At 35.5% G+C, this 224,376-nt stretch overlaps 24 protein-coding genes, 1 long non-coding RNA gene, 6 other non-coding genes and 2 pseudogenes across 54 annotated transcripts; 11 read left to right on the forward strand and 22 right to left on the reverse strand.

Annotated features, from left to right (window-relative positions):
* Positions 1 to 752: 752 nt before the first annotated feature.
* Positions 753 to 4,825, forward strand: LOC111794041 (cysteine synthase). Its single transcript, XM_023676152.2, has 11 exons — positions 753 to 960; positions 1,279 to 1,338; positions 1,442 to 1,551; positions 1,709 to 1,766; positions 2,431 to 2,694; positions 2,769 to 2,906; positions 3,088 to 3,139; positions 3,355 to 3,434; positions 4,223 to 4,282; positions 4,366 to 4,446; positions 4,541 to 4,825. Exons 2-11 carry the CDS (start codon positions 1,300 to 1,302, stop codon positions 4,628 to 4,630), a joined length of 972 nt encoding a protein of 323 aa, XP_023531920.1. The 5' UTR covers positions 753 to 960; positions 1,279 to 1,299; the 3' UTR covers positions 4,631 to 4,825.
* A 3,042-nt stretch (positions 4,826 to 7,867) lies between these two features.
* On the forward strand, positions 7,868 to 11,849 carry LOC111792360 (cysteine synthase-like). The gene is made up of 11 exons (XM_023673766.2): positions 7,868 to 7,945; positions 8,182 to 8,253; positions 8,337 to 8,446; positions 9,222 to 9,279; positions 9,387 to 9,650; positions 9,867 to 10,004; positions 10,080 to 10,131; positions 10,983 to 11,062; positions 11,304 to 11,363; positions 11,451 to 11,531; positions 11,619 to 11,849. The coding sequence occupies exons 2-11, from the start codon at positions 8,215 to 8,217 to the stop codon at positions 11,706 to 11,708; spliced, it is 972 nt and encodes a 323-aa protein (XP_023529534.1). The 5' UTR covers positions 7,868 to 7,945; positions 8,182 to 8,214; the 3' UTR covers positions 11,709 to 11,849.
* Positions 11,850 to 12,892: 1,043 nt separating this feature from the next.
* Positions 12,893 to 16,643, reverse strand: LOC111793521 (putative transcription factor At3g04930). 2 transcript variants are annotated; one of them, XM_087122954.1, is made up of 2 exons: positions 15,300 to 16,643; positions 12,893 to 12,910 (listed from the first exon to the last, which is right to left on the reverse strand). In XM_087122954.1, exon 1 carries the CDS (start codon positions 16,555 to 16,557, stop codon positions 15,334 to 15,336), a length of 1,224 nt encoding a protein of 407 aa, XP_086979080.1. In that variant the 5' UTR covers positions 16,558 to 16,643; the 3' UTR covers positions 12,893 to 12,910; positions 15,300 to 15,333. The 2 variants fall into 2 exon arrangements, with proteins under 2 accessions (XP_086979080.1, XP_023531209.2); XM_023675441.2 differs by lacking the exon at positions 12,893 to 12,910 and adding an exon at positions 13,251 to 13,457.
* A 1,098-nt stretch (positions 16,644 to 17,741) lies between these two features.
* On the reverse strand, positions 17,742 to 20,378 carry LOC111794098 (Cytidine/deoxycytidylate deaminase family protein). The gene is made up of 5 exons (XM_023676233.2): positions 20,179 to 20,378; positions 19,528 to 19,587; positions 18,793 to 18,983; positions 18,195 to 18,299; positions 17,742 to 18,119 (listed from the first exon to the last, which is right to left on the reverse strand). The coding sequence occupies exons 1-5, from the start codon at positions 20,195 to 20,197 to the stop codon at positions 17,931 to 17,933; spliced, it is 564 nt and encodes a 187-aa protein (XP_023532001.1). The 5' UTR covers positions 20,198 to 20,378; the 3' UTR covers positions 17,742 to 17,930.
* A 6,946-nt stretch (positions 20,379 to 27,324) lies between these two features.
* On the reverse strand, positions 27,325 to 29,947 carry LOC111792197 (small ribosomal subunit protein eS24z). The gene is made up of 5 exons (XM_023673539.2): positions 29,791 to 29,947; positions 29,007 to 29,048; positions 28,510 to 28,680; positions 27,707 to 27,793; positions 27,325 to 27,623 (listed from the first exon to the last, which is right to left on the reverse strand). Exons 1-5 carry the CDS (start codon positions 29,860 to 29,862, stop codon positions 27,582 to 27,584), a joined length of 414 nt encoding a protein of 137 aa, XP_023529307.1. The 5' UTR covers positions 29,863 to 29,947; the 3' UTR covers positions 27,325 to 27,581.
* A 1,188-nt stretch (positions 29,948 to 31,135) lies between these two features.
* LOC111793665 (Transport protein particle (TRAPP) component) lies at positions 31,136 to 37,775 on the reverse strand. 6 transcript variants are annotated; one of them, XM_023675656.2, is made up of 9 exons: positions 37,556 to 37,775; positions 36,882 to 36,985; positions 36,400 to 36,488; positions 35,743 to 35,806; positions 33,938 to 34,015; positions 32,414 to 32,490; positions 32,240 to 32,306; positions 32,053 to 32,160; positions 31,136 to 31,491 (listed from the first exon to the last, which is right to left on the reverse strand). In XM_023675656.2, the coding sequence occupies exons 2-9, from the start codon at positions 36,951 to 36,953 to the stop codon at positions 31,462 to 31,464; spliced, it is 585 nt and encodes a 194-aa protein (XP_023531424.1). In that variant the 5' UTR covers positions 36,954 to 36,985; positions 37,556 to 37,775; the 3' UTR covers positions 31,136 to 31,461. The 6 variants fall into 6 exon arrangements, with proteins under 6 accessions (XP_023531424.1, XP_023531423.1, XP_023531422.1 ...); XM_023675655.2 differs by having other exon boundaries at positions 36,882 to 36,988; XM_023675654.2 differs by having other exon boundaries at positions 37,472 to 37,775.
* Positions 37,776 to 38,874: 1,099 nt separating this feature from the next.
* LOC111793389 (myelin-associated oligodendrocyte basic protein) lies at positions 38,875 to 44,257 on the forward strand. Its single transcript, XM_023675236.2, has 6 exons — positions 38,875 to 39,772; positions 40,752 to 40,854; positions 41,205 to 41,260; positions 42,981 to 43,145; positions 43,524 to 43,637; positions 43,985 to 44,257. The coding sequence occupies exons 1-6, from the start codon at positions 39,089 to 39,091 to the stop codon at positions 44,075 to 44,077; spliced, it is 1,215 nt and encodes a 404-aa protein (XP_023531004.1). The 5' UTR covers positions 38,875 to 39,088; the 3' UTR covers positions 44,078 to 44,257.
* Positions 44,258 to 45,334: 1,077 nt separating this feature from the next.
* On the reverse strand, positions 45,335 to 55,981 carry LOC111793388 (serine/threonine-protein kinase EDR1). 2 transcript variants are annotated; one of them, XM_023675234.2, is made up of 14 exons: positions 55,253 to 55,978; positions 54,045 to 54,458; positions 53,549 to 53,652; positions 53,041 to 53,309; positions 52,162 to 52,959; positions 51,910 to 51,950; positions 49,628 to 49,696; positions 48,580 to 48,680; positions 48,334 to 48,412; positions 48,156 to 48,254; positions 46,723 to 46,791; positions 46,560 to 46,609; positions 45,817 to 45,993; positions 45,335 to 45,705 (listed from the first exon to the last, which is right to left on the reverse strand). In XM_023675234.2, the coding sequence occupies exons 1-14, from the start codon at positions 55,685 to 55,687 to the stop codon at positions 45,570 to 45,572; spliced, it is 2,841 nt and encodes a 946-aa protein (XP_023531002.2). In that variant the 5' UTR covers positions 55,688 to 55,978; the 3' UTR covers positions 45,335 to 45,569. The 2 variants fall into 2 exon arrangements, with proteins under 2 accessions (XP_023531002.2, XP_086979339.1); XM_087123213.1 differs by lacking the exons at positions 45,335 to 45,705; positions 45,817 to 45,993; positions 46,560 to 46,609; positions 46,723 to 46,791 and adding an exon at positions 47,892 to 48,025 and having other exon boundaries at positions 55,253 to 55,981.
* Positions 55,982 to 57,495: 1,514 nt separating this feature from the next.
* Positions 57,496 to 103,309, forward strand: LOC111793387 (ARM repeat superfamily protein). Of its 2 annotated transcripts, none has more exons than XM_023675233.2 (44): positions 57,496 to 57,761; positions 58,261 to 58,446; positions 66,251 to 66,340; positions 71,079 to 71,152; positions 71,268 to 71,420; positions 71,963 to 72,083; positions 72,300 to 72,355; positions 75,280 to 75,334; positions 75,437 to 75,493; positions 75,606 to 75,707; positions 78,150 to 78,230; positions 78,353 to 78,405; positions 80,686 to 80,755; positions 83,127 to 83,190; positions 85,403 to 85,551; positions 85,660 to 85,787; positions 85,860 to 85,917; positions 88,318 to 88,415; positions 89,917 to 90,001; positions 90,152 to 90,217; positions 90,281 to 90,340; positions 91,180 to 91,266; positions 91,454 to 91,640; positions 92,939 to 92,982; positions 93,061 to 93,189; positions 93,287 to 93,418; positions 93,507 to 93,559; positions 93,643 to 93,691; positions 94,996 to 95,054; positions 95,596 to 95,747; positions 95,854 to 95,999; positions 96,114 to 96,242; positions 96,326 to 96,411; positions 96,534 to 96,649; positions 96,798 to 96,910; positions 97,054 to 97,177; positions 97,444 to 97,565; positions 98,438 to 98,621; positions 98,708 to 98,924; positions 100,784 to 101,105; positions 101,734 to 101,873; positions 102,260 to 102,384; positions 102,504 to 102,705; positions 103,019 to 103,309. In XM_023675233.2, the coding sequence occupies exons 1-44, from the start codon at positions 57,657 to 57,659 to the stop codon at positions 103,104 to 103,106; spliced, it is 4,917 nt and encodes a 1,638-aa protein (XP_023531001.2). In that variant the 5' UTR covers positions 57,496 to 57,656; the 3' UTR covers positions 103,107 to 103,309. The 2 variants fall into 2 exon arrangements, with proteins under 2 accessions (XP_023531001.2, XP_086979121.1); XM_087122995.1 differs by having other exon boundaries at positions 95,596 to 95,746; positions 95,829 to 95,999.
* Positions 103,310 to 105,105: 1,796 nt separating this feature from the next.
* Positions 105,106 to 105,266, forward strand: LOC111794142 (U1 spliceosomal RNA). The gene has a single exon (XR_002815035.2). It is a non-coding gene; the product is annotated as a U1 spliceosomal RNA (small nuclear RNA).
* A 707-nt stretch (positions 105,267 to 105,973) lies between these two features.
* LOC111794179 (U1 spliceosomal RNA) lies at positions 105,974 to 106,137 on the forward strand. Its single transcript, XR_002815069.2, has one exon. It is a non-coding gene; the product is annotated as a U1 spliceosomal RNA (small nuclear RNA).
* A 3,124-nt stretch (positions 106,138 to 109,261) lies between these two features.
* LOC111794134 (U1 spliceosomal RNA) lies at positions 109,262 to 109,424 on the reverse strand. The gene has a single exon (XR_002815027.1). It is a non-coding gene; the product is annotated as a U1 spliceosomal RNA (small nuclear RNA).
* A 2,325-nt stretch (positions 109,425 to 111,749) lies between these two features.
* On the reverse strand, positions 111,750 to 114,606 carry LOC111793697 (asparagine--tRNA ligase, cytoplasmic 1). Its single transcript, XM_023675702.2, has 6 exons — positions 114,042 to 114,606; positions 113,229 to 113,819; positions 112,572 to 112,828; positions 112,364 to 112,493; positions 112,205 to 112,263; positions 111,750 to 112,124 (listed from the first exon to the last, which is right to left on the reverse strand). Exons 1-6 carry the CDS (start codon positions 114,537 to 114,539, stop codon positions 111,941 to 111,943), a joined length of 1,719 nt encoding a protein of 572 aa, XP_023531470.2. The 5' UTR covers positions 114,540 to 114,606; the 3' UTR covers positions 111,750 to 111,940.
* A 514-nt stretch (positions 114,607 to 115,120) lies between these two features.
* Positions 115,121 to 115,284, reverse strand: LOC111794167 (U1 spliceosomal RNA). The gene has a single exon (XR_002815058.2). It is a non-coding gene; the product is annotated as a U1 spliceosomal RNA (small nuclear RNA).
* Positions 115,285 to 115,598: 314 nt separating this feature from the next.
* On the reverse strand, positions 115,599 to 116,057 carry LOC111793189 (putative defensin-like protein 184). The gene has a single exon (XM_087123601.1). The coding sequence runs from the start codon at positions 115,962 to 115,964 to the stop codon at positions 115,770 to 115,772; it is 195 nt and encodes a 64-aa protein (XP_086979727.1). The 5' UTR covers positions 115,965 to 116,057; the 3' UTR covers positions 115,599 to 115,769.
* A 2,350-nt stretch (positions 116,058 to 118,407) lies between these two features.
* LOC111793188 (SEC-C motif protein) lies at positions 118,408 to 122,068 on the reverse strand. Its single transcript, XM_023674963.2, has 5 exons — positions 121,689 to 122,068; positions 121,436 to 121,584; positions 119,898 to 120,059; positions 119,493 to 119,608; positions 118,408 to 119,002 (listed from the first exon to the last, which is right to left on the reverse strand). The coding sequence occupies exons 1-5, from the start codon at positions 121,951 to 121,953 to the stop codon at positions 118,975 to 118,977; spliced, it is 720 nt and encodes a 239-aa protein (XP_023530731.1). The 5' UTR covers positions 121,954 to 122,068; the 3' UTR covers positions 118,408 to 118,974.
* Positions 122,069 to 123,693: 1,625 nt separating this feature from the next.
* Positions 123,694 to 129,170, reverse strand: LOC111793187 (transcription factor UNE12). The gene is made up of 7 exons (XM_023674962.2): positions 128,599 to 129,170; positions 128,055 to 128,162; positions 126,711 to 126,830; positions 124,859 to 124,924; positions 124,695 to 124,760; positions 124,460 to 124,537; positions 123,694 to 124,130 (listed from the first exon to the last, which is right to left on the reverse strand). The coding sequence occupies exons 1-7, from the start codon at positions 128,941 to 128,943 to the stop codon at positions 123,903 to 123,905; spliced, it is 1,011 nt and encodes a 336-aa protein (XP_023530730.2). The 5' UTR covers positions 128,944 to 129,170; the 3' UTR covers positions 123,694 to 123,902.
* A 5,848-nt stretch (positions 129,171 to 135,018) lies between these two features.
* On the reverse strand, positions 135,019 to 143,202 carry LOC111792119 (Bacterial sec-independent translocation protein mttA/Hcf106). 3 transcript variants are annotated; one of them, XM_087123553.1, is made up of 3 exons: positions 142,796 to 143,202; positions 136,692 to 136,830; positions 135,019 to 135,515 (listed from the first exon to the last, which is right to left on the reverse strand). In XM_087123553.1, the coding sequence occupies exons 1-2, from the start codon at positions 143,132 to 143,134 to the stop codon at positions 136,696 to 136,698; spliced, it is 474 nt and encodes a 157-aa protein (XP_086979679.1). In that variant the 5' UTR covers positions 143,135 to 143,202; the 3' UTR covers positions 135,019 to 135,515; positions 136,692 to 136,695. The 3 variants fall into 3 exon arrangements, with proteins under 3 accessions (XP_086979679.1, XP_086979678.1, XP_023529222.1); XM_087123552.1 differs by having other exon boundaries at positions 135,019 to 135,594; XM_023673454.2 differs by lacking the exon at positions 135,019 to 135,515 and having other exon boundaries at positions 136,582 to 136,830.
* A 2,284-nt stretch (positions 143,203 to 145,486) lies between these two features.
* LOC111792581 (light-inducible protein CPRF2) lies at positions 145,487 to 149,357 on the reverse strand. Of its 2 annotated transcripts, XM_023674090.2 has the most exons (6): positions 148,835 to 149,357; positions 148,506 to 148,572; positions 148,117 to 148,282; positions 146,179 to 146,254; positions 145,977 to 146,102; positions 145,487 to 145,900 (listed from the first exon to the last, which is right to left on the reverse strand). In XM_023674090.2, the coding sequence occupies exons 1-6, from the start codon at positions 149,273 to 149,275 to the stop codon at positions 145,574 to 145,576; spliced, it is 1,203 nt and encodes a 400-aa protein (XP_023529858.2). In that variant the 5' UTR covers positions 149,276 to 149,357; the 3' UTR covers positions 145,487 to 145,573. The 2 variants fall into 2 exon arrangements, with proteins under 2 accessions (XP_023529858.2, XP_023529859.2); XM_023674091.2 differs by lacking the exon at positions 148,506 to 148,572 and having other exon boundaries at positions 148,117 to 148,250; positions 148,835 to 149,356.
* Positions 149,358 to 152,127: 2,770 nt separating this feature from the next.
* Positions 152,128 to 152,198, forward strand: TRNAG-GCC (transfer RNA glycine (anticodon GCC)). The gene has a single exon. It is a non-coding gene; the product is annotated as a tRNA-Gly (tRNA).
* A 1,969-nt stretch (positions 152,199 to 154,167) lies between these two features.
* On the reverse strand, positions 154,168 to 156,180 carry LOC111793731 (trihelix transcription factor GTL2). Of its 3 annotated transcripts, none has more exons than XM_023675753.2 (3): positions 155,592 to 156,180; positions 155,408 to 155,478; positions 154,168 to 155,335 (listed from the first exon to the last, which is right to left on the reverse strand). In XM_023675753.2, exons 1-3 carry the CDS (start codon positions 155,960 to 155,962, stop codon positions 154,284 to 154,286), a joined length of 1,494 nt encoding a protein of 497 aa, XP_023531521.2. In that variant the 5' UTR covers positions 155,963 to 156,180; the 3' UTR covers positions 154,168 to 154,283. The 3 variants fall into 3 exon arrangements, with proteins under 3 accessions (XP_023531521.2, XP_023531522.2, XP_023531519.2); XM_023675754.2 differs by having other exon boundaries at positions 155,408 to 155,472; positions 155,592 to 156,178; XM_023675751.2 differs by having other exon boundaries at positions 154,168 to 155,478; positions 155,592 to 156,174.
* Positions 156,181 to 161,138: 4,958 nt separating this feature from the next.
* On the forward strand, positions 161,139 to 162,218 carry LOC111793532 (mitochondrial import inner membrane translocase subunit TIM23-2 pseudogene; annotated as a pseudogene).
* Positions 162,219 to 162,861: 643 nt separating this feature from the next.
* LOC111793538 (Pseudouridine synthase family protein) lies at positions 162,862 to 175,421 on the reverse strand. Of its 3 annotated transcripts, none has more exons than XM_087123406.1 (21): positions 175,198 to 175,421; positions 174,651 to 174,729; positions 174,354 to 174,551; positions 173,870 to 174,081; positions 173,174 to 173,246; positions 171,979 to 172,035; positions 171,263 to 171,342; positions 171,120 to 171,182; positions 170,863 to 170,950; positions 168,815 to 168,918; positions 168,586 to 168,688; positions 168,263 to 168,336; positions 167,306 to 167,370; positions 166,990 to 167,174; positions 165,839 to 165,906; positions 165,681 to 165,741; positions 165,100 to 165,137; positions 164,918 to 164,986; positions 164,526 to 164,832; positions 164,262 to 164,350; positions 162,862 to 163,176 (listed from the first exon to the last, which is right to left on the reverse strand). In XM_087123406.1, exons 1-20 carry the CDS (start codon positions 175,395 to 175,397, stop codon positions 164,321 to 164,323), a joined length of 2,154 nt encoding a protein of 717 aa, XP_086979532.1. In that variant the 5' UTR covers positions 175,398 to 175,421; the 3' UTR covers positions 162,862 to 163,176; positions 164,262 to 164,320. The 3 variants fall into 3 exon arrangements, with proteins under 3 accessions (XP_086979532.1, XP_086979531.1, XP_086979533.1); XM_087123405.1 differs by having other exon boundaries at positions 162,862 to 163,186; XM_087123407.1 differs by having other exon boundaries at positions 162,862 to 163,186; positions 175,096 to 175,215.
* A 1,497-nt stretch (positions 175,422 to 176,918) lies between these two features.
* On the reverse strand, positions 176,919 to 186,145 carry LOC111793594 (serine/threonine-protein phosphatase PP1). Its single transcript, XM_023675546.2, has 4 exons — positions 185,713 to 186,145; positions 177,981 to 178,540; positions 177,657 to 177,878; positions 176,919 to 177,229 (listed from the first exon to the last, which is right to left on the reverse strand). The coding sequence occupies exons 1-4, from the start codon at positions 185,885 to 185,887 to the stop codon at positions 177,209 to 177,211; spliced, it is 978 nt and encodes a 325-aa protein (XP_023531314.1). The 5' UTR covers positions 185,888 to 186,145; the 3' UTR covers positions 176,919 to 177,208.
* A 1,771-nt stretch (positions 186,146 to 187,916) lies between these two features.
* Positions 187,917 to 189,466, forward strand: LOC111793496 (rubisco accumulation factor 1.1, chloroplastic-like). Its single transcript, XM_023675402.2, has one exon. It carries the CDS (start codon positions 188,019 to 188,021, stop codon positions 189,369 to 189,371), a length of 1,353 nt encoding a protein of 450 aa, XP_023531170.2. The 5' UTR covers positions 187,917 to 188,018; the 3' UTR covers positions 189,372 to 189,466.
* Positions 189,189 to 191,569, reverse strand: LOC111793497 (peptidyl-prolyl cis-trans isomerase CYP19-3-like; annotated as a pseudogene). The gene is made up of 2 exons (XR_015420617.1): positions 191,375 to 191,569; positions 189,189 to 190,510 (listed from the first exon to the last, which is right to left on the reverse strand). The product of XR_015420617.1 is annotated as a peptidyl-prolyl cis-trans isomerase CYP19-3-like (transcript).
* Positions 191,570 to 191,950: 381 nt separating this feature from the next.
* Positions 191,951 to 194,954, reverse strand: LOC111793704 (auxin-responsive protein IAA16). The gene is made up of 5 exons (XM_023675710.2): positions 194,694 to 194,954; positions 193,154 to 193,392; positions 192,567 to 192,702; positions 192,407 to 192,468; positions 191,951 to 192,220 (listed from the first exon to the last, which is right to left on the reverse strand). The coding sequence occupies exons 1-5, from the start codon at positions 194,894 to 194,896 to the stop codon at positions 192,183 to 192,185; spliced, it is 678 nt and encodes a 225-aa protein (XP_023531478.2). The 5' UTR covers positions 194,897 to 194,954; the 3' UTR covers positions 191,951 to 192,182.
* A 299-nt stretch (positions 194,955 to 195,253) lies between these two features.
* On the forward strand, positions 195,254 to 198,604 carry LOC111793705 (uncharacterized). 3 transcript variants are annotated; one of them, XR_002814967.2, is made up of 4 exons: positions 195,254 to 195,467; positions 195,812 to 195,871; positions 197,011 to 197,814; positions 198,119 to 198,604. It is a non-coding gene; the product is annotated as an uncharacterized LOC111793705 (long non-coding RNA). The 3 variants fall into 3 exon arrangements; XR_002814968.2 differs by having other exon boundaries at positions 197,015 to 197,814; XR_002814969.2 differs by lacking the exon at positions 197,011 to 197,814 and having other exon boundaries at positions 195,267 to 195,467.
* A 2,220-nt stretch (positions 198,605 to 200,824) lies between these two features.
* Positions 200,825 to 201,730, reverse strand: LOC111794029 (uncharacterized). Its single transcript, XM_023676135.2, has 2 exons — positions 201,066 to 201,730; positions 200,825 to 200,980 (listed from the first exon to the last, which is right to left on the reverse strand). Exons 1-2 carry the CDS (start codon positions 201,571 to 201,573, stop codon positions 200,892 to 200,894), a joined length of 597 nt encoding a protein of 198 aa, XP_023531903.2. The 5' UTR covers positions 201,574 to 201,730; the 3' UTR covers positions 200,825 to 200,891.
* A 1,361-nt stretch (positions 201,731 to 203,091) lies between these two features.
* TRNAR-CCG (transfer RNA arginine (anticodon CCG)) lies at positions 203,092 to 203,164 on the forward strand. The gene has a single exon. It is a non-coding gene; the product is annotated as a tRNA-Arg (tRNA).
* Positions 203,165 to 203,674: 510 nt separating this feature from the next.
* Positions 203,675 to 208,660, reverse strand: LOC111793837 (protein WVD2-like 2). Of its 5 annotated transcripts, none has more exons than XM_087123526.1 (7): positions 208,490 to 208,660; positions 207,046 to 207,478; positions 206,194 to 206,267; positions 206,018 to 206,102; positions 205,863 to 205,934; positions 204,233 to 204,343; positions 203,675 to 204,115 (listed from the first exon to the last, which is right to left on the reverse strand). In XM_087123526.1, exons 2-7 carry the CDS (start codon positions 207,472 to 207,474, stop codon positions 203,822 to 203,824), a joined length of 1,065 nt encoding a protein of 354 aa, XP_086979652.1. In that variant the 5' UTR covers positions 207,475 to 207,478; positions 208,490 to 208,660; the 3' UTR covers positions 203,675 to 203,821. The 5 variants fall into 5 exon arrangements, with proteins under 5 accessions (XP_086979652.1, XP_086979651.1, XP_086979650.1 ...); XM_087123525.1 differs by having other exon boundaries at positions 207,046 to 207,481; positions 208,490 to 208,659; XM_087123524.1 differs by having other exon boundaries at positions 207,046 to 207,484; positions 208,490 to 208,658.
* A 5,855-nt stretch (positions 208,661 to 214,515) lies between these two features.
* On the reverse strand, positions 214,516 to 218,312 carry MUG3 (MuDR family transposase). 2 transcript variants are annotated; one of them, XM_023675553.2, is made up of 2 exons: positions 217,894 to 218,312; positions 214,516 to 217,134 (listed from the first exon to the last, which is right to left on the reverse strand). In XM_023675553.2, the coding sequence occupies exon 2, from the start codon at positions 217,026 to 217,028 to the stop codon at positions 214,713 to 214,715; it is 2,316 nt and encodes a 771-aa protein (XP_023531321.2). In that variant the 5' UTR covers positions 217,029 to 217,134; positions 217,894 to 218,312; the 3' UTR covers positions 214,516 to 214,712. The 2 variants fall into 2 exon arrangements, with proteins under 2 accessions (XP_023531321.2, XP_023531322.2); XM_023675554.2 differs by having other exon boundaries at positions 214,516 to 217,137.
* Positions 218,313 to 221,387: 3,075 nt separating this feature from the next.
* Positions 221,388 to 223,049, reverse strand: LOC111793617 (phosphoenolpyruvate carboxylase kinase 1). The gene is made up of 2 exons (XM_023675575.2): positions 222,113 to 223,049; positions 221,388 to 221,913 (listed from the first exon to the last, which is right to left on the reverse strand). The coding sequence occupies exons 1-2, from the start codon at positions 223,047 to 223,049 to the stop codon at positions 221,867 to 221,869; spliced, it is 984 nt and encodes a 327-aa protein (XP_023531343.2). The 3' UTR covers positions 221,388 to 221,866.
* Between the last annotated feature and the right edge of the window lie 1,327 nt (positions 223,050 to 224,376).

Raw genomic sequence — 224,376 nt, forward strand, 5'->3', positions numbered from 1 at the left:
AGATTCCATGCATCACTTCCAATAACTATAGTTATTGCCAACCAGCTTTTCCAGAGCTATACCCATAGAAGCACTTCCACCATTTATCTCGTTGAGTAATAATTTCAACCGTATCAACTTGGCTCTGATACCAACTGTCACCATATCTCACGCTCAAAGGTGTGAGTAAATATGAAATTATTATTACTCAAAGAGGGTGATACATGAACAACTGAAATATAATAAACAGTTTACTGTGCCTTGTGTTTAACTCAGCGAAGGCTTCTATTTAAAGAAAAATAAATCCTATAAATAGCTAATTCTACTCTACAAAAGCTACTATGAAATAAACTATTCCTAGTAATGAGGATGACTGGCTTTGACAGGCTTATCAAAATCCTTTCATTTTCACACAAAGGAAGAATCTATAGAGACATATTTATGAATCTCTTACCAAATCTATGTTTGAAATATTATAAACGTTTTTTTTATCATTTTCTTTTAATTTAAAAATGGGAGAATATTAATAAAAATCTGAAACTTCAAATGTATATTTTATTAGACGAACACAAATCTCTACGATGGTATGATATTGTTCTCTTTGAGTATAAGTTGGCTTTGGGTGAAGGCCTAATACCAATGGAGAGTGTATTCTTTGATTATGAACTCATGATCTTGAATCAACTAACCCTTCCATCCAACCTATTTAATAATAAATTTAGTAGTATTTTTATTAATTTAGAGATAAAAAGAAGGATAGAACAGCCAGCCGCTGGATTTATGGAGACTTTATAAGATAGAGAATCAGTAGCAAAGGATTCTATCGTTGCCCTTTCGACTGTGTCCGCTCCTTCTCCATGGAGCCCAGGAATTTGGAATCATGAGCCTCCATTAATAAGCTTTTTGAAGGTTTCGAGAGCTGAGTTCTTGTGGCCTTTTGTTGTTTTTTCCGATACTCTTGAAGCCATTTCTGAATCAGAGGTTTGTTTCTTTTAGCTGTTCTTGAAACACTTTTCTTCCGCTTTTATTTATCTGCCTCAGATTCGCTTTTCTTTTTGTTGAATCAGCCAATTTTCGGTACTGAGCTGTTTCCTTTTGCTTTCCAGTACTGTACCATTGAATAATTTTGTTCACTCTCTAATTCTAGTGATTATTTTGTTGTATTACTAATTTGCAATGTTTTCTTGATCCGATCATGAATTTGTTCCTTAAATCTTTAGGGTTTTATCTAAAAGTAAATAGCCATGGTTTCTGCCCTGTCTACACTTTTTAATTCTTCGTTTGTAATTGTTGTGAAAGATTTGAAGCACAAACTAAAGCATGGAAGAGAAGAGTGGAATCAAGAAAGATATCACTGAAGTAATTCTCTCTTACTATGAATCTTTGAATATTTTTTAACTTGTTTGCATGTTCTTGATGTTCTTGAACTTTGCTCACTTTGATAGCATTCTTTCATTTGCAGTTAATTGGTAATACTCCAATGGTATATCTAAATAAAATGGCTGATGGTTGTTTTGCTCGTATTGCTGCTAAGTTAGAGACGATGGAGCCGTGTTCTAGCGTTAAAGACAGGTTGAGAATCATTCTTTGTTGTATAAGTCGATGGCCTGTATGATAACGTTTGTGGAGCCGTGTTCTAACATTTCTAGGACCTAGTACTAATGTAATTTCCCGATGTTTGTAATGAGGGATTTTTGCAATGTTTAAATGTACAAGTGTTTCCATGTAGGATTGCGCATAGTATGATTCAAGATGCTGAGGATAAAGGCCTGATTACACCAGGGAAGGTACTATAAAATGCTTCATTTCTTTCTGTACCATTAAAATTTAGGCCACCACTTTGTATCGTTACGTATCACGGTTAAACTCAAGGTTTTAAAACACGTCTACTAGGGAGAGCTTTCCATACCTTTATAAAGAATGTTTCATTCCCCTCTCTCCAACCGATGTGGGATCTCACAATCCACTCTCGTTGTAGGCCCAACGTCCTTGATGACACACTGCTCGATGTCTGGCTCTAATATCATTTGTAACACTAGCAGATATTGTCTGCTTTGGCCCGTTATGTATCGCCATCAGCCTCACCATTTGTAATAGCCCAAGCCCAAAACCGTGAGTTTGACGACGATACGTAACGGGTCAAAGTGGACAATATCGGCTAGTGGTAGGCTTGGGCTATTACAAATAGTATCAGACCCAGTCATCGAACAGTGCGAGGCACTAGTCAGAGTAGGGCTAGACCCTCTCCATAATAGACGCTTTTTAAGACCGTGAAGCTGACAGCGATATGTAACGGACCAAAGTAGACAATATCTACTAGCGGTGGGCTTGAGCAGTTACATTGTTTGTGCTCGGTGATTATAATGCCTTGTAAAACAATTGCTAAACTTAAAGTCATGCATTTGATTAGTTACCTAATCTGTCTTATCTATACTTTTCGGTGGAAAAAAGACTGTCCTCGTCGAGATAACGAGCGGTAACACAGGCATTGCATTGGCAAGCATCGCAGCTGTGAAGGGCTATAGGCTTATTATAGTTATGCCAGCGTCGTATAGTCTTGAAAGACGAATTCTGCTTCTAGCTTTTGGAGCTGAGTTGCACATCACAGACCCTGCACTGGGGCTTGAAGGCCTTCTAAAGAAGGTTGGGGAGATAATGGAAGCCACTCCCAACAGCTGTTTTCTGAAGCAATTTGATAATCCAGCAAACCCAAAGGTATGATTTGTTTTGATTTGTGATCTCAAAAAGATATATAACTGAGTCAATTTGCATCCATTTCTGTTATTTAGATTCATTATGAAACCACTGGGCCAGAGATATGGAAAGATTCAGGAGGAAAAGTTGATGTGTTGGTCGTGGGGATTGGAACCGGGGGAACGATAACTGGCACAGGGAATTTTCTTAAGGAACAGAATCCAGACATTAAGGTTCGTTTCTTAGTTTGCTGCTCTAAAACCCAATACTGTCGAGTTGTTTGGTAGCGTTTTCGTTTCTTATTTCTTGCTTCTTAGTAAAAACTAAGCATAAAATAAGAAATAAGAACGTCACCAAACGACCAAACGGGCTGTTATTATTCGGGAGATTGATCAACCTTTATGTACGATGTAGGTTTATGCAGTGGAACCAGCAGAGAGTGCAGTGCTAAGTGGAGAACAACCTGGTGAGCTCCCATTCTGAAGCAAATTTTATTATTTTGGAATGATTTACAAAATTGAACATAAATATCACAGCGCTCGTATGGAAATCGAGCAGCTTAAAAAGATATACCATTTAAATCAAGTAGCGCCTAAAGATCAGACGAAAACACTTTCTCATGATGATTAAATGATTTTTAGCCAAAGTTTGTATGCTAACATTTTCTCATGGTGATTACAGGCAAGCATCTAATTCAAGGCATTGGGGCTGGCTTCATCCCAGCTGTTCTTGATCTCAAAGTCTTTGATGAAGTCTTTAAGGTGCACCTTGAACTTATTTGTCCAAAGAAATTCTTTTGATCGGTTCTCTGTTTTGCAATATTGTTTTGGATATGATCTAAACAAAAATTATATGATCATGTTAGCATACAATATGACTCAAAAGTTAGCTTAAGAGACGAGGTCTTTGCCCCTTTTAAGATTTCTTGCAACGTTTCTATGTACAATATGACTCAAAAGTTAGCTTAAGAGATAAGAGACAAGGCCTTTGCCCCTTTTTGAGTTCAACAATATGGGGTGAAAATTCGAACCTTTTACCAACAATGCCTTAACTAGTTGAGCTAAGTGATTGAAACTTTCCCATTAATTTTTAAATAAACAATGAAGTCCTTATACCTTTTGAGCCAGACATTGGGAGGTGTGCAAGTGAGGACACTAAGCCCTGAAAAGCGATGTACCAGTGAGGATGCTGGGTCCCAAAGGTGGTGGATTGTGAGATCCCACATCGGTTGGAGAGGGAAATGAAGTATTACTTATAAGGGTGTCGAAACATCTTCCTAATAGACGCGTTTTAAAAACCTTGAGGGGAAGCCTGAAAGGGAAAGCCCAAAGAAGACAATATCTGTTAACGGTAGGCTTGGGTTGTTACACCTTCAATGTAGAATAAACCAACACTCTTCTCGTCTTCCCCATTATACATTTATGCTTGCAATTAGTCATGTAGATGAGTTCCGACCTCTCAAATGCCCTAAATGGCTTTGTCCTTATTTACAAGTTGGCAGGAATGTCCTTATTTTTTGAGGTAGTAATGCAAATTTGGGTGTGTTCAGGTGACAAGTGAGGAAGCCATTGAAACTGCAAGGCTTCTTGCAGTAAAAGAAGGCCTCCTAGTATGTTACTTTATCTATGAGAACAACAATTTTGATGTATTTTTGTGAAAATATAGATATTTCTTTTCTCTTTTCTGTTGTAGGTGGGGATTTCATCAGGTGCAGCAGCAGCTGCTGCAATAAAGGTTGCAAAGAGACCAGAAAATGAAGGAAAACTCATTGTTGTAAGCCATATTTTACTTTCATTTCCAAATCAAACATCAAACATCAAATCTTTGCAACAAAATTTACATCTTTTATTCTGTGATCCATTTGTAGGTCATCTTCCCGAGCTTCGGTGAGCGATATCTCTCGACGACGCTTTTTGATTCCATCAGGCATCAAGCGGAAAACATGACTTATCTATGAATTGAACGGTTTGGAATTTTCTCACGTACTTTTATGTAATCAAATACTACCAACATTGGTTGCAGTAAGTTCAATGATCCTTACCATTGTATTTCCTCAAGCTTTCGTTTGTGTCCATTATAACTAGTTAAAACACAAGCTTTCCCTGAATGATTGTTGCCTGCAACTAATAAAGAATTTGAAGTCGTCGGTGTATTGTGCGTAACAAATCCTTATTAAAGTTGTCATTGTATACTCCTGTCTCAGAAGGGCATGTTACAAGAGTGAAGGTGCCTAAAAAGCATCATGATCATCTTTCATGAGGATTTTTTAACTAATGTTAATCTAGACAGGATCATCATGATCCTTTGTTATATCTCATTCCTTTGTGTCAACTTAAACATTAAAACCAATGCATACCAATGCAAAAAGCACCACACTATTGTGCAACTTCTATGTGAAGTTCAAATATATTATCCGGTCTAGATTTTAGCTAGTATCGTCAAAATGGAGACGATTCAGATGAAGTCATACCTTATAGAGCTCGAGAAAAGAATGAGAAGAATATATTGGCACATTAACTTAAATTCTATATAACAATTAGCCCTTCATATGAAGACTCAAGAAGAGTAACTTCATCGAGACGCGAAAGGAAGAGTAACAATGGTGGAGGATATGAAAGAAGCAAAAACTCATACTAAAAAAACCAAAAAGACCAAAGCACAACCAAAAGAATATTCAAGGTCAAGTACGTGGTGCAAACAATACCGATAAGTCCAAGTCGATGCTAATCCTATGACACAGTTTGGTAATGAAGCTTCAAAAAGACGATATGATAGGTTTATACCCACAAAGTCTGATCGAGATCAAGCAAAATCGATAGGTTGAGGACAGAGTCAAAATAAAAGCCCTCCATTTAATGGCTGAATTTAGAAGCTTTGATGGACAAATTGATCCTCCCTTTGCATTTGAAATAATGAGTGGAAGTCTCTTCAATGTTAAAAGTATTCGTCCCAAAAATTTATGAGGCAAAGAATGATAAGTGGAATAGTTACTACTCACTCACAAATAGAGATGTTCATTTAACCTCTGGAAATTTTTAATTTAAATTGAAATGAAGACTATATTGTGATATTAAAATTTGAATTATTAGAAACTTGGTTCTTAAAATAATATTGTAATATTCAAATGAATTTTTTTTCTTTTTTTCAAAAGATAATAAACTATTAAAAATTTCTCTCGAGAATCCGATTCCTGCAAATTTCATATGGAAAATCTCTACTTTGATTTCTGCAAAAATAAATAAGAATTTTAGCAATGATATAAATCGAAACCATTGATGAGGACGAATGGAAAAAAAGATTTCTAATTCCTACTCTGCCTCACCACTTGAACCTCTCTACTCACAATGGCTCAAACTACATGAAATAAGTCACATTGTTGAGCTAAGAAACTTCATTGACTCATATCTCTCTCGATCATCGTTTTGGTTTTAACTCAACATGAGATCTTATTTTAGTTGCGGCAGTGTGACACATTCCCCTTTTCGATCTACAATAAAAGTTTTTATCATATCTTATTTCTAACATTTATCTATATAAAGTGGTATGATGTTCTCTCATTTTTTATCTACTAAACTTTAACAAATACATTTTTTATATTATCACCTCTTCGTCATCGACCATAGTCAATACCAATTTTACAAGCAAAGTATTTTTCTCTTTTCTTTTTTTTAATAATTTTTTTTTTTTTTTAATTTTTGATAAAGACTTTTGTATGTCTTAACTTTTAGAAGTTCTAAATAATTAATTTTGGGATTAATAGTATAAAAAAAACATGATTCCATCATTAGAATCTAATTTAAAAATAAATATTATTTAATAAATGGAGTAAATAAGTAAAGAATGAGAACAGTCGTTAAATACTCAATTTTTTTTTTTTTTTAAATTAAACTTCCAAATAGAGGCTTCCCCTCAAGGCTTTAAAACTCGTCTGCTACGAGAATGTTTCCACACCCTTATAAATAGTGATTTGTTCTCTGCCCCAATCAATAGGAGAATGTTTCCACACCCTTATAAATAGGCTTCCAAACCCTAGCAAACGTGTTTTAAAGCCTTGAGGGGAATCCCGAAAGGGAAAGCCCAAAGAGGACAATATCTGCTAGCGGTGGATTTGGGTCGTTTCACGTATTAATTTTTTTTCCAATATTTCACCGTACCTAATTACATTTTTCGCCTTCAACAGTGAGATCACTTACTGATTATTTTTATAAATTCAACCTACTTTCAACATTTTTTTTAGGTAAAAGTAAGGATGTACAGATGACGACGTCAGTTGAGGAGGTCATAAATTCCATACTCGATATTTAGTTTTTCCACATTTAAACGGTAGATTTGATGGTAGCGATTTTATTTTAATCATGACATGTATGACGGTAGCGATTTTATTTTAAAATTAAAATATTAAATTATAAATTTAGTGTTTTAATATAATATATTAAATTTAGTTTCACGTTGAAACGCATAAATCCATTAAACATAAAATATTGCCAAATAAGTCAAAAAAGCATAAAATAAAATTCTTATTCCTTACCAAATAAGTCTTAAAAGAATAAATTGGCTCAAAGTGGATAAGCATTCCCAAAGTGATTATAAAATTCCCTTTTTAATTCATTATTCATTTTCTCTATTTTTCATATATATATATATATATATATATATATTCTCTTCAAGTTGGTATACCAAAAAATAAATATTCTTATCCAATGAAAAACATTTTCCTAAATTTTTGTGGGTTTTTAGATACATAAAAATGATTATAAAATACCCTAAAAAGTAATTTGAAAGCATAAAATAATGGTGGTTGAACATATGTTTTATACATCATATGCAAAATATATTTTAGAATACGATTTAATTTTAAAAAAATATCTAATAGATTCTTCAGTAAAGAATTTTACGGAAGAAATAGAGATATCTATTTAACTCATGGCGACGGGTCCTAAACGAATTGAGAAATCTCGATTTGTTTAAACCAGAAATGAAAGAGGGAGTAGAAAAAGATCTCTTTATTAACTAAAAATCGATAAAGACGGGGATTTATTGCCATTAACTAAATGGTTCAATGAATTTTTTAGGTTAATGAAACTATCGGTTTGAATTATTTTAAAAAATATATATTAAAAATGAGAAAATTTTCGAACGAGAACCTGATGTGCCGGTAAAAATACATAAAAAAAATATAAATTTGGAATCAATAAACCTCTATAAATTAGCATTTTTGAGGTTTTGAAGAGCTCATGTCTTGTCGGGTTTTGTTGCTTTCTCTGAATTAGAGGTTTGGGAGTTCTTTTATTAGTTGTAATTTGAATGTGTTTTCTTCCCCTTTTCTGTGTGTTTGTCAATCACTGCATGGGGGGGTTTGGTTTAATATCAAGAAGTTGACAATGTGATAGCCATCTTAGCAAGCTCTTGACATCATGAGTATCAATTGCTTACGATATTGTCATATTAATGGCCCATGCATGTCTTTCTTCTTTCTTCTTCTTACACTTTTTAATTCTTGGTTTGTAGTTGTTGTGAAGGATTTGAAGAACAAACTTAAGCATGGAAGAGAAGGGTGGAATCAAGAAAGATATCACTCAAGTAATTCTCTCTTACGATCAGTTTGACGATGAATATGTTGTTGAGTTATGCTCACTTTGATTGCCTTCTTTTGTCGTTTGCAGTTAATTGGTAATACTCCAATGGTATATCTAAATAAAGTGGTTGATGGTTGTTTTGCTCGTATCGCTGCTAAGTTGGAGACGATGGAGCCTTGTGCTAGCATTAAAGACAGGTTTAGACTCCTTTTTAATAAAGTCGATCACTCGTATGATAACGTTTTTTTTTTTTTTCCATTTTATGATGATTAAATTCCAATGTTAAAGTTGTTCGTATCGTTATATACTTTAAAATACTAGGATTTTTTAGTTACGAAGGGCACGTTTATTAATTAATTAAGAATTAAGGGCAAAAAAAAAAACAAAATTTTAGTTTTGAAAAACTAGAAACAAAAGCGTTATCAAATGGAATGTGATTTTGAAGCAATGGATTGTTCAGATATAAAGACCGAATTGAAATATACCGATATGAGATCTCACAATCCACCTCCTTTCTTTCGGGACCCAGCATCCTCGCTAACACACCGCCTAGTGTCCATCACCCTTCGGGTTTAGCATCCTCACTAGCTTCGTTCCCCTCTCCAACCGATGTGAGATCTTACAATCCACCGCACTTTGAGGCCCAACGTCTTCGCTGGCACACAGCCCAGTGTCCACCCTTCTTTGGGGCTCAACGTCCTCGTTGACAAACTGTCCCGTGTCTGACTCTGATACCATTTGTAATAGCCTAAGCCTGCTAGGAGATATTGTCCTCTTTGAGCTTTCCCTCAAATTTTTTAAACGTGTTTGATAGTGAAAGATTTCCACACCCTTATCAAGAATGTTTCGTTCTCCTCTCCAACCAACGTGAGATCTCACAGTTAATAACTTCTTTTGTTAACTCAAGCTTATTATCTCAATAACTTCTTTTGTTAACTCAAGCTTATTATCTCATACATATTTTCGATACAGGATCGCACACAGTATGATTCAAGACGCAGAAGACAAAGGCCTGATTACACCAGGGAAGGTACTATGAAACGCTTCATTTCTTTCTCAATCATTTGAATAAGCAAAAATCTTTGTGTAAACCAATTAATCCGCTACCTAATCCGTATATTCTTTTTCGTGCAAAAGACCGTCCTCGTCGAGGTGACAAGCGGCAACCTCGGCATTGCGTTAGCGAGCATCGCAGCTGTAAAAGGCTATAGACTTATTATAGTCATGCCAGCTTCATATAGTCTCGAAAGAAGAATTCTACTTCTAGCCTTCGGAGTTGAGCTGCATATCACCGACCCCGCAGTTGGAGTCGAAGGCGCTCTAAAAAAGGTTGAGGAGATAATGAAAGTCACTCCCAATAGCTATTTTATGAGGCAATTTGAGAATCTAGCCAATCCAAAGGTATGCTTTATTTTGGTTTGAGACATATATCATATTTTATTTTTTATTATAGGCAAATATTTAGATATTTGTCTTTCCACACCACTTACATAAGTATCTTTCTATTTATTGCTATTTTCATATTATTGTAATTTATTTGATTATAAATAGAGAACTTTTACATGCCGTGGTTTTAGCAAATATTCTGAATGAGCTGAATCCGTTTATGGTATTTAGATTCATTATGAAACCACTGGGCCCGAGATATGGAAAGATTCCGGAGGAAAAGTGGATGCCATAGTCATGGGGATTGGAACTGGGGGAACCATAACTGGTGCCGGGAAGTTTCTTAAGGAACAGAATCCGGACATTAAGGTTGGTTTCGTTGTTCGGTGCTTTAAAACCCGACGTCGTTTTCGTTTCTTATTTCTTGCTTTTCATATGATGTAGATTTATGGAGTGGAACCAGCTGAGAGTGCTGTGCTAAGTGGAGGACAACCAGGTGAGTTCCCACTGTTTGGGATACCTTCTCATTTGAGCATTTTTTTTGTTTTGTTATTGCTCGTCTTAAAAATGATTATCTTATTTGATTAGTTGAGTTGCATCCAAGCTGGCTCGAACACTTACAAATATTTATAAAAAAAAACGCTATTTTTTGTTCATAAATGTGTGATCTCTCCTTGGTTGGAGAGGGGAACGAACATTATTTATAAAGGTGTAGAAACTTTTTTCTAGTAGACGCGTTTTAAAAATCGTGAAATTAACGGTGATATGTAACCTACTAAAGTGGATAATATTTACTAGTGGTAGGCTTTAAGATTGTTACAAATGGTATAAATAAGAGGCAAGCACCAAGTCGTGTGCCAGCAAGGACGCTAGCCCCCAAGGGAGTGCACTGTAAGGTTCCATATTGGTTGGAGAGAGGGGAATAAAGCATCTTTTTTTATAAAGATGTGGAAACCTCTCCAAAGTAGACACGTTTTAAAACTATAAACCTGACGACAATACGTAGTTGGCTAAAACGGATAATTATCTATTAACGGTGGGCTTGGGCTATTACAAATGTTATAAGAGCCCAGCACCAAGCAATGTACCAGCGAGGAAGTTAGGGCTCTAAGGGAGTGGATTGTAAAATCGGGTTGGAGATGGGAATGAAGCATTCTTTATAAGATTGTGAAAACCTCTCCTCAATAGACCCATTTTAAAACCGTGAAAGTGGCGACAATACATAACGGATTAAAACGGACACAATATCTATTAGCGTTGGACTTCAGCTCTTACAATACTTTCAAGTTAGACCCATTGTTTCTTAAAGTTAATGGTTGATTCTAAATTCCCCCACGATGAATACAGGCAAGCATTTAATTCAAGGAATGGGGGCTGGCTTCATCCCGGCCGTTCTTGATCTCAAACTCGTTGATGAAGTCATTCAGGTGCATCAATATTCATTTGGTCAACATTACAGTATAGTGTCTTAATAAGTTGAGTTATGCTTAAATTGGCAATTGACGAGACTTTCTCTCGAACTTATAGATCAATATCGAAAACCTAATACGTTCAATGTAGAATAAACCAACACGCTCCCCGTCTTCCCTATTATACACGTACGCTTGTAAGTAGATAGGTGAGTTCCGACCTCTAAAACGTCCTAAATGCAAATTTGGGTGTATTCAGGTAAAAAGTGAGGAAGCCATTGAAACTGCAAAGCTTGTTACACTAAAAGAAGGCCTCCTAGTATGTTACTATACCTATGAGAACAACAATTTTGACGTATTTGAGTGAAAAAATAGAGGTTTGTTTTATGATTAGTGTTGTACGTAGGTGGGGATTTCATCAGGTGCAATAGCTGCTGCTGCAATAAAGGTTGCGAAGAGACCAGAAAATAAAGGAAAACTCATTGTTGTAAGCCATATTTTACTTTCATTTCCAAATCAAACATCAAATGTTTGCAACAAATTTACATCTTTTTTACTCCGTGATCCATTTTAGGTCATCTTCCCGAGCTTGGGCGAGCGATATCTCTCGACGATGCTTTTTGATTCCGTTAGGCGCCAAGCGGAAAACATGTCGTATGCATGAGTTGACGTTGTTTTATGTAATCAAATGTTGGGTTTGGATGGACGGTTTGAATCAACTTTCGTTGATCAAAACTCATGGTTTGAATAATTATACAAAACTTGGTTTGGTTTGAAATAAAATGAAGCAAGACCCTTAACACGATTCCTACTTGATTACTAATATTATGGATGAAATTTAGTTGGAGTACACATATTCGTTACGAGCGATATTTGGGTGTTTCTGTTTGAGTCATACGAGACGAAATTCTCATATACGGTTCTCAAATAGGGGTCCCCTTGATTTCCCCATCTCGATGAAGTATATGATTGGTTCGAAGAACGTCTTGAGATTCAGGTGATTGTAGATGATATAACTAGCAAATACGTTCCTCCTCACGTCAACATATTTTATTGTTTAGGAGGAATTACACTTACTTGTTTTTTAGTACAAGTAGCTACGAGGTTTGCTATGATTTTTTACTATCGTCCGACCGTTGCTGAAGCTTTTGCTTCTGTTCAATATATAATGACGGAAGCTAACTTTGGTTGGTTAATCCGATCAGTTCATGGATGGACAGCAAGTATGATGGTCTTAATGATGATCCTACACGTATTTTGCGTGTATCATACAAGTCTGAAAATTAGAGGTGAAACTAATAGGAAAAAGTCCAATGTGAAAAATTTAGGCCAACATAAAAGGACCCGATCATACTCAAGAGAGAAAGAGAATAATTTAGGTAGAAGTCCAAATTCAAGAGAATAATTTAGGTAGAAGTCCAAATTCAATGCTACACCTCGACCTACGAGGTTGAGGCAAACCTAATAGTTGGCCTTTCAAAGGGCATGTGTCGTGTATGTTCTCAACTTTTTGCTTTCTCGTTCAATTTGCTTCATTTCATATTTAACATAATTCAATTAAATCCAAAGAATTCTCATATAAATACTCTTTTTCAATTTTGAGAAAGTTTAGTTCTAAACCTTTCCCTCGGATTCTTATGTGCTAATTTTATGCATTGAAACCTATGTAGTAGTAATGGCTACATTAGTGTGCAACTTTACCTTGAGGTCACATTCTTCCTCTTTAAATAAATTTCATCATTGATATCACCTGAAAGTCAAATATGATATTCTGTCTACAGAATTTTCATTGCCTGTGTACTTTTGAAAACTTACATACCATGATCAGAAGTCATGCATCATCGCCCTCATCTTCAAGAAGGATGACTAGAAGAGGAAAATATAGAGCATAAGAAAAGAATTAGTGGAGTATATTGAAACTTATCTCGAATTCTTGAGAGGTCAAACCTCTCATGTGACAAGAACAACTTGATCGAATACTCAAAAAGGAAAAAGTATCAATGGTGGAAGATGTGAGAGAAAAAAATCTCCTACTATATGTCTTATCAATGTTTAAAATTAATTTGTTTCGAGTTAATTATTAATATAGATCGAGTAATTTATCAATAAAATATCAAAAGACCCTATTAATTATTAACAAAAGTTCATAGTAGAATTAAATTGTTACACATATAAAACTACATCCACTAAATTATTATAAACAAAATTACAATAACTAAAATATTATATACTAATTTAGACTAAATCATAACTATGACAAAAGTATAGAGATCAAAAGCATTTTTTCAACTAAGATACAAATTTCTCCAAAAATAAAAAATAAAATAAAATAAAATTTTAGCGATCAAATAACACAACTATTCTTTATGATTAAATTACGTCGACAAACGATTCCGAGAAGACCTCTCCATCCCTGCACAGAAACGGGACAGTTCAAGAGTGAAGAAAGGTACTTTTTTCGCCCTAAAAAGTCGCATATTATACATGAAAACATAACAATAACATCAATGAATTGAACTAATAACGGAAATCAGAAGAAAAATAACTACAAAATTTGGGGTCTTAGTCCCAAATCAATGATTCTTTCAATCTCAGATAAAAAAATTAGCCAAAAGTAAGTGATATAAGCTTGAAACACATATAAATATTATAGTCCAAGTCAATGGAGACAATGAATAGCACTTAAAAAGGCACTGCAGAAAGCACTTCTATCCAAAACATCATCATAAAGATACACAAACTTTGTTTTTTATTCATCATAAAGAAACCACCACTTTCCTCTGCCTTCCCCATGATCACTTTAATCATAGCTAGGACCATCTCAAACATGGACATGCCATTTACATATTTCCTGCCAATCCAAAAATAACTCCACCCAGAAAAGCTCCTATCTTATTTCTGGTTTAAAACTCGATGATTCAATCCATCATATGCAAAATTCGTTATCCACCGAAAAAAACACCTATTTTATTTCAAGTCCAAAAGTCGATGGTTCAATCCATCATATGCAACACTCATTAATCACCGACAAAAGTATCTATTTTACTTCTAGTTCAAAAGTCGATGATTCAATCTATACACATATGCAAGACCCATTATCTATATCTTCTCCACTAATATGCAACCAAAATCAGGGCCATTGAGGGTCTGGCATTGAAGGCATAAGAGCATAAGAGTATTAACTGAATTAACTTCACACTGATTAACTTACTAGAAGTATCTCAATCCAATGGACAAGAAAATCCTGCTGACGTCTAAATTGAAATTGAAGTATTCATCTCAGGCTTTCCTACCTACTCATTTGGCTTCCAAAAATTGCTACCTACTCATTTAGCTTCCAAAAATTGTAAGAGAACGGATTCCAACTGGAGTGGGAGGATAATAGAAGGCAAAATCAGGGCCATTGAGGATCTGGCATTATGAATCAGGAGTCCTTCAAATATGGAAGGTCATTGGAGTTCAAATCAGCAATACCCAATTCTAGAAATCAAAATTCTATCAACAAGTTTCATCTAGAAATGAAAATATGCTGAAACTTGTACTCATTCAGATATAGTTTGAGCATCTAACAAAGATAGAATATTTCCCTTTTAAGTTCTGATTGTCTGGCCGTCTATTTTGCATAAAAAACTTCTCTAGACGCTTTCCAGAATTGTGATCGAGTGACTTTAAAAGTTAAAGCCACCCACTGTAAATAACAAAGCAAAGCATAACTGGAAAAGCCATAGGAAAGTGAATCAGAGAAACTGCTTTAAGAGTAACAGTTGAGAATTTTTGTTCTTGAGAAACATAGAACAGTTCTAAAAACGAGCACCGTGAAATCTTCAAGCTGCTAGTTTGCCACTAAGGATAGAAGAAAATGGTGGAAATCATAAAACCCCTAACAGGAGATGAAATTTAAACATCACCCAAAAGGGAAATGGGTATGAAAATTCATTTTGATTTCAGAATCTTATGCTACTATCAGAGATCCACTCAGTTCAGATCAACACAGAATGGAATATATATGATCTCAGAAATTTCAGCTACATTCATCAATGGAAACGAACTGATCAACAAAGAATGATGATAATAATGCAAATGAAACAGTCAAAACTATGTTATCAATACATTGTAAATGAGTGGTTTTATTATAAATTATTTTTTACAATTATTGACCAAAGGGAGCCACTAAGTATACTATCAACCGCAGATCAAACATTTTCAAGAACAAAAAGGAGAAATAAAGAGAAAAGAGAAAGCTAAAAGCACTTACGAATGCCCCTTCTTCAAGCTCAGAGCTCCATAAATCAGCCTCCCATGGACCTCAAGTCTTCTAATGCCGTCTTAATTTGTTCCTGAACCAACTCCAACCTCTTCGAATAAACCTCCAGTTCCAAAATCTGCTGCTTCCTCCACCTCTCATCCGCCATATCTCCTCCACCTCCAAAATTGATTGAAGCTCCACCGAAGCTCAATGGAATAGGATGCAAAGCCAATCCACTGAACCCTCTACCTCCACAGAGCCCTCCTCCCATGGAAGTGCTCGATAATTCCTTAAACAAAGGCGACAGGCAGCTCCTCACCGTCTCCTCGATCAATCCTGCTACCGCTACGTTACTGACATTTTCGCTGTTGATGTTGTTGTTGTTGTTGTTGTTGTTGTTGTGGAAGTAGGTACTGTTTTTCTCTTTATTCAAATTTTCGTTGGACGAACGCGGCCCGTCCATTCTCAATCCCGATCCGGGCCGTGAACGCTTCCGGGATTTCGGAGTAGGCGTGGGTTTCTTCTCGGAGCAATTCAACGTCATCTCTTCGTTTTTAATGTCCATGTAGTTCGCATACGGAGGCGGAGCAGGCTCGTCATCGTCCAAAGCATTGTCTTCGACTCCAATTCGGCCTGTATTACTCCAGATCTTGCGAGAGATCTCAAACGTAGCCTGATCGTGAGGGCTTTTGAAATTGAACTCCTTACCAGAGCTAATCTTACCAATAACATTACGGTACTTCTTCTTCAACCTCCGAAGCTTCTCAACGAGCTGATTCTTGTTAAAATCCAACTGTAATTTCGACTTGATCTGGTCATAGAACAACGCCGTATCATTCTGATGATGATGAGTGGTACCTCGCTGCATCGTGTAATCCAAAAACCCCTGCAACAGCTCGATCTCATCCTCATCAGTCCAGAGGCGTTGAAACAACTTCCTGCACTCATCCAAGGGCTTCTTCTCACCCGGCAAGACCAAAGGCTCGGCCGCAGCGGTCCCGATGCGCTGGCGGATCAGAACGGCAGAGGAGATGGAAACAATCGAAGGGGGAGGAACAATGGAGACCGGACGGACGGCAGTGCCGGGAGTGGCGATGGTAACGACGGGTGAAACAGAAGGAACAGCAACGGCGCCAGCAGAGGAAGTGGAAGGAGAAGGACCGTCGTTCAATTCCTCCTCCTCTTCGTCGTCGTCATCGTCGTCGAGAGATTCTTCGTCGTCCTCGAGGTCTTCGTCGGGGAAAACGGCGTCGTTGCGAGGATCCATGGAGAGAGAGAGAGAGAGAGAGAGAGAGAGAGAGAGAAGAGAGAGAGCGTCACAGTTATGGTGGCGGAAAGGGAAAAGGAAAAGGAGGGTGGTTGGGTTTTAGAGCGATGGTTTGGTTTGGTTTGGTCGCGTGGGTTCGATGGAGTTGAAGCCCCGCCTAACCCTCTAACCCTCTAACCCTCTAACCCTCTAACCCTCTAACCCCATCACGCGCTTCTCTTGTGACTGCCTTTAAATTTACCTAACCCTTTTCAACTATCCAACGCATCAAACTTCTCCCTTTTTGTGGTTGACTCTACCATAAACAATAACTTAGCCCCCCCCCACCTCCCCCCACTATATTTGCAAAAAAGACCCTCACTTTATTTCATTTCATCTCTTAACCCAACAAAATTTGCAAAAATGACCCTTATTTTTTCGGGTTGGGTTAATTTATAAATTTCTACTACCACTAAATTTGCAAAAATGACCCTTGCCTTTTCAAGTTGGGTTAATTTATAAATTTCTACTACCACTAGATTTGCAAAAATGACCCTTGCTTTTTCGGGTTGGGTTAATTTATAAATTTTTAGTACCACTAAATTTGCAAAAATGCCCCTTGCTTTTTCGGGTTGGTTAATTTAGAAGACTTCGCCTCTACTAAATTTTTGGATTGGATTAATTTACAAATTTTTAACGGAAAATAATGACAATACATCGCTAAACTTTTTTTTGTTATAATATTGTTATTCTATTTGATTGAAAATATAGTTCGATCTACATTTTTATTTTTTCAAAAAAATAAAATTGTAACATTTTTTTTTTTTTTCTAAGAAAATTGAGTATATATTAAGGAAAAAAAAATAACTTGGACATGGGAATCTTGGAAACTCATAAGTCGAGAGGGTATTAAGCTCATAAGATGCTTTTGAGCGTGATAAGATGTTCGGATACGAAATTATTGAAGGGAATGAATTATTCGTTCTCACGTTGAAAACATTGAAATGTACATTAAGGAAGAATCTTATTCTGGTAGAAATCGTTACCAACAAGTCTTGATCCAACCAAATGAAGAAGTGTCCTCCACACGATCAATAATATTGAAATTTGAACTCGTAAAACATTATATTAAATTTTTGTTTACGAAATATTATTAACTTTATTAGAATATTTTACGAAATTCGAAAGAAAATATTGGATACATGTAATAAAATACAGAATTTATATAATAAAGTGAACCATTTCTTGAAGACGAAGATACAGAAGCTGTGTTAATTGAAAGTTAAAAAGGAAAGCTACAACTGCATGATAGTTCCATGAATTTAGGATAAAGGATATATGAACAGTTGATAATTTATTTATTTTAACACAAAGGATGGATGGATGATGCAAATTCAGTACAATTGAAATTTTGCCTTTGTTTTCTCAAACACTTGCTCAGCAATAACAGCACCATTCCCATCTGCTTTCTTGATTTCCAGGTGAGCCTTCTGATAAAACCCAGTCCCCCTTATGGCATCAGCTATGAAATCATCGAACCCGATCGCTATTGCAGCTTCTGCTTTCGCTCCGTACACCAATCTCTGTTGTTTTCCAGGTAAACGATAAGAAACCAAGAACACGAGCACGATGATTAATGACTAATTCCAACCACAAACCTTAATTCTTGAAAGATGGATGGCACCGAAGCACATTGGACATGGCTCGCACGATGCATAGATCTCACAGTCTGAAAGTTCGATTTGGCCGAGTTTTTTGCAGGCCTATAGAAGAGGAAAGTCATCATGAATTGCATTTAAGTCAACAGCTCACAAGGAGATGTATTTGCAGATTGCAGTTCGAATATATAACGAATAACATATGTCAATAAGAAAAGTAGATCAAAGCTTTTGGAAAGGAAAATGGACACGAAAACTTAAGGATATTGTGGCCGATAAGTTCTATGAGATCCCACATCGGTGGGAGAGGAGAATGAAGCTCGTTGGGCCCCATGGGGAGGTGGAATGTGAGATCTCACATCGGTTGGAGAAGAGAACAAAGCATTCTTTACAAGGGTGTGGAAACCTCTCCCTAGCAGAGGCGTTTTAAAAACTTTGAGGGTATCAGTTCTATCGATCTTGGTACTCATATTATTCCATAATCAGGACTAACCAAACACATAATTTCATGATCAAATGACTTTTTCACTTCCAATGTCAAGATTAACTTGTTTTTATGCAAAGTACTTCAAGAAAACTAAGAATGATTTATACGGACCTCCCGAACTGCAGTGACTTCAGCATGTGCTGTAGGATCAGTGTTTCTCAAGACCATGTTGTGACAGCTCACAACTACTTCATCGTTATGAACAACAACTGCTCCAAAAGGGCCTCCATCTCCACACTCAACTCCTTTGTAAGCCTCTTCAACTGCTTGAGTCAAGAACTTGTAGTCTCTATCTTGTACAGCTAATTTAAACATGAAAACATCAATGGAATATTGTTAAAGCTCGGACAATTTGTTCATTTCGGCTTCGAATTAAATGATGAACAAAACAAATGCTCATAGCAAAGCAATGAATAGATTCCTATAGACAAAATCTCTCCCTAAACAGAACTTTACTTTCAGACAGGATGATTTTGAACTGAAGATCTCTCAAGTGAAACATATTACAATGGCAACAAAATAGATTATACCAAATCCATAAGAAATCATAAACCCATGAAGAAAAGGGATCAAAATTCTAGAACTTCACTGATCTAAAGGCCAGGGGAAGTTATATCAATTTGGACCAATCATCCAAGACAGACAAGAACAAGAACAATATTGATAATTACATGTAGATATTAAGGGCCCTAAATGTAACAGAAAATTTAAATATGAGAAAAGGATCTATTCTCCCTTGAGTTTTGATGGGAAAAAGGCAAAAGGAAATATTAAATAAGAAATGTACAAATCAAAAACATGAAAACAAATTAATAAAAAATGGAAAGCGAGTTGTTATGTTAGTACCTTCTTGATGACAAGAAAATGCAGATGCTACGGAGATAGTTCCATCTATGGCTTCCACCACTGAAAATAAGGAAGAAATACAAAATCAATAATACAACAGAATGAATCTTATTCATTGATCTTCCAGGCTAGAGAAAAAGAAAAATAAAACGAAAACATACAGATTCAGAATCAGATGAACAACAAAAATAGAACGTAGAAATACGCAAAATTAGAAAATAGTTCATAGTTGACCCGGGTCTGGAAATTCCAAAAGCAGAATAACGAACAATTAGGAAGCATCATCAACCACGTCTCTAATAACGAGCTAAAATTTCCAAATCCCGAGACGAAATTCATCCTAATTTCACAAATCAACACCAAAAAACTGTTCGATTTCAAACCTCTAAGATCAAACAACTCTCCCCGAAAAAGAAAAAAAAAACCCAAATCATGCAAACATAGAAATACCCTCCCGATGCGGAATCAATGACATCATGCAAAATCAGGACAAAGAATCCAGAGAGATCGGAGAAGAAAAAAAAACACAAAACAACATGGATTTCAGAACAGGTAATTAAAATAAAGAATCATCCGATCCGAATTCACATTGGGCGAAAAGGGAATGCGGGGAATGATCGGAAAGAAGGAGGAGGAGAATGAAGCGATTACCAGTAGAAGAATCAGCCATGATGAGGATAGGGATTTAGGGATGGGGATCGAGAGAGGAAGAAGTGCAGAAGAGAAGCAAGAAATGGAGGTGTATAAATAATGTTGGGAGACAATGAATGAAGAACTGGAAGAAGAGAGCAGCAGAAGAGAGAGAAAAAGAAAAGAAAATAAAGAATATGAAACTGAAGGATAAAAGTCGTCCAACGCGCCTCTCTTGTAAAATTCTATCTTTCACCTCTTTCAAAAATATCCTTAACTTTTAAATTTAGACGGTTTAAAATGCCTTTTAATTTTCAAAATTTTTATTAATAGTCTCAACTTTTTTAAAAAATTTAAAAATTATTTTAAACTTTTTGAAAAAATTAAAAATATGTTTATCGTTAGTATATATATATATATATATATATATATATATATATATATATATATATATATATATATATGAAACTATTAGTACTACGTTTTAAAAACGTACAATAAAAAATTTAGAGATGATCTATGAGATATAAACAGACTGTTTATGTTTATACGGTAATTTTTAAACATGGTATTATGTAATTTTTTATTTTTAAAAAAATAAGTTGAATCATATTAATTAGAGATATTTTTTAAATTTTAAAGATATTTTTTTTAGATAAGTACAAAATTTAACCGTATTTTTATGAATTTATTTAATTTTTTTTTTTTACTAAAATACCATTTTAGTGGCTTTAATAAATATTAAAATTAATTTCAATAATTAGTTTATTGTTAAAGTTTTTACAACGCATATGTAGACCATGTTTTATTCGTGATGGGTATTAAATTTTATGTTAAGAAAAATAAAAATAAGAAAAAACAAAATATAAGAAATGATTTTGGTACACTTATTTTAAAAAAGTAACTCACAAAATAGCCCATTTTCAAAAACAACAAATTGTTTGTTTCTTTTTTTTAAATAAATTTATGAAAATAAATTATACACTCTTCACAAAACATGTTTTTCGCTAAACAACAAATTTAATCATTTATGGCTTTTTCTTTTTTATTTTTTTTTTTTATTTTTTTTTTAATTTTTGTTATTGTGGATAAGATTTCTTTTACAATAAGATCATGTATAGAGATGTTTATTTAGCCTGTATGATCTTGATGAGAAATCCCGATTTCAACGACTAATAGAGAGAGAGTGAGAAGAGATTATTGTTTTAAACTTCATCCAATTTAAAAAAGTTCATAACCCAACCAAAATCGTATGAGTTGAATTATGATGATTGGATATTTTGAGTCATTGAAAATCAACACTGTACCACTTGAACTATGATGTCCCATATTGGTTGGGAAGAAGAACAAAACTCAATTTATAAAGGTAAAGAAACCTTCCCTTAGTAAACTTGCGTTTTAAAGCTTCAAGGGGGAGCACTAAAGGAAAAGCCTAAAAAGGACAATATTTGCCAGCGATGGATCTGGGTTATTACAAATCGTATCAAAGCCAGACACCGGACGCTGGCCCCAGAGAGGGTGGATTTGGAATGGGTCCCACATCGATTGTAGAAAGGAACAAGTGCCAACGAGGACGCCGGGGTGGATTATGATGTCTCACATTGGTTGGGGAGGAGAACAAAACACCCTTTATAAGGGTGTGAACAGGATTATGATGTCTCACATTGGTTGGAGAGGAGAACAAAACACCCTTTACAAGGGTATGAAAACCTTCCCCTGACAGACGACGGATTATGATGTCTCACATTGGTTGGAGAGGAGAACAAAACACCCTTTACAAGGGTATGAAAACCTTCCCCTGACAGACGACAAGGATTATGATGTCTCATATTGGTTGGGGAGGAGAAGAAAACACCCTTTATAAGGGTGTGAACAGGATTATGATGATGTCTCATATTGGTTGGGGAGGAGAACAAAACACCATTTATAAGGGTGTGAAAACCTTCCCCTAGCAGACGACTTTTCTTGAAAGAAAGCCTAAAGAAGACAAAGACAATATTTGCTGGCGGTGGCGGTGGATCTGGGTCGTTACAAATGAGCTTAAAGAGGACAATATCTGCTAGCGGTGGATCTATTTGATTACAAATGGTATCAGAGCTAGACACCGGACGCTGGGCCCCAGGGGGGTGGATTATGATGTCCCACATTGGTTGGGGAGGAGAACAAAACACCCTACAAAACACCCTAAGGGTGTGGAAACCTTCCCCTAGCAGCGTCTTAAAGCCACCTTGAGGGAGAAGCCTGAAAGGGAAAGCCCAAAGAAGACAATATCTGCTAGCAATGGATCTCGGTCATTATATGAAATGGGTTGATTGGATATTTTGAGTCATTAAATATTTTTAAACACGGTAATTTTGTGACTCATTAAAATTGACCCTAAATATAATATTAACGCTGATTTCTTTAAACTATATTTTTTTAAAATATTTTTTATTTTTATTAATTTTATTTAACATTACATCACCAATAATACAAAATTTATGTGTTAAATTCGAGAAATTAACTTGGAAGTAATGACTAGATTTGAAAGGGAACTACATTTATATTTATTTATCAACTATAATGTAATTATTGACCTTAATATAATATTAATGTTTTATTTTTTAAGCAATAGTTTTTTATCAACATGTTTTAAAATATATATATATACATATATATATTATTTAACACTACATAACAAATAAGACAAAATTAATGGGTTAAATCTGAGAAATTATTTAAAGAAATGAGTATATTTGAAAGGAACTTCTTTATTTATTTTTATTATTATTATTTTACATCTATTTATGCAAATATTTAAAAAAGAGTTTTCTTTTAGGTGATCTAAGCTTTCTACGCGATAGATATTTGAATTATTGTGTTTGTTTTGTCGTATTATAGGATGTAACGACCCTCTTCTGGTACCGCCGCCAGATCCACCTCCCTTTTAGGCCCAACGTCCTTACTGGCACATTGCCTCGTGTCTACCTCCTTCATGGGACAGCGAGAAGGCTGGCACATCGTTTGATGTCTAGCTCTAATACCATTTGTAACGGTCCAGATCCACCGCAAATATTGTCTTCTTTGGACTTTCCCTCAAGGCTTTAAGGAAAAGGTTTTCACACCGGTGTTTTGTTCTTTCCCCCAACCAATGTGGGACATCACATAGGTTATATAGATACCTCGAGATGCTCGAGCATCGTAAAATGCCCATATAGTAGAATGACGGGCGTTCAAACCTTTCTAAATGATTAGTGCTAAATATCCATTAATAATATTTTTCTGCACAAAAATACTCGTTATAATATGGTGCGTCCAATCTAGGTGTGACAACCCAACCTAATTATTTTTATTCTTCTTTGTAACAACCATACAAAAATATAATAAAAGAATAATAATAATAAACCAACACAGAATTTTCTCGTATACATTGTTCTCACTCGAATGCTTCTTAGAAGAATTTTTAGGACATCACTCAACATATGATTACTTCAAACCAAACACGCTTAAATTTGGAGTTCCTATAATTGAGTTATCGAAAAAATAACGTGTACTTTGTTGGTATAGATAGCTAAATATCAATTCTTTTAAGTATTTCTAAACTATCATATCGTCAAAATTACCGACCTTTTTTTTTTTTTTTTTTTTTTTTACTTGAGCGGATCCATAGTTCAAATGGTTGGACTTTCAATCTCACTTATGTTTTTCATTCTTAACATGGTGTTAGAGTCCGGCCCTAAACTTAGTCATTTCAATAGAATCTTCAAATATCGAACAAAAGTATTGTGAGCCTCGAAGGCATAGTAAAAAATAACTAAGATTCCAAAAGAAAAAGAAGTCGAGCCTCGATTAAGGGGAGCTGTTGGATGAAAGTCCCACATCGGCTCATTTAGGAATGATCATGGGTTTATAATCTAGGAATACTATCCGATTGGTGTGAAACCTTTTGGGGAAGCCCAAAGCAAAGCTACCAGAGCTTATGCTCAAAGTGGACAATATCATACCATTGTAGAGAGTCATGTTCATCTAACACAAATATGGTAGCGATTTTTATAGGAATGTCGCCTAATTCTCCAAAATTTATTTTAAAACACAATTCCAAAAAATATTAAATGAATTGACAAGTACCAAAATGAGATTGATAAAGGATAGAATAGTAATTATGAAATAAATAAATAGAAGTTGGTTAATAAGAACTTTTTTTTCTTTCTTTCTTAGATGGTTTGTTATTCTTTCCCAAAGTATATTTCGTAAGTTTTGGATAAAAGCTCTTATTATTAATTTTTACATTCAAGGGTAATTTAGTCATTTTCTACTCATAGGATTTACTTATAATCGAGGATTGATAAATTGAAAAAACAGCTAGAGTTATAGATATCATATCAAACGAGAAGTAAATGAACTCACGGGTCATATTTGAGTGAGACATTGTATTGTGTGTTTAGGTAGCGTTTGGACAGAAATGTTCAACGGTGGCAAAAGGGTGCACACAGGTTGGATTGCGCTGTCCGGATGTTCTTCTTTAAAAAATTCTTATTTATCCACGATACATGTTACATTAATAACTAAAATCTCAAATACCCGACATTTACAAGTCACAGTACATCACTAACATACGTCAAATATTCTTAATTTTCGTAATAATCTTAAAAGCCCGCTTGGGTTGTAACCCTATTTCCGAGTTGGTTGGGTTAATGTCAACCCGCTAACCGATCCAAATTTTTCGATCTTAAAAAAAAAATTAACTCAACCCAATCTTGAGTTTGGTTGGATACTCGGGTCATGCTTTGGAAGATTCAATTCCTATAGCAATCATTGTTTCAAAATTCTAATACTCTTCAATGTCTGAATTCAGGCACGAGATCAAGTTAAGTACTCAATAATTGCTCGATACTTTAGAGATCGGAATAGAATTCAAAAAAATTCATAGATGGACACGAAAAAACTTTATCATCCCACGTACGTACTATCGTGTTCACGAATAGATAGATTTGATATGTCTCTTTCACATCCATTATATGGTTTTGGGGGGAAATGGATGAAACATTATGGATAAGTTGTGGTATGAGGTTTTGGATTCTTAGGATATTCGATATGATTCAAAGTGGATGAGTTGTTGATGAGTCATCAATCGTGTCAACTTTGTCGTTCTTCCACATTACCCTAACGTTTCGCTGCATAATATTAAATAGAAAAGGACCTTTTGATGTCGATGTGTTCTTCACGTAAGCTTCCTTCCACCAACACATTAAACAAACCAAAAAAAAACCAACCCTATTTCAATTATCAGTGCCTTTTAGCTTCCAACAAGATATGGATCCTCGTCATCTTCGATCATAACTTATCTATTCGCATAAACTTTTCGTACCCATGTGAATGATTCGGATGTACACTGATTGGATTGAATAGGGTTCATAGCTTAACTTAATCTAGTTCTTTATCTTTGAGTTGGGTCGACGCTGGATTGTTTGTTTTTGTTTTAGTTATATAATATTGTGAGATCTGACATCGGTTGAAGAGGGCGACGAGTGTTAGCAAAGATGCTTGGTTTTGAAGGAGGTGGTTGTGAGATTTCATATCGATTGGAGAGGAAAACGAGTGTCGACGTTGGATCCTAAAGGAAGGTGGATTGTGTGATCCTTCGTCGGTTGGAGAGAGGAACGAAACATTATTTATAAGGGTGTGGAAACCTCTCCCTTACCGTTTTAAAAACCTTGAGGACAAGCCTGAAACAGAAAGCCTAAAGAGGATAATATTGGTAACAGTGAACTTGGGTGATTACAAAAATCTTAGTTATTCACGATGTTATTACTAAAGTCGCATAAACTCAAATATCAAATATTCATAAGTCACACTGATCATTATTACGTGTTACAAATGTCAATTATTCTAAATTTTCAAAAATTCAATTAATCTAAAAGAGAAAAAAAAAAAAATCTAACTCAAAAAAGAATCTAATTCAATTCTTATAATAATTTAGATTTAAATAGTCTAGGTTGCTCGAGTCATCCGTGGAAATTAAAAATGAATTTATTTTATAAACAATAATATTATTGGATTATGTCACTAACGTGGGTGTGTCTTACTTCATCCATTATCATAATATTTTATATATATATATTAGAATATGGATTTTTATATAATTTCTTGCTAGACTGCGCCTTTGTTGGAGTCCATATAATATTAATGCATCTTTGTTCACCTTACTTATCAGTAAAAACAATATTCATAACCTAAAATATTGAAATAATATTTTAATATTTAAGTTAAGAAATCATTTATCAAAATTAAGTTAATTAATATGTATTAACTCCAACTATTATAATTTTTACTTTAAAACTTTAAAAAATATTATAATTTTTAGTTTATAGACATTTATAGTTTGAAGAATTAAGATACAAAATATTATTTGGCATGAATGTATATTTGTATGACGTTATTATTTATTTATTTTGTTGAAATTTTTTAGTTTTAACGGAGTTATTTAATGGTCAAATTTGTGCATGGTGAAAGATTTGGTTTTTATTAAATTAATACGTTCTTTTTTTAGACTAGATTATAAAAAGTTTAATCTCTTCTGAGATAATCAATATTTCACATAATGTTTAATTGAAAATAACTCATTTCTATCCGATATTTTATTTATTTGCATGATGAGAATGTTTTTTGTATAGGAATTTAATAAGGCTTATAATAATTATATCAATGGATAAGGCAACTCTAAATTTATAATAAAGTGATCTAATGAATTTAATTAATTAATTTTATCTCTGCCGATTTTTTTAATTTAGTTGATTTTTTTAAGTAATCAAATTAATGTTTAATATATTAAACATAAATAGAAAAATACCTTCAATTTAAATCGTTATATTAGATATATCTGAAAATCCACCTATATTTTTGGATTCTATTTAATAAACTTCAGAATAGTATACCCAAATTTTTATTTTAAATTTAGAAAATAAAATTTATATTTAAAAAACAAAAGTTTAGCAGATATAATATCTCATTTTTAAAACTCATTTTATTTTATTGATTAACTAAATATGAACAATAAAATATATTATAAATCATTCAACATTGTTAAATAATAATTATACAAAATATAGAACATGAAACATAGTTGATAAATTAATAAATAATACAATAAAAAAATGCAACTATCAAGTTGGGTTCACACCATTAAAATTGTTTTGCAATCAAAATACCTTTCAGTTTTAACCCTGAACAACAAAATACATTGGTGTCAATAATAATTCTTCAGACATTGACCGACTTCATTTCAAAAAAGGCTAAAACATTGGGTGTCAACAATTCTCCAGAGGTCGATTTGATTTCAAAAATGGCAACACACCACTTTAGAACTAGAACTAAGTGAGAGATGGAATGAAGAAATGATAAGAGAGATAAAAGGGGAGAGGCACAAAATCCCAGCAGTAGACTCTTCATTTCTTCTTTCCAGCCTTGGCAGCGTCTGAGGCCTTTGTCTGGTCCAAGAAATTGCAGCCATTATTAGTAGATGTTGTGATATTTTCTTTCATATTTAGAACAAAGCGAAGGATTTACTCACTTTCTTTACTCCACGAATCTTCTTGGCTCTGTTCTTCCTCTCCTTCATTTGCTTCCTTGATTTCTCTACTTTAGTGTCAAGTCCATTCTGTAACAATATAACAGCACTTGATTTGCATCAACACAGGAAAAAGCTATATTGAAAGATACTGATCTAAAATTGCAAAAATATTCGCCAAAATGGCTCACTTATAAAACATGTACGCATCTGGCAACAGCAAATTAAAGTAGAGTACGCCTCAAACCAAATCTTTCAAACAAAGAAACCAGCATCTCAGACATTATTCCCTCAACTGCCTACACTTCTTTCAGATCTATCTAATCAAATCCAATTTGTCCCTTCCCAGACCAAATTTCTACCTAACATGCCCCACACTTCTTTTGATTGATCCAAGTGAAATCGAACTGCCCCCCATCTTCTGTAATCAATTGATGCATTATTCGTCTCCTCGTAAAAGAATTATCATTTTTTCACCATCTTTCAACTTCATTTGGCTATGCACCTTCATGTGACCCAATTGCATCCTAATGTGCCCCCCTACCCCTACCCCTCTACATTTGTCCCGTGTCTCCAAATCGGAACTCAACATGTATACCACTACTCTTCGACACACACAATGCTCAAAGCAGTGTCCGTATTTTTAAACTAGTATTGAATCCTTTAACAAAAGCACTAGTTAGAATCTCAAACAGTAACTTTGCATCAAACACAATATATGTGCGGGCAGAGCCTCCAAGGAAACAAAAGGGAAAAGATAGTAACCAAATCACAGGATGGAAATGTTGATAAGGAAGAGAAAATACCCTGATGAGCCTGTACTTGGGTTCGTATTTTTTAGCGTTTTCAACAGAATCATAGATCAAACCAAACCCAGTAGATTTTCCACCTCCAAAGTGAGTCCGGAACTTGAAAACAAAAATTGCATTTGCATCCTTCACATCATATATTCTTGCTAACTTTTCCTTCAGCTCTGCCTTCATGTCAAAAAGACAAGTCAAATCAAATGAGGGAATAATTTAATACTTGAACAGTCAAAACAAATCCTCCAATAATTAGACTTGAAACACAAAAACGATTAAGCTTGACAATGTATTATTGGCATAACATCTCTAAACAAAGAAAAAAAACCAAAATATAAACTGTGACAAATTGGGTGAAGCATGTAAGCAGCTTTCTCAAGCATACAAAAAGAAAAAGGAAAAGAAATGCAACGGCCAAACTTATTCATTGTGAAAGCAATCCACAAGTTGCAACTAAACTAAAGAAGAAAAATAATTACAGCCGCAACAAAGAGATTTACCTTAGAGACGTTTGGTCTTCCTGGGTGAAGAACATCAATGACCTGCATCAAACAGAAAAAGGAACAGTCAGAACTAAAGCATAAAATAGAACTAATGAGCTCCATTGCTATAGTGTTTGTGGCCTTAAGAGTAAAACTCAAATTCTCAGGATGTTCTCAACCACTAGAGTACAAGAGGTTAAGAACACCCATAGAACTCATGTAATACCAAGAAGGAAAAAAAAATGTGGCATGCTCACGAAACATATTATTTTTTCAATATCAGTGTGTTCGTGTCTAACCCTATTCTATTTGACGCCTAACACCACTCTGTTTAATTATCAAGGAACTGTAGAGTATTAAATCCAAAGTAGAGGCGGCCTCACAAAACATGTATATTGTGAAAAAGCTTCAAAGAAAGTAAGAACCATATAGCTTCTAAAATTTTGTCAACTAATAATAATTTATAACAGAATGTAGTAAGCAGATATAGATGGCGTAAAGGTCAACAAAAAGAACGAACATCAAACTAAATAATTAACTTGCGCTACATAAGAAAAAAAAAAAAAAAAAACTGAGGAAAAATGGGAATCGACTAAACGGAAACAATACGCAATTGCAAAAATTTGAGTACGGATCATTGAATCTACTATAAAACAAAGGAAACAGTAACAGAGATCGGAAGTTCGAATACTAAATTATTCCTTGCGAAACTAATCCGAGAAATACTTGAAAGATTCAATGCATCAATATGTTGCTATTGAGATAACTAAAAGAAAAGAGAAGAAAGAAGAGGCAAACTCACAAATTGCTTCCTGGAGAGAAGCCGGTTGGTCATGAACTTTCTGGTTCGTATGGTGACTGCCTTGTCCGCCATTGTTGGTGAGGAGTAGGATGAAGTGAAGTGAAGCGAAGCGCAACAACACTAGGGTTCTGCAAAGAGGAGAGACTTTGACGGAATGAAACCCTGGGGGCATAGATAGGGTTATTGTTATGGGCTCTTCATTGAAGCCCATCACTAAAGGCCCAACTAAGTTTTTTTTCTCAATTTAAATAATAAATAAATAAATAAAAAGCTAAATTAGCTAACATATTTATTAAGTTCAAAAATATTTCAAAATTACCATATTTATTAAATTTTAGAAAGAAAACTTTAAGGTTGAACTTTTAAAAAAATTCAAAACAAATGTTTCTTATAAACAATATGGTTCGAGAAAATTTTTAATTTCATTTTTATATAAAAAAAATTGTCAAAACGACAACCATTATAATTTTTTTTAATCGAACTATTGTCATTTTGTTAAATTACATGTTCATAACTTTGAATAATTTTTCAGTAGTTGATCAAGTGTTTTAATGTTTTGTATTAAGTTCAAAATTCTTATTAGAACGAGTGGGAATTGCTTAGATTGGACTAGGGACCCTTGTAGGTGAAATTAGTAACGTTGAAATTTTGTTTTGAGGTAAGTTAGTTCTCCTAATAAACAATTCTAAGGCTACCTTATGTATGAATTGTATCGTGTAATGTGCATTGTTTGCTATATTTTGTGATGAATGTGATATTCATGCATGTATTTGTAATGTACGTTAGAAAATTAGTTATGAAACCTCATGCATATTTGTAATGTATTTGTAAAATTACCCATTTAATATTAAAATTGTAATGTGGTAAGTTGGGTGGACTCGATCTTCTACTTTCTCCTCCAAACTTTATTATAATTATACTAATTCAACGGTTTTTTCAAGCATAATCCATTATACTACATGATATACAATAGATCTTACTTACTATTTATTCTTAGAATGATCTATACGTACTCAACGACGCTAGTTGAGGTAGTTTGTCTACGTTTCTTAGACAACATTCCTCATAGACGAACTTCTTCACAACCCACCATTGTTGAATACTAAAACACGAAGGTACCATTTATCCACAAATGGGGCCGTTTAAATTGAACAACCTTCCTAAAATAGACTTTATTTCCAAGAATACAATCCAAATATTGGTTGCGTTAAGCCATAATTCATTTCCTTTTCCTTTTAGGTATCAAACAATTTCCCTTAATGGTTCTTAAGAAAATTCACATGTACAGCTACACAAACGAACATAAAGCGTTATAGCTTTAATATAAACACAACGGCAGACAAAATTAGCAACAAAAGCTTGAATTGGTTGATTAAAATGTGGTTCTGATCAAACATTCAGAGTTCACAAATATCACCAAGAGGCTGAATAAACCATTTGAAGTTCATATAAACACCTTTACAATAATACTACTAAATCTTATAGTTTCACAATCGTGCCATCATTTTGCCATCAAGTAAAGAAATTAATTGACGAGCCAAAGTTCCTTACAGCTTCATTACAGGGATATAGCAGGTGGAAATCTTTATTTGTTCGAAGGGCTAAAAAGAAATTCACCATTCCCCATTCTCCATTATCACAAAGCTGTCAAAAGCTTACCTTCAGATGATATTAACCTAATCTAGCTTCTCTTGCTAATACCTGAAAAGGGGGTCGAGAAGAAAAAAGATAAGGGAAAAGACAAGAGAGCACACAATTATTTGAGAGAAAATGGAAAGGGAACTTGATATTAAACCTTCAAAATAATATAGCACGGATGCATATATAACTCCTAAGATGCATGGATACAGGCATAAGACATAGATATGATAACACACACAAACACAGAGACACATCACAATTTTGAAATCTTTGATATGGACACAACAAAGACACGTTCATTAAAATATACATTTGTTATAAGTAAATTCAAAATCAATGAGTTTATACATTTATAGGCTAAAAAACGAGTTTCATGTACTATGTTATAAGAAATTATTATACATCTATTTATTATGTTTTAACAAGGCTTTAGTAAGTCCCTAACGAGTATTCGGTATCCCATATTAGCCTTGTACAATTAATATCTAACATATATCTATTGAGCTATCTGACATGGGCAAATTTGCAAATGAGTGTTTAAAAAAGGAACTCCAATAAGCATTAATCAGAAAAGAAGAGTAAAGTTTGGTTTTTTGGTGGGGGAGGGGGGAGGATACTCACCTCTTCTGCAAATTTAATCAAAATAGTCGTCCGTGGTCTTTGTTGGCCCTCCACTGGAACAAAATGTGCCGTTACAACAGCAGGAAACCCAGCATTGTCCAGAACACCCTTATACCAAATAGGAACAAATTCAGAACTTTCATAAACTAGATTACCGCCCATATCATGGAGAGCTTGCAGAACTTACTTTTACTATGCCAGCTACAAAAGCCCCACAGTTAAACGCTCCCATGTCTTTTGGAATTGAAATAAATCTACGGTAAATGATTGGGTTATTGAGTGAAAGCCAAAAAAAAAAAAAAAAAAAACAACCCTGAGGATAACACAACAAAAGAATAAGAAGACTGGGACAATAGTTTACCTATTCACGAGCAGCTCTTTCTCACTGATCATGTACTCATCTTCATGCTCAGTGCCTTTCTCAAGTGAGTCAGCAACCTGACAACATGCAAGCAGAAATTAGTAGATCTTTTCTACTTATTCTGCCAAACAGTTTAGAGGAATTATTTAGGAGTTCTTTTTAACGTTCGTTATTCTAGTTTACGTTCTTAAAAATTATGCTTATTTATCGACATTGTCATTTATTTTCTAATCTACTTTCAAAAACATTTTTTTAAAATCATGACCCAATTTTGGAACCTAAATATGTAGCATCTGATTTTTTTTTTTAAGAAAAAGAAACCAAGCTTTTATTTGAGAAATGTGAAAGAATATTCCATACAAGAGAAGCCCACCCACAACAAATGCCTGTTCTATAAAAATACTATTATTTCTCTCATGCTAAGTACACACACCATAACACCACAAAAAAAAAAAAAAAAAAAAAAAAAAAAATGTCTTCCATCATGGATCTACAATTTCTGTTACGCACAAGAGACCCCAAAGAAGTCCAAAAAACAACCTCAAGTCAACTGCACTAACTAGCAAGACCAAAACAAATGATCAATATGCTCTGAAGCTTCTGTGAACAAGATGCACCATGGATGCCCCAAACACGAAGAAAAACACCTTTGAACGAGATTCAGAGTGTTGACTTTTCCATACAAAACCTACCAGAAAAAAATTTCGACCATGCAAAATCTACGGGAAAAAAAAAAAATTAACCTCCTTTTGAATTTTAAGGAAAACACAGGAGTCTTTTTTTTTTTGGGGGGGGGGGGGGTCACAAAGATTGAAAAACACTACACAAAAAAACCCCAGAAAAGATTCAAAAGCCAAAACGAAGAATCTTTCTACCATGGTTGATTTGAATATCCCTAATCAACCCCAAAAGGGCTATAGCCTCGAACACCTCCCTATCCATATAGGGAGAGGAGAACCCTAAAGAATGGGAAAGCAAGTTGGACACAGGAGACCAAACCAAAACCAACTGAAAATGTAGCATCGGTTTAGGAGTTAAATTTAAAAACTGTTTTATAATAGTTTTCAATCTACATCAATTAAAACAAACTAATGAAGAAATGTGGTTTTAGATTCAGATGTGCAAAGTAAAGTCGGACACTTCGGAGGCTCATTGAACTGTATCGATGCAGTGAGATCCTGAATACCACTCATGTTGTCATATCGTTACCCTCTAAGATCTACATTCAAAGGAGTCAAAAAAGGAATAACCTTAATTTGAGGAGTATAGGTGCAATCCTATTAAATAAGGGAATTAGCCTATTTCCTATTTTCTATTGTTTCATTTTCTGCATTGTTCCCTTTTTCTGTATAGTTCCCTTTTCACAAGATTATTAGTTTTCTGGTCTTGTCTAATGAATAATAAGAAAACAGAGTAATATATATTACTCTTGCAACATAAGGTTTAATTTTCAAAATTTGAAGTTAGAGGGTGTAATCTACCATACTTCAAGGGCAATTTGTGCAAGAAAATACAAGCATTCACCTTTCCAAACAAAATCTTCCAAATTGTGCTGTGTACAAATGACAGAATTCCTAACAATCGTGTCTCCCGTCTATTTCCCTGAGAGAACAAACAAGCATAAAGCAGATATGCATGTTACCTTAAAGGTAGAGTAAATAAAAAGAACGAAAAAATTATGTAAATGAAAATCTGCAATTCAAATCTAAAAATATTGCGCTTTATGCTCAAGAGTTATCTCCCATGTACAAGCCCAATAACTGATGCTCTAACAAAAATTAATCAATAACTAAACTTTCATGGTTAAACAGATCTACCATCTTCATTGCAAGTAGAAGGGAATTAATGATAACTGCCGCTAAAATTAGCTAAGTGGTTTGGGAGTATTTTTATAGTTGTTTTAGAACATAGTTTCACACGCTAATTCTTTTTCAATAGATTTCTCTTGTTGTAAGTTCAAAAAATACACTTTTGAATAGCAGATTATACCTAAATAAGTACTTATTATAATTAATGAACCATTGATTGGAAAACACTGCAGAACATATCCAAAATAAAAAAGCGGGGCAAAAATACACTTTTGATCCCTAAGGTATGGAGTTAGTGCTATTTGATCGCGATGACTGAAAAGGGTCACTTTTAGTACCTAAGGTTTGAAAAATAGTTCTAAATGGTGTCATGTGGAGGCGGTGGAGAGCATAGATAGGGTAAACAATGAAGAAATCATTGACAGAAGTGTGTTAGGGAACTTAGAGGGTGGGAATCATTTTAATGGAGTGTCCATTGTGGGACTTTGGAAAAGAGATAGCCCTCTTGAAAGGCTATTGTTATACTGTAGTTTCTTAATATTTCATCCAATCAAGACCACACTTGTTTATACAGACTTCGAATCCCATTCCAAAACTTGAAGTAGAAAATGTTACACAAGACTGACTTTATTTCTAACAACACTGTTATTTTTCTCCTTTCCTAAACCCACATCACTGTAATCCTTCCAAAGACCATGAAACTAATTAATTTAAAATAGATGTCTGGAACACTTCATTTCTATCTCATTCCAGACTACTTTTCAGAATAAATCTCCAGAGAGACTTTAGATCTGGAATGAAGAGCTTCCTCCCATATCTGAAGTTTCGTTCTAATGAGCCTTCTGATCTGGAAGGAAGGTCTTCATTACAGATCTGAAGAGGTGGCAGGGGAAGAACAAAAGTGAAGTGACGGTGATCGATGGCTGGAGAGAGGCAGATGGTGGTGGTAAGGTTCAGGGAGAATAGGACAGACAAAGAAGAAGAGGGAAAGAAAGAGAGAAAGGCCACTTCACCAGCAAAATAATATTAATTTTATTTAATTTTGCCAAGTCAATATAATACAAGTCATCAATTACAACATCATAATCCGTTAGTCAACCAATGGTCAAATGGGCTTAGGGACCACTTAGAGCTATTTTAGAAACCCTAGGCCTAAAAATGTCTATTTTCAAACCTTAAGAACCAAATAGACACAAGACGAAAAGTGTATTCTGACCAGAAAATAAATATATCTCTATCGTCTGGTAGTTCTTGTTCTGAATGTTGTTTTTAAAAATTACCGTCAATTAAGTTATCTACACCAAACAAATATTTATTTTAAAGATTAGACAACCATTTTTAACCAGATTTCAAAACCCTAATCTTCGGAAGAATTTCAAAGCTTTTTTAAAAATAAATTTGCGATTTAAACTTAAAATAAAATCTGAGAACATAAAACAAACTTCAGCTGAAAAAGAAAAACAATGTGGTTCAGTTAAAGAAAGCAAAATGTTCAATTAGCTTTAACATAAGATTCTATACCTTCTCTCGATGACAAAACAGTTCCAATACTCGAGCACCAACTGCATAGCCAGCATCCTCCAACCTGATTCATTTTAGTTCAAGCCATCAAACTGTGAGATAAACAATTCTAATGTGCAAGGGAAAAAAGTAACAAGGACATACGACATTGCTGCTATTATTCCTAGACAGAATGGTTTCCATTATTATTATAAGTGATATATACATCTGAAAATAAGAATTTAAAAAAAAAAAAAAAAAAAAAAAAAAAAAAAACTAAAAAGTTCCGGAATTCAACATCATCAACATATCACATTTACAATCCTTTCACCCACACTGAATTGCCTCATGGACGCAAAAAGGGCATAGCCCCAAGAAGACCAAATCCTTCTCTGGACAGCAGCATTTAACTGCCTAAATACAACGAAGTCTAAAACAAACCTGAAACTTTACCCCTCTCCTTAAATCGGGCCTTTGGAGATATATATATATATCAAAAGGAAAAGAATAAAAAAAGAATGTGCAATCAAATGAACATAAGAATTTTCAAATCTACAATATTAGCCATTATTGACGTACATCTCCTGTTAATTTTTGTACCCCCTTTCCAACAGAAACAAAGACCATGATGATGAATCATTGTTGGTTAAGATATAATAGCTCCAAATGAAAAATCACCTTCGTTCTAACTCAGCAATGTTGTCAACTTGAGTCTGATTGTATTGCACGAGTTCGGAGAACAAGAATGCAAATGCACTCAAACTCACCTACACAAACAAATTAAAATGAAGTCACATGCATATTGTAGCTCAAATTCACTTGAAATTATCAAATGACCGTTGATAAGGGGTCTCTAGAAATAATATGCCCTGCTGTAAGGATTCTGTTCCATATACAAAAAGATATATAATTTAGAAGGAAAAAAAACTCAAGTTCAAGTCAATGCAAACTTACAAGCTCAGCAAAGAAATAATATGCCAAGCTCTTGCGTTTTCACTTAGTTAAACATACATATCAAGATTGCAACTGCAAAATCCAGCAAGGAACTAAAGAGTTCTATTTAAACAAATTGGTCCACACAGAGGTAAAACATGCATAGAGCTGAAATTTTTCACAAGAAAAAAAGAAGCAAACGTATCTGTAGAGATAAGGGGAACAACCTCCTGTTTGCCCTTGCTGAGAGGTCTGTCGAGGACATTAGAATACTGCTTGACCTTCCCAACTCCGATCATGATTCCCTAATTCTCGGAAGCGTTGGTGGAAACTACTGGTGACAAATCGTCAACAAAAAAAAAAGTTAAAACCCTTAAGTTCTATCCACTTTCCGTCCTCCAGATCATCTCGAACATGTTTTATTAGGATGTGATTGTAGGTCCATGTTTTGAAAGAAATTGCATCACAAGAAATAAATATTTAGTACAACAAGATGACAAAGGAAGCACAAGAAGAGATCATTCCAACAACTCTCAGAAAACAATCTAATTCGATCAAGAAAAAAATGCACTTAGAGAGACGAGCAAAAAACGATGTAAAAAAATATCACTACAACTCCACATTTATATAAGTGATTAAATAACAAGTCAATCGTAAGAAACCGAACAAACAATACACAATCCTCACTCACAAGTGAGAACACAATTAATCTGAATTTTTAAGGCACCAAAATTCTAACTGAACCGAAAATCTTGAAATGGACAGACTGTTTCAGAAGCTAATCAAACCAAATTGTAAACTGAATTGACCTAAATACCTCAAGAAACCTGATCAAAGGACAATTTACCGCGTAAAACACTATGTTTAAGTTGGAAAAGGTTTGCCACTGCAGATCTAATACCGAGGGTGTGAGTGTCGCAGATATGAGTGTCACCGTCGCAAATCTGGCGTGGATTCGCAAACGAGGAGATATTCGAGCTGCGGCCGCGGATCTGTCGCGCCGCCGCGTCTGTCGCCGAAGAGGGGAAGGAAGATCAAAGAGAAATGAAGAAGAGAGGTTGAATGGTTAGGGAGCTGGGAGAAAGAGGAAACCGACGGTAGAAGGTTTTTATTTTTATTTTTATTTTTATTTTTATTTTTACTCTCATATTCCTTATCCATGGCTTAGGAGTGATTTATAGCTTATTAATGAAAATTATTTAATAAATAGTTTAACCGTTCAAATTAATATTTAATTATATATATATATATATATAATTAAATAAAATATGATCAAGTGCATTACTATTTCTAATTAATATATTTCATGGTCCGGTCTTATACAACATTCGCTCATATATGATTAATTTTTTGATTAGATATTTGAATCTTTTTATTTGGGATAAAATTATGTTTCCATGACTTTAAATTTAATTTTTATACGACCTCAATTATTTGGTTTTGCCATAATTTTACATTTTAGATAAATATTTCGTAAGATCACAGAAAGAAAAAATGTCCCGACATTTTTTTAGTAGTCGAGTCATTATAGAAGAGAGAAATCATCCGGAAAAAAAATCACGACATATATGTAGTAACGACTTAGTATTGTTTTTAGTAGTGGAGTCGTTATAGAAAGAGAAAGAAATCCTGTCAGAGAAAAAAAAGCTATGAATATATGCTACTGATTTATGAACACAGCAATATTCGTGTCGAGTGGTGCATAAAACGCTTTAGAGAGAGAAACAACGATGAAGAGAGAGAGAGAGAGAGAAGTTAATTGGCACGAGGTAGGATGAAGCAATCAAAGGCGTGGGTAGGGGAAATAGAGGTGACGGTGTGTGCATCGAGTGAAATAAAATATATCGTCGTTGTCTCGTGTGCTTAAATAACCGTTTAACTCAACGCTCACCAATTTTCGAGGACAATTGCGAATCTCATTGGAGCTTCTGTTTACAACCATGATGAGCAATGACCAACACGAGAATACGACACAAGAGGGAGAAGAGAGCGATCGCAAGAAAGCTCGGGCAATATGACACCGCGAGAGTTTTTGAACGGAGTTATCTTTTCCGAACATAATCCTAATCAACCCTTAATCAACGATTTAAACTCAAAATTAATTAAGGAAAATATAAATTATTATTTTTAGATTAAAAATAAAAAATAAAAAATTTATTTGAATTGGTCGGCGAGAAGGCAATCCAAGCATTAGGCAAGGATCCACAAATAGGTGCCAGGTCGCCATTTCTGTCAAACACGCCGTACTCTTCACTACCACCACAATATTTCCTCCCGGGAGAGAGAATTCATCCTCAGCCTCATCTTCATCCTCATCATTCCCACCAAAAACCAATCAACAACAAGAAAAAAAAAAGGAAGAAAATATCTCAATTTTCCGTTTCATCTTCGCTTCAAAATCCCTCCAAATTCCAGTTCCAAATCTCTAAAATCCATGGTTTCACCTTCATTGCTTGAACCCCATCCATTGAAATGGAACCGATTCCCAGTTCATTTCGTCCATTCTCCTTCTCCATCAACGAGTGGTCGCTGTCATCTCTACAGACCCTTTGTTCTACCCAAGAATTTGAGAATGGGTGGTTCTAGCTCTGTCAAATTCGGTGTTAGATGCTTCTTTTCCAAGGAGGGGGGGAAGAGTTTGACAACTTCGAATTCCAGGTTGGAGCGATTGGTCGATGGAGATAAACCCAAAAGGCCAATGGAGGTAATTGCCAATTCGATTATGAATGCTCTCAAGGCGTTGCGGAAGCCTGCGATTGCTGCGGTGTTGTTGGGATTGCTGTTGATGTACGATCCTAATTCTGCCTTAGCCGCTTCTGGTGGACGTGTTGGAGGAAGTTCGTTTTCGTCGCGCTCGTCTTCGTCTTCGAGGAGTTACTCAACTCCTTCGATGATTTCTGGTTATTCATATTCTGCGCCTTATAGTTCGCCGTCGTTGTTTGGCGGCGGCGGGATTTACGTTGGGCCGGCGGTTGGGGTCGGAGTCGGTGCCGGATCAAGTTTTTTCTTCATATTGGCTGGTTTCGCGGCGTTTCTTCTGGTTTCTGGATTTCTCTCCGATCGGTCCGATAGTAGTGTTCTCACTGCTTCTGAGAAAACTAGCGTGCTTAAACTTCAAGTATGACAAACCCTTCCCTCTCTGTATCTTGTTTTCTGATATATGGATTTTGTGTTACTGTTTACTCTCATTCGTCTTTTGAATCAACGGTTGAAATTCAAAACATGGCTGGGTGTTGTGCATATTCATTATGGATAAACAAGTCGTTTGTCAAGCAAGGATGTAGCCAGTGTTCTTGAAGGATAAAATGTAATGGCCTAAGCCCATGGTCCTCCTTGGGCTTTCCTTTCCGGCTTCCCATCAAGGTTTTCAAAACGCTTCGGCTAGGGAGAGGTTTTCACACCCTTATAAATAATGTTTCGTTCTCTTTCCCAAATGTGGGATCTCACATAAACAGTTGTAGGTTTCTATGTTTAAAATTTAGACCCTTTTGATGCAGACTGAATCTTTTTCGAAAACAACAATATGAACGGAGAATATGAAAAATAGAAGTATGGTTTCTTGCAGTTAACCCGAATGCCCTCATCACCTATGCTCATGGAGGTCATTCTTTTGAAAAGAAGATGATGATCTTGATGTCTGATGTTATAGCATTGCTAGTATTTGTTTTTAGGGTGGGGATGTTTCTTGTTGAAAAGAAATAGAACCTTCAAAGACGTTGAGAGCCCTATTTCTCTTTTTAACTATAGCTTGTCCTATCTTTATCTTAATTGGAAGAGATTTTGTAAATTCCATTTCCCTTGATTGATGCTCCCCTCTCCCTTTATAGGTTTTTAAAATGATTTTAATGGAAAGTTCCTTCGGTTTCTTACGACACAAAAAAGGTTGTAAAGTTCATTTCACGATTTGAAAAAAAAAATGTAATGATGTACTGGCACAGTGTAGAAAACTTGGTTTCTGTAGTCATGAATTATTGATTTTCTTGTAGGATAGATGAATGCAGATTCTAGAGTTACAATTTACTTTATGAAAAATTTCTACAAGTATGTCATCATTCTTAACTCATGGCATAACTCTCTCTCTCTCTCTCTCTCTCTAGGTTGGGTTGTTGGGCATGGGCCGGGGACTCCAAAGAGATCTAAATAGAATTGCTGAAAGTGCTGATACATCAACCCCTGAGGGTTTGAGCTATGTACTAACTGGTAAACTATTGATTTTTTCCTCTCGAGATTAATTACCTCGCTCACTGATTCCTTTAATAAAACAAGCAGTAAACTGGTACTGTTAGTCCCTGCATGTTAGAAGGTACTATAGAAAAATAAAAGACCCTAATAACAATGATGCCATCTTCCGTTTTCTGAAACTGTTTCCAGCAGGTGTCGTAAAACAAATTTTCTAAGTCAATATTGTTATTTGTTTCGGAACTGTTTAAAGTTCTTCCAAAATGGTTTATAGAGATTTCTTTAAGCAGCAATCACATGCATACCCTTCTGTTGTGCAGTTAAAGTAACTTATTCTCTATGTAATTTTTGTTTTCCCCTTTGGGTTGCAGAAACGATTCTTGCGCTACTTCGACATCCTGATTATTGCATTTCAGGTTATTCATCTGTAAGTCCCACTATGTCCTTGGAGACTGCCTGATCTAGTTGCACAGAGTGAACACATGCATATTAATTATGTATTGAGGGTTGCTGGGTACTAGTGGTGATTGTTCATGCCTGTTTATGAATAGAACACATTGATAAGGCAGGGGAATGTAAAATGAGATACTTCAATAAACGAACATAGTACACAACAAAATCAATAGACTACAAACACCTTTACAATCAAGAACAGCCTGATGAGTTGAATCTTTGAATAGTTATACTAAACTTGCTCAAATGGCAAGAATATGTTATCAAGAAAGTTGTTTCTCAGATTTGTAGTCAACAAATTTTTAACTATATTAGATTCGGATCATGTTTTCACTGAAGAAATTTCATTTTTCGAAGGATCCCACTACCTTTCATTCTCTCTCACATCATGTTGATGATTGTGATGTTGCATTTGAAATTAGTTTGAGTAGTATGGAATCTTTTAAGCTTATAAAAACTACTATTGATGATACTGGTGCAAAAGGTTTTTTTTTTTGTTATGATTTAGTATTATTATTTCAAGAAAGTGACGAAGAGATTCCTCATTTTCTTCCTTCATCAGTGCCTTACAAATTTACTTTCTTATTGAAGCTTATGATCTTAAAATGCGGGAAATTCCTCTATTCAATTCCCAAAGCATTTGTTGTTGAAGTTCAATTAATTTATTGCATTTGCGGTTTGGGTTCAATAGTTCTTGCTTGATGTTTTGGAGTTCAGTTCTTTTTGGTTGGACTCAAATCTTTGAAGCTTTCCTGTTTTTTTTTGTTCAAGGCTTTGGGTCCTTAGACATTGTCTTTGGTTTGGTTTTCGAAGTGTGATCATTTGTGTTAAATTTAGTCCTTCAAGCTCTCTTTTTATTAGTTTCTTTTTGTTCAGTTCACTTGGTGTTTCTCGTTGTGGACGTTTTCTTCTATATCTTGTTCTTTTTGTGCTATGTCTTGTTCTTTTTTTACTCCCTTGTGGAGTTTGTACTTTCAAGCATTAATCTCTTTTCATGTATGAATTAAAAGTTTTATCAGTCTCTTTCATTAATGAAAAGAACATCTCTGGTTCAAAAAAAAAAAAAAAAAAAAAAAATCTGTTTCCATTCACATGAGGGAATAAGTTGAGAGCTATGCATTGGGTTCACTTTTCACTTGCTAATAGGAGAATCCAATATCTTCCTTTAAGCAAGAGGCCTAATCTCGGGTTGTTGTCTGCCATTATCATATCTCTATATATTTTTCTGAACAGAACACCTACTCATCAATATGGTGATTAGTACGAGAAATAGAATTCACAAATTGATTATATTTGAGTTTATGGGCTTTAATTACAAAAGAATTTTGTTAGAAAATATTAACTATAGGGGCGGGGGCATGAGGCTTTGGATGGGAAATGTAACTCTTCAGGTTCAGAATTCTGATTGAAAAGCTTGCTAAAAGAAAACTTTTGATATCTCCTAGAAATGGAATTTTAGTGCATGAACTTGCTAGGTCTTCAATGGATTAGTGGGGTGGACTTTGTATAATTAATGGCATATATAGCCTCCCCATTTTGCCTACACGATATTGTGGTGGTGAAGTTTCTTCTCCTATTCTTGTTTCCAATGAGAATGCTTATTATCACATTCTTCTTTGAATTATTTCTCATAAGGCTTGCTAGCCTTAGTTGGTATTGGAAGCTTAATCTCACTCTTTTTGGAAAAAACTTAGATGGATCTGAAACGTAGTATAGAAGATGGAGAGAAGCGTTTCAATAAACTATCAATTGAAGAGCGAGGGAAATTTGATGAGGAAACTCTTGTCAACGTGAATAGCATCAAAAGACAGAGTACAAGCAGCCAGAGAACAAGTGGATTTAGCAATGAATACATTGTGGTTAGTTTCACTTGGCCTTGAGTTTTATGCAATGTATACTATTCTACATTATTTTTTGTCTTGATTTTTCTTGCTGTGCTGATTTAGACTATGTTTTTTGGTGTATTCTTTCTCTTGATTTTTGTGAGGTGTGTGTGGTAATATTGGAAAACCACTCATTTTAGAGAAAACAACGTGATGTTCCGTTTCTCTTATTCATAATTGAAGTTTTTTTCTCGATTAAAGCAGAACACTTCTGGAATGTAATTCAGATTTTATTTTGATGATTGGTTACTAAGAGGTGCATTCGTTTTGCTGGAATGATAATCTGATATTCATGAGAGAAAAGACCACGGTTTCCTTTCTTCTACCCTTTGATCACAATATTTTGAATATTAGATAACAATATTGGTGGCTGCTGAGGGAGTGCACAAGCTACCTGCTATCAATGGTAGTGGGGACTTGAAGGAAGCTTTGCAAAAACTAGCATCTATTCCTTCCAGCAAAATATTGGTAAGTTGGTATTTTAGGCCCAATAATCATTTCTATTTTAGCTTTTTTGTTTTTGAAAATTAAATTTGTTTTTTCCCAGTTTCTTCATAGTTGTTCCTACCTATCTTTTCTTTTTTTTTTTTTTAGGAAACCAAAATTCAAAAACAAAAATAAGACTTTAAAAACTACTTTTTTTTAGTGTTCAAACGTTGTTTGAGTTTTGAAAACATTGGTCAAAAGTAGATAACAAATTGAAGAATCTCATCTCATGGGAGTGATCTTTGTAAGTTTGATTTTAAATGACTAAAAACCAAAAGCAAAAGTTCTGTTTATTCTTAGATCTCAAAGTCTATTCTGTTTGCATGCAGGCAGTTGAGGTTTTATGGACGCCACAGAACGAGAACGACACGTTGTCCGAGCGTGAACTCCTGGAAGATTATCCACTTCTAAGGCCTCTATAAGTATGTGCGAAAATATATTCTTATTCTTAACTTCGCTGTACTTATCACAAGGATACATAATGACACTAGAATATAGAGAGCTGTCTTGACATGGGAAAAGTGTATATAATACCATATCAGAAAATTGGTCCACAAGTTACAAATTTAGTTTAAATTTGGATGTTTTTCATTCAGGTTCTATCTATCATTTGGTGAGTGAGCACTGGCTTTCTGCATTCTACTATTTAGTGATGATAGAATGGTTATAGCATATTGAAATTGAAATTGAATGTGTACCTCAACCCAACAATCAGGAGATTGTGAAGTCTTTATGCTCTTTAGATGAACATTGAGGTTCATGACCAAAAATGCTTACACTTACAGAAGAGTCGTGATATTGGAGAATGATCTTCCTTTGATAGTCAAGTTCAAGATTCTCCAATCTTGTAATTTGCAGCTTTTCTTTTTCTGGTTTCTTCATCCCTGGGAATTTTAGTTGCAATGATTATGAGATTTAGTGACCTACTTTTTAGGTCTAGATCTACCAAGGCCATTATTGAAAAGTTTTTCAGTTATTATCAAAAGTTAATAAAAATATTTAAAAGTAAATACAAATTTAGAAATATATATTTTCAAACAAAGTTTATTCGGGGTATCCTTGTAAAACTATTGGAAGTACAAAATAAATGAAATGTCTCGAACCTTCTATTAAGAACAACAAAATCACATTTGAGTTTCATAACTAATCATTAAGACAAGGCAGAATTAGTTCACAATTTTCTAAATTTTTTAGGTTATAAATGTGTTAAAAAGAAAAAATAACATCATCGAATTTATGGCAAATGCTTTAGTATAAAATACGTAAAAAGTAATCTCATGTTGAGGTTCGATATACAAACAAAAACGTATAGTACAATCAAGAAACCTAAAACCATTTTGAAAATCAGACCAATTTCTATGCACATAAATAAGTAATTACTACAAGTTACATGAGTACACGACTTCAATGTGAATACACAGCTTCAATGCAATTCGAGTAATTTCCATGTACAAGAAAGTCCCATAATGTAGTGACATTATATAAATATAATAAACTTAACAGAGATCATATAATTTTATACACTACTTAACAAATTAAAACTCAAAATCTTATTAAAGTATACCAAAATTGTTTTTTTTTAACTCAGTATGAAAATTTCCATTAAATTCAAATTCTTCTGGATTTTTTTATGGGAGGGTGAACGGAGAAAGGAGCAGAACAAAGTTTGAGATCCTGTGTGCAAACCAAATAGCAGGCGACTGTACAAGTAAAACATGGAAAAACAGCATTACATTTTGATCCCGTATTTTATATATACCTCTACAACATTTTCTTTTCTATCTTTCCTTTTCTTTTCTTTTCTTTAAATACTTGTTTTTACATTTCAAAAATATACAATACAACAGCACTACTCGAGGGAAACAACCAAGAAGAGTTTCCTTATTCATTATTGAGAACAATGAGCCGTATCAATCAAGGTGTAGAATTTACAGAGATCTCTTGCAGCATCGACGAACTCGGCTGGTCTGAATGCGGTGGCAGGACGAGTTGCTGCAGAGGCTTAAGAAAATTGGCTAATTGTGCAAATGAGGGCCGTAAGTTCGGATCGCTGGCAATAATAATAGCATGGAAAAGAGTTCAACAGCATGACAAAAGGAATATCAATATTAACTTGTGTAGAAGAGTTTTGCAAGTGAAAGAAAATACACATGCAACTTACGTTTGCCAGCATTCCCAGATTATCCTTGCAACAGCGGGATCTACTTCCTTGGGTATTTCGAGTCGTCGATTCTGGAAACCGACTGCACCAACAACTTGCATAGGATTCATACCACTCCAAGGTAGTCTCAATGTAGCAAGTTCCCATAGAATGATTCCAAAGCTATAAACATCGCACCTGTGCATTTGAAGAACAAGCTATCATATCCTGTTATAATTTCAAGTTATCTCAGCCACATAGCAAAAAAAACAAAATATCCACTTAATCATGCTTAAATTCTCATATGTTTCCCAGCCCAGAATCTACTAGGAGTTCTTTGGCTAAAGAAACTTTGATATTGTTCTTCTTTCATCAATGCACCTTAGTCATCTTTCATGGGATTTTACTTTGGGAACATGTTTTTCCTCTCCCATTGAATTTTCAACATGGTTCTTAATTAGACAAATTGTTTTTTAAGAACTATTGGTCAAATTCACATTGCAGAAGACTAATAATTAACAATTGCAATCTTCTTAGAAAGCCCAACAATTACCAAATTACTTGCACACAAAGGTTGTCACGTTCTTTCCACTATTGTCGGCATTTTTAAGAGAAATAGATCCCATACCATTTACAACTAACCATCGACCTAGAATGCAATTTGATGCCATATGAGGGGATTTGATATACAGGATAGCATAGATTCCAAGCTCAAACGTGAATTGAAAATGAACTTGAGAACTACCACCATTACTCCAACTTACTTTTCATTTGAAGGCTCATTCCGGAGAACCTCTGGTGCCATCCACTCAGGCTAACAGATGGAAATCAAATGAGAGAGAATGATTTAACTCAGTTATATCTTGCATTTTAAAGAAAATCTGAAGAAAACATTTGAAGTAAAAGTCAACTTTCTCTTCTTCTCACCGTTCCTCCAGTTGATTTGGATGACAAAAATGTGTGGTGCTTCAGGCGCGACAACCCAAAATCTGATACCTACACAATGAAGAAATCATACCGCAGACAAGGCCGTTACAAATTCTAATATTCCTTACTATGTTTAAGTATCTAACAAACATATCATCCATAGGTATCACATATTGAACGACCCACATTCTTGCTAAAGTGGGACCTGGCTTGTTTAAAGCTTTTTCTTCGACCTCAAGTAGCCAAACTCAAACTTGCTGGGCAAATAAAAGCTGTCAAAGGAAGACAGAGACAAGTACCTCACATATTCTCATTCCTTATGGCAAAACTCAAGTTTGATACTCACGGTACCTTCATCTTCATGATGGTTTTTTCCTTCTTTTATTTATTTATTTATTTTGAGTGTGGATGAAGTAAACAAGATTTCTATTTTCTTTCTTTTTTAGGAGCAAAACTAAGAAACAAAACTTGTATTAAGAACGAAAGAACGAGGGAGCAGAACAGTCATAAACAAACAAGAATCCAAGCCAAAGAAAACATAAGAAGAAACATACAAACCACCAGGATTGCAGCTTTAGAAAAAGACACTATTAAATCCCCTCCAAAAAGAGCCATAAATAATTATCCAATTAAAATATCGAAATAAAAGCTGAGACGCTGGATTCCAAGCAAAAGAGATCGATAGAAAAATGAAGAGATATGACAACTAAGAACAATCTTTTCTGCCCATTAGATCTAAAATCAAATTCTGAAAGGGAGAGGAGATTTAACGTCTGAGAACCAACTCAAACACGTCCAGCCACACAAAACTTCAAACCACCAAAATAAAACATCCATATAATCTTTATAAAAAATAGAAGGATTCATAGAAACAACCAGCAACCTTCGAACTTCAAAATAAATAAACAATCGAAACTAAAAACGATCTGAAGGCAACCCAAAAAAGAAGAGCCCCAAAGCTTCTGCATTACCAAGATATTGATAGACAATCAAATAGTTAAACACAATTAGATCTTAATTAGTGGTGACTAATGAGTGGTTTCTTTGGGTGGTTGGTTTTTTAGTTATTTTGTGGAATATTTGATCAGAAAGGAATAAGCAAAAAAAATTGTCACTAATGGGTGATGGGAGGAAGCTTTGGCTGGAGCAGTGTATCATCTCTCTTTTGATTTACTTTTCCAAAAAAAAATTGTTCGCACACCTTTTCTTATTACCCCACAGTTTGTGCCCCTTTAGGTAAAAATTATTGTACTTTTCATTTCTTTGTTAGTCTCCCCGTTGTCTTCTGCACGTTCTCATTCACCTTAATGACATTTGTTTGGTCATTTAAAAGAAAAAAAATGGGTGACTTCAGATGTCAGTGAATAAGTCACAGAAGTAGTAATTAATAGAACCACAGACGTAAAGCACCAGCAGTAGCAAAGGTGTTATACCTTCACATTCCAGTTCTTATCAACTAAAAGATTCGGTGACTTCAGATCTCGGTGAACAATTGTTGGATGACTTGTATGCAAGCAATTCATGCCCTTAGCCTGCCGTTGTATAAAGAATTCAAAAGATGGTATTTGGCTCAAACATTAGTTGATAATATATTCGAAGTTAATCACATACCACATCAAGGGCCATTTTTATTCTGCGTTTTTCATCAATTTGACAATGTGGGCGATGAATGATCCGGTACAAGCTTCCTCTGGAGTTTAATTGCATCAAGAAAACTTGACAGTCAAAAAGAAGATAGATGCACATTTGGATTATCTAAAACATTCTTCTTTCTTTTTTTTTTTCTTTTCCTTTTCATGGGCGAGCAAGGGATGGGGATTAATCTATCGAGAAACTCAATTAAAATTGAACTCATACCTTGGAAGAAACTCGGTGACAATGGAAAGGTTAGGAGGACGAGTGACTGCACCCATAAAAAGAACAATATTTGGATGACGTAGCTGTCGCATTATCAGTACCTTGCATCACAAGAAATAATATAAGTCCACAGTCGAATATAACTTATTGAAGATACATACTCAAATCGCAAGTAACCCATTCATTGTAACTATTTTTTATGAAGTTGCATGTATCAAGTTCAAAGAAAAAAAAATTGACAACCATATGGAGCAACACCAAACTTCACAAAAAATATTGCATATATTTTCCCATTGGTCTTTATGCCGCAGTGCCGTGCCTCTAATACAGAATTAGAATCAGATAAAAAGTTGTCTAAACGGTGGGGATGTTGGATTCATTGGAGAGTGTTGTTAGTCTTACTGAAGAATTAAGGGAGGAGAAGGGATCAAGCTTGAAGGGGGCATCTGAATTGAGGAGTGAAGAAATGAGTTGGAGGCAAAACTCTAGTGTCACAGGGATTAAGAAGAGGGTGATACTTATGAATTTGTGATACAATGTTCGATATCATAATATCTATATAGATCCAAACCAAATTATCAATTTTCTAAATGATTTAATGTCTTAACAAAAAGACAATTTAATAATGCCTATGCATTTTACATACTTCACTCTCAAGATGTTCATGAGTGTTCAATACATGTTAATTGTGCTTAACAAGTATTCATTACATGCCCAACAAGTGTCGGACTTATATTCAATTTACTCTTTTATCATTGCTCGTCTTTGATATAGACTAATTGGGAATCTAACGTATAACTCCATTAGTATTTGGTTATTTGTTGTAAATTTCATGTATACCAATTTTTATATAAGTATCATGCATTAACAAAAATCAAAATATTTGTATGCAAATCATTACTGAGGCAAGAACTCAAGATGTCAATACAACTCAAAACAGTTTCATTATTTTTTGTAGATTTTTTACAAGAGAAATTAATAATACTTTTTTTTATAAAGTTATCCATTAAGGAGTCTACTTTTCTATGGAAGTAACTGCTCCACTTACTTCTCTTTTGAACTCAGCTAAAGCAGCGCCAGAAAAATCCTGGTCTAAGAATTTCTTCACCGCAACCTCCTGCAAATCCATCAATCAACATCAAGCTGTTAGCGTTAGAAAAGTCGATCACTGTATAACTTACATAGACGTGTATAAATTTAAAAAAGACCACAAGAGTAAGAGAGGAATTCGATAATTAATTTTTTTTATAATTTACCAAGGTAGGGCAGAGGAAGAAGGGAGAATATGATAAACAATTGAGCTAATAGAGAGATGGGGAAAGAATAAACATATATTTGCTTATAGACTTTTTTCCTCACAAGTAAGAAAGACACGGAGAGAACAGAGAGGTAAAACATAAAAGACAAGTGCTCATATAGTTGAAAGTTCAAAATTAAATATTCTATAAGAACCCAGAAATCTATTTCATTTATATTTGGGGATACGAGACAAGGATTAAACCTTTTTCATTTCCAGGTCATGCAATAAGTTAGCCTAACCAAACGGATTAACAAAAACCAGGTGGTAGTAGAGCACATCGTTCATTTTTGTGTAGGTGAAAGGCAGAGGGGCTCCACCATGACAAACCGACCTGGCCAGCAGAAGGGGAAACAATAAAGCTCTCCAAGACCTAAAGGCCTTTACAGAAGCAACTCTGAAAGGTTTTGTTCGACAAGTCATATATTGTGTAGGAAAGTTAGTTCCCACTCATGTAGGAAAGTTAGTCCCCACCCAAGCCATTCAAATTTCTTCTAGAAAGGGGAAGGATAAGGTGGCACCCTCGGAGTTCCGAACACAAGTTGGCATTGACGTTTTACAATTAGCTTTTTTTTTTTAGGAAACGAAAACCGTGTTAGAAAAGGCCAAACCAAGAGCCACAAAAGAACAGCCTAAGGGCTAGGGCTAGAGATAACCCCCACCAGAACACTAACAAATGAGCGTCTTCCACTCACTTATAATGAGGAGAAGGTTGCAATTATAAAAGAATTTAGGGTGGTTTGAGACCCACCGAGACACTGTTTCAACCCATTACCAAAAGAGGACAACTTATCTTTGAAGAGTCTTCGGTTTCTCTCCCCAAATACTCCCAAGAGACCTCTAGTTGCACAATTCCTAAGAATTTTAACCTTTCTTTAGAGATTCCAGCCGCCTAAGGCTTCAATCAACCGAACTTCAATTCTATCGGGGATACACCCTCAAACTCCAATTTCATTCATCACAAAATGTCACCCTTGTAGGCCATCAAACAATGTTTATATACTGACTGTTCATAATACATTGCAGCACGTGTGGGGGTGGTGGGTGTTAGAACCTACAACGTCTCATAAGAAGCAAGAAATGGCTTGTTAACCAATGTTAGCAAGATTTTTCAACTAATTTCAAATTGCTTTCCCTATAATTGATCCTTTTCTAGGGCAATCCCAGCTGATTGATCGACACCAAACCGTACTACCATTTTCTCTAACTCCTGTCATGCCATTTTCTCTAATTGATGTCTACTTGTTGAGTCTTCTACAAATTTTCAAGCCCAAAAGTGTGAAGTGTTGAAGGATTGATATAATTAAATTTATCGCAACCCATTATGTTAACCTTTTTGGGTTCGTTGGTAATTTAACAAATACATTATTCATACATGAGGTCATGCAATGTCACTTCTCTCCAATTTTCTTTTAAATGGAAACCAAATTTTTGGTTGATGATGAAAAAGTTATTAATGGCAAGGCCCAATGGTACTTTGTTTGAGGACACAGCTGTTATGGATGCAAATACAGTCACGCATCGACTAGAAATGGGAAAGATATTTAGTATAAAAATAAGGGCAACAACTTCAATGGTATGGCCTTTTGGGTAGAATGTAAAAGCAAAACCACACAACTTATGCCCAAATTAGATAATATCATCCATCTTTTGGAAAGACCCATTGTCCTAACAAGTGATCAAAGCTAAGTCCTATGTTCCAACTTTGACAATATCATTTCCTATCTTTTGGGTTCTATCAACCAAATTAATATTTGAGCCCATAATTAGTGCAATATACCCAATTAGTCCAAGCTTTTGGCTTTAATGATAGTTAAATAATTCGGCCACAATAATTCAAGGTTTAGTGCTAGTCAAATAATGTTAACATAATATGCGAGAATTTTATTATAACCAAAGAGTCACAAGTATCAACTTGGATCTGACAAGTTAATGCAGCTAAAAACAAAGTGAAAAATTGAATGTGCCGAGCTTAATAGTGGAGGACTGGCCACAGAATGCAATAACATAGAAGTAGAGTTAATATAACTCACTGTGCCATTCCAATCAGCATTGTAGACTTCTCCATATGAACCTATATATAGAAAACATGAAATTAAAAGAAGGAAAAATGAAGATCTCCAGGAAACTGAAGGTAAAGTATTTCAAACGTTTAAGTAATTACAAAAAGAGAGCAATTTATTAACAAGTTTTTGACTGTGGAATGAGGCAATAACTATTATATTTTCAACCTCTGCCTGTATAACGTGAGTGAGAGAGAAAGATTCTGATCAGCTATCGCGTACCTAGTCCAATCCTTTCACCGATAATGAGGTCCTCCCATTGTATTTCACATTGGCCTACATCCACATCGTCATAAACTTTCTCAAACCTATTCGAACTTGGATCAATTGATGGGCTGGGACTTCTCATATCCTTCGATATCAAATTGGTTCCAACAGATCTGTCATATGTGAACTTTCTACGATTATCAAATTTGATTAAACTATCGCATCCATCAACAGTATCAACATTTTTATCCTGCAAGTCTGTGCTTCCAGAATGTTCTCCATTCTGCTTTCTGTTCTGTTCATCAATCGAAGGCAAAATATTAGGCTCAATCATGGCAGATGTTGACCGAGAGTGCATATAAGGCCAAGAACTTCCAACTTCAGCACTTCTAATTGATACATTTGATTCAATGGATGTTCCTGAACCACAAAGGCCGACACTTTCTGAGACTGTAGAGTTGGCAGAAGAAGATGATGCCATATTATGATCATTATATCCACAATTAATTCTTGGAAGACGACCCTCCATATAATCGTACTCTTTTTTCTTGGGAACAGCATTGAATGCAACTCGATTTTTCCACAACGGTACAGGAGGATGCCCGATAGTAGGTTTCTGGAGCTCCTCAATTTTATTATCAGAGGATTTATTAAGAATGAAACTTTTTCCAGTTCCTTTTATCTGGAAAGGATTAAGATCTGCAAAAAGATTTTTGGGATCCTCGGAGCTTTGACCAAATGGAACTACATTGACATTCAGTCTAACATTACTATCACCTGAATGGACCCCTTTGTATCTAGAAGTCCCAGTACCTAACAAGAAAAGATTCTCCATTTAATCAGGACTTTTTCTAGCAGGTACTGCAGAAATAACATAAATGTCATCATATGCACCTGAGCTTGAGGGCACAGACTCTGTCCTTCCATAGCCCAGTTTCCCATCCACCAGTGAGCTGGCCTCTGCTTCATAGTTTTGACTGCTGCTTTCCTCAAGTGATGGTGTTGGTTTCGTGGAAGAAATTTCAACATCATTAGAGTAGTGGAGAGAAGAAATTTTGCTTACTTTAGGGTTGTAAGGCTTCAACATAGTAGTGTCCTTTGCATTTAATACGTCTGCTGGTATAAGCGTTCCAGGAGCTGCCATTAGATCAACCAAAAACTCCCTGAAAGCACAAACTACATGTTCATAACAATTCGTTTTGATATAAGTGTACATCCACTAAGTGAGCCTTTTAGGACCAGTTTGGTCTAGGGACAGATGGAGTGGCGTACAAATTAGAGAAAAATAATACGAACTACATTACCATAATAGTATATCATGCGAATGACTCTTTTTACCCAGTTACTAAAATTCAAACTCACCATTAATGATAAAAATGAAAGGAACAGAACAAGGATATACCTTTCATCCTCCAACTTTATGATGTTGACAGCATCTTCTTCAACACCAGTATAGTGACTACCTTTAACAAGCCTACAAGGCATCTTGATACCGTCAGCTAACACCTATATCCAGGGAAGAAAGGAGGTTCAAATAAAGTCAATAAAGCTTTGGCTCAAAAATAATTATAACAATAAAGCTTAAAATTATATATAAACGTATATATTACTAAAAACAGGTATGCTAAAAAATTATCACCCCAAGACAATTTTAGTTTCCCATGACCTTATTGAGGATTCTATAACCTTCTACTTCAGGGGTTAAAGAGAAAAGAAACTGAACTTTTTCTGGTTCTTTATATTGACAGTAAAACCACGTGCTTTATTACACTTGACAAGCCATCTCTCATAATATAGCTCTAACATAAACCACCATGATTCCTCTGATGCTAAAAATCTTCAATAAAGAATGATTGCATGATATTACAGATGTTTTAAGAGAGTTTTTTACAACCAACCTTGAAAAGCAATGCACGGTGTCTTGAGAGGCCAATATTAATGGAACCAATAGGCAACACACTTGTGTGAAGAGAAGTTCTTAACTCTGTGCTTCTTTCCATCCACCTAGCTAGCATAAAATTGGCGTCCTTTACAGGTCCGCCCATGTGTCCCATAACGAGCTCAGCAAGCCTCTGAACCAAAACTCTCACCTCAGTGCCAGGGCAATCTGCAATACATTGAGCAATTTGCACTAGCTCTTCTAGTGCAGAATCAACAGTCATATTGACCATTACAACTTCAAAGCCAGAACTACCAAAGCTTGCTTCAATATCAGATAGAGATGGAATTTTTCCTTGGACTGTTGAATCCGTAGAGAGGACATCATAAAACCCATTGACAACTTTTTCTTCATAGTCAAGGAGATTATATTCCTTAAAATGCAATAATATTAATATTAGATAAGGACTGAATAGTCCTACAGAGTAGAGTAACAAGAAAAATAATATCAAAGCAACGTGAAAAGGCAAACATCTAATAAGGCTGTGGAAATTCCAGCTCTACCAGTGTATATTTTACAATATATTGAAGCAGTAGCTACCTCCTGGATTGACTAGATAGTGTCGCTAAAATAAGGAGCAACTAGTATTCTTAAATATAAGTTTATTAAAACAATTCATTGCTCACATTTTGCTTGAAATCTGCTTCTTTAACACTTATCTAATATATTTGTTTCCAAAGGTGATATTTTCCCATGAACCAGACAACTCTGCAATTATGCAGGTGCCTGATGGTTTTTGTGCAAGATAATTTTTAAATTTCAGTTCTTGACATAGTTAGTCTAAACTAATAGAAACGACAGTCGTAATAAATCTATTCCTGATATGAATCATCTCAGACACGATGCAAATGCAGGGGAAAAAAGGATATACTGAATTCTTGGCTACAAAACTGATGCACCAGATGATGACAAAACGGAATCCCTCTCTTTCAACTCAATATGCTTATAGTGTAAAATTGATAAAAATGCAGCGGTAAAATACGACTACAAATGACCAGGTTTCGAGCACTTAGCCACAAAGCAGTAGGTTGCCTAGTACAATGGGATCAGATACATAACTATTGGCTATTAGAGCACAAAGCTTTAGTTTTCATCTCATTAGTTTTGTTCAATTTATCGAAAAAGAAAACTTGGTCGAATGAACTCCCAAAAAAGCAAGAAGCTCACCCAATACTGCCGCGAAAGCGCCTCGGCAGCATCTACTTGGTCCCTGGAAGTGGAATCAATCCGATGATTTCCCAAGCTCAAAAGCGTTGCAGCTCGAATTTGATCCTTCTCCGGATCATCCCGGAAGTCGGAATTCGAGGCGCTAATAGCTAGGGCCAGCTGAACCTGAAACTCTTCCTCTGAAGAAAAGTAGTCAGACCGATTAGGAGCTACCGAAACCGAAGCCGTGCTTCCGCCCCCTGGGGGAGTGGTTACCAGCGACGGCGACGGCGACGGCGACGACGAAGGACTCGACGGAGAGTTGCCGGAAATCTGCCCTGGAGCAGTTGCAGGACGATTATCTGACGACGACGCTGCTCCAGGCAACGGATTCTCATTGGGCCGATTCGGCTCGTGATTGCTTCCAATATGAAACTTCTTGAAAATATGTTTCATCCCTTCCTTCTCCTATCTCTCTTTCCCCCACTCTCCCTCCGTTTCCTTCACTTTCCTCACTTCCCCTCGCTTTCTTGGACACTCTCACTCACTCCCCAGTTCAATCGACTTCAAATTCTCTCTCTAAAACCACCGATCCTCCTTCTCTCTTCCTTCATAATCGCTTCTAAATTCTCTCTCTGTTTGCTGCTGCTTTTCTTGGTTAGGACGGTCAAGAGGAAAATGGTTGGGAGGGAAGATGAACTTACGCGTGAAGGAAAAATACACACCAACAGTCGTCTTTCTGGACAACCTCCTCCTTATATATGGAGGTGTAAGAAACCGAAGACCGACCCGGCTCTAATTGATTCGGTAAAAGTTAATTCAGGCCGAACCGAACCGAACCGAACCGAACCGAAGTGCTCAAAGAGCCACACATATATGTACAAAAGCTTTGAATTGGATTCACGTTTACACTAACGAACATAAGAACCTACTTAATACTATGGAACTCACAGACTACCAATATGTTGCATGCATGGACAACACTTTAGTCACGAACGGTCTATCTTGACAAGGTAACTCAAGAAAAACATTTATACTAACTAACCAGCTCTAGTGCCTACATCTAGTGCCTACGTGAGTCATTCCTGCAATATCAAGTAACATAAGAGGTTAGGCGTCTCTCTAATGAAGTTAGACATTCCCAACACAATGCCTCGCGACTAGCTCTAGTGCCTACATGAGTCATTCCTGCAATATCAAGTAACATAAGAGGTTAGGCGTCTCTCTAATGAAGTTAGGCATTCCCAACACAATACCTCACGACCAGCTCTAGTGCCTACGTGAGTCATTCCTGCAATATCAAGTAACATAAGAGGTTAGGCGTCTCTCTAGTGAAGTTAGGCATTCCCAACACAATACCTCATGAAAAATATTTTGAGAAAATATATACGAGAGTGACCCCAAGGCTAAACCTGTTAGTTGAACACAGCTCTCCACAAATAGTATGATATTGTTCACTTTGAGCATAAGCTCTCGTGGCTTTGCTTTGAGCTTCCCTAAAATGCCTCAGACCAATGGAGATAGTAGTACGCACGACTCTCCACAATAGTACCAATGGAGATAATAATACGCATGACTAAGTTTAGGGCATGACTCTAACACCATGTTAACTCTCGTGGCTTTGCTTCGGGCTTCCCAAAAGGCCTCACACCAATGGAGATAGTATTCCTTGATTATAAATCCATGATCATTCACTAAATTAGCCGACATGGGACTTTCATCATTTAACAAAACCAACTATGTTACTAATCTGGGTCGGTAGGCAAAACACCATTAGAAATTAGTTGGTGACCCTTGAGCAAAAGTATATCTATTACACGTAGCATATCGTTGAAATATACACAATATGAAGGAAAATGTAATCGTCACAAGCAATCTAAACGAACTAAGGAATAAATATACATATGACTAAATTCTCAACAACGACTTTGCTAAGGACTAAATTCATACTCACATTTGCATTCCAAGATTTCACATATATTTTATGCAAATTTGACGAACTTAATAATAATATTTAAATTTAAACTAATTTAGTTGTTTAAAATTTATGCTTTTAATTACATATAAATCGATAATTGAAATTTAGTTGTTATTATTATTATTATTTTTAATTTGTTTATTATTTTAGGAGTTGGGTTATACGAGTTGGGCTTAAAACAGAAAAGCCCACACGTATGGGCTTCAGGTCCAAAGGCATTTCAGTTCGCACGTGTCAATCTCACGTGCAAAAGTCTCTCTCCCCTACAGTGCTTCTCCGTCTTTCACCGTTTTCACCTGCTTGCCATTTCTCGGTAGAGATCTATTGTTCTCCCTTTCGTGAATTACTTCATCCGATCTCATAGCACGTTTGATCTCTAGCAGTTCGCTTTGAAATGATACAACCTGCATTTGGTCACTGATAGATTCACACTCCGTAGCTTTTGTCATGGCTTTCATGGCTGTTCTGGAATCTGATCTTCGCGCACTGTCCGTTGAAGCTCGCCGCCGTCACCCGGCCGTCAAAGATGGAGCTGAGCACGCTATTTTAAAGGTCCAACTTCATTATTGCTCTTATACGAAGTGTGAACTGTGGGTTTAATTGGCATCATGGTAGAGGTGTTATTGTATACGTTGATGTTCAATCTTAATAGCTAATTGGAACCCGTTTGAGTTGAAATTCTTGTTTGTAACGCTATAATTTGCTGCTGCTTGGTTGCTGTGTAATGAAGGACATAAAGAAATGAAGAGTGTTAAATTCTTGTTCCGATAATATTTTGTTCTCTGTGTTTGTGGGTGTGGGTTCGGGGCTAGTTTCTAGAGAAATGGGCCTTTTCTTCAGTTTCTCATGCTGCAAGACAAACTTCAACTTCTTTTTGGTTGAATGAAATTCCTTGCCAGTGGGTTGCATGAAGTATGGATGCTGCAACAAAATTGTTTATCTATGCTTCGAGATATTAGACTGTAGCGAATTTGGTTGCAGAGTGTTGGATATGTCCTGCATTTGACATTCATGTTCTTCATATATATATATTTTTTTTGTTGATGTGCAGCTTCGATCGATGATGAGTCCCAGTGATATTGCAGAAAATGAAGACATTTTACGAATTTTTTTGCTGGCATGCGAAGCCAAAACTATAAAATTGAGTGTCATTGGACTTTCGTCTCTACAAAAGCTCATATCTCATGATGCAGTCAGTCCTTCTGCCTTGAAAGAAATACTCTCCACCCTGAAAGATGTAAGTTTTTAATAGTAGGCACGGTGTACTGCTTTTAAGTGTTAAGAGAAATTACAAATTTCATTGGCTTAATTTGATCGACTACTTTTGTTACAGTAAGGTCTAAATACTGCTAATTGTGTTTTAAAAAACGTTTGTTTGGGTTGATCAGCTACCTTTCTTATGTTAAGCTAGTTCCAGTTAGCTTTATGATTTTTGATAACAAAATCTAAGTCTGCAGTTAACTAATACCAATTGAAACATAAGTTGCTTTTACTCTTCTGGCACCCAAAGAGTTGTTCTCTTCTCTTTGCGCTAGTGGTTCCTGGTTCTCATCCAATTGATACGTAAGTAGCCAATGATAAATAACCCAGACTTTGAGGTTATATTCCATTTTTTCTTTTGATAAGCCATCCCTACCCCCGTCCCATCTTGATAACACACCTAATTCATATTTGCGTTAGTTTTATTATTTTTTATTCTTTTATTTCTCTAATATCTCTCTCAATTGAAGATTGGAGCATTGAACCACTTCCATTCGTTTTTATCAATCAATGGAAAAATCACCTATAGATAGTTTGTTTGAATGCTCAAACAAAAGTTTACGCCTAAGAAAGGGATGGAGATGTGTGTGAAAGTTGATGATAACTATTGTGGATTTATTCCAACGTGGTAGATACAAAAAGGAATGAGAAAGTGATTCAAGTAGATAATGTTACGTTAATGCAATAACACTAGTGGGCCATATGGGTTGCTCATGTTCTGTTATTTCTTTTGTTCACTCCCTTGTTGGAGTTTGTTTCCTTGTTTCTTTGAGTATTAGCCACTTTTCATTATTTCAATAAATTTTTTTTGTATCTTGTTAGAAAACTTAAGTTTAATGAGCAACTTAATCCATTTTTGTGGGGAAGATTACGGAGCCGCAATTAGATTCCAATCTTGCAAAGAACCTTTGTCCGGTAGACAATAGGACTTTTCATTAGAGGCAGATTTTAATTGTCAAGAGATGGACGACTGCTGCCTGATACTGCAAATGGATTGGATAAATGATAGTTTGTTTCCTAAATCCCAATAATTTTGAATCTTCAAATCTAGATAGACAACTTAATGAAGGATAGGCTGTGGGAGGAGAAATAGGCTTGCTTTCCTTGGCACATTTTTTATGGGTCAATGTATCTTTGATGGTTCATAGTTGGCCAATTTCAGGTTCTTGTAATTTTGTTAGTCAAACCTTTCTTTGAATTGTAATTGATGACATGTGATGGATAATTTATTTTTAAATCATCAGTTTAATATATTTTTGATGAAATTTTTGTTTATAAAAAAATTCCTCATTTTCCATCGGAAGACTGAGTGTGAAGATCCATGCCTCACGAGGTCTTTGGCAGGGGGATTCACTATCCCCTTTCCTTTTCATATTGGTAATGGATTGTCTTAGTCACTTACTCACCAAAGCTGAATACAAAGGATAGATAAAGGGATTTCAGGTCAGCTTGCGGATGATACAATCGTCTTCTCTGATTTGTCAGATGTCTCATCCATAAAAAAAACATCATTAAGGCGGTAAAAACCTTTGAAAGATTCTCAGGACAAAACATCAATCTATAAAAAATAGAGATTTGGGCATCAATGTTAGCACATAGATTATTGAAGACGTTGCCAGCAGATATGGTTGGAAAAGGGCGAATGGCCGAATATGTACCTAGGATTACCCTTAATTGGGAACCACAAATCCTTCTCCTTCTGGAAGACTATTATTGAAAAAATAGAAAGAAGGTTATCAGCATGGTCATCCTTTTATACTTCTAAGAGCGAAAGGCTCACCCTAATACAAGTCACACTATCCAACCTTCCCACGTTACATGTCTCTATTCAAAATGCCACAAAAGGTGGCTATGAATATAAAAAGACTATTAAGAAACTATTTGTGAAAAGATGACCTACATCTTGTTTGATGGAATATCATAATCCTACTAGTAAACAAGGGAGGACTTGGCCTATTTTCGATGAAGGAGAAGAACAAAGCTCTCATCACCAAATGGATATGGATACATTATCATGGAGACAACGCCTTGTGGAGAAAACTTATAAAGGCTAAGTATACTCCTACATCATGTACAAATCAACCCCCTCCATCTTCTGCAAAGGAGCCATGGAAGTACATAAAAAAGCACCAAACCCTCATCACCAACGCATTTGCCACAGAGTGAGTGATGGTGGAAGCACATCTTTATGGATTGACTATTTAATTGAAAACACCATGCTAGCCTTACAATATCCACTTATGTATAGATCCTATCATAGCAGAACGGCCACAATCAAAGAAAGATGGAATGATGTCAACAAATTTGCAGACCTGAAGCTTGGTAGGAACCTAAAGGATAACAAAGCTACGAAAATGGGTCGAATTAAGCGTCGACTTTGCCCCAATTGTATTGTCAAAAGAAGCTGGCTTATTGAAATGGCTTCCCAGTGTTGATAGGGTCTTCTCTACAAAATCTTTGATGATGGACATAGGGAAAAAGTACAAGTAATAAACCCCATGCTAGCAAAGGCAATATGGAAAGCAAATCACCCTAAAAAGGTGAAGTTTTTCCTATGGAAAATAACGCACAAAGGCATTAAAGTGAAACTTACAAAAAAAGAATGCCCTACATTTCTCTATTTCTAAGTTGGTGCTCATTATGCAAGAAAGACTACAAATTACAAAACCACTTATTTATGTAATGTACAAATGCTCAAAATTTCTGGACAAGGATTCTCAATATCTTCTGTTGACGTCTCACTTTTCCTAGAAAGGTAAAAGATTTATTGGATAGGGCTTTAATGTTCCACCCATTCAAGAATGTAAAAGCCTTCCATGGAAAAATATCATTACTGCTTTCATTCGGAATCTATAGAAAGTAGGAAATCAAAGAGTATTCACAGAAAAGTCATATATGAAGCTCTTTGACAATGTTGCTTACCATGCTATTTCGTGGTGTAAATTGTTCAACACTTTTGCTTCCTAAGTCATACGTCCATCATAGTAAATTGATTTTTTTTTTTTTTTTTTTTTTTTTTTTTTTTTTTTTTTTTTTTTTTTTTTTTTGTAAACATCATGGATAACACATCCCTTTTGTAAAATTCAAACCTTAATGAAATTGTCTCTTACCAAAAAAAGAAAAAAAAAAGAATCCTATTTTATAGTGGGGGACTGTTTAGGTCCCTAGGTTTGGAGGATCTGGATAGATGGAATAGGTTTGTGGGAAGGGTGGACGGAATAGATTAGTGGGAAGAGTTTTAGAGTGTTACACGCTTCAATTCTATTCTTTATCACCTACTTTATATTTCTCATTTCATTTTTTTAATACATGAAACAAAATTTTTGATTAACGTAATGAAATGATACAAGCTCCAGGAAGGGTGAAAAATGAAGTAGTAAATAAAAGTGAAACATAATGAAAATTACGACAAGGAGACAAAAGCATTCTAGCTAAGACATATCTTGTAAAGAGAAATCAATGTAAGACTTAGATAGAGAACACCATGAAGAAGTCTTGAGGCGAGCAGATTTGAAACGATCTAACCAAGGAAGACACTTGTTATGAAAAATCCTTTGATTCCTTTCAAACCACAATTAAAAAAGGAGAGCTTTAATGAAGATAAAAAAAAAAAAAAAACGAGAACAACTTAAGCCAACAATGCCTAAAATAAGGACAGGTGCATCTGGGAGTTTCTGATAAGAAATGGTCAAGAATATATATGTATATAGTTTCAATTTCACAAAATGATTAAAGAGTTTCCAATTGAAGAGTACAAATTTGAGATAAAAAACCAATGAAGGAAACTTGTATTTTTCGATCCCCGCTTTTAAGCATTGAAACTTGCACTCCTTTCCAAACAAATTTCTCTTCTCTGCCGAATATAATTGCATCAACTCACCCTTTAAAACAGATCTAATTTCAAGCTCATGAGAATATAGCTCATTTTTTCTCCGAGTTAGCATCAAAATGGGCAATTTTGATATAAGGCTTTTTTTGTGTATTCTCTTTTCTTCATGTACTGCAAACCAAACTTCTATAACAACTTTCAAATTTCTCAGCTTGGAAGCTATCGCAAAACCAACTCAACCATAAGAACGATTGTTAAGAAGAAACAACCATGACTTCAATGGAAAAATGGAAGCCTATTGGTTAGCATCATGGAGAATTTAATTTTCTTGTGCTCAATTGGTGTACAAATTCATCTTTTGCGCTTTCACTTAGAGAAATCAAAAAATATACAAGAGTTCAGAAAAAAAGTCCCAACAAAAAAGGGGACTGACCTTAACTACAGAAAAGGACTCTAATTCTGAAGAATCAGACCAAACTCATTATACAAAAAGGTGTAGTGATCAATATCTATAAAGAGACGTTAAACTTAGCCACCTCCTAAACTTCCTTACCCATTCTCTCAATCTCTTTAAAAGTTTTATTATTTTTCTCAATCTAAGTGTCCCACAAAAAAGAAAAGAAATTAACTTGCCACAAAGCTTTGTCCTTCTCTCTAAAGGGAGGATTCATAAGTACCTCCTCCAATTGCCTTCTCTATTTTGAGCCCAATGAACAAAGAACGATACCAACCAACGACTCCAAAGGTAGTGAGCAGATTGACAATCCAAAAACAAATGATTAAGGTCCTTCTCATGCCTCCTACAAAGTATGCACCATTGTGATATGAAATGTAGGAACAATGCCTTTGAATACAATCCATGGTGTTAACTTCTCCACATAAAACCTGCCATGCAAGCACCTTAACTTCGGAATTTTAACCTTCAGAGCAAGGAAAAAGCACAGGGGGAGAAGGGGTAGACAAGATCTAAAAGAATGAATGGCAAGATAATCCCCTAGAAGGATTAGGGGGCCAAATCTTAACAGCGCTGCTGTTATCCTCCCTATAGTGTAAAAATTCATCTTACTTCCACAAGTATCGTTTTTCTTGGAAAGATATCTCTTCAGTTTCCCTCCTTATTCTAGGTTGTTAAGTGCTCTATTGGGTTGATTCTCATACCTATTTTTGGGAGGTTTGATGGATGTGGAGATTTTTTTGAACAAGAAACAAATTTGAATTGATAGATGAAGAAAATACAAGATGCTTGTCGAAACAACCTCCTAACAGGAGAAAAAGAAAAAAAACCAAAAGTTGCCCCTTTTTGCCCATTTGTACCACCTCTCGACTATGAAATCACTCTATGTGGTCTCTATTTTGCTGTCTTCTGGCGAGTTTTCTTCTTCTGGTTTTGAGTTTTATTGCTTCCTCTCGATAGGGTGTTGTTGGAGGTTTCTACTGTTTACTTTTGAGGGACATTCATATTCACTGAGGGAGAGGGATGTTTGTACCTGTATCCTTTGCTTATCACAAGCCCTTCTTCTGGTTCATTCTTCTATCCTTTGACTGTGCCTTTGCTTCCCCTTGTTGCCCCACCATTTTCCTCAATCTGTCAAGTTAAGATTCCTAAGAAGGCAAAGTTCTTTGCTTGACAAGCCTTACATGGAAAAGCCAATACTTTATACAACGAGCTTAAACACTTTTTGGTGCTCTCTTTGTAGAGGTGCTTTGAAGGACCTTGACCTTATCCTATGAAATTGCCACTTTGTTTAGTCAATTTGGTCCAAGTTCTTGGATGTTTATAGTGTCTCATTGGCGTGGAGTAAGAACTATGGGACTATGATTGAGGAGGTTCTGTTGAATCCTCCTTCATGAGAGAAGGCCGAAATCCTTTGACCAACTTTTTTTTAACTATGTATTTAAGAAATTTGGCTTGTTCTTTTGGATTGGAGCCCTTGTAGCTTGTTGGATTTTCAGAGGGGATGACAGAGTTTGAGGGGGAGTTGTTGGAGTGTCTTGACTAGGGGTTCAATGTCTAAGGATTTTTGTAGTGTTATCAATTAAGTTTATTCTTTTGGATTGGAGCCCTTGTAGCTTGTTGGGTTTTTTTTTTGTATGTCATTGTCTTTCTTTTTTTTTTTTTTTTTTTTTTTTTTTTTTTTTTTTATATTTATAAATAAGTGTTATAGTACATAAGGGGATTGGAGCCCCTGCTTGTAGTTTGTTGGTTTTTTTTGTATGTCATTGTCTTTTTTTGTTTTTTGTAAATAAAATAAGTGTTATAGTATATAATAAGTGGATTTAGAAGCTTATTAGTCTTTTGTCCTTTATTATAATTTTACTGTTATTAGTCTAGAGCTTCCACATATGCCTATATATATATATTTAGCCCTATTGTATAGAATGTGATGTGATTCTCTCATATTTTGGCCTCATAGTAACATGATATCAGAGCACTACGTCTTTTCTAGGTAACTAGGGTTTTGTGAGTCATTAGGAGGGATTTGTGAACATTAGGGTTTGAGGTATGGGACACCTTGTTGGAGAGTTTTGTCTTTTATCTTGGGTTTTGTGTATCATCACTGCGTAGCCCAATCGATGATCAACAAGGATCCAAAATTTGACAGGAAAAGTACCAGCGCGTGCGCCACACGTGTTGCTAGAAGAATCTTTCATCCGTATGCATGGTCAAAATTTTCTCTGGTTTTGTGGCTAACCATTTCACACTACTCCCGACTTGTTTGTGTGGTTATCTTGGTCCTAATCGCATCGAGTTAGAAGTTGGTTCGGAAAAGAACTAAAGTTTTTTTTTTATTGGGAACTTCATTCATATAAGATTTTTTAGAAGTTGTGCCTTGGTTGGAAGGTTCTACATTTATCATTAACCTATGGCCAAACAATAGCTCACAGTGATGTCTAATGTGGTATAATCGCAGACTCAATCATTCCATGATTCGTCTAAGAAGCCATTTGTTAATTGCATAATCGAGTTTGCTCAAATTCAACATTATCAGAAATCATTGAAAGCATCTTCTTCATCATTCTCGATTACTCCTATTACAACTATAGTCAAGTAACACGAATCATTGTCTTCTTTCATCCTCTACTAAGTAGGTCATAAACTCTAATACTACCAGTCATATGACAGGTAATCCCAATTTGTTTTTCACTCTTTCACCATCTACATCCCTTGCCAATGGTACTTGGCAGATGGAACAAAATTGTTTGTTCTTGGATCTGACATGGTAAATTTAACCCCATCTCTTTCTTTTGTCCTTTTTTGAAGGTCACAAGATTAATCGAGGTAAGAGTACTGTCTTGGGTATTTATTGTGATTCGTCTAAGTTGAATAGATGGGCAGCTATGGTGGGTGTGAGGTCATGCTCTTGTATACTCTTTCATTTTTCTCAATAACAACTTGGTTTCTTCTTAAAAGAACTATACTTTATCCTCTTTGTTGGCCAATTGGTGGTATTTTCTTGTAGTTTTTTTTTTTTTTTTTTTTTTTTTTTTTTTTTTTTTTTTTTTTTTTTGTATAGGAAATAAGAACCATTGATATGTGAAATAGATTACAAAAGGAACTCCTATCTTTGAATAATTGCAAAAAAATACTGCCCATGGGTCATGAGGTGTGATGAGCTATAATTATAAAAGGGAGGAGAAAGTTTACTCCAAGGCAAAGCAAGAAAAAAGGTAGACTCAATAAAATAATGAATTCTTTTTTACTTATTTGTGAAGACATGAGCGTTTTTTCTGACCATAAGTTCCAGTTAAAAGCATAGATGAAGTTGCACCAGAGGATTTTGTAGCCTCATTCATCTAGAATTTTTTTCCCTCTCATTTTGTATTATTTCATTATTTTATCTTGATGGAGAATATTTTGAATAATATGAGTTTGATTCTGCCCTTGACATGTCAAGTTAAACGCAACAATGGATTTTCATATCATTCTAATTTAAATTTCCTTTTTTTGCAGCACGCTGAAATATCAGATGAGACTGTTCAGTTAAAGACACTTCAAACTATACTAATAATTTTTCAATCCCGATTACATCCTGAAAGTGAGGTAATGATCATTTAGAAAACTTTATCGCCATAAGATGATCATTGTGCAAGAAATAGTACATCTTTAAAAAAATGGACAGCTGAATAGATTTTACTTCTTTTGTTTATTTTTTGTTGATGAGATCTTATTTTAGAGTGCGTGGTTCTTAGAAATTCAAATTATGTATGTGATCACTGTTCACATAATGTGGGGCTCTTCTAACTTTGTCAGGGGATTCTTCTATAAACCTGAGAAGAAGGGATCCACCTTTGGGCCCCAATCCTTCCGAGAGGTTTTCTTGTAGATTTTTTCTTCTTTAAATGATTTGATTTTTTTTTTCTCAAACGGCATGGAGATAAACCTTGGCATCAGAATTCTTTCAAATTCTCATACTTAAGATTTTCTTGAGGTTTTTGGTGGCTTAAAATCGGGTGTAGTTCCTATGAAGGAGGACATTCTTATGCATCCACCATTTCAGGATAAGGGTTGGTTCTTGTGGTGCACGAGCTTTTTTGCTGTTTTGTGAGGTCTGTTGGTTGTGAGAAGTAATAGGATATGATCTTTTAAAGAGATCGAGATATTATGAGAGGAGGTTTAGCCTCTAGCCAATTTTCATGCATATCTTTCGGTGTTAGCTTCTAAGAATTTTGTATTTAGGTCTTATCATTTTAAATTAGAGGTCATTTTTTGTATACTTATTTTTGATCTAGTGGTTCATTTTGTTGGGTTGTCTTTAAGGACAACCCTTTACATCCTTTAATTTTTGTCAATGAAAGCTTGATTGTGGAAAATTGCAAAAACCACCCCTTAAGTATAGAGGTTGTTGCACCATTCGAACTTTTAATTTAAATAGTTAAGCCCTAGAACTTGCACAATTGTTAAAATTGGGCTCTAAAACTTACACAATTACAAAAATTGGACTCTCAAACTTTTAATTGTAAAAATTAAATCTAACTAACCTAATTGTTAAAATTAGGTGTTTTTTTTTTTTTTTTTTTGTAAAAAATGTTATTATTATTTTTTCCCATTGGTTCTGTTACCATCCATTATCTTCTCCAATGCAATCCACTATTTTTGATTGAGGAAGGGGTTTTAGTTGAGGGAGATGAGGATATAGGAGGCAGTGGTGAATCACTACAAGTACTAGGGGTGGTCGGAGGTTCAAGAGAAAGTTCTGACAGTGCATGTAGGTGTATTGAATTGATTCGACCAATCCAACGTCAAAGAACAGTACGCCGTGATGGTGTTGAAGTGGACAAGGAGGTTTTGTGAGATTAGAGATGATTGGTAGAGAGAGGAAACTCCAAGGCTTTGTTTGGGAAGAAGATGAACATAGGAAAAAGATGGATATGTGGGCAAAGGCAAAATGATTGTTGGGGAGAGATGAAAACACCATTGGAGTAGCTGAGAGTGAAAGGCTTCAATCTGTGTGATCCACGAGAGGGCAGTGAAAAAAATGAAGATTTTGCTTCAGTTGTCTATATGTCTTTCCCTTGCCTTCCTTTTAAACTTTTGGACCAGGATTCAAAGAATCTTTTCACAAGCGCTCCACTTTCACCAGATGATCGCACCTTGTGGAGTGCAAATGTTGATCCTCAAAGAGATAGAAAGGAGAGGATGAATGGAAAAAAAAGAACAATGTTTACAAAAGGAGAGAAGATGAACAATTGTGTCAGTTAAAGGGTTTAATAGATGAACAATTGTGTCAGTTAAAGGGTTTAATTTTTGAAATTAAAAGTTTGAGGGTCCCTTTTTACCACTGTTTATGGTAAGTCAATGGGTTTAATTTTTACAATTAAAAGTTTCATAGTCCAATTTTTGCAATTAAAAGCTTGATAGTCCAATTTTTACAATTGTTTAAGTTTGAGGGCCTAATTTTAGCATTTGTGTTAGTTTGAAGGTTTCATTTTTACCATTAAAAGTTTGAGGGGTGCAATTGCAACAACCACCATACTTTAAGGGTGGTTTTTACCATTTGCTCATAATTTTTTAGAATACTGAAACGAGGCAAGCAGATTTTAGAGAGTTTAAAAGCAATTAAAAAACTGAAACGAGGCAAGCAGATTTTAGAGAGTTTAAAAGCAATTACTAATGATGGACGATGTTGGAATTTATGACCCTGTGTTTCTTATGCATCAGATTTCTTTGAACTTCTTGCGGCGAGGTTTATAAATTAAAGAACATATTTCTTTGAATACAGTGTTTCAATTATACTCTTTATGTAACGATCCTATTTTTCGATACCTCAAATCACAGGTCGCCACATACACTCAAGGGTAAAAGAGCAGTAAATTTTCTTTTGTAAAACGAGAGACTCAAGGAATTTAAAATTTAAATATGCATTCAAAATCGACATCTAAGTAGTTTTAAGGTAATATCTGCAGAGTCGAATCAAAACACTTTTACATAAGTTTCGAGAAGAAGCTTTAATATACTAGTAAAAAAGACAAGAAGGAAGAAACTCAATCTAAAATGCCCCCTTTGTAGCTTCACGACTCTGCACGCTCCCGCCATCAGCATTGGTCTACACTCTATCTGGAAAAAAAAAAAAAAAAGAAGATAATATGGAATGAGTAAAAATACTCATTAAGCAACCTACTTGTAGGCTATTGTCGGACTTAATCCTATACACAGAAGCTATGTGCTCATAGCTATTTTTAACGATTGCCCAAACTGTGGCTAAACGGTTATACCAAACTTGGTCGATCACTGTAGAACTACCCTCAGCATATCTCCTTTAAGGAGTACTCAATCCCTCTTAGGATCACAACTTAGGGGTTTTCTGTTTTCTTGGCTCTAGGTTTCACGTATGTCTAGGTCCTTCATCGGCCTTGCGCGAGGAGCGCCTCGAGTCACTATGGCCCATGAAAAAGGCCCTAAGGTAATACTTGTCGGTATGGAGGAGCCCTTTTCGCTCTAAATGGTGACCGTACTCCATACCTATCTACCTACTGAGCTCTAATAGTGGATTCTCCCTTATGGTGTCAGACAACATCTACCTGTTTCTAAGATGAGTAAACTGCCTGTCACTACGCCCATTCTAGGCTAGAATAGTAACTACCTGCTCATGTACCCTTAGCGGGTTAGACCAGTAAAACTACATGTCACCATGCCCTTTCTAGGCTGGGACAGCAAACTACCGGCTCATGTACCCTTATCAGGTTAGAACAGTAAAACTACCTGTCTTAGGAACAGTAATTGTCTGTTACTTTGCATTTTCAGGCTATAACAGTAAACTACTTGTCACTATGCCCTCTTAGGCTGGAACAGTAAAACTACCTATCACTATGCCACTCGAGCTGGATCAGTACAAAGGCCCTCCCTCCCCACTAGGCACCACCGATATGAATGGTAGTAGTATACTCTCTATGGCTACCGATATCCTCTATGGGTGACAACTAAGCCATGTGTAACAAGTAGACCTTAAACTCTGTTGGTTAGTTCACAAAGAGGGGTTGCACCCTATCTGTCCCTACAAGGTACCTAGTCAACCCAAGGAGGCTATGGAACTCATGACGAGGTGCTAGGACCAAAATACGCGAAACAGTAACTCATAGTCTATGGAAATCATAACTAGCACTTATGGCACATAACGATAGTCCAACTCATGACTAGACAGTAATGGGCTATCCAAACTCTAAATCATGCATAATAACGTATAAAGGCATACAACATGCTCGCCATGCTCATTACGTGATAAAAATCCAACCTCAACATTCTAGAAAGCATAAAAGCCTAATGATTTATCAGAGTTCATAAATCATGCGTGCGGTAACTATAAATAGAACTAAGTGGTAACTGTTCACATTATCTAAGCACAATTTTCATGAAACTAGGTTAAACTAGGCTCCTAAACATAATACTCAATCATTGCCCTCAATCCTAATCGACTCCTACTAGTATTTCTTAAAAACTTGCTCCATATGGTTACTTACTTGATTGTAGACTTGGGATATTCTAAATTTCTCCAAAATTCCTCAATATGCCCTAAATTAAGTCAAAAGAATAAAACTGGTTAAAAAGGTTAGCTTCAAATTTGTTGAAGAGAAGGTTGAGAAACTAATCGTTGACTGTGTGGTCATTTTCTCCAACCTGCGTGCGTGCCATTCTGCTTTCCTTCCTTTTTTATTATTTTGAAAAAAAATCTTTTATTTATTTTCTTAAATTCTAGGCGTTACACTTTAGGCCTCCATTTTCCTTGTTTTGTAAGCTAAAATATGTTTTTGCCTATACTTCTAAATTCATCATCACTTAATACATTTTTTAAATGAAGACCAGACTTTCGTTAAGAAAAATGAAAAAGAATACAAAAGTTGCTAACAAATGAATGAACTTGTATTTGCATCATTTGTTCTTGTGCATTTTTACCGATTGTCAACTTCTAGCATTAAAAATAAGCTTGAATCTCACCGAAGTTGATGAATTTAAGCTAGAAATAGTCGTTTGAAAGTGCCTGGAAGCATGGGCTTGTGACTTGAGTGGGGGCACAAAGAGAGTTTGGAAGATTTCGGAGTAGGATGGACTAACAGGTTTGGGAGCTTTGTTCGGTTGGCTGTGATTTCCTTATAGTGGGTGACCAAGCAGAGGGAAATTTTTTCTTGCCATTCATGCATAAAAAAATAGAATACTCACGAATGAACTACACCACAACTTGCTTTTACTGGAAGATTCTTTAGTTGCTGAAAATAAAAAATCGTCATCTTATTGCTATTGTAACCTTTATCACGGTAGCCAAAATTTTTCACTTGTATAACTGCAGGAAAATATGGCTCAAGCTCTTGGCATCTGTATTCGGCTTTTAGAAAACAACAGATCTTCTGACAGTGTTCGAAAGTATGTCATTGAATTTACACGCATGATGTCCTTGTCTAATATGATTATTATTCATCAGCTACTTGCTATTTTCCCTCTTTATCTAACAAAACACTTTTCATTCGAGTGTGTACAGTACTGCAGCTGCTACCTTTAGGCAAGCAGTAGCTCTAATTTTTGATCATGTAATTTTTGCTGAGTCGCTTCCGGCGGGAAAGTTTGGTACTGGAAGTCTAACCTCTCGAACCATGGTTACTGCTGATGTTGATCATAACATCAATAGCTCAGAGTATGCTTGTCTTTTGATTGACATCACTTTACTCCCATAGTTCACAGCTTTCTATGAATGATTAGTAGCTTTCTACGAATGACTAATGTTGAGTTATGCTATTTGAATTTTATTTAATGTGCAACTATTGAAGTCTTTTTTTTCTGCAGCACCTGTTTATGTAACTTCGAAATAAGGAAAACAGTTATCACCCTCTGATCTCATACTTCATTGGGAGAATATCCGGCTGTCTCATTTTTTTATTTATATTCTTTATTTTGGATTAAAGCGGAGAAAAATGAATTAATACAAAAGGGGCTTACAAAACCACAACCAGATAAGGAAGCCAAAACAGAATCTTTTTTATGTTATGTTCTATGTCTCAACTTTTCTACATTTGCTATCAGTTAGTAGATTTGTTTTTTTGGAACAAGATATAACCTTTCATTAAAAGAAAAGAAAAGAAAAGAAAAGAAAAGAAAAGAAAAAAACCACAGAAAACTGTTATTACGCACCATAAGCATGGTGTTACTACTTTAATTCATTAATCCTGGCATGAACAGGACAATGAACAATGGGTCTCTTTCTGGAGGGCCATTGTTGAAGCGAGAGAACTTGACTAAAGCTGGGAGGCTTGGGCTTCAATTGCTTGAAGATCTGACAGCTCTTGCTGCAGATGGATCTGTATGTACTTACATTAAGCCATTAGTTTGTAAATTAAGATAACTCTTGTACACCTTTTAAATTTTCTCAGTCGCGAAAATTAGTTTGGAAATTAATCTACATCTTCAAATTCTTCCTTTTAGCATTTTATATCTCTTCTGTTGTCTGCAATGGGGACATTGTGATTAAATAAATTTGTCCAATTTCCCAAGAAATGACATTGCTTTTCATTGACAGGCAACTTGGTTACGCCCAATTTCTTTCCAGCGCTCCTTTGCCCTTGATATATTAGAGTAAGAATATCTCTTCTCTGAAGGCTGTGTGTTTCTACCGTCTTTTCAATTTAAATTTTTTATTAAGATACTTCTCCGCATTATCATATTATTCTTCTCCTATATTTCCATTCCATCTAGAAAGTACAAAAAACAATAACTTTGCTTATTGACTCAATTTTGTTTCTAAAAATTGGAAAAAAAAAAAAAAATTGATTCAATTTGGTTTTACATTTTGAACACAACAAAGACACTTACAAAAACATTTTGTGCTTCCAGTTTTGTTTAAATGGTCATTCTATAAGAAATAGTTTATTCTTCCTAACTAAGGATGTAGTAACTATTAACTCAAAAGGATGACTAGGCAAGTCACATAGCTTGGTATGATATTGACTTCCATTTCAAGCAGTTCTTCTTGAAAATGACATAAGTGGAGACAATATCGTGAAGACCTTAGCGAGCCTAGGAGGGTTTGAAACAAAAGGCCTCCAATCTAGGTTGATATGAAAAATAGAATATTACAAAAAGAATTGTGTAGGGCACTCCAAGTAGTGGCCGTACACTTCACATTGTCACAGAAAGTTTCAACCAGCAACTATTTATTGAGTGGGATTTAGAATTTGCGATAGACTTACTGGAGGGAGTCTTCTTTTAGAGGTTTTGGTGGAGTACCCCAACTGACTTCCCAGAATCCGTTTTTCCTTCCATATCCCCACTTGTATTTTATTTTCTTCTCAAAGAAAGCTCTGGATTTACAAATATCCTTCCAGGGCTGCAGATGAGTTTCTTCTTAATCTGACCTGGAATCCAATTGCTCTCTGCAAATGATCTTTTTTTACTGCCTTTTATTGGTTTAGATGTTCACCAAGCCTAATCATCATACTTTTACTGCATTAGTCTCTTGTTAAAAAAAAAAAAAAAAAAAGAGAACAAAGTATCATAAGCATATTGGATGTGGGTTATATGCACCTTCTCTTTGCCTATCTTGAATCCTTCTATAATGTCTCTTGATCCTTACTGGAGTGAAAGGGAAAGGGGACAAGGGGTTCCTTTGCCCCAAGCCCCTGGAAACAATGGATTTCCCCTGGTCTTCCATTAGTTATGATAGAGAAACGGGAGGTCCTTTTTGTAGTTTGTTGGGCTCCTTTAGTTGGATAATTTTTTTTTTTTTTTTATGTCCTTGTACGTCCTTTAATTTCTCTCAATGAAAGCCGTTTTTTTTTTTTTTTATTACAAGATGATGATAGAGATCCAAGAATCCATTTTATCCATTTGCTTCCAAACCTCCAAGATTATTATACGAATGTCAGTTGAAATGTTGTTAGAGTATTAAGGGTATATTAGTAGTTAGGGCGCATTTTAGGATGTTTGGTTATAACTAGAGGGAGTGAGAAAGGAAGAGGGTAGACATTTATTCAACGGGATTGGGTTAGGGCTCGAGTGAGAGTGGTCAAGAAAGTGGAGGTTCCAAGTACCTTGAGTACTTTGTTATCTTGAAGCTATGTTACTTTTACATTGAAATATTTTTTTGGGTTCTATCAAATTGGTTTCAAAGTTGTCCGTTCCGGCCATGGAGTTAGATGCAAATGTACATGAGAATATGTTGAACATTTTATGTGAAGTGGTGGAGTGTTTGAATTAGATTTTCGATTCATTTCAAGATACAATGAAACAGAGTTTCAAATAAATTAGAGAGAGCATGGCAGTGAGAAGAGAGAAGATAATATTGGCAAAGATGAAAAGAAAAGAAAAAAAAATCATGATAGAGTTGTGTAGCTCAACTAGCAAATGGATGGCCATTAGAGTGAAGTCACAAGGACAAAAGCATCATTAAAATACTCAAAAAAGAGGAAGGAGGATATAAAGAATGAGGAATTGATGGAGAAAAAAGTAAGAATAGGTTGAAGAAACGAACTAGGGCGCACAAACAAGATGAAGGAGTCCAAAAACATGACTTTCAAAATGAACCAATGAAGACGATATGGGGAGGTTGATTCATTGTCCGTGGGTATTCAAAAGCCTCATGAAGGGGCTGGGAGGGAGTTTAAACCCACAGAGGCGAGATGTCCAAGGGAGATCTATTGGCAAGTAGAGATTGGTGATAACAAATGTTCAGAGAGGTCTCTAGCAGTTGCTCCTTCTATGGCTGGAGATGGAAAACGTTTTTAGAGACGCCTACGCAAGCATTGTGAAGAGGCAACAAATGAATCAAAGGTTGATGGACATGAGGAAAAAGGGAATAGAAAAGGACAAGTGCTTAATGGAGACTGACGCCAACAATGAACATATGCGGAGATAAAGATGAAGTTCTGATGAAGGTGGAAACGCAACCTTCGTGAAAATGGAATTTGATAGGAAAATGATCTGAAGTAGTTCTTGCAAGTCTAGTCACTCTTACTGTGGAGAAGAGGTCCAGCCATCCTCCCATAATTAAGAATCTGTTCTGATTAGATAAAGAAAGTGGGCTTCTCATGCGTGCCCAAGTAAATGATAAAGTAGGATGAAAATGACATTATATTTGGCAAATCTATCTTGAAGAGGTTTCCTTCTCCCTTTCCAGCTAGGTGTCCTTCTAGTGCCTCATTTGTAATCAAAACTGGATCCAAAATCTGTGATTTGGGCAAATACAATTAAAGCAAGTATTTCAAATTTTGAAGGAAAGAAAGGGTGTTTGATGATAAATTTACTGCGATGGAAGAAAATTGATGTTCATAAATATGAAGCATCTTCATAGTGCTCCGTATGTTCTTTATTTTTGTAATTTTTCTTTGAGGGATTTCTTGTGCATTTGGGATTCATTTTTATAACCCCCTGAGTTTGGGATCTTTGATTGTGTAAGGTTTACTTATATACTCGTACAGGGACTCTCTCTGTAACTTTTCACTGATTTAATGAATGTCGTTTCCTCATGTTTTTTCTCTTAATATTTTATTTGTTATTTGTAGGTTCATTTTGTCAAATTATGTAGCTGTCTTCAGGATATTAGTTCCATATGAGCAGGTGGTTACTGTAGTTTACCTAAGAAACTTCTACTTTGACATTTATATGTTTTTTCTTTGATAAAATTTTTAATATTGGAATGATTACTTAAAAATTTAACAGGTTTTGCGCCATCAGATTTGTTCTCTTCTTATGACATCACTTCGTACAAATGCTGAGGTGATTGATTTGGAAAATTTGTGAACTTAAAATCTTTAGCTTCGATAACCATGCTTGTTGAGATCTTGGTAACAAATTGGCTTCCTTTTGCCCCATTTCCATGTCATGTTAGATTGAAGGTGAAGCAGGGGAGCCTTATTTCCGACGCATAGTCTTGCGGTCAGTTGCTCATATTATCAGACTATATAGTACATCCCTCATCACTGAATGTGAGGTCTGTTCTATGAGAATAAACTTTTTGATTGTGACATGATAATTTGGATAATGAACTTTATTAATAGTTCTTTGTTATTGTTTGACATCCATTACTCTTGGTATGCACTTATTCAACCTTAATTAGTTCACAAATTTCAGCACCAATACTTGAATGCTTCATATGCATCAGACCTTCTGATAACTGTTTTAGTTCTTATTTATACTAGTTATAATTACTAATTGTGTATACCTTAACAATATCAGGATAAGTATTCCCATTTTCAATAACAATGCCTATATTTTTGCTTGTTTGGTGGCTTGAGGAAAGTTCTTTATTTAGTTTGTCTCATCCAAAATATTCTTGGTGTCAAACTAGTCGGACTTCATTAAATCTGGTTTGAGAGGGATCAAAGGATATTTTAAGATAAGCCTAGAGTTCGGATTGAGAATTTTGATTTAGTTATTGCTATTATCGTTATTTTCTCTAAGAAGCAAACTTCTGATTGATGGGTGTTAATTACAAAAGAGGAGGGAATAACCCACTGAGAAGTCCTGAGGAGAAAACAAAAGATACTTCAATTGGTATTCATAAAAAGATAGTCGTAATTATCTTTCTATGAGTAACAATTGAAGAAGAGGTTTTTGTGGTAAGTTGGAGTCTGTACGGTTGAGGTCGGAGGAGAGACAACAAAACTCTCTAGGAGTGTTGAGAGGGGCCCTTGTGATGTTTGGTCCCTCACTGGGTTTTTTGTTTCTCATTGGATGTCAATGACAGAGTTTTTTTTTTTTTTTTTTTTTTAATTTAATATTTTTTTTATTTATAATTATTTACTAGGTCTCATTTTATTGAGCTGGATTCCCTTCCTTAAACAGTATTTTTTTTAATCCCCTGTATTCTCTTTTTTTCTCAACTAAATGAAAGTTGAGTTCTTATTTAAAAAAAGAAAGAAAGAAGATAATTGTAATTATAGAAATTTGATAAAGTGTGCTTGAGAAGGAATACCATATATATTTTTCTTGGTAAGAAACAAAGGAATACATCTTTGTGTCTTGAATGTATATTCTTTTCTGATAAGAAACAAAAGAAACAAAGGAATCCCATAATTTAACAATGCCCGGAAGCTCAAGCCACCTTCTAGATCTTTTTAATTTGTCTAGAAAAGATGGATCGTTTTCATTTTTTCCATAAAAAGAAACAAGAATTTTCATTGATGAAATGAAAAATTACATAAGGCTAGGAAGAAAACATTTTGTTTTTTACCAAGTGGCCATGTTAAACATGTGTCAGACATGGATATGTCTGGACACGCTCTAGATTTGTGTTCACACGCAAAATTCCGTGTCATCTTGTTTTTTAAAAAAAAAACTTTGGACACATGATGGTCACACCATAGACACATCCTAGACACGCCATTCAAAAATCCAAACCTTTCAAGTGTCTGCGGTAGAATGATGATGTTGGTAGAGGTAGATGTTAGCAAAGCAACGACATTAGTAGAGATGGTCAATGGGAGAGATGGAGAGAGAAGAATATGGAGAGGGGGGAGGGAAGCATAATGAAAAATACTTTGGGGAGGGAAGAAGATTTTAGGGTTAATTTTTATTTTTTATTTTTATAATTATTATTCTTAAATTACAAACTTTTTCATAAATTTGTTATATGGGCTTTTAATGGATACTTTTGGCATGTTTTCTTTTGTCCTTACTGAATTTAGGTGGGCTCTTGTGATTTATTAGATTTCATGTTCAATTAAATTCTAAACTTAACTCAATGGACAATTAAGAGCGTTTGTGTAGACAATCTAGATTCTCTTTTAGGTTTTCAAATTTCTGTGTTCAATGAATATGCCTTCGGTAGATGTGTTTTTGAAAATTATTTTCCAATTATGTGATCCAAATGGTGGAAATTCTGAAACAAAATTTTTATGTTTTCATTGTATTCAAATTTTGAATATGAAAGTTTTAAATGTAGAATTATATTAAAAAACTATGTTCACGTTGTGTCTGGGTCCATGCTTCTTGGGGTAGCGCATAAAAAGAACTGAAAAAAACTTATAGGCATGCTTGATTACATGGTTCTGAACCCAAACATGCTTGAAAAACTGGCCTACAAAGCTAAAAAGCTATGCGACCTTTACAACAAATGCCCATATTTCAAACTGCGCATTAGCTTGCATCATCTATTGCACTGCCCCAAGAAAAACTATCTGCTTACATATTTAGACAACACTTTTAAAAGGTTTACACTTGAAGCAATAACCAAAGCATCTTGATAGGAAGAAAACAGCACCAACTATATTTTTATATCTTATAGAACCTTTGACTAGAATGGAGTTCTTTGATACCTGTATTTTAGTCTCATTTCTGTTGAAGCTAAGTAATGGAGTTTTTTTTGCTTCTCATTGAGAATCTAAATCTATTGTATAACTACATCTTTTTTATTTTTTTATACCAAATGCAGGTTTTCCTCAGTATGTTATTGAAGGTTACTTTTCTTGATCTACCACTGTGGCATAGGATTCTTGTTCTTGAAAATTTGAGGGTAACTCTAATTAAGTTGATTATATGTGAATTGGTGGTTTGAATTCTGGCTTTGTTTTTGTTTTGTGTGTGCTCATGTGTGTAGAAGTTTCTAATAATTTGAATTTGTCACGATCTTGATAGGGTTTTTGCATGGAGGCTAGGACATTGCAGGTTCTTTTCCAGAACTTTGATATGTGAGCTTACCAACTCCAGTTGATTTTATTTAATTGTGTTTTAAATACAAAATAGAAAATGCATGTCCATAGCAGTTAAAATCTTTGAAGATACTATATTTATATAATTAAAAACCTTTTGGGTTTCATAGAAATTATTGTAAAACATTATATTAAAATAAATTGATAAATAAATAAACGACTTTTCATAAACAATTGAATTATAATAAAACATGAAAACGAGTGGGGGGATTTGACCCACATCTACCGTTCACCTCTCTCAATCCAAATGATAAATGGAGTTACGAGCTTGAAGCAAATGGTATTTTCTCCTCGAAATCTTTGCTAGAAGACATCAGCTACAAAGAGACAGGCCATAGTATATGGACTGATCACTACCCAAAGAAAATCTGAAAATTAATATTTTCTTATAGGAGTATCACACTGTGCAGTCCTCACCCATGACAGATTGCAGCATCACTACCTATAATGGCTCTAGGGATGGCGAAAAAATACCCGTGGGGTAGGATCCCCAACTCTGGGCGGGGAATCGCTGATTTGACAGAATAAAAGATAAGAAATTTTCCTCGTGGGGCCCAATCCTTGAACAGAGATTTCTTGACTCCCACGTGACTCCTCAAAACGGGGAATTGGATGGGAATGAGGATGAAAAATTCCCATGAGGACAGAGATGGGGAGTGCATCCTTGATCTCGCCTTGTTCCGTTGCCATCCCTAGCGTTTTATCTCCACATTGGTGTACTCTCGACAACAAGGAGAGAGAGTCCTGAAGTCAACTTTTCTATCTTTGTGGGTTTGCCTGCAAACTTTGGAGTACATTCTTTTTTTTTTTTTTTTAAAAAATTTGCTAGTGCCCTCCCTATGGACCTTCATGAACTCCTCTCTTATTCTGGGGTCATCCTGTCGGAGATAAGAAAAAGCTTCTTTGGATGCATATTGTCGGAGCCTTTTTTGTTGTTAGTTTAGATTATGAGAAAATATTATATCTAAAACAACATAGCTCAATCTGGTTAATTGGGTGGTAGGTGGTTTGGTGTGTGGAGTTGGCTAAGTGGTTGTGGTTGTTTTTCATGGAGCCTAATGCTGTGTGGTACAAGGTCATTGTTAGTTAGTATGGCTTGTACCCTTCTGAGTGGGTTGCTATGGGTGTTAGCAAAAGGCCTAAGAAGTTAGTATGCTGTGTGGCACAAGGAGAGTGAACTTCATTTTGGCTTGTGTTGGGTGTGGAATGGTGATTGTTACATGTTAAGACTGAGAAGGTGCATTTGAGTTTGCCTTTTCGTGAAAATGGCAAAGTTTTGTGGTACGCTAGTTTCTTCACTATCTTGTGGGGAGTTCAGCTCGAGAGAAACAATAGGATGCTTAAAATTGAGGAGTGGTCTTGTGATGAGTTTTGGGGGTAGCGAGGTTTAATGCCTCCTTGTGGACATCGGTCACTAGGCCCTTTTATACTTGTGATCATGGTTTGATTTTGTCGGATTGGAGTCCCTTTTTGTTGGGCTTGCTTTTTGGTATGCACTTGTTTTCTCTTTTATCTTTCTCAATGAAAGTTGGTCCCGTACTAAAGAAAAAAAAAAAAAAAAAAAAGAAGTAAAAAAGACAATAAAGCTCAATCTTTTGATAGATTTTGATCATGCCATCTTCCTAGTTACATCTTGGTGTAAATTATCCCCTCCTTTTTATTTCTATGGCGTTGATTTTCTTTTGGTCCTAATGGAATAGTCCTATGTCACTCCCTTGGCTTGGGAAACTACGCCTCTTTTTTTTTTTTTTTTTTTTTTTTTTTTTTTTTTTTTTTTTGCAAGTTCCTTACATAATGAAACTGTTTTTTAATTTTATTTTTATTTAAAAAAGAATACTATTGTAGAAGTGTAACTCGTGGCACACTCGGTAGACATTTTTGCAACTCCTGTCATCGTTACCTAAGAAAATGTAAGAGGAGGGTGAACGTTAAATTGCTCTAAGTTGGCAACAGGGTTAGAGATGTATACACTCATGATATCATAAAACATATAACATGAGTTATGAAATCCTTTTAACAGTCAAGATAATAAAACATGATTTATGTTCTCTTTCTAAGCCTTTAATTGGCTTCTATTTACCGGATATATGCCTTAACTGGATTTTATATCTTTTTATTGTTTTTCTTTTACTGCTTTTGTTTTCACTATCTTGTGGGGTTGGTATTCTGTAAGCATTAGACTTTTAGGTTTTATTTTTTCTCACAGGACATCTGTGTATCCCAATGTATATTGATTACTTATTTTCATTGATCTTGCAGGCATCCGAAAAACACAAATGTTGTTGAAGGCATTGTTAAATCCCTTGCTAGAGTTGTCTCCAATGTTCAGGTATTTATTTCAATTGCTCGACAACTGTCACTTTTCCAGGTAGCTTTATGACTTGGGATAATTAGCAGTAAAAGGGTAAAATGGAGGAAATGAGAAATCAAGATTGGTTATGAGGAAAAAAGGATTGAACAAAAGAACACTGGCTCCACTAGTTGGAATATCCAAGGACATCAATACAATACAAACTTAATTAGTGGAAAATTCAACAACTCTATTCGCATGTGGAATTAGTTTGTTTCACTGTGGTGTAGCCTATTATGATTCAAGGATTTTATTATGATTCAAAAGTGTTCAATACAAGAGATCGACCCTCAATTGATAGAGAATTGAATAACAAACTAAGTACTTAATAAATTACAAAAGATTTTAACCAAAGTGAGTAAACTAACTCACTCTGTCAATTCCGTTTTTAGGTATTATGTACCTTCAATATTATGTTTGGGTAGCTTTCTTTCTTTCTTTTTTTAATTCTTTTTTTTAATCTTGAATTTCTTGCCATGTGTAACTTGTTTCAATTTCTTTTGGAATGCTGCCCATTGACTTTTGGTATTTACCTTCAGTTTGAGGTAGATTATTTGGCTCTAAATCCGAATTGAAATTTTTATCTGTCCAATGATGTTTGTGGTCAAGGAATCCCCTTTGAAACTTTGGTGTTGTCCTTTTCAATTTTTGGTCATAAATGACCTTAGGTTTGGATGAAATTGATGTGTTAAAATTAGAACCTTTGTACAACGTCCAAGATTATTTCTCACTCTTTCTTGATACCAACATTTTGTAGGACTCTCATAATCAATCCAAAATTCATCTTCATATTCGTTCGAGTCCTCAACATTTGATAGGTGTTCTCATGGATCATAATAACAATAAGAATTGAATTGAGATCACAATTCTTGTGCAACTCTTGACCCAAAATCTCTTGCTTTTATCCAAGAGCTCATGTTCTTCAAAGTCTATTCCATGAACGGTAAGATATTTCTTTCTTGCACCCACTGGTTCCTGTACCAAGTCATGAAATCGTGAATCATAATCAAAATATTAAGATCAATTCTTGGTGGAAGAAATAATCTCTAGTTCTTGGAGTCATTGGAATCGGAACCCAATCTTGATTTCCATTGTATTCGAATCCAACCTTGCTCGAATCAGAATCCCACTCTTGATTTCTATTGTATGGTTGAAATCTTTGTCTTTCTAGTGCATCGTATCTCCAACAGATCATCTTTCTTAGGTTGTAGTTCTTCGTTCTTACAAATCTTGTATTGGATTTTGGTTTTCCATCATGGCGTCTATTTCTATGATCTTTTCTTGCAAAGAGAGTATTCCAACAGGTATCCCCTTGTAATTTGGCATGCACAGTCGAATATTGAGCATAGGTTCACGGAAGGTCCTTGCAAACTGTGTCAACGAGAGTTTCTTGGTATCTATTTGGTGGGAGCCATGGCTTAGACAATTGCTCTAGTAATAATTTGGTGTAGCCTATCTGACAAATGAGATAACTCTTCAACAAATCTAACCCGAAGGATTATCTGATCAGTCAAAAGTATTGTTTCCTTTTGGCAAAAGAAAAGGAGCTTTGAGCCTAAATTGATGTTGTATAAAAACCTGATAATTTCTCTCTCTTTTGTCTGGTAGTGGCTAATTTGTGGTACATATATTTGATATTACCGGAATCCTAATGCCTTTTCTGTGGGGCATAAAAGATTTTGTGCGGCCATTGTTTGAAGAAGAGAAAACAAACAGATTTTGCTTAGTAGTAACTACTTCATGATTCTTTTGGGTGTTTGGCTCAAAAGAAATGAATGAATTTTCATTGGTGAAGAAAGGAATTTGGATCAACTTCTGGATGCAATTGTTTTTCATGCCTCTTGTTGGTGTGTTTAATCTAAAAACTTTTTCTGTAATCACGCTCAACCTCTTATGCAAACTAATTGAAGATCTTCCTGAAACTCCGTTATTCCTTTTTGAAATTTCATCATATCCTAATCCTGTATCTAAGAGATGGGGCTCCAAAGATACTCAAATAAAGTCTGGATTATTATTTTAAAGCTCAAAATGAAATTTGCAACGCCTTAAAGAAATTGGTCAAACGAACTAAGTCTTAGAATCTCTCATGACTCTAAATGATTGCTTCATCTACAAACTTGAGGTATTAGATATTATAATCTCTCCCAACTCCAAAAAGCAACCATGCTTTTCTAATTAATAATCAAACTTTTATTGGGAAAAAAAGTAAAAGTACAAGGGGAAACAAAAGGAGAGCCCACAAAAAAAGCAGAGACAAACTACGAATTGGGCCTCCAATCAAGATATGAGTGATTTATAGAAAGAGATAAATGTCAAACTATTTACTAATAAAAGGATATGAATATTGTAGGTCCATGAGATGAGTGAAGAAAGCCTGGTAGCTGTCGCTGGAATGTTTAGTAGCAAGGCCAAAGGTAACTATTTTCTTTATTTAGCTTGCCTTATTAAATTAAATTACTCTCTTTCTATGTGATCTCTTAAAGTTGTAGTTTGCTTCTTTTCCCACATTATATCTGTTGCTACAATCAATCTGAAGTTCTTTTGGTCTTGTTTATTTTTGACTGGGCAGAAGTTGCTTCTCCTCCATGTTATCACAAGTATAAACTTTTGGACTAAGGATATTTCAGACATGCTAATCCTAATGATTTATTGACTGTCTGTAAATCTTTTTTTTTTTTTTTTTTTTTTTGAATTGAAACCCTATAATTATCAGATAAACGAGTCCCACACTTTAGATTCAAAGAATCAAGCCAACAAAAACAACCCCAAAACTGAAGGTTATCCAATTGGGAATTTTTCTGGACTCGAAAATTTAAAAATCACCTCCAATACATCACTTAATGTCACAGAAGGTAGATAAAAAATCCTCAAACCATATACGGCTTCTCTTTCAATAAACATTAGGCCCAAAATTGATAGAAAATCAACAAATTTGACAAGATGGAAGGAAATTTGAATGTTTGTAAAACCTCGTTTGAAAAATTTTAGAATCTTCAATTTGGTTTCCAGAACAACAATTAGATTCTACATTTGATGAACCTCCAGATTCTACATGTTTGCAAAAGAACCAAACTCCATATCTCTAAAAGTTAAGGGGAAAAATCACCTTGAAGTGGTAAAAATGAACACTGTAAGGCAGCTTAACACTTCCCCATTGTACTAGACGAAGAAATTTCATACATTTGAAGGAAATAAATCTCACTTAGTTTGTAAACTTGCAATGGTTTAAAGGGTGAAGGAAGACCTGAAGTTTCTGGAGAAATATTCGGCAATGGTTCTGAACCTTCCTTGGACTTAGAAACTTGCTGGTCTGTTGATTGGAAAAGAAAATCAATGACATCATCCTATGTATTGTAATGAGGTTGAGTATCCTATCTTCACTACTCAAACTGACATTTAACTCATCATCTGAATCATTTTAAGGAGCTGAAAGAGAAGACAAAGGATCATTCTATGACATTAAAATACCGTGAGAGGATTTAGAACCACCTAGACCATTTCTGAATTCTTATGATACTGTTTGGGTATTTTCCTTGAACAATATTCTTCAATTAAATTTTTCGTTATAAGAGTAAAATACAGGGTCAATAGAAGGTAAAAGTATTGAGGATTTTTCCTTGTATAGAGTTTTGAATAGGCGGCAATGAAGCAGATGTTGTTGACAATACTTAACATCTAAAGTAATTTATATGTTTTCTCAATCAAAGTTAAAAGTTACTAGATAATATTCATTCTCAAATTTGATATGAAGATTGGAATACTTTCTTACTCTAGCTAATATTTTATAGAGGATTTAATTTACGTGCTTTATTTATTATATGGATTTGCTCGGTCATAATAGATCAGAGTTGTTCAAATTGTAGTCTGTTGTTAACCTCTATTTGCCGTCAGTTCTTTCTATTAGACCAAAGAGAGAGTGGCCAAAAGCAATCTGAGAAAGCCTTTATCCTCGAATATCTTTTTAAGAAAACTAGGAAATTACAGATTTGCAGCAGTTGTTAGGATGTTTTATCTTTGGTACATATTAGTTTTCTTGATGACTCTAGGAGCTACTCTTTTTTTGCATCGGGAGTTTTCTCAGTCAAATCTTTATCTCATCATTTGGCCTCCTCATCTCCTTTGAATAAGGAGGTTTATTCAGCACTTTGGATGTCCAAAAATCCTAAACGAATTAACATTCTTAGATAGATTATGATCAATAAAAGCTTCAATTGTTCAGAAGTTCATCAACCGAAGCTTGTTCACATTATATAGCTAATGTGCTATAGCTTGGGGATGCTTTATCCCCCATAAAATGAAATTCTTATCGAAAGACATTCGTGTCATGTAAGAAGGTTAGGAGAACGAGTGTTCCTTGTCTTTAAATCCCTAGAAAATTAAAGATTAGTTTGTTAAAACTCTATTGGCCTGAAATTATAGAAGAGATTCAGCATTTCCTTCTATGAGATTAAATGGCTCAGTTAACAAGAATGCAGTTTATGTTAAAAATTGGGATTTTAACTTAAAAAAAAAAAAAAAAAAAATTTAAAATGCTTTACTAATTTTATTTTATTTAATTTTTCTTAACGAATTAGCAAGTTCCTTTCATATTTATGCTCAGAAGATTAAAACTCACATTTTCTACAGGGATAGAGTGGAGTCTCGATGGTGATGCATCAAATGCCACCGTTTTAGTTGCTAGTGAAGCGCATGCAATAACCCTGGCCGTTGAGGGCCTGCTAGGTGTTGTCTTTACTGTGGCTACTTTAACTGATGAGGCAGTTGACCTCGGGGAGGTATCTTGGCTTTCATTTTTCCTTTCTAATATACTTTATGATCATGTCTCTTATTAAGATGCAATGTGAAGTGGACTCATACTTTATTGTATTCTTTTGATATTATAGATTGAATCTCCCAGGTCTGATAATGATCCACCAGGAAAGTGCAACGGAAGATTAGCAAGTGTCTGCATTTCAATGGTTAATTCTTTGTGGCTGACAATACTTGATGCATTGTCCCTTGTTCTTACAAGGTATGTTAATTTTTCTTCGGTAAAGTATGTTCATAATTGGCGCAGAACATTGAAATGAGCTTCTGTTGAAAGATCCCAGGGGGAGGCTATTGTCTTGGAGATCTTGAAAGGATATCAAGCTTTCACACAGGTGACTGAATATGATTACTGCTATCTTATTGTGGTGCTTTTCATGAGAGTTGTTGTGAGAAAAGTGTAGTTGGTGACATTTGTTTTAATGAAGAAACTTAACTGATCAAATGAAGTTTTAAAATAGACTGGAGAGTCTTGCAATAAATGATTAAAAGATCTTTGTTTGGTTATCTTTCCTTTGTCGGAGGGAATCTAGTTACATGATGAAGTTAAAAAACGTTAAATTTGTGAAGACATATGGATTAAAAAAATACATGAAGAATTGAAGTTCCTTAAAGTAAGCCTATAAAATTTTTTTTGTGACAATAAAGTTGCCATATTGATAGCTCATAATTCAGTTTTATATGTTAGAACAAAACATATTGAAGTTGAAAAACATTTTATTAAAGAAAAGATGGATCCATGTGCAGTATGTATTCCTTATCTTCTGATGACAAAGCAAATTGCTGATGTACTAATTAAAGGACTTCTCGAGAAGCAATTTGACAAACTAATTGATAAGCTGGCTATGAAAGAAATCTTAAACCAACTTGAGGGGAGCATTAGTTGTCAATATTTAGAATTGTTTTTTGAACTAGAGACGATTTTTTTATTGATATAGTGAAAAAGAGGCCAATGCCCAAAAATACAAACTCCAAAAAGGAGTGAAAGTAAGTACAAAAACAATAAATACAACAAAGACCATGATGAGGAAAAAAATACAACAAAAAGCCAAACTAAAGAACAAAATACCAAACCAGAAAGCAATTAAAGAATCTATGAAGGATATAGAACGCATACTCGTGAAGATTGTTGTTGTGAGACCAAATATGTGAGAATTAGAATACTTCTATTCCATTCACTAAAGAGATATATGTCTAGAAGTGTGGAAAGGTTAGTAAAAAGACAATAAAGCACACTATGTCAAGATATTTACAATAATAGAACTTACTAGTTTAAGCATTATAACACCCCCTCAAGTTGGAGCATCTATGCTAATCATGTTCAACTTGTTAGAGAGAATCTAAATGCTCCCTTTAATGCTTTCATTAAAAATCTTCTAATTGCTCTCTAATCTTTACCTATCCTATGGATACAAACTTTAATGTATTTTCTCATGCCAAAATTACAGTTGACCTCAATATGTTGTGTCCGCTCATGAAATGTTGGGTTGGATGTGATATGATGAGTTGCTTGATTATTACACCAGAATTTTGTTGGTGTTGTGATATCAAATCCCAATTTAGTAAGAAGTTGATATATTCATACTAATTTACACACATAGTGTGTCAGTGTTCTATATTCTAATTAGCATGACACCACATTTTGTTTCTTACTCGTCCAAGAAACCAAATTACTTCAGACAAATGAACAATATCCTGAAATTGATCTTGTATCTTCCTTAGATCCTGCCCAATTAGTGTCGTAGAAACATTCTATATTGGTTGGACCATAATCCTTATTTAATAAACTATGCTCGAGAGCAGCCTTCAAATAACACATAATTTGTTCCAATGCAGCCCAATGATCAATTATAGGAGAGCACATATACTGGCTCACAATATTCATTGAATATGCTATGTCTGGTCCAATTATCGTAAGATAATTAAGTTTTCCCACTAATCTCCTAGAGCTTTCAGGTTCTTTCAGCAATTCCCCCTCTTTTGTGAGTCGTAAATTGGCCACTATTGGGGTAGTACCTGATTTAGCACCTAACTTCTCTGTTTCAGCCAACAAGTCAAATACACATTCTACCTACGATAACATGATTCCTTTCTTGCTTCTTATTACATCAATTCTTAGGAAGTATTTAACCTTCCCAAGTTTTTTGTATGGATTTGACGACAGAGAAAGACCTTGAGTGATTGGATACCCAAAGTGTCATCAAATGGAGAAAGACCTTTTGGTGTTTGGAGTCTTTACTCCTTTTTCTTTCATTCATCAATGAAGTTGTTTCTCCTTTTAAAAAAAAAAATATAACAGGATAGGATTTTAAGTTTATGCACCATAAACATGTGCTAGCTCTCTAACTAAATAATTTGAAGTAGGCAAAAACGAATCTTACAACCAACCTACTTGATGAAAATGATAAAAAGTTCTCAAATTACAAAATAATGGCCTAGAAACATACCTGGATCATGTAGAATTCTTTTGATGAAAACTTCTGAGCTTTAGCTTTTTTTTTACCAAACAAGAAACAAACTTTCTGATGAAAAGGAAGAAAAATGAGAAGAGACACAATCTTCATAAGGGGAAAAAAAATTACTGGGAAGTTCAAAAGTGAAATTATGGAAGAACTAACTCTCCAAATTATAGAGCAGATATATTGCACATTTTCCTGAAAAGTAGAATTTTCTGTTTAGAGATAAATATTCTATATGCACTCTGCTGTATCATGATTAAGTGTGATGATTCACAGGCATGCGGACTTCTCCATGTCGTTGAACCATTGAACTCATTTCTTGCCTCCCTTTGCAAATTTACGATTAATTTTCCGAGTGGAGCAGAAAAGAAGAGGTATTTAGTTCTATGTAAACCAATTTAACAATTTCAATTTTTTTTTTTTCAATTCTCTCTATCTCCTCAACACGAGAACTAGCATGTATGTATAATTTTAATTTGGAAGCACCTTTGTTCCTAATATGAACAGTAACTTGGTTGAGATCAAGGTTGAAGTTAATAGGAAGACGTGTCCCTATTAATTTTTTCTAATATTTTCTTTATATCTAGCATATATTTGATAACAATAAATAATAGTAATTTTAATAAAAAAATCAAGGTCAAAGTTAAGATTGGGGTTCAAATAGAATGTGGGATGCACAACTATAATTTTAAGGAATTGAGATGGGTTAGGGGAGAGGGCAATGTGGAGTCCATAGTAAAATTAAGGAAGAATGAAAATATTACCATAGGGGTTAGTTGCTGCACATGACCTTGATTTTTCAATTTGAGCTGACCTTAAATTTATTTTCTTAACAATTAAACCTTGTTGATACGACTTGTGGAGCATGTGCATATTGTAACATCTTGGATTTCCTATAAAATTATTGTTATGATAACAAAAATGCTTTGTTATCAAATGATATTAAAACCCTATTGAATTGAAATTAGGAACTTTTTGGATATGTGAACTCCTAATTCAAAAACAGTAAAACTCCCAAATCTATTCGATTTCAACCTTAAAGTTTTAGGTTAGAAATGAATTGCCTAAGAGTCGAACGCTCTACAAGATAGGATGATCAATTGTACTTGAATGTTCTTTGTATGCGATTGTAAACACTATTGGTTTGAGAGAACTAGAATTCCTCTATTTGATTCACTAAGGAGATATATATACAAGTGTACAAGGTTAATCTAAGTAGGAGAAGGTAGAAAGACAATAAAAGACAACACAAAATATATTTACAAAACTATAATTATACTAATATAAGAGCTCTAACACTCTCCTCAAGTTGGAGCATTTATATTTATCATGCCCAACTTGATAGAGGTAATCTATCCATGTTTCATTTATTGCCTTTTAGAAAATATTCCTAATTTTTCTCCAGCCTTATTAAAGAACCTTATTGTTTCCTTTCATGTACAAAATGAAAGTCGGTTTAGTTCGCTCATGAAATACCATAGTCACCACAATTTGGTCGATGTGATATCAAATCTCAATTCAATAAGAAGTTGACATATCCAGACTAATTCACATGCACAATATCCAGACTAATTCACATATATAATTTCCACATTTTGTTTTCTACTCTTCCAAGAAACCATATTACCTAATAACTACTATTAAATGCTGATAGTTTTTCTGCATAGTTTGATATTTGAAGGTTTCTCATTGACTTGTGGAGCTTATTTTGTACTCAATTTGTACTGAGAAGCTAAGGTTATTTATTATGTGTGTTTCTGTATATGGATACCAATTCACTGATGGACACCCTCGAGAATCCATGCTCTTTGATTTTAACGACCAAACTGTTCTCACTTGAAAGTGTTATCATGCTTAAACCCAATGTTTTTGCAGCATCCCCCAGTCTCCTAATTTAAAACGATTGGAGCCTTTCACTGATCAAAGGGATACTGTTGTCCTTACCCCCAAGAATGTGCAGGTTAAATCCAGTTTCTACATTCATTTTCTCTCATAGAATATTTTTTGAATTTTCATTCTTTATCTTAATTAAATTATGCCTTCCATACTGAATCTCAAAGTGTAATATGATAGTTATAATTTAGTTGATTCTCATAGTTTTTCAATTCAGGCCTTGAGGACTCTTTTCAATATTGCCCACCGATTGCACAATGTGCTGGGTCCATCTTGGGTGTTGGTACGTTAACTTATTTCTCACTTGTAATTAGAGAAAGATTATGATAAGAAGTGTTGATTTTAGGTCTTGGATACTCTTGCGGCTCTAGACCGTGCAATTCATTCACCACATGCCATGACACAGGTATTTTTAATCTATGGTTGAGCTTCCTTTTCTTTTTCTTCTTATGGAATGAGTCAGAGACTAGAATGATCATATAGTTTGATATGATCTATTCTATAGGAAAAGGAAAAATATTAAATTTATCCCAACCTTTTAGACCAAATGTGGGTGGAAATTTGGACCTTCGATCTCAAGGAAAGGAGTAGATACCTTAACCTATCTAATGGGATACCCAAACCTGTTATTAGCTTTTTTTTTTTTGTATCTAGTAGTATCTTAACATAGGAATAAGGAATTTTGAGTTTGTACCACTGTAATACATTTTCCTTATTTTTAATGTAGTGTAATGTTTAGTAGTTTTTGGTTTTTATTTGACCAAATAGGTTACCTATATTTACTGTTTTTAATCATTTAAGATTTTAATTTAGGGTTAACTTGGCTTGTTCTTAAACTATTAGTTTGTCAGTTTTAACAACTGAGTCATTAGTTATTAGACAATTGTATCAATGAACCATGGTCAGCCTTGGGATGTTATAAGAACTCACTTGATCCACTAATCATTTGTACCAACATATATGCAAAACAACGTACTTCATCAATAATTCTCAAGTGGAAAGCCAGTACAAATTTTTTAAATGTCTGTATGATTTAAAAAAAAACAAAAAAGAAGGTCGGAGTATACTTCTCTTTTAAACCTTTCAGTGAATACTCTTTTGAACAAAACTAGGTGGCTTTGTCTCCATATAGTAATTCTGTGCTTATCTTAACCTGCTGTTCATTCATCCAATGATGTACCACTTTTCGCAGTTTCTATTGATCTATTTGTTACTTTTGCATATTTGTTGCCTTTGTGCGAACAGGAGGTATCCACCACTGTCCCAAAGCTTACAAGGGAATCATCTGGCCAGTACAGTGACTTTCACATTCTTTCTTCTTTAAATTCTCAGGTAAGTTTTTAATAAACTATTTTAAAGACAGTGCTGCTAGTTTCGTGAATCAGGAAGAAACAATGAAGCCATACCAGTTCTTGAAAAAGAAAGTAACTTCACAGAGAATTGGTTTGAAAGTAACCCGCCAAATACAGATTTTATTGTGCGCTTCCCCTAATTACCTTTTTTTTTCTTCTTTTTGAAGCTATTTGAGAGCTCAGCACTGATGCACATATCTGCAGTGAATTCCCTTCTTTCAGCATTATGTCAGCTTTCTCATCAATATCTGACTAGTGGTTCCAGTGGTTTTGGCCTAGCTACAAGTCAGAAAATTGGGAGCATCAATTTTTCTGTGGAAAGGATTATATGTATCCTTGTCAATAATCTTCACAGTATGTCAAATCAATGGATTTTCTGTTTGTTAATTATGCTTTTGTGAACATATCTGTCCATTATCAGTTTTATGTATAATGCAAGTTTGTACTGTCTCAGATATGTTAGTTTGTGCACCAAACTCATGGTAAAGCATGCTTAAAATAGGAGCTATGCCATTATAATCCCATGTTATTATGTGAATTTTCATAGTATCTGTATATGATGCATCCATCTTATGGATCATTGTTCAAGTATTGAAGTTTCTTTTATATTTATTACTCATTTTGGTTACTTGAACCATGCACAAACCGGCAGTAAAGAAAAATCTGACTGTTTCATTTGTGGTTGTACTATATCTGATCTCTCTGAGTCATTCTCTTGTTAATATCCGAAGTTAAATGATATGCTGCTCTTAGAATCTTTTATCTCTGGAAGTTATATTCTTGATGGAAGTTTGGGAGGACCTTTAGGCCAGTTTTTCAAAGGTCAAAAGTAAGTATAGAAGAAATTTAATGGTCTAGAGTGTTCGGTTGAATTGATTATTTATTAATTTATATAAAATCACTTACCAATTTAATCTTAGGTGTAAAATCACGTAGACAGTTGCTTTTGCAATCAGCTTTCTAGAAATCTATCACCTCCTCTAACAAAATTTGAAAAATTCCATTTGTGTCCTTACGTATATCTTTCTTATATTCTTTGTATTTAAACTAGAAAAAATTGTGTTTGATTCAATTGTTTTTATAATATTATTGTTTTTCCCTGTTCTTCCAATTATTAGAATGAACAGAATAATTTGTAACTTACATCTTATAAAGATTTCAAATAATTTTCTTATAAAAGATTTGGCATATTCAGTACCAATATAAAAATAGCTGAAATGATATCTCTACTTTAGTAATTGTTACTAATCACATTAATTTACTGTTAATTTATTGCATACTATAGCCTACTACTTCAAGTTTAAAAATGAAATTTACCAAACATTAAATATATTTCAGATTATTGCTAGTTTTGCTAAAAGCACAATTGCAATAGTTATTTTAACAGCCACGATAATCCCAAACTACATCAGAAGAATGAAAAGTGCATAGTTTCTTAAATTTTTGAGTATTTGGATACCTAGTCAAAAGTGATTAAAAAAACACTTAAAACATACGTTAAAGTGCTTTTAGAGGGAGTTCTTAAATAATGCATTTTCCTATATTATTGTGTGAAATATGATTCACTTAAAAATACTTCTCCCGAAATTCATCACAAACTCTTATAATGTTCTAATGTTCACACAGTGAATCAATTGTATGTTTTATGATAGGAGTTGAACCACTATGGGATCAAGTTGTTGGCCATTTTGTTGAGGTAACGACATTTCAATTTCTTTGATTTCCATTTTGCATTAATTAAAAAGTTTTACACCTTCCATGAATGGATTTGCAGCTTGCCAATAACTCCAATCAGCATGTACGCAATATAGCACTTGATGCATTGGACCAATCAATCTGCTCAGTTTTAGGTTCAGAGCCCTTTCTAGATTTCACCTCACCTAATCATCATACCTCTTTGAAGGTTGTTAGGATTCTCATCGTGGTTCTTTTCTGTGTTTTATATAAAGTGTGAGAGAAAAACTAACTATGATTTGGGTGCACGTGGGCATCTGTTTTAGATTGAAAACAGGCTTGAAAAGCTGAGGTCACTGGAATGTTCTGTTATATCTCCTCTACAGTCTCTGTATTCGTCTTCTCAAAGCATTGATGTTTGCTCAGGATCATTAAAGATTCTTCTGCATGTTTTAGAGGTAACTTATGCTACTAACAATAGATAAATTCCGTCTTTTATGTATCCATCTCTGCCCAAGTTCATAATATTTTCTTTGAAAAACTCAGAGACATGGAGAGAAATTACACTACAGTTGGCCAAATATTCTTGAGCTGTTAAGGTTTGGGTATCACCTATTATTATAATTTCAATTACCTAAACATCGTGCTGTTAAGTTTTTCTCTAACTACTTGTATTTTAAAGGTCTGTTGCAGATGCTTCTGAGAAAGACCTTGTTGCTCTTGGCTTCCAGGTTAGGAAATGATTCAATATTTTCTAACTATTGAGAACACGTCCTCTATACTTTCCAGGAAATTGAATCCTTGCTTCATGTTTCTTAACAAAAAATTGAATTCTTAGTTTTCTCATCAATTCTTGCTTCATATTTCTTAACCAAAAAAAAAAAAAAAAAATTGAATTCTTAATCAAATTCCAAAAACAAGTTTTTGAAAACTATGTTTTTTTTTTTGTTTAGTTTTCAAAATTTTGTCTTGATTTTAAAAAACATACGAAAAAAAGTAGATTACAAAAACCAGAAACTAAATACCAAATGGTTATTAAACGGGGTCTTAGCTTCCAAAAAGTCATTTTTCTCCTTTAGAAGTCTCTCATGCCATAACTTGCCTGGAATTTACGGCTTGAAAGAAATGTCTAGAAGTTTGGAGGGTTTTTTTTTTTCTGATTTTGTTCATTTTTTAGCCTCTGACCATCTATTGATATTTGTATACATCTTCAAAAATTTCTCCCTCATCAATCTGGATTGAAAGGGTTTTTGTTAATCTTAACTTTCGTTTGGAAGGGTCTTGTCATCCTCCTTTCTGTTATCCATGTTCATACAATCCCCTGTTTAAGAATAATGTTTGTCCACTCGAAAGTCTTATCTGTACTCATTCTTAAGTTGTTAAATAGATGTGTGTCTCAGCATTTTTGTTATATATCCCTGATCTTTTAGATAAATTTATAACTGGGACAAAGTAATCAATCAAGTAAATATAATCAATACTTCGTAACTTGCAAATGATAGTGAGCTACTGAATTGGTTTTGTTCACTGTCCTCTATTTGATTATCACCTTTTTTACTAAATAATGTATTTAATGTGTCAATCTGGTCTTATAGTTCGTATACATGGTTGACTTTTTACACCTTTACTCCTTTGTAGAAGAATTATAACTTATTTTTTAAACATGTTACTCCCTGCACTAGGTTGCTCTTTGTTGCTCCACATATGTAGATTGCTGTAGTTTCTTTAATTTTACTTTAGGCAACTATAATTTTCTCGGTTGATGCATTACTATCACATAGTCCGTCTGCTGTTATTGTTTTTATAGCAAATCCATATCCATGTCCATCTGTTGCATTGAAAGGTCTAATGAACTTTCGATTTCATGACTCGACCTGTGGATGGTGATACATGCCTATATGCTGTTATATCTGCAGTTTTCTTCCAATTACTTAATTTTGTTTCCACATAGTTGTTTGCTTAATTTTCTTTATAACAGCTAAATACTAGTAATTCTGTCTACATAAAAATAATCTAATTTTTGTTTTCCTTTTAGAGTCTACGTGTGATATTGAACGATGGACTTTCCAGCTTACCACAAGAATGCCTTCGTGTGTAAGAGCTTCTATTTGGAATTTTTATTCGCTTAGAATTTTTTCTTATTTCACTCTGCTCCCTCTACAATGAACTATACTTTGTATGCTTCCCTCTTCACATGTCTTCACCCAATTATTGCTTTCGTAATTATTATGTTCTATCAAAGAATGGAGCGTTATGTTTAAAATTTTGGTATGTATTTATACTCTTGCTTATGATGATCCACTGCCTACAGGAATTATTTTCTTGTATCAAGATATTTTATTGGCCTTATATTTTTTCCCTGAGTGTAGAACAATTAGCATTCTTATTCCATCAGAAGTAAAATGAATCTGAAATTTACTTGGCTAAATTGGAATAACTTGCTGTGTTTGGCCACAAGGACCAATTTATTGAACGCAGGAGGCTATCATAACACTAATTAATCGATTCATCCACCTTTAGGTTCTAGCTGATCTGAATAAACATAAAAACAAGAACCGAAACTTGAGCTAGTAGCGTCACTATTATACCTTTTGATGTAGAAATTCTTACTTTGATATCAATTTGCATGTTGCAGATGTGTAGACGTGACAGGAGCATACAGTGCTCAAAAAACGGAGTTAAATATAAGCTTAACAGCAATAGGGCTTTTGTGGACTATAACTGATTTTATTGCTAAGCGGCTTTCACATGATCTTGTGGGTGAGAAGGAAGCAAGTAACCTCCCTGGTAAGTGTGTATACTGTTATACCTCTGTCATTAGCTGTTTTTTTGTTCACCCTTTGCTGTTACTAAAATGGCTTTATTGTGGACGTGCCTGCTGTCTCTAAACAAGTTAACGTTGAGCGGACTGAGGAGGAAATGATTGAGGCTTCCATTCACACTGATGCTTCTCCATTCACAAACATGGTTGATTGCAACAAGTTGTTGTTTTCAGTTTTCTCATTGCTTCATAAGCTTGGAGCTGATGATAGGCCAGAGGTAGAATAATAGCCTTACCTTCATTTTGTCCACCTTGATGCGTTTATATGTAGAATTAACTGTGATTCCTATGAACTATAAGCTAGTAATATCCGCACATTCGTATGCCTTCAGGTCCGAAATTCAGCTATCAGGACACTCTTTCAGAGTCTTGGAAGTCATGGTCAAAAGCTTTCAGAAAGCATTTGGGAGACTTGTCTTTGGGATTACGTTTTCCCCATTTTAGACCATGCTTCCCACATGGTAACTGTGATATGATAACATAACTATACTTTGACCTTCGGCTGATCTTTCTGCTGACGGCCTTTGAACTCTTTGTTTTGAAGGCTGCAACCTCATCCAAAGATGAATGGCAAGGGAAAGAACTGGGAACTCATGGTGGAAAGGCGGTCCATATGCTTATACATCACTCGTCTGTATTAATCTTGATCCTTGCCTAAATATAATCACTTTTGTTCTTTTATATTACTTTCCTGACTCCTAAAATAGATAAAATTATTGTATATTATTTTCTCATACTACATGCATTTGCAGTCGTAATACTGCTCAGAAACAGTGGGATGAAACGCTGGTTCTGGTGCTTTCTGGAATAGCACGTATATTACGTTCTTTTTTCCCATTCCTCCGAAGCTTAAGAAATTTTTGGGCTGGTAGGTCAATCGTCAATCTTTTAGCATCATAGCATAAACTTTCTTATTTACTTCTGTGTATATCTGTCATATTCTATATTGTTTAATTCATCTTTAACAGCTTTACATTGGTTGTTCATAATAATGTCGCATGCTTCTCTTACTACAGAATGGGAATCTTTGCTTCTTTTTGTGAAGAATAGCATTCTAAATGGTAGTAAAGAAGTAGCTCTTGCAGCAATAAATTGTCTACAGACTACAGTTATTTCCCATTCTCCCAAGGTAAACATCGAGTAAACCAAAGAAATTTTTGTTTCATATGCATGTTTCCATTGGCATATACTGAAAACATAATTCATATCGACTTGCTATATAAATGATAATAAATGACCTGAATCATCTTTGCTCTTTAACTTGTGGAACAGGGAAACTTGCCAATGACTTACCTTGTTTCAGTACTTAATGTGTATGAGCTTGTACTTCAAAAGTCACCACACTACAGTGGTAATGCTGCTAGCAAAGTGAAGCAGGAAATTTTGCATGGTCTTGGTAATGATTTACTTTTAATGAATATATATAAATATATTTTACATATATGTCTCTTCATTGACTTATATGTCTGAAACAATCCCTAAACATTTGTGAATCTAATCAAATATGAAGGCTGAAACCATCCAGTTATTTGTGAGATTCACAATAGGATCAGAGAGATAATATAAAAGATTTTTAATATTAACTTGATGCTACTGTGATCTTATAATATGTAGCTTTTCATGCTCATTATTAACGCTCTCCGTCTGTTAAATTGTTTACAGGAGAGCTGTATGTGCAAGCACAAATGATGTTTGACAACCAGATGTACACACAATTGCTATCAGTTGTTGATTTGGCCATTAAACAAGCAATAATAACTAACGAGAACTTTGAAACTGAATTTGTAAGTTCATTTTTACCCTCTTTTTTCCTTGCTCGATTTAAAGGAAAAAAACTTTTGGATAATTTTATTTTTGGTTTTACAATTCGTTCATATGTTCCGTCATTTTCAATTGAAGAATTTTATGATATTGCTTGGAAAGATCATGTTTGTCAGTTTTAGACGGGAGAATTAAGATTATGTATTGATGAGATATAATGTTTTGGAGCTAGAGGTTAGCATGGATGAATAACAATATCAAAGTTAATTGTTGTAGAAATCAAATTAAGGAAATTACCTAATCATTGTCCAACCAAAGTAGACTCCGGGCACTGAACTTTAGCTCCAAAATGATGTCGCCAGATTTTATTAGCTCAAACATCTTAATGTGATTGACTTTTTCCGAACTCTAAACGAGCACTCTTACATTTTTTTGTTGACATTTGACTTAATATATGGTGTGGATTCTGATTGAGCATAAAATGACGTATTGTATGAATCAAGTTTTCACCATGGTGAAAAAAATGGTCGAGGCATTTAGGTATAGACTGAATTAATAAGTGAAGCAAAATTAAAGAACTATGATGACTACTTAGCATTTCAAAAATGCTACATTAATTATTGAATATATAGATTTCCAAGCCTTAAAAGGGGCGGGATCAGAGAATATAAAGATGAGTGAAGGTCTAAATTAAAGAGTTTCAGACTAGTACATAAATTTCTTGTTGATTTAGATGAAAAATCTGCACTCCATCCATTCACATAGAAGAGACACATGTAGCCATCTGGATTCTTTTTCTGTAGTACTTGTGAAAAGATTCTATAGGAAGTAAAGAACTCAATGGCGGTTTGTTGATTTCCTTATTAACTTGCTGAGACATTCTCTCTTTCTCCAGGGACATGTCCCCCCCGAGCTACGAACTATCCTGGAAATATTACCACTTTTACGTCCTACTGATGCCATCTCTTCAATGTGGCTGATTTTGCTGCGTGAATTTTTGCAATATCTTCCAAGATCAGGTTCTCCCTCAATACATGAAAATGATGGAGATCAAACAAGCACTAGTTATCTTGTTCCAGGTAGTGAAATTTGTTAGGTGAAATTCCTAGTTTTTTCCTTGATCTCTTATAATTGGTACTTGTACATTGTATTTCTGCATATCAAGGGAGGTCAAAGAACGAAAGGCATTCCAGAGCTGCTTCTGCATCCTCAAACGATGAAGCTTCTCAGTCTGTGTCTCCAGTGTCAGCAGTTACACCAGTTGGCATTCAGAATGTCCTGTTTGCAGAAAAGCTTGTTCCTGCGTTGGTTGAGCTTTTCCTTCATGCACCAATGGTTGAAAAATGTATTATTTGTCCTGAAATTGTCCAGGGTCTTGGAAGGTACAGATTTTGACACTCTTTTACTCAATTTCTTGAAAAGGTGGACTGGTAGTGTGTCGGTAAGAGCATGTTCATTGAGCATTTTTGCTTCTTACATTCATCCATAAAAAGTTCATATCTTGATTTTAAAGAAAGGCTACGTTATAAAAAAAAAAATACCCTCAAACTTTTCCCTTTGATTAAAAATTACCTCATTCTTTCAATAGTTCCTATATTATCGTTAACTTTCATAAATATTTCAAAACTACCATAGAGTAAAAATCTATTAGAATGTTAGGACAAAAAGTTGACATGACAGAATATTGTTTTTTAGACTTAATCTAGACAAGCATGCCAATCACCACCCCACCATTTTAGATTTTCAAGTCACCACCACATTGAATTTCTGTATAACATGCAAACTAGTATCTAATCTAAGGTAGTTTTGAAATTTTTATGGAAGGTCAAAGGAAATATTGCAACTTTAGTCTTTTTTAAACAAAAGAAAAGGTTCAAGGATATTTTTTATAGTTTAGCCAAAAGAAAAACATGTTTGGACATGTCTACAAAATACTTAGCCTGTTTCTAGTTTCTTCCAAAAGTACTTGATATGTCTTTTGTGTTTAGTTATGTTGAAAACATGCCCAAAAAGTGTTGATGTATGATATGTATCAAACATGGACATATCAGACAAACTAAAGTTTTCTTTATTGGTTAGAATTTTATTTACTTTCTGTTGTGTAGCTAATAATGACTTTGTTACTTGTTTCTTCCATATTGTTGAGAGAACTTGACACTGTAGGAAAAGATATGGTAATTGCACTAGAGAACTCACTATTATAGGAAATATTGTTCGTAAGAAAGAAGACTTATATATGGTGATTTAACTAGGGTTCTATTCCCTTCTATGGATGCCTATTACGCAAAAAAAAGGAATGTGGAAATACTCGTGGAGTATAATAAGAAAAATATTCAACGGTGTAGAAGAAAGAAAAAGAACAATTATTGGTACGGGACAAAATTTGTGATTCTGAGCTCCATTCTTGTCAAGGGTTTTTATTTCTTCCAGCCTTACAACTTTCTTAAGAGGTTCATGGATGTTATTGGGAATTAGTATGTTAGTTAAGCTAGAAGTGAAAGCCGTAAACCCTCATATGAGATATAATTAGAGATTGATAATTAGTTGCTGCAGGAGGAAGTAACTTTGGTGTTATTATTCTCTTTGGTGTAAATTTTATGCTTCTTTTAACTCTTATTGTTTATACTTTCTTCGTGCTGGTTGGAAGACCTTTTTTAATTTTCTTCGCTTGGATTTTTTGTATTCCCTTCTCCCTCTTGTAATTTCAACCCATCACTAAAATCATTATTTATCATTTAAAAAGAAAAAAAAGAAAAAAAAAAGAACTGTATCTGATTGCTATGCTTGCTGTTTTGAGTTTGTGATCTGCTCTACTTAAGTTTGTATCATTGTTAGACTCTTGACCCTTCATATAGAGGAGGCAGATTAAATCATTAGTCCTAGCAACCTATTATTTACAAGGTCCACTCACTAAATACTTGTGGCGGTTAAGGTTCCCTCTAGAACCTTTTTCAATTTCTCTTGTTATTTCAATCAACTGTGGGGTGAATGGAGTTAGATCTTGCCCGGACCCTGACAAGAAAAGGGAATTGATAGCATACTTGACATATTGCTGATCTGTTAGTTTCTAGATTAATGTGTTAGCAAAATATTATGGTGCTCTGGCTTTACATTACTCATGTGAGTTCTGTGAGAGTTTAGATGTTAGGTCGTTCCAAAATGGCTATTGGTTATTTTTCTTTTTATTTTAGTTCGTAAGAAATTTCTGTACAAGGATAAGTAACTGAATACTGTCTTTTAGGTGTATGACAACAAGAAGAGAAAACCCCGATGGCGCACTTTGGGGATTGGCTGTCGAAGGTTTTAATCAGATACTTCTTGATGACGTACAAAACTTAACTAGGAATGTTCTACCAGATCCAGGTACTAGCAAACCAGCAAGAACTCGTATATGGAAGGAAGTTGCGGATGTTTATGAATTTTTCCTTGTGGGATATTGTGGGCGAGCTCTATCCAGTTCAGTGACATCTGGGTCACTGGAAACTAATGAGGATCTTGAGATGACTCTCTTAAACGTTCTGGGTGACAAGATTCTTAAATCACCACTTGATGCACCTCATGATGTAATTTTCTCAAGCTGCCTCTTCGTCCTGCAATCTCATCAGTTTGCTTTTCAAGAAAATTGATATTATTCTGGCTATAGTTGATTGATAAATCGCTTGATTCCAACAAAAAAAGGACATTCAAATGATTTGGAGTTATTTCCTTGCTTTTCTGTTTACCATAATTTTACTGCTAATGTCTACACACACGTTATTGTGGTCCACTTTGCATGCTTGCCAGTTTCGATGTGTGATCTTCGTCGATATATGCCTAAGCGGTCTCCGTGCCCACATATATCCTTTCTAGTTTTAGGCTTTTTCCATCTGCATATTGGTTTCTGCACACTTTTCGTAATATCTCATTTTAGATCACTAATTGATTGCTCCTCAATTTCTTCCAGATTTTTTAAAATATATGGTTTTGTTTGTTTATTTAATTCTTGTGCATGGTGTTTTGATAATGTAGAATAGGGTGCTTCATTTTTCATAGTTTGTTAATAAAGAGTTTCTCATCAGATATGAGAACTTTCACGTCATTTGTTCTTTCAGTCACTGAATTTACAATATCATTTTGTAAAGCAACCTTGGAGATGCTCATTTTTATATAATTCACTAATTTTCTATTTCCTTTCAACATCATAATTCATAGGTTCTCCAAAGACTTGTTTCCACATTGGATCGATGTGCAGCACGAACCTGCTCATTGCCCGTTGAGACCGTAGAGCTAATGCCCATCCACTGTAGCAGATTTTCCTTGATCTGTTTGCAGAAGTTGTTTTCTTTGAGCAGGTATTATTTGAAAATGACCTCAAGAGTGTAATTTTAGTTCTTTAACTTTAATGTGAAGATGGAATATCAACTACCTGGTCTTTTTGCAATTATAAGATGAAAAGTCGCATGATCTAACTATCTTGTCTGTGAAACTGCTCCAAGCAAAATAACATGGTCGGATCCGCAAGGCTGATGTCTGCTTGTAAAAGCACGTGCTTCCCAAAGCAAGTTTAGATAACCTGTCTTAGATTTTATCTTTCCAGATCATCTGCAACCATTGAGCGAACAATTTATGTATTTTTTTAAATGATAAATCATTCCACAAGCATAGTGACCCACTCATAAGTTTTAGGAGGAGAATTAAGCATTCTAATCCCTCAAACCATATATTTTCATGTTATCAGCTATGACAAAGAAGATGATAAATGGAGCTCGACAAGATGTGAAGTCAGCAAAATTTCGATCTTGTTACTCGTGACGAGATGCCAATGCATCTTGAGCAGGTTCCTGATCGACGAGAATGACTTAGGTAGGTGTGCAGTTTTGTTTGCTTTTGTTAGGAGTAACTAAAAATGATTAGCTATTTTGTTCTTGATTGGTGTTGAGCTATTCCTCACTATTCCCTTTGAATTTTACAATTACAAGCAGGTGTGCGTCCGTTGCCTACAGCAAGGCTTGACGAAATCATATATGTTCTTCAAGAACTAGCCCGGCTCAAGATCCATTACGACACTGCCTCTGTTCTTCCCTTGCCTTCACATTTGAAGATTGACTTGAACGAGGAGAGTCATGAAAGACGTCCTCACCTACTCGTTTTATTTCCTTCCTTCTGTGAACTTGTCATCTCGAGGTAAAAATAGCCGTGTCTTAAAAAGAAAAATTCATGCATCACAAGGCAGTTTATATATAGCTTAAGATAAAGAGTTCGCTGGCGTATGAAACCCTTCGACACGATACACTATAGTCGGGATAAATATAGAATGTAATGGTGGGTGGTGTTGAAGTCGAGTTACTGTGTTCTGATTGTTCTTTTTATCTCCTTGCATAGACAGTTTAACTTGTTTTTATCAACTATTGAAGAACATGTGCAGTGGATAGTCCAGCTGATGTTAATGGTATAATTCTTGTGTTTTATCTTATTTTCTCGTTCTTTTTGTGAACAGAGAACCAAGGGTGAGGATATTGGTCCAACGACTGCTTAGACTCATCACGACGGAGTTGACTCTCGATAAGGTTAGCTTAGCCAACTGAGTCGTCAAAGACTAATTTTGTTCATGTTCTTCATACCGTTCTTATCGAGCAGCACGAGTTTTCGTGCAGAGAGACATTGTTAATGTTCTCCATGTAATTCTTGTTTTGTGCCTAAGTTATTGTAAAGACTTAATTGTTCATGTTCTTCGCACCATTCTTGTAATTCTGTTTCTGATAATCTTAGTTTTTATTTATTGGTGCTACCCTTTGTGCTTTTTCTAAGATTATTCGAGAATTGAATGTTTTTTTTTTTTTTTATACGTTTAAAACTCTTTATTGGTTCTCAACTTCAGATAATAACTTGTTTTAGCTTTTGTTGCTAAATATTTGTATTTTCTTAATTGCAAATTTAACATATAATAAAAACTAAAAATTAACATATAATAAAAGTATTTATTTCTTCCTGTTATTAAAAACTAAACTTGGGATCCCATTAAAACAAGCAAATTAATTCAATAATATATTTTTAAAATTAATAAATGATGCAATTTTCTGAAAAATTAAATTAACTAAATTAAAAGTAAAAAACATGTAAAACCCTAAGATCTTGGTTTATTACCTGTCACATGCTTCGTTAGCATGAATGAGTATAAGAGCACGTTAGCATGAATGAGTATAAAAATATATGTAATAAGTGGTTTTTGTAGGTTTGATACTGTATTCAAATTTTAAGCAAATAATACTAATTATATGTGTAGTCCTAGCATCGTGTGTGTATATATTGTTAGACAAACACGACTTTTCACAATGGTATGATATTGTCCATTTTGAGCATGAGCTCTCATCGGCTTCTCCAAAAGGCCTCACACCAATGTAGATAGTATTCTTTGATTATAAACTCGTGAACATTTCTTAAATTAGCCGATGTGGGTCTTTCATCTAACACTTTCCCTTGAACAAAGTACGTCTCCCCTTAGTTGAGGATCGACTCTTTCTTTTGGAGTCTTTGTTTGACATTTGAGGATTTAATTGACATGACTAAGTTTAAGGTATGATTCTGATATATACCTTTACGTGTTTTGTTACATAAGAAGAGTATTTTGTTTAGTAATTTTAAAAATTACATGTAGTTGATAATGGTTTGTTTTATTTTATTTTTGTTGAAAATTTGTGCTTGAACTAAATTCTAAAATAAAAAAACAAGTTTAATACATTTTTTTAATTTTCTAAACTTGAGTTATTTTTATATAATAAAAAATATGTTTGAAAATAGATAACAAAACGAACTATCTCTATAATAATGGGATGAACTGAGGTGTAGATGTGAAAGCCTAAAAACTCAACAGGATCCCTTCGAATCAGGAAAAAAAGGGTAGGTCCCGTTGAATTCTTACTAATTAGAATAACTTATTCATATAAATGATAAAATTGATCTTTTCATGTTTCACAAAACTTATTTTTAAATACAATTCTCTCTCGATATGTTTCTCAAAAAATTCGATTTGTGCAAAAAAAAAAAAAACCAAATGGTTATCAAGTGGGACATGAAATTTCACAAATTAATTCTTTTCACAAGGATTCTATTTCATAGTCGATAACATAATTTTTAGACTTTTCTAAATGGAGAAATTAATGTTATATTAGAGAAAAATACCAAAGGGATAATTGTATCTTTTAGTTAATATGAGCTCTCTCTTTTCATTTTCTCTTCTTTCTGTTTTTCTCTACTAATGTATGATAATTTTAAACGATAATTTAATATTTTAACTATATAAGTATTAGGTTTCTTTCTTTTTTTCCCTTAAATTTTGAATTTTTTTTAAATTACAATTATCTTTGAAATTGTTTGGAAGAAACCAAAAATTTTTATTTGGAATGTTCAAAATATTTCAAATTAAATCAATGAATTAGTTGTTCGAAAATTCAAGCCAAAACTATATGAAATGATGCGATGGAGAATGGTGATTGAGATTTGAGAAAGAAGATCCACATTGGATAAGTGAGCGGCAAGGGAGCCTCCAATATGCTATAAATGGTATGTGATGGCGTGTTGGTGAACATACTTACTTGAACGGGGTCAATGGGCAATCATGGAGGTTCATGGTCTAGATTGGTGACCTCCATTGCACATTAAGGAGGGGTGCCCGTTTAAGGTCTGCCCAAAGCGGTAGAACCTATGTTGTAATTTGTGGTAGCGGGGCTAGTGTACGCGTGCCCCTTCAAAACTCCTAGTTTCAATCCTTGTTAATTTTATGCTTCTTTTGAGTTCGGTGAATCTTTACTAGGTGGTATGTTTCTTGAGTAATTAATTTTTTATGGCTATAATCGTATTCCAGGTCGATGGTTAGTTTAGAGACGGGATCTATTATCTTAAAAATTATATAGCAAAAGATGTGGAAAGCATTAAAACATGAAAGATATTTGATGTCAATAGCTTTGCAAGCTTACACACGAACATCTTCTGAGATTATTTTTTTCGAAAGAATTTAGTTGAAAGTTAAAAAGATGTTCTTCTAGATTGCAAATTTGAGTTGTAATAGTGTGATGTTCGATGGAGAACATATGAAGGCTAAAGGACTTCTTTGGAATTACCCATTTTTCTTAGTTGAACTACTGTGCTTGCACATCGTATCTTTAATATGACACAAACAAAAATATAACTAATGGTATTCAACGGGTGCTTAGGAAAGCATTTCCGAGCACAGCTCCTTCCGTTGCTATTTTTTTACTAGAGATTCGATATTTAGTAAGAGTTCGATTTTAATTCTATCTAAACTATTTCAACAAATTAAAATTATGATAAAAATATCAATGGAAGTGGAAAGGAGGTGAGAGATAAAGAAAATATAATTTAGTCCCACATCGGGCAAGCACGCGGCAGGGACCTTACAATGTCATATAAATACAAACGATGGCATACGTTGAACTCACTTACCTGGACGGGGTCAATGGGTGATCAAAAAGACTCATGGCCTAGGTTGGTGACCGCCATTGCACATTAAGGTGGGGTGCCCGCCTAAGGTCTGCCCAAAGTGGCAGAGCCTACGTCATAATTTGTGGTAGCGGGGGCCTGCGTTCGCGCGGCCCCCTCCCAAGTCTCCAGTTTTCAAACTTTTGGCTTCTCCAGGTATTCTTTCTAATCACATTAACTCATTTCTTAATGTCTTTTATGTCCCCCAGATCCTTGTTGATCTTATTGTATTAATTATGAACTCGTGATGCTGTAATGACAAAACACCGAAGAACAACCATGTTAGCAAAATTGGCATTTAAGTTTTATTCTCTTTTTGTTCGTCTTAACTTGTGGTTTAATAGAAGAAAGTAGAGATTTAATCGAGGGGGGTCTCAATGTCGTTTCATATTCTCTTTCAAGTATCCAGAAAGGGAGGGAGGGAGAATTGATGGGACTGTTTCTATAATGTTTCATGTTCATAATCTTTTGGAGATGAGAGATTTTTCTAATTGATAGTGACGAATGTGGGGCTTCAACTAAAGAGAATGAAAATCGTCTTGGAATATGAGGGCCCAATATGTCGCTTTGGGGGAAAAAAAGAGAACTGGGCAGTAGATGGATGAGAACATTCGTTAAGTATAAGTTGGAAGTTAATTAACTTTGGGCTGTTTGATTTATTGTATCTATTGATAATCCTTTCTGGTTAAAGATGGAAAAAAGAACGTTTTTGTTAATTATTGCTTCTTCAATTTTCAGGTATCTGGTTCTTGGTTGAGACTCCTGAAAATATTCTTCTCATTGAAATCGACTGAAGCTGAATTACTGGCATGATTTCAATGTTTTCGTTTGGTGTATTTGCGTTCTACAAGGAAATTAATTTCATTATATCTTTTGAATATATTCTCCTTATCTAAATTGAGTGTATTGTAGATTTAACTCATGAATAGGCTGTACATTTGTTCATCTTAATCTGAATGAAAACTTATTCAAGCATGATGTTTTTCATATTTACTATGAAACTTGAAGATAGTCCCTTTTTTGAGCTACATTTTGAGTTTTTGAGGCTTAGGGACTAATTTATCAAATTTCAAACGAACTAGATTTGCTTCTTTCTCATGAATTTTGGATCCATTTAGTGTGAACATTCAGATCACTTACCTGTGCTAGATTTGCTCGATGACTGTTCTCTGTTTGACAAAAAGAAGTTTCCCTTTCTTTTCAGTCAGTTCAACTATGGTATGGTAGAAATTAGACCTTTAGCTGCAAGAGTCGAAACTTTGATTGTGTTGTTAGAGAGGATTAGCCAAGCGTTAGCTTTCTTAATCTTTTTCCCCTTTGAACTTTTGAAATTCTTCCCTTTAACTTGATTGACGTTTTGTTAGGACGCAAAATGGGAGAAAGAGTAAGAAGTGGATGATAGAGAGAAGAAGAGATCCCACATCCGTTGGAGAGAGGAACGAAACACGTAGAAATCTCTCCATAGAGATGCTGACGACGATACACAAGGAGCCAACACGTGGAAACCTCTCCCTAGAGACACGACGATACATAACGAGTCAAAATGGATTGTATCTGCTACCGATAGGCTTGGATTGTTTCATTTTTATTTTCATTTGCTCCATATCCTCATTAGCCAAGAGACAGCTCCCTCAAGGCCTAACTTGCTGCATTTGACACCGTAGTGGGTCTGGTCTATAAGCTTAATCAAATTGAGTGACATTACTGTCAGATGCCTTCTCTGTGGGCATCAAATTTCATTCCTATTCGATCGGAACCTATTTTCTTTAAATCTATATATCAATATTCATGGATCATACCTTTCATCTCACTTCCAATTCCTATTTTAATAGATAGGAGTGAGACTTCTACTTTTTCCGACCGCAACCAAAAACCTTAGCAAATGAAGTGGAAAGCGTGAAGATTTGATATTTAGTAGTAGGCACATCGCAACCTTTTATGTTTTTGTGTTAGGTATTAAGATCCGAAGAACATCAAAATTAGATCAGAATCAAAATTAGAACAGATCGGAGAATTGAAAGAACTAAACCAGAGAACAAAGAAGAACTAAACCAGAGAACAAAGGTCCATATCTGATGAGACAAACACATAACATATTCTTCATCGTTTTTCAAGTTGAAATTCTGCTAAATAGTACTGAACATATTGAGGAAGCCAGAAGGATTACAGCCTTGAATAAGACAATCACATGGACATTAGCATCCTTGATAGACCACCAAAATGTCGTCATTATCATTTCAATTGGAACTCTTCAATCATTGGTTAACAGATAACAGGAAGCGATGTCAACCACTCCCATAAACTTATTGAAAAGGGATCTTAAATCAACCCTCTTGCCCTCCCTTGCTCATACACATCTTCTTTTTGTTTCTCGAGCCTATAACGAGCTATCGGTCATTTGAAAATGTCAAATCGTTTATAATTTGAGTTCGTGAAAACTTTTCTAATGGCCTTACCCAATATCCACATCTCGGCCTTGCACAATATTCATATCTCGTTCGTCCACATCTCTTTGTTTCTTATCTTCTCACTTCTCAGTAGCTATCTACAAGCCATTGAAAATGTCAAATCTTTTGTTGTATTTTAAGAAAACCCATAAGCATCTTTTGTTGTATCTTAAGAAAACCCATAAGCAAGAATCGGTTCACGTAGAAATAGACATATTAGCTCACGTAGAAATGGATATATTAGCTTACGTAAAAGTACACGTAAAAGTACGCGTAAAATACCAAAGGACGTTATTCATATTCAAGCAAGTTTCAACAATACAATTGTGATTGTTATAGATGTACGGGGTCGGGTAATTTCTTGGTCCTCCGCTGGTACTTGTGGATACAAAGGTCCAAGAATAGGGATATCATTTGCTGCTCAAACCGCAGCAGGAAATGCTATTCGGACAGTAGCAGATCAAGGTGTGCAACGGTTAGCGAGAATGTGAGAATGTCAAATCTTTTTCCGTATCTTGAATTGTGAACTTTTCTACACCAAACCAGATCTTTCATAGCGAAAAACAAACTGGGTCCCTGATAGGAACGAGGAATGTTCAAGCAAAAGCCAGTTTTCCTTTGAAGTGAGTCATTTAAGCATGAAATCATAAATCATCGGGTAAATTCGTGTTCTTTTATAATCACCGATGATCCACAGCTCGTAAGTGTATCGGATGATTACAATGACTGTTTTGGCGTAAGAATGCAACGTAACGCCACACCGTTGGATAAAATAATTTAGGGATTTTAGCATTGGGGAGGGGGCTGCGCGTTGACGCAAGCCCCCAAAACCACAAATTATGACGTAGGCTCTGCCGCAAGGGCAGACCTTAGACGAGTACCCTTCCGAAGTGCAATGGAAGTCACAAATCTAGGCCATGGCCCTTCCTGATCGGCCATCGACCCCGTCCAGGTATGTACCTTTCCCCGTTGGACCTCACTTCCATTTTATACGCCCCTTCGCCTGCCCGATTTTGCGATTCTCCGATGTGGGATTTTAAATAACTCGCCCAACCACTTCTCACCCAACTTCATTCCTTTTTTTTTCATTTTAATTATTCGTGGCTTTTCTTTTTTTGGATAAATGTTAATTTATCTCTTCTTATTTATTTATCAATTTTTTTATTTCTTTTTTATCTCATTTATTTCACCAATTTGATTTAATCTTTTTTCCTATAATTTTCAAATTCCTCCCTATATATTTTTTAAAACATTTTGAGTAAATCTTCTACAAATTTCTTTTTTAAAATTATAAATCTAATTTCTTAACTTTAAAAAATTGTTTAATATATCTCTAAGATTTTAATTTTTAAAATAAAAATTTTAAATTTAAATTTAATACGTTGATCGTGACTTCAAGAAAAACGTCAGCTATTAAGAACTCTATGATCTATGTCAAAAGTGTATTAAAACTTCGAGATATACAACTTAACAAAATTAGAAATAAAATTAATTATTAATGTAAAATATTATAATAATAATAATTATTATTATATGTTACTAAAGAGGATCTCAGGTCATATCTAAACATGATGTCACATTTGTAGATGAAATGATCATGAGATTCAGTCATTGTCTAAAGAGAACATGCATGTTATATAGATAGAGTGATGTCATATCTGTGGTCAATCACTATTGTCAACCAAACAATAAATGAATGCCGACCATACTAGTCTATACCAATAGTTGATGTGACGAAATACTTTTCATGGGTACTAGAGTTCGATATCTTTCCTTTAAAGGCAAAAATTTTGAGATATGACATGAGTATAATTGGTAACATCATAAATAGCCCTTCTTCTCTACGAAGAGATGATGAGGCAATTGAAAAGCCAAAAATTCACTCATATGAGGTTTCTACGCCAATCTCGAACAAGTGGGCAGAAGCAAATTTATAGGATAAATCTACCTTGAAATCGTCTTTCAATACTGATTGAAATTAGTCGATGAGGTTTCTTTCATCTCGACGAGTGTGTTGTGGGGGGAGGAAGTGTACCTATCCCAATATGTGGTTCCGCAAAGTTCCACCACTTCTCCGGGCCCATGACCACTAAAAGAACAAACAGTAGTCCAAATAGAACCTCACACAAAATATAAGCCTCCATTTAGGCTACTCACAGGATCGTATTTCTCCGTCCTCGTCCTCGTCTAATTCCTCCCGTCCTGCCCTACATAATATAAATATATTTATATATATAATAATTTTGAGATAAACTTAGAAGCTATGTTGTATAATTTTTTAATAGATAAAAGACGGTATTTTATATTAAAATTTGAATTTTTTGAAATGAGGTTGGTAATCCTATATTGATTTATTAGAATTTTTTTTTTTATCCATGTTTAATAAAAATTATATTGAAAAATGACAATTTTAAAATAACTATTTTTTAAAAATAATTATATACCGTAAAAAAAATTATCCCTAAGAATCTGATCCCACAAATTTTCCATAGGTAATTTCTCCGCTTTTGTTCCTCGAAATTTTTTTTTTTTGCATACATGAGTAATAAAATAAGTGACAGGTACGGGAATGGGGAAGGTTTCCCTGTCTCCACGCCCGACATCTTTAATAATACCACAAAAATATTAAATCAAGATTCTAGAGGTAACATTTAGTAATTAATAAAAACTATATTAAATTAAATAATTGATTAGCTAAAAACAAATTTATAATTCTATATAATCAAATCACACCAATGAACACTAATTAATAGTAATTAAATAAATTAAATGATATTTGAACAAATTATAAAATAAAAGATATTATTATTTTTAAATTTAACATGTAAGTATTGAGTCATGGTTGTGACGTGCATAATAAAACGCGTTTTGTCATTAATAGTATTTAATGGCCACGTTTTTTTTTTTTTTGTAATTTTATTTTGGTCAACGATTTTTTTTAGAGAATTTAGTGAAATCGGATTTTTGTCTCCCTTAAAAATGCAGTTAATTGGCAATAAAATACAATTATTTTATTAATATTTTATATCACACTTAGTATTTGTTAATTTTCTTAATATTAATATTAAAATTATATTTATTTCAGGTGTAAAGTTCAAAAATATTTTTATTAATTTAGACTTGCTTTTTTTTCTTCTCAAAATATATATATATATATATATATATATATATATATATATATATATATATTTAGAACATTAAAGACAACTTAAGGAGCATAATTGGAAGCATCTTATAGTATGCATTAGATGATTAAACAAATTAAAAAATGTTAGTTCCAAAACATGAAGAAACCTATGAATGTCATTTCAAATCAACCCACAAATCCAAGAATTATGAGAATAAATTAAACCCAACAACTAAAAAGATCAAAAAATATAATACAAACAATCAAATCTCCTTTGGTTCAAAGCAGTTTAGTTTCATCAGCTAGTAAAGAAATCTAAGACCTTCTTTGTGTTACGAAATATATCATATCATAGGTCCGCTCGTCCTGGATATCTGGGGAAGGGGATAACATCTCGGATGTTGTCAATGCCTGTGGCAAAAAGAAGCATTCGCTCGAAGCCGAGACCGAAACCGCTGTGCTTGACTGTTCCGTATCGTCTCAGATCAAGATACCATTCATATGGTTCAAGTGGAAGACCCACCTCCTTAATCCTGCAGGAGATGATAATTCAGACTTCATAGTTCACAAAAGAAACAAGAATCAACAAGAGAAGTATGAATTGTTCTTCGACCTGTCGCGAATAACCTCGAATCGCTCCTCCCTTTGACTTCCACCAATCAACTCCCCAACCTTCAATCCAAGGAAAAAGTTTGATTTTTAACAAACAAAAGGATTAAAAGGGTGAAACTAATCACAGTTATAGAAGTAAAAACGAAACGAAGTGAACTACCTTAGGTACAAGAACATCCATTGCAGCTACAGTTTTCGAGTCGTCATTGAGCCTCATATAAAATGCTTTGATTCCTTTTGGATAGTTACAGACAATGACAGGCTTCTTAAATACTACCTCAGTCAAGTATCTGAGCAAGAGAAAAACAATGAGAACTATCGCCATTGTTCGAGTGGAACGTAAATGAAAAGCATGGGAGTTTACAGACCTTTCATGTTCAGAAGCTAAATCAATTCCCCATTCCACTTTGTTCTCAAACTCCTTACCCTTCTTTATGGCTTCCTCAAGTATTTCAATAGCTTCTGTATACGAAGTTCGTACAAAAGGGGTCGAAGAGACCAATTTGAGACGATCGATACAAGTTCGGTCGTACTTATCAGCCATAAATTTCATGTCGTCTAGGCAGTTATCAAGTAACCATTGACACAGAAATCTCACATATGCTTCTGCGCAATTCATATCATCCTTCAACCAATTAAAGAAAATATGTCAAATCTGGTAAATTCAATCATATCTCTAGAAGAAGAGCACTGAACTACTACTGTAGAGTTCCATTGATTGCTTATTCCTAATAGATATCCATTGTTGTTTTCCATATTGCTTAGTAGCACAGAGAGACAGCCAACTAAAACTTAGTCCTCGACCAGTTTCTTCTCAATTACAGTTCTCATGGAAGGTATATCAAGTAGGATCCTAAATTTCTTATAAAAGAACTTAGTTTTTTCACATCAATGAGTATGATAAACTCATCCTAGAACACATAAACTCAACTATAATCTAAGTGCCAGAATTGTCTTAAGATGGTTATATGCAAGTATGCAGAAAAACATACAATTAAGAATACAATTTTGGCATGGTAACAAACCTGCAAATCTGCAAATGCAATTTCAGGCTCAACCATCCAGAACTCTGCAAGATGTCTCGAGGTGTGAGAATTTTCGGCACGGAAGGTTGGGCCAAAGGTGTATACACTACTGAGTGCACACGCATAGGTTTCGACTTGCAACTGGCCCGAAACAGTCAAAAACGCTTGCCGAGCGAAGAAATCTCTTCCATAATCAACTTTCCCATCCTTCGCTGGAATGCCTGGTTTAAGTTTTGCTCTCTCTTCCAACCTAGCGACATTCTCCTTTGCCTTCTTCAGTTCCAAAACAGAAGCACCGATTTCCTGCTTGCTTGCTTTAGAAGCCTTCAGGTTTGAAACAGCTTCTCCTTTCTCCTTGACAATTTTCCTTGCTTCATCTACTTCAGCTTCTGATGGAGGTGGGTTCTTAATCAACTCCTTTTCTAACCTTTCAGCCTCACTCAATAAAGTGGTAACTTGAAACATTTCACCCGCTCCCTCACAATCGCTTGTGGTGACAATTGGCGTGTGAATATACAGAAATCCATGCTTGTTAAAAAATGTGTGAGTGGCATATGCAAGTGCATTTCGAATTCTAGCAACCGCAGATATCTGTAATCGTCAAATGAAGAAAACACATACTCATCAATAAAAGTGATCATGTTCTATAAATTGCAACTTTCTATTGACGTTAGAGAGGATCAGACCATGTAAATGCCAAGTTATATAATTACATAAGAAATGAAATGCAGAATGTGAAAAGATCAATCGAAAAGATTCGATCCAATAACTAACTTCAAATTTAATTTGACAAACGATTTAAATTTCTTTTACCGTGTTTGTTCTAGGGCGGAGATGAACGACATCCCTAAGAAACTCAAGAGTGAGCTTCGTCTTCGGCAAAGGATACCGCGCAGGATCAACCGGACCAACATGGACGACAGCCTCAGCACGAAGCTCGATTTTCTGGTGCTTATCCGGTGGAGGAAGCTTAAAAACGCCATCGACAACAACGCAGGTTCCGGTGGGGACAATCTGGCCAAGATCCGCCACAGCCGCTTCGATGATCACTTGGAGATTCTGAGGGCAAGAGCCGTCGTTCAACTCAAGAAAGGCAAAAGCGTCCTTGTCCGCCTTCCTTCCGGTTTTAACCCAACCACCGACCCGAACCTTATGGCCAGCGAGTCCAGAGCCGCCGTCTGGCCGGCAAACGATTGTACGGATCGGAACGCGATCGGAGAATTCGGCTTTGAGAGACTTGTAAGTGGAAGCATCGTCGTTCAAGGCGACGGCGGATAGTTGGTCAATGGGTGGCGCGGAATGCTCTGCCATTGGTCCGTTCCCGGTGTATCTTCACTGCAGTTGAATTCAAAACCCTAAACCACATTTGATATCTCAAGTTCCGTCTCTACATATTAACACTGACCGGTCTTTTCAGTTTGGTCCGGTTCGATTCGGTTCTTCAATATATATATATATATTATTTGATAATTTACCAATAAAAAACTCAATTAAACAAAATTACAATAACAAAAAAAAGTGTTGATAATAATTTAATTAGGGCAAAAATATTATTACATTTTATTTATTGTTATGAATATATAGGTATAATGAATTTTATTTAAATAATTTGATATTAATATATTAATATATGTTTTTTTTATTGAGAAAAACTTATAAACTAGCTTTTGAGCAATATATATATATATAATAATTAACCATAGCTAATTCATTTATATAAATACAATTAAAAGAATGAATAGTTCCATTTTGGTTCATAACATTTTATTTTGATTGAGGTTAATGATATAATATCTAATTTTAAATATATGATAAAACACACTTAGAATTCTAAATTTATAATTAATATACAACAACACCATTAATGAAACAAAATTATTCATGTAGAATTGTAAGGGGCCGCGCGAACGCAGGCCCCCACTACCACAAATTATGACGTAGGCTCTGCCACTGTGGGCAGACCTTAGGCGGGCACCCCTCCTTTAGGTGCAATGGAGGTCACCAATCTAGGCCATGAGCTTTCGTGATCGCCCATTGACCCCGTCCAGGTAAGTATGTTATAGTGAACACCATTGTCTTATATTTATAGCAGTTCGTTCGGTCCACTACTTCAAATTTAGCGATGTGGGACTTCTCAATTTCCTCTCCTTTACCATATTTGCACTTCGTTTTTTTTTTTTTTCTTTTTACATTTTCATAGATTAAGATATTAGAAAATATATTTAATGGTTTTTTTTCATAAGAATAAAATAGATTTTGGTACGGTGGTTGAAACTCGTGATTTATAAAATTCATTAAAATTGCAATGTACTTTAAAACTCCGATAAAGTAACTAGTTTATCATTGCATAAAAGTTCTGACGTTCAAAAGTTCACTAAGCGAGCATATACAATCATAGACAGTATCTAGTAGTTAAAGACGATATTACAGTGACCCATTTATGCAAAATTTGAGAAAGTGAAGTAGAACTAATAAAACACATGAACGGTGCTCGTGAGAGCTCATTATTACTCGATACTAACTCGATTTAGACCAAAGCATTTAACATTTATAAGCACAAAAGCATTGCTTAGGGACAGAAGGTGCAGTGTAGAGATCACAAAGTCCCTTTCCATTGTGCTCATTTTTGCAGTCTTCCCAACACCTAATGTCTCCTTTGCAGTTCCACACTCTATGGCAATTCCTTGCTTCTGCTGTGCTACCATTATTCAAACCAACCAAATCAATTCCTTCCATTTATTTCAATTAAATCTTTCATTATATAAGTTTAGAGGTGTTTATAAGAGTTGTTAGATGAACACGACTCTCCGCAGTGGTATGATATTGTCCACTTTGAGCATAAGCTTCCGTGACTTTGCTTTGGACTTCCCCAAAATGTCTCATACCACTGAAGAGATTATTTTTTTATTATAAACCCACGATCATTCCCTAAATTAGTCGATGTGGGACTTTCATCATCCAACGACCAAAAGAAAATAACATAATATTTATAGACTCGATTTTAATAAATTAAATGATTACGAAACGGAACGAAATGGAAAGAAGAAATTACCATAGGTGAATAAGAAGCAAAGGAAAAGGAGAAGTGTTGCCATTTTTGATAGGCATGGCTTTGTTTGGAGGTGAAGTCTAGTATGCACTTTGGAGGCCATTTTAGAATCTCTCCACTCTCTCTATGTCTCTCTTTTGCATTACCAATGCAACAAATTAGGATACTTATATAGTGTGATCCATCAAATTACTTTTCTAAATATTCTTTTTTTTTTTTCTTCAATGTATTTATTATAATTTATTGAATGGTTTTAAAAAATAAAAAGAATTTTTTTCAAAATATATACGAACATTTTTTTTTTTTTTAGGGATAAATGAATGAACTGAGATCACTTCCTAATCATAAAAATAGGTGGATTAAGAAAAATTTAAAAGAATTGAAACACCACTTTCTTTAATACCTTTAAAAAAATTTATAAGTAAATAACATGAGATGTATTAGTGGATAGTTTTTACTCTTAAAAGCGAGGAGTAAATAACATGATCTTATCTCCGAAAATGTCAGAGCTCGAATTCAAATTTTATATTTTGACCCGAATCATAGGTATGAATGGTTACAGTTCAACTTTCACGTAGTCTAAACCTAATCCCACATTGTCACTTTAACGATCAATTATCAATGGGAAAAATCAATGTCGAAACCCTCGCAATTTTCTAATTGGATTAGGTAGAGCTCTTTTATTACTTTTGAAAAAAAAAATCATTTCTCTCTTTTTCAAACTATGTGACGTTCCTTTTTTCCATTTTTTTTATGTTTAAAAAAATATATTTTCGTACTAATATCAGCATCATCAAAACCCGTCAAAATTTTCAAAATCTCAAAAAAAAAATTATAGAGATTAATTTTTTTGGTATGAGATATTAAGATTTAAACTTCGGAATTCAATACAAAAATATGTGAAGTACTATAACACTATACGCCAAAAATTTAGATCAAAATATGGAACCTAAATGCATATCTCCACATTAATTTTTACGAAAAGACTGAACATAAAATTACTCTAAAACTAAACTCACTTAACATTAGAATTCTTATGATGGAGCCACCGATTCTTGTTGGTATAGATAGCAACCGTTAGTTCTTTTAAGCTTTTCTTAACTATCATATCTTAAGGATTACTCGTTCATATGTGATCTTGATTCATTCATGTATTTCTCATTTATTCGAGTATCATAATTATAGATAAGTATATACTAACGTGGGTAAGATTTAAAAAGTTAATCAAATAAATATTTGTTAGAATGGCATTAAGAATGAATGTGTATAGTGAAGATGATGTAGATATGCACCATTTAATGGGTTGAAGTCGAGAATTTATTAAAGTTAAGTGGAGATTAAACTATGTAGAAGTTGTTTGCTCTTATCCAAATCTCATAGTTCATTCATATTCCTTTCAAGAAGTTTGTAGTTGAAGCTTTTATCCAATTGCTTTAGCTATTGGGCATCCACTTCTATTTTTTTATCCCTTTAAATCTCTATCAGATATTTGCATCTAATGGACACATACAATATTTGGTGATTCCATGTCACCATCAATGTGGTATCTAAACTTTTAGATCATAAGAAGGCTATACATGGGTCGAATTAGATTGGGTTGAGAGAATTTTTCGTCAAAAAATTCAAATTGATTGGGTTGAACCCAACCCACCTCTATTTTCTAGTAAGTTGGCCTAACCGAAATTTTTTCACAACCCAATTCAACCCTCTATTTTCTAGTCAGTTGCTGAGTTGCTGAATTGTCTGATTGTAAAAAAATAAAAAAAAAACTTTTATTTATCCACTATTTTTAATTATTCAATATAATAATTTTAAAATAAAACTAAGAAGCTGACAAATGATAGGAAACGAACCAAAACAAACAATATATATGAGTTGTACACACAAAGTTATATTTAAAAAAAAAAAAAAAAATCCCAAGCGAAAGTAAATATATCACATGGAAATGTATTTTTCTTTCAAGACTATATTTATTGGTATTCAAACATAATATATGATTAATTATTAATAGCCACTTTAATTGTTCCAGTGACATTTTCACTAACCGATTAAGAACTAAATTAGTTGGTAATTTTTTTTTTTCTTCTCCCCTTTAAATTATGAGAAACAAAACATTTTAGGGGAAAAAAATGTTCAAAAACAAACTACAACACATTTATAAAACCATCTCCAGCAATAGCTAAATCCAAGTCATTCAGGTGAAATTTGAAGATCTACTGAGGATCAAGGAATACATACCCACATTTTTTTCCACAATAATTAGGGCCAGCTTCAGCGCACCTCGACTATTGTCACGAGACAATAGCCTGGCCTTGCTATATTTGCAAGATCGGTGCACCTCAACTATTGTCACGAGACAATAGCCTGTCCTTACTATGTTTATGTTTAGAAGATCGACGCACCTCAACTATTGTCACAAGACAATAGCTTGGCCTTACTGTATTTGGAAGATTGGCACACCTCGATGATTGTCACGAGACAATAGCCTGGCCTTACTACATTTTGAAGATCCTGTGAAGGATCATGAGGATTTGATGCAAAAAAACCATGCCAACTGAGAGAAGGATCTCAACATCTCATTCCCTAAATGGCTTAACCAACTAGGTAAAATAAAATAGAAAGTCCAATCTAACATAATCCTTGTGAACTGCCACTTATTCAGTCAAGAAACAGGGAACAGACAAGCAAGTTCTCTTCCTATGCCGTTTGATCCTTCCCGCAGCACCTTCAAAAAAAAAAACAAAAACAATTGCAGTAATAAGAAATCCATGCTAAACAGAAGTATATACACATTTTTAAAATCAGACTTGCACAAGGAAAGAGGAGCCAGATGTTCATGGCGAGTTGGAAGGATAAAACTGAATGACTATGGGGCTACATTTCAAGCAAGCACTGTCGTGGTGATGGGTTCTTTGCGGCCAGGCAGAAGATCAACGGGCTTATAAAAGTGATTTGGAACCATCAATAAGGTGGGCAATACAAAAAATGATCAACATTCCAGTGATCAGTTTCTGGACAGTTACATCATCCAAGAACCAAAGTTCTACCCTAACTTACTCAGCTAAACTTTAAATGTCTATTACTCAAAGGATGATCATCTTTCTGGTTTTTCTTTGTTTTAAGCTATGAATTGAGGATTGATGGTAAGCTCAATGAAAAGACATTTTAAGTTCTACTGTAATTCAATAATTAAGCAACGGTTCTAAGTTAAATACCGTTTATATCGCTTCTTGGAACCGCAAGGACAGAGAGCATTACGGCTGATCTGGCCACTCTTAGCCAAATTAGACCTAGCAAGATCCAAAGGATTTGAACCCACCAGTTTCTGGACCTAGTAAACATAATTTGTGAACAAACATGATCAGTTGAACATTGTCACAATTTTTAAAAAATAAAAAATATAAAAGTATGCCGGAAAGCAGGACCAGAAAACAGGAAACTCCAAGCCCTTATCAGTTTTCAGAGTGGTACAAAAGCAGAAGGAACCGAGTCGTATTACCAGAAAAGGATAAGAGTTTTGCAATGTATCCATACAATAACTACTTTATTTGGCTAGATAAAGCAATGTTGACAGTAAACTTTAGTTTTAAGAACATGGAACTATATGTATAAAGATCTACCTCAGCTATGCTCTTAGGCATAGGTTTTCCTTCTTCCTTCAACTTCTCAATCTTTTTTTGTGCTTCTTTAGCCCAGATAAACTTTGCCAGTGTATTCTCAACATCAGCGATCGTGCAATTACACTTTTTTGCTGCTTCTTGCTTTTGGCTGGTTTGGATGTTCTAAAGATGAGGAAGCCTAAGATCACAATCAGAAAACTTATCCAGAAGCGCAAATTAATATGGAAACTGTTGGAAACAAATAAAGGTTAGCGTAACTCTATTCGTTATTATTTTCACTAACTCAGATGATAAAAAACGAGCTAATGAATTATCATAGACAGACAATGGAGCCAATTCACCAAATAAAAGAAGAATGTTATAGGCCCATGGAAACAACTCTAAATCATGCCGGACTGTCAGTTGACAGAAAATAAGATTAAGAATTCAATTTAAGAAATCAAATAGCAGTGAAAGTGCTGAAAGACTTATCATAATGGAAAGCCCTTCCGGTTCAACCAAGTGGTCATGAATCCCAAAGCTGGTTAGGAAGTAAAGTTATGTAACGTATTTCTTAATCATCAAATGTTGTAGTACCAAAACGTGAAATAACTAAGTCAATTTCAAACCCAGTGTTTTTAAAGTGAAGCATTGAAGCATTGTACCCTCACTGAAGCACATCGAGGCACACAGCATGCATCAATACCTCAAGTCCTTTTTGTAATCTTTTTCACTTCAGGCTTAAGCCCCTTCAAAAAACACATTTCAAACCATTAAACATAGTAATGGTTGCAGAAAGACCCCAACAACTTCCTTTGCTCCCATTTGGTCAATTGGATTAAACAAAACAGGGGGCTTTATTCACTTAAGCTCCCTATTTTGCAACCCTATTTTGCAATGGTTATATAAATGTCCAAATCATTCACTTGGAGACATGTGAGTGGGGTATCCTATAAATAAGTTCGTTTAAGACTAAGACAACAAAATATTTAGTCTTTTCTTTATAAATTCGTTAATTGAGAATTAATGTTTCATAAGATGATCATATGTGACTCAATCTAAATTATGAGTAAGTTAGGAACTCCTACGATGGTTTGTCTTTTGATTGGGCGAGAATGAGTTACAGCTTTATTCACTTAATTCAACAGATATTAGTGCTAGTTTGAGGTTTTTTTTGGTAATCACATTGGGTTCAGTGAAAGGTTTCATTGCCTTTCCTATATTCACTGAATTAACGAAATTTTGTCCTACAAAAACAATGAGTGCTAGAAAATCTGGAAAAGGAGACCCATGTTTTCAATCTGCTGGAAAAATGGTGGCAGCTCAAATTATTCAGCAGTAAAATATACATATCTAAATTTGGCCAAAACTAAACTAATCTCATTGTCCTATTTTCCCCTCTTGTTTTCTACTTCACCAGTGGCTCATAGTGAAGATTAACAAATACTCCGTTTATGGGCAGTGTAAGAACCATTACATCAAGGTCAGACATTATAACTTTTCCATTGCAACTCAAACAAAAAAGTAATTATTAGAAAGCAAATTGCTAGAAAACCAACCTCCCCAGTGGGATCAAATCCTCCCAAATAGCGAATAATTGCCTCCTGCTTCTCAAAAGCATCCGCAAAGGTAGCTTCACTACTTCTTCCTACTATATATTGCTTGAATGCCCCCACTCTTCGGGCATTTTTCAATTCATCAGCAAACCCTGAGATAAATAAACAGACATATAATTAAATTTGGTCATAAACTTAGATATATTATCGTGCAATTGAAGAAATACAACTTTAAGTGATGGGAAATGAGGCGTACGGAGGAGAGTAAAGGACTCAGAGCTGATTTCGGTTCCTTCGGAAGAGCTCTTCTTTCCAGTGAAGGCTCCCTTGATCTTGTCCATCCATGAATCGTGAAGCTGCGTCGTGGAGAAGATAGACCGGGACTGTAACAGAGTCGAAACACAATTTCGGGGACTGCGATCGGAAGAAGAGAAGGGGAAGAACAAATTGAGATTAGATGTGTTTGTCTCGGAAAGATTGATTAGGAATCGAGAGGAGGAACGCATTTTGGGAAAATGCATGAGTTCGTAATCGGCTTCTTCAGGTTGGAATTAGGGTTTTAGTCAATTCGGAGGGTTAACGAATATTCAGGCGGGATGGAAGCCGAGAAACACCTTACCTCCTAAACTCACTTCTCTTTTTTTTTAAAAAAAAAAAACATCAGTATTTATTTATTTTTATTTTTTATAAATATTTTGAAACTATTTTTTGCCTTTATTGATTTCTAATATTGTAGAATTTATTTTTTTTTTAATTAAAGGGTTTTAAACTGTATGATTTATTTAAGTTAATCTCAAGGAAATACCTCTGTTACTAGAAATTGAATTAGACAAGTTTTGATCCCGAGACACTACCCTCTTGGGACCAATCTTTTTAAGTACTTCACTCAAGATTGAATCGCATATGATCATCTTGTGGAATATTAGGCATCTTCGTATTTAAGGAATTGATAAAAAGAGATTAAAAAATTTTGTGGTCTAATCTTATACAAATTCATTGTATACGATATACTCACGTGTCTTTATTTGAACAATAAGACACCTCATCTTATCCATATATTATAGACTTTTTAGATTATTACTATGTCAACTACAGTGGTTTAAGATTACACTAATAACCTTAAATTTTTCATACAATGAATATAAACAAGTAAAACAACTATATTACTAGCTCCATTAGAGTTAATCAAAGGCCAAACACAAAAAATATCCACGAGAGAATCTCGTATTTAGAGATAATACCTCCAAATTGAACTCCGTACATCCAACTTGTAACAAGTAAAAGTTGATCCACAAACTCCAACTTAACATCGTTATTGTGATGTCCCACATTGATTGGGAGGAGAACAAAACACCGTTTATAAAGGTGTAGAAACCTTCCCCTAGTAGACGCGTTTTAAAGCCTGAAGGGGAAGCCCGAAAGGGAAAGCCTAGAGAGAATAATATCTACTAGTGGTGGATCTTGGTCGTTACAAATGATATCAGAGCCAGACACCGGACGATGTGCCAGCTTTCTCGCTCTTCCCCGAAGGGGGGTAGACACGAGGTGGTGTGCCAGTAAGGACGTTGGCCCCAAAGGGGGGGTGGATTGTGATGTGCCACATTGGTTGGGGATGAGAACAAAACACCATTTATAAGGGTGTAGAAACCTTCCCCTAGCAAACGTGTTTTAAAGCCTTGAGCGGAATCTCGAAAGGGAAAACCCAAAAAGAACAATATCTACTAGTAGTGGATCTGGATCGTTACAGAGAGCTACTGTTATGGTAAAATTAGACCCGAAAACAACCCAAAAGAATAGAAGAAATCAATCAATTAAAATATCGAATTCAAAAACTTAAGCAATGAAAGGATAGGATTGTGGCCACACAAAAAGTAACCCACCTTTCTTTGATTTTCAAATCACTATTGATGAAAAGCAAGACCATCTTTTTGGTATTATCATCTTCCACTACTTCCACCTTTCCATGTATATTAATAATTGAGCCAATTTTTGACCTAATTCGCTCATCCAATCACTTTCATACCGAGATGAACACGACTCTCCACAATATCCCGAGATGATATTATCTACTTTGAGCGTAAGCTCTCATAGCTTTCCTTTGGGCTTCCCCAAGAGGCTTCAAACCAATGGAAAGAGTACTATTTGATTATAAACCCATGAACATTCCCTAAATTAGCAGATGTGGGACTTTCATCATCCAACACATACCATGATCTACTTTTTATTCATTCTCAACTAAACAAAACAAATAATAAAAAAAATAAAAACAAGAAACAAAAGTTGTAGATTTTCCATCACAAAATATTTTGGTCGTTTTCCACCACTTCACTTCACTTCAATAAGGAGTTACAAAAAAACACTAGATTATATATTATGCTGATGATATCCATAATCACGAAACAATAAACGAGATGGATTTAACCAACTTAGCACGGTTGGAGTCCGAGATGGGCACGTAAGGTCGGTCGGTCTAAGGAGTGTTCATTTCTGGCTTAACCATGATCGGCGGATCCGCTTGGTGTGTCCTGAAAATGGCTGAGGCTAATGAGATGGGCATGATGCATAGAGCTTTAGATTGTAGGAATTGCATGGCAGCTCCCACATCTTCTTCCATTAGTTTTGCTACTTGTTGCTCTGTGCCATCACTTGACCATTTCTCCCATGCTTGTTGATTCGCACCGCTCTCAATGCCTTCTCCCTATAAATACGTAAAATCCCGGTTGAGAATCATAAACAAAACGACGAGAAATGTCGAAAATATGCTGACATGATGACAAAATACGAGGTTTCGTGTTTGAACTCCTGTAATCTCATTTTAGTAGCAACGTTTTTCGGTTTGGGACTAATCCCTAAAAGATTAGAGAGCGATATAACCTATCAGTTTAAGCTTTTGAGTTAATGGTCGTTTAACACAATAAGAAAATAAAGGGTCATTTCTATAGTTCCTTAATCAATCTCGGGCTAATCTTTAAGCCCGGGAGAAGAGGGTCATTTCTATAAAGAACGTCGAAGCTCAAATTTTCGTACCTCGACTGATGATAGGGGCACATCGGCCACAAGTTGAGCCACCGCACCTGCCCCACCTAGTCTGCTCATGCTTAAAACCTATGAAAAGTATATCGAATAAAATCAGATACGAGGCATCTAGGAAACAAATCAACCAATATAAAAATCGGGGTCATGCTTGGTAGACTCGAGTGACTCGTAAACGACGAGGACATGAACTTTCATTTGTTCTGAAAAATAGTTTGAAAATGAGTACCTTAACTTGAAGCCTAAGAAACTTTACATAATCCACAATTTCATCGAGCATTGCCGCTCTATCAGTCTGCAAAACGAAACGAATTGGTTAATGTCGAGACTATGGATTTGTGTTCGAGAAATCGGAGTCGTTAATAAAATTCAGGTTTTTGAGTGGAACCAAACCTTATTGCAGCTAGGAACCAACTCCTGCAAGGCCTTCATTCTTTCTGCGATTCTTTCTCGACGCAACTGTAGTCATGACAGTCGAACCGAGCTAAGATTCATTGAGATATAGATAACACAAAAAGTGAAAAAAAAGAAAGCCCTTTAGAGTTCGTTTAGGAAACTTTCTTCGAAAATTCTTTACGAAGGCGTCTCCGCTACCCCCCTCTCGTCCCCTTGTCTTCTCTAGGAGGGCGAAGCACGAAATATTTATTGGGACATGTAAAAATTTTACGTTGATAATCTATCCCGCTCCTTCCTTCACTGATGCTAGTTATTCCCTAATGACTGGTTCGATGTCCTTAAACCTCTTGATTTAAGGACACCGACCTCAGCTCGATCGATTGGTTTCGATCGAATAAAGCTCTGTGACCGAGTAAGATTGCCATGTTATCGAATTGGAGGGCACATTGGGGCACCCTTTTGGTTGACCCCCTCCCTTGTGATCTCTAAAGTGGTCAAGAATGTCACTTCTTTTGGCTATCTAGCATCTATAACCTTTATAAGGGCTTCCCAAAGCTCTTAAAATGATGGGGTTTCCTCATATGAACTCCTAAATACCTAAATAAGCACAAGTGCTAAAAGCTCAATATGGACTTTCTCTCTCACCGCTAGATATTGTCTGCTTTTGTCCATTACGTATCGTCGTTAGTCTCACAGTTTTAAAACGCGTCTACTAGGGAGAGGTTTCCACACCCTTATAAGAAATGCTTTGTTCCCCTCTGCAATCGATGTGGGATCTCACAATCCACCCCTCTTGGGACCTAGTGTCCTCGCTAGTACACCGGACACAATCCACCCCCCTTGGACCTAGTGTCCTCGCTGGCACACCGTCCGGTGTCTAGCTTTGATAAAATTTGTAACAGCCTAAGCCCACCGCTAACAAATATTGTCCGCTTTTGCCCATTACGTATCACCGTCAGCCTCACGGTTATAAAACGCGTCTATTAGGGAGAGGTTTCCAAACCCTTATAAGGAATGCTTCGTTCCCCTCTCCAATCGATGTGGGATTTCACAATCCACCCCCTTGAGGGCTCTGATACCATTTGTAAGAACCCAATCCCACTGCTAACAGATATCTACTTTGGCCTGTTATGTATCACCGTCAGCCTCACGGTTTTAAAATGCGTCTGCTAGAGAGAGATTTCCACACCCTTATAAGGAATGCTTGATTCCCCTAATCTCACAATCCACCCCCTTGAGGGCCCAGCATCCTCGTTGACACACCGCCCAGTATCTGGCTCTGATACCATTTGTAGCAGCACAAACCCACCGCTAACATATATTGTCTACTTTGGCCCATTACATATCGTCTTCAACCTCACGGTTTTAAAACTCGTCTACTAGGGAGCGGTATCCACACCCTTATAAGGAATGTTTCGTTCCTCTCTCCAACCGATATGGGACTTCACAATCCACCCCCATGGGGGCCAGCGTCCACGCTGACACACTGCCCAGTGTCTGGCTCTAATACCGTTTCTAACAGCCTAACAGATACTGTTTACTTTGGCCCGTTACGTATCATCATCAGCCTCACAGTTTTAAAACGCGTCTACTAGGGAGAGGTTTCCACACCCTTATAAAGAATATTTCATTCTCCTCTCCAACCAACATGAGATCTCACAACAAACAAGTGACACACTAAGATAAAAAAACACCGCTCTGTCAACATGTATTGTTTCTCGTTTCTCGTTTCCCATTTCTCATTTCTATTGCGGAACACAACAAAGACATTTCCTAGTCAACTAGTAGTAAACAAGAGGACTTCCATACATATCTATCGACATTCTTAAAAATCGAAAGAAGAGATTACCCTTTCGGCAATACTATGAGGATCAGTCGCTTGCCCACGTCGTGCTCGAACTCTCGGACGGATTTGAGAAGGTTGCGGTACAGCAGCAACCATCCCGGGATTTGTCTGATTGTGAAAGGGCTGCACATGAATCCAAAGAAGATACATCATCATATGTCAAACTATTTGTATGCTTTCCTTTAGTCATATTTCCATGGAAGAATTGGAAAAAAGAATATAATGAATAAATTAGCCATTAAAATGGGAATTTCTCAATTGTCATTTTCTCTTTGTAAGCAATAAAAAAATAAAATTATTCATTTATTTATATATAAATAGGCATCTGGCTAAAGATGGCTACAAGGTTCCAAAAACCAACACATAATAATGGAGCACAAATTAAAATATTATGAATAAATAAATAAATAAATAAATAAAAATGAAGGAAATTACATTATTGTCCTACTGACCACATTCATATTTTTAGAACAAAGAATAAATTTTTTGTGGGTAACAGACATTTTATTTATATTATTTTAATTAAAAAATTAACATAAGTTAAAAAGAATTAAAAAAAAAAATTAAAAGAAAAAAGCACTAGCATATAAAAAATTAATTTAAAAGAATAAAACATGGGTTCTTGGTTTCCGCCAATAAAACACAACCACGTGGATGGACTCTGACATCTTTGGAAAAAAATAAAAGGAGCGTGTTTCAGACGCTCCTTGAGTAATGACGTAAGCGAATGATCATGCTTAGGCTTCCAGAATCCAACGGCAAAGATTACTTACACGTACGAAGAATTTACACACGTGGGAGAGATGGTTTGTTTGTCTTTTACCGTCAATCAATAATTGATACAAGACAAACACCAATGAGAATCAGACACGTGTAATACACACTCCCCAAAGTAAAAAATTGAAGATTAAGGTCTGTTTGGAAACGAAGATAACACAAGAACTGTTTGGGTTCAAGAATAATAATAATAATAATAATAATAAAGGAATTTTTTTTTTAAAAAAAAAAAATTAATTCAGAAAACGCGTTTTTTTGTACTTGGTTTGAAATTTAGTATCGAGCATCACATGTGATATTTTTTAAAAAATTAAAAAAATTAAAAAAATAAATAAATAACCCTTTTATTAACAAAATTGTCTTGTGTGCTTTATTTATTTATTTTGATTTAATGTCACTATGATTAAATGTGCTAAAAAAGCATAGGTTATAACGAGGATTAATTTATGAACGCTTTTAATTAATAATTATGATAAACCCAAATGCATATTAGAATAAATAACATTATTATTTTTAGAAAAAGAGAAAAAAAAAAAAAGGAGGGATATAGGGAGAAAAATGTAAATTCACCTGGTGAAGATGTAACGGTGGCGGAGGTGGCCGGAGTTGTTGAGTCTGCTGCAAATGTCCAAAGGAAGGAAACAAGGCGTTCATGTGCTGAACCGAAGAATCTCTCTCCTGAAAAACAAGAGTGAAATGACGAAAACACCCTTAAGAATCATAATAATTAAAAAAAAAAAAAAAAATTATGAGAATGGGAATAAAATTTCTGTAGCTGAAGTAGACTGCTCCTAACTCTGGAGAAGAAGAACAAACAATTTTCAATTTAATCAATTTTTTTTTTTTTTAAACTAAAACAAAAGTTAATTCTAAAATCAGAGATTTGACAAGAAAACTAAAAAAAAATAAAAAATAAACACAAAAAACAAACAAAAAATGAGTAAAAAGAAGATCAAAGTTACCCAAAATGGGAAAATTGAACGTGTTCTAATCTGGGTTGAAATCATTGAGATGATCCAAAGAGAGCATAGAAAAACCCCCAAAATCCCCTCCCTCCCCACTGAAGAACATGAAGAACAAATGAAGAAATTAAGAGAGGGAAAGAGAGATTTACAGTGATTCCAGAAGAAGCAGTGGAAGAAGATGAAGCATTATTAGTGGTATTATTGTTATTATTATTGTTATTAAGTTCATCTCTAAACCTCTCTTGTCTCAAAAACCCTTGTTCTAAATTCAGCCCCAACGGCATACCCATCCCTCCTCCTCCACCGCCTCCTTGCAGCCCAGCTATCCCTCTCAACCCATCGCCGCCGCCGCCGCCGCCGCCGCCAGACCCAAGTTGCAAGCCCATCGGAATAGAGACAACATCGCCGGTTGCTCCGGCGGCGTAACCCGGCTGCACTGCGAGAATCTGCTCGAAGAAGTCATCTCCCAACCCCTCAGAGGGGATTCCGGCCATAAATGAGTATCCCCAAAATGGGAACAGAGAACAGAGGAGTGAATGGAGGGGAGGCGGTGGTGGCGGTGGTGGTGGCGGTGGAAGCCCAGAAGAAGGGGGAGGGTGTCGGAGAAATGGGTGGCAGATCCGGAAGGCGATAAGGCGGAAGGGAAGCGATTTTGAGGGTAATGAAATGAAATTAAGGCCTCTTTTTGGTTCTCTCTCTTTGTTTCTCTCAGCTTTTTTGTTTACCCACTTTATTATACAAAAGCACAGTATAAAGGCACTTACATTTTTTTTTTTATTTTTTTTTTATTTATTATTTTTTTATTTTTTTATTTTTTTTTATTTTTTTATTTTTTTATTTTTTTTATTTTTTAAATCTCTTCCTAAAAATCTTCATTACTTTGTGATTTTTATTATTAATTATTATTATTATTATTATTCCTAATCCTACTGCCTGTTCCAATTTTCCTATTATTTTAATTATATTTGTTTCTTCTCTCTTTGGATTATTATTATAGTTATTCGTAAATCAAAATAATGGTTTAATTTTTACTAATTTGAATTAGGTTAGATTTATTTTTACGGGTTGGATTGATTTGGTTTGATGGGTTTTGGTGCATTTCATGTAACCGATTGTATGGTCCGGGAATATGGGTATCCGATCCTTATGGATTAATCGGAAGGGTACAAGCTGTAAATCCTGCGTGGGGTGTTGAAGGGTTTGATCCTTTTGTTCCGGGCGGAATAGCCTCTCATCATATTGCAGCAAGTACATTGGGCATATTAGCAGGCCTATTCCATCTTAGTGTTTGTCCGCCCCAAGATCAACTAAAAAATAGGGTTACAATCCAACCCAACTCTATTGGTAAAAAGGTTATATGAGACCAGGGGAACTAAGCATTCTTTGTAATGATGTGGAAACTTCTTTCTAACATACGCATTTTAAAAACCTTGAGGGAAAGCTTAGAAGAGAAAGTATAAAGAAATAATATCTGCTAGTGGTGGACTTGAGCTATTACAAATGGTATTAGTGTCAGACATTGAGCGATGTACCAGCGAGGACGCTGAGTCTCAAACGAGAAAGGAACGAGTGCCAGTAAATGTTTGTAACTGAGGTTAGTAAAGCACTGTGACTTGTAAATATTTGATATTTAAATTTTATGAAATTTTTGTTATTGATGTAACATGTATTGTGAATAAGTAGATTTTTTTTAGATAATTAAAAAAGAAAATAACGGTCCGACAATTCAACCCGACCTAAAAGAATTGGGCTCGACTAGGTTGCAAACTCAGATCACTTTAGATATTATATTTGAGCTACTAAACTTCTCAATATTTAGTCTCTTACTATGCAACAAAAGTTATTTATTCGTAATTTATTTTTAATTAAGATATAAAAGACAAAACTAGGGTTTGAAAAAATTAATGACCCAATTTAACAATCTAACTCGCATTAAATTATTAATTTATTTACTACTGATTTGCTGGTTTGTTACTGTAGATCAGAGAATCTATGATTTCCTCGTTTGTTATCATGGATCAAGGCTTACCATATAATTTTCATTATACACATCTATAAATACAAGGTGCTAACTCATATATGTCACAGTGACATTCAACCTAATATGGTATCAGAGTCATGCCCTAAACTTAGACATGTCAGACAAATCCTCAAATGTCGAATAAAGTATTGTGAGCCTCGAATGCATAGTCAAAAAGTGACTAAAGCATTGAACAAAGGGTGTACTTTGTTCGAAGACTCCAAAAAGAAAAAAAAAATGGAGTCGAGCCTCGATTAAGGGGAGGCATACTTTGTTCGAAGAGAGGTGTTCGAAGAAAGTCCCACATCAGCTAATTTAGGGAATGATCAAAGTTTGTAATCAAGGAATATTATCTCCATTGGTACGAGGCCTTTTGGGTAAGCCCAAAGCAAAGCCAAGAGCGCTTATGCTAAAAGTGGATAATATCATATCATTGTGGAGATCCGTGTATGCAATTAAATCATATGTGACGGCGGTGTTTGTATACTTGCACTCGTTGCCTATCAGATGTAAGTAACTCAGCTGCATGTAATTTCATTATCATATATCAACACAGGTTCGTAAGAAGAAAATAATATTTAGATTAAGAAAATTACATGAAGTTGCAAGCCTTACATTCTTATAGTTGAGCTTGGAACATCCAATTAGCGAGTCATTATGGTTTTTCCTTGACCCACCGCTAGGAGATATTGTCCAATTTGACTCTTTAAATATCGTCATCAGCATCATGGTTCTTAAATTTCCACACCTTTATATGGAATAAGATCGATATGGGATCTCACAAACACCTCCCTTGGGGCCCAACGTTCTCGCTGGCACACCGTCTAGTGTCTAGTTCTAATATCATTTGTAACAACCTAAGTCCACCGCTAGCAAATATTGTCAGTTTTGGCACATTACATATCACCATCAACCTCACGGTTTTAAAACGTGTCTGTTAGGGAGAGGTTTACACACCCTTATAAGAAATGTTTCATTCCCCTCTCCAACCGACGTAGAATCTCACACATTAAAACTAATATGATGATATGTTACATGTGTATACATAGCGTCTTCAATCTTAGTCTCTATAAAACCGAACAAGTCTTATTCAACCCTCAACTCGTTTTTTCTCGTTCCGAGTCAAAGTCCTAATCATGAAACTTTCCACAATGAAGAGGATAATATGCCATTAAAGGCACTTGAAGTTGAGGGTAGACCTTAGGACACTTGCAAATTGAATCTCTAATAATTTCTAAAAGTCTTTGGAGGTGACAACAAGAATCTAGACCAAATAATAGGAGAGCTATGCCCTCAAAAAGCATAGGGAATCAAACAAATTTTTTTAAATTGGCTCGTTAATTATTCCGATCTAAAGATTTGACGTGTTCGTAGGCTGAGTTAGATTGGACTGTGACATTTTCTTCGATTGATCCAATTGTTCGCGTGGTAAATTTTTTAAACTTAAATAACGAACTCAACTCAACGATAAAAATTTTGGGTTAGGTAGTTTGAGTTGTTCCGATCATTTATTCAAATTTTTATCGTTAATAAAAATAAAATATTAGTCTATAAAATATCTATTTATTTATTTTTAAATATTTAATTAAGATCTGTAACTCAATTTAAACATAGTACTGTGCTTTGAAGATTTGATTGGCATAGAAATCGAGTAGCTTGTTGTTACAGTGGTTTCGAGAAAGAGATCTATATGAAACAACCACAAAGTAAGAAATTGGATGGAGGGTAAGAGTGGGTTGGCCCTTTGGTCAAGAGGCAGGATAGCGGTGACCGAAGCGGGATAGCAGCCCACCTGCCCCTTGTCTTCGCTTCTTTACATGAGAGTCAATGAAATTCGGAACCTATCCGAGTTTACTGTTTCGTCAGTTGGGTTAGATCGGGTCAGACATTTTTCAGATTCAATCTAACTATTCGGGTTTAAATTTTTTCAACTCAAACAACTTTTATTAAGTAATGAACTCAACCCAACCCAGTTGAAGATTTTTTAAGACAGTAGTTCCACATTGGCCCGAGAAAATCAGGTGTTTACAAATAAGAACACTATGTTCATTTGTACGAGGCTTTTGTGGAACTCTCGATTTTAATATATATTTTAAAAATTACTGTCTAAAAGGTGAAAATTAAAATAATTTTTCATTAAATATTTTAAAAGTTGATAAATGAAAAGGAAAAAATCTAAAATTTAATATAAATTTTAATTATATATATATAAAAAAGAAGAAATAATTCTGATAGTGGAAGCAATAAAAGTAATAAATAAATAATTCAAAATAATATATGTTTTGTCTTTACATGGAAAGCTTCATCTCCACTTTGGTGAATAATGGTCCAAAATAATAATATTAAATCACCAACTTTTTATTTGATTAGGATTTTCAATAATAATAATAATAATAATAATAATAATAATAATAATAATACTTTTTACAAAAAATTAAATAAAATTAAATTGTAGAAAGGTAGAAGGAATACTTTTAATTCATCATCAATATCCTTTCATTCTTGTTGGATATTGGAAATATAAGAAATTAAATAAATTTCAATAAAGCTGTCACAGTCCCACTTTCATAGCCATTCATTTTCCACCAATAAGTGAGTTAAGCCTGTTCATTCTTGTGTCGCCTACGGCCAAGCGACGTATACTCGAGCCTCTGGTCCCGGTTCAAGAAGAAAGTTTTAGAAAACGGGAGCAGATTTAAGAAATTGAAATTGGTGTTATATTGGAACGTAAGCAAAAGGTAGCAATAACGGCATATTACATATAATAATTATCGGCAGGGAGAAAGCTCATTAATTTTGTTTTCTTCTTATTTTAAATATCAAATCTTTTAATCCAATTCTAATCAAGTTGAAAAGCTCTTTATTATTATTATTATTATTTTAACAAAGGGCCAATTTCAAAATAAAATATTTAAGAATGTTAACGGTGGATAAAACTCAATTGGATTGAGTTGGTTTAAGGAAACCAATCTAAAAATTCGAGTCGGTTGGATTGATAACGTGAATGGCTCGATACCAATCCAATCGAATCACGTACTTTTAGATTGTTGAATTGTTTTAAGAATTTTTTTTTTTTGTACCGATCCAAAATTTTGAGTTTGTTGAATTAATAACCTTTTTTTTTTAATGGTTGAGTTGTTTCATTTTTTTAATTATTTAAAAAAATCTACTTATTCAGTAATATGTTACGTCAGTAACTAAAATTTCATAAAATTTAAATATTTAACATTCACAAATTTCAATGTATTATTAACATTTGTTACCCGTGTCAAATATTTTTTATTTTCATAACAATCTTACAAGTACGACATGGTTAGTTTAGGTTGTGAACTCTATTTTGTTGGTTTGTCGGGTCTTTCTAACTTACGAACCAAATAGAATTTTTTAGTTTTAAAAAAAATCAATCTAACTGTAGTCCAAATTGTTCAGATTAATAGGTTATATGAACATCGGGAGCACATTTACGTTTTTTTTTTGTTTTTTTTTTTATATTATTGTTGAGAAATGTCATTATGAAATTTAACCGTACCATCTTCAATTTCAATAAATTTTTAAAATTCTAATAATACCCTTGTTCTCCTTCGATTAAAAATTGAGATTTTAAATCATATTATTTTATAAACATTTTATAATTTTGGTGAAAGTGTCAATTTCGATTAAGATAAATAAAATAAGTTATATCCTATTTTTCAAATTTAAATAAAAACTTTTTTCATCCATTTTAAAATCTTGATTTAAAATTTATTTTCCAAGCTAAAAGCTATTTAGAACACTTTCATATAATTTATATTTTAAAATTAAAATTATAGGATAAAAGTTATCAACAAAATTATTAAAATTATAGAATAAAAATAAAAATATTTTTGTTGATAATTATCTATATTTTACTTAATAATTAGTAATAATAATGAAAATTTTAAGATAAAAGAAACAAAGAAATGAAAATTTTAAGATAAAAGAAACAAAGAAAGTCTCGTAAATTAAGAAATTAAAAAAATATCTCGAGAAAAGAGAGGTAGGGGTAAGACGAGGGGAAGAAGAGAGGGAAGAGAAAAATTGTGAGCTCATAACGAGAAGTTTGAGTTTGAGTTATAAGTTGTGAGACATACTTTTCGAATCGAGCGACGTTATGATTTAGACTCATTCATGGCCTATTTTAAAGAGAACTCAAGCCTCATTTTACTTTTTCGTCTGCCTTTGATGCTTCATGATGTCATCATGAGCCCGGTAAATGCAACAACCTTTGTTGCTCGCTCGAACATGCTTACCAAGAACCAACTCATAAACCGTCTCTTATGATCAGGACATCTCGAACATCCATCCATCCATCCAAGTAATATCGAGGCATAAACCTTCTCATGTCCCGAGTCATTTTTGCATACCATGCTCAGTTAAAAAATCCACTCCACCCAACTTCACACTCAAAACACCTCTTAAAAGAAGTTTGCATACGTCTTTACCTTATTTCAACGCTATTTCTCGACTTTGCATAATTTAACGAACATGACGAGTGATTTGACAATTTGATCCACCTATTAAAAACGAGTACTAATCAATAAAACATTGACTATTTGGTATTCCATATCTTCCCTCCAAGAAAAAACTTCCCTGAGGGGTCCATATGAGGAATAATCTTGACAAATTTTACAAAAGATCCATCAAATCATGTTGCAAATTATTCAATACTGTAACTATCTAAAGAATCTCTCACTACAAACACAAATATAAACAAATCTCGTGAATGAACAGCATTCAATCCTTCTCAAATCCTCTACATCTTTTTCATAAATATCGAAAATACAAACGAAAACCATCATAGATTGACTCAACAGTCAAAACGAGTCAAAACGAGCAAGACGTAAATCAAAATGCGCATCAAAATCATAAGATCATGACGGCCACTGACTTGATAAGAACATAGTTTTAGATATCTGATGACGAACGCAAGAGGGTTGAATTAGAGTCTCAATCAGCAGATTACAGGCACTTAATGAAAGTTCAGTTGAATCTAACAGCACAACATTTCCCAACTCATCCATTTTGGGTCTTGAAGAACATGAAAGAAGAAGTGTACAATAATATTTATGCCTGGCTACATATAGGATGGTTCAAACTAGTGGGCCACCTAAGAAGACCACAACCAACAAACTTTAAGCCAAATTCTCTGCCCACCCAAAAGCAATTTTAAACGAAGAAAAGTGCATGCTTAAAATGTAAGGCATAAAATAAGGATATGTCACACTCATGAATCAATGGACCTATTATCATATAAAGCACATAAAATAAGGCATCAGTTCAAGACAAAGCAAGTTTGCCTTACAGCTTTCAACTTTGAATTGAAATTGGTCCTTTTCAAAAATCAAACAAAGTCAGGACTTCAAATCAATAAGCAAATTATCGCCCTCATCCAGAAAAGAATAGCTGCAGAACTTTATATAGATTCAAAATGTTATAGCATAATTCCAGACTTTGCATAGAAATCTAAAAACTATTTACCAGAGAGCAAAAGTCATGAATTCAAAGGCATATAAATACTCTGTTCAGTCATGATATCATAATTCCAGACTTTGCATAGAAATCTAAAAACTATTTACCAGAGAGCAAAAGTCATGAATTCAAAGGCATATAAATACTCTGTTCAGTCATGATATCATAATTCCAGACTTTGCATAGAAATCTAAAAACTATTTACCAGAGAGCAAAAGTCATGAATTCAAAAGGCATATAACTACTTCAGTGTCCCAAATATCATGAGCAATGAGTATCCCAAATGAAATCTATCTGCCCCGTAGCGATTAACGAAAGTAATGAAGGGTAGAAAGGATTTTAGTGTGGCGGGTGTATAGGCAAGGGGAAGCGTGGGAGCGGGAGGGAAACAGATATCGGGTCATGGCCAAAAGTATTTTTACTACCAATAAAAGAATCATCATGTAGGAGAGTGATATAAAAGTTGATGGTAAGCAGATGATGTAGGGAGGGATACAGATACAGTTGTTAGTAAGGCAAAAAGCTGCCCTCTTGGATCGGCCTTGCTGGTTGTTCTTGAGCTTGTAGCTCATAATTCCTTTTGATTTAATTAGAGTGGAATATGATAGCTATTAGAGACCAGCACTGGAAAACTAATTTTCTTCATTAAGTGATCTTCAGATTCCAAAGACACATTCACATACATAAAGTACAATGATAGGAACAAGTGGACATGAAACTGATGGTACTACCTACCGCTTCATACACTCTCCTTTTGGTTTGATACCTTCAAATCTTGCTTCTCCTCATCATCTACTGATGTAGGCTTTTCAACTGCGGTCTCTCCGATTGACTCGGGCTCTTTCTTCAGCTCGGACTCGAACTCCTTAGCTGCCTGCAATGATATTAGAAACATAAGTCCTACTAGGAAACTCAAAAGCAGATAACTTTGTTTAGCTGATTCTTTAACCATTGAGCAATTGAAGTTTTCCTCGAGCTTGAAAATCAATAAGAAAGATTGAAAACATGTTTCATAAACGAACTTGAAGCTACTTTATCCTTGATTCACTTGAACTATTAGAAGTAACCAATTAGGTTTACGACGAAACCTAGAAATCAATCATTGATCCAATTTGAGTACCTCCACATAATAGACCTCAAAGAGAAAGCTGAAGAGTTAACGGCAGCTAGTGATTGACTTCAGTAGTTCCTCATATAAAATTATTTACTCTAGAGATATAGTAATATGGAGAAGACTAAATTGTTTCAAGCACCGACAAAACTACAAACGTCCCTTGTTTCAAAGAGAGGAGGACGGGTTATTCACATTTCATTTTATGGTCAGAGGTAAATTGAAAACTAAGCAATGGTAACTCTATGGATTCTCGAGGGAAAAAGTAGAGATGTCTCCTACGTTACCCATATTATGTTCTAACTCACTAACAAATGCTTAAAAGCGTATTTGGAAATGGTTTTAAAAAAGTACAATTAGCAAAAGTATAGTAAAACTGGTTATGCATTCTTAAAAGTACTTTGGAAGGACTTCCCAATCAAGCACATAGACCATAACGCTCTACAACAAAGTATTTCAAGGCACTTTCCAATTTTTCAAAAAGCATTTTATATTACTCTCCTACATGATTTTTTTTAAACATTTCGAGTCAAAAGTTCTTTTGTCCATGTCAAAAGTGCATTTGACACTTCCAAATATAGCCAAGGTTAATGAAATTAGCAAGAACCTAACTAGTGAACCCTGTGGGAACTCATAACAACAGCAAACTTAAAATGTTGGTTCATATGGTACGTAGCACACAAACTACAAGGCCTGAATATTCAATTTGTCCAAGATATGAAGTTCCCTTTCATAACTCTAAAATAATAAAGGTATTACGTAAACTTCATCTTCGTAATCATAAAATATCGATAACATATAGACTACTAAGTTTAGAAAGAAATGAAAATTCCTTGGGAAATATAAAACTTCAGAGAAATTGATAATTTTACAAAGAAAGAAAGAAAGCTAGACTTCAATTCGGATAATACTAGAAAACCAAACAAAAACTGCATTATCATAATTGGCATGATTCTAGTTTGTTTTGTCTCTGAGATGGGGGCTCCAATGTACTTTGGGTAAATGATGCCATGATTCCGGCTATTCGTTACTTAGGGATACACAATTTGATAAGAAAGAATGTTATGCTCAAACGTAAATGGCTCCGAAGGTTGGCCTAAGAGCAATAGGGGTCTAATCCAAAATTTGAAAAAATAAGACAACAACGAAACTGAATTAACAAACTCAATTGGTTAGTGTAAACTAAATGTGTGATTGACACAACTTCCGAATCTTCGGTTTCTCAAGCATCGATTTTGGCGAAAAATAACTTGAAATGACCAACTTCCATCCTATAGAGCAGCATTTTTTGGCATTTGAGTTGGGGTTAATTGGTGGGCTAAGAAGCACAGACACAGATACACGACATTGGATACTATACGACATGGAAATATCATTACATCGGTTTTCAAAAAAGTAGGACACGACACGTTAATTTTTCCCCCCTTAAATATGCATATATTTCGACAAATTATGAATATTTGATACCTTTATTGTAAATTTCTACCTTTAAACATAAAAAGAACATCCAATACAATTCATTAAATAGATAAATAAGATAACAGTTAACAAACAACATCAGAAATATCCAATAGTCTTAACAAAACCTCATGAAGTGGTTAGAATGGATTTTGAAAGTTTCTTGGTGGTAAGTCAGCTGTTTGTGCATATTTCTTGGAAGGATATCAAAACTTCAGCAGAAGCATACTTTAAAATTTAAGTGCAGATCAATTCCTTAATAACTGATAAAGCATTGATTTATGTGTGTTGGGAAAATGGCAATTGGTTGGTGATTTACATCTGAAGATTGAGAACTGGTTTGATACAAGCATAGTCATCAAAAGTTAATTGAAGGATATGGGGGATCGATTTTGATTAAAAACTAACTGTTTAAGTACCGAAAAAAGCACTTTTGAGGCCTTTGGTTATTACTTCGATGGTTGAATTAGTAACTGCTAAGATACTCTTAACTTCATTGATGGTTCGACGGCTCACATTCAAGCTAAGAGGAACCTTTGTGGTTTTCTTCCTGCAACTATTGAGATTAAAGACAACAAACGTCGCAATGTTTCCTTTAAGCTTGGAGATATAGCTTCCTTGGATCCTCTGGGAGTTATGGTGACTTATGCTTGAAAATTTATCAAATTCAGTGATTTATCTCTTCTTCACCAAGTAATGGAAGATGAAGGAGTGTTGGAGGATGAAGTTCAACCAAATACAGTAGTTGATGGTTCAAATTCGAAGTTAAATTCGATGGTTTTGGCCCATAATCTATTACTTGATGCTCAGCTTTGGCAGAATGAAATTCCTCAATTTGTGCCTATTCATTTCTTGTCTTAGACGAGAAACCTTCCCCATTTAATAATACCATTGGAACCTTCCTCAATTGTAACTCTTATAGTCTTATTATCTTTTCATAACATAATGTTAACAATCCTACTCCATTTTGATTTCTGGAGAACATATGCAGGTTTATGTTCTTTATTAAAACTTTGATCCCAACCTTTTTCCCCTATCATTTAACCTCCTAACGACAAATTTCATAAAGAATCACAGCCCTTGCATACCATCTTATTTACTATAGGAAATCAAATTCAACACATCTCAACACCCATATTTCCGCTTCTTCATTTTCCTCCTTTTCTCCTCCTTTCTTGAAGAACTGGTGTCAGTTGAAAATGATATTTCTCAAATATTGGCTAATCCCTACTCCCTCCCACAACAACACTGTTACGGGCTCAAGTTTTGGATCGAGTTATGGATTTCTCGTAAGTTGAGGTAGACGGTGTTTGTGTGGAGGAAGAAGTAGAATTCTTCTTTCGACCTACTTGAATAATTGTAAGGCTCAAATAGAGAGAACCTTAAACCTCTGAGTTAAAGTACTCAAGACTAAATTGGAAATTTTTAGGTACCATCTTCATTGATGTATATGACTATTTGTACAAGTTGTATAATAATCATTGCTACATCAATGGAACCATGACTCAATCATGGAGGATCATCCTCCTAGAACAAAGGAAATAACTAAAAATAGAAATGAAAGAGGAGTCCTTACAACCATTGTTATATCAATAGAGCCATGACTCAATCAGGAAGGATCATCCTCCTAAAACAAGGAAATAACTAAAAATAAAAATGAAGGTGGAGGACTCCTTATAATACGGAAACTGAAAAAAAGAAAACTGCATAAAGAAAAATTCAACTAATGAGTTCCATACGTGACTGCTTCTTTTGCCATGAGTGTAACGTGTGTACACTTGTAGTGGCATTATATCAAACACCCTTCCTGACTTTCAGGAGCAACTACCCCAGAAGATGGGAGAAAAGATAGGGTGAATGTTTTGCATTGTTTCTCCTTTTCATAGCACAGCATGAGAAATAGAATATGCCACATTATTCTCCAATGGTATGAGACCTCCTCCATCCACCTATTAATGAATAAACCTCCATAACAAGGTAACACTTTTTTCTCAACTACAAAGTAACATCTTTGCTGGCTAATAATTTTTTTCATTCCAATCTTTGAAGTTCATAGCAAAGTCACCATCCAACGTAGACGCACAAATCTTTTGCCAATTCTGCAGCAAGACATCTCAATATCTCCCCATTTCTACATGGACAGGATCCAACATGAAATCCTCCTTAATCGTCTTCTTCAATGTATCAAGAATATCATACCAACAATCATTAGTCCAAATGGAAATGTTTATTGTAAATACTTCGGATCAAGGCACTTCTCCTCTGTTTTTGTAAATTTCATTCATGAATGAAATTGCTTCTTTAAGAAAACAGAACCAAGTAAAAATAATGTTTCCCCGGTTTATCTGGTTGAATCTATGATTCCCAACCCTTAAAGATTCCGTTTGTTTACTATCTCGTTGAATCTTTATTTCCCACTCCTTTGTTTTATAGATTCTAATTGTCATACTTCACCCTTTACCATACTACACCAACCAGTGTCCAACCACGCCTCCACATACCGCTTTGATAATATAATTCCAAAACACATTTACTTTCCGCTTAAAAGGATGGGGTTGGCAAAGGTTCCGTGTGATAGACACTAAAAGACCCTCCACCAGCTTGAACACTTCAGCACAAGAACATCAAGGCTTCTGACTAAAGGAACAGAACAGATGGGTATGGTCTTCCAACTTTTTTGCACAAAATACACAAACTATGTGAGAAGCACACAGGGTAGGTTGTAAGACAGCTTACGATCATGCCATTGAGATTTCCAAGAACTTTTCTTCTTTTCTTATTCAACATGCTAAAGGTCCTCTCAAGAAAGAGGGTGGAGTTCCCACCTATTTAAGTCCATTTTTATCACGATAGCTGAGCCAGAACAACAGGTTCATAGACAGTTACAGAAGTATTATTTGATTCATTTTAAATGTTCGGAATGACTTTGTTGTGCCGTAATGCCACAACTTTCAATTCTATGATACCACTTGTTGTACCCAAACGCCACGACCAAAATGTTTTGATACCCATTTGTTGTAGCGTAAGCGAAAGCAAGATCGGTCGCACTCACACTCACAAACAGAAAATTAAACAACGAGACACAAAGATTTACGTGGATTGGAGAGAATAAATTCTCCTACATCCACGGGTGGTAGTCAATCACACTATAACCAAAGTGTTTACAAGTGTATCTCTCACACTTTCACACTACAACAAAGTCTCTCAACAAAATTCCTCCCAATTGCCTCTAGGCAAATACAAAATGACAATGTGTAACAGCCCAAATCCACCGCTAGCAGATATTGTCCTCTTTGAGCTCTCCGGGATTCCCCTCAAGGCTTTAAAACGTGTTTGTTAGGGGAAGGTTTCCACACCCTTATAAAGGGTATTTTGTTCTCCTCTCCAACCAATGTGGGACATCACAATCCACCTCCCTTCGGGGCCCAGCGTCCTCACTGGCACTCGTTTCTTTCTTCAATCGATGTGGGACCGCCATCAAATCCACCCCCTTTGGGACCAGCGTCCTTACTGGCACACCACCTCGTGTCTACCCCCTTTGGGGAACAGCCTACTAGCTAGCACATAGTCCGGTGCCTGGCTCTGATACCATTTGTAATAGCCCAGATCCACCGCTAGCAGATATTGTCCTCTTTGAGCTCTCCCTTTCGGGTTTCCCCTCAAGGCTTTAAAACGCATCTGCTAGGGGAAGGTTTCCACACCCTTATAAAGGGTGTTTTGTTCTCCTCTTCAACCAATGTGGGACATCAAACAATGACTCCACACCTCAAAGCAATGCTAGACAAGCCTTTATATAGGCATATCAATACTAATTCTCATACATGAACCAAATAAATGAGAATATGAGCTAAAAGGGTTATGAACTAAAGGAGTGGTATGACAATACATCTTCATGAAAACTTACAACAGATTTTGATAGGACTGGTTTTAAGTGAAGCATTTCTATTTACATCCAGAAAAAGGCACGAAACCAAGGCTTCATCTAATTCCAAACTATTGTTGTTCAAGTCCCATGAAAAAAGTAGATAAGCTTTCTAGTTAGCTAAAACGTACTTTGCATCAATTCAATCTCATTTCAAATTCAGTAAAAATCTTCCCTAATCCGACTATACGAAACAACAATCATCAAATAATCAATTTCCAAACATCTACACCACATACTATCCAAATCCAGTGGAAAAAAACTCTTCCCGATATCAAATCCCTAACAATCAAACAATTTCCGAGCAACCAAACTGACACAATTGATTAAAACCACACATAAACATACCTGTTGGAAGCTCTTGACCGTTTTTCCAATACTCTTCCCGACTTCAGGCAACTTCTTGGGGCCAAAAACCAGAGCGGCAACGCCGGCAATTACAACAAGCTCAGGCACTCCAAGTCCAAACAGAGCGTTACAAGTGAGACCCTTATGAGCTCTATCCATCGTCTTTCTGGACCTGGTGGTTCGCAATAGCAAAGAATGGCTATGGTCGCCTTTGTTGAAGGAATTGGCAGTGGCATTGTTGGCGAAGAAGGAGGATTTGGAGGAGGAAAACGGAGGGGAAAACGATGGAAGCCTGGGAATGGAAGATGTGAAGGATAAAGTTGCAGATGAGATTACCATGGCGGGCGTCGTTGAGGGGAAAATCTTGATTCTGGGAATTGGAAAGTTTATCGGTTTGATGATTACGATTGTGATTTTAGTTCATTTATTTCGATTTTTTTTTTCTTTTTCTTGCAATTTTCACACGTGGATTGAACTCTAACTAAAACTCTATATTGTCTGTACTTTTACTATCGAAAAAGTTTCCACACTCTTACAAAGTGTCTTTTATTCTCTTCCCCAACTAACGTAGGGCATCACAATAATAGAGTCTCGTAGATTTCTTAATTGTTGTCATATGTACTCTCCTCGCTCTAATTAGTCAAATTCAATACCAAATTCTCACTCTTTGACTTTAAGTGGTTCGATGACAACACGCTAGTTCGAACTAGAAATGTTCATGAGTTGGGTCGAGTTGAAATATTTTTTAAACCGAACCCAATTGTTCGATTCGTAAAATTTTCAACCTAAACCATCTTTATTAAATAACGAACTCAATCCAATTCAAACAATCCAAATTTTTATTCTAATGAAAGTAAATTAGTAGTTTGAATAAAAAACTATTTACTTATTTTAAAATGTTTAACTAAATTTTTTTGCTAACTATTTTCAACATATATTTATAAAAAAAAAAATTAAATAGTTAAAAATTATTTTGAAATGGGTGAGGAGAATGAATAATAAAAAATAATTTTAAAATTAATTAAATAAATAAATGTATATAATAGTAAAAAATATAATATTTTTTAAATTGATTTTGTTCCGCTTAGGGAAACTTATGAACCAACCCATTCATAAATTTTTCATTTATTATGAATTAAAAAAAATTAAGTTGATAATGCTCTTAAATTTACACCTCATCATGCGTTTGATAATTACTGTATATTGATTCAGATAAGCATTGACGAGCGTTTGTGTGTCATATACTTCTAATATCTACGATCATTTTAAGCCACAAGTCATATATTCCATTCGAAATTTTTTTAACGTTGAGTAAATGTTCAAATTGTTCCATCCCATCATATTAAGACGAGTTTTCAAAAGAGATCGAAAATATACGCTAAATTTGTTTATGTAATTATTAGATATCTTGAACCCTAAACGAGTAGCGTGTTAATTACTACACAATTTCCTAATTGTCGTCATAATTTAGCATTAATGAAGGCTAAGTAAGTGATTTAAGTCGTAAGAAGGCTAGTTAGGTGCCTAAAGTTGGACTCATCTAGCCGCTCCAAAGTTCAAAGGAGTTGGTTTACTTTCCTTTGTAATTAAATTTTTAATTATATTGCTCTGTGCCGATGAGGATGGTTGGGAGTGAGTCCCATATCGACTAATTTAGGAAATGATCATGGGTTTATAATCAAGGAATACTATCTTCATTGCTACAAGGCTTTATAAGGAAGCCCAATGCAAAGCTACGAGAGCTTATGCTCAAAAAGGACAATATCATACTATTGTGGAGAGTCGTGATTCCTAACATGTGCTACAAATTGTTTTTGGTGAATAATAAGAGCATCACATGTTCTAGACCCATTTTTTTGTTTATTTTTCAACAAGATTTTTAGTTCGAATCTTTAGAATTACGTGCTTTTCATGTCATTATGTTTTCGGTTTGGGTGTTCTTGAAACTCGGGCTTGTGTTCATGCATATATAGAGAACATAATTGATTCCCTTGAGAGAAGGAGCTCTAGTGTGAGATTCTACGTTGGTTGGAGAAGGGGATGAAGCGAAACCTCTCCCTAGCTAGTAGACACGTTTTAAAACTGTGAAACTGACGGCGAGACGTAGCGGGCAAAAGCGGACAATATCTACTAGTTGTAGGCTTCGGCTGTTACAAATGATATTAGAGCTAGACATGGGGCAGTGTGCCAACAAGGACACTGAGCCTCGAGGGAGGTGGACATCAGGCGGTGCACCAGCGAGGTCGTTGAGCCCCAAAAGGGGGTGGGTTGTGAGATCCACATCGATTGAAGAGGGGAACGAGTGCCAACGAGAACGCTGGGTTTCAAAGGGAGGTGGATTGTGAGATTCCACATCAGTTGTAGAGAGGAACGAAACATTTTTTATAAGAGTGTAGAAACCTCTCCCTAACAGATGCGTTTTAAAACCATGAGGCTGACAACAATACGTAACAAGCTGAAGCGGACAATATCTACTAGCGGTGAGCTTGGACTGTTACACCCACATTGGTTAATCAAGGGGAAGATCATGGGTCTATTGTAAGTAAAGGAACACCATCTCCATTAGTACGAGACCATTTAGAAAAATCAAAAGCAAAATCACGAGAGTTTATGCAAACAGTGGACAATATCGTATCTAGGTTCAGTCCGAATGACAGTTACTTGGTTAGCCATTCTTCCAAAATGGATATTGACCTCAAACATACAATCAGGTTCATTCAAAGAATATGACAGAATAAACCTTTCATACACTTCAAACAAGAACAACAAACAACACTGTTATTGCTGATCTCCCTTTCCTGATGGTTCACAGCACCCTGAGCTCCCCCGGATGCGCTTTTGAAGGCGCTCCAAACTTGCCACTCGACGCAACGAACCTGTTTTCACCATCTTCTTCCCTGACACCGTTGCTGCTTTTGCCACACAATTCAGCTGAGTATCAGCAGAAGATATGTCGGCAGCATGATTGCTAGCTGCATCTCTTGATGTCTTTGAGGGGCTCCCATCAAAGGATTGCATGCTCATTGACAATCCTTCCGACGACATGCCATAGAACATCGGTTTCGAACCCGTAATTCGCTTTACGGTTTCCTCGGCCATTTGTACCTGAAAACGTCATCGTTCTCGTCATCGTCGTATCAACACCGAACGAATGAAGAACGAGCTAGTACTTTGTACTTACCTTTGCTTTCAAAGTTTCAAGGTCAGCTTTTAGAACTCTGTTATTAACAGCTGATTCATTGTACTTCTGGCTTATATCATTGAAATGCTTCAGCAATGCAGAATTTTCAACTCTTAATTCAGCAACCTATCAACAATGAATCGAATCGAGTTTATAATGGACTTATTAGAATTAGATAGATTTGATATTGTTCGATGTTGACCTGTGTCTCGAGCTCAGTCAAATGTGCTTGTTTTCTCTTTCTTGAACGTCTAGCTGATTCTCTGTTAGAAAGCATTCTGAAGAAAATAACTGTGTTAGTATCTACGATAACGGATTTTGTTGGAGTTTGATTGGGTTCTTCATGTTGGTAATCATGAAGACATATAGCGACTTACAACGCTCGTTGAATAAGTGATATTTGGTCGAGTCACTGTCAAATAACTCAACTTCCCAACCGAAATTTTAGTATCTCTTTGGATCGAGAGAGACAAATACTTGGTAAGACTAGGACAACTTCAGTATTCCTTTTGGACATGAGAATCGCCGTGGAAATACGCATTTTAAGGAATTGGGATCTAACTTGGTACGATGAGGATTGACATCTTGAACAAAACGAGTGCAACCAAATATTCATATTACCTAGCACATACATTTTAAATGGTTGTACGGTAACATCTCAAGCCCACCGTTAGTAGATATTGACTTCTTTGAGTTGTTACAAATGGTATTAGAGACACCGAACGGTGTGCCAACGAGGACACTGACCCCCAAAAGGGTTGGATTGTGAAATCCCACCTGGGTTGGAGAGGACAACAAAACATTAAGGGTATGAAAATATCTCCCTAGGAGATAAAACCTTGAGGGGAGTCATTGAATGGAAAATCCAAAGAGAACAATATCTGTAAGCGTTAAGCTTGGACTATTATACTTTTTTGTATATTATCCTTTGATGGATCCTGATCAACGTGATTATCCATCACAAACAAATTGAATGACGACGTGACATGTTTACTAGACAAGTGGACTAATTTGGCACAATGTACTTTAAGAAGCTCAATAGACACCACGACCATTAAAGATAGGGGTGTACATGGTCCGGGTTGGGTCGGGTTGGGGGATTTTTTGACCCAACCCAAAAGTTCGGGTTGATTGGATTGGTAACCCAACCCAACCCAACCCAAATTTTTTCACAACCCAACCCAACCCAACCCTCTATTTTCGGGTTGGGTCCGGGTTGGGTTGTCAATTTTTTTTTTTTAAGTTTTATTTATCCCCAATCGATAATTAATTCAGATACAATCTTAAATAAAATATATTAAAAGTTCTCAAACAAACACAAATCAATCTATAATTATTGACAAAAAAAAAAAAATCAATAAAAAATAACGAGCGAAAATTGTAACAAATTAACATAGTTCAATATTGTCATAAAACTAAAGACAACTAAATACCGACATTTTTTAGAATTGGTTAAAGTAACAAAAATACAACGATAGATCATGAAAGGAATAAGTTAGTTATAGTTTATTTTTAAAAGAGCATGAAATATTAAGGTATTTTAAAATATATATATATATAAATAAAATTAAACAAAGACAAAGAAATTAAATAATAAAATAATATAAACAAAACAAATAAATTAAAAATAACAAAACCTAAAACATACATTTAGTTGGCGTCAAACTCTTATAATGTGTTTTTAAAATATATATATATATATATATATATATATATATATATATATATATATATATATATAAATAAAATTAAACAAAGACAAAAAAATTAAAAATAACAAAACCGAAAACATACATTTAGTTGGCGTCGAATTCGGGCGTAAATGTTCATGCACTCTGGCAAACCCATTAATATGATAGAATCTTCATAATAATTCTATATATTTTATTTGTTTCGGGTCAACCCGAGCGTTTTGCCCATGAACCCGAAACCGAACTGATTCAGTTCGGGTTCAGAAAAATGAACCCAACCCAACCCGAAATGTTAATCCAACCCAACCCAACCCTTATAGTTCGGGTTGGGTTGGTCTGGGTTGTTGGGTTGCCGGGTTGAATGTACACCCCTAATTAAAGATCCAATTTATTACTCTACTAAAATAGAATTATAAAATATAACAGAGTCAAAATGTTATAATATTTACCTCCTGACACGTTTAGCATAAGTAGGATCCTTACGTTCACTCGTACCATCTTCTCCTTCAACGACATCATCTTCTTCATCAGTCGTTTGCTCTATGGATGACGATATAGTTGCCGAGCTGCTAAGAATCCCGACCTTTTTTTGCACACAAGGGGAGCTAGTAATTCCTAAAGGTTCATTAATCTTTATAACATGATCATCAAAAATAAAAAAGTAGAGTAAAAATGTGGGCAAAAATGAAAATTAGATCGAGGGTGCAACAAACATGGGTGGGATCAAAAGTCCCAGTAGGATCTAAAGTCCCACTAATGTTTGCTGCACTCTCGATCCCAATTTTATTTCTTATTCTTAACATGGTATCAGAGCATCATTCTTAACAAAATTGCAAACCTTTTGAAGGTTGAGACGCTAAAGGAGAACTTGCACATGAATCTTGAGCTTTCATCATATAAGACCCCTATTTCACATGAATCAGGAACCACTAAATTTAAAAGTTTTAAATTTGTAAACATTTTATTTTTTATTTTTTTAAAAAATTAAAGCTGTTTTTGAAAATTTTTAAAAAATTTATCTAGAAAAACACATATTTTAAATTGATTAAGCACATGAAAATATATTTATAAATATTATTGAAATAAAATTTTATAGTTTTTAAAGTAAAAATTACAAATAATGAAAAGGTAAAAAGTAAAAAGTAAAAAGTAAATATAAAATCTTACTCGGCACAAGGCTACAGCGGCACACGCCAAATTGAGCTTGCTTTTCAGAAGCGCCTGATAGTCACCGGAGTCCGATGGAACACACGGCGGTCCAATCTTGACGGATTCTGCCGCCTTACTCTTCTCCATCCTCGACGTCGCACTACTACTACTACATATTTCATTCCGATTACTCTGTTTCTGCAGAATCTGATTCGCATTTTCTCCAGATTCCTTATTCTCAGATCGATCGTCAGGGGAGGGAGAAGCCGGCGGCGGAGGCGGAGAAGTCGAGGAGTCCGATACAGAGGCTTCCTGAAGAAACCGCCGGAACGACCATTCCGATGCGCTCCGGTTCAATTTCGACGATTCTTCCGGCTCTGTAGGAACTGCTCGCGGCGGCGAGGACAAGAACTGATCGGCGATTCCGTCAACGGAGAATACTCTATCCATTGATCTCATGAATTTCCGCCTCAGGTTTTTCTGGTTCGCGATTCTTCAAACCTGACGACGATTCATTTCAGTTTTACGATTTTATCTCCCTTTTGCCCCTTCTTTTAAAATTAAAATAAAATTAAAAAACTTATTTCTTTTTTTATTTATTTAATAAATAAAAATTTAAGTGTACAAAATACGTCTCCCTCAACAAATCCACACTTTTTTTTATATATAAATTTAAATAATTAAATCCATTCATTGGATTAGTCTTAATCGTGCGCGTGAGTCAAGATCTAAGAGTTGTTATATTTATTTACTAAGAATCTCTAACGCTTAATATATTTTAGGCCACTTCTACTAATTTTACCGTTAGTATTTTTAGTTATCGATTAACCACAAGAATATTATAAAATAAATGTCATCGCGTAATAACTGAAATTTAAGCTAAAGTTTATTAATAAAAAAGAATATCAAAAGTGGTACCGTTAGTATTTTTAGTTACCGATTAACCACAAGAATATTATAAAATCAATGTCATCGCGTAATAATTAAAATTTAAGCTAAAGTTTATTAATAAAAAAGAATATCAAAAGTGGCTCGACAAAATATATATATAAAAAATATATCTTTCTACGCAATAATAATTATCTTTTTTTTCTTTTAAAAAAACTGATAATTTAATCTCCAAGAAAATACTTTTATTTTATTTTTTTCACTACAAAAGAGACTGAAATTTGATAATAAATCTTTAATTATATTTAAAAAGTAATATTATAATATAATATTGTTAATTAAAAAAATAAATCATGATGGGATAATGTTTAAATTATAAATTTAAAAAAAAATACACGTAGGATCCACACACGAGTTTATCGTTATTGTCAAGTTGTTGCTGAGTCTTTGTTGATAGGATTGAAGGACTATTTTCACAAGACCTTATGTCCTCCAAAAATAATTTTAAAATAATTTTTTTATTATTTTTATTTTATTTTATTTTTTAAATTAATAATATTATTTTAATCCGACTTATCCCAACATCCCAACCGTTTATTTCAGTTATATGATTCTCATTTCCATACTTTTTTTTATTTAATTATTTAATTATTATTATTTTTAAAAACTATGTATGCTTCCTCATATATACTAGAATTTTGAAAATATTTTTTTAAAAAACAAATAATAAAATTAAAATTAAAATAATATTTTTTTCCTTTAGTACGGAGGCATCTAAGTTAGTTGCATTATTTTTTTTATTAAAAGATTTTTAAATTATTATTTGCCAAGTAGACTCATGTTTGTGGATAAACTTGCGGAGTGGGGCCCGCGTGAGTCATTGTGGGGCCCGCAGAATTCTGGTTTTTTCCTTTTATGGCAGTGAAAATTGTTTTATTTATTTATTTATTTATTTATTTAGTATTATTTTAATTATTAGTTTTACACTTTTTTTTAAATAATTTGAATGGTAAAAGTTTAAACAGTTAAGTTAGGTTAGTAAAAGTTTAATATTTCTCAATTGAAATATCTATTTAATGTGTAGTGTCACATCCTGTGTGAATCTGTCTTTAAACCGAAAATAGGAAAAGGGGTAGAAAGAGATTTCTCGTCTATAGATAAATAGGACCGAGAAAAGAATTATATTTATGGTCCGCCCAAATTAATATAAATATAAATTTCAAAGAGTAACTTTCTAAATTTTATTGCAAGTTTCAATGAGTTTACTATTAAAAAATGAATCGTATTCATTGAGTGTTAAGATCGCACAACCGCAACCGCACAACAACGCACACGCTCGATCTAGATGAACACAAAGAACAGGATAGAGAGAGAGTGCAATGAGAACTCTGGCTAAAAAGATTTTTATAACTTCATAGGTACAAGAGAGAATTACAGATGACAGAAAGTGATTGATATATATAGTTCAGTTTACTATATATATAGATTTACCAGATTCATTTAACCATCTACTATATATAACTATTTACTATATATAGCTTTACTCGATTTAACCATCTACTATATATAGCTATTTACCATATATAGCGGAAATAAGTTTAACGAATATAACAGTTGACCAAGCTATAAATAAGCAGCAGGCTCCATATCCTGATCCCTACCAATTTCCTGTAAGGAATCTAACACGGGGAACCGGATCCCTACCAAGTTCCTGTAAGGAATCCCTGCCCTAATCCTCGTTAAAATAGAGGTTTGAACACTACTTTACAAAAAAAAAAAAAATTGTCAATATTGAAAAAATTATCTACCATTCCGTCCATGCCCACAATTACATTAAAGCCTATCAAGGTCACCTCTACCCGTTGACCTAACACCAACACATAGCTAGGTTTTACTCTCTCGCAAGCCAACAAACTTACCCCAGTTGTGGTTGCAACACAACTTTAACTCAAGGATCCTAACTCTAACTTCATCTTACGTTAAGATAAATAAATGAGTAGAACTCGAGTTAAATACTACGAAAAAATTAAGATCTTATACACGTTACGAGCCTATCAGTCTTTTTATAGTGTCAAGGTAGAGACCCTAATACTCTATATAAACTTTCAACGTTGTCTTCCTAGAAGAAACAAACATACTTAAAATGATTTTTTTTTTTTTTGAAAAAAAAATACAACCACTTGGAGATATTGTGGGATAATGGGCCACCAACTTCAACTATACAATAGGGAGATATTAATTAAATTAAAAAAGAAATTAAAATTTAATAAAATAATAATATAAATAACTAACAAAAATCGAAGGACGATGTTTAGTGGAGAGTGACTAGCTTTGCAAAATAAAGAGATGAATTAAAAAATAATAATGATAATAAATAATATTTTATTATATAAATTATAAATAGTTTGATGTTTAGGCATCAAGCACCAGTGGTCTAGTGGTAGAATAGTACCCTGCCACGGTACAGACCCGGGTTCGATTCCCGGCTGGTGCATTCGTTTTTTCTTTCTTTCTGTTGTCGTTTGGGCTTTAACAACGGCCCACTTATTCTTTTTCTATTGGACTTCAGAATATAAAGCCTACAACTCTGAAGCGTCATATATATAGAAATTTTGGTTTTTTAACTAACTTAACCAACAAATTATACCTTACTTTTGGGTGACACAATCATATAAACTGTACCTTACTTTCCGGTAACACAATCATATAAACTATATCAGTGACACAATCATATAAACTGTACCTTACTTTTCGGTAACACGATCATATAAACTTCAAAGTTAGACATGTTTTGTTTAGAACAATTTTATGTTCAGTGACCTCTTAGAAATATTTCTAGAAAGCTGAACACTTATGACCATGTTGTAAGCATGGAGCGTTTTTCTATTTTTGGTTTATCTTTTTGACCTAAAATTACCCCGAACTTCTACCAAATTTGATATAATCCACGTCATTATATACTCGGAAGAACACACAAATTAACCAGAAAAAGGAAGAGGGAAAAAAAGAATAAAAAGAATTTGAATTTATTATTATTATTATTGTATTTATGGATCTCTGTTCACAATGCACACGAGCGACAAGACAGAAAAAGAATCACTGATAGCACAATAATTCATCCAAAAAAAAAAATAATTAAAAAATAAAAAAAAAAAAGGAATCTGGGTCCCACCACACGCTTCATCTCAGTCGTCCGTTGTCCATTAATCAGAATAAATCAACGGCCACAAAACCATTTCCCAAAACAAAACCAACCAAATTACAGAAACAAAAAGTTATTTTTATATTTTTCTATCCCAACAAAAGAAAAATGGAATAAAATTAAATTAAATAAAACAATAATGTGAGCAGAGTTTTCAGCTTGAGTGGGCCCATTACTCCATGGGGGGGGGGGGGGGGGGGGGGGGGCTCTGATTCACTGCAACATATCTACATCACATGTGATGAGCCTGCAGCAATCTGATGCAGCCACCTGCCACTCTGTCATTATACTACTAAAAATAATAATAATTAAACAGTGTATAAAGATTTTAAGTCCACAAAATAATAATAGTAGCCGCACGTGCGTTTGCGGGGCCCACTCTTATCAGACGACTGTGATTCATTTAAGCTCCTTAGTCAAAGTGTTATCAAATGATCAGATAGTCAAAGGTTTGACTTAGGCTCTCAAACTTTATGTACACGAATTCTAATGATGTCGGAAACGTTCGATCTGACGGTTGATGGTCATATGAGTTGGAGAAATCTTTTCATTGTAAATACAATAATCTATAGGTTTATAAAGTCTCGATGACGTTCATAATAACACTAAAATGATTAGTTTAGTTAAAAGAAATGAACGGCTCGAATTAATATTTAATATATTAAATAATATTTGGGCTACATTCGTGAGCTGACCTACTTGTACTCGTTGTTCTCGTGGGTTGCTGATTTTGTGGTTTGGGCTGAGTAGCTTTGTGGACTTTGGGACAAGTTGTTGCATTTCACACGAGGTCGGGGATTTTGGTTATTGGATTCAAATCTAATCTAACCCCACTTGATTTCCCATGAACTACTTCTTCTTTACTCGAGATGGGTATTTTCCTCTTTTTCTGGGGCGGTCAGGAGCTTCAAATGAGTATTAGATGATGACTTTACTTTTGGTTGTTTTTCAAAATGTCTCGCACCAATGAAGATATTATTTTTTTAATTATGTGTAAGAGCTCAAGCCCACCGTTAGCAAATATTGTCCTCTTTCGACTTTTTCTTTCGGGCTTTCTTTCAAAGTTTTTAAAACGCGTCTGTTATAGAAAGATTTTCAAATGCTTATAAATAATATTTCGTTTCCCTCTTCAACCAATGTGGGATCTCACAGTTTACCCTTTTTCGGGGCACAACGTCCTCGCTGACACTCGTTTCACTCTCTAATCGATGTGGGATCTCGCAATTAGATAAGATTAATCATTTGAAAAAAAAAACCCGAGTAAACTAATATAATGTATATTATGCAAAAAAGAATCCATAGACAACCTACAAATAGCCTCGAACCAACAACGTTATTTGAGACATGTAATACAAATCTAGGAGGTTTTGCGACAGGTCATAGTGGTTTTCCGACAACATTATCCGGCAAGTTTTCCATGCTCCTATTCCCTCCTTGATTGTACAATGTACTGAGTTGGTGAAAATAAGGGCAAGTTCTCGACTCAATAGATCTCTTCTTGTTCACATCTTTCGTCTTTCTAAAGTACTTGTTTATATTCTCCCATTTCTCTTTGCATCTCTTCGCACTTCTCTTATAACCCAATTGAAGCATTCCTTGCGAGATTCTCTCCCACAACGGCGCCTTTAGCAACGTTGCTTGATCCGTGCCACCGCTCTTATCCTGATCACTGTTACTGTTGTTGTGGTTGCTGTTGTCGTAAAGGCTACACCTCACGTTCACTAGAGCCAACACTTCATCTCTCGGCCATCGTTTTCCCAAGTCATCTACCTCCTTTTCTCGACTTTTCGGGTTTTGGGGAAGCTTTTGAATGGAAAATGGTGGCGGGTTTGAATTCGGGTCTTGAGGAGGAAGGATTCGGGTCGATGAACTAGGGTTTTTAGGGTTTTGGGTTTGGATTAAGGAGGAGGAAGAAGGAGAATTAGGGAGATTATTGTTATTATTATGATGATGATTCAATGAATGAAGCAAATTTTGTAAATCCTTCTTGGATTTAGAGGAAGAAAAAGGGTTTGAAATTGAAATTTGATTCAAAATTTCAATCATTGTAGCTTGTCTATCACTTGCAATGGCTTGTTCTTGAGCCATCATTTGAAGCTCCTTATGAAATCTCTCCATTTGTTGCTTCTTCCAACACTCCTCTTTAGCTATCTTCTCTTCTTCTCTCTTCAACATCTCATGTAAAAGCTTTGAATGAATCTCCTCTTGTTGGATCATCATGTTCTTCACAATATCCTCACAATAACCCTTCAACACTTCAAATTCCCTTTGCCTCGTCGTCCTCGTCTTCCTCTTCCTCTTCGATTTACTACTACTCTGTTGTTGCTCGTCGTTGTCGTCGTTGTCATCGTTGTTGTTGTTGTTGTCGTTTCCCTTTTCGTGTTTGGCTTCTTCAGGTACTACAACGACGGCCCCACGGTCCTCGGTTTCTTGATGATAGTTAAGCTCATGAGTGAGGAACATGCAAGTTTTGTTGTAGTTAATGTGGTTGAAATACCTACTCTCATCTTCAAATTTCTCCTTGCATTTGTCTGGTGTTCTTGTGAAGCCAACCTCTCCTAATTTTCTGTACCTAACATGATTCAATTATGAACAAAAAGAAACCAACATATATGCAATTGCATTTATTTGTACTATCATAATAATATAATTGAAAGTTTTTGGGGTTGAATTTAATTTGATGACCTTGAAACATGTTCCCAAGTGGATTCAGGGAAGCAATTGTCAATGTTGGATCTGATTCTGAGGAGGGCAAGAAGCTCATCATTGCTCCATTGATTATGATGATTATGACGATGATGATCCTCCAAATCCATAGCCACCGACAAATTCGCCATCGTCGTTGTCTCGTTATCGTTCTCAGAAGATTGATGAACGAGATGATGATTAGAAGATGGATTGTAAGAATCAAATGAGTGGAAGTTGAAATTTGGAGAATGAAGAAGAAACGGAAGGGAATTAGAATTTGGTGGCGTTGCTGTTGTTGTTGTTGTAGTCGTTGTTGTTCTTGGAGCTAAGAATTGATGAAGGTGCTCGGACACTGATCCTTCGAACATTGTCGATTGTTCTTCGTTCTTCGTTCTTCGTTCTTCTCTCTCTCCTTTGGGAAAATGCTTGAAATAATACAACAAAACACGCAGCCCTATACAAAACCCATCTCTCAATTTCTCTATTATAACTTGTTTTTTGCTTCTTCTCTCTCTAGATCTCAATCTTCTTTATGAAAGATTTCGTCTTGTTGTGGAAGACAAAAGGATAGAGCCCACCACACCCTTCTCTAAGAAATTGAAACTCACCTTCCAAACAAAACACACCATAGAAAGAGTATTCCGTTTCGGTATCGTCTCGATCAAGAGATTAAAAGTTTAAATCTTTAACTATAAGCAAAGGTCGAAAATTCAAATTTATATGTGGATTTCTTTAGCCTTGAACTCGTGAGAAAAGACGGTTGAGAGTTTATGGATAGCTCTTTTTTAGTATGTTACCACTGATGTCGAGGTCATGTTATTGGATTAGGATTTGGATTCGGATTCGACACTTGATTAGTTAGATATTCTTTTATGTGAGATCCCACATCCATTGGAGAGGAGAATAAAACACTTCTTAAAAGGGTGTAGAAATCTCTCCCTAACAGACATGTTTTAAAACCATGAGGCTGATAACTATATATAATGGGCTAAAGCGGACAATATCGACTAGCGGTGGGCTTGAACTATTATAAATGGTATCAGAACTAGACACTGGGAGGGTGTGCTAGCGAGGACCTTGGACACCCAATGAGGGTGGATTGTGAGATCCTACATAAGTTGGAGAGGGGAACGAATTATTTCTTATAAGAGCATGTTTTAAAACCGTAAGGTTGACAATGATACATAATGGGTCAAAGCGAACAATATCTATTAACGGTGGGCTTGGCTATTACAAATAGTATCAAAGCCAGACATCGAGCAATATGCCAGTAAGAACGCTGGTCCCAAAGGGAGTGAATTGTGAGATCCCACATCGGTTGGAGAGAGAAACGAAACATTTCTTACAAGGGTGTGAAATCCTTAGTAGACACGTTTTAAAACCGTGAGGCTGACGACAATAAGTAACGAGCCTACCAATTTTAGTACAAAAACATCCCGGTTCAACAACTAATACATACAAATATTATATATGAATTTGGTCCTACCAATTTTGATCTCTTTATTACCATCACACCTTACTTTTTATCATTGCACCTTAAATTTTTCCTAGGTAACATCATTTATAAAAAAAAATTAAAAATTTTGAAAAATCTCTCACATTTAATGCATATTTCTTTTAATTGTACCCTTTATGTGGCCCATTTACTTGAAATTATTATGTACTTACATATATATATATATATATATATATATATATATATATATATATATATATATATATATATATTTATATTTATATTTATATTTATATTTACTTTCGAGTGGAAAACAACCATTGGTTTAGATTCTCACGTCGTCTGTCTTGGTGACTCTAAGTTGAGCTAGTGAGTTCGATCATTTCGTGCGATTTAGAGAGACTAGACCTTTTCATCGATGATATATTTGAACCATTGTATAAGCTAGGAATGTCACTGTAGTTAATTAGCTCGATAATATGGTCACGTTATCTACTTGACTATTTCTACCGAGATTGTTTATGATTGAGTCATTTAAGCATTTCTTTACCATCATATCTTCATGTCACACTCTCGGCATAAATTGATCTCAGCATAAATTGATCGTCCACAGTCTTATAAAAAAATGTTTTGTTTCTTTCTTCGACCAATCTGGAATTTTACAAGAACTATTAATGTTTTGGTTAATAATATAATATCTTACCTAATTGAACTATCACCGAATCGACATTACCCAATAATCGAAAAGACGGGATCATAGAGTGGGAAGCAAGTGAAGTACACGCGCAACCAAGTGCAAGTGGGGAAGGGAAGAAGACGGATATTGTTTTTATTTTATTTTATTTTGTTTTTTTAAAAAAATATTTATAGTATCGGAGAGGGGGGTGGGCCCATGTAAGCCAATGCGAAGGGCAGAAGAGAGGGCATGACGTTGTAATTAACGGCAACTGGATGACACAGACACGTGAACACATGCAGAGATTGGGGCCATTTATTTATGTCTCAAAACAAACCTGGCTATATTCACATGCTCCACAGCCTATTTTAACTTCTCTACACCCTCCAATCCTAGCCCTCCATTTCTCTCCTTTTTCAATGGCACTCAATTATTTTATTTTATTTTATTTTATTTTATTTTATTTTTATTATTATTATTTTTTTTTTTATAGTTGGAATAATATTTGTGTATTTTAGATTAGATAATTGAAATAAGTCGATCGTACGCTAAAGGGAGATATTTACTACCGGATAGCTGTCGTTTTTTATTTTTATAAAATTATTAGATATGTATGCATGTGACTAATCTGTGAATATACGTTATATATCATTGAAACATGTTTTGGAATAGTGAGGTGACGTATCGTTTACGAGAATTGATTGACGTGGTAAAAAATGATTTCCGGGTAATAATATATTGAGGGCTCTAGTAATTAGCCATTAAAGTCACTGGTAGGGGTGATCAAGGTCACCGTATGAGGTGGGCTCATATTTTGTTTCCTTGTTTTGGAAGGAGATCGAAGTTTTCTTTTCCATTATTTTTTGGAACTAATCATAGATGTACGAGTTGGATGGTCGGGTCTTTATGTATCTATTAGGGTCAAGCTAAGCGATTCTAATCCAAGAGAGGTCGGGAGTAAGTGACCCATTTTCGAAAGAAAATTGGTCATTTAATTTGCAATACCTTACTGTGTTTATTGTGAGATCTCACATCGGTTGGAGAGAAGAACGAAGATAGAGTGTGATGTGGGCGTGGGCGTGACGGAAAGAGTTGATGTTTAGTTTTGGTTCATTTTGTTGTGAGATCTCACATCAGTCGGAGAGAAGAACGAAGCATTCCTTATAAGGGTGTGGAAACCCCTCTCCATAGTAGACGCGTTTTAATCGTGAGACTGTCACCGGAAAATTATCTGTATTAATAAATGAGTTGGCAACATAATTTATAAGCTTGATTGTTAAAAAATAAATGATTATCAAACGTTGAAAACTAGAACACGAGCACTCAAGTATATTTAAAAGATAAGTAGGATACCGACGAATTAGAAAAGACAGAGAAAGAGGCGAGGAGAAGAGAGAGAAGAAGATGATTAAAGAGGCTCAACAACCAGCAATGAGTTGTAAGAACATGAAAGAGACCCGTCATAACAAAAAATTAAATATGTATATCCATCCAAGCTAGCACGCCCTTCTCCGACCCCTCACTAAGCACACATACGACCTTTAAATTTGATAATCCGAAAATTTTCATTACATATTCATTTGATGATATGTTAATAATAATAATAATAATATTGATATTTTTTTATAGGATAAAGGTTCAAATTTTGGATATATACAGACCGTTGAACTATGCTCAAGTTGATCATATACTTTTTTTTTCTAAGCAAGACCCGCTACTAATTAAATTCGATGATAGATATGAAAAGATCGTAAATTTGATCTTGTTTCTCTTTAGCAGACGCGTTTTAAAGTTTTGATAGGAACAATAACGTTACTAATTTAATTACTACTTGACACAATATTGAGACTATGACCACATGAACGTTTAAACCGATAGAATTTAAATTTTTATGCATTTTCAAAACTTTTAAAAATATAAAAATTTGAATTTAATATTGTTTTAAGGATTAAAATTAAAATTTAAAACAGATTTAAAATTTTCAATATATATATAATAAACAATTAAGAGTTGGAAAATGTACAAATGTTTGTACGGATTAGGCCCTCACACGAGACTACAAAGGCATCTTTTGGGCCCCACTTATTACATTTTGTTTTTTTATTTAAATATATATATATATATATATATATATATATATATATTTTTTTTTTTTTGGGTTAGTTTTCTATTTTTTTTTTAATAAAAAAAATATTTCAAATTACATCCCTAATTATTTTTTATCTTTCGATTTTAAAATTATAATTTTGTCTTTATGGTTCGATAAGACCTCATAAATAGTCCCTTCGATAGAGACTAGAAATGGACATTCAACCCAACAACCCGACATCCCGGACCAACCTAACCCGAACTATAAGGATTGGGTTGGGTTCATTTTTCTGAACTCGAACTGACTTGGTTCAGTTTCAGGTTCATGGGATGAAATCTTCGAGTTGACTCGAGCTAAATAAAAATATATAAAATATATTAAGAAGTTAAAGGTTTGTCAGAGTGGTACTTCGTCCTATTTTAAACTACTTGCACTCGATGACGTATATCAAATATATTAATTTTTTTTTATTATTTTGAAGAATTAATTATATAAAATTATAATAATTTTTTGAAATCCAAATGGATAATTGGGCCAACTGTGGGCTCATCCATCGAATTTTGGAAGCCCAACAAGACGAGTCCAATTAGTAAGTAATAAAAATTAAAATATAATAACCATTCTTAATTTACTTAATTATCCAATTAGATTCTTAAATAGATATTGAGTCTCTTAAAATTTTGATAAATAATCGAAGTAGAGATTAGTTTTGTATTGTTTCACTAGATATGAATCACCTGTTTAGTCGTACGTGCAATTTTGCTATGTTTGAAATTCAAACCCACGTGCCATTTTAGATCATTGAAGTTTCATCAAACTATTAGCTCTCGTTTCGTTATGAGGTTCTATCGAGATAGGTAGTCCCAATCCTTTTTCCTCGAGATATGAATCACCTCTTTAGGATTGTACGTGCAATTTTGCTATGTCTGAAATTCGAACCCACGTGCCATTTTAGATCATTGAAGTTTCATCAAACTATTAGCTCTCGTTTCATTATGAGGTTCTATCGTGATAGGTAGGCCCAATCTTTTCTCCTCTTCTTGACTGGCCAATAGTTCTTCATGGCTGACAAATAGGAATTTAGGTCGTAGAAGAAAGACACTAACCTCTATTGGGATTTGGCTTTCCTAATCTACATGAGCACTACATGAACACGGGTCGTCTTAGATCATTGAAGTTTCATCAAACTATTAGCTCTCATTTCTTTATGAGGTCTTACCGAGATAGGTAAACTCAACGCTTTTCCCTTTTCCTGACGAGCAGTAGTCCTCCACGATTCCACGATTGACAAAGAAAGGCACCGACTTCCGTAGTGGTTATTTTATCGGCTTTCAAAAATGGGTTCCACGTTAAACCCTATAAACCCTTTCAACATTTTGAAGAAACCGCAATTCTCAAACCCTTCTTCTCTGATTCTCTCTCTACAGCCTTTGATTTGAACCCCTTTTCTCCTCCTCCAATGGAAGATTCCCCGCAATCAGCCGGTGATCGGACGACCCGTTTCTACCACCCCTACCAAGACCTTCACGTCCCGATCACCAAGCTTTACGAGCTTCCCACCGCCCCAGAACATCTTTTCTTCGAAGAGGCGGCTAGGCCCCACCGTTCTTGGGGCGAAAATCTCCAGTACTACACCGGAATCGGCTACTTGTCCGGAGCCCTTTTTGGCGGCGCCAGGGGATCTCTCCAGGGCATTAGGGCGGCGGAGCCTGGCGACACCATGAAGCTTCGTCTTAATCGAGTTTTGAACTCTGGGGGTCAGGTCGGCCGCAGGGCTGGGAACTCTCTTGGGATTCTTGGCTTGATTTTTGCTGGTTTGGAAAGTGGGGTTACTCATTTGAGAGGCTCTGATGATGTTTTGAATAGTATTGTTGCTGGATTGGGGACTGGTGCAATTTATAAGGCGGCTTCAGGGCCGAGGTCGGCCGCCATCGCTGGTGCTATTGGAGGGATTGCTGCTGCAGCTGCGGTGGCGGGCAAGCAGGCAGCGAAGAGATATGTGCCAATATAGGCACAAACAAATCTGTGGGGGGATTTCTTTGGAGGACGGTAAAGCATTTGGTGGGTTCCTTTGATTTTAATTTCATGATGTTGATACACAGTTAGTTTAGTTTATTCATGTAATTGGTGAACAATATACACTATTAGGTCACTAATACTCGATCTTCTTATATTGTAGTTTGTGTTGAATTGTGTTCTTCCTGTTTGTAATTGATTCTGAACCCTTATAGAGTCCTTGGTTTGAGGAAGATGATGTAACTACAGAATTGGAGAAAGGGGTGTGCTTAGATGACAGGATTTCTGCATAATTTGTACTTAGTGCAAAGTTTAGGAGCAGGGTTTGGTGCCATTTTTTGGACAGTTCATCTCAAACAATCAATAAAGCTGGTGATTTTTTCTTTACCTTTGGCAACTATAGAAGGTTCAAATGACAGGCATTAAGGCATTTTCTTTACCTTTCTCAAATGTTGTGCTTACTTGACTGCATATGCCCAATTGTTGTCAAAAGCATATTGTGTTAATTTAGACTGCATCTGGGTCTGAACTGAGCCGGATACATTGATTAGGGTCTACACTTCTATTTCTTTTAGCAGCCATCGACTTATGATGAATTGTGTGTTTGGTACCACTTGTTACAAGTCGCAATTGCGAATTGCATTTTGGCAGCAGACTTGCGATTGTGCGACACTCACTTCCAGCAACAAGTATCTACATATAACTATCTACGTATAACTACTATCTACATATAACTATTGAGTAGGGAGAAATAACTATTGAGTAGGGAGAAGTTGACGGAAATGTTTCCATTTCAACAAGTGCAATCATGGTGGTGTAATTTAAATGGTTTAATTTGAAAAATGTGTCACCAAATCCCACATTGACCACATTGGCACTCTCTATGATAACAGAGAGTTCTAGAAATAAGTCACGAGAATCTATGCTCAGAGTATATATTTTCTAGGCAAAAATCTTAGCAAGAATAGATTTACCAAACCCCTGCAAAAATAGAATTGCAAATATGGCATTTACATCTGCAAAAGACGTGTAGGGGCTCTAAAGCAATAATGCATATATAATGTTGCGCTAAGTATGACATGGAATAAGCATAAAGGGACCTTTCATTCACTTAAAAATTGCCTGAATACAACGCCCATGGGGGAAAACATCAGTATCATCATTCGTTGCATGCTCTTGTTAATTTAATTCAATTCAAGTCCTTGGACATTCCATAACATTTCCAAGTGAATGTCGAAACGAAAGTCGTATCTACCTCCCTCAAATGCAACAAGTCGAAACCGATGTGCAGATCAAGAACTTCTGATTTCTTTCTACAGAGTGCACTTGGCATCAGGTTGGCTCTCTGCAAACAGCTAAACGGGCAAGTTTATAGGAGATCACTTTAAAATGCAACTCTAAGAATTATTGAATTATAATAGCAAATGTTAAAATTGGTAAGGAAATAGCCATCAGATATAGGCAATAATAAAGCCAATGTATTTGAATGCAAGTACAGTTGAGTCATGTGGGCATAAGACTTAAGATGCAAGTATCTACATGTACAACGTTTTTGGTCAGATCACATCATAAGGCAAGAGCGAGTTTGAAAGTTGTACATCAAAATTTTGAAATGGGAAAGAGGCTGATTGACATCACTTCACAAACGAACAGAAGTGAGCAGATCAATTGGTGCTTTGTAATTTCTGAACGAGTAGAACTCATCTTTTAACTCGTAGGCGAGTTAATTTTAACCCTTTAATTTCTATGATTCGGCCCCAACACGATTTTTTAAGGTCAGCAAACAACTAAATTTAGGCTAGCTTAGAATCAAAGAGAACTGCAGGTATTGGTTCTTTAAATCATGTTCTTGAGATAAAGCCTGAAACATTAAAAACAGCGAACTCATAATAGGAAAGTCCCATAACCTACATTCATTCATTTTTTTATTCTTTGGGGATCCTAATTCATATTTCTGTTTTCCATCCATAGAACACCTTGGGGTGTACACGACCTCTACTATCTTATCAGTTATAGTACTCAGAAGTCCAAAATCTGAACCCAACGAAATATAGTATGAATATCATTTACTAACTTTAGGCTTTCCGACAATCAAGGACCTCGTTCTAATGGATTTTCTTTAAATTATGTTTGTTCTTGGAATTATGCCGAATGTTTGTTATTAGTAGGATTTGGACATTGTATTCAATCTTAAGTTCGAGCATTTTTCATCTACCTTTATTGGTTAGGTTTGGACACTTCTTTAACATGATTTTGGTGCTTGTTAGTTGAACTTCGGGTGATTTGTTGGTTGATTCTGTTCACATGCACTTTTTTACTCACCTATTTTTCGACGACATAATTCTTCAAACAATCAACACGCGACATTTGTAATGTACAAAAGTATGATTCTGTTTTATTCATATTTTCCAACTCAGTTAGAAGTCTTACCTTTTGGTTCCTATTGAACTTCTCTGGATTCCCATCAGTCTCCATGTATGGCGAAGTGATCACTCGTTTAAAGCTTTGTGGAAAGCAACCTGAGATAACAAATGAACTATAAATCCATGAACAACCCCACACGAGAATACCGAGATTGCATAAATTCTACAGTAAAGATTTGCAGAAGAAAAACGTATACTTCAATCCAAAGTTAGATCAGAACAAAATTATAATTAGCTGATGATGAAAAGTGGACAGAAGAGATGATCTCACAGAAGTTGATGTTTTCAGCAATTCTCTAATTGCCATCGTAGCATAAGATGACGTAGGGAGATTAAAGCTCAACTTAAGAGCCATCTGTGGATCCTGAGCGGCTTCCCCATTTTCATTTTCATTTGCTAGAAGTTTATTACTCTTTTTACAGGACCCTGATTGTTCTATGGAGTCCAATGAATCTTTATCTTTAGATTTATCATGCATTTTTTCTTCCTTGGTAATTTCAACACTTTGAGACTTCAAAAGGTTATCTAAATCACTCTCTGCCAGGGGTAAATTACGATCAACATATGAGATCAATTCCCTGCCAAACAACAACAGAATTTAATCTTCTAAAGAATAGATAAATGCTAGAAATTAATAATTTAAACAACATAAAGAATGTGTACCACTCATAGTCCTTTGGTCTTTGAAAAACGCTACGGTAGCTTCCAGTCATATTGGTAATTGAAAATTCCCTATGAACATATATCATAAAGCACAATATAAAGAGTATACAAGTAGAACTTTCAATACAATGAAAATATGAAGGAGAGAAGATGGCTTGATCTCATTAGAGTTTGTAACATACTTTACATTATGAATAGTCTCCGTCAAGTTAATTGAATCCTAAACAATAAAAATCAAGATTAGTAAAAAGAAAGGGTTGAACAACAAGTAAAACGCTACTAAAAGGGAAAAAAGGGATACAAAACGAGGTCCATACTCCACTATCTCTGTTTAAAATTGGATAGTTGGTGAAGGGGACTTATCTTGGCCAAGTTTTATTTAGGACAGGAAGTCAGGGAACTATGTTTTGTCTTGTGTGTTGTAATTGGAGAGACCAAACCTCTCGGAAGTATCAAAGAGTACTTGTATCTTAAATTCTAAGCATTTTCAACTCAATAAAGGAAGATTTCTTCTAGTTGTCTATCAATTTCTTTTCTTCCAAATATCTGTGGTAAAGTAATTCAATCCTAGTTGATGATGAGAACTTGGGACTATTGCCCAAACAGAAATCACTCTCTGAGACAAGTTAGCCAAGAAACAGACTTTTTTCGTATCTAGTATCGTGTCTAGTAATCAACCCCACGAGAAGTGCATATGCTAAAAGAACTAAGATATTCTGATCGAAAGAAAGATACTAAACAGAGGTCAAGATTAACAAAGGACCTTAGCAGCTAAATCATGATAAACTTCAGCAATATCATTTGTGGGATAGATTACTCTTGACCTGTTGAAATAAACAAATCAAACACATAACCAAGTCACGCAACAATCATAAGACCAGAATCGATTTTAACCAGGCCATATATATTTTCTACCCTCACCCAGGCAGGGGAAGTACAACATCATCAATAGTGAAGTTTCCACTTTGGACATCTTCTGCAGTAACAGCCTGTCAGATGTCAAGACTAATATTAATTTCAATCACGAATGTGGAAATAAAAAAAAGTCAGTTCTAGCAATTTAAGTTGGCCAGAACGCATTGAACCTAATTCCAGAGAAACATACAATGGACATCAACTTACTGTTCTCTGCACTGAGAGAAATTTAATATGGAAACTGGGAAAGGCTTATAGATCCTAGTTCCAGAGAAATGCAAGTAATATTATAAATTGCTTCAACTGCCAACATCATCCATGCACAAGTACAAAATCTTTGGAGTGGAAGCATAGAATCAAACCATATATTATTAGCCTTGATACAAATCACAGTGAATAATTGGAACATGCCTATATATGCTAAGAAGCATAACGCTAGAGGCAGTTAAGAATAATGGAGAAATAACTCAACTTTAAGACAAGTATAATCTATTTGGAATTTAAGCCGAGAATTATGACTATCTTCTTCAATTGATTTTACTTTCAAAAAAAAAAAACATCAATATGTTCACACTTCAATAAAATATCTCTGAACAAACTGAACCTAAGGATATAGGCAATGTTTTAACTTCCTAATGGCTACCTCATCAATCTCTAGAGAATGAGAGTAGGATAAGCCCCATTTTAAATAGAAAAGTATTGATAAAAGAAAAATGTAAAACTATGTATTATTAAACACTGTGATTATGATCATGATTATACAAAAAACAAAAAGGGCTAATGGAAGAGTACTACACATGGAATTTTATGTTCTGAAAAAGCAAAGTTGACGTTCTTTTAGTGACATGAAAACAGATGTAAAGCACACAGGCATTCTCATGGAAGCGTAAGCCTCTTCTATAAGTGGCAAACCTTATATCCGAGAAGTTGTGTACACCTCAAGATGAACCTAGAGCGTCTCGAAAACCTTTAAAACAACTAACATGTGCAAATTCAATTTTTATTTATAGGATGCACATTTTTGTTACTTAGTTGTTTCACAAAAGATCCTAAAGCATCAATATAAAATAACGGAAACTCAAATACCAGGCCCGAGCCTATAAGTAACAGTGAAAGGGCTCAAGGAGCATTTCCGAGTGTTGTTACTGGGAACCTACCTTCACGAGCTTATTTCTTTCTGTTGGAAGATCTAGCGTGCATATTTCCTCTAAATGACAAGAATCATATGTATTAGCATCACCACAGTCCTCGTCAACATTTTCTTCAGATTTTTGAACTGCAGCTGTTGCAGTGTGGTTTTCTTTGCAGTATACTAAGTCTCCAACAACCACTTTGTCAATCCCTGTTACATGGCGGTGTAACCATAACCACAGAAATAATGACACAAATAGTTACTACCTAAGATACCTTTTACAGTGATCATGATCATGAAGCTCATATACAATAAGAAAATAACTATGGAAGTGCACACACCGTATTTTTGCACTCTCATACTTGCTGCATGGTTCCATAAATAGCTTTGGTAACTATGCACATACCTGAAAAGTAAGGAATGTTTAAAAGATGTAACAAGAAAGTTCTCCAAAGACAATCATTTAACCCATTATCCTCTTTGACCTAAATAACAAGCAAACGTCAATCTCCAAAAAGATCAAAATGTCTTGCAATGACATACAACTTGTAATATAATTTAATGTCATCAGTCAACGGGTAGAATCTCACTTTCTTGCACTGCAACTAACTTGGAGAAAGAACTACAAGACCATGGATTACAACTACTCTCCAATGAGAAACTGAGCACTAAAGAACACTGTATGAATTGGTAACTTAGGAAAAAGAAATGGGGCCTACTAAAGAACAATATGAGGATTTATTTACATATCAAAAAGAGAGAGAGAATGTTCAGATAAGAGATACCACTCCTAAAAGAACAAAAGCAGAATAGTTGTCATTTGCTTATACAAGCCTCGATACAGTCCATCATCCACTGGGACTGTGCCTATTCCAGAAAGTTCCCATATAGGCCTTCGATTTAAAAGAAAACAACATTTTAAGGTTCCACAGATCCAAAATAGGTTTTTAATTTTAATCCAACCTCCACAAGAAAGAATAACAAACGCTTGGCCATGCTTTAAGTTTTTTTATTACAGCTTCAATTGGTGTTAGTCTTCCAGGATTTTCCCTTTCACTATTTTCATTTTCCAATAAGATCTGCATTTTAAACATATTTGATTCTGTTGCCCCTGTAGTAACATATCCATAGTTAATGGTAAAGTAACCTAGCAAATTGGCAAAAAACAGGTGCAAATAAAAATCAACATCAATGTATCCATCAGTCATTAATGGTATGCATCTTAACAATTCACTGTAATAAAACAAGGCCAACTCCAGGCAGAAAGAAAACTAGTTCCTTCAAACATAATCACTTACATCATTCTCAAAGTTCTAGGTATAGCTTTAAGAGCCTGCAAATAGTTCCCAGGACACTTCTTCAAACATTGAAGCTGTATCATTTAAAAGAGAAGGAATTACATCACTATTACACACAAGGAAAATACAGCTTGCTGCTATAACGCAAAACCAGACACGCACACACACATATATCCACGTATATATATTGATTGCTGGCTACCGGTACTAGGCAGTATAACACTACTGTCAAAATTTGATATAAAAAACATCCTTCGCTAGATGAATGTATAAGAAAAGCATGAGTAGAAATTGATGACTGACTATTATATTTATGGACTTACTATTGCCCTTTCAGCTACTAAATATCGAGGTAATTGCTTCAACGTCCCATCAATATCATTACTTTCCTTGTAGCAGTTTCTTGCCTCCGCAATTACATTGGTTTGTAATTAGAAACTGAGTTAAGAAAAAAATTAACTAATAGTTTTATCTAAGCCTGCGAGGAGAAAAACTTTGGAAGTAGATGTGTAGAGAGACAATTTATCTTTCAATGCAGATAGTAAAAGGATATCCCCTTCTCTTGGATCAAGAATCATATTGACAGCACCCTTCCACTCTCCTCTTAGAAGTGAAGCTCCAACGAGATGAGTTGGTACAGAACCACTTCCAAAACGCTGCAGCAGCACATATAGCATCAGTTAGCAAAATCTCCAGAAAGATTGAATCAATAGCATGCATTGCATCAATTAAAAAAACTAACCTAAGATGCACCATACATGTATCCCATAACTAACCTTAGTTCCTCGTTCCCGCCCTTGTACCGTCGCATACACAAATTTAATTGGTGGTTAATTAAGCTATCGAATAACTAATAGAACAAGAACACATGAACATATCTTCAATCCTAAAGAATGAGTACCTTAGTTGCATTTTGAACATTGTATTTTTTTTGTTCATGAAAAGCAAAATTTTCGTTGAGAATGTGAAGAATACAGAAGGGCATAGCCTAACAAAAAGGCCAAAGCCAAAACTAGCTATACAAAAAAGATCTCCAATCTCAAAGAATTAGATCTAACAAATAATTACATAAATTCTTGAAAACCAAAAGAGGAGCATCAAAAGCATGTTGGTCACCTACCTAGAATTTAATATCCGACGAGCTACCTTGACTACCAACTTTAATTGGGTCATACAGTTGTAACATGAGAAAGAATAGTCGAGGAGCATACAAGTTGGTCCTAACACTTACAAATATTTAAAAAAAAAAAAAAAAAAAAACCAACCCCATAAAAAAAAAATTGTTTTGAGTTTAGGTTTTCTAAACAAGCTAACCACAAAACTTTCTCTCTCTGGTATGAACCTTTCCAAACAAGCTTTTTCTTACATTAAACCAAAATCAATTAGATATATTTTGAACATCCGTCTCTTTTCATTTACTCATGAAAAAAAAAATCTAGTTCAAACAAAATCAAAATCAGTTAGACTTTTAGTGTAACGACCCAGATCCACCACCGCCAGCAGATATTGTCCTCTTTGGGCTTTCCCTTTCGGGCTTCCCCTCCAGGCTTTAAAACGCGTCTGCTAGCGGAAGGTTTCCACACCCTTATAAATGGTGATTTGTTCTCCTCCCCAACCAATGTGGGACATCACAATCCACCCCCCTTCGAGGCTCAGCGTCCTCGCTGGCACTCGTTCTTTTATCCAATCGATGTGGGACCGCCCCCAAATCCACCCCCTTTGGGGCCCAGCGTCCTTACTGGCACACCGCCTCGTGTCTACCCCCTTCGGGGAACAGCGAGAACGCCGGCACATCGTCCGGTGACTGGCTCTGATACCATTTGTAACGACCCAGATCCACCGCTAGCAGATATTGTCCTCTTTGGGCTTTTCCTTTCGGGTTTCCCCTCAAGGCTTTAAAACGCGTCTGCTAGGGGAAGGTCTCCACACCCTTATAAATGGTGATTTGTTCTCCTCCCCAACCAATGTGGGACATCACATTTAGTGTCTCAAATTTCTAGCAGATGCACTTTTAGGATCTGCAAACCAGCTCTCGAGACCAAAATGTTTACTAGTAACCCATCTCCTAAGAGCTTACTGTTGATTAAAATAGTGTCATCCTCATTTAGCCACAAGTGCAAAATTTCTCTTTACAAGGCTTTCAATGTTGAGATCTTCTCAGTCGGTAAAGAGACTTTCAACTAACAAGATTACATGCTACAATGTTTCCAACTCTTCCACAAGAAATTTATGATCATCTTCACCAAGAGACTAGCCACCTTAGAAGGACTTCGAAAAGGGAGAGATAATGAGTGGGGGATACTAAGCATAAGAATGTTAGCAAGCACAAGTATTCTGCCAAGCACCATATTTCTCCAATTAAGTAATTAAGTTTATTCAGAACTTGTTTTTCCACCAGCTTCTTAAAATAAATGGAAAAGGGATTACATTCCAAAGTCAACCCCTAAGGGACGCCAAATTTCAATTATATTTGTACAAGCTATGATGGGTTTAGAAAAATTGAGTCGGGGTCAAGACCACACACCACATCTACAACCTAAGATTTGATCAGAATGCAGCAAGTTTCTTATGAGCCGAGATATTAAATTAAAAAGAAGTACCTGTAAGCCAAAGTAATTAATAAAACCATGCTTTCCTAAAGCTTCAGCAGATGCTTTGATGGTGTCTTCACTATCTGCTACAACTCCTCTGATAAAATGCACGGTGAATTGAATCATTAAAGTATAAACATCATTTAACATACTTCAACATTTTGTGGGTGTAGGACTTGAACCTCGAACCTTTAGGTTGAGGCTATCATTTAACATACTACAACGTTAAAAACCTACATAAAAGGAATTTCAGTGACAAAACTTACCGCAAGGTGATGGTAAACCTGTTACCCAGGAGCTGCCCAAGAAGAAGCCCTTCCTGGATATAGCTGGAAACAAAGTATGGAAACATATCCGTGCATAAAAATTTTAATACGTCGGCAAAGCATGAAATTGGATCCTGCCTTACCTGAAGTTACCCAACTTGATACCAATCAACCGATCATTAAGAGCAGCTAATCTACTTGCGTGTTGCTTAAATACAGTTACCTGGAAAGCCAAGAAATATTTTCCTTAAATCCCTAACGGAACAAACTCATCCTATCAGAATGAAAGCCGTTTGATTATCCAATTTTGGAGTTCAATTCACACTTGAAACAAAAAGAAGTACGCTCAGCAAGACAGGATGATGATGAGATTCAACGGATGGAAAAGGCATAAAAGTGTTTTTCTTTAAATAAGAAACTCAGTGTCATAGGCTAAATGAAATTACAACATGCCACCAAAAGGTTTTTTTTTTTTTTTTTTTAAAAAAATGCACTCCAAACAATTTTGTAAAAGGGAACATAATTTCTCAGGAATGAAATGGGCAGAAATAAATATTAGAAAAAATTAATTACTCCAATTCTGGAGGGGGTATAGCTAGAGTTAAACAAACTGGATCTCGAGACCAAAGAGAAGCTAGAAAAACTCACTTCAAAATTATCCTAGGAAGTTTATGAATTCTCCTATTTTTCTCCAACCAAACTAACTAAAAGAGAGCTCTAATCAATTTTACCAAAACGCATCCTTTAGAAGCTTAAATAAAATGTAGAAAGGGTAAACAACTGAGGTTGGAATAGGTGGTTAATAAAACAAACAAGATACAAAAGCAAGCAAGAAAAATGGTGAGACACTATTAATTACCCTTTGAGTTGTGATGGCGCGCTTATCTTTAGTACCAGCAAAACCAAAAGACCTCGTCTGCCCAAGAGATCTTGTGTGAGGAAGAAGAATAATTATTGTAACCAGGGCTAGCATAAAGTACATTTATGAATTCAAAATGAAGTAAATGTGCAACCGTTTTTCCCCATTGCAAATGAAAGACAAACCAGAAGAACCAACACATTCCACTATACCTAATAGCAAATCATAAAAAAGAAACTGTAGTATTCAGACAAGTTTATTCTTTTACATATTCACAAAGACATCATAATATACCTCGCAAACATTTCTTTGAGACAAGGAAAAGATAGCAACATCCATCAAGCATGTTCTTTACATTTATACCCGTTTTATAGAGTTTACAATTATCTAGAGAGATACGATATAATAAACAATAAGAAGGTGACCATAATGAACAATTTTTTTCTTTAGTGGGAAAGAGAAAGGAAAATCAAAAGTTCTCATATTCAAGCCATTCTCTAAACGATTATAGACAGTCTCACCTTCTATATAAGATCATAGACAGTCTCCCCTCTTATTGTGCTAATTGGAAGTAACTTATCTTAACACAACATGATGCTTTCCTACCTAGCCTTTTGTAATTTTTCATCCTTTGGAATGAGATTTATTAGTATCTTATCACAAAAAAGGGTGGGAAATAAGACCAGGAACTTATACCATTAAGTAGTAAGTGGCCTTCTAGATATATCGTTAGACGAACTGCTGCTAATAGCCTAATAATAGTCGCAAGAAAAGGGTCTCTCCTATTTTATAACTAAATCAATCATGTGTCCATTTTCCTGATTTTAACCATTTTGGTTGGTTAAGAGAGAATTATGAATGGAGAAGAAGGGGTAATGTGCACTCAAAGAAACAAGGACACTACAAATTACAAAGGACTAGTATAATTGGACAAACATCAAATAGGACTAAGTGTCCACCCCAAAAGGTGATTAGCAAGGATCTCGCAAAAAGTTTATCAAATTTTCATATACCAATGAAATTGTTTCTTATTAAAAAAAAAGTAACAAAATAAAAAAAATAAAAAAATAAAAAAATAAAAAAGTTTATCCAATTTATTGAAAAGAAAATGGGGAAAAAAGAAAGCAAAGGTTGTAGAGAATCGCCCAAACAACAAATTAGATTGAGATATAAACCACGCTAAGAGTATGCATACCTGGATACCGAGCATCTTCCCTATAAGTCCCAATGCCTCTTGTGTGTCTTTGTTCTCCTTGTAAAGATGAAACCTATAATTTTTTTCGGCAACATCTTAAAGTTGATAAACAATTCAAAATCAAAATAGATGGAACCATAAAAATTAGATGGAACAAGAAGAAAGACACCGGTTCTAGCATACAAAATAATCTAGACGAGTTTCCAATCAATGGTTGACTCATTGATAACAACTCCATTCTAGATTGATGCAATGTTGTGGTACAACATTTTTTTTATATGTAATGGTATAAAAATGACGACACAAAATATAAAAAAACAAAAACAAGAGGCAAAATATCCACTAAAGCAATAAAATTAAAAAAATAACTTCTCGTTGTCAAAAAGATCATTTAACCACTTGTTAGAAAGGCCAGTAGGCATTTATATCAAGCATCAAGATGAAGCAAGAGCACGAAGTTGCCAAGATTCTTGTTACATTTTGACATACATGTTTTGCTAGTAACGAAATATTTATCATGAAAGATACAAAATATTCAGAAGTCGGTTCATATAAAGTACATCTATCAATTCAGAATTAGAAGCAAGTCCCAAGCAGAAAAATAAAACATTTCTTATAGAAAGGGAAGGTAATAAGAAATCCCAATCTTTAGGCATCCACAAAACAAACAGAACTAAAAAGTAGAAAAGCCCTTACCTGAGAAACTTGCCAACATGTTCGGGCCAGTTGTCTGATCCTCTACTGTCAAAGGGTTTATCACCCCTTTCTTTTCGTTTCTTAGAGACCCGACCTCGGTTATTCTGCAATCCTGAATCTACTCTCACACGGACACATTTTGATGAAGAATCAGGTCCATCAACCGTATCAGTCACAAGGAAATTAAATTTCTTAAAGAAATTGTGAACAGCCTGAAAACCAAAAAAATTCAGCGAGTAAACTATGGTGGTGAAAAAGTTTAAAAAAATAATTTTTTTATACATTAAATTTGACTGACGATGAGAGAAGTTACCCTTTGAGCGAAAAACTTTAAAATAAAATAAAAAATATATATATATCAATCTGACAATGATCAGTTTCTACCAAACTATAATAATCTAGAAATTAGCTAAAAGAAGAAAAACAAAGAGCTAACAAAGTACAAATATACAAATACATTAACAAACAAAGTCTAAGAGCCAACCGTTCGATGAGATTTATCTGTATCTGGGGCAAATACAATAGGTGAAATACTGTCATCCACACCAGAGCTGATTTGCTTAAGAAAAGCTTCCAAAATCTCAGCATCAGAAGCACCAGCTAGAGATCTAAACAGTTCAATTTCAGAAGCATAACTTTCACTTGTACCGTGAACTTTCATCGGTTTGCTTTCCGAGACAATCTGAATGTGTTAGAAGAATTAAAATTATCACACACAAGGGAAAAAAGAATCAACATTTTAGGCATGTAATAGAAACACCGAGAAATTTAACTTGACCACCTCTGGAGGAGCATCCAATGACGTCAAATGAACAACATTCCCATCAGTGTCAACTTCGTTCACAATGAAGTCAGAATACCTGTACCAAAACCAAGGGGGGAATGTTACAATGATAGGATTCTTACGGTTTTCAAAAAAAAAAAAAAACAAATTCTAAATAGAGAAAAATCCTCCCTTGATTCAATGCTTGTGAGAATATGGCTGAATTAACATTCCTACATCAACCTAAAGCCCATTGCTTTATTTCTCACTCAAAGATTAGAAGAGAACAACAACGGATCACATTTCGATCATGCCATTTTGTTTTAGAATCAACAAAAAATTCACTGATAAGCAAATTACAAAAGTGGGACTAAAACACTCTGCCGACTAAATCATAAGAACATCAACAATAATTAGTAGCTGAAGGTTACCCCTCTGATCTCATTCATTCTAGTTTTATTACCAATTCAAAACTTTGCGTCATATGTTCATCACAATCAAGCAGATAGTCGTACAAAATTGGTATGAGCAGCATAGCAGCCCTGAGAAATGAAGGGAGTGAGACCTTTGCTTAAGAATGCCGCGAAAACCAGGGAGAGAAGAAATGTAACTGAGAATGCCGACATCTGATTCGCCTATGGATTTCATCGCCATGACTGTAATCGAAGAAGATCTATTCTTGCATTTAGTAATGGTGAAAGGCTTACAGAGAAAGTAGGGTTTTAGGGCACAGAGGTACGATATCCCTGGCCGGTGCCACCGCATCTAGGGTTTTTCGTTTTTTTTTTCTTTTTTCTTTTTCTTTTTATTTTACCAGTGGTTTTCCCTCAAATTTAAAAAAAAAATAATAAATAAAATTACAAATTTAATTAGTTAAAAACTAGAAATATATTAATATATATATATATATATATATATAGTTTAGTTTTAAAGTACTATTGTGCTGTTTTATTAATTTAAATAATTTGTTTTTAAAAGTATTGTTATAATTTTAATATAAAAATTAATGTATTGTGAAATTATACATAATAAACCTTAGTACTATATATATATATATTATATAAAAACTAAAAGGCAGAGACAATGTGCACTTAAGGGAAGGAATTAATTTTTTGTTTTTAAATATAATATAATATATTAACAATATTGTCGCTCTTGCATGTGTTCAATCGTCTGCGACAACATGACCATTTTGGCCCATGCATCATGATGTCATCCCATGAACTCGACCATTTTGGCTTGCTCAAGACACATTCATTGGGATTAGACCCACATGTCAATCATTTCATTGGGACATCCCAAACAACCATCCATTCGAGTTCTTTCGAGCATCAAACTCTCGTGTCCATGCTAAACCATTTACGACATACGTTCTGAACAGCAAGTGCATAATCCAACCTCTAATACATGGGTTGGGGCACAATATTGACACATGTGTCATTTGATATTATCCTTGAAAGAGCCTTTTCAAAGGAAGATGCTCAAGACACTCACCTATGATGTGACACACGTATGTGCCACATGATAGCTCGCATAGGCCACATGGCCCAAAGGTGGTAGAGAGCCGACACCATGCCTCCCCCTATAATACATTCTGAGACATTTTCAATCATTCTCGAGCAGACGTCATTTTAGCAAGCGAACATATGACCTCATCCATAGTCCATCAAGTATCCAATTCACACCAAATTTAGTAAACTTTCATCTTTTATATAGACAGACTTAATTCTCAAGCCGCATGCCAAAACTCTTTGAGCTTGTCTTCGACACTCGTGTCACCTCATTCTCTCAATCCCTGTGTATGTCTCGACTTAACTTGAATGCACACTCTTGGTGTGTTGGATGATACACCATCTTTCTCAATCGCATCATGGCACTGTTCAATCTTGGTCCTCACGTGGCTAGATGAGCCCCACTAGAGAGTCATCCTTGTTTGTCTTACCTGTGAAGTCATAATCTACTTTCTCTTAGTGAAGCTACTCCACCAAAGTTTTTGTCATCCCTGTGTTTTTTTTTCGACACAAGAAATGGTTGTATGATCACCATTGATTAATTACTTAATTACACTGAAATTATGCACCAAAGACCAAACTCTACACAAGCTCAACAAGTGAAAGTCATGACCATAATATCAAGTGAAAAGTAATGCTTTGAATACCAAGAACGATCACACATCATATCAAGACATGGCTTTGAATACCAAATCATTGTGGGAACTATATGAATAACAAACACATCATATCAAGAAAGAAATATGAGAGACATATCTAAATAGGCAACAACACATGCAGTAAAAACTTGTAGCACTGATAGTGTACCGATGGCGCTGCCAACTAGTGTACAAGGGAAGAAAGGCAGGCTTTTGCAGCCTACCATCTTCGATAACTGAAATTTTGCATCGAGGAAAACAGTATTTGTAATCATTTTGAATTTCTTTTATACAATTTTCAACATTCAAGTTTAGAATCAAGTGATCAATCCTCCTATAGTTTCCTCCAGAAGTTAAAACTTCCAAGTTTTGTAGACTCAACTGGCCGCAAAAGCCCTCCTTTTTAAGTGCCTCCCTCACCAAATCATCATTTTGAACCAAGGAAGGCCTGCAAAATTTCAAGATCAAAACAAACAGAAAGTTCCCAAGTATGTACATTAGACTCTATACAGACTCGATCCACCCGGATGAACTCTTCCAACTCAACCTAACTACGAATAGCCAATGGGTCAATTTAGTTGACGGAGACTGAAATCTACACAAACTACTTATGTGACCCAAACTATCCAGAAAATCATCGACAAAAGACCAAAATCTACGCAAACTACTTATGTGATCCGAACGAACTATCCAGAAAATCATTGACAAGCATTGTCACATGAGATATTAGGACTCGGGGCATTAGGTTACAGAATCATATATTTGAGGAAGTGAATTGGTCAGTAAAGATCCCATGTTAATCTTAATGGTAAATAAAAGCTTCCAACTAATGCTAGTAATAATATGAGAGATTTTTTCCAAAATGTTGTGTTTACCTTAACCCCTGCTGGAGGGTTTCCAGGTTTTGTGGTAGTAGTGCTTCCAAAAGTCACCTTAGGCTTCTTATCTGCGGGCTTTAGTATTTGAAATGAACACATAAGCGTCTCATCCACACTCATCATAGCACCAGCATTATCGAACTCCCCACAGTAATTAGGTGCTGAAAAAATAGTTACAAGTTGACGATTTGCAAAGAACTCATATCCATCCTCCACAACCTATAAAATTAATGACGAGTTAAAAGATTAGAAGCTCAAAATGAGGAAGAAAGTAGAATCAGTCTTCACGATTTTAAAAACGAAAATTGAAACAGAAAAAACCTGATGTGCACGACAAATGAGATCCAAATCATGCTTCTGAAGAAACTCTGTCACCTTGTCAGCACCAAAAGTAAACGAAACACCCCTGTCGTTCATTCCCCAACCTTGAACATCTTTACTAGGATCAGACCATAGAAGATCACAGAGCAAACCCGTGTCCGGTACATCGGTTGGTCTTGACATATTTCTAATTCTATCCAAATGAGTCAGGTCAGGAGACAAACCTCCATGCATGCAGAGAATTTTTTCATCAATAAGAGCTGCCACGGGCAGGCAGTTAAAGCAATCTGTAAATGTCTTCCATATCCTAACATTAAATCTTCTTTTACACTCATCATAAAAGCCGTATATTCGGTTTATAGAAGCACATTCATGGTTCCCTCTCAATATGAAAAAATTCTCTGGGTATTTTATTTTATAAGCCAGAAGAAGACATATTGTTTCAATACTTTGCTTGCCGCGATCAACATAATCCCCCAAAAACAGGTAGTTAGCATGAGGCGGCAACCCACCATATTCAAAAAGCCTTAATAGATCAGAATATTGCCCATGTATGTCACCTACATGTCAGAAATAGTACAATATCAGCAGGACCCACGATTACTGAAGACAAATATAATCAGTTATCAGGATCTCTAGCTTATCCACTCGAGCTAGCAAAGTTTGTTTTGCATGCATGAAAACAAGATATTTCTGATTGAGTGACCAATATATTCAGTCCAAAATGTAATTTGTTGAATTCTACCACTGATGCATTTATGTGCAGTACTTTTTTTGCAAATCAATCCAAGTTTATCGTATACACCATATATTGCTACCTAACTAGCAAAACGACCAAATACAAAGGAATTGGTTGAAAAACAGAATCAAGCTCTACACCAAGGCACATAGAAGTGTTGAGAGAAACCAGCCATACATGATCACAACCTAATATTAAGCTGCCATACGACTTAGCCCACCTCCAATAGATTCAGCTTCTTTTTTTTTTAACAAACGAAAGGCAAATTAAGATCTCTCCACAACTCGTGCTTATTCTTCCTTTGAACATCCTTCTATTCGTTTATATCCATAAACCTCAAATGAAAAGCTTTTATATTAATCTACAAGATCTTCGCCCATTTGATTGAATCCATGACTGCATAATTGCTCAGTGTAGTTATGACTGATCCGCCACTTTAATGAAAAGTACCAAAGTCATAAACATGAAAGAATAAGTGGTCCTGCAGATCAGTCGCTTTGAGACAAGATACTCAAAAGCTGCAGTTAAGAACCAAGTTTGAGCACTTTGGCTATAATTTTTCGGCACTGCTCATTTTTTTTTTTTTTTTTTTTTTTTATGAAAAGACTGGAAAAAATGAAAAAAAGTTTAATAAAATTATAGGGTAAATTATACTTTCAATTCCTAAATTTTGTCCCAACCAAAGATTTCAAAGTAACACATTAGTAGTTCCTGTGGTTTAGAAAATAGTTTTAAATGGTTCTGCAGTGAAGTTGACAATTAGTTGACTAGTCAGGAAAATCCTCCAAGAGTCCAGAGAGTCGTGGCTTGTAATCCACTCATCAGGACGACAATCATAAGCATGTTGCATGAAAAGCTCATTGAGGTTAAACATCTCATGATCTTTTCCACCAAACCAAATGAGACCTTCCTACCCATAGAGAATCTCTCACCCACCCTAACTTACACAGTAGAAAGAATCTTAAATGAAAGCATGTCAATCTCGCACCATTAGAGCAGAAAGCCTCACATTTCATCATTAAGAAAAAAAAAAAAAGAAGAAGAAGAAGAAGAGTTAGAAGAAGACAAGAAAAGAGGAACTCACAACTTGTATGGAATGGATAAAATCAATGGTACTAATCTCACACCTTGCCCTTATCTCTCAAGGTTTTGGGAACTCACAACTTATATGGAATGGATAAATCTTGTCAAGTCCCTAATAATCTTACGCCATTAAATAATATCAAATACTGCCAAACTGGAGTAAAGACTAATAAAAGAACCCTCCTTGACCAAAACAAAAGAAGATCTTCATTTCCAAATCGAAGTCAGCTTGCATTAAACCTTCAATACCCTCATTGACTCCAATTGAAATTCCCCAGTTAAGAACATCTCCAACCACAACGAGAAGATAGGAGATTGGTTTAAGGTTTCATATATGCATGGGAATAAAAAATGTCAAAGAATAATATATTTGAGAATAAGATGGTTGAGAATACAATATTATTGTGCTTGATTGCGCATGAAAAATGTTATCAAAATTTTATAGGAACAAAATATGTTTGTATTTATTTATGAAAAACAAAGGAGAAGGGACAGATAAGAAAATATACTGCCTAAGAATAAATTATTTCCAAGTGTTGAAAATTTTGTAACAAACATGAATCTAGCTTGTCCATGCCCATTCCCACCTAACAAAACCTTCAACCAAACGGTCCCTTTGGTTTACCAACAATCAAGATGAAGAAGTTATCGATGGAAAAGAATTCCAAATCCATGATCTTCACTCAAGCTTTAAACCCTTTCTCCACAATGCTTTATCCAAGCAACTTCAACCCCCATATGATTATAAGCCTTCTTAAAATAAAATTCTGAGGAGGTCGTTATTTTCTCCTTTTCATTGATAATGGGTGGCAAAATGCTCCATCATGAACCGGTCAAGGCCAAACCTTAAACAAGAGTTAAAATTATGGAACAAGTAACCATTTTGATGTTTGACTCCCTTTCAAAAGTGAGCAAGCTATGTAGTGATTTGCAAAACATTAACTCCCATAAGGAAGTGACACTATTCTTTGTTGATCAAAAAACACCCCGACTCAACATGAAGAACCTAATTTTTTCCACTCAATGCAAAAGAAGAATTTGGGTAACAAAAATGTAGGACCAAATGATACCAAGAAGAGGAAGAACACCAAAATTTGGGTAACAAAGATTAGAGGGGATGATATCACCAAAATTTTCCACTGTATTTTAGCTACCAAAATTTGGGTAACAAAGATTGGAGGGGGAAAACACCATTTTTAAAGATTCTTTCTAGCAGTTGGAAGAGCCACCATAGTGAAGCTCATAACTGAATTGAATAGACAATATATACTCTCAATCCACCTAAATTGGAGTACCGTTTCTACTCATCAACAATTCTGGTTGGAGATTGAGTTCATTGAAGTAGAGGTCTTGAAGACAGTTAAGTCTCTAGGTGCGAACAAAGTGCCCAGATATAACTGAATTCTATAAAAAAAAAAAAAAAAGTCATGGAACATTCTCAAGCTTGATCTATCAGAAGGGTGTTTTCATGATTTTTTTAAAGAATACATCATCAATAGAAGGTTAATTGATCCATGACATCCGTCCCAGTAGCCTCATTTCTTGTATAAACAAAAGTATTGCAAGAGTTCTCTTTCAAAGGATCACAAAAGTTCTTCGCAAACAATATAGAATTCCAATCAACCTCTGCTTCCGAAATACAAATTGATATGAACCAAGAGACATCAATCATACAATATGCTTCAATGAAGATGTGAAGAAAATATTGTTGAAATCATCAAAAGATATTTCAATTCATGCCACATTGAAGAAGAATGAAGTTTCATGTGATCAATTTTGGGTGGATTAGAATTTAGAGTTATTGTATTTCATTAATGTAGTTTAAGAGTTTTTATTTACTTTAGGTTACAATTACATAATGGCTAATTATGGCCATTAAGTATGAATGTTACAACTCTTGGAATGCCTTTAATAGTTTCATTTTGAGGCTATATAAAACCATGTATGTTGTATTTGTAAGCAGACTTGGAAAATATAGTAAAAGAAGCATTTGTGCTTTTCTTTAGCCAATGGCTAAGTTTCTTTGCAATTCTATGTAGTTTAGATTGCATGTAGAATCATTCAAGCTCGACATGATCAATCTTGCTTGTGGAGTGATTCGAATCTCAAACAAGTGTTCTTGCCTTGAGATATTTGATCAACGAGAATCATTCAAGCTAGACATGATTGATCTTGCTTGTGGAGTGATTCGAATCTCAAACAATGTTCTTACTCATTCCCCTTGTATTGATTTCCTTATCTTATCACAAATCCTAGATGAATACTTCAACGTCGAATAATCAATGAATGAATAGAACAAAGAAAAAGAAGGAATAATCATCAAACTAGAGTTTGAAAAATCTTTTGACGGAGTGGAAAGTGAATTCTAGATTCAGTTCTTGAAGCTAAATTCCAAACTTTAAATGATGGATTCACGCTTGTGTATAAAGTAAATATTTATATTCTTCTTACTCATCTGCCAACCTCATTGAAGACTTCAACTTGGGGAGGTAATTGTAAGACCATAAGCTATTTTTCATTGTATATGAAATGTCCTCGCTTCTACGTTTGAAGAAGAAAACTCAAAAACCTCTTCAATACCGTTCAATATGTTTTTTGAAAAGCATTAGCCCTTATTATAAACTACAACAAAGTGATGGGGATCAACATCAACCACAACCTCTTGAAAGCCCTCATCTCACCTTTCCATGGAATTGAATGCATGGCCCAGCACAAACTTAGTGCTCCCCCTAAGTGGAAAGCCCTAAGAAATTATAGTAAGCACCCCATCCTTGGGAGCCAATCATTAAGAAATTATAGTAAGACATCAAGCATTTCGAATAGGCCTCCTTCAAATATGTTTTCTTATGTGCATATCTATGAGTGTTCAAGTCAGCTTGCGTACTCTTTGACTATTTTCATAGAACAATTGTCTAACCCTGCTAGATTTGATTGCCAAGGTACTTCAACTATTTCTATTAAAATATTGACTAACAATCGAACAAATCAAATCAAACTTGTAAATCCCAACACGCGAGTGCGTGCCATAATAGAACTTGTAACAATAAGGGATTATTAAAGAGAAGATAGCATTGCAAAGATAGCATTGCAAAGATAGCATTACAAGATTAATGGGGATCAACATCAACCACAACCTCTTGAAAGCCCTCATCTCACCTTTCCATGGAATTGAATGCATGGCCCAGCACAAACTTAGTGCTCCCCCTAAGTGGAAAGCCCTAAGAAATTATAGTAAGCACCCCATCCTTGGGAGCCAATCATTAAGAAATTATAGTAAGACATCAAGCATTTCGAATAGGCCTCCTTCAAATATGTTTTCTTATGTGCATATCTATGAGTGTTCAAGTCAGCTTGCGTACTCTTTGACTATTTTCATAGAATAATTGTCTAACCCTGCTAGATTTGATTGCCAAGGTACTTCAACTATTTCTATTAAAATATTGACTAACAATCGAACAAATCAAATCAAACTTGTAAATCCCAACACGCGAGTGCGTGCCATAATAGAACTTGTAACAATAAGGGATTATTAAAGAGAAGATAGCATTGCAAAGATAGCATTGCAAAGATAGCATTACAAGATTAATGGGGATCAACATCAACCACAACCTCTTGAAAGCCCTCATCTCACCTTTCCATGGAATTGAATGCATGGCCCAGCACAAACTTAGTGCTCCCCCTAAGTGGAAAGCCCTAAGAAATTATAGTAAGCACCCCATCCTTGGGAGCCAATCATTAAGAAATTATAGTAAGACATCAAGCATTTCGAATAGGCCTCCTTCAAATATGTTTTCTTATGTGCATATCTATGAGTGTTCAAGTCAGCTTGCGTACTCTTTGACTATTTTCATAGAACAATTGTCTAACCCTGCTAGATTTGATTGCCAAGGTACTTCAACTATTTCTATTAAAATATTGACTAACAATCGAACAAATCAAATCAAACTTGTAAATCCCAACACGCGAGTGCGTGCCATAATAGAACTTGTAACAATAAGGGATTATTAAAGAGAAGATAGCATTGCAAAGATAGCATTGCAAAGATAGCATTACAAGATTAATGGGGATCAACATCAACCACAACCTCTTGAAAGCCCTCATCTCACCTTTCCATGGAATTGAATGCATGGCCCAGCACAAACTTAGTGCTCCCCCTAAGTGGAAAGCCCTAAGAAATTATAGTAAGCACCCCATCCTTGGGAGCCAATCATTAAGAAATTATAGTAAGACATCAAGCATTTCGAATAGGCCTCCTTCAAATATGTTTTCTTATGTGCATATCTATGAGTGTTCAAGTCAGCTTGCGTACTCTTTGACTATTTTCATAGAATAATTGTCTAACCCTGCTAGATTTGATTGCCAAGGTACTTCAACTATTTCTATTAAAATATTGACTAACAATCGAACAAATCAAATCAAACTTGTAAATCCCAACACGCGAGTGCGTGCCATAATAGAACTTGTAACAATAAGGGATTATTAAAGAGAAGATAGCATTGCAAAGATAGCATTGCAAAGATAGCATTACAAGATTAATGGGGATCAACATCAACCACAACCTCTTGAAAGCCCTCATCTCACCTTTCCATGGAATTGAATGCATGGCCCAGCACAAACTTAGTGCTCCCCCTAAGTGGAAAGCCCTAAGAAATTATAGTAAGCACCCCATCCTTGGGAGCCAATCATTAAGAAATTATAGTAAGACATCAAGCATTTCGAATAGGCCTCCTTCAAATATGTTTTCTTATGTGCATATCTATGAGTGTTCAAGTCAGCTTGCGTACTCTTTGACTATTTTCATAGAACAATTGTCTAACCCTGCTAGATTTGATTGCCAAGGTACTTCAACTATTTCTATTAAAATATTGACTAACAATCGAACAAATCAAATCAAACTTGTAAATCCCAACACGCGAGTGCGTGCCATAATAGAACTTGTAACAATAAGGGATTATTAAAGAGAAGATAGCATTGCAAAGATAGCATTGCAAAGATAGCATTACAAGATTAATGGGGATCAACATCAACCACAACCTCTTGAAAGCCCTCATCTCACCTTTCCATGGAATTGAATGCATGGCCCAGCACAAACTTAGTGCTCCCCCTAAGTGGAAAGCCCTAAGAAATTATAGTAAGCACCCCATCCTTGGGAGCCAATCATTAAGAAATTATAGTAAGACATCAAGCATTTCGAATAGGCCTCCTTCAAATATGTTTTCTTATGTGCATATCTATGAGTGTTCAAGTCAGCTTGCGTACTCTTTGACTATTTTCATAGAATAATTGTCTAACCCTGCTAGATTTGATTGCCAAGGTACTTCAACTATTTCTATTAAAATATTGACTAACAATCGAACAAATCAAATCAAACTTGTAAATCCCAACACGCGAGTGCGTGCCATAATAGAACTTGTAACAATAAGGGATTATTAAAGAGAAGATAGCATTGCAAAGATAGCATTGCAAAGATAGCATTACAAGATTAATGAGAAATGAAAAAACAAAAAAACGAATGAAATTGGCAAAGATATGTAAAAGCTTCCATGAAAAACACAATGTATGAATATTGCAATAATCTACGCAAACATAAAGACCTCCACGGTTCATCAAGTATGAACCACTTCACCAATTAATAATATGGGATTTATCCTTTGAGATTAATAGTAAAAGAAATTGACAATTAACTACTACTACATAACAACTCAACAAAGAAAAGCCACAAAACCCAGAAAATCAAGAACTCCAAATAGAATTCATCAACAAATAGAACTAAGAAAAGCTCCAAAATCCCAACAACAACAAACCAAGAACTTCAAAAATGTCTACAAGAACATCTACAAACAACCAACCAAACAAGAACCGATCAGTAAATCTCAGGAGAAAGCAAGAAGTATTGTTGGAAAAAGATACCACAAATCTTGATAGGCGCTTCAAGTTCCAACAAATTAGGCTGCTGTAGGAAAATCTCTCTAGAAACTTGACAGAGTAGTCGGATCTCGGACTCGGACAACTGAACCTGCTTGCCGACACGGCCACGGACCTCGAGAAGACGGTTGATAATATCGTCAAGAAGTGAAGGGTCCATTAGGGGATGTGACTTAGAGTGAAAAGAAACGAACCGCAAGAACAAGAGAGTCTAGTGGTTGTTGTTGAAATAGTGAAAGGGGAAAGAGAAGCGGAAGGAAGAGGAGGAGGAGGTGGGGGGTAATAGCATGGTCAGGCACCGCCGCCGCCGCCGCCGCCGTCGTCCGCTATGGGGGCGTCAAGGATCGGCAAGACGGAACTTGGAAGAGAGCTGACTTTTGAGAAACAAAAAAAAAAAGGCCCCGAGCAATAGTAAGGTGTGTCCGATATTTTGAAAAGTTTCCGCTAAATCACTTATTACTAATTACTCGCCGTCTTTAAAAAAAAAGAATATATATAATAAATAATCATTATTATTATCATTATTATATATACGACAAATTTTTAATTTTTTAAATTATTTCGACTAATTTTTTTTTTTTTTTTTAAATTGTTTTAGCAATATTTTTTAATTTTTAAAATTTTCACAAATAAATTTTTTTTAAAAAATACTCTTACCGAAAGCTTCTCTGTCCCTCTCTCAGCTTATGGACATCTTGTGAATTAAGTCTCTCGGGGATATGATATAGATCGTCTTTTGATTTACACACAGTATTGATTGACTTGTTAATATATGTATTTTCTGTGTTATCTAATATGATTAGCTAGAGTTTGCATACAGCTCAATCTCCATGTTTCGAGCTTTGAAAATCAATTTTTCTCGACACTCAAATATCCTCCTTACCTTCTGAATTGGTCGAAATTAAGGTGAACGGTCAATTTGTTCCTTTTAAAATCTCCATTTAGATTTAACCGTTGGCAACATTGAGACGTTGCATATAAGGTCAAGATACTATAAGTGATCGTCGAGACGCTATAAACAATGTTGAGACACTATGACAAAATGCAAGAGTGCTTATTTTGTGTATTTCAAGTGTCGTATCATTGTTTCCTTGACTAGTTGAAATGCTACTTAGGGTTTTTTTTTTTTTTTTTTTTAATCTCTTCTAAAGTGAAGCCTTGGATTGAAAAATTTTGGAAAAAAATTAGAGTAAAAAATTAAGACTTACGAAGAGGAAGTTCTGCAAGTCTTGCAATTAATATTTTGTTGTCGATAGAATACGAGCCAAACATGTATTTTAAATCTTAAGTTGTCAAATGAACTTAGAATGATGTAAAAAGAGGCACGGTTAAAAGATCTCATACATTTTCATGTTCTTGTGCACTAAACCGTCAAATTACCTAAATGCGACGACATAGTTGTCAAACAAGAATGTTGGGATTCATTGATTCTGCACTGAAGACTAAGATAGCTTCTCGCGTTGATTTCGACAAAAACCTTAACTTGTGTCCAGTTTACAAAATAACGAGTTGATAAGTTAGGCTCGTAATAGATCATAGAGTGTAAGTGGGTCTTGTCGAATTTTTTGTAAAACCAACTCAGATCGACCAAATTCAAGTAAAGTCGGTTCCTTTTTTTTTTTAATTTTAAAAAAAGAAAATCTAAATCTAAATCTAAATCTAAATGGAGACATTAAACTTCATTCACTTTACAAAAATAGCAAGTTGATAAGTTGATCCGACAATAGGTCGGAAAGTATAAGCAGGTCATGTAAGGTTTTTGTGTAAAACTCACTCGATCCCACCAAATTTAGGTCAAGTCAGGTCGGTTTCCTTATTTATTTATTTTTTTTTTTTTATTTAGAAAAGAAAATCTATATCTAAATGGTGGCGTTAAGCCTCATTCACTTTACAAAATAGCGAGTTGATAAGTTGAATCGATAATAGGTGAGGGTTTGATGTAAAACTAACTTAGTCCCACCAAAATTCAGGTCTAGTTGATAAGATGAACTGATAATAAGTTGTAGAGTAGAAGCAGGTTATGTCGGGTTTTCTTTAAAACCAATTCGACTTGACCAAGTCGAGTCAATTTCTTCTCTATTAAAAAAAATCTAAATTTAAATCTTCCATGTTCATTGAGAGAAAATAAATAACTAAAAGGATAAGAAAAATAAAATAAAATGATCTAAAAATATCTCCCACGTCTCTCCACGAGAGCCCCATACTTCCAAAATGGGCATCAGATAAGATTATAAGCAGGCGCTCTTCCTCTCCTCTCCTCCCCACCATTGCCATTTCCATCCATACACACCATGCTCTCCGCCACCGCCCCTGCCACCTCTCTCTCCGCGGCGGCTGCTCACACCACCACCACCACCACCACCTTCCTCCTCCATACTCCCCCTCTCCGCCTCTTCCTCCGCCGCCCACCAAACCTCATTTCCGCCTCTCTCAATCCTTACCCTTCCCCTTCCCCCTTAGTCGCCAAGCCACAAGTCTACCAGCCATTCCGCCCCCCTCCCTCTCCTCTTCCCTCTCAGTACCGCTCTCTCGACGCCGCCGGCAAGCTTGATGTTCTCGCCAACCGCCTCGGTCTCTGGTTCGAGTACGCGCCGCTAATTTCCTCCCTGATTCAAGAGGGCTTCACTCCCCCAACCATCGAAGAAATCACTGGAATCGGCGGAGTCCAGCAGAACACCCTCGTTGTTGGCGCTCAGGTTCGCGAATCCCTTGTCCAGACAATCAACGACGCTGATCCAGATTTAATTGCAGCTTTCGATACCGGCGGCGCCGAATTGCTCTATGAAATTCGGCTCCTCAACGCCGAGAAACGTGCGGCGGCGGCCAGATATATAGTGGATAACAGGCTGGATGGGAAGGGTGCGCAAGATCTGGCTCGAGCGATGAAGGATTTTCCTCGGCGAAGAGGGGATAAAGGTTGGGAGAGTTTCAACTACGATTATCCTGGGGATTGTTTAGCGTTTATGCATTACAGGTTGAGTAGAGAGTATAGCAATATGTCGGAGGCGAGGACATCGGCGTTGGAGGACGCGTTGAAAGTAGCGGTAACAGAGGAAGCGAGAAGTCTGATTGTTAGGGATTTGGAGAGGGAAGGAGAGGGGAAAGATGAGGCGGAAGAGGAAATCGAAGCCGGTGTCAAGGTTCCGGTGGTGCGGTTGAAGATCGGGGAGGTAGCGGAGGCGACAACAGTGGTGGTGTTGCCTGTGTGCAATGGGGAGGAAGGGGGAAAGGGTGTCGGAGAGGCGCCAATGGAGGTGAGGACTGAAGGGGAATTTGGGGTTGTGGTGGCGGAGGAGGGGTGGAGAAGGTGGGTGGTTCTGCCGGGGTGGGAGCCGATAGCAGGACTGGGGAAGGGAGGCGTGGTGGTGGCGTTCAAGGATGCGAGGGCTCTGCCATGGCGGGTGAATAGGTGGTACAAGGAGGAGGCAATTTTGGTGGTGGCTGATCGGAGTAGGAAAGAGGTGGAGGCCGGAGATGGGTTTTATCTGACAGGAGCCACCGGGAGCGACGGGGAGTTGAAGGTTCAGAGGGGAAGTGAATTGATGGAAATGGGGTTAAAGGAGAGCTTAGGGACTGTGTTATTGGTGGTTAGGCCACCAAAGGACATGGACGATGATCAGTTGAGCGATGAAGATTGGGACTAATTTTTCAAATTTCATTTTGGTTATTCATATTGTTTTTGTTCCCACTCCTTTTAGCCCTTTATTTTGTGGAGGAGTATTAAGTTTTTGATATGAAACACTTTGTCCCTTGTCCCTTCTTCTAGCTACTAACTTTGATACCTGTTCTCAGAGTCAGCTACTAACTTTGATACCTGTTCTCAAGTCGAGGAAGGAGAAAAGGCTACTAATCTCGATATCTATTCTCGAGTCGAAGGAAGGAGAAAAGGCTACTAATCTCGGTATCTATTAAGTTTTTGATATGAAACACTTGTCCCTTCTTCTAGCTACTAACTTTGATACCTATTCTCGAGTCAGCTACTAACTTTGATACCTATTCTCGAGTCAGCTACTAACTTCGATACCTATTCTCGAGTCAGCTACTAACTTTGATACCTATTCTCTGAGTCGAAGGAAGGAGAAAAGGCTACCAATCTCTGGTATCTATTATGAGTGAGTAAAAGTGAATTTCTCCATCCCAGACACCTTTCGACATGTCCTTGTTAACTTGAACGAGTTTATTGGGCAGCCATGAGATCTCAGAAAGGGGAATTTTCTAAGATCAAACGTTTCTAACTTCAACTCTCAGATGCTTATCTATCTGCCCGCAGTCCTCTATCACAACAGTTTCAGAAGTCCTCCCACTATCAGATCCCACCTTCTCCATCTCCTTGACTACATTATAACCATCTACAACTTTTCCAAACACAACATGCTTCCCATCCAGCCATGAAGTCTTCTCAGTACAAATGATGAGAACCATTGGTGTCCAGTCCAGAATTCGCCATTGATAGTACACCCGGTCCGGTGTGTTTCATCTTGAAGTTTTCATCTGCAAATTTCATGCCATAGATTATTCTCCTCCTGTTCCATTACTCCTTGTGAAATCTCCTCCTTGGCACATGAAGTTGGGGATTACACGGTGAAATGTTGAGCCTTTGTAGTGTAAAAGCTTTCCGGATCACCCAATCCCCTTCTCCCCAGTGCAGAGAGCTTGGAAATTCTCTGCAGTTTTTGGAGTTGTGTCGGCAAACAGCTCCATCACAATCCGCCCTGCTTTCATCTTCCCAATCAAAATATCAAAGAAGACCTTTGGGTTCGACATCGTTCTATGCCAATACACTCTGTCAAATCAAAATCTTTAGCTTTTCCACGCTTACCAGTGAACAGAAAGCAAAACAATTACCGATGCTTCAAAAGATAAAACACAAAAATATGGAGATTTCAAGAATGATGTCAAGTTCGCATAGTTCTTAGTAAGTTGATAATCTTGTTACGCACAATTTCCTTGGTACAAAAACGTTCACCTAATCCACAATTTCCTTGACAGTATTCGAAGCTCAATTATGATATCTATACATAAGACATGTTTAACTTGTACGAGTGTCTTGAAAACACAATTCCCCATCAGATAGCATATTTCAGAACTGATTTCCTTGAAAATCCGTCCTGTAACAGATCATTTACCAGTAAACAACCGTAGTTTCCCCATTACTCCTACTAGCTACGCCGGAATCCAGAGAAAAAAAAAATCAAACTAAAACCTACAGATACGTGCAGCTTACGACACTCTTAATAAATACTAACAATCTAAATCATATTGACAAGCATTAACAATAAAAAATGAAACAATTAATAGAATCTCCCTACATCTCCATCTTAATACAACAATCTAAAAAAGAAACTGAAGAAAAACACCATGAATGAAAGTTGGAAGAGAAATAAGCAAATGTTCGTCATGACTCCCAAATCCCCTGGAGGACGGACACAAAGCCGGTCTTAAACTCCAAATGACGTGCTAAGGAGAGCCATAGACGAGTAAATAATATCGCACAAATTTTGAGCTAATCAGGCATTTATGAAATGAACCTGAAAACCTTCGATATGTGCTTTCGCAGATCCAACAATCTCAATTTCTAGGGCAAAATAAAATACTTCAACAGAGAAGAAGACGACGACGACGACATACAGAGAGAGAGAGGAAGTACCTTTGACGGAGATGGAAGGACAGATCTCCAAGACCAAAATGCTATGGAAATAGCAGAACTCTCTGCTATTTATAAAGTAGCAGAGATTAGGGTTTTGGGGGTTTAAGAAAGAAATTTGCAACCTCATCCTTTTATTTCTCTTATTTAAATTATACCCCACACGTTACTATTAATTCTTTTATTGGACCTGGGGAAAGGAATATATATATATATATATATATATATATATATATATATATATATATATATATATATTTTTTTTTTTTTTTTTTTTAATTTGTATTTCATAAAATCTTGTTTTTTTTTTTAAAAGAATTAAATCCATATATATTTTTAAGAATATTTCAATATCATATTAATAAATTTATTAGAAAAAAAATGCTATTATTACACTCATTTTATTTTACTTGATTGATCGTTAATTAAACAAATATTGAATTGCAAAAATAAAATATTTAAAAACTTTTAATTAAACAAATCTAAAAAATTTCCGACCAAACCTATAATCAAACTAGAATTACTCGATCTTGTTTAGTTACTACGACGAGTTCAGTAGATATTAATTAATATAATATATAAACACAAGAAATATTTTATTTATATAGTAATTACATAGACGAATAAAAAAATATATTATATGTTGCATATCATATTCAAATTCCTTCCTCTATTGAGTAGGGTTTCATTTTTTTTTTATTGTTATTATAATTTTTGGAAATTATTTGCAAACTACCAAATCCTAATAATAATAATAATAAAGATTATTATTATTATTATTCAAGAAAAATAATATCCTAATATTATTAATTCAGTTTCTGGTCTTGCACTTCTCCAATGCTCTTGGGGCTGTAAAATTAACAATCTATATATTAATTTACATTATCCAATAATTTTATTTCTAAACAAAAATAAATAAATTCAAATAATATTTGTAAACTTATTAAATATCAATTTAAAATAACAAAATAATTTTAGAATTTATAGATTTTATTATAATGCATATTATATTTAACAAAATATTTATTAACTTACCGAGTCCAATGGCCTCGAATCCTTTCATTATCCTCAAACGTTTGCATGAATCCACAAACATACTGTCCAATTAAACAATAAGAATGATTAATTTATTTTCTTTATATATAATGAATTAAAGAAAATAAATAAATAACCAAATAAGCGGAGTAAGACTTACTTCCATGGCACATCGCCTACGAGCATCCAATCTCCATCTTTGTCTTCATAAGTAGGCACGTAATCAGTCTCGTTTCGTACATCCATTGATTTGCTTTCGTTCGCGTAATTCTTCATCTTTTGTGCCCCACAATTACCTGATATATTTGTAGGAGTGTACACGGGTTGAGAAAATCTTTTGAACCAACTCGAATTTGGTGACCCGAGCAACCCGAATAGAGTTTACAACCAAACCTAATCCTTTATTTTCGAGTTGGGTTGTCGGATTGTTCTTTTTACTTTTTAATTATTGAAAAATTCTACTTACCCACCGTACCCGTTTCATTTATAAGTCACAATGCATTACTAACACCGGTTAAAAACGTATATATCCATAATAATTTTAAATGTAGAGTAGGGTTGACTCAATTTTCGAGTTGATCATTGGATCAACGGTAACATACTAACCCGCTCGAGTTTTCGATTTTTCAAAAATTGAACTCAACTCATGTGGTTTGGGTTGGTTTGCTTGAGCTATTCAGATTGTCGAGTCTTTCGATTTTCTATCAAATTCCGAGATAGTAAAAGTAAAAAAGTTAGGAATTTTACCGGCGGTGAAAGAAGCAAACATTTTGCTCAAGGCATCAGAAAGCTCTTGGTAACTTCCGTACATCTTCATGTCCACTTTTCGTAAGTACGGTGCGCCGTCCATACTGACTTTAATAAACGCCGCCGCATCGGCACCGCCGCTGACGGTGGCGCCTTTCTCGGTTTCCTCTGTACTTTTCTTCGGAGCTACGATGTTTCTTCTCAACGACTTTACCGGTGGCCAACCGACAACCTCGGCTCTGTTAAAAATAAATTATAAAATTTTCACCGTTAATAATTTTGGAAATTGTATTTGATTTCAATTGGGTTTATATTGATTTTTTTTAATAATAATAATATTAATAATTCTTTCTTTTTATGTCACGTCATTATCTCAAATTATTATATTCAAAGGAAATTAGATAATTATTGGCTTTTGGTGATGCCAAAAGACGTTTTTGGAAGATTAAATAATATTTATGAATATGAATTAAGGGTAAGCACTGTAAAAATTTTAAAATTTAGGTAATTAGAGTAGAAATTTAGAAATTTAAAAATTTTAACGGTTATTTTAGACACGATTTCATTGAAAACGTTAAGTTAGGAAGATAAAAGTTAAAAAACGGTGTAATTATCAGTTGGGTAATTTTAAAAATTCAATTTAATTCTTAGGTGGTAAATTACTCTTGAACCTTTGATAAAAAGTGATATTTAGTAAACATTTATTTATTTATTTTCGGACATTTAATTAAAACTTACCTTCTAAACAATTAAAAAAAAATTTTAAAAATTGTTTCAGAATAAATAATAATAATAAAATAAATACATGTATATATAATTATATAGCGAGTAAAAATGTATTTTTTAAAATTAGTAATAAATTTTAATTCAACCTATAAATCAACTTGAGTACATAAATTTTTTATTTATTTAAATTCAACCAAACCAAAATAAGTTTATAATAATCAAATTCGAGTATTAAAAAATTAAAAAAATATATTTAAATGCTTTTTAAAAAGTATATTACTTATTTACCCTCTATGGAAACCTAAAATGCTTGAAAAACAATTATTTTTTTTATAAAAGAAAATACTAAAAAAAGATTTGTAATTTAATGTAAAAAAAAAAAAAAAAAGAAAAAAAAAAGATTCCAAATGTTTTGTAGTTTTCCTATGTTTTCCCGACAACCAAAATAAATAAATAATAATAATAATAATAATAAATTCCTTTAAATTCGAAACCACAATAATAACCTTTCTTCCTCTTCTCAACTCAATTATTGAAGCCCACAAAAACATTATCATTATAATTTTAATTTTTAACTCCATTTTTTCTCAAAATAAAATATAAATTATATTAAAAAAAAATCAATGCATATATATATATATATGAATTTTTAATTAGTAATGAAATTGGCATTAATTAAAATTCCTCTTCATTTAAAAATTAAAAAAAAAAAACCCACAAAATTACTTTACTAACCCTTTTACCTTTAAAAGCTTTTATTGTTTTATTTAAAAAGAATTAAAAAAATAAAATAAAAAAGGAGAAGGAATAATACTTGGGCGGTGGAGGCTTGGGAAGATCTGTACGGACGGAGGTGGAAACGGCATTCGTGTCCGTCGTTTTAGGGCGTTGGTCGGAATCCGCCGCGAGATTGAGCTTCAAATCCAAAGTTTGAGTGAAACCCCTTTTCTTGACGGCGTCGCCGCCGGGGAGGCCAAGGCGGAGCTCCGTCTGTTCAAAGTCTATTAAGCTTCCCATTTTCACTCTCTCTCTCTCTGTGTTTAGGGAAGAGAAGTGGGTATGGAGGATGAGGAGAAAATAATATAATAAATAATATATGAGGGAATTTTATTTATTTTATTTTATTTTATTTTTTTAATTTTAATTATAAGTGCCTTTGTATTGGGACATGAGGGACCCATGCGTGTCCACGTCATTATTTTGCTTAAATTAATAATTTTTTTTTTATCAAAAATAATATCTAAAAATTTAGAAATATTAATATTAATTTTATAAAAAATTACGTATTTTTTAAATTATTATTTTTTAAGTAAATGAGAGCTTAAATTGGTACTAAGTTTATAGATCAACATTCATCAAACCGGTTCGGTTTTCCACACTGTTTCAGACCGAACCGACCGTGATTTATTTTCTCTGTCTCTCGCGCCTCTTTCAGTCCTTTCACCCTTCCAACTTTGCCGCCGGCCGCCATATCTGTATCCACTTTCGGTTGTATCACCTTCCGCTGTGAGAATCTGTTTCTTTTGCTCTCGTCGGCGCCGCCGTGAGTTCTTGACTGGTTTATGTTTACTTTCATCTTGGTTTTCAGGTATCCTTTGCCCCTTTCTTCACGGATTTCGCCCTGCTTGAATTTTCTGGCTAATCGCTTTTACGCATTTTACCTAATTTTTAGGGATATTTTCGAGATAATCTTTCGATTGCTTATCTGAGATCTGACTAACCGAATATCTGACGACCTTCTCATGTGCTCAAAAAGCCATTAGTTAATCATGTAGTTCGTTTTCATATTCAAGAATGTGATTAATTGGAGGCTTTCGGTATTCCATTTCATTTTACAAGCTTTTCTCATTCTTTATTGTGTTCATGTTTGAAGGCTTATGGTGTTCGATCAGTTGCTTCAATTAAAATAAACTGTTTAATTTTTTTTGGAAGGTGCATACCTCGCTGCCATTCAATCTCCCACTCTTTCTGCTCATGCTCGATGACGTTAAGGTTATTTTTCCGGTCACCGGATGTTTTTTGAGTAATGGATTGCTGAATTTCTTTTGAGTTTTGACTGTTTTTGAAGGATTTGGTAGTTGGATTTGGTTCTTGAGCTCTGTTCTTATTGTCTTTCTGAATGATGCTATGCAATATTGAGTATTAACATACCTTTGTTAGGAGGAATAGAGAGAATAGTTGAAGCCCCTATTCTGTCATTGTTTTTCTTTTGGGTTATGAAGTTGACGATAGTCGTGTTTTGTAACGGCCTAGGCCCACCGCCAGCAGATATTGTTCTCTTTGGGCTTTTCCTTTCAGATTTTCCCGTATGGTTTTTAAAACGCGTCTGCTATGGAAAAGATTCCACACCCTTAAAGGATGTTCGGTCTCATCCCCAACCAACGTGGGATATCACATGTTTGGTTATGAAAAATGAACTTGATCTTTGGTGGGAAGGGGGAGATAAACTTTAGGAACTCTAGAAATTGAGTATTCTTTGGACAAAAAAAACTGCAAATAAACGGAGATTCTGGTTGGGTCGGTTTTGCACAAAAAGTAGGGGACCTGACCCAACCCACTTACGTCTCTAGATTTAATATCTTACGAGTTACCTGTAACATGAAGAGGTGGTTGTCTCATGAGAGAATAGTCAAGGTACCAAAACTAGCTCTATGTTGGTTTAGACACTCACGGATACGATAATCAATGATACTGTGAATTTACTTGAAATAAGAGCCGTCTATATGCTTTCAATTCATGAACTTTGCTTAAAAAGTTACCGGTTATGTTCCAAGTAAAATAAACATATTTAAAAAAGTAAAATCCTTAAATGGAGTCTAAAAGTTGCTCGTTTTAGTTTTAGCTATCAATATAGATATAGATAAGGGAAGTTCGAAAAGATTGTCCCTATCTCTATACCATGAACCGTTAGGTGCACTTGTTTCTTGTTCGTATATTCGTTCTGCATTTCTGCATCTCATAGTTAAGGCCATTTGTTTGTGGAATGAGTTTGTTACTTGTCACTAACTATTTAGTAAGTGTTCTTTACTTGTCAATTCATATATGTTTGTGCTTTTCATGTTGAAGTTTTGCTCTGTCTCTCTCAAATCTGAATGTTTATGCTTGCCTGGTATGTGGTGAATACTATCAAGGAAGGGGGGAAGAAGTCTCATGACTCTATTGAAGTTGAGTACGTGGCAATAGTTAAAGCTGGAAAGGATATGATATGGATGACAGACTATTTAGAAGAATTCTTGAGGTTGAGTACGTGGCAATAGCTAAAGCTGGAAAGGATATGATATGGATGACAGACTATTTAGAAGAAAGTCAGAGTGTCATATAGTTGGTGAGGAACTTGGTTTATCATTTAGAGACAAAACACAGAAAGCGATACCATTTCACTCATAAGTTAGTGGAAGATGGTGATGTGTTTGGAGAAGATAGAAGGTGCAAATATCCTAGCAAATATGTTGACAAAATGTGTTGACGTTGGAACATTGAGGTTGTGCAAAGCCTCAATTGGTATGGTGCCGTGAAGATGCTGATAGTTGTTTGTGAATGAAATTCTTGGTTGATTGGATAAGTGGGTGCGTGTTTAGACAAACATTGCATAGGTAGCAGGCGTTGCACATAGAGGTGTGATATTCGCATACTACATGTAGCACTACGTGGCGACTATGTGCATACGCATGTGCGTCTCTGCATGCCCACGCTCTTGGGACTAAAACAATGGACGAGTCTTGGGGCTAAGTGTTTTTACCTTACCCCTAGTGCCATGATTATATACTAATCTCTAATCATAGAGTGAAATAAATACAATAATTCGAAGTTTAGAAGATATGCAAATTTTACTAAACTGCGACGAAGTACAATTTGATTGCACATATTGTTCATGACGGGAAACCCGACGAAGGGTGCTATAGGGTGTTTGTAAAGACGAAGTCGGAAGAATTGTGGTAAGCTTCTTTCCCTTTTTTTTTTTTTTTTTTTTTTTTTTGTAAATGGTACTCAATGATCTTGAATTTGTCTGATTCATCACAATTCAATGTTGACAAAGATGTAGTGTGAAATCTCACATCGAGTGAGGAGGAGAACGAAACATTCTTTATAAGGATGTGGAAACCTCTCCCTAATAGGCACGTTTTAAAAAGCTTGAGAGAAAACCCAAAGAAGATAATATCTGCTACTGGTGGGCTTGTTGGGAAAGTATTGGGATTGTTTTTACTAATATGTTCCCTTCTTCCTAAATTTTGAAAATAGGAAGTTGAAATGTAAAATTTGCCACACATGGAGAGAACATTATGATCTCACTTAGTAGTCACAACGACAACGATTATGAGGTTTTGAAGGTCGAGGTGTGTCAAGCAATGTGATTACAACGATGTGTGGCTAAGGCTTTCGACCTCTACAAGTGCTGCAACATGTCAAGTTCCATTGAATCTTTTGAGCCATTGCGAGTCTTGTTGGTGGACAATTTGAAGAGGGGAACAAAACATTGTTTATAAGGATGTCAAAACCTCTCCCTAACATACACGTTTTAAAAACCTCGAGGATAAATTCGAAAGAAAATCCAAAGAGGACAATATTTGCTAGCGGTGGGTTAAAAGTGGATTAATTTGGTTTTGTTGATACATATATATATATATAGCACAATGATTACAAGCTACTAGGTAGGGCATGCTAGCCACACTTGTCAACTTACAACTTGATTGATACTCATAGCATGTTAGGTGACTTCAAGTCTCATTTGGATCAACTTTGACTTATCATTGGGGCATGACCCACTTGGTTATTTTTGGATTCACCAAGGTTATGAGGTTAAATATTACTTATAATCTCATCTCGTTCAAGTATGATCTATTGGGTGAATTATAGTCTCATCTAGTTGAACTTAAACCCATTAAGCGACTTTCATTTAATCGAGTTGCGATTTGCTTGCTAACTTTTGATTGCATATGATCGGTACGATGCACCATATGACATATGATCTCACTCGGCTGATCTACAGGTCACCTGGTCAGTTACGATTCGTCCGTAAGTATAAAGAATGTTTAAGGAGGTAAAATTGAAAGAAGTAAAATATAAGTTAAGAAGGTAAAATTTGATGGTGAATGATGATGAATGGTGAGAATATTTGAAGGCAAAATGGGTATGAGAAAAGATAGGGACTTGTCTTAGTCGTCCCCCACGGGCCCATGCCAACTAATCAAAGCCCACGTGGGCCCTTCTTCTTTACAGCCCATTGGGCCCACCACAAAGACAATAAATTTTAAAAAAATTAATTTCTTGTGGGACCCATCATTCGTACATGCCTACCACCTTTCGGTTCCACACGTGTGCCATTAATATTGTGACACCAATATATATTCTTTTTACACTAATTTTTTTTTTTTATATATTTTTTCATCCTTATAGTACCATTTAGTTTATTATAAATATAAAATAATAATTCAGGTGTTACCAATTCTATGATTTCATAGTTTGTTACTAAATCTATGATTTAGAATGTAATCTTTATTATACACATCTATAAATACATGAGGTCGTGACCTTAGATCATTGTGCCCGACGTATCGTCTCATGATTTTAAAACGCGTCTACTAGGGATAGATTTTTACACCCTAAGAAATGCTTCGTTCCCCTCTTCAACCTATGTGGGACTTCACAATCCACTCCTTTTAGGGGTCAATGTCCTCGTTGGCACGCCGCCCGATGTATGGCTCTAATACTACTTGTAACAACTTAAAGTTCATTGCTATTAGATATTGTCTGTTTTGGCCATCGACCTCACAGTTTTACAACGCCTCTACACTCTACTGTAGAGAGGATTTAACCCTACTTTGACTCGTTCGGTGACTGGCTTTGATACCATTTGTAACAGTCCAAGTCCACTGCTAGTAGATATTGTTCGCTTTAGCTCATTACATATCGTCACGATTTTAAAATGCGTCTAGTAGAGAGATGTTTTATGTAATGACCCAAATCCACCGCTAGCAGATATTGTCCTCTTTGAGCTTTCTCTTTTAAGTTTCTCCTCAAGGTTTTAAAACACGTCTGCTAGAACTCACATGTACCCACAATTTCACTCGAGAGCTAATGCCACATTTTAAGAGTTATGGACAAACTTGGTGGAATAAGGACTCTTCTAAGAGGAGACACCAAGAGGGATGAGTGAAAACATGGCTAGAATTGAGAGATCTAATGAGCAAGCATGATTATTTCTACAAATTTTGCCTAAATTGCCTAAATTAGAACCCGACTATTACATTACTCGGTTACATGTAAGAGCAGCATGATTATTTCTACAAATTAGGATCAAACCATAATTAAACATTATTTTTAAAAAAATAAATAATGCTAAAAAAGCGATTGTGAAGCACTGTTCTAACCCGAGGCACTGTTCTAACCCAAACAAGTTAGAGAAATTCAGTTGTTGACAACGTCGGGGACTCAAGTCCTGTTTACCATAAATGTTTTAGAAAACGTGAGCAAGAAAGCAACGTTATATGACTCTAAATACATTAAGGAGTCAACTTTGAATAGTTTGTGCATACTTCAAAAAGATAGTTTTACCCACTTCATACTCAATCTTCCCAACATATGGGAGTGCAAAGACCGTGACGGAGAGGGACTGCAATCCATCGAATCGTTACAAAAACCGAACAAAACCCACAAATAAAATAGAAAAAAAAAAAAAAAAGGGAAGACCTTGATTATATATAAATTTGATATGGGTAACAACATAGAAAAGAAAAATGATAGAATTGGAATGAAGAATCGAATGAGAATCAAAAAAAGAACATGTTTTTTTTTCTGTCCCTAAATTAATTGTCTGCCAAAGTTCCCATTACTGCCTCTGGCTTGGCCTTGGCCCTCAAATATATATATATATATACACAATATATATATATATATATAACCAAACCCTTATTTGAGGGGTTTAAACCAAACCAAACCTCTTCTTCCTTTTTTTTTTTTAATTTTTTTTAATTTTTTTTTTCTCTTCTGTTCTGTACACGTCATTATTCCCTTTTTATTTTTCTCCCAATGATTGCATTACCGAACATGCCACTGCTTGAGCCCAATGTCTTAATTTTGCCTTCACTTGCTTCGGATCTTGCCCTGAACAAATTCATCAAAATTACACTTTTTTTTTTTTTTTCAATTCCTTTAATTTCATTATAAACAATCTCAAATCTCTCCTTACCTGGGCTGCAAACCCTCCATGTTTCACAATCACCCCTCGGGCTCTCGCACGATGAACCTCGTCCCCCGAGCGACGACGACGACGACGACGTTGACGTAGACGTGCTACTATGCGGCGTCAACACTGGACTCGGCGAGAGCTGTCGATTCACGGCGAAGTATAAGTCAAGAGCTGGTAATGTACCACACAACTTATGTCCATCTTCCTCGTTGAATGCAAACCCTAATTCGATACACCCTTTTAGCTCATTCCAATCTTCGTCTGTTAAGTCATCTCTATCGGTCGAGCTTCCGTTTCTAGGTCGGAGCATTTGTCGTCGTCGTTTCTCCCATGCGAGATCTCTTGGTGTTTCACACATTGAAAGTTGTTTTGATAAACGTTTCTTGTTTTTTAAACATGATGATGCTAATTGCATGTGTTTTAGCTCGTTATCTGGCTCGTAGAGTGACGAACATGATGATAATGGTGATAGAGCTGATGTGATTCTTTTTAAGCGTTTGTTGTCCATTAGGAGTTCGGCGGTGGCGGCTAGTGATAACCCGCCAACCGCGCTTACGAGGAGAGGGCCGGGTCGGGACTGGGGACGGGGATAGGGGAAGTTGGGAAGTGTCTTGGTTGAGAATGGGAAGAAAGTCGCAGCCAGCCCGACCGAGTGAGGGCATAGAAGATGAGGGAGGCTTTAATGGTGAAAGGGAAGGAAGGATGGCCATGTCTTTACACCGTTACTTTCTAACCATTCTCCTCCTAACATTCAACACTCCTAATTTAGTTCTTTTTTTATTTCTATTTTTAGAATTCAAACACTTCTCCTTTGACAATGTAATTTAATAATTATTATTATTTAAATATTTTCAAATTTGAAATGTGCTTCCAGGCTCGACTATACATCAGAATTGACCCCAAAGTCCCCATAAGTCACAATTGACCACAACCGCTGGTCTATTGCGTAGAAAGTGCTGTTGTGACTATTAGAGGTTGGTTAGCTCCTAGTCTCATCATAGACTGAAAGGATGTTGGTACCAAAATAGTTGGCTGAGTTGCAAGTCGAGCGACACACTGAGATTGAATATGACATGTCATTCTTAAAAGAAATCTCTGACACTGTCCGCTTCCTCGAAGGATGAGTGGTAGAATTATGGAAAATTCGATGGATTGACGCAATTGGCCCCTGCCCAGATGAGTTGCCAATAAAAAAATTGATATTTAAGGTTGACTCCCTAAAAAAGAGAGCTACATGATTGGACATTGGAATGTGGAGGTAGCTTCGAGAGCATTGTCGCATCCATGAAAGGATGTGTCGAAGAGCTAGACATTATTACACAAAAGACCATGTTGAAATTCTTCAGTGAAGACTTTAGGACAACAATAGAGGCCATTAAGGTTGAGATGGCTAAAATGAACATCTGAGTGAACTTGACCATGCAGGCCGTAGAACATGAAACCTCGGATCAAGGCCAAGATGCAAAGGAACTAGAAATGTCATCTTCAATGTCGAACAGTACTTCGGAATCATAGGGACTTGTTCAGAAGAGCTTAAGGTCTCTTTGGCAACAATGCATCTCGTAGACGATGCAAAACTATGGTTGCATTTGAAGGTGAATGACATTCAAAATGGGTCATGCACCATAGACTCATGGGAAGACCTTAAGAAGGAATTGATGACTCATCTCTTCCTCGAGAATGTTGAATTCATAGCAAGGTGGAAGTTGTGAGAACTGAGACCCAACAGAGGAATAAGGAACTATGTTAAGCCGTTCTCAGCTTTAATGCTAGACATTAGGGATATATTTGAAAAGAACAAAGTATTCGTCGAAGGATTGCAACCCAGAGCCAGAACAAAGGTTCAAAATTTTGATTCCATTACATCCGAATATCGTGAAATTTAATTGCGGTAAATCCGGGAGAGTTCCCAATACTTTGAGAGTCACGGTACCAAATTGAAATAGCATACAGCTCAAGTTTTCTAGAAGAGATTTCCACCTTTTATTTTTAAAACTTAAAGCCTATTTTCTCTTGCAACCAAAGAGTTCGCGTGGCCTAATGGATAAGGCGCTTGCCTCCGGAGCGGGAGATTGTGGGTTCGAATCCCATCGTGAACGAATATTTTAATTGTGCGGGCCTAATGGATAAGACGCCTCTAAGATTGTGGGTTCGAGTCCCATCGTGAGCAAATATTTTAGTTGTCAGAAAAACTTAGTTTTTTTTCACCAAAGAGTTCGCGTGGCCTAATGGATAAGGCGCTCGCCTCCGGAGCGGGAGATTGTGGGTTCGAGTCCCAGATTCATTCACTTGTAAAGAAACTTAGTTTTTTCACATAATAATATAAGTGTCTCCATTAAGGTCTTCTCGGTTAAAGTTGTGAGCTCTTATAAACCTGAGTACATGCTTTTTTCTCGTAACTAAGTAGAAAGAAGTTCATTCCAGATAAATTTCATTTCATTTTGGCCTTTCACATTCAATTTCATTCGTTTGAGTCCAACGATTAGTCTTAGTTCATGAACGACAAACATAACGATACCGATGCTACCTACAACAGAACAGAAGAGTAGCAGCCCCAAATGTTGAGCATAATCTTCAAAAACCATTCCCAGATCACCAAGAACACACTCTTTCTCTAAGCACAACTACTAGTAAGAACACATCTTGTCAGTACAAATCATAACTACAAAACATTTACAAATTTCATATTACCAAAATCCAGTTAAATCTCAAAAACAAAACACCAACAATGCAACATACAAGATGATGAACTCAGTTCATGACTCAACTGTTATGTCCAAATTGTTTCTCTGCTCAGGAATCTTAGCACCACTTGTTTTTGCTGTCTCCTTCTCTTGATTTACTCTCTCCTTCACCTTCATACTGCTATTCCGTCCACTGATTAGCTGCGTCTTAGCTTTCGGAGTTGTCATCTCCGCTCTGATACTACCGAGGCTATGTCGTTTCACTCGACCACATACTTTGCCCTTCTCTATATTTGAGGTAACTGCTGCGTCGCCACAGCTCCTTCTCCTTGTGAAATTTGGCGACTTGGGTCGAGTCAGTGGAAGCTGCAACACGAGAACACGAGAACACGAGAACACGAGAACACAAGAACGTTAAAGGCGTATGAATTGTTACAGAAAGAAGTGCAGGGGAGTTGATGATATTGATTCTGTAACTCTCACCTTCTTGAGTTCAACTTTGGGTGGAGGTCCTTCATAGTAGAAAGTAGGGACTGGCTTTGCTTTGATGATTAAGCTCTTCCTCAGCTGCTTGATGGCTGCTTCTTGCTCTTCCTATGAAATCGTATCAGTTATCAATCATAAGTCGAAGCAAAACGGAGAAAATGGTCGAGAATATATGTAAAAGAGTAAATATGTAACCATTCAAATCCACCGTTAGCAGATATTGTCCTCTTTGAGCTTTTCCTTTCGGGTTTCCCCTCAAGGCTTTTAAAACGCGTCTATTGGGGAGAGGTTTCCACACCCTTGTAAAGAATGTTTCATTCTCCTCCCCAACTGATGTGGGATCTCACAATCCACTCCCTTTCAGGACCCAGCGTCCTTGCTGGCACAGCGCCCGGTGTCCACCCCCCTTCAAGACTGAGCGTCCTTGCTGGCACACTACCCGGTAACCTAGCTCTGATACCATTTGTAACAGTTCAAGCCCAACGTTACCAGATATTGTCATCTTTGACCTTTTCCTTTTGGGTTTCCCCTCGAGGTTTTTAAAACGCGTCTTCTAGGGGGAAGGACAAAGTATGATTCGTTCCCCTCCCTAACTGATGTGGGATCTCACAATCCACCCCCCTTCAGGACCCAGTGTTCTCGCTAGCACTCATTCCTCTCTCCAATCAATGTGGGATCTCATAATCCATCCCCCTTCGGGACCCAACATCCTCGCTGGCACTCGTTCCTCTCTCCAATCGATGTGGGATCTTATAATCCACTCCCCTTCAGAGCCCAGCGTCCTTGCTAGCACACCGCCCGGTAACCTGGCTCTGATACCATTTGTAACAGTTCAAGCCCACCTGCAAGCAAATATTGTCCTCTTTGGACTTTCCCTTTCAGGCTTCCCTCAAGGTTTTTAAAACGCGTCTTCTCGGGAGAAGGACAAAGTATGCTTCGTTCCCCTCCCTAACAGATCTGGGATCTCATAATCCACCCCCTTCGGGACCCAGTGTTCTCGCTAGCACTCGTTCCTCTCTCCAATCGATGTGGGATCTCATAATCCATCCTTCTTCGGGGCCCAGCATCCTCGCTGGCACTCGTTCCTCTCTCCAATCGATGTGGGATCTTATAATCCACTCCCCTTCAGAGCCCAGTGTCCTCGTTAGCACACCACCCGGTAACCTGGTTCTGATACCATTTGTAACCGTCCAAGCCCACCTGCAAGCAAATATTGTCCTCTTTGGGCTTTCCCTTTCGGGCTTCCCCTCAAGGTTTTTAAAACTGTCTTCTAGGGAGAAGGACAAACTATGCTTAGTTCCCCTCCCTAACCGATGTGGGATCTCACAATCCACTCCCCTTCGGGACCCAGTGTTCTCGCTAGCACTCGTTTCTCTCTCCAATCGATGTGGGATCTCATAATCCATCCCCCTCCGGGGCCCAACATCCTTGCTGGCACTCGTTCCTCTCTCCAATCGATGTGGGATCTTATAATCCACTCCCCTTTGGAGCCCAGCATCCTCGCTGGCACACATCCCGATAACCCGGCTCTGATACCATTTGTAACAGTCCAAGTCCACCAAGTCCACCGCTAGTAAATAGGAAATTAATAGTTCCCATCAAAAAAGAAAGAAGAAAAGAAAGATACCTTTGTTCTAGCTTCATATTGGCTTTTCTCAGCCTGCAAAGCTTGGTGTTTCTCCTCCAACTTATTATAAAACTGCAAAATTACGACAAATTCGGTATAACGATGCGTATAATGCCAACAACATTTCCAATAATACACGACACCAATTAAGTTACCTCCTTCCTTCTCTCGGCACGACCAGCTGAACGGAAAGTCGGAGCCACGCCAACAGTTACCTTAGATTTCACAGAAGTAGCAGTACTTTACATGGCTAAGGATCATAAAAGCCAAAAACTTACGTGACACGATTTAACTACTAAACGTAAAAACATTTCGACGTCGAAAAGGATACGAGGAAGTGATGGACCAATTATCTTCTTCGTCGTGGTACTTTACATGCTTCCTTAACGAAAGAGGCGAACTCGGCTGTAAACAAACCAGAAAAGTTCAAGCATTAATCATTACTGCTAAACTGTTTCAATCTAACTTCACTCTCACAAAAACCCTTATAAATTAAGTTAGGGGCTGTAGGGTATAGCCCGAACGGTACGTTTCGGAGAGTCGAGGCCTCTCAAGAAAGACGTGGTACAAGAAACGGGCAAGGTTTATCCAATGACAGAAAATAGTACAGAATTAGGAAAGAAACCACCATAGTTAAGATGGAAATTAACCAAAAACGATATCGATACGAGAAATAAAACTACAAGATCCCGACATCGAATGTCTCGAGCTCTCCCAAAACTACTCTCCAAAATCTGTCCACCTTAAACCCAACAAAAAGCTTGGCCATATTTTAGGGGTCAGCCTAGGAAAACGGTAACAGCTCAAGCCTACCGCTAGTAGATATTGTCTGCTTTGACCCGTTACGTATCGTCATTAGCCTCACGGTTTTAAACCACGTCTACTAGGGAGAGATTTCCACACCCATATAAGAAATGTTTTGTTCCACCCTCCAACCGATGTGGGATCTTATATCCACCTCCTTGGGACACTGCCCCACCGCCCGATGTTTGGCTCTGATACCATTTGTAACAGCTCTAGCCCACCGTTAGTAGATATTGCTCGTTTTGGCTCTTTACGTATCACCGTCAGCCTCAAGGTTTTAAAACACATCTACCACACCCATATAAGGAACGTTTTGTTCCCCTCTCCAACCAATGCGGGATCTCACAAACACGTACATATTTCAAACACAATATCATACCTGAGAGTTCTTCTTAGCACTAGGACAATGCAAATTTGGCGAAATGTTGACACCAGCAGTAGTAGTTGCATCATTCCCGTTACTATGTGTACACGGACCGCGCTTCTCCGTTTCCAACGTAAACGGCTGAGGAACAGTGTACTGCCCTCGCATACTTCCCGGAGATTTCGATCCAATCGGGCTCGACTTCTTATACTCTCCAAGCTTCTCATATTTCTCCTCCACATCAAGATTCGTACTTTTAACACTCAAAACTTCTTGCTTCTCATGATATGTCTCAATGATCAAGTTTTCTTCAGTACATTTCTTCACTTCATACTCCTTAGCCTCAATGTTTCTTTGTGCAACTCTCGGCGCAACATAAACTATGTCACGACCAACACCGTTCGGGTTCTGCTCAACTCGTACAGCACGTGGCTCCCTCCCCATGATGCTGCTGCTGCATAAGATGATCAGCTAAATTTAACACTTCCATCCATGAACAAACATCAAAATGAATCTTTTCAACATTTAAGATCCAAGACACAACATTCCAAACTATGCGTTTTTCAACGAAGAACACCGAAAAAACTTAATTCAGCTCCACGTACGATAGCCAAACTACGGTCGAGCAATCGACATGATATAATCGAACAAACACATAAGAAACAAGCAAAAAGAACAGAAATATGATTAGAAATCGCCACAAACTTACTGAAACAAGCAAGGATTGAAGAGTTCAAGCAATCTGAATTGTAGAACAAAGAAGAACACAGAATTTTTGAGAAGACAACCAAAAGACAAAGCAATCTTTAAACCCCACGAAGTCAAAGAAACCAACCGACCACTCATAATGGAAAATGACTCCACAAAAGACACCTTTAATCCTTTGACCAAAACAAAAAGATAAGCATTGAAATAATATTCGTTACACACCACTAACTTTGAAAAGCGAAGAACAACCAATCAAAGAGAAGGAAATTACATGGAATTAGTCAGATTAAGCAAAAACACGTCCAAATTTTCGAAATTAGAACAAAAACAACAAGGAGAGTAAGAACCCACCAAGAAAAACAGAATCAAACATCAAATAAAACCAAAATTTCAGACACTTTTGAGCAAGAACACCAAAAGTTGGAAGAAATTAGAACAAAACCAACAGAGAGAGTAAAAACCCACCAAGAAAATAGTGATGAACATCAAATAGAACCAAAATTTCAGTCCATTTTAGCAACAACAACTCAAAAAAACCCCAAATTAGAAGGATATAACCAAAACCCACCAAGAAAAAAGAGGCAAACATGAACAAAAACACTCAAAAACTCAAAATCAGAAGGAAAAGTAAGTGAATTTGAGAGGAACCTCCATTTCAAAAAGCTCAAAAACCAAACCAAAGATCCAAACCCAGATTACAGCAAGAACAGGGGAAGAAGATGATGATAAGATGAAGCAAAAAATCACTCACCGTGAAGGATCAGATAACGAGGAGGATTGGATAGAGCACTTGTTGCTCGATCTGACAAGATCTTCAACCTCAACCCCTTTTCTCCTCTCCTCTTCCTCCTCCACTCTGAATAACAAGACAAACTAACAAAAAAAAAAAAAAAGAAAAAAAAAAGGACTTTTATTTATTCGTTTTATTTATTTTTCTTAATTTTTTCAATTCCTCGTGCAGGATTTGAGTGACGTGCTCCAAAAACTGTCCTTTGGGTGTTGAGCCGTGGGCGGTGGCTTCCATTTATATAAAAATTGAACCTTTTTTTTTTTTTTTTTTTTTTTTTTTTAATTTATTTAATGGATAGAAGTTGGGGAAATTATTTTCAATTTTTGTCTGGTTCAGCTGGTAAGTGACGGGAGGGCGTTAGGCTTAACGGCAGAAATTTTGGAACAGGGTGGAGGCAAGACGACAATGTTGTCTGTTGGGTCGTGGGAGCCACCTGCGAATGTCAAATGGCTTTAAATCAGATTTGTTTGGAGAACCCTTTCATTTGATTCGTCTTCAAACCATTTCCTTTTTTATAATCACAACCTTATGAGATTCGCTACATTTTCTTTCAAGTACGATTCTTCCCTTGTTCATTTGTTCTTCTTTCATGTGAGAATGTTAAGTTTTAAGATCTATGGAAAACATGTTGAATAAGTCACGATCGTGAATTGACTAGAAAGTGATGATTAGTTTGAACGTAAACAACTTACGTTGGAGAAAGTGATGATTAGTTTGAACGTAAACAACTTACGTTGGATCTGTTTGATGTCCTCTGTTATTATTCAACTCTAAATGGCCTCTAGTATATCTACTATAAGGACGTTGTGATAAAAGGCTCATGTAAGGGTTTAGACGTGCATGTACAAGATTTAGTCAAATGGGGTATTGTTTCTCACTTCCTGTGAGGTCCAGTTGGAGAGGAGAACGAAACTATAATGTCTCCACATTGGTCGGAGAGGAGAACAAACCACCTTTTATAAGGGTGTGGAAACCTTCTTCTAGCAGACGCATTTTAAAGCCTCGAGGGAAGCCCGAAAGGGAAAGCCTAAAGAGAATAATATCTGCTAGCAGTGGATCTGGGCCGTTACAAATGGTATCAGAGCTAGACACCGGACGCTGTCTCCCAAAGGGGGTAGACACGAGGCAGTGTGTCAGTAAGGACGCTGGTACCAAAGGGGGTGGATTTGGTGGGGGTCCCATATCGATTAGAGAAAGGAACGAGTGCCAGCGAGGACGCTGGATCCCGAAGGGAGATGGATTGTGATGTCCCGCATTGGTTGGGGAGGAGAACAAACCACCCTTTATAAGGGTGTGGAAACCTTCTTCTGGCCTTGAGGAGAGGCACGAAAGTGAAAGCCCAAAGAGAATAATATCGGCTAGCGGTGGATCTGAGCCGTTACAAAAGCATTTAAGGGTGTGAAAATTTTTCTCTAGCAAATGTGTTTTGAAACCGTGAGCCTGACAAAGATACGTGATGGGCTTGGATGGTTACAAATGGTATCAGAGTTAGTCACTAGATGACGTAGAGCTAGATTCTCTCCATAATAGACGCGTTTTAAAAACTTTGAGAGAAACAGAAACACCAACAATATCTACTAGCAGTAAGATTGAGCTGTTACACTTCCTGAGTTCATCTAAATGATCTCTCAACCATTGGAAAAGACCAAAGAGAACAATATCAGTTAGCGGTGAGCTTGGGCTGTTACACTTTTAGAGTTCATCTAAATGATCCTTCAGCCGTTGGGAAAGACCAAAGAAGACAATATCTATTACCGGTGGGATTAGACTATTACAATTCCAGAGTTGATCTAAATGATCCCTCAACAGTCGGGAGAAAATTCTCTAACACGCGGTTTGACAAAAAGAGTGCTACACTATTCAATAGACCAACGAGAATTCACGGAAGGTGCATATTTAAAACCGTCATAATTGAAAATTTGAAAAGACGTTTTCGGGATTAGAATTGATGATAAATGGGGTAATGGGTCATCCCCCTACTCACCAACCTATTAGGAGATCCACAAGTGTTAGGCATAAAATCATTAGGGTCATTGTAGATTAGATCTTCACCCATTTCTTGGTCTTTTAATTCAATAGTGTATCTTGACAAAGACTTCAATGTGGGGGCAAAGATGTAATTTTAAATTATTTTTATTTTTATTTTTTAGTATTAAAAAAATAATATTTTGATAGAATGACCGAAACAAATACCTAATTACATAGCTACCCTCCACCTCGACTAAAAGATTAAATGTCTGAATCTTACTCTTCCACTTGTTTATTAATAAATTTTCACAATTTAAATATTAAAGTTAGAGGTTCAAATCCATTTCAAAATAAGGGTGTGCACGGGTTGGGTTGAGTTCGTAACCGAGCAGCTCAAATAGAGTTCACATCTCAACCCAATCCGTGTACACCCTTATTCTAAAATGGATTTAAACCTCTAACTTTGAGTTAGGTTGTCGGGTTGTTCTTTTTTTAAAATATATCACTAATATCAGTTATAAATGTCAAATATTCTTAATCTTCGTGATATTCTTAAAAGTCGAGTAGGGTTAAATTGTAATCTTGTTTTTGAGCTCGACTAAAAAAATGTCAATTCACGAACCGACTCGAATTTTCGGTTTTAAAAAGAATTCAACCCAACCTAACCCAAATCGGAAAGGAAAATCTAACTCGACCTAATATTTATGGTTTATGTTGAGTAGTCGGAATTGATCGAATTCTCGAATCATTTGAAACGAACCCCCATTATTTCTAGTCGGGCCCAAGCAAAACAAAAGCAAACGCAAGAAAAAGTGGATCATGTTTTACCCAAATAATTAATTTATAAAAATCAAAGGTGAGAGTGGGAATATAAAATCATTGTGGGCTCCACAACTCTCCCATCTTGAATTCACCGATCATTTGCCTTGAAGCAGTCACCCTTAAAAGAGTGCGTAATAGCTCATTGATCGAGCGCTCTTGCGTCGAAGATGAACGGGGTTAAGCGATCTGCCGAAGCTGTGGAATGTAAAAATGTATCGGTAGGGGAGCGTTCCGCCTTAGAGGGAAGCACCCAGGCGAGCAGTGGTAGACGAAGCGGAAGCGAGAATGTCGGCTTGAGTAACACAAACATTGGTGAGAATCCAATGCCCTGAAAACCTAAGGGTTCCTCCGTAAGGTTCGTCTATGGAGGGTGAGTTAGGGCCTAAGATCAGGCCGAAAGGCGTAGTCGATGGACAACATGTGAATATTCCTGTACTACCCCTTATTGGTCTCGAGGGACTGAGGAGGCTAGGTTAGCTAAAAGATGGTTATCAGTTCAAGGACGCTTTAGTTGACAATTCTATACGTCGGAGAATTATAGAATTTTTTTTAGGAAAAAAAAAATCATTCATAAATTATTATTATTATTATTTGTAAAAAAAAAAAAAAAAAAAAAAAAAATTGTAGATAAGTGGATGGAAAGTAAACGGCGTTAGTTGACGATGGAATAAATAGGATGATGGATGACCATAGAAATAATTAATTTGAAAATTGAAAAAAGTGTGACAGTGAGTTTAATAAATGCTTTTAGAATTCAAACACTTGTGGTCGGAGATTCTTCCTTATTTTATTTTATTTTTTATTTTTTTTATTTACTTTTTTTTAGCGTTTCTTAGTCATCATACCTTCGGAATAGCTTTCATTCAGATGTGGTATCGGTTCATTCATGTACTATTCCTTTACACGAGAATGTAATAAATGGGTTGCTCTTCTTGCTATAAGTGACGTTAATGTTGAGTTAAACGAGTCTAATTGAACTAAACGACCATTGATCGTTGACTAACTGACCAATTTCTTCCTATGGCTTCAACCAGTGATCCTGTTTTAACGTTTTATGATATTTCGTGACGATCGAGTTTCACGACGATGACCAAAGCATGGTGGTAAGTCTATGGCACTTACATAAGGGCTTACGATTCGACAACGAATCCACATAAACATATAGAAACCGACTCATCATAGATAAAATTCTGAAATTTCTTATGTAATTCGATATCGAACATTCTCTTCTACACTGATAGATTCAGCTAAAGAACGAATTATAAAGATAAAAATAAAGTCGGTTGGTTCTTTAAAAAAAAAACTAACACGAACGTTTGTAATTTAATTCATTGTCCTTCTCACTGACCCCAAAAAGGGTGACTCTTTCGTTAAGCAGACCGACCGAAAGGACACCAAATGACTCAAAAAAAGACAAAAACCTATTTTCTTTCTGCTTAACACAAGCTTTCCGATCTTCCCTCTAGCACACGGGGATCGGTCATACGCATCGGGGACAAAGCGTAGAGGTCCCTTTAACTTGTTGTATCGGAGCGGTTCATCGTCAAACGAGACCAACGTGATGTTGCCTAAAACCTAGTTAATGAAAAATATACTATATTTAAAAATTACATTAAATATATGAATGAATGCAACATAGCATCATATAAATCTTGTGAAAATTAATTAAATTAATGAATAAAAGAAATAATAAATCTTGTGAAAATTAATTGATGACTCACATGTATTTTCTGAAGGGTAAATAAATAATTGTACTATTTATTTATTTATTTATTTTAGAATTTTAGAGAGGTAAATAAACCATTAAATTCTGCGGTTAATAATAGAGGGGCATTAATGTCCAAGTAATTTTTCGTTGACTTTTAGTCAAATAATAAAGAAAAATAAATAAGTATTGACTCTTATTTGTTTTTCATTCATGAATTTTTTGTTTTTTAAAATTTAATTTTATAATTTTAAGCTTATTTTGAGTTAGTTCGATAATAAAAATTAAAATACTCATGAATTTTGCCGTTTGTTTTAAACATTAAAAGACGTATTTTCGATTCTGAACAAGATGAAATTCGTAGTGCTAGACCCGAGAGTGACGACAACTATTAGGGGTAGAATTTTTAACCATAAGATTGAGTGCAAAAGACCCGGTAAGAGCATGATTATCATAAGCTAATATGTGACTCAAACAATCATGAGATTAAACTTGATCGGACCCTAGAAGCGTCGACTCTCGAATCAGACCAAGTGATCAGCGAAATGGCCTTTTTGGCCGACCCATTAAGGAGTCGATATAGGTCGGGCTAATGCCTCATTCAACCAAACAATGTAGTTAATTCTTCTGGAGTCATCCTAGTTTTCTTGTCCAAACCCTTAGGATCGACCATGTGACAATTGGAGAGGGGAACGAAGCATTCCTTATAATGGTGTGAAAACTCCCTAACATATGCGTTTTAAAACCTTGAGGCTAACAATGATACGTAACGGCCCGTTGAACAATATCTACTAGAGTGGGTTTGGATTGTTACAGACCAATGCTTCAACCAATCCATTGGGAGATGATTGGGAGACATTTGACGAACCTCGAAGCGAAATTAACCTATGTTTAAATAACCAACTCATTGGCACTCGAAGTATCTCGTTGAACTCAAAAGGGGAGAAATTAAGCACGAACATTCCATAATTATGACGACCCGACAATTCTACGAGATTTCAGAACGTCAATGAAAACAAATACGTACTTTCTACTTTTTAAACTCGAGTTCTAATTCTAACTTGAACGTCAAAGTGTAAATATCTTAACACAACATCAATATTAGTTACTCTTGTTTTACAGACACATTTGGCTCCTGAGAATATAAATTCACCATTTATTTTATATATCAGCTTTCGATATCAATAAATATAAACAATAAAAAATATATATCATCGAAGCATGCATGCTTACGTGGCACGGGCGTGTGTGTGTATATATATATATATAATTATATTTGTTGACCATATCCAATTAATAATTAAGCCAAATTCACTTTTGAAATGGTGTTGGAAAGTACAAAAGCTTTAAGAAATTCAAATTCAAATTGAGGTATGTTTTTTTTCTTTTAAATACCTATCAACTTTATTTTTCACCTCTTTATATTTAAATTTGTAAAGGTAAGGTAAATTCTCTCTTTCTCTCGGGAAGAGCAGAGTACATTTGGAGACAGTTTAGCTCTAAATTATTGATTGATGTGAATATGAACACAATAGTGTGAGATGAGATGTTCCGACTTGGAAAGCAAAGCAAATCCAAATCCAAGTAAACTCGGAGAGATAATATACTACTAAACCTACTTAAAAGAACACTCTAATTAAACAGTAAATAATTCATTTCCACATTACAAGAGTAAACAAGAAAAAGACTTTAAATGGGTGCTGCACATGTTGTTCTAAAATGCCCTGTCTGGTTGCACCGGCTACAATGAACAACACGTTTGACACGCCCTCGGTCTTCAGCTCGAACTCTTCTTTTTCTTGGTCGTCCTGGGGGCCTCAGAGATTTTGGGGGATTTATAATCACCTCTAGAGCTTTGTTTGCGTTCGGATCGTTCTCCGATAATTCCTTCCATAAAGATTTGTCAGGGATTGGATGAATGGTCTGTGAGTAAGTCTTCCGATACGTTGCGACTGTGAAACAACTCTCCGTGAAACGATGCACGTTCTGCCTGCACGAAAGAAGAGCTGCCACAGCGTGAGCACACGGCAGACCATACAGCTGCCACCCTCGACAAAGGCAGCATCGGTTACGAATGTCCACAATGTTTGTCCCTTCATGAGATATAACTTCAAATTCAGCTTCGTTTGCTCGAAGCACTTGGTAGCTGCGTGCGTGCTCGAGAGCCTCCGCAACACGCCTCTCTGCAGTAGGCACAAGTATTGATGTCCACTGCATGCTCGTCTCACGCCTTTCGTTGAACCATGTCATTAGCTGCCTCCTAATGCACTCCATCATTTGAATTATAGGAAGCCCCGACGCTTCTGATATCCAACTGTTTAATGATTCAATAATGTTTGCAGTCAAATGGCCGAACCTCGTCCCCTCGAAATACGCCGTCGCCCATAGCCGAGGGGGAATTCGCCGAATCCAGTAACCAGCATCTTGTGATATCTCTTCTATTTCCAATACTTTTGCTTCAAATTCAATCACTGTCAGAGCATATGCAGCATCCCACAGAAGTTTGCCCAGCATTGGATTATTGAACTCTTTTCGAAAGCTTTCACTCAAATGCCGCATACAAAACCCATGGAAAGCTGTTGGAAAATTTGCTTCTACTCCGTCCACGATACATTTTAGCCTGTCCGATAAGATCGTAAGTCTCGGCATGTTTTCCGTATTTATCTCGAGCAGGTTATGAAGCTCAGACAGAAACCACATCCAATTTTCATCGTTCTCCTCATCGACAACCCCAAACGCCAGAGGGAATAAAGCACCATCACCATCAAAACCAGTGGCTAGAAGTAACGTTCCTAGATATTTGCTTTTCAAATATGTTCTATCAAGCCAAAGTAAAGGCCTACAAGCATTCAAAAACCCGTAAATCGATGCCTGGAAGGATATGAAGAGACGTTGGAAGCAGTTATCGGTTGAATTCCCATAAACCGATGCGATGCTTCCCGGGTTTGTTCTTTTAACCTGTTCACAATACTGTGGAAGCAAGCGATATCCTTCTTCGAATGAACCGCGCATGGCAGCCATGATACGCTCCTTACCCCTCCAAGCTTGCTTATATGATAAGGTAATGCCATGAACACGGTGAATCTCCTCCAGTATTTCCTTTGGTTTATAATTCGGATTCTCTAGCAGACGTTGCTCCATGGAGCTAGCAACCCACTGAACCGAGGCTTGCTGGTGGCCGAGATGATTAATCCCACCACATGTATGAGTGTCGTGAATTGTCCTGATTGTGAAGGTCGGAACGCCTGGGAGCTTTGCAGCATGAATTCGCCATGGGCATCCCTCAGCAGCACATTTGGCAGTAAAGCGAGTTTTATCAGATTTTATGGTTTGCACTTCAAAATGCAAGGCAATAGCAGTGTCCCTAAGTGCCCTCCTACAACTCTTAACATCAGGGAACTCTTGTCCAACCGACAATTCATAAGTAGGAGCGGGAACGATCATTCGAGCCTGAAGAACAGAAGGGGTCGAGACCATCATTTGAGACTGCTGGGCTGTCAAATCGTCAACGGCCTGAATAGCCATTTCATCATTATGAACCACAGCTAGTTCAAGATTCTCATCAAGTTCTTGGTTTTCCGAAACAACTAATTGGTTGTTATCAGACAACGCTAACTCGTGACCTTGTACAGGGAGAGACAACTGATGGCCAACTTGGTTAGGCTTCCTATCCATACCTAGTTCACTTTCATGCGCATAATTGTGATCGTCGTCTCCTCCTTGGTCATGACTTTGTCCTAAACCCAGTTCATGATCGTGGGCGTGTCCCAAACCCTCATGATCATGGGAATGTACCAATCCATCGGTATGATCATGAGCATGTCCCAAACCCAACTCGTGGTCATGGTTTGGCCCCAAACCTAGATGATGCTCATGTGATTGTCCTAGGTCCAAACTATGACCCTGGCCAAGACCCATATTATGATTGTGACCTAACATCAGCTGTTGGTTCTGCCCCAGAGCTAAACTATGGTTTTGTCCCAGTATCAGGTCATGATTTGCCATTGAAATAGAAAACGAAAATCACTTGAACAAACGAAACGGTCCACGGTCCACAAACGCAGCTACAAGTTTAATAACGAGAATACATCCGAACCGTATCATGCCCCACCTGCTAAGAGGAATAACATCTATTGCTCAGAATACTAAGTAATAAACTTGATACAGCACAACAACTATAAATTCTCCCATGAGATAACAGATCAAACTCAGACATCAGGTTCTTCAAAATTCGATAACCTGGGTGATTGATTCTTTATCATAAACAGATGGTGAACAAATTTGACACAAATAGGCATTTCAAGAACAAACGAGCTTCTAAAGAACGAATATCAAGAACTAAACATACGCAGATAAGGGCATAACAAATTCGTTAAGAAATCTCGACTCCACCTAATAGGTCATAGGTTCGAATCTTCAAAACCAATAGCAAGAACAAGGATCTGTAACCTTAAAGTATCAAAAACAAAACCAAGAAAATGGTCGAAGATCCATTGTTTTTTTCGATGTACATACTTACATATCCAACTCGAACACACAAACAGTTACTGTCAAAATGTCCCTCCAATAAAATCACTAAACCGGATGGCTACATTCAAGCATGATTACCAACAAATCAGTAGCTCAATATGAACACAAAGACTTCCATAGCTTTCTCTTCTATCTAATTAGACTCGAAACAAAAATCTACACCCAGTTACTCTTAGCTTAAAACAACCATCAAATTAGAGGGAATCACCAAAACAACCCAAGAGAAGACAACATATAATCATAAGTTTCTCCGCAATACTAACAAATTTCAACACTACCAGTTACACAACTAGCTGTAGAAATGTCCCGAAGAGCTCAAACAGCAGAGAAAGAGACTAACCTGAAACAAACCCAGAGCGCGGATTCGAAAACCCATGAATGGAAGAAGAAGAAAGAACCCAGAAAAGAACAGAGGAGGGGGAAAACAGGAAAACGAAGAAGTGGGTGTTGGTGTAAAGAGGAGAATGAAGAAACCCAAGAAGGGGGAAAGGGGGAAATCGCAGCCCCAGAAGGGGGGACTGGATTAGGGTTCTTCGGGAATCGGAGAAGAAGAGAGGGATTTGAAAAGGGATTGAAAGGGGGGAAGGGGAAGGTTTTTGGCGGGTAATTCGGTTGAAGAAAATCGGAAAAAAGAGAGAGGAGAAGGGCAAAGAAGGGATGAGAAGAGGAAGGCGGCTGAGGGAGATTGGGAATTACGAATGGGCAGATGAGGGAGAGAGAGATTGAGGGATGAGAAGGGAAATACAGACTCTGCGGCTTCAACACAGAAGAGGGTATTTACGTCAAACACATTAGGGTTCTTCCCTTTCCCTTTGTGCAAATTACTGTTATGACCTTCTCTTCCTCAATACTTTGCTTTACCCCACTTTTTTCTTTTCTTTTTTATTTATTTTATTTTAAATGTTTTGACTTTTTTTTTTTTTCAATTTTTTTGGATTTTGATATTTAAAACATTTTTTATTTTATCACTTAATTTTAATTATATTATTTGTTTAAATTTAATAAAAACAATTTCCATTAGATATAACAATTGAAATTAATGAAGAAAAATTAAATCTTTAATCACTACTATCATTTTTTTTTTCTACAATGTCATATTTATAAAACAAAAAAAAAATATGAGGATGAAATTAGAAACTCGTGTAACGACTAGGGGTGTATATGGTCCGGGTTGGGTTGAGTTGGGTTGAGGCCAAAAGTTCGGGTTGGTTGGATTGGTAACCCAACCCAACTCGAAAATTTTCACAACCCAATCTGATCCTGGGTTGGGTCGTCGAGTTGTCAAACAAAAATTAAGTTTTATTTATCCACAATTTATAATTATTCGTACTTAGATAAAATATATTAAAAGTTCACAAACAAACACAAAAATATTAATTTAATGAATATATTAGGAACATTATTGCGTTTACAAAATATTTTCAAGACTTTTCTGCATCATCACGTATGAGAGAAATTTTCAAGAATTGCTAGCCCATTTAACCTTTTTATGATCGAGCCATTAAAAATGAATGTGCACTTTGTTGGTATATGTAGTGATTTTTTATTTCTCTTATTCGAATGTAGTTTCGGTTCATTCATGTATCCCTCATTTACACCAATGTCACATCAGATTGTAAACGAGTCGAATACATTCTCCTTCAACAACGAACGACGTATTTAACCAATTAAATAAAATAAAACTTTTTAAATTTGATGCAAATAATTTCACTTGAAAAGAAATCAACCAAAATTATTTCAAAATAAATTATTGATAATAAATATAAACAATGGAAGAACAATTATTGCAACTAATTTCCTCCTATAAAATAATAATAATTATTATTATTAATTTCAAAAGAAAAAAAAAAACACATGAAAAGTAGTTCAACCAAACTTAGGTTATTCAGCTCGGAGTTTAACCGTTACAACGCTTTTTCTAAGTAAAACAAACTCAATACCTTCATAAACAAAACTATAGCATAATTTTAACGTAATTTTTAAAAACTCAAATTTCAATATTACAATACTGTTTTTAACTCTTATATATAAAAAAGAAAGTGAGTAGGACAGGGCGGGGTCGGGATGAGGAATATAATTTCCGTTCATAGTCCCGTTTAGTTAACGAGGAGAAATCTCCTCCTACTTCCTCTCTCATTCTTTGTTTAAATAAAGATTCTTCGCTCGGGACCCGGGACACGTTAAATGGACATCTATATCCATCCCAAACTCAAGATTTGATTGGAAGGCCCAACAAAACCCATCATGCATTAGAATCAAGAAGCCCAACACACCATCCTAGACCCATTGAACTTGAAGCTACCATGGCCCAAGCTCACATTCCAAGGCTCACCTCTTACAGCCCTCCAAAAGTCGATCAACTTAAACGCTCTCACATCGTCACATTATATACTTCTTGCTTTTAAAAGTGAAAACTATTCTCACAAATCAATACACGTTCTTTCAACATATTTTGTTTTTACTCACATATATCCTAAGAGATCATCTAACGTTGAATTTTTCTAAGCAAAACATGTTTAACCATGAAATTCCTATGATTAAACCACCGAAAATAAAGGTGTACCCTATTAGTATAAATAGTAACTTTCAATTTTTTTTTAAGTTTCTCGAAATAATTTTATATTGGGTGACCTGAATTTTTTTTAGGATACATGTAAGTGACAAATCATACTGAAAGAACGACTCGTGTTGATTTGTGAGGATAGTCTTCACTCTTAGAAGCACGGAGTAAATAGACTCATGTTGGTTTGTAGAGACAGTTTTCACTCTTATAAACGAGAAGTAAGTAACGTGATCATGTTGTAGGTGAATATCAAATCATCTAATACCCAAAACATGGACATGTGACAACCTCAAAAGTAACAAGTCATCCAAACCCAACAAAAACCTTTGACTTACAAGGTCTCACCTACCCCAAACCACATGGAACTGTCAGTCCATTAACTGACACAACAAAATTGACCCTCAAAACCTTAGGGGTGGGCCCCACATCCCCCATGTGATAAGCAAACAAAGAGGGCTTATCAAAAGTAAATAACCCAAAACGACGAGTCCCGAGTCAAATAATTAGAACGTTTTGGAAGTATCGAGATAAAAAAGATCGAACCAAGAGAGCATGAAATCCAAACTAAAGAACTCGAGAGATAGACGCCTTTAGAGTGTCTCAATGCCCCTGTTGCAAGCCTCAAAGTCGAGAAATCTATGCAGACAGTGTCTCGATGCCATGAAACGAAATAACTTCTGCAAATGAGTATACCAACTGTTTCGATTAACGTTAATTGAATTATTTTCTAATCCCGAGATCAGAATTACAATGGAGCGAGAACTATTGAATAAAAGTGGGTATAATAGATTATGGTTTAAGTTAAATTAAAGCACTTAACCTAATCACATGGGTTGGATGATGATGGCCATATGAAAAAAAATATTCTATATAAAAGATTATAATTAAACCATAACCTAAAGAAAAGTATTTATTTTTTTATTTATTTATGGGCTTTAAAATAAAGTCGACATAACCATATATTAAAAAAAGCGTAATGTTTTAATTGATATATAAATTATTCTAAGTTGAATTATTGTACCAAACCTATGCATTCATCAACCACACAACCGTGCCTAATGCTCTTAACCAAATGGATTATAGTGCCCGTAATTTTAGTTTGGATTCATTTGGGTCTCTATATTTTCAAAAGATCATCAATTTAGTCATACAAATTTAGTAAATGAGGTGAGATTCCACATTAGTTGGAGAGGGAAAAATCTCTCCCGATGCGTCTTAAAATTAACGAGTCAAAATGGGATGTGTTTTAAAATCGTGAGGTACGTAACGGGTCAAAACGAACAATATCTACTTGTGGTAGACTTGGGTAATTACAAATGGTAGTCAAAACGAACAATATCTGCTCGTGGTAGACTTGGGTCATTACAAATGGTATCAAAACTAGTTACGAACAATATCTGCTCGTGGTAGACTTGGGTCATTACAAATGGTATCAAAACTAGTTACGGACATTACACTTATAAATCCCAGCATTTGCATTTCACTTATCACAAACTTGAATTTTTTTTTTTTTGGGTGACTTTCTCACCTCCCAAACACTTTGTACAACAGAGGATTTCCAAATTCCTCTGAAACATTCAGGAAGAAATCCAAAAACAAAAGAGATATGATATGGACAGCACAGTATCAACAACTGTGGAGCAGCCATTAATGGAGTTTGAACTCAAGGTGGGGGGAGCAGAGTAAGCAGCAGAGGATTGGGGAGAGGATTATGTACTGGAATGCAAAACTGATCATATATAAAAACTCATCATACTGTAGCTGTTCCTCCTCCGCCACTCGAAATCCATGGGTGTCCTGTCAAAACACAACGATTTCCAATTCTCATGAGATTGATTTTCTATGCTCATACACAAATTTTCTCAGCAACCAAACAAACAAACAAATGCCTACATCTTCTACCGGTTCTAGATTTGCAAACACAACTATGGATTCAGAATGGGAAATCAAACAGTTCAGATCTCATTGTTTAATGAGAACAAGAAATTATACTTACGGAGAGCTTGTTCAGCAGAGAATCTTTTAGATACATCTCGACAGATCATCTTCTTTATCAAATCCTTAGCTGCAGAAGAAACCGACCTGAAAACCCTAGTCGGAAATCTTAGATTTCCTCTAAGAACCGCCTCAAACACATCCGTCGCGGACTCGCCGTAAAACGGCCGAAATCCAGCCAACATCATGTACAGAATCACACCGGCACTCCACACATCGACCTTCCGACCATACTCCGATCCTCTCAAAACTTCTGGCGCTACGTAGAAAGGCGTTCCGACGACACCGTACATAAATCCGTCTTTCTCACACCACTCAGCCGATCCGAAATCGATGAGTTTCAAATTGTTCCTGGAATCGAACAGCACGTTGTCAGGCTTCACATCGCGATGAACCACGCCATGGAAATGACAGTGGTAAAGCGCTTCAAGAAGCTGCTTCATAACGACGGCGGCTTCCGGTTCCGAAAACGGACGACGGACGATCCGATCGTAGAGAGAAATGGAATCGCAGAGCTCGGAGATCAAACAGAGATAATCATCGTTCTCGAGTACGTCGACTAATCGAAGAATGTTGGGATGGGAAGGGAGAATGGCCATGATTTTGGGCTCTTTCTCGAGGCATTCTTTGTCAGTTTCATCGACGAGATCGCTTTTCGCGATGGTTTTGCAGGCGAAGAACTTGCTGGAAATGGGGCAAAAACAACGAGTGATGATTCCAAATCTTCCTCTTCCGATCTCCTCCAAGATTTCGTACTGGCTGTTCACAATCATCTCGCCCATTGTTGATGATTCTTCTTCTTCTTCTTCGGAAGGTCTCACTGAGATTTGGGGATTTTTGTTTCCTCGATCTCTCTGCAAATTCTTGTTGAAGTTTTCTCTCCAGTGGGAGTGGATTTTGGAGGAATCCGTTGTGTATAACGGGAGATTTATAGACATCTAATGGTATTGTTTGTTAGAATATTCCTGGTGGGCGGATCCTGACCACATCGAAATGAAAGCAATCATAAAGATATGATAATCAAAGAAGGTCGAAAACAAATGAGTTACTATCTATATCAAATAAGGTGCATCTTCCTTTCCGGTGGCTCTGGACTCTATGATTATGTGTTCCTGCCCGGGAGTCATTTTATGTTGGGTGACCTCCTGACAATTTTCCTAGGATGCATGTGAGTGTAAAAATAGGTAACATGATCTTGTCATACAGGATGTATGGGAATGTCGTGGGTCGTTAAGAAATGTATTTTTTAAACTTTTAAAAGTTTATGAGTATTAAAAATACTCGAGTTTCACTGCTAACGAGAATAGTATCCATATTAATTTCAACCGACAATGACATGACAACTAACGAGAATAGTATCCATATTACTTAAAATTTTGAAATCATGCTTCACTGCTAAAAGATTGAAATTAGTCGAGATCATAAAACTATTTATATTAAAAAAAAACACGTGGAGACTGTTCTAGAAGGTCCATGTGAGCGCTAATTAATTCCGCTTTATAGTGTAAATAATTATATTTTCTATTTAATAATTGCATTTTGCTATTTTCTTCTTTTTTCTTCAACCAATTAAGGCATTGATTTAATTGCAATCTATTGACTTTCCCATTTTTTGGTATTTTATTTCCTTATATTTATTTACTTTTTTTAGTCTAACAAGTATTTGGCATATTCGATAATTTTTAACGGTCGCCAATTTATCGGATACAAAATTGACGGATAACATCTCGGTATTCTCTTGCATCCCTTACGACATCATCGATATACCTATTTCTTACTTCTAAGAGTGAAAACTATCCTCACAAACCAACACGGTCACAATACCTACTTCTCGTTTCTAAGAGTGAAGACTATCCCAACAGACCAACATGGTCCATGCTATGTTTTCATTCATATACTTCGTAGAAAAATTTTCGGGAGGTTACCTAACATAAAATTGTTCGAAGTAAAACACACTTAGTTTTGAAGTTCATATGATTGAGCCATTGAAAAAGAAGGTGCGACAACTCTCTTCCATTTCTTTCTTTTCTATCAACTCCCTCAGTGGCTACAATGGTCATGGTTCGCCAGTATCTTTCCTCGTTCAATGGCGGCTTGGTGTGATTCAGGTCAATAATGACTCTCCTCTCATTTAACGACGATAAGAAGTGAATTTTGGTAAGTTTATGAGATTTCATATGCCCGTTTAGTACGACTTTTAAGGGTCAGTATGATAAGTAGTTTAAGCCATTAAGATTGTGATATTTGGAGTATGTTTTGGTATGT

This window comes from Cucurbita pepo, chromosome 4 (assembly GCF_057944985.1).
Source record: "Cucurbita pepo subsp. pepo isolate OVF chromosome 4, ASM5794498v1, whole genome shotgun sequence".
Lineage (NCBI taxonomy): Eukaryota > Viridiplantae > Streptophyta > Magnoliopsida > Cucurbitales > Cucurbitaceae > Cucurbita > Cucurbita pepo.

Coding starts and splice junctions, on each gene's coding strand:
- LOC111793704 (XM_023675710.2), bottom strand. CDS start 194,896: ATGGGAAGCTTAATAGACTTTGAACAGACGGAGCTCCGCCTTGGCCTC. Junction 193,393..194,693: donor CCCAAGCCTCCACCGCCCAA/GTATTATTCCTT, acceptor TATTTTTAACAG/AGCCGAGGTTGTCGGTTGGC. Junction 192,703..193,153: donor GTTTGCTTCTTTCACCGCCG/GTAAAATTCCTA, acceptor CAAATATATCAG/GTAATTGTGGGGCACAAAAG.
- LOC111793697 (XM_023675702.2), bottom strand. CDS start 114,539: ATGGCAGAGCATTCCGCGCCACCCATTGACCAACTATCCGCCGTCGCC. Junction 112,829..113,228: donor TTGCATTTGCAGATTTGCAG/GTTTGTTACCAT, acceptor AATTGGTTGAAG/GATGATATGAATTGCGCAGA. Junction 112,494..112,571: donor TTAGCTTCTGAACATGAAAG/GTCTGTAAACTC, acceptor TCTCTTGCTCAG/ATACTTGACTGAGGTAGTAT.
- LOC111793188 (XM_023674963.2), bottom strand. CDS start 121,953: ATGCATTTTCCCAAAATGCGTTCCTCCTCTCGATTCCTAATCAATCTT. Junction 120,060..121,435: donor GATTTGATCCCACTGGGGAG/GTTGGTTTTCTA, acceptor CCTCATCTTTAG/AACATCCAAACCAGCCAAAA. Junction 119,003..119,492: donor TCCAAGAAGCGATATAAACG/GTATTTAACTTA, acceptor TTTTTTTTGAAG/GTGCTGCGGGAAGGATCAAA.
- LOC111793617 (XM_023675575.2), bottom strand. CDS start 223,049: ATGTCTATAAATCTCCCGTTATACACAACGGATTCCTCCAAAATCCAC. Junction 221,914..222,112: donor CTCTGCTGAACAAGCTCTCC/GTAAGTATAATT, acceptor GTGTTTTGACAG/GACACCCATGGATTTCGAGT.
- LOC111793496 (XM_023675402.2), top strand. CDS start 188,019: ATGCTCTCCGCCACCGCCCCTGCCACCTCTCTCTCCGCGGCGGCTGCT.
- LOC111793187 (XM_023674962.2), bottom strand. CDS start 128,943: ATGGCCGGAATCCCCTCTGAGGGGTTGGGAGATGACTTCTTCGAGCAG. Junction 124,761..124,858: donor TGGTTCCTAGCTGCAATAAG/GTTTGGTTCCAC, acceptor TTCGTTTTGCAG/ACTGATAGAGCGGCAATGCT. Junction 124,131..124,459: donor TGCCCCTATCATCAGTCGAG/GTACGAAAATTT, acceptor ACGTATTTATAG/GGAGAAGGCATTGAGAGCGG.
- LOC111792360 (XM_023673766.2), top strand. CDS start 8,215: ATGGAAGAGAAGGGTGGAATCAAGAAAGATATCACTCAA. Junction 11,063..11,303: donor TCGTTGATGAAGTCATTCAG/GTGCATCAATAT, acceptor GGGTGTATTCAG/GTAAAAAGTGAGGAAGCCAT. Junction 11,364..11,450: donor CACTAAAAGAAGGCCTCCTA/GTATGTTACTAT, acceptor TGTTGTACGTAG/GTGGGGATTTCATCAGGTGC.
- LOC111794041 (XM_023676152.2), top strand. CDS start 1,300: ATGGAAGAGAAGAGTGGAATCAAGAAAGATATCACTGAA. Junction 1,552..1,708: donor TGTTCTAGCGTTAAAGACAG/GTTGAGAATCAT, acceptor GTTTCCATGTAG/GATTGCGCATAGTATGATTC. Junction 1,767..2,430: donor GCCTGATTACACCAGGGAAG/GTACTATAAAAT, acceptor GGTGGAAAAAAG/ACTGTCCTCGTCGAGATAAC.
- LOC111793387 (XM_087122995.1), top strand. CDS start 57,657: ATGGCTTTCATGGCTGTTCTGGAATCTGATCTTCGCGCACTGTCCGTT. Junction 83,191..85,402: donor GTTTAGTAGCAAGGCCAAAG/GTAACTATTTTC, acceptor CATTTTCTACAG/GGATAGAGTGGAGTCTCGAT. Junction 90,002..90,151: donor TTACCCCCAAGAATGTGCAG/GTTAAATCCAGT, acceptor TTTTCAATTCAG/GCCTTGAGGACTCTTTTCAA.
- LOC111794029 (XM_023676135.2), bottom strand. CDS start 201,573: ATGGACAACAAACGCTTAAAAAGAATCACATCAGCTCTATCACCATTA. Junction 200,981..201,065: donor ATGGAGGGTTTGCAGCCCAG/GTAAGGAGAGAT, acceptor GAATTTGTTCAG/GGCAAGATCCGAAGCAAGTG.
- LOC111793538 (XM_087123406.1), bottom strand. CDS start 175,397: ATGCGGTGGCACCGGCCAGGGATATCGTACCTCTGTGCCCTAAAACCC. Junction 168,689..168,814: donor CTTGATCCAAGAGAAGGGGA/TATCCTTTTACT, acceptor TTTCTAATTACA/AACCAATGTAATTGCGGAGG. Junction 165,138..165,680: donor ATCATGATTTAGCTGCTAAG/GTCCTTTGTTAA, acceptor TTTATTGTTTAG/GATTCAATTAACTTGACGGA.
- LOC111794098 (XM_023676233.2), bottom strand. Junction 18,984..19,527: donor ATTTTCTTGTCATCAAGAAG/GTACTAACATAA, acceptor TGTTTAAATTAG/CTGTACAAGATAGAGACTAC. Junction 18,120..18,194: donor TCCATCTTTCAAGAATTAAG/GTTTGTGGTTGG, acceptor GGAAAACAACAG/AGATTGGTGTACGGAGCGAA.
- LOC111793189 (XM_087123601.1), bottom strand. CDS start 115,964: ATGGAAGGAATTGATTTGGTTGGTTTGAATAATGGTAGCACAGCAGAA.
- LOC111793389 (XM_023675236.2), top strand. CDS start 39,089: ATGGTTTCACCTTCATTGCTTGAACCCCATCCATTGAAATGGAACCGA. Junction 40,855..41,204: donor TTTGAGCTATGTACTAACTG/GTAAACTATTGA, acceptor TTTGGGTTGCAG/AAACGATTCTTGCGCTACTT. Junction 43,638..43,984: donor TTCCTTCCAGCAAAATATTG/GTAAGTTGGTAT, acceptor GTTTGCATGCAG/GCAGTTGAGGTTTTATGGAC.
- LOC111793837 (XM_023675896.2), bottom strand. CDS start 207,876: ATGAGTGGTCGGTTGGTTTCTTTGACTTCGTGGGGTTTAAAGATTGCT. Junction 204,344..205,862: donor AATATGAAGCTAGAACAAAG/GTATCTTTCTTT, acceptor ACGATTTCATAG/GAAGAGCAAGAAGCAGCCAT. Junction 204,116..204,232: donor CCAAAGTTGAACTCAAGAAG/GTGAGAGTTACA, acceptor CTCGTGTTGCAG/CTTCCACTGACTCGACCCAA.
- LOC111793521 (XM_087122954.1), bottom strand. CDS start 16,557: ATGGATCCTCGCAACGACGCCGTTTTCCCCGACGAAGACCTCGAGGAC.
- LOC111792581 (XM_023674090.2), bottom strand. CDS start 149,275: ATGAGATCAATGGATAGAGTATTCTCCGTTGACGGAATCGCCGATCAG. Junction 148,573..148,834: donor CCGCTGTAGCCTTGTGCCGA/GTAAGATTTTAT, acceptor CATGTGAAATAG/GGGTCTTATATGATGAAAGC. Junction 146,103..146,178: donor TGACTGAGCTCGAGACACAG/GTCAACATCGAA, acceptor CATTGTTGATAG/GTTGCTGAATTAAGAGTTGA.
- LOC111792119 (XM_087123553.1), bottom strand. CDS start 143,134: ATGGTAATCTCATCTGCAACTTTATCCTTCACATCTTCCATTCCCAGG. Junction 136,831..142,795: donor CGGTCAAGAGCTTCCAACAG/GTATGTTTATGT, acceptor ATATCATTGCAG/GCAGCTAAGGAGTTCGAGTC.
- LOC111793665 (XM_023675656.2), bottom strand. CDS start 36,953: ATGATCGGAGTTGGGAAGGTCAAGCAGTATTCTAATGTCCTCGACAGA. Junction 32,307..32,413: donor AAAGAGCTGCTCGTGAATAG/GTAAACTATTGT, acceptor CATTTACCGTAG/ATTTATTTCAATTCCAAAAG. Junction 32,161..32,239: donor TTGTAGCTGGCATAGTAAAA/GTAAGTTCTGCA, acceptor ATTTGGTATAAG/GGTGTTCTGGACAATGCTGG.
- LOC111793594 (XM_023675546.2), bottom strand. CDS start 185,887: ATGGACCCTTCACTTCTTGACGATATTATCAACCGTCTTCTCGAGGTC. Junction 178,541..185,712: donor AGCGCCTATCAAGATTTGTG/GTATCTTTTTCC, acceptor TCTGACATGTAG/GTGACATACATGGGCAATAT. Junction 177,230..177,656: donor ACCCTCCAGCAGGGGTTAAG/GTAAACACAACA, acceptor GAAATTTTGCAG/GCCTTCCTTGGTTCAAAATG.
- LOC111793388 (XM_023675234.2), bottom strand. CDS start 55,687: ATGAAACATATTTTCAAGAAGTTTCATATTGGAAGCAATCACGAGCCG. Junction 54,459..55,252: donor CGCTTTCGCGGCAGTATTGG/GTGAGCTTCTTG, acceptor TTGCATTTTAAG/GAATATAATCTCCTTGACTA. Junction 53,310..53,548: donor ATAAAGTTGGAGGATGAAAG/GTATATCCTTGT, acceptor TTGTGCTTTCAG/GGAGTTTTTGGTTGATCTAA.
- LOC111793731 (XM_023675751.2), bottom strand. CDS start 155,962: ATGTTCGAAGGATCAGTGTCCGAGCACCTTCATCAATTCTTAGCTCCA. Junction 155,479..155,591: donor ACTTGGGAACATGTTTCAAG/GTCATCAAATTA, acceptor GAATCATGTTAG/GTACAGAAAATTAGGAGAGG.
- LOC111792197 (XM_023673539.2), bottom strand. CDS start 29,862: ATGGCGGACAAGGCAGTCACCATACGAACCAGAAAGTTCATGACCAAC. Junction 28,681..29,006: donor GAAGACCAAACGTCTCTAAG/GTAAATCTCTTT, acceptor TTTGACATGAAG/GCAGAGCTGAAGGAAAAGTT. Junction 27,794..28,509: donor CCAAGTACAGGCTCATCAGG/GTATTTTCTCTT, acceptor ATATTGTTACAG/AATGGACTTGACACTAAAGT.
- MUG3 (XM_023675553.2), bottom strand. CDS start 217,028: ATGGCAAATCATGACCTGATACTGGGACAAAACCATAGTTTAGCTCTG.